At 42.4% G+C, this 240,041-nt stretch overlaps 7 protein-coding genes across 10 annotated transcripts; 3 read left to right on the top strand and 4 right to left on the bottom strand.

The window, feature by feature from the left end:
* Window positions 1-24,700: 24,700 nt before the first annotated feature.
* On the top strand, window positions 24,701-36,412 carry LOC137291525 (trafficking protein particle complex subunit 5-like). Its single transcript, XM_067822888.1, has 7 exons — window positions 24,701-24,816; window positions 31,234-31,322; window positions 33,886-34,012; window positions 34,866-34,923; window positions 35,121-35,180; window positions 35,772-35,836; window positions 36,052-36,412. The coding sequence occupies exons 1-7, from the start codon at window positions 24,751-24,753 to the stop codon at window positions 36,148-36,150; spliced, it is 564 nt and encodes a 187-aa protein (XP_067678989.1). The 5' UTR covers window positions 24,701-24,750; the 3' UTR covers window positions 36,151-36,412.
* Window positions 36,413-44,185: 7,773 nt separating this feature from the next.
* On the bottom strand, window positions 44,186-54,969 carry LOC137291680 (cell division cycle protein 20 homolog). Its single transcript, XM_067823109.1, has 9 exons — window positions 54,786-54,969; window positions 53,029-53,277; window positions 49,509-49,763; window positions 48,737-48,865; window positions 48,237-48,433; window positions 47,737-47,831; window positions 46,777-47,014; window positions 46,124-46,249; window positions 44,186-45,792 (listed from the first exon to the last, which is right to left on the bottom strand). Coding segments are annotated over exons 1-9 (1,590 nt in total). The 5' UTR covers window positions 54,787-54,969; the 3' UTR covers window positions 44,186-45,492.
* Window positions 54,970-55,002: 33 nt separating this feature from the next.
* On the top strand, window positions 55,003-60,468 carry LOC137291681 (glutathione peroxidase 7-like). The gene is made up of 4 exons (XM_067823110.1): window positions 55,003-55,302; window positions 56,241-56,390; window positions 57,949-58,063; window positions 58,449-60,468. The coding sequence occupies exons 1-4, from the start codon at window positions 55,081-55,083 to the stop codon at window positions 58,649-58,651; spliced, it is 690 nt and encodes a 229-aa protein (XP_067679211.1). The 5' UTR covers window positions 55,003-55,080; the 3' UTR covers window positions 58,652-60,468.
* Window positions 60,469-60,660: 192 nt separating this feature from the next.
* On the bottom strand, window positions 60,661-65,727 carry LOC137291695 (selenoprotein Pb-like). Its single transcript, XM_067823134.1, has 4 exons — window positions 65,585-65,727; window positions 63,768-63,976; window positions 63,164-63,370; window positions 60,661-62,786 (listed from the first exon to the last, which is right to left on the bottom strand). The coding sequence occupies exons 3-4, from the start codon at window positions 63,349-63,351 to the stop codon at window positions 62,444-62,446; spliced, it is 531 nt and encodes a 176-aa protein (XP_067679235.1). The 5' UTR covers window positions 63,352-63,370; window positions 63,768-63,976; window positions 65,585-65,727; the 3' UTR covers window positions 60,661-62,443.
* A 4,327-nt stretch (window positions 65,728-70,054) lies between these two features.
* Window positions 70,055-132,226, top strand: LOC137291694 (F-box only protein 25-like). Of its 4 annotated transcripts, none has more exons than XM_067823133.1 (8): window positions 70,055-70,121; window positions 75,942-76,035; window positions 78,431-78,523; window positions 80,454-80,547; window positions 81,003-81,172; window positions 117,667-117,926; window positions 123,541-123,613; window positions 128,407-130,551. In XM_067823133.1, the coding sequence occupies exons 2-8, from the start codon at window positions 75,985-75,987 to the stop codon at window positions 128,497-128,499; spliced, it is 834 nt and encodes a 277-aa protein (XP_067679234.1). In that variant the 5' UTR covers window positions 70,055-70,121; window positions 75,942-75,984; the 3' UTR covers window positions 128,500-130,551. The 4 variants fall into 4 exon arrangements, with proteins under 4 accessions (XP_067679234.1, XP_067679231.1, XP_067679232.1 ...); XM_067823130.1 differs by lacking the exon at window positions 70,055-70,121 and adding an exon at window positions 73,705-73,910 and having other exon boundaries at window positions 128,407-132,224; XM_067823131.1 differs by lacking the exon at window positions 70,055-70,121 and adding an exon at window positions 74,071-74,343 and having other exon boundaries at window positions 128,407-132,226.
* LOC137291693 (tRNA dimethylallyltransferase-like) lies at window positions 131,952-228,444 on the bottom strand. The gene is made up of 13 exons (XM_067823129.1): window positions 228,293-228,444; window positions 227,037-227,180; window positions 223,937-224,035; window positions 160,547-160,613; window positions 160,100-160,343; window positions 159,235-159,380; window positions 155,272-155,374; window positions 148,638-148,756; window positions 147,592-147,669; window positions 142,110-142,213; window positions 141,489-141,603; window positions 141,250-141,328; window positions 131,952-132,598 (listed from the first exon to the last, which is right to left on the bottom strand). Exons 1-13 carry the CDS (start codon window positions 228,419-228,421, stop codon window positions 132,580-132,582), a joined length of 1,446 nt encoding a protein of 481 aa, XP_067679230.1. The 5' UTR covers window positions 228,422-228,444; the 3' UTR covers window positions 131,952-132,579.
* Window positions 228,445-232,909: 4,465 nt separating this feature from the next.
* On the bottom strand, window positions 232,910-235,783 carry LOC137290783 (myc protein-like). The gene is made up of 3 exons (XM_067821907.1): window positions 235,398-235,783; window positions 234,223-234,733; window positions 232,910-233,862 (listed from the first exon to the last, which is right to left on the bottom strand). Exons 1-3 carry the CDS (start codon window positions 235,467-235,469, stop codon window positions 233,255-233,257), a joined length of 1,191 nt encoding a protein of 396 aa, XP_067678008.1. The 5' UTR covers window positions 235,470-235,783; the 3' UTR covers window positions 232,910-233,254.
* Between the last annotated feature and the right edge of the window lie 4,258 nt (window positions 235,784-240,041).

Raw genomic sequence — 240,041 nt, 5'->3', positions numbered from 1 at the left:
GCACCTGAGAGTTGCTGACACAGGATGATAACTCACATTAGGTTGTGCACCTGAGAGTTGCTGACACAGGATGATAACTCACATTAGGTTGTGCACCTGAGAGTTGCTGGAACAGGATGATAACTCACATTAGGTTGTGCACGTGAGAGTTGCTGACACAGGATGATAACTCACATTAGGTTGTGCACATGAGAGTTACTGAAACAGGATGATAACTCACATTTGGTTGTGCACCTGAGAGTTGCTGACAGAGGATGATAACTCACATTAGATTGTGCACCTGACAGTTGCTGACAAAAGATGATAACTCACATTAGGTTGTGCACCTGAGAGTTGCTGACAGAGGATGATAACTCACATTAGGTTGTGCACCTGAGAGTTGCTGAAACAGGATGACAACTCACATTAGGTTGTGCACCTGAGAGTTCCTGACAAAGGATGATAACTCACATTAAGTTGTGCACCTGAGAGTTGCTGACAGAGGATGATAACTCACATCAGGTTGTGCACCTGAGAGTTGCTGACACAGGATGATAACTCACATTAGGTTGTGCACCTGAGAGCTGCTGACACATGATGATAACTCACATTAGGTTGTGCACCTGAGAGTTGCTGACAGAGGATGATAATTCACATTAGGTTGTGCACCTGAGAGTTCCTGAAACAGGATGATAACTCACATTAGGTTGTGCACGTGAGAGTTCCTGACACAGGATGATAACTCACATTAGGTTGTGCACATGAGAGTTACTGAAACAGGATGATAACTCACATTTGGTTGTGCACCTGAGAGTTGCTGACAGAGGATGATAACTCACATTAGGTTGTGCACCTGAGAGTTGCTGACAAAGGATGATAACTCACATTAAGTTGTGCACCTGAGAGTTGCTGAAACAGGATGATAACTCACATTAGGTTGTGCACCTGAGAGTTGCTGACAGAGGATGATAACTCACATTAGGTTGTGCACCTGAGAGTTGCTGACACAGGATGATAACTCACATTAGGTTGTGCACCTGAGAGTTGCTGACAGAGGATGATAACTCACATTAGGTTGTGCACCTGAGAGTTGCTGACACAGGATGATAACTCACATTAGGTTGTGCACCTGAGAGTTGCTGACAGAGGATGATAACTCACATTAGGTTGTGCACCTGAGAGCTGCTGACAAAGGATGATAACTCACATTAGGTTGTGCACCTGAGAGTTGCTGACAAAGGATGATAACTCACATTAGCTTGTGCACCTGAGAGTTGCTGAAACAGGATGATAACTCACATTAGGTTGTGCACCTGAGAGCTGCTGACACAGGATGATAACTCACATTAGGTTGTGCACCTGAGAGTTGCTGACAGAGGATGATAATTCACATTAGGTTGTGCACCTGAGAGTTGCTGAAACAGGATGATAACTCACATTAGGTTGTGCACCTGAGAGTTGCTGACACAGGATGATAACTCACATTAGGTTGTGCACCTGAGAGTTGCTGAAACAGGATGATAACTCACATTAAGTTGTGCACCTGAGAGATGCTGAAAAAGGATGATAACTCACATTAAGTTGTGCACCTGAGAGTTGCTGACAGAGGATGATAACTCACATTAGGTTGTGCACCTGAGAGTTGCTGAAACAGGATGATAACTCACATTAGGTTGTGCACCTGAGAGTTGCTGACAGAGGATGATAACTCACATTAGGTTGTGCACCTGATAGATACTGAAACAGGATGATAACTCACTTTAGGTTGTGCACCTGAGAGTTTCTGAAACAGGATGAAAACTCACATTAAGTTGTGCACCTGAGATTTGCTGAAACAGGATGATAACTCACATTAGGTTGTGCACCTGAGAGTTGCTGAAACAGGATGATAACTCACATTAGGTTGTGCACCTGAGAGTTCCTGACACAGGATGATAACTCACATTAGGTTGTGCACCTGAGAGTTGCTGACAGAGGATGATAACTCACATTAGGTTGTGCACCTGAGAGTAGCTGACAGAGGATGATAACTCACATTAGGTTGTGCACCTGAGAGTTGCTGACACAGGATGATAACTCACATTAGGTTGTGCACGTGAGAGTTGCTGACACAGGATGATAACTCACATTAGGTTGTGCACCTGAGAGTTGCTGGAACAGGATGATAACTCACATTGGGTTGTGCACCTGAGAGTTGCTGACAAAGGATGATAATTCACATTAAGTTGTGCACCTGAGAGTTGCTGACAGAGGATGATAACTCACATTAGGTTGTGCACCTGAGAGTTGCTGACAAAGGATGATAACTCACATTAGGTTGTGCACCTGAGAGTTGCTGACAGAGGATGATAACTCACATTAGGTTGTGCACCTGAGAGTTGCTGACACAGGATGATACCTCACATTAGGTTGTGCACCTGAGAGTTGCTGACAGAGGATGATAATTCACATTAGGTTGTGCACCTGGGAGTTGCTGAAACAGGATGATAACTCACATTAGGTTGTGCACGTGAGAGTTGCTGACACAGGATGATAACTCACATTAGGTTGTGCACATGAGAGTTACTGAAACAGGATGATAACTCACATTTGGTTGTGCACCTGAGAGTTGCTGACAGAGGATGATAACTCACATTAGGTTGTGCACCTGAGAGTTGCTGACAAAGGATGATAACTCACATTAGGTTGTGCACCTGAGAGTTGCTGACAGAGGATGATAACTCACATTAGGTTGTGCACCTGAGAGTTGCTGAAACAGGATGACACCTCACATTAGGTTGTGCACCTGAGAGTTCCTGACAAAGGATGATAACTCACATTAAGTTGTGCACCTGAGAGTTGCTGACACAGGATGATAACTCACATTAGGTTGTGCACCTGAGAGTTGCTGAAACAGGATGATAACTCACATTAAGTTGTGCACCTGAGAGTTGCTGAAAAAGGATGATAACTCACATTAAGTTGTGCACCTGAGAGTTGCTGACAGAGGATGATAACTCACATTAGGTTGTGCACCTGAGAGTTGCTGAAACAGGATGATAACTCACATTAGGTTGTGCACCTGAGAGTTGCTGACAGAGGATGATAACTCACATTAGGTTGTGCACCTGATAGATACTGAAACAGGATGATAACTCACTTTAGGTTGTGCACCTGAGAGTTTCTGAAACAGGATGAAAACTCACATTAAGTTGTGCACCTGAGATTTGCTGACAGAGGATGATAACTCACATTAGGTTGTGCACCTGAGAGTTGCTGAAACAGGATGATAACTCACATTAGGTTGTGCACCTGAGAGTTCCTGACACAGGATGATAACTCACATTAGGTTGTGCACCTGAGAGTTGCTGACAGAGGATGATAACTCACATTAGGTTGTGCACCTGAGAGTAGCTGACAGAGGATGATAACTCACATTAGGTTGTGCACCTGAGAGTTGCTGACACGGGATGATAACTCACATTAGGTTGTGCACCTGAGAGTTGCTGACACAGGATGATAACTCACATTAGGTTGTGCACCTGAGAGTTGCTGACACAGGATGATAACTCACATTAGGTTGTGCACCTGAGAGTTGCTGGAACAGGATGATAACTCACATTGGGTTGTGCACCTGAGAGTTGCTGACAAAGGATGATAATTCACATTAAGTTGTGCACCTGAGAGTTGCTGACAGAGGATGATAACTCACATTAGGTTGTGCACCTGAGAGTTGCTGACAAAGGATGATAACTCACATTAGGTTGTGCACCTGAGAGTTGCTGACAGAGGATGATAACTCACATTAGGTTGTGCACCTGAGAGTTGCTGACACAGGATGATACCTCACATTAGGTTGTGCACCTGAGAGTTGCTGACAGAGGATGATAATTCACATTAGGTTGTGCACCTGGGAGTTGCTGAAAGAGGATGATAACTCACATTAGGTTGTGCACGTGACAGTTGCTGACACAGGATGATAACTCACATTAGGTTGTGCACATGAGAGTTACTGAAACAGGATGATAACTCACATTTGGTTGTGCACCTGAGAGTTGCTGACAGAGGATGATAACTCACATTAGGTTGTGCACCTGAGAGTTGCTGACAAAGGATGATAACTCACATTAGGTTGTGCACCTGAGAGTTGCTGACAGAGGATGATAACTCACATTAGGTTGTGCACCTGAGAGTTGCTGAAACAGGATGACACCTCACATTAGGTTGTGCACCTGAGAGTTCCTGACAAAGGATGATAACTCACATTAAGTTGTGCACCTGAGAGTTGCTGACAGAGGATGATAACTCACATTAGGTTGTGCACCTGAGAGTTGCTGACACAGGATGATAACTCACATTAGGTTGTGCACCTGAGAGCTGCTCACACAGGATGATAACTCACATTAGGTTGTGCACCTGAGAGTTGCTGACAGAGGATGATAATTCACATTAGGTTGTGCACCTGAGAGTTCCTGAAACAGGATGATAACTCACACTAGGTTGTGCACGTGAGAGTTGCTGACACAGGATGATAACTCACATTAGGTTGTGCACATGAGAGTTACTGAAACAGGATGATAACTCACATTTGGTTGTGCACCTGAGAGTTGCTGACAGAGGATGATAACTCACATTAGGTTGTGCACCTGAGAGTTGCTGACAAAGGATGATAACTCACATTAAGTTGTGCACCTGAGAGTTGCTGACAGAGGATGATAACTCACATTAGGTTGTGCACCTGAGAGTTGCTGAAACAGGATGATAACTCACATTAGGTTGTCCACCTGAGAGTTGCTGACACAGGATGATAACTCACATTAGGTTGTGCACCTGAGAGTTGCTGAAACAGGATGATAACTCACATTAGGTTGTGCACCTGAGAGTTGCTGACACAGGATGATAACTCACATTAAGTAGTGCACGTGAGAGTTGCTGACAGAGGATGATAACTCACATTAGGTTGTGCACCTGAAAGTTGCTGAAACAGGATGATAACTCACATTAGGTTGTGCACCTGAGAGTTGCTGAAACAGGATGATAACTCACATTAGGTTGTGCACCTGAAAGTTGCTGAAACAGGATGATAACTCACATTAGGTTGTGCACCTGAGAGTTGCTGAAACAGGATGATAACTCACATTAGGTTGTGCACCTGAGAGTTGCTGAAACAGGATGATAACTCACATTAGGTTGTGCACCTGAGAGTTGCTGACAGAGGATGATAACTCACATTAGGTTGTGCACCTGAGAGTTGCTGACAGAGGATGATAACTCACATTAGGTTGTGCACCTGAGAGTTGCTGACAAAGGATGAAAACTCACATTAGGTTGTGCACCTGAGAGTTGCTGACAAAGGATGATAACTCACATTAGGTTGTGCACCTGAGAGTTGCTGACAGAGGATGATAACTCACATTAGGTTGTGCACCTGAGAGTTGCTGACAAAGGATGATAACTCACATTAGGTTGTGCACCTGAGAGTTGCTGACAAAGGATGATAACTCTCATTAAGTTGTGCACCTGAGAGTTGCTGACAGAGGATGATAACTCACATTAGGTTGTGCACCTGAGAGTTGCTGACAGAGGATGATAACTCACATTAGGTTGTGCACCTGAGAGTTGCTGAAACAGGATGATAACTCACATTAGGTTGTGCACCTGAGAGTAGCTGACAGAGGATGATAACTCACATTAGGTTGTGCACCTGAGAGTTGCTGAAACAGGATGATAACTCACATTAGGTTGTGCACCTGAGAGTAGCTGAAACAGGATGATAACTCACATTAGGTTGTGCACCTGAGAGTTGCTGACAGAGGATGATAACTCACATTAGGTTGTGCACCTGAGAGTAGCTGACAGAGGATGATAACTCACATTAGGTTGTGCACCTGAGAGTTGCTGACAGAGGATGATAACTCACATTAGGTTGTGCACCTGAGTGTTTCTGAAACAGGATGATAACTCACATTAGGTTGTGCACCTGAGAGTTGCTGACAGAGGATGATAACTCACATTAGGTTGTGCACCTGAGAGTTGCTGACAGAGGATGATAACTCACATTAGGTTGTGCACCTGAGAGTTGCTGACAAAGGATGATAATTCACATTAAGTTGTGCACCTGAGAGTTGCTGAAACAGGATGATAACTCACATTAGGTTGTGCACCTGAGAGTTGCTGACAGAGGATGATAACTCACATTAGGTTGTGCACCTGAGAGTTGCTGACAGAGGATGATAACTCACATTAGGTTGTGCACCTGAGAGTTGCTGACACAGGATGATAACTCACATTAGGTTGTGCACCTGAGAGTTGCTGAAACAGGATGATTACTCACATTAGGTTGTGCACCTGAGAGTTGCTGACAAAGGATGATAATTCACATTAAGTTGTGCACCTGAGAGTTGCTGACAGAGGATGATAACTCACATTAGGTTGTGCACCTGAGAGTTGCTGACAGAGGATGATAACTCACATTAGGTTGTGCACCTGAGAGTTGCTGAAACAGGATGATAACTCACATTAGGTTGTGCACCTGAGAGTTGCTGAAACAGGATGATAAATCACATTAGGTTGTGCACCTGAGAGTTGCTGACACAGGATGATAACTCACATTAGGTTGTGCACCTGAGAGTTGCTGACAGAGGATGATAACTCACATTAGGTTGTGCACCTGAGAGTTGCTGACAGAGGATGATAACTCACATTAGGTTGTGCACCTGAGAGTTGCTGAAACAGGATGATAACTCACATTAGGTTGTGCACCTGAGAGTTGCTGAAACAGGATGATAACTCACATTAGGTTGTGCACCTGAGAGTTGCTGAAACAGGATGATAACTCACATTAGGTTGTGCACCTGAGAGTTGCTGACAGAGGATGATAACTCACATTAGGTTGTGCACCTGAGAGTTGCTGACAGAGGATGATAACTCACATTAGGTTGTGCACCTGAGAGTTCCTGAAACAGGATGATAACTCAGATTAGGTTGTGCACCTGAGAGTTGCTGAAACAGGATGATAACTCACATTAGGTTGTGCACCTGAGAGTTGCTGACAGAGGATGATAACTCACATTAGGTTGTGCATCTGAAATTTGCTGAAACAGGATGATAACTCACATTAGGTTGTGCACCTGAAAGTTGCTGAAACAGGATGATAACTCACATTAAGTTGTGCACGTGAGAGTTGCTGACAGAGGATGATAACTCACATTAGGTTGTGCACCTGAGAGTTGCTGACAGAGGATGACAACTCACATTAGGTTGTGCACCTGAGAGTTGCTGACAAAGGATGATAACTCACATTAGGTTGTGCACCTGAGAGTTGCTGACAGAGGATGATAACTCACATTAGGTTGTGCACCTGAGAGTTGCTGACAAAGGATGATAACTCACATTAGGTTGTGCACCTGAGAGTTGCTGACAAAGGATGATAACTCTCATTAAGTTGTGCACCTGAGAGTTGCTGACAGAGGATGATAACTCACATTAGGTTGTGCACCTGAGAGTTGCTGACAGAGGATGATAACTCACATTAGGTTGTGCACCTGAGAGTTGCTGAAACAGGATGATAACTCACATTAGGTTGTGCACCTGAGAGTAGCTGACAGAGGATGATAACTCACATTAGGTTGTGCACCTGAGAGTTGCTGAAACAGGATGATAACTCACATTAGGTTGTGCACCTGAGAGTAGCTGAAACAGGATGATAACTCACATTAGGTTGTGCACCTGAGAGTTGCTGACAGAGGATGATAACTCACATTAGGTTGTGCACCTGAGAGTAGCTGACAGAGGATGATAACTCACATTAGGTTGTGCACCTGAGAGTTGCTGACAGAGGATGATAACTCACATTAGGTTGTGCACCTGAGAGTTGCTGACAAAGGATGATAACTCACATTAGGTTGTGCACCTGAGAGTTGCTGACAGAGGATGATAACTCACATTAGGTTGTGCACCTGAGAGTTGCTGACAGAGGATGATAACTCACATTAGGTTGTGCACCTGAGAGTTGCTGACAAAGGATGATAATTCACATTAAGTTGTGCACCTGAGAGTTGCTGAAACAGGATGATAACTCACATTAGGTTGTGCACCTGAGAGTTGCTGACAGAGGATGATAACTCACATTAGGTTGTGCACCTGAGAGTTGCTGACAGAGGATGATAACTCACATTAGGTTGTGCACCTGAGAGTTGCTGACACAGGATGATAACTCACATTAGGTTGTGCACCTGAGAGTTGCTGAAACAGGATGATAACTCACATTAGGTTGTGCACCTGAGAGTTGCTGACAAAGGATGATAATTCACATTAAGTTGTGCACCTGAGAGTTGCTGACAGAGGATGATAACTCACATTAGGTTGTGCACCTGAGAGTTGCTGACAGAGGATGATAACTCACATTAGGTTGTGCACCTGAGAGTTGCTGAAACAGGATGATAACTCACATTAGGTTGTGCACCTGAGAGTTGCTGAAACAGGATGATAACTCACATTAGGTTGTGCACCTGAGAGTTGCTGACACAGGATGATAACTCACATTAGGTTGTGCACCTGAGAGTTGCTGACAGAGGATGATAACTCACATTAGGTTGTGCACCTGAGAGTTGCTGACAGAGGATGATAACTCACATTAGGTTGTGCACCTGAGAGTTGCTGAAACAGGATGATAACTCACATTAGGTTGTGCACCTGAGAGTTGCTGAAACAGGATGATAACTCACATTAGGTTGTGCACCTGAGAGTTGCTGAAACAGGATGAGAACTCACATTAGGTTGTGCACCTGAGAGTTGCTGACAGAGGATGATAACTCACATTAGGTTGTGCACCTGAGAGTTGCTGACAGAGGATGATAACTCACATTAGGTTGTGCACCTGAGAGTTCCTGAAACAGGATGATAACTCAGATTAGGTTGTGCACCTGAGAGTTGCTGAAACAGGATGATAACTCACATTAGGTTGTGCACCTGAGAGTTGCTGACAGAGGATGATAACTCACATTAGGTTGTGCATCTGAAATTTGCTGAAACAGGATGATAACTCACATTAGGTTGTGCACCTGAAAGTTGCTGAAACAGGATGATAACTCACATTAAGTTGTGCACGTGAGAGTTGCTGACAGAGGATGATAACTCACATTAGGTTGTGCACCTGAGAGTTGCTGACAGAGGATGATAACTCACATTAGGTTGTGCACCTGAGAGTTGCTGACACAGGATGATAACTCACATTAGGTTGTGCACCTGAGAGTTGCTGACACAGGATGATAACTCACATTAGGTTGTGCACCTGAGAGTTGCTGACAGAGGATGATAACTCACATTAGGTTGTGCACCTGAGAGTAGCTGACAGAGGATGATAACTCACATTAGGTTGTGCACCTGAGAGTTGCTGAAACAGGATGATAACTCACATTAGGTTGTGCACCTGAGAGTTGCTGACACAGGATGATAACTCACATTAGGTTGTGCACCTGAGAGTTACTGAAACAGGATGATAACTCACATTAAGTTGTGCACGTGAGAGTTTCTGACAGAGGATGATAACTCACATTAGGTTGTGCTCCTGAGAGTTGCTGAAACAGGATGATAACTCACATTAAGTTGTGCACCTGAGAGTTGATGAAACAGGATGATAACTCACATTAGGTTGTGCACCTGAGAGTTGCTGACAGAGGATGATAATTCACATTAAGTTGTGCACCTGAGAGTTGCTGACAGAGGATGATAACTCACATTAGGTTGTGCACCTGAGAGTTGCTGACAGAGGATGATAACTCACATTAGGTTGTGCACCTGAGAGTTGCTGACAGAGGATGATAACTCACATTAGGTTGTGCACCTGAGAGTTGCTGACAGAGGATGATAACTCACATTAGGTTGTGCACCTGAGAGTTGCTGAAACAGGATGATAACTCACATTAGGTTGTGCACCTGAGAGTTGCTGACAAAGGATGATAATTCACATTAAGTTGTGCACCTGAGAGTTGCTGACAGAGGATGATAACTCACATTAGGTTGTGCACCTGAGAGTTGCTGACAGAGGATGATAACTCACATTAGGTTGTGCACCTGAGAGTTGCTGACACAGGATGATAACTCACATTAGGTTGTGCACCTGAGAGTTGCTGAAACAGGATGATAATTCACATTAGGTTGTGCACCTGAGAGTTGCTGACACAGGATGATAACTCACATTAGGTTGTGCACCTGAGAGTTGCTGACAGAGGATGATAACTCACATTAGGTTGTGCACCTGAGAGTTGCTGACAGAGGATGATAACTCACATTAGGTTGTGCACCTGAGAGTTGCTGACACAGGATGATAACTCACATTAGGTTGTGCACCTGAGAGTTGCTGAAACAGGATGATAACTCACATTAGGTTGTGCACCTGAGAGTTGCTGAAACAGGATGATAACTCACATTAGGTTGTGCACCTGAGAGTTGCTGACAGAGGATGATAACTCACATTAGGTTGTGCACCTGAGAGTTGCTGACACAGGATGATAACTCACATTAGGTTGTGCACCTGAGAGTTGCTGAAACAGGATGATAATTCACATTAGGTTGTGCACCTGAGAGTTGCTGACACAGGATGATAACTCACATTAGGTTGTGCACCTGAGAGTTGCTGACAGAGGATGATAACTCACATTAGGTTGTGCACCTGAGAGTTGCTGACAGAAGATGATAACTCACATTAGGTTGTGCACCTGAGAGTAGCTGACAGAGGATGATAACTCACATTAGGTTGTGCACCTGAGAGTTGCTGAAACAGGATGATAACTCACATTAGGTTGTGCACCTGAGAGTTGATGAAACAGGATGATAACTCACATTAGGTTGTGCACCTGAGAGTTGCTGACAGAGGATGATAACTCACATTAGGTTGTGCACCTGAAATTTGCTGAAACAGGATGATAACTCACATTAGGTTGTGCACCTGAGAGTTGCTGAAACAGGATGATAACTCACATTAAGTTGTGCTCGTGAGAGTTGCTGACAGAGGATGATAACTCACATTAGGTTGTGCACCTGAGAGTTGCTGACAGAGGATGATAACTCACATTAGGTTGTGCACCTGAGAGTTGCTGAAACAGGATGATAACTCACATTAGGTTGTGCACCTGAGAGTTGCTGACACAGGATGATAACTCACATTAGGTTGTGCACCTGAGAGTTGCTGACAGAGGATGATAACTCACATTAGGTTGTGCACCTGAGAGTTGCTGACAGAGGATGATAACTCACATTAGGTTGTGCACCTGAGAGTTGCTGAAACAGGATGATAACTCACATTAGGTTGTGCACCTGAGAGTTGCTGACACAGGATGATAACTCACCTTAGGTTGTGCACCTGAGAGTTGCTGAAACAGGATGATAACTCACATTAAGTTGTGCACGTGAGAGTTTCTGACAGAGGATGATAACTCACATTAGGTTGTGCACCTGAGAGTTGCTGACACAGGATGATAACTCACATTAAGTTGTGCACCTGAGAGTTTCTGACAGAGGATGATAACTCACATTAGGTTGTGCACCTGAGAGTAGCTGACAGAGGATGATAACTCACATTAGGTTGTGCACCTGAGAGTTGCTGAAACAGGATGATAACTCACATTAGGTTGTGCACCTGAGAGTTGCTGACAGAGGATGATAACTCACATTAGGTTGTGCACCTGAGAGTTGCTGAAACAGGATGATAACTCACATTAGGTTGTGCACCTGAGAGTTGCTGAAACAGGATGATAACTCACATTAGGTTGTGCACCTGAGAGTTGCTGACACAGGATGATAACTCACATTGGGTTGTGCACCTGAGAGTTGCTGACAGAGGATGATAACTCACATTAGGTTGTGCACCTGAGAGTTGCTGAAACAGGATGATAACTCACATTAAGTTGTGCACCTGAGAGTTGCTGAAACAGGATGATAACTCACATTAGGTTGTGCACCTGAGAGTTGCTGAAACAGGATGATAACTCACATTAGGTTGTGCACCTGAGAGTTGCTGACACAGGATGATAACTCACATTAGGTTGTGCACCTGAGAGTTGCTGACAGAGGATGATAACTCACATTAGGTTGTGCACCTGAGAGTTGCTGAAACAGGATGATAACTCACATTAAGTTGTGCACCTGAGAGTTGCTGACACAGGATGATAACTCACATTAGGTTGTGCACCTGAGAGTAGCTGACAGAGGATGATAACTCACATTAGGTTGTGCACCTGAGAGTTGCTGAAACAGGATGATAACTCACATTAAGTTGTGCACCTGAGAGTTGCTGACAGAGGATGATAACTCACATTAGGTTGTGCACCTGAGAGTAGCTGACAGAGGATGATAACTCACATTAGGTTGTGCACCTGAGAGTTCCTGACACAGGATGATAACTCACATTAGGTTGTGCACCTGAGAGTTGCTGACAGAGGATGATAACTCACATTAGGTTGTGCACCTGAGAGTAGCTGACAGAGGATGATAACTCACATTAGGTTGTGCACCTGAGAGTTGCTGAAACAGGATGATAACTCACATTAGGTTGTGCACCTGAGAGTTGCTGACAGAGGATGATAACTCACATTAGGTTGTGCACCTGAGAGTTGGATCAGATTATTCAGATTAAACAGAAACACCACTGTTACTGTCAATGCTTGGTATGTAACAGGTAAAGACTTGGAAGGTTACAGAGGCTGTTTACTTTATAACTGGTCATGTAACGATGGGCTAGGTAGGCTCCCTCTGACAGCTCCTTAGCTTCTCACTGGTGCTATAACCCGGACCTGTGATGTCCATTGACATGATTTGTCAGATATCTTGACATGATTACACGATGCCATTTAGAAAGTGGTCAAATGCAACATATGTCATATTTGGGATTTCACTTTCCTAGTACAAATTCTAGTACTTTCGTTTGTTTGTTTGTTTTTGTTGGGTTTTGTTGTTGTTGTTGTTGTTTTGTTGAGTCCCATTCGGGATTCGAACCCACACCCTCAGAGTCAGGCACCGGGTTCGAATCCCGGATGGGACTCAACCAAAAAAGTACTAGAAATTTGTACTTTACTGAGAAAGTGAAATCCCAAATATGACATATGTTGCATATCTTGACATCTCCCTCCCCTCCACTTGTCACCTTCCTCCTGACCTTAAACTTCCATCCTCCTGACTTGTCACCTCCATCCTCCTGACTTGTCACCTCCATCCTCTAGACTTGTCACCTCCATCCTCTAGACTTGTCACCTCTCCATCTCTAGACTTGTCACCTCCATCCTCCAGACTTGTCACCTCCATCGCCCTGACATGGCACTTCCCTCCTCCTCACTTGACACCTGCAAACCTCTGACTTGACACCTCCTTCCTCCTGACGGGACACGTTTCTCCTCCTGACTTGATACACCCTCCTCCTGGCTTGACAACTTTTTCCTCCTAACTTGACACCCCTCTTTTCCTGTCTTGACATATTTCTCCTCCACTTGACAGTTCTCTTATCCTCCCTTGGTACAATCCTCGTAATAACTTGACACCAAGCCCTCGTCACTGACACTCTCTCGTCACTTGACATGGAGACCCTTCACAACTATAAAGAGTCGAGATAATTCAAGAAACATACCCAGGTACCCAGCTAAAGATGAGATCCATGAGAGAATGGAATTACTTTCAAAACATTTTGCAAGAGGAGTCAACATTATTCTACCACGGATCTGTGCAGATCTTCCCAGTTCAACTGGTTAATGTTGTACGGCAGCTGTTCCGTCTGCCGCTAAAAGAGAAGTTGTGTCATATCTATTTCTGCTCTTGACAAGCCCAAACACTTGCAGTGCGAATATGAACAGCCACTAGGTCAGGGAAGATGTCTCTTACCAAGTATGTGTTTACAGTGAGAGTGTAATGTACAGGGTTTCGCATACAGGTGTTGGGGCGTGCTGCAAGAGTTAAAGTGAATTGAGAGAACACGTGTATTCCATCCTCAACGGCAGCAAGTCGAGGGGTGAGGCAGCAACGGCGGCGACGACTAGAAAGTCTGCAGAAACGCGTCATGACTTCTGGTTGTCTGCAGATATTGCTGAGACATGTTTGATGGGAGTTTTTTAATTGTAATTGTATTGCTTGATGTATATAGTTTCCTGATAGCCTTTAACCCCGGATAAGACTATCGTGTCAAACAGTACACGTGAATATACACTTTCAGGCACAGCTTGGTGTTTAAGTTCATTGTCCTTTTATTTAATATATATTCTTACGCCCAAACACGGCATTTTCAGAAAGTGTTTCGGCATGCTGGAGTCACCTCCTTCTTTGTGCAGGAGTGATAAATATTACAGAAACAGGGTTATATTGGCGTCTGCCTTTCTCTTTTTCTTTACCCATGTTACATTGCATAGTGATACATGATAATTCGTTGTTTTATTTATTGGAATGCGAGACAAATCTTTTCGTAGCCATTGCTAGATTTTGCAGACGACACAAGAAAAAACAAATTTAGAGTTATCGCCCTTGGAACGATTTGTATTCTCAAAACATCGCTAATGTCCGTGCATCATGCGTGATTCAATGTAATTCGAGTTAAAGAAGTACTACCACGAAGTACCGAATGAGTTGCCAGGGGTACATGCAATTTATCTTACCTTACACATAAATGTCATCTAAGCGTTCATCTATTGTTTTCAATGTACCCCACTTACAAACGAGGTACATTTCAAGTCTTTGAATGTCATTTAGAAGTGAAAATACATAAGAATGAAGATTTTTATGGATATCAACTTCTTTATGAGAGAACACAACGTTTCGGAGTTAATGCTTACTCCTTCATCAGGTGGATGAAGGAGTAAGCATTAACTCCGAAACGTGTTCTCTCATAAAGAAGTTGATATCCATAAAAATCTTCATTCTGAGGTACATTTCAATGTACACATGGCAATTCATTCGGTACTTCGTGCTAGTACTTCTTTGTCTCGAATAACATTGAATCATAAATGATGCACGGAATTACCGATGTCTTCCAATTTACCAATTTCTTCTTACAGATAGGTCAGTATAGTGTGCCTGACTGGGTTGATCCTGTCCTACATGTGCTTAACTGGAACGACGTTAAGACATACCGACACCTCTTCCATGTCAAGATATGGGATCTATATAGCTGCTAATGCTTCTCACATCAGGCATTGTTCTGTTTAACCTATGTCTCCTCTGTCTCTCTCCACTGCCACCACTTTCAGCACTCTCTACTCTCGCCGCTCTCTCCACTTTCAGCGCTCTCTACTCTCGCCGCTCTGTCCACTTTCACCACTCTCTCTGCTCTCGCCACTCTCTATGACATATGAATGCTGAGTTATGGACAACATTGAATCCCGGACTTTAACACTCTTCAACATTTTCTTTTGGCTACATGACAGAAGCCCACGTGGGAATATTATTTGCGAGGTTAAATAGTTTTACCGTTCAATACCATATGTTAATGTTACCCAACGTGTTATGCGGTCACATCAGTCTTCAGGCTGTGTTGACTGTGTTTTCTGTGTTGACTGTGTTGTCTGTGTTGACTGAGAAGGAGTGTTGTGGATCAATGTGAAACGTCAGGTCATTCACAGTAGATCTCAGCCTTCCTTCTACTGGTCTACATTGGACTAACTGTGTCGATTGTCGTACAGATGACACATGTTGACACCGTTGTGTTCCCTGCTTTCACAGACCGACCTCAATATCCGACCGCGTTTCCTCAGGTCGAGCTTGCCTGTCTACGACAACAAGATGTGGGTCACGTGACGTTCTCAAACTATGGCCGCCATCTTGAAATGTGTGAGTTGTGAGATGGAAGGTGGTGACCACGTGGTACAAGGCATGCAGATATGCGGAGTAATGCCGAACGGCACAAAAGCGTCGCGCGGAATATGTCTACGCTTTGTTGTTGATTTAGAATGACGTCACTTCGACAAGAATGTCCTAATACAACCTTGCTGGATTCTGACTATGTGAAGTTTTGAGGAATGCGGTATATACATTGGAATACCGAAAAGGAACCGGTGATGCAGTACTGTACGTTAAAACATCAAGTTAATACTTTCATGAAATGTTTGTCAGTGTGCGATTGTTCAAGTTTCACGTCAAATACATGTCACAACGTTAGTAATGTATTGTTCAAGTCTCAAATACACGGATACCGTGAATGTAGTTTATCATCCAAGTTCAATATATGCAACAGACAAACCACAGAGTTTGCTGGTAGAGGTTGACGTACGTACAACCAGCCACAAGGCCTGACTAGCAACCTGTCCATAAGTACTATCACTGATAAAAGAATTAACTTGCCGGGTGCATCAGTAGTATACGAGAATTACACATATTACATTAATCCCAAGACATACCAAGGTACTCGATCTAATACAGCAGTTTTCATATGGCGACAATAGGACAATAAAGTCAAACATACTTGAAGTAAGCAGTTATTTACAGTAGCACCTGAGAAAATACTCACGAGTGTAACATGCTCCACAAAAACCTAAAGGTAGTGCCAAAGATGGGAGCATATAGGTCAGTTACAACAGATTAAGGTATAATAACACGAACGTGGGAGAGATTTACACAAAACAGAAGTAGAAGATAGTTGTAAATGCAAGACTGCATGTTTCAATATTCCATTAAATTTTATGTCTTAAAGAACAACTAAACTCAATATTTTTGGTACTCTTTTTATCATTGCATATGAAAGACTTCTGGTTAGTCATAAACGGAACACCATTTTTTATAAAAAAAAACAAAAAAAAACAAACTTGTGGTTAATTAATACCAAGCGCTCAAAAGTTGCTAAAAAGACGTCTGCTTCTCTCTCGCCCGCAAACAAAACCTCAGACAGGTTACGTAACTCTGTCGCCAGAGCCCTACAGTGACGTCACAGAAGGAACGATTTTCAGTTAAATGTATAGAAAATATGTAGGAAGCTCGTTATTTTGCTGATTTTTCGACGTCACTAAAGACATGCCGAATTGTGTTGCCGTCAATTGTTCCTTGGGGTCGGGTGATGGTGTCACTATGCACAGATTTCCACCGGACCCCGTAGTTTGTACTTAAATTGGTTGGAGTGTGCGAGGTGAGCCATGTGGAAGCCTGTGGTATATACTAAATCGGATGGTTCGACCCCTACCACGCTTCCAGGATAGAAAATGGAGTTCAAGTTTCATCGAGTTTATAAAATCAAGACTGCTTACTACACATTGCTGACCAAAAGGATTTTGCATGGATATAACGCCCTCTTCCTCAGAAACGAGGTTGTGATCGAAGTGACAATATTATCGTAAGTAATATTATACTTTTTACTGGTAGTTAAATATGCATTTGAATCATGGCCAAAAGGGTTTTGCATGACACAACTTTTAACATAAGGACTTCTTCCAAGGAAGCAAGGTAGGGGTCGAAGTGATATTTATATTGCAAGCAATAATATATTGACATCCACCTCACTTCCAAGAGAGAAACTGTTATGTTGTAAGCAATGTCATGCAAAATCCTATTGTCCATCAATAAAATACATATTTTACTACCGGTAGAAGTCAAATCCATTTGAATTATTGAGATTATGGTTTGTTTTCATCAATTTAGAAAATCAAAACTACATAAATATGTATTTGAATCATTACCAAAAGGAGTTTGCATGGCACAACCTGTATCATGGCCTAAGCGAGGTCGGGGTCAAAGTGAAAATACTGCGCGATAAATTTCTTCACTTGCTAAATTTACTTGGTTTGTAACCGTCACTGTCCAGTATGTAGACACTTGTCAATATACGTCTTTATACTTGGTCTCATAATCCTAATTACTGTATAATCATACTTGTATGCATTTTGAAACTTAATAAAAAGAAGCGATCTGCGAATGTATAACAGGAATGTAATATGTAGACATTTCATAGTTATCCTATATGAATCATAATTCGGACGCACGCCCTAGTGTATGTCGTCTACGACATTACATTTCACGACGAAAACAATGATTCTGTTGAAAGCTACGACAACTCAATAAAAACAAAAATGCAAATATTAAAATTAAAGTTATAGGAGCAATGTCAGGCTATTACCTTCTTCGAGGAATGTATCCATCAATATCAACAAAAACGATTGATATATAATTCACTGCAGATTTCCCAAATGATGTGTCTTTTAACAATCTCATATACGAAAACGTGACGTATCGTTTCGGGTTTTTCACATTGCTGTATAGTTTCATTGGTTACCCAAGATAGCACACCTGGCAACTAATTGCATAATGTGCGTCATTCTTTTTAGAAAGTTATTTAGTTAGCCAATAATGAGCAATCAATCAATGTATTGGCGGTTAATCCTTTGAAAGAAGGGTGTTCTTTTTACATACACACAGACACGACAGAGTGTATTCAGTATAGATTAGTAAATGTACATACATAAACACTACCTTTTGACAAATCCCCCATTTAAATCCGCATAAAACTAATTAATCAATCAGCATGTTTTCCGTAAATCGATCCAGACACACGAAATGCCAAATGGGGGTCTTTGTCGGGAAATCTAAGTGGCGTTACCACTGATTGTACCTGTTATAAATTCATTAACTGAGCATCAAGTGAATGATGACAAATAACGTGTAGGTTTATACCACCTAACACGGACTACAACCTAGCGACACCAAGTGATTTTGACAGAATCGTCTATGAAAACAAGGGTTGTAACTCGAAAACTAGGCAAAGCAGGAGACAAAACTAAATGATAGTAGATTGTGAGAACATATAGCTTTCAGCTGTCGCGGTTTCAGGTTTGTACAAACCTGTAAACGAAATAGTTTAACCCCTGAAATGTAGATGAATACTGGAGAGACCCTCATTTCTATACCTACAATTACGTCACGGAGACGCGCCGCTCTGATTGGTTGAAATTTCGTTTGCGGTTGAGAATTGTGCACTGTTGACAAAAAGGTCGGTTTAAGTCGCGGTGGCTGAGCGGGTTAGGCGGCTGACTTTGTGTGCTGGCGATTAGGTGCCTGACTCTGAGGGTGCGGGTTCGAATCCCGGATGGGATTCAACCTAAAAAAGTACTAGAATTTGTACTTTACTGAGAAAGTGAAATCCCAAATATGACATATGTTGCAGGTCGGTTTAAGTTAACAAAAGGTCGAAATGAATAGTTTTAATGGCGGGGTTTCATTTATAGCGATGTCAGCAAGTGATTTTGTATTGTACCCTACTAGAGTATATGTGATCTTTAACATTGTTTAAAGTTTAAACTTAATCTTAAACTCAAGTGTACTAAAACTTCAAATTCAAACTTCTTAACTCGTTGGTCTAATGCTTAAGGCTGTGGATTTGTAATCCTAAACTTACAGGTTCAAACCCCACTTGCACCATCCAAACCTTTTGTAACTAATTTAGCTAACATTCATAATGTATTTAAATTAGCCTCGTCATCCATAAGGAAGCACATGGTCTGAAAAAGCATGCACTTCAGTCTGTGCCTGATCACCATGCGGGAAAGTTGCTCACCCCACTGTCTGCTAATTACTGCATGTTAAGGACCAAATCTAAGTTACTTTGAACTCATATCACTTCTACCTTTGTTCCGTTATTAGTTGTAGCAATAATGAATTATATATAATTACTGGTAAACAATGCCTGATAAGTTTAACGAAATGTTCAAATGTGAATTCAACCAAATGTCTTTGTAAATATCAACACACATTGTAAAGTTTGTTAATGCCTGAAGTAAATAGGTTTGAAGTGCGTTAATGAGCAAAGATTATGGAATTGTTTTGGTTTCTTTGTTTTGTTTTGTTGGGTTTTTTTGTTGGGTTTTTGTTGATTTTTGTTTGTTTTTGTTTTTTGTTTTGTTTTTATGCTTACATTGTAGTTTTTTAACTTTAGAGCTGAAGGGATTTCTTCAATGCTCCACAGTCGTGAAACGGTTTTCATCTAATCTGATGTATTTTTCAAGCATTCATCTGTCTGTCTGTCTGTCTGTCTGTCAACGTCTCAAGGATGTTTCAAGGATAAGTTGTAACTAGATATGAATATAATCAACTCCGAGGCGAGTATCGAATATCTTGTTCTTCCATGTACAATTGTAAAGATTCTTCCCTGAATAAATAAACGTCAGCTTATTAGCCAGTCACCAGTAGAATGGTTTGTCTGAAGTCTGCATTATATACCCATACCAGCTTTCACACACAACTGCATTAACCTATTTAACTGACGATAAAGTTGTTACAGAATTATACAATTTAGTTTCACCGCATCGTTGATGATAAATGTTTATATTAACTGACCAGCTGCGAGTATGCCACGAATGTCCAGGTGGCGCACTCGTGATTTGACCAACGTGGAATATAAACATAACCGTAAATACAGCTGAATGTATAACAGCCTGAGTCCATTGGCTTCACACTGGCTGACCATCACAACACAAGATGTTGATCTTAGATCCATTCGATTAGTTTTTTTCACCATCACAAGACATACTGGTCTTAATGGATAGCCGTCACTGATTATCACTTGTGACTCTTAACATGTATAGCTACACATGGTCTTTCACTCTGTAATGCTTACAAATTCCAGTCGCATGTAACATGAAAACTAGCCCCTACAATCCCTGTACATGAAGGACAAGTACACCACAAGACAAGACACCCTGGATACTTTGTATACAATGACCATAGTGTATGCACCATTATTCTGCAGTATACAACAATCCCTGATACCCAGTGCTTGAAGTCATCAGCAAGATGTCGCCCAGCTAAGTGGGGTCAGCGACGGGCCAAAGTCGCCCCGCACGAGGGCCATAGATTGCTATAGTCCGTTTGACTCAAACATAAAATGCTTAATGAATAATCATTCAAAAAGAGTTCTTTAACAAACTATCATTAAAGTATTGACGCAGTTTACTGTTTGTTGCTAGGGAGGAGTGCAGAGAAAGGGACAGGCACGTGTGCGAGTAGCACCAGCACAAGTGCCGACAATGTCATTTATTCATTAACCTGTGCAATGCCGTCTCCATTCATTCTCGCACACTTTTCTGTACCTTTCTCTTTACTCCATGTCGACTCACCAATACAAACATGATGGCATCGTTCACCCAGTCCACAAAACAACACAAATATGATGACGTCGATCATCCATGTGCGGTCACCAACACAAATATAATTGCGTCGATCATCCATGTCCAGTCACCAACACAAATATGATTGCGTCGATCGTCCATGTCCAGTCACCAACACAAATATGATTGCGTCGATCGTCCATGTCCAGTCACCAACACAAATATGATTGCGTCGATCGTCCATGTACAGTCACCAACACAAATATGATTGCGTCGATCGTCCATGTCCAGTCACCAACACAAATATGATTGCGTCGATCGTCCATGTCCAGTCACCAACACAAATATGATTGCGTCGATCGTCCATGTCAAGTCACCAACACAAATATGATTGCGTCGATCGTCTATCGATCACCCCTGTCCACACACTGACAGACACTTGTAGCTATAGATCATCCCTGTCCACACACTGACAGAAACTTGGTATTATCGATCACCCCTGTCCACACACTGACAGAAACTTGTAGCTATAGATCACCCCTGTCCACACACTGACAGACACTTGTAGCTATCGATCACCCCTGTCCACACACTGACAGACACTTGTAGCTATAGATCACCCCTGTCCACACACTGATTGAAACTTGTTATCGATCATCCCTGTCCACACACTGACAGAAACTTGTTGTTATCGATCACCCTGTCTACGCACCGACATGTCATCTCATACATGGCGTTAACATCAGCCCAACTTCTTACATATGACGCTTACATTAACCCCTCTTTGTTCTTACACTGGAACAGTATGTAAGTCACATATCCCCGACTTCATGTTACACTGGCACAGTATGTAAGTCACATATCCCCGACTTCATGTTACACTGGTACAGTATGTAACTCACATATCCCCGATTTCATGTTACACTGGAACAGTATGTAAGTTGTATCCCCGTAACGTAGGTAGCATTCAGCACCAGCTCAAATAGTTGCTGCACAGATCATAACGAAAATGGAAGCCAGTAAATTCTGATCCGTTGTCACTGCAGACTTTTCTCAAGACTTGCTGGCACAAACGCTTATATGAATTACCTACGCTATCTGGAGGAACTTCTGCCCAACTACACGCCTGGATATATCTCCATTCAGAAAGTGTATATCTGCTCCAGGCTTATGGCCTTAGACGTGATAAACACTGTGCTCCAACAGCAACGTCACCAAACTATTTAACTTTCACCACCACTAAGTTCTTCAAGGCGCCTTCAAAAGTCTGCTTTTCAGTCAGCACCATCCAATCTTGATCCAACAAGCCAAGTTCTGCTCTGACAACACCCGACCCAGACGTTTTCTTGGTTTTACATAACCGAGCACAACATATGTCGTGCCACTCACCACCAACACATGGAATGTAATCTGGACTGTTATAAAATTAGTAGATACGTTGAAATATGGAAATACATCAAAGGATGTTCGGGTGATCCTTGCAGGCTGGTTAGGTTCTGCAGCAGCGGCTGAGGGTCCCATGCACTTCATACGTAGACTCCCCGACTCTGCATCCCCCTGTGTTTCTGTTCCCAGCAAAACCCTTCGAAAACTCCCTATTAAAATATTATCATTCAGAGGGCTTTTCCTTGAAAACCGAGCCATTGCTGATCTGATATAACACATGGCGCGGTTGACACTCGGTAGTATATCATCCAGCCATCCACAACATTGACCTTGACATTCAAATTCTCAACATCTTTGCTGTGTTTTCATCATGCTACACAAGATAATCATGAGACAAATAAATGTGTGCAGACGTTCACATTCAAGTTCCCAGGAGCCTTTACGTTGTAGACAGGAAGGACGGGATAGGTGGAAATTATTGTCTGACATTTTTATGAGGGTGTCAAAACAAAAAATGTCTTGTTTCTTCCAAACAACAATAACAGAATATATCCTGGGTTTAGCAATTGTGATTTTCACTTTATTGCTATCGTTCATCTCCAGACTACAGTTGCATTCTGTCAGAAGTTTGCCCTTTTATATTGGCATTATTTAGTTTAACTCTAACCGCCATCCAGAACTACGTAAAGGTCTCACCTTCAGCAAGATGCTCAACAAGTCAGCCCACTGTATATCAGCTGATTATCCTCCTATCTTGCACGTTTCAGATGTTTGCAGTTAATGAGCCCAAAGGACAGGTATCCCAGAGTCGTTGCTGACGGACAGTCTGCATTTTCAGTGTGGATTCTCCCTTGGCAATGAGTTGAAGGTCATTCATGTGACGGAAATGAGTAATAGGTGTAGAATATGTGCTGAGGTTTTGGATGATAGCCTGACTCTCAGTTAAGAGAAAGACTGAACGGGTGTATAAACATTAGCAGCAGCAGTAGCAGTAGTAGTAGCAGTAGTAGTAGTAGTAGCAGTAGTAGTAGCAGCAGTAGTAGCAGTAGTAGCAGCAGTAGTAGTAGTAGTAGCAGTAGTAGTAGTCCTATGCTCCTATGCAGTAGATGAGGTCAGTATCAAACTCTCATGCAATACATGAGCTAAGTACCAACCCCCATGAAAAACATGAGGTCAGTACCAACCCCCCATGCAAAACATGAGGTAAGTACCACACTTTCATGCATGCATGGGGTCAGTACCAAACCCCCATGCAAAACATGAGGTCAGTACCAAACCCCCATGAAAAACATGAGGTAAGTACCACACTCTCATGCATGCATGGGGTCAGTACCAATCCCCCATGCAAAACATGAGGTAAGTACCACACTCTCATGCATGCATGGGGTCAGTACCAGTCCCCCATGCAAAACATGAGGTAAGTACCACACTCTCATGCATGCATGGGGTCAGTACCAATCCCCCATGCAAAACATGAGGTAAGTACCACACTCTCATGCATGCATGGGGTCAGTACCAATCCCCCATGCCATGCGAAAGGATTTTACCAAAGCCCCATGCAATGCATGAGATCAGTACCAACCCCCCATGCAAGACATGAGGTCAGTACCAAACTCTCATGCAGGCACGGGGTTCGTACCACTCCCCCATGCCATGCGGCAGGTTTTTAATGCATGAGGTAAGTGACTCCCATGCAATACATGCTGCCAGTACCAAACTCCAATGCGACAGATGAGGTTAGTGTCAAACTCCCATGTAATACATGAGGTTAGTACCAAACTCCTATCCAACGCATGAGGTCAGTACCAAACACCTAGCAAGACATGGGGTCAGTACCAAACTCCCATTCAATACATGGGGTCAGCACCAAACTCTCATGCAATACAGGATGTGAGTACTAAACTCATATCCTATGCAATACATGAGGTCAGTACCAAACTCCCATGCAATACAGCACCAGATATTTATGAGATATAAGATGTCAGTGTCATGAACTCTTTGTCATACGACGCACCGGGGTAATATAAGTGTACTTCTCGCCCAAGATCTGGCTTCGGACTGTTCATTAGTCCTGCGTACTGTTTCATGATGGGATTGGAGCTATTGAGGTCTCGGGATTTTACGAACGCTTCTCTAGGTTATACAAATTATCTTGGCGAACAAGGATATATTGTTTATGTTCACCGGATAAATAATATTTTACGGCTCCGGTGCCCTTTGTCTCAGCAAAAAAAGGCGTTATACAGTTTCTCCACAGTTTCAAAATCATGTGCCAATTTCGTTACATAGTTGCAGTTTTTGGTATAAACCTGGTTCCGTTATTTCCGGTTTCCAAATCTTCCTGAAAATGTCAGCTTTGACAAGACAGAAACCATCAAACCTGGACAAAAATCTCGGGAAAGGAAAACCTGAGGTTTGCACATTTTTCCGAAGCTGGTCATTACCCAGTGTGTGTTGGTGTGTCGGTAAATCAAATATTGTAGCTATTCTTGTTCACTGCAAAACACCTTCGAAATACCCTCAGTTTTCGTGTACATTGAAAATGACAGCTCGCAACAAATTAACGGTTGAGTAAGTTACTTGATACACTCCACCGCAATATATTTGTATTATGTTAACTATACGGGGAGTACGGCACTTTACCGGGATCACTTTTTCAGATTAATTAGCGCTTCCTAAAGATCGGCAAGGGTACCTGACCCGTTTCCCTAACTTCATAACCCTCAGGATCGTAGAGGATGCCTTATCCCTAACGCAAAGGATCGTAAACATGGCCAGGGTGCCTAACCCTAACCCCAAACCCTAGCCCTAAGACCCCAAACCTAACCCTAAGGATCATAAACATGGGAAAAGGTGCCTAACACTAAACCCCCAAACCTAACCCTATCGATCATAAACAGGGTAAAGGGTGACTTACACTAACCCCAAACCAAACCCCTAAGGATCGTGAAGGGTACTGCGCCCAGTAAACTGCATTCTAGCCACTATTTGTTAGTCATTCAAATACAGACTCACATCTGTACTATTACACTGTAATTTTCCCCCATCGAGCCATGGTAGAAGCGTAAACAAAAGCTTCGTTTAGGTAGCAAACTTCAGGTACAGATAGTTGTGACCCTGGGTCACCTGGGTCATGTTAATTGATGTGTTTATATTTATATATATAGTACTTTAGTGGCATGATTTTTGTGATAATGTTTCTGACCTTGGATTGAAGGCTTGATGGTAAGATGAGGATTCAAATGCTTGTATTTTTTATAAACATGCAACCTTCTACTTGAAGGAAAACCAAACTCCAACTTATAGTTCTAGTTATCCAGTCAGTGCCATTAGCCCTCATAGTCACCGATTCCATTGAAAACCAGGAGAATCAGCTTGAAATAGCATGTACATATTTGACTGGAATATACTTACCAAAGCTTTCATCTTGCAGTTTGTAGTATGTGTGTATTACGTCCAATATTTCATCTATATTTCCAGCAGTGAAGTTCAAGTACTGTTTTCCAAACAGTGATAATGATTATTTTGTTAGGCAGATTGCATGTAATACTACAAATAAAACTTCTAGTCATCCATGATTTTTAGTGTAAGTCCTTCACATGTATACTTGACATCATTCATTTAAAGCACGGTTGACTTTATTACAAGTATTAATTAGTGGTGGCATCTCTCAGATTACCTACACTATGCAACATAACTAAATAATGTTTACTCCTGCCTCTGCTGAGTTTTTCAAGGGTGTGTGGCAGTCAGTGGCATTTAGTAATTCCCATATTGACGGATACATTCCTTGAACAATAATAAATAATAGCATTTAAGGGTGGTAAATTATGTATGACATGCATTTTCTGTTTATTTATTTGTTGCAGAAGGTACATGAGGCCTCTATGATGAGACTGTTTCATTGGTAGAAATAATCTGTCAATAGCTGTCAATTAGTCCAAAGTGACATAATGTTTATAATATTTAGTAACATCTTCAACTTTAACTTGACATTGGAATCTATGATTTCTGATGAGTTAATGCATTCATTTGATCATTGCATCAACATTCCTTGAAGATAAAATCTGTCAAAAATATAATCTGTCATAATTAAAGTTGTGGAAAGTTGTAGTTCAGTTTCCCCTTGAGTGAGTAACTTGTATGGTGTGACCCATGAAGGTCCCGGAGTAGAATAGGCCTTCAGCAACCCATGCTTGCCGTAAAAGGCGACTGTGCTTGTCGTAAGAGGTGACTAACAGGATCGGGTGGTCAGACTCGCTGACTTGGTTGACACATGTCATCGGTTCTCAATTGCGCAAATCTTTTCTCGTGATGTTGATCACTGGATTGTCTGGTCCAGACTCGATTATTTACAGACCGCTGCCATATTGCTGGAATATTGCTGATTGCGGCGTAAAACTAAACTCACTCACCACTCACTCACTTGTATGATGTACTCAAGCAGGCTTTTGTTGCTATACTTTGACAGCCATTGTATCCCGAGAAGCCAGGAGTGAGTTAGTCCATCTCTCCCTGAATCCATCTCCCAATCCTTCAGTAACCTGCCGCTATGCACTGTGAATGTACATGTGGTCAACAGTGACTACCGAATGTTTGTTTAAACACTACATCATCAAAACTGGTGTGGATACAGAAATCATCTATTTGTGGTTTCATTACCTCTTTACTTAATTATGTTTTGAATGATTGTCAATCAGTCCATGTCTTTAAATTTACCAAGGTAATATTAATGATATCATTTTACTAGACATCCAGGGCAAGATGAAGAATGTAAGCTTTTTATCAGTAGATGATAACAAAGCCATGATTGCACTGTGTATACTTCTGCAGAAGAGACAGAATGTGTGGTGAGAGTATGGTGTCAAGAAAGTAGCATCTGAGTGGAGTCCAGTGACTGGGATGGAAACTTACACCACAACTGTTCTGCCGCCATCTTATATAGTAATATATACTAATATAGGGGTTTGCCAGTCACACCCCATGAGGACATTGACAGTAGATCAGGGCTTATCTGAAAACATTGACAAATGACTCGCTACAATTACGCTAGTTTTAATGTTGGGGAGATTGAGTAACAATGTTTCCAGTGGTCAGCAGACGGTCCTGCTCATCACCATCATTAACTGTATGGGACTGTAGTTCAAAGATGTCAACTACATCCGCCTGTGTAGATACCATCTCAATTGCTTGCATCTGCCACAGGTAGAAGTACTAAGATGAATGTAGTAACCATATGAGACCCTTCCTCTAGTGGCAGTGTCAGAAATGTCTATTTTGACTGCTCTATCTTTCACTGATTGTCTCCCATTCACCCTTGTGTGCACACCCTCACGACCCATCACTTCACTTTCATACACCTGTGTGCCAACACCTTGTTGAATTTTCAAAACAGTTAATTGTTGATGGTACTTTCTGTGCTTGTGCAGACATATTTCAGCATCATTGTCGAGATCTAGTTATGCAGTATGCAGTTAGGCAGTAACTGTGAAGGGATGTTGCTGCATACATATCTATATGCTAACAGATTTGGAGAGGATGTAGATAGTTTTAGTCAAAACCTGATGTTATTTTTGTTTGTTTTGGAAAACACTCAAACTTTTGAAATATCATGAGTTTCAAGCATTATTATGTCTCCTGCTTGTCAACACCAAGCAAGAGGCAACTGTCTAAAAAAACCTGCATCTCTCCTGGCTCCCCTCTCACAGACAGCTCTCACGTTGTAACTTCCTTACATCTTACGTTCAACCAAACTTACACACTGCCATATCCCTCAATCTTATGTCAGTGTATGGCCAGTGATCAGCATCTATAGAAGGTAGGTATGATTGAATTAATCTGTAATTCCTACATTGTATTGTCCTTCCTAACACCCTACCAACAAATGCTCCTTTTGACATTTCCTCGTCCTTTTGATCCATGCCCTTCAGTAGCTAGCACAGTATGCACCAACAACCTGCTGCAGCTGTATATGCATGCAGTGATACAGGGAGCTAGTATGTCAGCATGCACCAACAACAACCTGCAGCTGTATATGCATGCAGTGATACAGAGAGCTAGTATGTCAGCATGCACCAACAACCTGCTGCAGCTGTATATGCATGCAGTGATACAGAGAGCTAGTATGTCAGCATGCACCAACAACCTGCTGCAGCTGTATATGCATGCAGTGATACAGAGAGCTAGTATGTCAGCATGCACCAACAACAACCTGCAGCTGTATATGCATGCAGTGATACAGAGAGCTAGTATGTCAGCATGCACCAACAACAACCTGCAGCTGTATATGCATGCAGTGATACAGAGAGCTAGTATGTCAGCATGCACCAACAACAACCTGCAGCTGTATATGCATGCAGTGATACAGAGAGCTAGTATGTCAGCATGATGATTGATGGTAGCTTTACAAAGTGGTTAAAGCATTTTGTTCATTGTGCCAAAGACCCAGGTTCAGTTCCCCACTTAGATTCAGTGTGTGAAACCCAGTTCAGCATTCTTCTAGCGACAATATTGCTAAAAACACAAACCCATGCTGTCTCCCTCATATTTTATATAAGTAAGATACTGGCATAAATCTTGAACCATCATTCTGATCTCCTTTGATTGAAAAGGCATATTTATGAAATAAAACCGTACTAACTTCCATGTTTTCATGAAGATATGTGGGATAAAGGGACATATGACTGTTCTCACCCTCCAAGCTCTCTTTTTCATATTTCCTTTTTAAACAGTTGTAGTGTGTTTATCCTTTCAGCTCAGTACTGAAGTGCATACTAAATTGTCATGTCTATGAAAATGTAATATTTCTACTATTAATCTGTATCCTGACACATACTAACAGTTAACTCTTTGTCTGGAAGTGTAGTGGAAACTTCTTGTGTTGTGTACAGAGTAATATGTCACCCATGCACACCAGTAGGGCACTCCGAAACCACATAACCAAGGCACTAGATAAGTCACTGTCTTCATTTTTGCAACCCATGAAGGTCCCGAGGTAGAATAAACTGAACTCACTCACTCATACAGTTCCTGCACTCTCTAAGACATGAATTTGACAAGTACCTGTTCTTTGTTCGCTATCCAGAACATCATGGTCAGGAACAGTGCAAGGGTCCCTGGCATTCTCTCACGAATAGAGGGAACTTAAAGCTTCTTTGTTTTCAGACTGCTCAAATCTCTACTTCACATGGTCCATCTTCAGGTAGCAGAAGGCTTAATGGCTATGCAATCTATTCTCCCAGCTAGTTCTACTGATCATGGTAAAAATCTTCAGAATTTGGCAATGATGAAGAATACAAGTCTCAAATTATTTGCAGACAGCTCATTCAACAACAAGGTCAGCAAGCCATCAAAGGGTGACATTTCAACTGTACAACCTGACAGTCTCAATCTAAATATAAAAACAAGAAACATTCCTGGAACTTCAAATGTGCCATCAGATCAGTCAAACCAGTGCCGGCAGAATGAATGAACTTTCAGAAACATTTCAGCGGGTGCCACAGGAGTATAGGTGCATGTCAGTGGATGTGTTTGCAAACTGCAATCAGTAGAACAACCCATATGCACTGTCTCCAACAGGGCAGATTCAGATCTTACACAAGGTCTTGCAAACAAAGAACCTAGTGGCAAAAGCAGACTTCCCAACTGGCCAAATGTAGTTTTATATCCTCCATAATCAAAATAGTGTCCTCAAGCTTCACACTCGAACATAAAAGAAACTTACTCAATTTACAAGGACATTTTCACAAGAACTTCTCCAGCACAAGTAGCTAATTACCTGTGTCACTTGAGAACTATAAGAAGTCTCAAAGTTCTCAGTGTGGGCTGTCATCTGTCTGCAGTTCACTCCTGATCATGGTCTACCCAGGGAACAAATTGCTCTGCTGACAGCCTTGAGATGTGGTAGATCTTCTGCTTCAGACCAAAACAATATTTAAACGTCTTACCAATGATGCTCATGAACCTTTGCAACAGAAGATCTGAAGCTTCTGGCACAGCACCTTCTTCTCTTTCTGGCAATAGCCACAGCAGAGAATGTCCGAGATACATGCACTGGCTCATCTCACGTACAGATAGACATTTTCATATATCAGACTAGCAGCAATCTTAAGATACTGAGAACATCACCTTGAAGGCAAAGATTTGGGCGGTTATCTTTTCCTTCACAGAGGAACTTTACGATGAATGTTCCGGAACATATGTCGCTTTCTTGATGAAAGCGTTTAAATTAAAGCTTACAAGGCAGCAGGTTTGAATCCTCATCAACTAGCTATAGCTCCTCCTCTGCCCTTCATGGCAACTGTTCCATCCCATCTGTTATGGAAGGCTGATTCTGATACTGTTTTCATAAACTACTGTCTCAGAGATTTTACTACTGTAGATGATGCTGGTATTTATCTTTTTGGGTAACTAGTTGTAGCTCAGTGACTAACAGTTCCTGAGACTTAGTTGTACCCCACAGTTCACAAAGGTTCTCAAAACAGATGACATTTGTAGCACTTTTGGGTAGAATCTATGCTATTAGAGGTATAAGTCAAGATAAGGGAACATATGTATATTTTAGGTACTTATCCTGACTCGTACAAAAGATGTGCTTCAGACTGTTAAGTTAAGAAATGGAGAGAGAGACAAGTTGACCATTTTGGTTATGTGGTTCTGATGTGCAGGAGAACGATGATGTCTAGGGATAGGTGTTTCTGCTCTTTAGGAGCATAGGAAAGGAAGTTTCCATTACAGTCTTTAGAAATGAAGAGCTCAGCATGAGTCAGGAATTATTAAATAATAGGGTTGTTTTTAGACAAGAATATGTTGTTATGCCTGTCTGTTTAAGGTGAATATTGCAACCTTTGCATTGCTGTTCTCTGAGATTGTCCAGTATTGCCAGAATAGAGTCTACACTGTGCCTGAGCTCCAGAACAAGTGAGTATATAGAAAGGGGAAGGAAGGCTAAGGTGGACCAGTAGAGTGGGAGGCTACGGTGGACTAGTAGAATGGGAGGCTAAGGTGGACCAGTAGAAGGGGAGGCTAAGGTGGACCAGTAGAGTGGGAGGCTAAGGTGGACCAGTAGAGTGGGAGGCTAAGGTGGACCAGTAGAGTGGGAGGCTAAGGTGGACCAGTAGAAGGGGAGGCTAAGGTGGACCAGTAGAAGGGGAGGCTAAGGTGGATCAGTAGAGTGGGAGGCTAAGGTGGACCAGTAGAGTGGGAGGGTAAGGTGGACCAGTAGAAGGGGAGGCTAAGGTGGACCAGTAGAATGGGAGGCTAAGGTGGACCAGTAGAGTGGGAGGCTAAGGTGGACCAGTAGAGTGGGAGGCTAAGGTGGACCAGTAGAGTGGGAGGCTAAGGTGGACCAGTAGAGTGGGAGGGTAATGTGGACCAGTAGAGCGGGAGGCTAAGGTGGATCAGTAGAGTGGGAGGCTAAGGTGGACCAGTAGAGTGGGAGGGTAATGTGGACCAGTAGAGCGGGAGGCTAAGGTGGACCAGTAGAGTGGGAGGCTAAGGTGGACCAGTAGAGTGGGAGGTTAGTGTGAACCAGTAGAGCGGGAGGTTAAGGTGGACCAGTAGAGTGGGAGGTTAAAGTGAACCAGTAGAGCGGGAGGCTAAGGTGGACCAGTAGAGCGGGAGGCTAAGGTGGACCAGTAGAGTGGGAGGCTAAGGTGGATCAGTAGAGTGGGAGGCTAAGGTGGACCAGTAGAGCGGGAGGTTAAGGTGGACCAGTAGAGTGGGAGGTTAAAGTGAACCAGTAGAGCGGGAGGTTAAGGTGGACCAGTAGAGCGGGAGGCTAAGGTGGACCAGTAGAATGGGAGGCTAAGGTGGATCAGTAGAGCGGGAGGCTAAGGTGGACCAGTAGAGTGGGAGGCTAAGGTGGACCAGTAGAGCGGGAGGCTAAGGTGGACCAGTAGAGTGGGAGGCTAAGGTGGATCAGTAGAGTGGGAGGCTAAGGTGGACCAGTAGAGTGGGAGGTTAAGGTGGACCAGTAGAGTGGGAGGTTAAAGTGAACCAGTAGAGCGGGAGGTTAAGGTGGACCAGTAGAGCGGGAGGCTAAGGTGGACCAGTAGAGTGGGAGGCTAAGGTGGACCAGTAGAGCGGGAGGCTAAGGTGGACCAGTAGAGTGGGAGGCTAAGGTGGACCAGTAGAGTGGGAGGCTAAGGTGGACCAGTAGAGTGGGAGGCTAAGGTGGACCAGTAGAAGGAGAGGCTAAGGTGGACCAGTAGAGCGGGAGGGTAATGTGGACCAGTAGAGCGGGAGGCTAAGGTGGACCAGTAGAGTGGGAGGCTAAGGTGGACCAGTAGAGTGGGAGGCTAATGTGGACCAGTAGAGCGGGAGGCTAAGGTGGACCAGTAGAGCGGGAGGCTAAGGTGGACCAGTAGAGTGGGAGGCTAAGGTGGACCAGTACAGTGGGAGGCTAAGGTGGACCAGTAGCGTGGGAGGCTAAGGTGGACCAGTAGAGTGGGAGGGTAATGTGGACCAGTAGAGTGGGAGGCTAAGGTGGACCAGTAGAGTGGGAGGCTAAGGTGGACCAGTAAAGCGGGAGGCTAAGGTGGACCAGTAGAGTGGGAGGCTAAGGTGGACCAGTAGAGTGGGAGGCTAAGGTGGACCAGTAGAAGGGGAGGCTAAGGTGGACCAGTAGAGTGGGAGGGTAATGTGGACCAGTAGAGTGGGAGGCTAAGGTGGACCAGTAGAGTGGGAGGGTAATGTGGACCAGTAGAGTGGGAGGCTAAGGTGGACCAGTAGAGTGGGAGGCTAAGGTGGACCAGTAGAGTGGGAGGCTAAGGTGGACCAGTAGAGTGGGAGGGTAATGTGGACCAGTAGAGTGGGAGGGTAAGGTGGACCAGTAGAGCGGGAGGCTAAGGTGGACCAGTAGAGCGGGAGGCTAAGGTGGACCAGTAGAGTGGGAGGGTAATGTGGACCAGTAGAGTGGGAGGCTAAGGTGGACCAGTAGAGCGGGAGGCTAAGGTGGACCAGTAGAGCGGGAGGCTAAGGTGGACCAGTAGAGTGGGAGGCTAAGGTGGACCAGTAGAAGGGGAAGCTAAGGTGGACCAGTAGAGTGGGAGGGTAATGTGGACCAGTAGAGTGGAAGGGTAAGGTGGACCAGTAGAGTGGGAGGCTAAGGTGGACCAGTAGAGTGGGAGGTTAAGGTGGACCAGTAGAGTGGGAGGTTAAAGTGAACCAGTAGAGTGGGAGGGTAATGTGGACCAGTAGAGTGGGAGGGTAATGTGGACCAGTAGAGTGGGAGGCTAAGGTGGACCAGTAGAGTGGGAGGCTAAGGTGGACCAGTAGAGTGGGAGGCTAAGGTGGACCAGTAGAGTGGGTGGGTAATGTGGACCAGTAGAGTGGGAGGCTAAGGTGGACCAGTAGAGCGGGAGGCTAAGGTGGACCAGTAGAGCGGGAGGCTAAGGTGGACCAGTAGAGTGGGAGGCTAAGGTGAACCAGTAGAGCAGGAGGTTAGTAAAGTTGGTCACCAAACTTGTTTTCTCCTGCACAGGCTGGCTGAGTTAGGTCAACATGTTGGATCCCACCTGCTTGACGTCCTGTTTCTTCGAGAAAAGGGGTTCAAGCGTGAAATTAAGCTGTTACAGATGCTCATCTTCATCAAATCCAATGTCTGGAAGGTCAGTCCATGTCAACAGTCAGCAAGCACCATCAAACAAATGTTGCTGCAGTGAGTCCTATGTGTGACAGGTATAACTAGACAACAACTCCATACCACAATATTAATTGTTCAAAAGAGAAGGCACAAGGTCAATACAATAAGATGGAGGTATATTGTTCAAAATAGAAGGCAAAAGGTCAGTCGAATAAGAGGGAGGTAAATTTCAAAATGTATTCTTAGAATCTATATCTCTGCAGCCTGCCCAAAAGCAAGACCTCCTGTGAAGGGAGTTGTCTGTTGGTGAGACAGGTTGGGGTGGGCTAGGCAACATGACTAACAGGAGGTGTGCAGATAATCATAGGATTCTGTCTTACAGATGATGATGTTTGCAATATTCAGCATATGGCAGAATGTGGGTTGTAGTATTTTGGTGTGGGGCAGTGTCAGACTGTCAAACTCATGGTACTATTGTGAATGGACGTATATATATTTAGCAGAATGTTCTGAACTCTGTCAATCTTAACATTTAGTCAGCAGAAATGTGAAGTGCAAGAAAACTTGATGACCTCTCTGATCATCTGATTATCTTTCACATGAAGTCATGCCTTGCCTGCCCACTACCATTTCTCCAATAGAGCTGGAGATGTACTCCACAGACCCAACAGATTCCAGGGTAACCCTGGAGGCATAGTGAGCAGTCCTATGCAACTGTACCAACAATACAGATGTCCAGCACACTACCCACCTTTATCTACACACCCAGCATTTATCATCATTACACATTTCACCAGTTCCCTAATTGTTTGGCAGTAGTACATCAATATCATTGTCTTCAGCTCGTTTTATGTAATCAGTTTATTCATTTGTTGCAGACTTTGTTTGGAAAGGAGGCTGACAAACTAGAACATGCAAATGACGATGAGAGAACATGTATCCTTATGCTTTTGCAGGGTTTTGTCATTGATGAATAAGAAAATACCACAAAAACAACTTCATGGTATCAGAGTATATGTGAAGAAATGTTTGGTCCTGTACATTGATGTAGAGACTGATCAGTGTTTTGTTTCGCAATAATCACATTTTGAATCCCATCATAATCACTTGCTCATTCCTTAATACTGGAACAGATTATATAATAGAAAAAGAGTCTATGGTGAACAAGTTCATATCAGTACCTAAAGATAAAGGTAATTATGTTGCACATTTAGATGTGAGTACCTGAAGATGAATGTAATTATGTGGCACAGGTCCATGTCAAATTTTGGTAAAAGTGTTGCACAGTTTCATCTTAAGGAAAAAGGTAACTGTGTTGCACCCTTTATGTCATAGATAAAAGTAGCTATGATCATAGCTTCATGACAGTACCTGAAGGAAAAGGTGACTATGTTGCACAGTCTCATAGAGAGACTGGTCCTGAAAAGTGTGTGTTGTTCAGAGAGCCATGGATCTGACTGTGACTGGCCGTCCAGAGAGCCATGGATCTGACTGTGACTGGTTGTCCAGAGAGCCATGGATCTGACTGTGACTGGTGCTGACAAGTGTGTGTTATCCAGAGAGCGATGGATCTGACTGACTGGTGCTGACAAGTGTGTGTTGTCCAGAGAGCCATTGATCTCACTGTGACTGGTTGTCCAGTGAGGCACGGATCTGACTGGGACTGTGCTGACAAGTGTCTGTTGTTCAGAGAGCCATGGATCTGACTGTGACTGTACTGACAAGTGTGTGTGATAGTGTGTTGTCCAGAGAGTCCTAGGTCTCACTGTGACTTTGTGTTGTAGGCAACCTGAACTGTGCAGCATTTACAGCAGGGATCCTAGAAGCAGTGTTAAATGGAGCAAACTTTGTAAGTAGTTCCGTTTTCATGTATTGATCAAATAGTAGTTACCATTTGTAGAACATGTTGAGTATAGGATGTGATACAATGGGCATTTTGTGTTTTTTACTCTTAAAATGCTTTCAGTGTCTTGATGGATAAGTTTTTTTATGGGATCCAAAGTCACTAATGCTGTTTTCAGATGTGACAAAGTGTCATTTCTGTCATGTGGCTCCCTGTTTCAGCCTGCCAAGGTGACTGTCCACTGGCACAAAGGGACCACCTTTATGATCAAACTGGATGAATCTGTTATAGCCCGGGATAAGCACATTGACGGCAGGTGAAGATGGAGGAGTCCATCAGGGTGACACAGTCCAGACTGTGTGAGAGCTGCAGTTACATGGGGATGTGGTTGCTCAACAGATCTACTCTAACACCATGAAGCAAAAACATTCTCTGACTTGGGATGAGGGTGAAGAGTCTGGACAAACAACTACAAAAACTACCATAGAGGGCTGGGTACCAGAAATGTTTGTCATCATGTTGGATAAATGGATACAAATAATCATATAATGTGTAATTTCTTAAATTAAACCTTCAAATGTATGATATGTTATGTGTGTGTCACTTAGCTGAACAAGAAATTGTCCCTTTGTTGCACATTTGAGTTGCCAACATATGTTATTGGCCCACCTTTAGAAAAGAGCACCACAAACTTTACAAATATGTCATATCATTTTACATAATGGTACATGATTTTGTTCAAAAGCACATTCTCAAAACAATGCATAGCAACACAGTTATGGAGCTCAGTCACTGTGAATAAGCTGAACAACAGCCACATCACATAGCTAACAGCTGTCACTAAGCTGAACAGCTACCATATCACATAGCTGAACAACTGTCACTAAGCTGAACAGCTACCACATCACATAGCTAACAGCTGTCACTAAGCGGAACACCTACCATGTCACATAGCTGAACAACTGTCACTAAGCTGAACAGCTACCACATCACATAGCTAACAGCTGTCACTAAGCTGAACAGCTACCATGTCACATAGCTGAACAACTGACACTAAGCTGAACAGCTACCATGTCACATAACTAACAGCTGTCACTAAGCTGAACAGCTACCACATCACATAGCTAACAGCTGTCACTAAGCTGAACAGCTACCACATCACATAGCTGAACAACTGTCACTAACCTGAACAGTTACCATGTCACATAGCTGAACAACTGTCACTAAGCTGAACAGCTACCATATCACATAGCTAACAACTGTCACTAAGCGGAACACCTACCATGTCACATAGCTGAACAACTGTCACTAAGCTGAACAGCTACCATGTCACATATCTAACAGTTGTCACTAAGCTGAACAGCTACCAAGTCACATAGCTAACAGCTGTCACTTAGCAGAACAGCTACCATGTCACATAGCTGAACAACTGTCTCTAAGCTGAACAGCTACCACATCACATAGCTGAACAACTGTCTCTAAGCTGAACAGCTACCATGTCACATAGATAACAGCTGTCACAAAGCGGAACAGCTACAATGTCACATAGCTAACAGCTGTCACTAAGCTGAACAGCTACCATGTCACATAGCTGAACAACTGTCACTAAGCTGAACAGCTACCACATCACATAGCTAACAGCTGTCACTAAGCTGAACAGCTACCACATCACATAGCTGAACAGCTGTCACTAAGCTGAACAGCTACCATATCACATAGCTGAACAGCTGTCACTAAGCTGAACAGCTACCACATCACATAGCTAACAGCTGTCACTAAGCTGAACAGCTACCACATCACATAGCTGAACAGCTGTCACTAAGCTGAACAGCTACCATATCACATAGCTAACAGCTGTCACTAAGCTGAACAGCTACCACATCACATAGCTAACAGCTGTCACTAAGCGGAACAGCTACCACATCACATAGCTGAACAGCTGTCACTAAGCTGAACAGCTACCATATCACATAGCTAACAGCTGTCACTAAGCTGAACAGCTACCACATCACATAGCTGAACAGCTGTCACTAAGCTGAACAGCTACCATGTCACATAGATAACAGCTGTCACAAAGCTGAACAGCTACAATGTCACATAGCTAACAGCTGTCACTAAGCTGAACAGCTACCATGTCACATAGCTGAACAACTGTCACTAAGCTGAACAGCTACCACATCACATAGCTAACAGCTGTCACTAAGCTGAACAGCTACCATGTCACATAGCTGAACAACTCTCACTATGCTGAACAGCTACCACATCACATAGTTGAACAACTTTTTACACTTGCCTAACCAACTGAGATGGGCTTGATCCAGCATCAAGCTGTTGTTAGACCATTGTCTTTCCCAGTTAACCCCCTGGATGCCGAGTTTTTTTTCAGGCGCACATTTTCATAAGGTTTGAAAAGTGAACGTTGTGCGAGATTTGCGCTCGCGTGGTCCTGGATCTGCGTACGGCTATAAAATTGCACAGACATGTAGAATATTTAATTTCCTATCCGTTGGTATAAATATAACTGCGGCTACCTCAGGGGTTTGAGAAATAGACACTGCTAAAAGTTGTCCAAAACTTTTGTGTGTGTTCAAAAACAGTAAATTTCTCAGTTTTTAGTCGTGCACCAATAAAAGCACTCTGCTACGATTTTTTTTAATTTGGCATCTTTACGGAAAGTGTGAGCGAAGAAAATACAGCTTGATATCTGAACGACATAAGTGTATATGAAATGGATGTATGTGCTAATGCATAACGTCATACTCACAAAATCAAAAATGACCCGCAATAAATGTCAGAAATCGATTTTCTACTATGACGTTAAACGTCGATAGAGAGGTCATGCACGTTTAAAGATAAGGGGGCATAACCCAGCTATGGTTTACATTAGGTCAATGTAACTCCGATCACATGAAGAGAATTTGCTGTGGATATGGACAGTATATTTCCGTGATGTTTTGTTCACAGTGAACCAAACTATTCCAATACAAATTTCCCCAATGTGAGAGAATACCTTTTGGTAGTTTCACAATTTGTAAGAAAAGATGCAAATGTACTACATCAAAAAGCAGGCAGTGGCGATTTGGATGTCCCTGTCCGATACATATTTTAGTTCTTAGATTCCCATATTCTCCTGTTTGTGTATATGTATTTTTATTAATTTTCCATCATTATTAACGGAGTAACAGCCACATTTTCAAACGTAATGAAATAAATGAAAATAATGCGACATTTTAGTTGACGTCACGGCATGTTTTGTGCATTTTGTGACGTCGGAAAAAGACTACTCTGGTTGCTGATTAGTATACATCTAACCTAATTTCTACTCAATGTGTAAAAGATCTCGGCTTCTGTGTCAGAATTCAACACTTTTTACATATCTTATTGTGAGCAACACGCGCACCTGCCTAGCATCAATTTAGCGTAAATGAAAATTTCACAACACCTGAATATTCATTGAGTATTCATTAAGGAAAAAGACTTTTCTTCTCATGATTATGAAATCAATTCCCTTCATAAGTATGCAATGAAAGGTACAAAGAGATCGCTTTTTCAGTAAAGAAGTATTAGAAAATGGACGTAAAGCTTGTCCTAATTAAGACTTGACCTGATTTATATCTTTTTAACAATTTCCGTATAAATATTGTTTGAGTTAGACATTCTGCCAACAGATATATTTTAATCGCATTTGAATTGACTTTATTATCGAAAAACAATGGTAATGAATCATGAAACGTTTTGACAAACTCGCACCTGTTCAATTAATATTCATAATAGTTTTGTCTATAAAAACGACACAAACCAATACAATGAAGAAGACAATTCCTTTAAATAGTAGTATGTGTGCCCCTACATTTGATAAAATGTACAAATCATTTTCATTAATATTATCCGTTTTACTTATAAGTTGGAAGTAAATAGCTGTTTATTAACCTGTTCATATGAAACTGCAATATTTGTCCGAACGTATTGGATATTGCACATCACGGGAACTAAAGCACATGTTGCAGTAATGGCTACGTGTGATCTTCCCGGGCAACACTTGTGTAGAGGCTTAACCCCCTGGATGCCGAGGTTTTTTTGTCAAGCGCACATTTTCGTAAGTTTTGAAAAGTGAACGTTGTGCGAGATTGCGCTCGCGTGGTACTGGATCTGCGTACGGCTATAAAATTGCACAGAAATGTAGAATATTTAATTTCACATCAGTTGGTATAAATATATATGCGGCTACCTCAGGGGTCTGAGAAATAGACACTGCTAAAAGTTGTCCAAAACTTTTGTGTGTGTTGAAAAACAGTAAATTTCTCCGTTTTTTATCGTGCACCAATAAAAGCACTCTGCTACGGTTTTTTTTAATTTGGCATCTTTACGGAAAGTGTGAGCGAAGAAAATACAGCTTGATATCTGAACGAAATAACTGTATATGAAATGGATGTATGTACTAATGCATAACGTCATAATCACAAAATCAAAAATGACCTGCAATAAATGTCAAAAATCGATTTTCTACCATGACGTCAAACGTCGACACAGTATTCATGCACGTTTAAAGATAAGGGGGCATAACTCAGCTATGGTTTACATTAGGTCAATGTAATTCAGATCACATGAAGAGAATTTGCTGTGGATACCGACAGTATATTTCCGTGATGTTTTGTTCACAAAGAACCAAACTATTCCAATACAAAGTTCCCCAATGTGAGAGGATACCGTTTGGTAGATTCACAATTTGTAAGATAAGATGCCAGTGTACTACATCAAAAAGCAGGTAATAGCGATTTGGATGTCCCTATCCAATACATATTTTAGTTCTTAGATTCCCATATTCTCCTGTTTGTGTAGATGTGTTTTTATTAATTTTGCATCATTATTAACGAAGTAACAGCCACAATTTCAAATGTAATGAAATAACTGAAAATAATGCGACATTTTAGTTGACGTCACGGCATGTTTCGTGCATTTTGTGACGTCGGAAAAAGACAACTCTGGTTGCTGATTAGTATATATCTAACCTAATTTCCACTCAATGTGTAAAAGATCTCGGCTTCTGTGTCAGAATTCAACACTTTTTAGACAAAATATAAAATGAATGGTTTTATCACTGAAATAGTGCCCTGAACATATCAACAATTACACGGTTCTACTACATATCTTATTGTGAGCAACACGCGCACCTGCCTAGCATCAATTTAGCATAAATGAAAATTTCACAATACCTGATTATTCATTGAATATTCATTTAGGAAATAGACTTTTCTTCTCATAATTATGAAATCAATTCCATCATAAGTATGCAATGAAAGGTACAAAGAGATCGCTTTTTCAGTACAGAAGTATTAGGATATGGACGTAAGGTTTGTCCAAATTAAGACATGACCTGGTTTATATATTTTTAACAATTTTCGTATAAATATTGTTTGAGTTAGATATTATGCCATCAGATATATTTTAATCGAATTTGAATTGACTTTATTATCGAGAAAAATGATAATGAATCATGAAACGTTTTTGACAAACTCGCACCTGGTCAGTTAATATTCATAATTGTTTTGTCTATAAAAACGACATAAACCAATACAATGAACAAGACAATTCCTTTAGATAGTAGTATGTGCGCCCCTACATTTCATAAAATGTGCAAATCATTTTCATTAATATTATCCGTTTTACTTATAAGTTGGAATTAAATCGCTGTTTATTAACTTGTTCATATGAAACTGCAATATTTGTCCCAACGTATTGAATATTGCACATCACGGGAACTAAAGCACATGTTGCAGTAAAGGCTACGTGTGATCTTCCAACACTTGTGTAGAGGCTTAAAATGTGGTATAGTACACTTACTGAGTCAATTTCCCATGTAAGTATTATTCAAACAATCAAAAGCTTTCAAAGAATAAAAACGCATACCTTATATCCACATATGATATGGTGTTGAACATGGATATATGTAGATAATGAAATCAGTTTCATGAAAAAATATCTGAACGATATGCAAAATATACATCACAATACTAAAGATGCAATCGGAATGGCTTGGGCATTGTGTTTACTCTTGTTCAACCGCCCTTCACCTCAAGAAATTGCCTAATATGTGCAACAATGTTGACGTGTGACATCACTACCGATGACCGATTTCTTTCAAAGTGGCGGCTTCGCTGAGAAGGGTACACAGGAATTTGCGAGGACATTTTGCTTGATTCAGGGATCTTTTGTATATAAATGTGACATGTAAGTAATCAGAATTATTCTGACTATCTGTGTATTGTTATATGTTTTTGTCGTTTACATTGTAAATGACGGAAGAAGCCAGAAATGCCGATAAGTACCGTTGTCGTTCTGCGTGATTTTGCGTCAGTCATGGAGTCACGCTGCACTAAAAGTTTGACAGTTTCTTATGAATTACCAAATTATTTCATTGCATCTGTTTTCAGTTTGCTTTTTCTTGCTACGATACTCTTCCCCCGAATATACTAAAAGTATTGAGCCATTGTAAGCAATGATTAGACGTCTGGATGTTGGAAAATCTCCGAAAATGCTACGCAGTGTAAAATTGGAATTTTTCTTTGTTTACAGTGCAGTCAAGCGCTGTCTTTCGAGCACAGCGTTCGTTTTCTTACAAAGTATGTTTCGTTTCGTTTTGTCTAGACAGTTGGTATTGGTGACAAAGACCTTTTGTAATTTGATTCTAAGATGCTTGGGGAATTCAATGATGCATTTGTCGCAGCTAACTATGAAGAATACATGATGCAATAGGCGTCTCAATACCGGCCTTCTCGAAACGTGATTTTGTAAACACTATCCGGCGGAAAGCGCGCGTTCGTGTAAGTGTATTTTCGAAAACATCCCACCGATTCTGGGTACATCGGTGACGTTTCAGAATTATTACTGGTTACATGAAAACTTGATATCAGTGATCATTAATATGCTATTTTTGAAATTCATCACTCCCAGTAATTATCCGATTTTCACATTTCAAAAGATACTGCAAATAACGCTGTGAATCTCGATTTTGTACAGTTTGAAAAATGGCGGCATTTACGATGAAGCCTATTTTGAAAGACGATTTTAAGCACTTTAGCTTGGTCTGAGATAATAGTGGATGGTATCAAGAAACTGGGAATTTTCCGTAGAATTCAAAACTGTGAAGTATTTATATATGCGTGGTATATTTAGAATGTTATTAGACTTCCAAGTGAGGTATGTAGAGGAGGGACATATATGTCCCTGTGGCATCCAGGGGGTTAAGAACTTTGTAACAAAGCCGTATATGTTCAAAATGGAAAGATGTAGTTACATGTAGATACATGTGTAGTTACGGGTGGGGAATAACATACATGCTCATTTTATAATTCTGTTATTTTCTGCAATATTTAAAGGTCACATGCAATCAAAGAATCAAACATAATTAAAACATATTTAATAACTTTGTTATGACCATGTTCTTCTGTTGTATTTTGGCTTTGTAATGTGGGACATGGGAAGCTGTTTGTTGCTGTAGTATGGTATTCTAACCTGTTGTCAGCAGCTCGGAAACATGTTTGCCCCCATAGGAAACTCTGCATTTCATAGCCGGCCAGGTGAAATGCAGTACCTCAGCATGAGTGTCTGTGATTACAGTGTTGTACTTGTAACATAAGTGGCTTTGCATCACAGCATCCATACTTTTACCATGGACAAAAAGTACACATGAAGTATTTGTCATTTCCTCACTGTCAGTATATCATCAAAATGGGTGTAAAGTCTTTGAACTGAGTCAACATAGCTGTTTGTGTTGAACAGTGGTAGCCGCCAGTCATTTTATTAGTCATCGATTGCAGTCCTACTCACCAAAAGCTGGATTTGTTCTGCAAGTGTATAGTTACAAATTATTAATTCACATTTCCGTGTGTTCCTGTGCTGTAATGTATCCTTTGTTTTGATTTGACATGCTGTATACATATATACATGTAGTTTGAAAAAAAAAAAAAAAAAAAAAAAAAATACTATGCATGGTGACTGGATCCAGAACTATATCTTCTAGATTACCAGATAACAGCTCCATTTTCACAGTTGAAGCAAGTGCCATATTAATGGCTCTAATATATGTTGAAAGACACTGTACACGTAAACAGTATATAAACCATTCAGACTCTCTTTCTTCCCTTCAGGCGATTAAAAATATTTCTTGCAAATATCCTATTTTGATTGAAATTATTGAATTACTTGCTACTGGCCAGTACGACATCTTTTGTTGGTTACCCAGGTTTGTCCACACTCAACTTGAGTTGTGACCTGAGCTGTATGCACAGGACCACATGCAACCACCCTATCTGGACAATACTCATCTGATGGCCGATTGAAGAGAATAACAAGTTATGTTCTGAATATTTTATTCTTGAAATTATATAGACATTTGACATTAGCATTGTACATTACCTCAAAGTACAACAATTATGTACAAAAGTATCACTGTGTTAAAGGAAATAATGGTCATAACAAACTCAATGGGACTGCTAATTGTAGTTCATTTTAACCACAGTTCATTATATCCGTTTTAGTGAAAATGTACACCAAGTGATGGGAACAAACGAAAACAGTACAGTATGTTTGAGTTCATGAAAAGAGTACAAACTACAGATGGAAATCACCACTGTCGGCCCAGCTTTGATAATGCACACATTCCTAGTATATTTAGGCATGATAAATTCTTTGGAGACTTGAAAATCATCACCACCCTCTTATCTCTTTTCCTCCTACTCTTTCCAACCTGCCAATACTGAGCAACATTCCTCAAGTCTCCGGTCACTCGGGCTGGTAAGAAGAGCTTGGTGGTGGATGGTGCCGATACGCTATACTGTAGCAGGACAAGTACTCGCATTACATGCTGTGTCGGTACAGGTGATGATCTCCTAGGGGGGCGTTAAGCAAAGAGGTGATGTCATGAACTCCGAGGAACTATGGATGGTGTGTGTCTGGAATCTCAGCCCCAAGCTTTTAGGATGGAAAACAATGTGAAACTTCACTGTAGGTAGTCTGTTGTTTAGCTGACAGTGGAATGAACATTGGAAGATATGTTTTTCAACTATAAAGCACTGGCTTTATATAGTTTTAACTGACCTATTATTCCACACTGTTAGTGCAGTGTTATTACACATGATCTTGCTCCCACTATACATAACAAAACAATGTTACAAATATTTACCTCCTGTGAGCTTTGTTAATATCACTCATCCAGGTGCAGTCAGTTGAGCCTGTAATGGTTCTTATGTTTCATTTAATGGGTTTTCATTTATGGAGCTTCTCCAATATGGGCTTCAAAAGTCTGTTTTTTTTCATATGTACAAAACCCTACTCATTACCAGTGTACAGCTTGCTCACCTCCATGTCAATCAAGATAGTGAACAGATGGCTGAGATAGGGACTCTCAGCACTCGGCCACAACAAACAACACTCTTGCAACAAACAAGTAATGCACACGACGCATGTGCATCTTGCCATAATTACAAGATATCTGACAGCCACATGTAGATTAGATTTGATGAAGAATGGTTGTCGTCTGCAGTGTAAGAAACAGTGTACAAGGATGAGATAAGTTGATGAAAGTGACACATGAATAGGAAATGTCCTGCACATGTAGTACAACATCATATTGCACAGAGAGTGGATCATTGTTCATGTAAATATCATCTTATCAGGGCTCGATGCAGCGTGGAGGATGTGCCCTTTGATGCAGATTTCTGGGTGGTCTTCTTCTTCTCATCAACTGCAAAACACTTCCACAGCCGTAGTGTTTCATCAGCGCCAGCAGACACTACGGTAGTGCCATCTGGTGACATGGCCATGTGTAGCACCCTTGCAGTGTGACCTGTCAGCTCTGCTATCTTTGACATGGCAGGGTATTTCCAAATGATCAGCTGATTCTGAGCAAACCCATGACTTGAGATGAGCTCCCTGTGTTCTGTCGACCATAGCAGAGCACACACCTGAAGGTGTATAAAACACATGAAAATCACTGCCAATGTGTTATGTCAGTTCTTTGGAAAAACATTTTACGAAAGTGAGCACTTAGCCATACTCCAGCTATAATGGTAATGGTCTGTAAATAATCAAGTCTGGACCAGACAGTCCAGTGATCAACAGCGTGAGCATTGATCTATGCAGTTAGTTTGGACAAGAATTTTTGGCATATAACCTGAAACTTTTCAAGCCTGATGTTCTCAAACAACTCATGCAAAACTAATCCTGACCTTCTTTACTCTACACAAGACAACAGTGTGAACAAAATAGCATTTCTGCTATGAGATTTATACTCACCTGTGACTTGGTATCAACAGCATTCAAACAGGCTCCAGTGTTACAGTTCCAGAAGCGAATGTGTCGGTCAGCCGTTCCACCACCACTAGCCAGCAGGCTCGACTGCCATGGACACCAGGCCACAGCCTGCAACAACACAGTAAGTCTTACAAAACATATATATTTGTAGCATTGATATTTCACATATTTCTTTATTGTCTACCTTCAAAACCAAACAGTAAGTAATGTACACTAATGTAAACTCATAACTGTTTTGTTTAATGTTGCACTATGCAATATTCAAGCTACTGACATATCATAGGCAGATCCAGAGAGGGGCTGGAGGGGTGCACACCTCCCCTTTTGTCCAGAAATGTTATATGACCATTGAAACTGAAAATGAAGTGTGCACCCCCCCCACCACCCTTCTTAAAGAAGCTGTATCCGTCCCTGCATATGGTGGCAATCTGTAAATAACCAGGTCTGAACCAGTCATTCCAGTGATCAATGACATAAGCATCTATTTATACAAATTGGATACAGTGTCAAACCTGCTACTTCTTTCCTAGATTATACCATAAATATTGGCTACAGTTGTTGGCAGACCTAGACTGCTGCTGGAAAGTAGATTGTACAGTGAATATCAGCAACTGTTAACTGAATTGCAGAGGTACCTTGACTGCTGCTTGGTGCTGGGAGAAGGAGTATAAGGGCTGAGTGCTTTCTGTAGTCTGGCTACCCATTGCTGCTGACCAGATGTTCAGGATGTTGTCATTGCCACCGCTGGCGAGGTATTTGCCATCTGGAGACCACTTGAGACCACACACTTCCTGTGCATGCCCAGTGAGAGTGCCCACATGATGCTGAGCCATTCTAACATCGTGGTGGTGGATGCTGCCACTCCTCGAACCACTGAAAGAGAGGGCAATGCATGAGGAGCTGTGTACAAACTGCTAAACAGGAATGGATGAGTAGAAGACAGTTTAAAATCAAGTCAAGAAGAAAAAAAGTGACAGAATGTGCCGAATGTTTCAGCAAGAGAGTGAGTATAGTTTTACGCCACAGTCAGCAATATTCCAGTTATTTGGCGACGGTCTGTAAATAATCGAGTCTGGACCAGACAATCCAGTGATCAACAACATGAGCATCAATCTGCGCAATTGGGAACCAATGACATGTCAACCAAGTCAGCGAGCCTGACCACCCAATCCCGTTAGTCGCCTCTTAAGACAAGCACAGTCGCCTCTTAAGACAAGCAGTCGCCTTTTATGGCAAGCATGGGTTGATGAAAGCCTATTCTACCCCGGGACCTTCACTGGTCTCCAGCAAGAGACACAGAATGGGTCAAGTGTGTTGATGAAGTAACTGGGTGGCCAAGGTGGATCAGTTAAGCAATTGAGGGGTTGGGTGGAGTGAGTGAGTGGATGAATGATGTGGGTGGGTGGATGGAGTACAGGTACGGGTGGGTGGAGTGAGCAAGTGGATGGATGATGTGGGTGGGTGGATGGAGTACAGGTAGGCATGGTGGAGTGAGTAGGGTGGATAAAGTGAGTGCGTTAGTGGGGTGGATAAAGTGAGAGCCTTAATGGGGTGGCATGTTGGTGCATGGAGTCCAAGACTGACAGAGTTTGCACCTGCTGAGGATGTAGGAGTTCCAGGAGAGGCTACCAACACGTGCAGCATGGCTCCGCATGCTGCGCAGCTTCTTCTGCTGCATCACATCCCACAACTGAAACACACATTACAATATGAAATTGAGTATTTCAGGGATCATAAGTTTAACCCTATCAAAATTGATGCTGGATTCACCATTCTAGCATGTTACTAGAAGCGAGTACCTGCCTCACTAAGAGCTATGGACAGCTGATTCTACCAGTTGACACATTCAGACAGCATCATAACTTAGCTAGACTCTGGCTTCAGAAAATTGGGACTAATGGGACAATCCTCTAAGGGTATCTCTTCCACAAACTGATGCTACTATTGTTTTTAATACATAAATGCTAAGTCTGTGCTTAAGTATGAGAATTCAGTTGCTGGAAGTCAGATGTTAGTGGACTGAGTCCTGTACTGCAGACAGTACTCCTGACATGTCTGCAAGGGGTTCTGGAGTGACAGCTGTTGGCTGACCCACCTGGACTTCACCACTGCTGGTGCCAACAGCTAAGTAGTTGCCCTCCTTGATCCATGACACAGCACCAATGTACTCATCCTGCCCATCCATCTGACACAGCTGGCTGATGTCACCGCTACTGGCATTCCACAGGTAGACTGAGCTGCCCAGACACACCGCTAAGTAATTGTTCACTGACCAGTCCAGCAGGTTCAGGTCTGACAACATTCAAGTCAGTCAGTGATAGATTCAAATTTTAGTTAAATAGGTAAAAGTTGAAATGATAGATCACATGCAAAAGCTACTCTGCCATCAGGAAAGATACTTAGCATTAAACACTGAATGTGTTGACATGGACAGTTTCTTCACCTAACATTTGAGAATCTTGAGTGTTTCTTGATTACTTCCCAGCTTCACTGTTTTACAGTCCCTAACATTCACAGCTTCAGAGAGTGCAGATAATCAGTCCTTGAGGCCACCTGTAACCCCAATGATAATTACCACCAAGTTGCAGTACTCACAATAATCATCTAGGATGTCTGGGGCATCGAGGATTCTCTCAGGTACTTGTGGAATGTGTCGTATCGTCTTCTTGGCACTAGCAGTCGTCTTGGTAGTACTGTACAACACCCTCAGATTGTTGTTGTAGCCTGGGAACAGTCACTCAATGTCAAACACAGCAATCATTTCCCTTCTCTTCTATGCACTCATAAAGCAACACATTCTAAATCAATTCCAGCTGGTTAGACAATCTCCTTGGCTTTTAGGTGCTGGTAGTATCACACTGAAGGCAACCTTGACATGTGGATTTCAGTCTTGCTATACTTTGCATAAGATGTTTGGTACAATACAAAATTGAAGTAGCGAGGCAGCATAAAACACAAAAGGAACTATTTCAAATATGTGAGGCATTTTTCATTAACTGCTTTCTCAATATTATTCCATTCATATAGGACTCTAGGAGCAGTCAGTAAATAATTGAGTCTGCCAAAAAGAATCCAACTGTAAGTCGAATCTACTCAGTTGCCGCAGCCAACTGCCTCGCTTGATGACACCAGCATTCCCACCAGGGATCCAAAATAACATTGGAATCCACTGATGAGATATGCCTGAATGAAGTAAGTTTGATGTTGCTTTAGAAGTCAGGAGATTCAGTAACAAGATCACAAAAAATGATAATTAAAACAATGACAGTAGTCTCCCACTGCCTAACCCTGATACATCAATCAGGTTGGATATACAACAAGACTGATGACTGCATAGAACATGTTCAGAGGCAACCAATCACAGTACCTTCAGGTGCTTGAGGAGCTTTGCTTTTGTAGGCAATGATCTTGCTGTTGAGGAGCTCACCATTGAGGTTGTCACTCATCACACGCTGGTACTCTTGCTGAGTTGGACTGAGAAGCTCATTGTCCTCTGGCTTCTCACCCTCGCTGACTATCTTATAGTGGCCCAATTCAAACTGAGTGGTAGCACGGTTGGGGATGAACCGATCCCCTCCTGTAGGTGTCTTGGGGGCTTTACCACCAGGAGTTCGGTGTTTGCCTGTCATGTGACAAATGAATAGATATATACATTTTTCTAATACTAAGGTCAGAACCATAACGATACACAAGATTATAGTCCATTTAACTCAAAATCAGACCAATGAATTGCAATCTAACTAAAAAACTAATAAATCTAACATACTCAATGAAATGCAGATCACAATCAAATTATGCCAACTCTATAAGGTTTTTGCAGAATTAATGCCCTAAAAACTAAAAAGTTCTTTAACAAACTATCATTAAAATACTGGTACAGTTCACTGTTTGTTAGCATGTTACGAGAGAGGACTGCAAAGAATGGGACAAGCAGGTGTGCGAAAAAGGATGGAGACGGCACAGCACAGGTTAATGAATCAATAACTTCCTCTGTACTCCTCTCTAACAGTGAACTAAATGTTTTAAGTATAGCTTGTTAAGGAGGTTACATACCAAATATCAAAATGTCATGAAATTGCTAAATTTGGCATCATTTTGTAGAAATGTATTGATATGAACTAAATCAGGAAAATCAATTTTCTGGTCAGTATGTAGTATTTGACACACTAAGTTTTAAAAACAACAGAATTTTAAGAAATTATTGAATCTTCAATAGCAATATGATGTTTATAAAGGTTTGGGGGTTTTTAAATCAAATTTCTATAGTAAATTCACACTAGATTTATATTCAAATATATAAAAAAAATTACCAGAGCGTATCAACATTATCTCCAACTAAAACAGCATACCCAAAGTAAATATGATCAGGGGAGATAACTCTTGCACAGGTTTACCTCTGGACAAATGCATGTGGCCAAATATCATGAAACATGGGTTCATTTTTTTGAAAAAAAAACCCCACTAGACCAGGGCAAATGATTTTAAAGGTTACATGCAACGTAAAACACAACTTTCCAGATTCTGATACCTTTCGTTATCCATTTACAGAAATAAATCATCAAAAATGTCAATACACCCTATGAAGCTGAAAAAAAAACGTGATGAAAAAAAGCCCGCAAGTTCAAACAATTCACTAATTTTCCCCTAGCATTGGGGCAAATACTGGTTTCAACAGCTATGAGCTATGCTGTACTGGGGGCATGGTGGGCGAGCTGGCTAAGGCACCAGGCTAGTGATCCAGCGACGTTGAGGTTTCGGGATCGAGCCCACCTGTGACCGGGTGTAAAAACCTTGGAGTCAACTTTGTGTGCAGACTCTTTCAGTGTTGTCACAACCCCTAGTGTACAGTACGCAACCCTGTGCACTTAAAAGAACCCACGAATCCGTTGGCATATGACCAGATGGTGGCCACATGAACACGTGCATACACCTAGTTGCGGGTACAGCAACGTGCAGTAAACTTGGACAAAGTGCTGTGACTATGTGTCCCAGTCCACCCAGCTGTCAAATGGGTACCTCGTTAGGATGAGAGAGCCACAATAAACTCGGTGCGCCTAGTGGCAGCAAAAGTTGTATACTCCCCAGGGAGTTGAGATTGAAATACGATGTGCTGTTGAGATTGACATCCGGTGATCGAGGGAAAAATACCTAATGTAGCGCTTTGAGCATGCTTTATGTGTGGAATTCAGCGCATTATAAATACACATATTATTATTATTATTATTTATTATTACTGCTCTCACAGAGCATGCATGGGGAGTAAGTTCACGGAGCTTGAAACTGTATGCCTGCCCAGAGTATGAGGTTGTGAGCAGTAGTCTAGTCTTGGTTGAGTACATAAACAAGTAAATAATCTACTCGTTACACACACAAAAAACGTGTTGATTGTGATAGACTGTCAGCGAGAAAACAGAATGTCTGGTTTATTGACACCTATATGTCTGCCTGCCTGTCTACTAATGACAATATGCAATACACAACTTCCATTACTGAACATTTGCAATTTGAAATTAACACCTATTGGGCTTACAAGCCATAAACAAAAAGCTGGCTAAGCGCATCATCAAATGAACCAGTGGCCTATGAGAAAACCCTGTTACACTTGACTGCACATCCAGCGGCACTGACTGGGTTCAGTATCGCAGCTGCTTCGCTTCGAGGGAGGTAAACCCAAGTACAAAATATTGCACTTTCGATTTGCGATTATATGCTCATAATTCTGCTTATCGTGAACAAGTTATAACTGTGTTACTAATGTTTGATGTTTTGGTTGCATGTGACCTTTAAGAAAGTAACCCGTCCTGACTAATTTTCCACTTGTCCAGATTTTAGGACACAAATATGATGATGTAATTATGAAAGTATAAATCAACATGGTATTTGATGTTAACGTTTACTGGATTATCTCTCGAGAAGTGATAAATAGCAAAGAAAGATAATTCTACTTTATTACCATTGTTAAATTTAATATCTACATTTTGAGCAGATATGAAATAAACTCCAACTTTATTTGCAGTTTGAAACCGTGAGTGGAAATTATCTAGTACTAGTAGTAGTTCAAGGACAAGTAAGATCCCATTATTTGATTGCCCTAGATGCAAACTAACTTGTCCCGGGCATCAGGCAATGGGATTTTTTAACCTCTGTAAAGTATGATTTGAAGCCACATATGGGGAAATAACTGCATAAAATAAATACATGCTGCTACTGTCACATCCCCCAACATATGGTATGCGAACACACCACTGTATCCAACCCCTTCAAACATTTGTTTTTCATTTTGAAGACATAAATTCTGCAAAAAAAATTCAGTTTTGATTATGATCAGCATTTCACTGAGTATTTTATGTTTATTAGTTTACGAGTTAGACTGCAATTCATCAGTCCGCTTTAAAGCCAAATGGACTGCAGTCATGAAAACAATGGTGTAGCTTTGAAGCTTGTTTTCTAACACTCTATTCAGCAAGTTTCCGGCTTACTAATGATGGTGGCCAATAAATCCCACACCAGTTGGATTCTAACCTAAGTCAACACCGTCTGATCCCCACACAGCATAGTACACTCAAACAACAGACACAGTCTGCTCTAACCTAGACTACATGCAGGTTCCATATGGCTTACACTAACTGCATCTAGCACATCATGGTTCTCCTGACATCAGGGTTATCACAAGGAGTCTAGGTCTCCCATAGTAAAACTGAGAAACCCATTATGATGTACCAGTATGTCCACATCTCATCAAACCCAAGCTGTGTTATTTTCTATCCAATATAATAGGATAATCTGCAAAAGGTATATATACGATGAATGAAAATATATGGTGATTGTTGAATCCAAGTAGCACGCTGAACACACACAATACTGGGCACTGACAGCTGCTTCCCTACCTGAAGATTTGGGGGTTTTCTTTGACTCTGTTGAAGGTGTTTTGGCTCCGGCACCAATGGATTTGTTGGCAGTCTTCATGGGGGTCTTGGCAGATGTGCTGACATTGAGCGAGTTGTTGACTGAAACATTGCAGTCAGCATCCGTCTTCTTTGTCCATCGTGATGTGAGTGGCCCTCTTGTCACGCCAGTGACAGGAGCTTCCAACCTCACCAAACTGCTCACCTCATTCTCCAGGTTGAAGTGAGACACTAAATACACAAAATGACCCATTGAACATTTCATCTAACAAATATTCAATTCTTTAGAAACTTAAAATTTGTAATTTCTTTCATCTTTAGTTCGTATAGGAACTCTAAAGGTTTTAACAGTAACATGAGCATAACCCACCTGCTGCTAAGTCCCACTGATTTACCTGTATTATTCTGTTTGCCTATAATAATGGGAAGCAAGCAAAATGGAACCTGTTTGATGTCTACATCAAACCAACTTATGCATCATTACACTTCATTCAAAAACATTTCAGAGAACAGTGTTCAGAAAACCTGTAGAATGCAGTACAACAACTTCTCAGGCTGAACATCTCATGCTTCATGCTAAATATTATTTACTTGGGTTTTCTTGTTTGAAATATGATTTATGATAATTAAAAGATGGATACAGGATTAGAACAGTGTAATGTCTCATTGTATAGCGTACTCATTCAATAAAACATGCATTGTGATAGTTTATATATTTTCCCACCAGCAATGTATTGCATCTTCTAACATTGAGCATAACCTTGAGCATATTGAAATGTGTAAAAGCATATCACCCTTTCCCCACATTATTTAATGCAAATATATTAAACGAGCTATGTTCTACAATGTTGCTCTATATCAAGGGCTGGGAATAAAAGTGACGAGAATATGTAGAATTCAGTCAGGCAATATAGGTATGGTATAGATGCTTTAGGTGCTCAAAATCAGTGTTATTTCCATCACAGAGGTGTGTCACACAGACACTGTGATCTGTAAATGCCTGGATGGTGGCTTAGTTTAACAGAAAGTTGTCTTTTGTAAGTTACTGGTTTTATAGGTTTTTATGTGATTTGGGAGAAAATTATGAATGTTCTTAAAGCGATCGAAAAGTGTCTGTCATACAGACCCTGAAACCATTCCACCATGCAAGGCTAGATCATATGGAAGTCTAGATTTAAAAAAATGAAGTCTCGGATTCAGAGCTCCTTTTCATTATGCATTTTTTAAATTATGAACTGTTCTTTCTTCTGTCAAATAAGTTCATTTAATAGACTAGTAATTAGTCTATAATACTCCAACATTTTTATTTCATGAATTTGGCAGTTTGACATGATCAACGCGGAGTCAATACTGAATATTCTCCAGTCATCTGATCACTTCTGTCAGATTATAGCTTGTATACTGAATATTCTCCAGTCATCTGGTCACTTCTGTCAGATTATAGATTGTATACTGAATATTCTCCAGTCATCTGGTCACTTCTGTCAGATTATAGCTTGTCCTCTGACCCTCTGGGTACTTTGACTATAGTGTATCTTTTTGCTTGAATTTTTCTAACAGTCTTGTTGACAACACCCCATATCACTAAGGGCGAGAATATGACTAGTCAAAATTTGTGTCAATATACACAATCTGACGTTAATCGAAATATCTCACAAAATATGCTACTACACTTCACAAAAAAGATCCGATCACGGATGAAAAAGATCTCATTGGATATCAGACTAACTTATACTCACTTTTCTTAAACGCTGACAACTAAAACGAATATATTGTCTTTTCAGTCTCCCGTTCTCCTGCGTGTCTTAACATGAACGAATCTTCGTTCTGTGTTTTAAGTTTACCGCTTTGTTATTGGCCAATCATTCGGCTGTACGAACGCTGATTGGTTTGCTGAACATTGACGCTCAAAACAATTTGTGTGAGATCTCAACGGTACTTTCCGAGATTTCCGGTTCCACGTTGTTGACATTTGGTTGGGTTACACGTGTGCTGTTCAAAGGGGACCCACTTGTTTCCAGGGTTGTTTGGACAATGAAAGTGTTCAGAAACAGTGTATTCCATTCCGATATGACATTCATAGTATCGTTAGCTATCAGTTTTACAGCAACATTTCCTTTTGCAACTTTATGCTTCGACAATGAACAGGGCAGTGTTGCAGACGACAAGAAATTTGATCCGGCGAAAAATTTCTACATGTATGACGTGTATGATCTGAAAGGAAAGCTGGTCCCTTTGAAAAGGTATATGGGAAAGGTTGGTTTCCTTTACGGCATAAGCATGTTAGATAGCTGGATCTGCATTTGGACTTCTACAGTGAGCGGAGGTCTTTGTATTACAGATCTGTGGCATGTGTTGGAAACAAACCATTTCTTATTCATAATATCTAACATCATCGGTGGGAGACTCGCTTAACATTTATCCTTGAATTATCCCTCAATATAATGTCTGCCAAATTGCTTAAGACACGCGATTACGCCCATTGTAACCATTTATATGAACATAACAAATATTGAGTGCTTTAATTTAAGTTTAAATGAGTCTAAACTGTTGATGGGTAATATATTTATATTGGTGTGTCTTATTCTCGCGGTACTTACGGATTTTGGCTGAAAATGTAATACAAACAGTTCTTTTCGTACGTATTCATTTTGTTTTAAATGAAGAGATTCCCCCTGTAACATCTGCCTCTATCAACTGCTTGATCCATCAGGTGTATTATCACACTTGAGCTCGATGAAAAACATGGTCGTCTGCCGCTAGTTCAGCTGGCTAAACGTCGTGTTCCCACCAAGGCCTACACCTGCCTTGGCAGCAACACGACGTTTAGCTAGCTGAACTATCCGCCGCTGACATTTCGAGGTGTCTCCCATTCTCGCAGCATAACGAGAAAGTAACGTTATTAGGTGTAAGGAAGGGGAGTCTTATTGGGAAGGGCAGGGAAAAGTTACAATTTTTCCAAGTTTGTTAAAACTCCCGAATATTCGTTACATTGCAAAATTTTGATAATTCACAGACTTGCACCACTTCCTAGTTACTAGTCAATGATGAAAACAACTGCTAAGTATCACTCATCAGCGATCTCAGCAGAAAATGTGTTTCTTGTAATGCAAAGTTATAACTAAACTGCTGTAAACATAATAATATTGTATAAATATGCTGCTTTATCACATGTTGTGCACTGTGTATTGCAGGTATCCCTAGTGGTGAATGTGGCCAGCGAGTGTGGCTACACAGATCAGCACTATAAGGGCCTGGTTCGACTCCATAATGAACTGGTTCACACCGACAGATTCACCATACTTGCCTTTCCCTGTAACCAGTTTGGTTCTCAAGAGCCTGGGGTTAGTACTGTCATTAGCTTAGGATTGCATGTTGACAATAATCTGGAGCAGTGATGCAGTAAGGCACTAAGGATCTCCTGCCTTGTTAATTTTCATATGTGCATTACTGAGGTAGCTGTTCGTTAACTTGATCAATTGATTTCTATATGGCCAAAGTCAGGCCCCCTAACTAACTGAAGGAATTACGGCAGATTTGAAGGAATTGCATCTCAAATGTAAACAAACGCAGTCCTCTCACGAAACAATTGCAGCGATATCGGTACTTTTGTGGTAATAACAGAAACACAAGGCCCCTATCAGAAACAATGTCGGTAATGCTTGAAACAAGATCGGCCATCTTTGGAGATTTTTTAGCTCAGTTCCGTGTTGTCAGAGCTATGAATTATTTTTTCAGGAAAAGATTATCACTGCAAAACAGCTTTATAAGTCATGCCACCTGAGGTTGTTTACATCTAAACATCGGTAGCATCCAGGGGCATGACTTATGATGCTGTTTTGCAGTGACGATCTTTTCCTAAAAATATAATTTATGGCTCCGACAACACCTCATACCTAAACGCATTCAACACGGATGGTCAAAGGTGGATAATTATGAAAATGAAAACTGTAGAAACTAAAAACAAAACTCACCGAGACGGGTGCTCCTTCCAGTGACACCATGTTTTGATGTGCGAGTTTCAGAACGCAACCGACAAATCACGGAACTGAGCCGAGAAATCTCCAAAGATTTGTTTCAAGTATTACCGACATTGTTTCCGATAAGTGCGTTATGTTTCTGTTATTACCACTACACTACTGATATCACTGCAATTGTTTCACAAGTGGGCTGCGTTTGTTTACATTTGAGATGCAATTCCTTCAAATTTGCCGTAATTCCTTCCATTACTTAGGGGGGCCTGAAAGTTAAAAACTTTAAGTTTGTCAATACAGCCACTACATATCAGGATATGGTGAAATTCCTGAAATCAATTTCTGCCCTTACTCCTTCACAAATCCCAGACAGTACCAATTAACATGAATTACTCATAGTGATAGTGCTTTGAATGAAGCCTTTTGATAAAATGCATGTTGATATATGAATTTACAAATATTTCAGAATATTGTTTTGGATATGGAGACAGTCTGGGGAGAAAATTTTACATTGAGACACAGACTCTGTTTTAGAGAGATAAACATAAGCAAAATACATATACTGAGCCCTAATCATATTGAATTGAAACTTGCTAAACTTGTTTGTTAGTTGATATTGCCACAGATGGCGTCTATGCTTGTCGCAAGAGGCGACTAACGGTGGTGGTCAGGCTCGCTGACTTTGTTGACACATGTCATAGGTTCCCAATTGCGCAGATCGATGGGTCCTGTTGGTGATCTCTGGATTGTCTGGTACAGACTTGATTATTTACAGACCGCTGCCATATAGCTGGAATATTGCGGATTGTGGCGTGAAACTAAACTCACTCACTCAAGTGTTAGTTGATATCATGTCTGGACCAAATAAAACCAACAATAAGTATTTTCCTTGTGTTTTGTAGGTGAAGTTTTGTTCTTACTCTTTCAGAGCAGTACTGACATTGACCAGTTTGTGAAGCGCAAGTACAAGGTGAACTTCCCCATGTTTGCCAAGGTCAATGTCACTGGTGACAGTGCACCCAGGGCATGGAAACTGCTTACTGGTAAAATTAATCTTGTCTTTTGTTTGATGTTATTTTCAAAAAGTATGCCCACACACTGATCAATTGCTAATGAACGCAGGTACCTTTCCTGATTTGTTACATCTAGCATTGCAACGATTACATAATCTTTAGTCAGGTTTTCCAGCCATTTTGTTTTTGCAGATGTTTGTATAGACTTTGTTTTGAAATACAGGATTGTCAAAGTAGTTCTCACTTCATTTTCAAGTCAGCTTCAGACAGTGTTTAATGGGTTTCCATTGGTTTCTAGTGTAGGATGCGAATTTAGCAAGCATCTAAATCTCATAATTTTAGCGTGTGAAAATTATGATAAGGAACTTCATTCTGAAAACTGATTGTGTTGATTGATGCTTTGTTGATAATTTAGCTGAAGCGGGTAAATCCCCCACATGGAACTTCTGGAAGTACTTAGTCAACGGCAAGGGACATGTGGTTGATGCCTGGGGGCCCTGGGTAGACGTAGATGACATCAAAGGAGCTGTACTGGATGCAGTGGAAGAGTTAACGCCCTTTGATCTGCCATACCAGGCACACCATGATGACCATGAGCATGACCATGAGGAGTTATGAGATCAGTTGTGAAACCAGGGCATCATTGTCTTCATGTGTCATCTCATTCCATTGAAATGTACAATATGTTTATTACTCTAACATGGTAACCCCACAATCTGCTCATCAAAAGCAGCAACATTTCTGTGCATTAAATGATGAAAGACAGGAAATTGTAATCGTTCATAGGAGGTTGCATTTTTTTATTGTACAGTAGTGGCCCATGAATTGTAACTGTTGGGCACCAGATAATTGTTTGAAAATGTTAGTCTGGTATTGCATATATTTCCCTGTCACTGATAATCTCAAAATTTCAGATAGTACCTTCTAGGGAAGCATTTTGCTTCCATTAATTTTAGTTATCTGTTATATGGGGTTTTGTAAAACTATAAACATGTCCTATTGAGACCCTTGTAAACAATATTTACAAATTTCATAGTGACCTCTACAGTGTTTCTCATTCCCGAATTACAAATTTAAACATAGTGTAGTGAGAACTGATAACTGAGTGTCCAATGAGATATTGTTTCGTTTGGTTACCATGCTTTGGAACATATGACTTTAATCTTTTTCATGAAGAAGTATTATCATTGTACCAGCGAATTAGTCAACAGAATGTGTTGTGTGTATCAACCAAAGGAACAGAACTCAAGGATGAACGAAATGGATTTTATGTGAGCACATCCTGTTGTTACAGTTATTTGTTACTTCTGTAGTCTCACCTTATCACCTGTTAATGCAAAAGATACAAGACTTTCCTATTCTACAGAAGAGTTCCTTGTAGGTTGAGATAATTTCAGGGAATCCATAACTGTCTCTTATGATCACTGCCGATCCATGAAGAGATACCAATTTGAAATAGTTGCTCCCTGTACATGTACCTTAGGCTTTGTAGACAGTGGGATCAGTAGTACTGTCATCACTGTCAATGCTTGGTGCTATCTTCGTGATTGTCTTTTCCGTCCATTTACTGATCATAATCAAAATATCATGTAATATCATTTCTTCTTTTTAATAATGTTTGCCAATTATACGCCTGCTATTTGTCTGATTTAAATAACACACAACACATAACGTGTGTTGTGATGGTGCTATTTATTACTGCATGTTTACTATAATGGCACTTCATTATGTTCAGTCTTTTTCTGGGCACAGTATGTGGTGTATTCATGATGTTGGTATCTTGTTTTATTACATATCTTTTAATCATATGATAGCAGTACAGCAGTAGAACACAGCAAGCAGAGGCAAGTTCAATATTGCTTTATGATTTCTGAATTGCACTGCTGTCAAATCTTGAACCTGTCCTTGAATATTACGTTTCGAAATCATTAATTCAGTGCAACCTCTAAAGCGTGTCCCAGGAGAGAAATGTTTGAAACATTGTTTATGAATGGAAGTTTATGTATGTCAGATATAATGCTGTTTGGTGTCTTTCATGACCATGTCATGTCTAGAGGTATGACACGCCCCTTCTGCAGGGTGATACGCAGTTCAAGGTAAACAGAAGTTTCAACAGTAACACTAACAGTCGGACTGATAGTATGTGCCGTAAAGAGGGTATGTGATCAGTACAAAATATCATACTCAAAGATGCCCTGGTAGGAGAGTACCAGCTTGTTCATCAAAGTCTCTACCACGAATGCATCTTGTTATTCAATACATAGGTTCACTAGTATATGCAGGCATTGTAAGTGGTGATATCACAGACCAACTGTTTACTGATTTGAAGTACTTAGCCCACAACACAGATTTATCAAATGTGCCAAATAATATGGTGATATTCGAAGACACATTGACGGTCTACTTTATGTGAATAAATTTTGTTTACATTAGTCTCTTTTTGTAAAGCATGTCTCTCTGGCTGTGGACTGTGGGGTGAAGGAGGGCCCCAAATCCTGATACTAGTCTCACATGGCTGAGTTTCAGTCCAAAACAAATTTTGCAGCTGTAGATGTACCATAGACCACTTAACATCCAGGGACAGTGGTGCTGTCAAACACATTATTTCAAGCACAAACATGATATCATTAGAGACAAATGGTTTTATTCGTGAACTCCTACAAAACCTTGAGTCTGTGTCCATTGCATTCCCACTAGGTGATCAAAGCTACCACTCTTTTCCAAGTTTTGTGATGGCTTCTCATTCTCAGCAGATGGCAGTGGCTACAGTCTCTTCAGTTTACTACAGGACAACACAGATGTGGAAACCCGACCCAAATTCTTCACTTGTACAAAATAACTAATGATTCAGCAGTGATTATGACCCAAACGTGTTTGTTGCCTGAACAAGCAATATATAAGGGTAAGGTTCTACATCTATTGCACAGCCTTTAAATAAAACCATTCACAAATACTTCAACACACATTAGTAATCAGATCATGTCAAAACAGAGGCACAGCACAAAGCATAAATAATTTTTTAGAAGTACTTTCCCTTCAATTCAACTTGTCAAATGAAAGTTAAATGTGTTTTGTAATGTGCCCCACCTTGGGATGAAAGATGGGAATGCAAACATGGTGAAGGTAATGAATGATGTCTGCCCTATGTTGTCCCTAAATGTCCAGGGATACCCCAGTTGTAGCTTCCTTCATTGGGAGACCGCCAGGTTTTATCCCAAATGTTTTCATTAACACTGGCCTCTTTCTGGACAGGTAGGAGTACCATAGTGGCAGAAGGAGAAAGATACAGGACAACTGTTGCTAAAAGACGTTTATATTTATGTTCCTTTTCAGGGATAGTGTCGTTTGGAATTACCAATTAATAGTTAAATGTTGGGCAGGAAAGTAGAAGATAGTGACAGATTAGTGTCATTCAGTGCCTGTTCCAATGGGTCATTGTCAAGGAGAACCCAGAGCTGGTGGCCATTGCTGAGGTCATTGTCATGTGACTCGGGAGCTGAACCAGCTCCTCTCTGATCACACTCAAGTGGATGGAGGGGAGACGCCCGAGTTGACACCTTGTCACTGTCAGGATTCTGCACCGGATGGTCAGGAACAGGAGATGGGAGAAGTACTGGACTGCCCTTGTCATTGTCAAAAGCCTGTAAGTCCAGATGGTCAGTCTCAGGACTGTTGCCGAGTCTGACACCGTCAGGAAACAGAGCCTGATTCCTGGCCCTGTCACTGGTACAATGGACCTGATCCACTAGTGATCTGTCGTTCTCACTGTCAAGGTGACCCCAAGCCTGAAGGTCATTGTCAAGATGATGGACTTTGTCCTGAGCTGTGTTGTCACTGTCAGCCACCTCCTAGTCCAGTTGGTCACTGTCAAGGGGAGGGTGACTCATCTGACGCCTCAAGCTGTCACTGTCAGGAGGACCCTGCATCTGGTCACTGTCAGGAAGCTCCAGTTCTTGGTCACTGACAGTTGTAACCTCCTTCTTGACACTGTCAGCACTCAGAGCCACTGGGGCAGCTTCAACGACGAGCAAGTGCTGATGATCATGATCAAGTGTCGTGTCTAAAACGACACTCACAGTCACCGTCAGAGGCTGGTCAGTGACATCTGGATTCTGAGACTGCCGGTCACTGACAACGTTTCAATGACAGATCACTCTGCTGACGTCACTGTCACCTGTTCTCAAGGCGTCAGGGTTTGGATTTTGGAGACTGATGTCTGCAGGACTGACAGAGGCATCTCTGCCTTAGAGCCGGAGGTGGACGATGTCAGGAACATCTCCAGCCTACGGGACGACTGTTACCAAGGTCAGCCAGTTGCTGGTAACACGATCATCTGCTGCTCGACTCGTGTGAGGAGCACAGACAATCATGGGTAGGTGTACGGGTTGTGGAAGGGGTATTGGGTCAGGCTCAGTGCTGCCTGTGGCTATGTGCAAAGTTATTTCTATTCAGGTTCAGCCTGTTCTGGCGTCGCAGTCTTCTCAGAATCCTGCACAAAAGGTCTTGACATCTAGAGGATCTCGAGGGTACGTGGGCTACGGCAGGGTCGTCTCCTTGCATCTGATGATGGGGGTTGGTTTGATGACGAGTAGAGGCATGGCCGTGGTGGCGATGTCTTCGACCGTGATGGTGTTGACGATTGAGCTGACAGTAACATGGGCTGTCAAAGTAGGTAGCCCAGAGTGCACTCTGAGTGTAGTGATACCGCAGGATGGTCAATGGCAATTGAAGATGGTAGGTCTGTTGTCCGCATCTGCAACAAGAAAACAGATTTTACAGTTATTTCTGTGTCACTTTTTAAGGTACAACAGACAAGTGGTTTTCCAGGTGATCCACAAAGTAGGGGTACAGTTAGTTCTAGATTCACACGTAAAAGTCTAGCAAGGGATTAATTCGCTAGAAAGTGTTTGGCTATCTTTTTCAACTTTGAACCCCAAATTCTAATGTTTTCTCATCGGATTTTAAAGAACAGAAACGTCGCTTTAACAAAGTTAACAGACATTCGAGTCGATCCACTCTTCAGCGAATGGTGTGACAGCTGTCATTTCACAATGAATTTCACAAGTGTTGGGTCAAGTTTCTATACATTCCCAATGGCAATGCGGGAAGGTAGTTTATTTGGTTGCCGACCTGTCAAATATGAAGAAATCATCCTTCTGGCCTGCGTAGACTCGCTCCCAAAGTCGGAGGTGCGGGGTGTCCTGGTAGACAGGGAAGGTGACCCGACTGGCAAGTTCGTTATACATGTCGAGGGAAGCGTTGCTGTAGTCGTTGATGATGATCATGTTGATGTCGGGCATGCCATGATCAGCAAACATGCCCCGGAGAATTTCCAGACTGAAGGTGAATGAGTGCGCGAATGAATATTTAGTTATCAGCTGTTATACAGGTCACATACTGCACACCCTGTAAATACATTCTAACAGATCTTGACAAAAGGATTCAATGAGCGATAACCTTTAAGGCCACTCCGTTAAAACATACTCGAGCCAACAACAGGTTCGTTTCCAACAGTACTTTCTACAAAATTACTCCGACGGGCGAGGATTCGTCTGTTAAGAAAAGTAACAAAGACTTTGCTTCAGAAACGGAGACGTCCATGATATTTATCAGAACACATCATTCACTGAATACTGGAGGTGGAATCAGAGGATGTGATGACTATACAATATACATTATATCACTGGTGTTATTGTAACCATTCACAGTGCTTCTTTAACACAGCGATACTTACCCTGAGGCCTGGGTTCTACAGAAGGATCAGCTGGCCTTTAGCAGCGCCACCAACGTCACATTGCCGCGCAACTGCTCCATCGGCCGCACACCATCTACCGACCACGACGGGGGTCGGGAGCAGTGGGCGGCTAGGGCAGAAGGGGCGAGGACGAAGAGGGCCGCTAAAGCCAGCAGAGCCCGGGGGCTCCGCATAGTGGCGTGGACAACCTAGAAACAAACAACCATGTTACACGTCACAAGTCACTTACATGCTCGTAGAAAAACAAATATGTTAGATCAAGGTAGTTAGCAACATAACCTTATCAACAAAGACCGACACAATGGGACATGATACCACTGAAGTTCATGTTTGAATACTGAGTACTCACTCCAAGGTTCCGCTATGAAGAGGTCATGAGGAGATCAACTGAAAATTGGATCTGAACCAATTCAACAAGCCACGAGGTGACCATTAGTTGTTGGCATCTGTTTCAGTGGTTCTGAATATATCAAAATCTGACTCTGTTTTAAAATGTATTTGAGATGATAATCGGCTATGGTCCAAAAGGCTAGACAAAGACGAAGACGGCCATAAATTGGTTTCACAATTTGAGTTTTGAGGCGGCCAAGTTGAGAAAGTTATTACAACGTTAACTATACATGGTGACCTTGAATTACCATTCACATAGCCACCTAGATGCCGCCATACTGAAACTGTAATTCTGATGCCTTGAACAAACTTGGACTGTCACAGAGTAATAGGACTCGAGATTTGCCCCCCAAATCCCTTGACAGTTTCACAACGATGGTCGACATGAACTTTCAGGAAAAGGAAAGTAATTTAAAGTTACTGCGTAATTTCACGATTATCAGCAGTGACAACACGGAACTGAGATATAAAGTGATAAAGCGACGGCCACTGTCCCATTAGGGACGTATCACACTGGATAGACTCAGGATACTTGGACCAAAACACCAAAACACAATTTTCTATACAATACAGAGTCTTTGAATGGCATTTAGAAGTGATACACATAAAGCCAAAAGCGTTATAGATGTCAACTTCTTTTTGGGCGTTTCGAAGTATAGTCTTACACCTTCACCACGTGATGATCTGCCTTAAAATTTAAGCATAAATGTACAAAGAGTATGACACCTAAATGCTATTTGATTACATAATTGCTTGATGTGAGCTCAATGCGATGAGACAGAGGTCCATGAGGTAACTCCCACCTGATAATATTTACACCTGTTATTTATGATTGTTTTGTTGATCAGGTCTACCTGTGACAGGGTTGTTGACGATCACGTGCACATAGCATGACCAGGTCAATGATTGGTCAAGGTCATTCTTTAAGCACTCACAGGATTTTACGACGTCCAAGGCTGTATTTGCGGCCTATCAGTTTCAAGTTTGGATTTCCTTTATTATTATCTTTCAGCTAGGAACGTCGTACAACCGGTAGGCTGTTGATGATACCTTGCGCAGCATTGTCATGTACAATGATAAACTTTAAAGAGTTTCGCCTAACCAACATGATATAGCATACAGATGTCGAGTGCATGAGTAACTAAACCGAGTTGAATAAAAGCATAAGTTTTCGCTGGAACCGAGAATGTTGCATGTTACAATTACCCAACGTTCAGGTTATGAAATGTTGCGAGAGCCATTGTCCGGATCTCCCCTGTAGGATTCCTGATCCCAGTCGGTTGCCTGAGCGCAGGACCCGCTTTAAAACAATGGGTAACGAATTGTTCCTCGTGTGACCGGCGAGCATCTTTATCCGACACATTATATAGCAAGTTGTTCAGTAGGAACCAGATGACAGATCTTACCTGTGTGTAGCGCTCGATGTGCCCTTGTTTTGTTGAGACCAACTCACACCAAATGAGGAGATGATGACTGTCCCCGGCTGATATGTGCAGGCTGACTCGTGAACTTTAACCCTTAACCCCTTATCACGGGATCTACTTGGCATCTGAGTCCAGCAAAGAACAATATGTATGGTATACCTCATGTATGGAACAGTCAAATGCATTGTAGACCACCTATATAGAACAGCGAATATGTTTTAACCTCGTGTATGAAACTGTCAAATGCATTGTAGACCACCTATATAGAACAGCGAATATGTTTTAACCTCATGTATGAAACTGTCAAATGCATTGTAGACCACCTATATAGAACAGCGAATATGTTTTAACCTCGTGTATGGAACAGTCAAATATTTGTTACGCCACAGTCAAATGTATGTTCCACCACATGTATAGAACAGTCGAATATGTGCTATACCACATGTATAGAACAGTCAAATATATGTTCCACCACATGTATAGAACAGTCGAATATGTGTTTTACCACATGTACAGAACAGTCAAATATGTGTTATACCACATGTATATAACAGTCGAATATATGTTTTACCACATGTATAGAACAGTCGAATATATATGTTATACTACATGTATAGAACAGTCGAATATATAAATACCACATACACAGAACAGTGTGAATGTATCTGTATCAGCAGTTAAACAGTCAGTGTAACAATATCTGTGGGGAGGGCCTCTCTCAGCCTGTGTACAGGGCAAAGGTGTTGTTGACGTGAAACTAGACCGAACATGTCCGCTAAATACTGATACCATGTCACGGGGGTCGGACAATGTGCTGAGGCCACCAATTAAGAGTCTAGAAAAGGCGACATATTACCCCTACCACTGTTCCATATTTGCCTTGAGGATGCTGAATTATCTTTGAGAAGTTTAGAAATGTATTGATAAATGGCACATGATAAGAACTCATAATTCGCACATGTGTTTATGATTACCATACATAATCGCACTCTACGATATGGTAGATGAGACTTGTGTCGCAAGTAGCAGGCCATGTGAACAGATGTTGAAATATGAGGTCTTCTCGGCGAGGTAAAACTATCGAGTGAAGACGATGAATAAGATATCGAGAAGAAAATCTTCTATTCAACGTTAACCTGATATTTTTAAGTGATAACTTGCTTGATACACAGTTTGGATAATGATATATAATATTCTTGCACGTGTCAAAATGTTTTCTGCCCATGAGCGAAATTTTAAAAAGTTAAATGAAAATGAGTAGATTTTTGTGTCGTGATGCTTATAAAAATACTTTTATTCACTTTCACTGTCCAAAACAAGGAAAAACATGTATCTGGGGTAAATGTAAATATGCTCACCCATGAGTCAAAATGTTTTTCACCCATTGGCGAGATATTTTTAAATCGCCCTAAATTAATTGAATTAAATCAAAACCGGTGCCAAGATACTCATAATGTACTTTCATTCATATACTACCTCCAAAACATGGGAAAAGATGCATTTGGAGTAGAAGGAGATAGTCTCGCCCATGGACCAAGTGTTTTTCTCTCCCATAGGCGAGATTTGTTTTCAATTGCTCTAACTAAACTGAATTAAGTCAAAATGAGTTGAATTTTTTTCATGATGCTGTATTTGGAGTAAAAGTAAATGTTATCGTCCATGGGCCAAAATGTTTTTCACCCATGGGCGAGATATTTTAACATCGCTCTCAGTTAGCGGAATCAAGTCAAAATGAGTTGAAATTTGTGTCATGATACTTTTGAACATACATTCATTCATTTACAACCTCCAAAACATTAATTCTGGGCGAAACTAAACATTCTCGCCTATAGGCCTGCCCATGGGTCATTGTTCGCCCATGGGCATGTTTAAATTTCGAAAAAGAAAAATCATTTTTTCATCCTTGGCACATAGTCATAACAACTGCATGTTTATTAAAGTATGAGGCTGTTGTCAGTAGTCTAATCTTGGTTGTGTACATAAACAAGTAAATAGTCTACTCGATCGTTACATAAAAAAATGTTGATTGTGATAATATCTGTTTTATTGACACCTATATGTCAGCTTGCCTGTCTGCTAATGACAATATATAATGCACAACTTCAATCACTGATCTCATGCAAATAACACCTATCGGGCTTATAAGCCATAAACAAAGAACCGGCTAAGCGTATCGATAAATGAACCAGTGTCAATGAAAAGGCTTCAGCCCTGACCGGGCTGCATCAGTTCGAGGGAGGTAAACCTAAGTACAAAATAATGCACTTTTGATTTGCGATTATACGCTTATAATTCTTTTTTTCCTTATTCAGCAATGCATTTTATATATCACGAATAAATGATAGCTGTGTTTTAATTAGTTTTGATGTTGAAGTTGGATGTGACCCTTAACTATCCATACCAAGTTCCTGTAATGTGTGTGGACCTCTCACAGACAAATGGCTCAAAATACAAGGCCATGTTCAGTTTAATGTCTGTCTCGCTACATCTCTGTCATCCTATGGCTCGACGGGACCATTTGTCAACTACATTCAGGTACCAATGAAATCAGATCTGGCTTTGGGGGAAGAGATAGTGTTGTCACAATGTACTTTGTATGACACACTTCAAATGTCTCCTTGGAGCCCGAATTCAGTAATAAATGGTGTCCAATGACGATTCCGTCCCTTACGTCAGGACATACCAACTCAAGGTACCAGTTCAACAAATAGGAGGATATCAGACAGACAAGATATGTTTGAGCAGCCGTAGAAACATGAAGCACGCGAGACGATAGAACACTATCAGAGACGTTATACTAAACATTCATGTCTAAGTATAAAAATGTGAAAATGTGAAAAATGAATGTACAAAATGAACACTAGCATCTAAGTGGGTCACGGGTATCCACTGTGAGCATGTACAGTCACACCTGGTAATGTGTCGTCACGTCCGGAGACTGGAGTACCTGCAGCGCCCCATATCGCTGTACACTTAAGCAGATAAGTAATAGGCCAGGAGCATTAGACACAAACAGTAGGTAACATTGGAAAAAAATAGTAGAAAGCTGAGTTTTTCAGGAAAGCTTCAGAACATCATTACCATGTGCAAAGAACAACGTTCTGCAAATTCTACCTTGTGGCATTTTCAAGATGGTCGCCAATTTCAAGACGGCCGCCAAAATCATTAAAATGATTATACACACAGATATTTTGTCAATAAGTGTGCCATGTGACATATCAAATGAAAGCTTATCTCACAAAGAATCTACATATTTATGTTGATATCATGTATTTTGGCTTTTTCAAAATGGTCGCCAAAACCATTAAAATGACTGCTGAAGTATACACATGTACATGTGTCAGTATACGTAACAGATGTATTCACATGTACAGGTGTCAATATACGTAACAAGACAGTTGTAGTACCACCTTGGTATTTACTTTGTGAGACATGTCCAGTTACTCTTCAAGATCAAACATTTGGTCTGCCCGTAAACAGTAGATTGGACAACACTTATCGACCAATTGGAGATAGGTAAATATACGTACGGACTTGATGTCACTATGAAGTTAAAGGACATCTTCTTTCAGCATGCTGAAAAATCTCGGACATTCTAATTTAGTTCTTCATCAGACAGATCGTGATAATTCCACTCCTTCCATGCCATGTATGATGGAGTCAGAACACACCCACAAGAACTTCTACCATCAGCAGTCATCCGACCTTCACAGACTCTTTAGGCATTTGTTGTTTTAGCAAAGAGTACGGACGTACATTTAAGGATGTGTATATTTTTTGCCAGCTCAATAATCGAACATTTAAGGATTCCTGAACTCACCAATACACTGACGAACTGTTCGGCTGTTTCATGTGGAATGAAAAACTCGACGCTGGATGTGGAAAGCGATTATCATTAGGTTGAACTAGAGGAGACACTCTCAGATGTTTCGATTATAACAGGATACCTTTTGGATTGTCCAATGCACCAGCCATGTATCACAAATTGATGAGAAATTGATGTCTGGAAGATCTATATCTCAAGATATGCTTGATCTACTTGGATGACCTGGTGATCTTTTCAAAGATTTGTGAATAACATGTTGTATGGTTGGAAACGATTGGAAGTTGTGTGAATCCTTTAAACACAAATTTTGATACGTGGGGTATATTGTCTCGGAAGCGGGAACTGAGGCCGACCAAGACTAAAGGTCACATGCAACCAAAAAATCAAACATAATTAAAATACAATTACCAATTATTCATGACATATAATATACATTGCTGCTTGTAAAAAAAAAAAAAAAATTATAAGCGTACAATCGCGATTCAAAAGTGCAATATTTTGTACTTGGGCTCACTTCTCTCGAAAGGAAGCCTTCGTGAGACCGAACCCAGTCATAGCGGGTAGGGATGCACTCAAGTGTAACGATGGCTTCCGATTGGCTGGTTCATTTGCTGATGCGCTGAGGGCTCATTGTGTGTACAGAAAGATGATCTGTTTGATGAACATTGTAAAAGTATGGCGAGTCACATGAAAGTAAGATTCTTTATGGATAACAACTTCTTTTATTGTACTTGATGCGTCGTTTCAGTATGGATTTATATATCTTTGTCAAACATAATCATAGTCACTAGAAGAACTTGTTATATATAAAAAAATGTATATAGAGATGTTGGGTTTTGTAGATACATGTTCTCCGAATTTGTGTTCGATCAAGTCAAAATTCATCTCTGTAGAGATGGTAAACTACTGCGCAGCTGGAAAATGTCATTCGTCCAAGTACAAAGCAGGACTTGAAACTGACAAGAGTTTGCACCAGTTTCCGTCAGATCCAGTCATCCGAGAAAAATGGATGTAGTTTGTTTGCAACCCACAGACATAAAATATGACATGTGTACAAGTATCACACCTGTCTAATTACATAATGTGGCAGAGACAGGAGTCGGGTGCACGAGTCACAATCAATTTATATATTTATTTATAATTTAGCCTGATAGGTGTCAAGTTCAAATTGCGTGTGGTCAGTGATTGAAGCTGTGTATTGCATATTGTCGTTAGCAGACAGGCAGATAGCCATATAGGTGTCAATAAACCAGACATTGATCTTTCTCTGTGACAGAGGCTGCGTACCACAATCAACAAGTTATTTTATGTAACGAGTAGATTATTTACTTGTTTGAGTACACAACCAAGATTAGACTACTGCTCACGACCTCATACTCCGGGCAGGCATACTGTTTCAAGCCCCACGAACCTATTCACTGCGCATGCGTCATGGGCGCAGCGCAGCGCAGCTGTTGAAACCACTTTTTCACCCAGCACTGGGGGAAATTTAGGGAATCGTTTGAACTCCGATTTCGCGGGCTTTTTTTCATCGCGTTTTTTTTTCAACTTCATAGGTTGACTTTGCATTGTTGATGGAATTGGCAGATAAGTATTATGGAAAAACAATGGACTAGTATTTGAGGACTTTACCACATTAATCCTCAACCAGAATGAAGATACTGAAACTCTGTCATAAGCATTGTTCTAGTAGGTGGGAAACATTTAATCTAACCAAAAAATATCAATACCAACCTATCCCTGTCAAGACAAATAGTCTAAAAGTTACAAGTGGAACGCCAGACTGAAGGTAAGAATGCAAGAAACTTACCAGCATATCCCAGCGCCCCAAGGGATTCTAGTTGGTGTGAGTCCACCGTGGGAACTGCCACCAACTAGAATGGTTCCTGAATTTATAAGTGCCTGGCGACGTCGGATGGGACAACCTCTGACTTGAAAAAGTAATATTAAAACTGATACTTGGAACTCAGTAATTGTGTTACTCAAGCATCAGCTTTTAATCCATAGCAAAACTATTACTTGATCTTATTATTTGATAACTGAACATGTGATAGCAGATGCTACTGGCTACCTTCACCTATAACTTTAAGTGTCCTGGCGTAAATAATATTGAAGATATAGTTTAAATACAGATGGTAGCAATAGTCTTCCACTGCGTTTTATGAAAGGAAATATTGTATCCCTTCCAAAATAATCCAGTTAACATAAGTGAGACCATAAGGCCTGAAAACTAGTTACTGTGGGCTCAATTACATGACAAAAACATTTAAGCTAAATTGAAATGTTGACAGTAAATCTTGACATGAATTGTCCGTGACAAACAAGACACTTTAATACTTTGTCACAATTAGAAAGAAGCTTTCCAGATTCTGAAGAGAAGACCTACTTTACCAACTTTCCTAGGGTATGTCGATCAGTCAAAGCGTTTTGAATTGCATACTGATGCTTCATCACATGGTTTAGTTGCTGTTTTGTATCAACGACAACAGGACCAGCTTCGAGTCATTGCATATGCCTGTCATAGTTAAACCGTTCTGAAAGGAATTATTCAGCTCAAAAACAGGAATTCCTAGGCCTCAAATGACCTGTCTCTGAAGAATTCCATCATTGCTTACATTGCTATCACACTGAAGTTGTGACCGATAATTAGCGTCTCACCTATGTCTTGACTACAGGACATCAATGGCTTGCAGTTCTTGCAAGTTGCAGCTTCATCATAAAGTGCAGACCAGAAACAGCCAATACCGAAGAAGACACATTGATTTGTTCACCAGACTGGAACAGACCAGAACTATAGAACATTACTATAGACTCGGATAGATAGACAGAAAGACAGACAGACAGACAGACAGACAGACAGACAGACAGACAGACAGACAGACAGACAGACAGACAGACAGACAGACAGACAGGCAGACAGATAGATAGATAGATGTCATTGTTTTAAGTATTTATGAAGTTTTGTTTACTTCATATGTTCTATCTGGGCGTTTAGATGCCAGTACCTTAACCACTTGTATGTCAATTGTATGTCAGAATTAAACCAAGGAGTGATTGACCGTTGTAGTTGTTTGTCCAGGATCTGTATGATTATAGTATTCAGCCCACTTACGGGCTTCAAGATCAGCACTCAACGTCACAGCTCCAATGTTCCGTGGTAACAAGGTGGTCTGTTTATAAAGTGACCGCATGTGGGCTAGACAAACCTATGCTCGAGGGTTTATCTGTGACAGTATGCATCATTGAATGTAATGTCCCAGTTGAGGGTTCAATAATTAGTCTATGGCAGTTGTGTGGATCTTATATTTACTAGTCAGAACACCAATGCTGGAGCCATGAGTGAATATTACAAGCAGTGTCACAAGGGAGGTATGTACTGCAATACGGTCCAGTCTAAGTAAACCTAGGCTCAGTTTTATTCGTTCACAGTAAACACATAGGCTCGGTAAACTTAGGCTGAGAATTGTTATTACAAAGTGTAAACCCAAGCTCAGTATTATTCGTTACACAGTGTAAGCCTAGGTTCCCTATTATTCGTTACACAGTGTAAACCTGCGTTCAGTATTATTCTTTACACAGTGTAAACCTGCGTTCAGTATTATTCGTTACACAGTGTAACGAATAATACTGATCTTAAGTGTACTTAGACTGCGGTACGACCCTACAATTTAAATGATCGGGACATTCACCAAGCAAACATTTTCCTTGCGAATCATAAGAGGATGCATCCATATTTTTTCATACAAAGGTTAATATGACACACACACACACACACACACACACACACACACACACACACACACACACACACACGCATATATATATGGGACCGTGTGTCAACCACGACCAACAACCCAACTGAGTTCACGAGTATGGCGTTACAAGTGCAGCTTCGTCATGAACCCAGCAACGACGCAAAAAGATGTCTTGCCCACCTTTTCCTGAAAGTCTAGGACTCATGCCTAACTGCTTACAGTAGTACGTTACTTGCGTTTGTTGCGAAAACACCTACGATTTATCATCCACGAAGGAATTAATCACAACACAAACACTACAATGTTTATTCCCAATGATGGAATGTTGGCACAAAAAGTGAGACGCAGATTAGTCAAAATAAAGGTGTTCATTGTGTATGCGAAAAACAGCTGATCGATGTAAACAATACCACGTGATAACTGCACATGGCCGACGAAGAAATATTGACCAATGAAAACACGCATGATGGTACCAATGGCCAACCGCTGCGCTAGGAAAAATACGGCCCGTACATCCAGCTACCTGATTTACATATGTTTATAAACAGTGCGCATATTCGCATACAAAGGACTAAAGAAAGTAGCACATTTCGTGAATAATGCCTTTTCTTGGTCGCGACTGGCGATCGCCGGGCGACGAATGGGTTCGGACAGCCAGTGGATGGGAAAGACTCAAACTTTGGAGGCTTAAAGTCTTCGAAAATCTCAACGAAAATGTGATCGCAAGGTTTGTTTTGATACTGTAGTCGCGGGACTACTCTTCCGAGGCTAGTTTCGTTATCTGCGTCTAGTCTAATCAAACGCATGTCGGGTCAAATCATATCAGACCTCACCAGCCAATCATTCTGTACATTCGTAGGTCCTGTGAAGATCAATTTGTAATAACCAACACGTGATGTGGCATCTGTGCCCATATGTGATCGACGGCCCGACGGTTCACACTGACGGCAGCCATGATTGCTAACAGTTGCATGTGTCATGACCTGAAATAGCATATTGCTTGTGAAATCCCGGGCACCCAGATATATTGAACTGCAATCCGGTTATCTTGCATTACCATATAAGGCTCAAATAGTCACGACGCGTCCATGTTTGGATGTACATTCGATGTGGTCAACACAGCGTCTTATTATTTTTTGTGATGACACAGACGTATGCAGGTATATATTCTGAAACATTCACTCTATCGTATATTGTAGGGGAGCTCAAGGATCGCGCCACTGCCTCTCATAACATAGGTAGGAGAACAGGTGTACACCATGTTTTGATCTAGTTTGAAGATTTATATTTTAGAGTTATCAGTGTCAACATTCTTGTCCCCCGATCAGCAGCGCGTTACACCGTGTAGATACATGGGACTCGTGGGGCCATTCACATTCTATAATGTGAAAATATTCAGCGAAACGGAAATTACAAAGTATTAACATCTTTGTAATTGTTTACTGAATGAAAACCCTATCAACATGAGAGATTACCAACTCATGCAGTGCTGTGTTGTGTGCTTTAATTATTCCAGGATTTGCCACCCAGCTAACATCACCTAAGTAGGCCTGTACCGTTGGTACTGGCATCGTTCTGGCCTGTACCGTTGGTACTGGCATAATGTACGACTGTATAGAGTCACTTCCTGTGTGATGAATGGTGGGAGATTGGTGACAATTTGGAAATTTGTCCACATTTCTGAAAGTAAATTGACTTAATGTGGCACCAACAAGTAACAGTATTTGTTGAGAAGCACTCATAAACATTACATTTTCAACTATGGTTAAGTGTTCTGAACTCTGAACAATAAAATGCACCATGAATTTTACTTGGGTAAGACCTTTTAAAACATTCAGCATGTGTCATGTTGTTATGTCAGAGTTTCATTCATAAAACAAGATGAAAACATGATGCATCATTGGCTCATTGTCCTTCTGGATGAACTTGTTCAACAGGAGTTTCAAAATTCAATTCACCTCATATAGTCTGAAGTATTTTCAGAGTTTCATTTAGTATTCAGTCTTTTGACGATTTGTCCAGTATGACATGATTTTCAAACAATACTATAAGCTACGGCATATATTGAATTGATGTTCTCAAATGAGACATATGAACAGGTTTTCCATGATCTTAACAACATGACACATACTGAATGTTTCAAATGCCTCGTCCATCAAAATTCATGCTGCATGTTATTGTTATTAAAGGTAACCGCCCACATATGGTGATTGGCCCAGGACAGTTTTGCCTGTAATGGGCCACTAACGGAAAGCAAGCATTGGTCCAATACTGGCTCTGTGCCATCATACATTATGCCAGTACCAATGGTACATGCCAGAATGATGCCAGTACTGGCCCAGCAATGTGATGTTAGATGGGCTGGTGTTCCTTGTTACTACCAGGAGACTATTGCTTCTTGTGAATGTTTGCAACATGTGGAACTTGTTTTAAAATACCACTGACGTAGCTACAAGACAACTCGTAGTCGCAAACTCAGGGCATGACATTGACACGAAAAGTTGACTCATGGTGGCATTCAGCGTGTTAGCTCAGGTTAACTCTGGTTAGCTGCAGGCTTGTTTCCCAACTAAAACCTGCATTCTGTAATACTTCAAGATAAACTGGTGGTGAACTGCCATGTTAGTAGTTGTCGTGTAATGTATTCTGAGTTACAGTGAAGTGTCAGAATAGATAATTAACCTTAAGAATAAGGTGTTGCATCACCGCTTCCAGCAGTCTGGTGGGCTGACCTTGCCTGCTTCATGTTTGACACTAGGTTGATCCGACTTGCCTTGGTGGACACGAGCCAGAGAGACGTGATGGAGAGGAGACAGCCCTTCATTCAGTACCACCGCGGAACGTCCAAGGAGGTGAGATGAACTGGAGGGGGACAGGTTCCACAGAAATAATTCACAGTGATCTTGATCTCACAGTGACTACGTTTGCTGGTTTCGTGTTTCAAGTAATTCACATCTAGATGCAAGTTAGTGTTAGTGTATTAGGGAGGCAGTTAACACTGAGCTTTAAATATTCAGTTGTGTGACAGTGTTGCAGCTAAATGTGGGACAAATGTTGTACAACTTTAACAGCTAGGTCACAGACCTAGGGTAATTTACTCATAACCTATCCAGTCCAGAAGTCATTTGCACAGACCATTTCCCCACTCAGTGACTAAATAACAGTGTGATCTCCACCAGATGCCCATACGATCAAGTAGGCGTGGGTGTGTTTCTCATACCACTGGGTAGGCCAGGGTGGTGCCTATACCACAGAGTAGGCAAGGGTGGTGCCCATACCACAGAGTAGGCCAGAGTGGTGCCCATACCACAGAGTAGGCCAGGGTGGTGCCCATACCACTATGAAGGCCAGGGTGGTGCCCATACCACTGAGCAGGCCAGGTCGGTGCCTATACCATTGAGTAGGCCAGGGCGGTGCCCATACTACTGTGAAGGCCAGGGCGATGCCCATACCACTGTGAAGGCCAGGGTGGTGCCCATACCACTGAGTAGACCAGGGTGGTACCAAAACCACTGAGTAGGCCAGGTCGGTGCCTATACCACTGAGTAGGCAAGGGTGGTGCCCATATCACTGAGTAGGCCAAGTCGGTGCCTATACCACTGAGTAGGCCAGGGTGGTGCCCATACCACTGAGTAGACCAGGGTGGTACCGAAACCACTGAGTAGGCCAGGGTGGTGCCCATACCACACAGTAGGTCAGGGTGGTGCCCATATCACTGAGTAGCTTGGGACTGGTGCCATAGCACTGAGCAGCCCAGTGCGTGGTGCCTATACCATTGAGTAGGCCAGGGTGGTGCCCATACCACTATGAAGGCCAGGGTGGTGCCCATACCACTGAGTAGGCCAGGTCGGTGCCTATACCATTGAGTAGGCCAGGGTGGTGCCCATACCACTGTGAAGGCCAGGGTGGTTTTTCAAACGAACAACTATATTTTTCTCAAAACAACTCAGGATGATAACATTTATAACCTAAGACGATAAAAAATGATGTAACTTGACCTCAACAAACTAAATGTGAATGACTCTTTCTTTTCAAACTAAATATGAGAATTTCCTATATGTTAAATGACTTCTGCTAAACTAATGGCCTGAACGAATATTTCAGGCTATGCAGATTTGAATTTTATCTGCTAAACTCCACAGAGTGTATAAAAAATCTAATCACTAACGGCAAAAACTAACTCTAAGCCACACAAGCTAGCCCAACCAATCCCTCCAACCCACGTGGTCCGCTCACCCCAGCCTAGCAAACAGCATGTGAATCATGCATTTTCTCATGATGATGTGTTTTGATGTGGTGTTTCTTGTCTATGAACACTTACTGTGGTGCGTTTTCAAGCCAAATTTTGCATGTCAAGGAACAAAAAACGTAATCTTCAGAACAGTGGTGCCCATACCACTGTGAAGGCCAGGGTGGTGCCCATACCACTGAGTAGACCAGGGTGGTACCGAAACCACTGAGTAGGCCAGGTCGGTGCCCATACCACTGAGTAGACAAGGGTGGTGCCCATATCACTGATTAGGCCAGGTCGGTGCCTATACCACTGAGTAGGCCAGGGTGGTGCCCATACCACTGAGTAGACCAGGGTGGTACCGAAACCACTGAGTAGGTCAGGGTGGTGGCCTTATCACTGAGTATGCCAGGATGGTGCCCATACCACACAGTAGGTCAGGGTGGTGCCCATATCACTGAGTAGCTTGGGACTGGTGCCATAGCACTGAGTAGCCCAGTGCATGGTGCCCATACCACCATGTAGGCTGGGGCATGGTGCCCATACCACTGTGTAGGCCAGGGCGTGGTGCCTATACCATCAAGTAGGCCAGGGCGGGGGCGCATACCACCGAGTAGGTTCTTGCAACTCAGCTGACACATGTCATCATATCCAAATTGTGTAGATCAATGCTCATGCTGTTGATCATTGGATTGACCAGTCAATACTCGATTATTCACAGACTGCCGTCATATAGCTTGAATATTGTTGAGTTTGGCATAAAACTAAACTGATTCACTCACTCTTCCCAAATACCACCGTGACGATGGCGTGACGACTTCTGCAAGAGGAAGTAACCCATGATTTACCTAGTTCCTGAGTACTGGCACAGCCTGGGCAAGGTAGCTCTGGGCAACCGGTCATCAGGTTTCGTACAGTCCCAGCTTAAATAGTACCATCTTGATACAATAACACAAAAGAGCCATGATGTCTTGATAACACAATGAACTGATTCAGCTTGTCCGATATTGTTACAGAGGAAGGAACTGACTAGCATCAGTGAAGCCTTCATCCGTCTGGACATGACTGGGGCTGTCAAGGATATCCGCAGATTTAACTATGTGTGTAAGGTAGGTGACGTGTACACAAGTACAGAACACCCTGGTGGTTGCACCAGTAATCAGGGTACGCATGGCCAACATACAGAAGACCCTGGTGGTTACACCTGTAATCAGGGTACACATGGCCAACATACAGAACACCCTGGTGGTTGCACCAGTAATCGGGGTACACATGGCCAACATACAGAACACCCAGGTGGTTACACCAGTAATCAGGGTACACATGGCCAACATACAGAAGACCCTTGTGGTTACACCAGTAATCAGGGTACACATGGCCAACATACAGGAGACCCTGGTGGTTACACCAGTAATCGGGGTACGCATGGCCAACATACAGAAGACCCTGGTGGTTACACCAGTAATCAGGGTACACATGGCCAACATACAGAAGACCCTGATGGGTACACCAGTAATCAGGGTACACATGGCCAACATACAGAACACCCTGGTGGTTGCACCAGTAATCAGGGTACACATGGCCAACATACAGAACACCCTGGTGGTTGCACCAGTAATCAGGGTACGCATGGCCAACATACAGAACACCCTGGTGGGTACACCAGTAATCGTGTTACACATGGCCAACATACAGAACACCCTGGTGGTTGCACCAGTAATCAGGGTATGCATGGCCAACATACAGAACACCCTGGTGGTTGCACCAGTAATCAGGGAACACATGGCCAACATACAGAACACCCTGGTGGTTGCACCAGTAATCAGGGTATGCATGGCCAACATACAGAAGATCCTGGTGGGTACACCAGTAATCAGGGTATGCATGGCCAACATACAGAAGACCCTGGTGGTTACACCAGTAATCAGGGAACACATGGCCAACATACAGAACACCCTGGTGGTTGCATCAGTAATCGGGGTACGCATGGCCAACATACAGAACACCCTGGTGGTTGCACCAGTAATCGGGGTACACATGGCCAGCATACAGAAGGCCCTGGTGGTTACACCAGTAATCGGGGTACACATAGCCAGCATACAGAAGGCCCTGGTGGTTGCACCAGTAATCAGGGTACGCATGGCCAACATACAGAGCACCCTGGTGGTTGCACCAGTAATCAGGGTACACATGGCCAACATACAGAAGACCCTGGAGGTAGCACCAGTAATCGGGGTACACATGGCCAACATACAGAAGACCCTGGTGGTTACACCAGTAATCAGGGTACACATGGCCAACATACAGAAGACCCTGGTGGTTACACCAGTAATCAGGGTATGCATGGCCAACATACAGAACACCCTGGTGGTTGCACCAGTAATCAGGGTACACATGGCCAACATACAGAAGACCCTGATGGTTACACCAGTAATCAGGGTATGCATGGCCAACATACAGAACACCCTGGTGGTTGCACCAGTAATCAGGGTACACATGGCCAACATACAGAAGACCCTAGAGGTAGCACCAGTAATCGGGGTACACATGGCCAACATACAGAAGACCCTGGTAGTTACACCAGTAATCAGGGTACACATGGCCAACATACAGAACACCCAGGTGGTTGCACCAGTAATCAGGGTACACATGGTCAACATACAGAACACCCTGGTGGTTGCACCAGTAATCAGGGTACACATGGCCAACATACAGAAGACCCTGGAGGTAGCACCAGTAATCAGGGTACACATGGCCAACATACAGAAGACCCTGGTGGTTACACCAGTAATCAGGGTACACATGGCCAACATACAGAAGACCCTGGTGGTTACACCAGTAATCAGGGTATGCATGGCCAACATACAGAAGACCCTGGAGGTAGCACCAGTAATCAGGGTACACATGGCCAACATACAGAAGACCCTGGTGGTTACACCAGTAATCGGGGTATGCATGGCCAACATACAGAAGACCCTGGTGATTGCACCAGTAATCAGGGTACACATGGCCAACATACAGAAGACCCTGGTGTTGTAGGTGCTGCACCTGATCCTGGACTCGAAGCTGAGCAGCCTTAGTGGGACAGCCCAGAAACAAGTGATCTGCATCCTTGAGGCGACCTCCGAACAAGGTGAGCTCATTACCTTTACTGTATGTTAAAAAGAGGTTTCGTGGAACCTTTTGTCCAGAGTCTGTTTATATAATCGAAATACAGCATTTGCCATGATTTGGGCTTGCTCCCATGAGTGTTCGGAAACAACTTCAAAACAAATCTGTAAGTCATTCATTAGCAGTGGGTTAGCCTTGTGGTTGAAGCATTCGCTTATCACGCTGAAGATCTGGGTTCGATTCATCACATATATACAATATGTGAAGCCCATTTCTGGTGTTCCCTGCAATGATATTTCTGGAATATTGTTAAAACTTCACTCACTCACTCACTCACTCACTCAACCCCACCCACTCACTCACTCACTCACTCAACAACCCACCCACCCGTAAATTTAAATAATCCTCCAGAGTATTGTTGTTATGTACATGATCAGTTCACAACAAGAAATTTCATGGCAGGTTTTTGTGTTCAAGTTTTGAAGACTGAGTGCAGTCTCAGCACACTCCGCGAACTCCTCAAGACAGCTGACCTGGCCCTCCAGCAGGGGAAGACATCCCATATCGGCAGCGCCAGGCTGTGGATGCTTCACCAACAGAGGGTCACCAAGATGAACTCAAAAGTGGATGCCTACAAGATGACAGAGGTACATGTCACACTCATCTACCTTACATGACATGTAATATAGTTCTACAAGAGATTTGTGCATGCTTGTCTACCTCCACAGCAGGAGAATTATACATCATTTGGTATGTGTAGCTTTTCTACCTTTACTGTAGAAGAGTTATACGGCATTTGGCATGTGTCACTTGTCTACCTCCCTAGCATGAGAGTTTTATGTTGACTATTGACACTTGTCTACCTCCCTACAATGAGAGTTATATGTTGACTATTGACACTTGTCTACCTCAGTAGTATAAATAATGGGGGTTCTGGACCAGCCCATATTATCCATCATATAATAACCTATCCTTCCCTCCCTCATCTAAATTAATAGACCCCCATAACATGACCACTTTTCATCTACCATGTAAAAGTTTACAATTAGTGATAAAAATGCACTGTGGGTGGTTCTGGAACATCCCCATATAACCCATGATATAGTAACCTATCCTTCCCTCACTCTTACTTTATAAACCCCATAATACGACCACTTTTCATCTCCCCTGTTAAAAGAGTACCCAACAGTCTTCCTCTCACTAGGAAGACTGTTGGGGTACGGGACTTGTTATATAAGATATCAATTTCTTTATTGATTTCAGTGTCCTCCTCTTCTTTTTCACCATTTATTAAGTCATCTAAAGTAGCTTTATATTTATCTTCACCCTTTTCTACAATCGCAATTTGTAATTTAACACCAAGTGAAGTACCAACAATGCTAATACATAAAGAACTAACATCAACAACCCCTGAATATTTTGACCCTTTAACAAGAAGTCTATAAATATTATTCTGATCCTTAATGGATAATAACCATAGATTTTACCATTTATAATAATTGGTTTATTTTTATCGTATAATTTTACCCAATCAGCAAATTGAGATGAATGAGGTAATTCATGTATTTTAATTCTTAGGAATATAAGAATAGGATTATCTAAAGGGGTGCCATATTTTACATTTTTAACAGTTGTTTGAATTTGTGTGAAAATTTGACAATTATAAATTTTTATTCCATTCCGTGGTAAAACAGTATCTTTATCTTTGTGTGGAAAATATAAAGTTTTATCTATCACTTTTTTTGTAATTTCTTTTTGGGCTGCCCTCGAAGTATATGAAATAGCTTTAACAATGAAGCCTCTTGTGGGTTTTCTTCTGAATCTGGAATTGTGTGTGTTTTTGTTATTGAGATAGTCAAACCATAAGATCTGTCATTTTTAGGTAAAATTCTGTTTGCTGGAATTTCATTTTTGAACCTAAGTCTAAGTAGTTTCTTTTTAAAATAAATTTTAACATAACTTGTGTCATTCCTTGTTGTTACCCTATCCCAATAAAATGTTAGCAAGTCAGGTAAAGTATAATTTCAATTGCTTTTTCACAAGCGGTAACAAAATCATCTATGTGTGTTGTCATGATATACTAATTAAAACATAAAAGTCTAAATGTGAATTTTTAGGTTACTAACACACACCTGAAGTGTACTCAACAAGAATGCAATGAGAACTGTAAGCTTGATTTAACAGGTAGAGTATTAGATTACACAATCAATCATTTAGAGAATTGTTTCACGTATAATGTAATTGCTGTGCAGTATGTTTACAGTGAATGTCTTGAAGAAACAAGCACATGAATGTGGCCTTCATGGTTATTCTTGCATGAGGAAACATGAGTTATTTGATTTGTTAGGTTTAAAGTATCAGAAAACACCTACTGTGAAAGAGCTAAAAAACATGCTCATCAGCGTGGAATGGGTATTCTCGTATAAGGAAATCTGAGCTCATTGAATTACTAAAGGAACAAAAACCTATATAATTACAGTTCACGCCTACTGAGCATGCTGTAGTAAATATTTGAGAGGTTGGAAAATGGAAATTCAAAGAAACAGATGTTGAAGATATAAAACAATTGGTATTTGACAAAGTAAGCCAAGAAATGAAAGATTTAAGAGTTTTTGAACGTTAAAGATGACACTAGAGAAACAACAGGCAACTGAATACACCAATGTTTACGTCAGAGGTAATCAAGAAGTTACTACGCAACCAGACACTATCAACTCTTCTATAGACAGATCATTTGAAAAAATTCGAGAAACACCAGAACGTTACACTAATAGGGGGTTAAAAACAGTGGTGATAATTATATGAGGATAGCGATAAGATCTGATAAATTTCCGGCTGAAAAACATTCTGATAGACTTTCCAGTCATCCAGAAGATGATGGGATCAATTGGGAAGGTATAGATGAACCCACCCGCGATCTCTAAGGTCCTAAAAATAGAAAAACAGAATCCAGACTTAGCTATAAAAGTATTCGGACAAGAAGGTAAAAATGTAGTGGTACACAGGATAAGTCCTCTAATGTATAAGGATGATCGTAAAATTATAAATACCATATAAGGATGATTGTAAAAATATCAATATATTTATGATACAACAAGGTGAAAAATATCACTACACATGGATCAAGCATTTTAACCGACTGTTGTATAATCAATCGAAACACAAGGAAAAGAAACGCTTTTGTGAAAGCTCCCTTCACAGGTTTTCTAGGTCAGATCTACTCGATTCACATAGGGATGATTGCCTAGGTGTAGGTGAGACGGCCGTATGAATAGATATGCCGGAAGTAAACAACAATATCTTGGAATTTACCAACCATAAAAATAAAATGCCAGTACTATATATTATCTACACTGATTTCGAAGCTATCATTGAACCAGTTGATACCATATCTCAATCCCCAGATCAAAGTATCACACAAAGGGTACAGGAACATGAAGCATGTGGGTTTAGATATGGGGTCGTTCATTGCAATGGTCAAACTAACCCTCCCAATTTTTGTAGAGGTCCAGGTGCAGCTGAAGAATTTCTGAAATGTTTACAAGAAGAAAACAAAAAGATTACGAAAAAATTATACAATAAAATACCAATGCATATGACGCAAGCAGATCGGAAAACCTACAATAAAAGCATGACATGTTTGTTGTAAACCTCTGAATGGTGATTCAGTTAGAGATCACTGTCACATCACTGGTAAATACAGAGGTGCAGCTCACAATGAATGTAACTTGAAGTTGACAACAAATCCTAAACTTATTCACATTCCAGTAGTGTTTCACAATCTGCGTGGGTATGATTCACACTTGATTACGCAAGCTTTTTCAAAAGTCAAAGGTAACATATCATGTATCTCAAACAACATGGAAAGATATATATCCTTTTCGTTAAATAGGTTGAGATTCATAGATAGTGTTCAGTTTCTGTTGTCGTCTCAGATAGATTGGTCAAGGCTTATAACCCTAACGAGCTATAACTAATCGGTACACAAAAGAGGAAACTAGAGCTTTACTGCTACGTAAGGGAATCTACCCATATGAATATGTGGATGACTGGTCTAAGTTTAATGAGACGCAAATCCTTCCATTGACCGATTCTACAGTAAACTTTCTGATGCCTCTGTCTCACAAAATGATTACGATCACACTAAAATGGTATGGGAAAAACTTGGGTGTAAGAATTTGGGTGATTACCATGATTTATGTTTAAAAACGGATTTGTTACTGTTAGCTGATGTTTTTGAGATATTTAGAAAAACATGTTCAAAGCAATATGGATTGGACCCTGCATGGTATTATTCAAGTCCTGGACTCTCATAGAATGCATTACTGAAGAAAAACGGTATTGAATTAGAATTGTCCACAGATTACAGTATGTAACTGTTTATTGAGAAAGGGTTATGCGGTGGTATTTCTATGGTATCAAAACGTTATGATAAAGCGAATAACAAGTATGTGAAAGGCTACAACCCTAAGAAACCTTCAAACCACCTACTCTACCTGGATGCCAATAATCTGTACAGCTGGGCCATAGTAAATATTTACCCACGGATGGATTTGAACGGTTGACTGACCAGCAGGTGGACATCATCAGCATTACACGGGATTCAAACAAGGGTTATATACTCGAAGTGGACTTAGAATACCTGGAGGAATCGCGTAGATCTCCCAACAGCTACCCCCTGGCACCCGAACGGTTGAGAATTAACCAAGATTGGATGTCTGAGTACCAACGTAACCTTATGAATGGACTGCTAGCAAATGTTGAGAAACTTGTACCTAATTTGATGAAAAAAACAAAGTATATCGTTCACTTACGATACAGCTGTATTTATCACTGGGCATGAAGGTTACTAAAGTACACAGAATACTGAAGTTTGACCAGAACCCCTGGATGGAACCCTGTATCCGGATGAACACTGACTTGAGAAAGCTTTCCACCAACAACTTTATAGAAAAACGTGTATAAACTCATGAACAACTCTGTATTTGGAAAAACGATGGAGAATTTAAGAAAACGAGTTAATGTGAAACTAGTCTGGTAAAGTGAGGAAGACAACCTCAGGAAACTGATATCCAGCCCTGCATACAATAGAAGTACTATTATTGACGATGACTTACATATGAAAAAGAGTCACATTAAACTTAATCGCCCAGTTTATGTTGAAATGAGCATTCTAGACTTATCCAAACACCTCATGTATGACTTCTACTATAACGAGCTAAAGAAGCAGTATGGACACAGATGTGAAGTGTTGTACACAGATACAGATTCACTACTGATGGAAATTCAAACTGAGGACATGAACACTAGTGACTACCCGAGAGACCACCCTATGTACAGCAAAAAGTCAACAAAAAGGTCTTAGGTAAGATGAAGGATGAATGTGCTGGTACACCAATAACTGAATATGTGGGATTGAGACCTAAGATGTATTCTATCAAGAAAGCAGATGACGCTGAAATAAGAAAGGTGTGAAAAAGAATGTGATGAAACGAAATATTAAGCATACCCTTTACAAACAAGCTCTATTCGAGAAAAAAACGTTCAAACACCAGATGAATACACTTCGAAGTGATGGGCATAAGATATGCGGGTTGACTTTAAATAAGACGTCTCTATCACCAATGGATACAAAACAATGGATAGCTTCGGATGGTATTAATACCTACATTTATGGTCATAAATATACTTAAATAACATATATATAATGGAGAAAATTTACTATATTTACGAGGATATTGGAAAGGGGCAGACGCTATTAAAAAATTAGCTAAAGCTGCACGTGTTTCAGAAGAAAAAGCCAAAGCCTGGTTACAGAAACAAGGTGTATGGCAAATATACTTACCAGCACCAAGATATATACCCAGGAGAAAATTCAGTATTCATATATCTAATCAAGTTCCCCAGGCCGACCTGTTGTTTCTTCCACACAATACCATCAGAGGTAAAACCTACAAGTACACCCTGACAGTTGTAGACATAGCCAGACTCTACAAGGAAGCCAAACCCTTGACCGCGAAGGATGCGACTCAAGTAGCCCGTGGATTCAAACACATATACAAACGCAGTCCGCTGACATGGCCCTTGGAGCTGCAAGTCGATCCAGGCAGGAAATTTATGGGTGCTGTGTCACAACTGCTTGTCAAACACAATACCAAGATAAGGAGGGGTACACCCGTAAACGTGGAACAGATCCTATATCGTCTATGAAAACGTACAATATCGATAGAGTTGATATCAAAGACGGGGAACCTAACCTATATTTCTTGGAAAATGTGCCGCATAGAGGATTTGTTCGTGAGGAATTACAAATCATCCCACAGGGATGAAAAAAAATATATATTTTTCCTTATCCTGACTCATGCTAATTGCTTATCTCCCCTTCCCTGTCGAAGGTAGTGGAACACCTGAAATGCCTTGAAGTTCCCTTCTCAAAAGAAGCTGACTTAAAATACACTCACCCATGTGTAGCCTCCCTTTTCCCACGCCCTAGGCCACGTGACCGGCCATGCTTGTCACTCGCTCCTTATCACCCAATGTGGGCGGCTGGAGGCACCTGAGGGTCCCTATACAGCGATAAGTTCTTCTTCATTTTGGTCTTTAAACTAAATTCTACTCGTATACGGTATTTGGATTTGTATATGCATTATATGTTATCAAATTTGTCATAATTATGTCATATTAAGCATGTATTTCTTCAATTGAGACTTAGTCCCAATTGATGAAATCGTGTCTACTATGTAGATTGCGGCGGTCGATCCTCATTTAAATTGCCCAACGTGCAAACCCATATGTTCTTCATATAATCGTTGTAAATTTTGCATAGAATTGTCTGATTCAGAATTTACTCTCTATACATGGTCTGTTTACAGACGTGCTAGGGACAAGCAACGGCGGCTTGCATTAGTCATGTCTAAAACAAGTGATTTAAATTTGGATAAATTGGTAACTACGTCTACTGAGATTCATTCCAGTGAAATGTCTGGCGTTTCTCTGGGGTTATGTCTGGGGTCCAACATGTCGTCCCCTGTATCTCAGAAGAGATCTTCCTCAGAAGCAGGGCCGTCTCAACTGAAGAAGTCTAGGTCATTGAAGACGAAATCATCTTCTTCGAAATCATCGCAGAAATCGTTTGGAGAAGAAATCGTCCCTCTACATGAACGACTTATCTTCAACGAACCACCATTGATTCTATACAACGAGGCAGATATCAGCCAACGCAGTCATGGGATGACATCATCTAGATCTACCCCCGACGGCTTCTTCTACACCTCTCAACCCGGAGGAAAATCGCCAGACAACGCAGAATTGTCAGACAATGCAGACTTCGTCAACAGTAGACAACTTTACAGCTCAACCGTCGCTACAAACTTTGCAGCAATTTGACCCAGACGCCTTCATGCAACAGTTTACAACACAGATGATGAATCTGATGGAGCAATGTTTAAGAGAGGAGAGAAGACTGCACTCGTAATCATCGTTGACTACAGCTTAGCATGAGCACTCACCTATAGCGGCACTCAAGCCGGAGGATGAAAAGGACGTGTATGCACACACACTCAAGGAAGATCATCATCACCGTCCCCCTCTTCACGTTGCAGTCAAGAGAGAGGTCCAACCATATGAGTGCACCTGCTTGGGTCTACTCGCCAATGAAGAGGATCTTCATCAGTCTCCCTAGCTCCAGTCCGGACAGACAGATCCATCTATGTCGAGTGAGTGCACTCACAGAAGTGAGGATTCGTGCTCGTGTGAGTGCACTAGCACCAGTGAGGATTCCCGCTCGCGTGAGTGCAGTCGCAGGTTCACTTGTCAATGCAGAAGGTCCTCGTCACTCTCCCAAGTTCATCGAAGGCGCTGTCAACAATCATCACCCCCTTAGCTGTGAACTCTTATAGGAAGGATGAAGATAGACATTATCGAGCGTCGTCATCGGAGGAAGCCCTATTTTCGGACTCTGAAGTTATATCATGGATCACGAATGGACCTGACTTAGCTTCACCATCCAAGGACGCTAACAAAGCTAATACCTATATGATGAAGGATGACGACATCGATACACTTACGTTCCCGACGTTACCTCCAATATCTACGATTCCAGAGATGTTATCTACAGCATTTAAGTCGGCAACCAAGTTTCAACAACTTCATGTACTGTCATTCAACGTTCGTCTCTTCCCTCTTCATCATATGGAGCCCTTCGTCAGAGCAGCGGACATCGATGAAGTTTATAAATCATCAGTCCCGCCTGCAACAAATCTTACAAGCTAGACAACAAGAGTCTTGCTCAGCTTGACACAACTGCGACACACATTTTTTTCGGAACAAGACTCTCATCGCAAAGTTCAGCGAACCTGCCAACGTGGAAAAGAGAATGATCCTGTCAGCATCAGTCACTCAGATTAGGGATCAGTATTTCATGTCTGAACACCTTGCCTGAACTACTGCGGGACTGAATCTACTTCATTGACAAGATTAATGATGCAGCAAGGATGGTCACCCAGGACTCCAGAGAAGTCATGATGATCAAGTCCACTGACACCTTGACAACGGTGCTCAAGCAGACAAGTCAGCATTACACTAACAAGTCCAAGTTCTGCAGAATCCAGAGAGAGCAGGTAAACATTGAAGATGAGGGTCTGAACAACTGGAGTCTTCTACCTTCAGCCGTTCCCATACAACCGTCTCAAGGGGGTGGACGTCCCCATTGGGGAATTCTCAACGACGAATACGAAGATTCTTCGAGACGACTACAAGATACCACTGCAAACTAAACCTTCAATCACAAGAGATGATGGTATTATTTTCCGGGAAAGAATTCCAACACATCTACCTTGATGACAACCTGTCTACATCAGCTTCAATCGGTGAATGTTTGTTCGTGCGCTTTACTCATCTAGACATGTGCTCGCCAATCAGCAGGGTTACGAACAAGCCTGAGTGCTAGAAAGGGTATCACCGTTTGAACAAGATTTCACGATGATCAGTTTAATGATCGTCACGTCAACGTCCAGTAGTATAGGGAATGATAGTCCGAAAACACTTTTCAAAAACCCCTCTAAAAAGCCTCATTTAGTAAATGAGGCTTTGGTGGGACCATTAGCTCTTGCTACTATTGCCCCTACTACAAAGCCACGCCATCACGTTTACCGTGACTTGGCAGGCGGTAACACTGTGCCGTACGGTACGATCAATAATTCTTCTCTTACAAACCCCCTACCCGGCCCATCCCTCAAGTAGTATAAGTTAGGTTCGTCGGCTTTCATATCCACTTTATCTATGTTGTAAGTTTTGACTGACCATATAGGATCGGTGGCTCGCTTACGGCTATCGCCCTCGTGTTCCCCCGGCTGGTATAGATACCTAACTAAGGCCCTATCTGGTATCTGTTTCTCCTTTCCACGCAATGGAGCAGACGACTCTGCTAACACTGATTTTAGTTTGATAGCGTCTGCCGGTTTCTTACCGGTGAGACGGGTGACTTCATGGTTGATTGCTGACACCACCTCTGGTAACCTCGCTACCCATTCGGTCGATCGTTTTCCAGGGGTGGTCATCTCCCTAGCATACTGATAGCCGAACAAGCGCTCAGCCAAAGTCCTATTAAATCTCTCAACTATAGCTTGGCTGCGATGGGCTCCGGCCGTGCCACGTCTGACCTTTGTATCGTGTTTGGCTAGCAGTTGTGAAACGGCACCCATGAACTCCCGTCCTGGATCAACTTGCAGCTCTGTTGGCCAAGTCAGCGGGCTGCGTTTGTATATGCGTTCTAATCCTTTGGCTACTTTGGCCGAATCTTTCGTGGTCAAGGGTTCGGCTTCCTTGTAACGACTGGCTACGTCCACTACGGTTAAGGCATACTTGTACCTCTTATCATGAGGTAGGAACAGTAGGTCTGCCTGGTGAATGCTATTAGGTATGTTAATTCCGAAACTCCTTCTAGGTACGTAGCGTGGCGCCGGCAAATAGATCTGCCACAGGGCTTGTTTTTCAAGCCACGCTTTGGCTTTCTCTGGTGATACTCGCGCCATTTTAGCTAGCTTATCTACTGCGCTAGCTCCTTTCCAATATCCACGCGGGCTGTAATAAATAGTCTCAAATTTTTTCATGTCCATACGCGTATGTGTTTATACCATCAATAGCTATCCAACGTTTCGTGTCCATAGGCGATAGGGACGTCTTGTTTATAGTCAGTCCGTATATCTTATGTCCATCACTTCTAAGCGTGTTCATCTTATGCCTAAAGGTACGGGTCTTGAACAGGGCTTCCTTGAATCTGGCGTGTTTGATGTGTTGTTTCACCACATACTTCTTAACCCCCTTAGCCTTCCGGATCTCACTATTGTCGGCTTTCAATATGGAGTACATCTTAGGTCTCAAACCTATGTACTCAGCTATTGGCGTGCCAGCACACTCGTCCTTCATCTTACCTAGGACCTTTTTATTTACCGTGCTGTGCATGGTATGGGTCTTAGGATAGTCGCTGGTGTCGTATAAATCGATGTGTTTTTTCATATCCTCGTATACATCCTCGGTTCGAATCTCCATCAGCAGGGAATCCGTGTCAGTGTACAGCACTTCGCACCTGTCGCCGTACTGTTTCTTAAGCTCGTTGTAGTAAAAGTCGTACATCAGGTGTTTGGATAAATCGAGGATACTCATCCCAACGTAAACAGGTCGGTTGAATTTTATGTGGCTTTTCTTCATGTGTATGGCAACTAGGTCGTCTGTGAATATTTTATTACGGTTGAATGCCGGACTGGCTATCAATTTCCTGAGCTTGTCTTCCTCACTAGATCTAACCAGTTTCACGGTTACACGTTTCCTAAGGTTTTCCATAGTCTTACCAAACACCGAGTTGTTCATGAGCTTGTAGAGATTTTTCTCAAAATCACTGGTGGCTTTTTTTCGTAGGTCTGTGTTCATTCTGATGTAGGGCTCCATCCATGGGCTCTGGTCGAACATGAGCACCCTGTGTATTTTGGGCAGCCTCATACCCAATGACAGGTACAGCTGTAGGTTGCGATAGTGAACTATGTACTTGGTCTTATTCATTAAGTTAGGCACGAGTTTTTCAACGTCCGCCACACGACCACCTGACAAGTTATGTTGGTACTCAGACATCCAGTCTGTGTTAACCTTCATACGTTCGGGTGCAAGGGGATAGCTGTTGTGCGATGCGTGTAATGCCTTGGGATACTCTAAGTCAACTTCGAGGATATACCCTTTGTTCGAATCTGGTGCAATGCTCATAACATCAACGTTTGGTACCCATTCGAATCCCCCTGTAGGTAAATACTGGCTCATGGCCCAGCCGTACAGGTTGTTTGCGTCGAGGTATAGAATGTGATTGGTTGGTTTGTTAGGATCGTAACCTTTCACGTATTGATTATTTGCTTTAGCGTATCGTTTGGATGCCATGGAAATCCCACCTCGCAAGCCCTTCTCAATGAATAGGTGCATGTCGTAATCTGTGAGCAATTCCAAATTAACTCCGGTCTTTCTAAGCAAGGCGTCCCACGACAGACCTGGGCTGGTGTAATACCATGCGGGGTCGAGTTTATACTGCTTTAAACAGGTCCGCCTGAACGTTTCAAACACGTCGGCTAACAGCAGTACATCTGTCCTCAAGTACAGATCGTGATAATCGCCCAGGTTCTTACAACCCAGTTTATTCCATACGTTAATCGCGTGCGAGTAATCGTCTCGTGAGACTGACGCCTCATTCAGCTTGCTATAAAAGCAGTCGATAGGAGGTAGTCTGGTCTCTGTGAACTTAGCCCAGCTATCCATGTACTCATATGGGTATACGCCCTTCCTCATGAGCAGGTGTCTAGTCTCGGCGTCTGTGTATCGATCGGTGATAGGGAAGGTATTGTTGGCCTTGACCAGACTGTCGAGTGACGACAGGAGGAATTGAAACGAGTCAATGAACCTAAGTCCGTTTAAGCTGAAGGAGATGTATCTTTCCATGTTGTTGGGGATGCACGTTATATTACCATCGATTTTCGCGATGGCCTGCATGATCAAGTGTGAGTCGTACCCTCTCAAGTTGTGAAAGACAACGGGGATGTTTATTGTCTTAGGATTGATTTTAAGCTTGAGGTTGCACGCGTTGTGAGCGGCGCCTCTATACTTACCAGTTATGTGGCAGTGATCTCTCACCGAATCACCGTTAAGTGGTGAGTCGCACACGTGACAGTTAGTGCTACTGGCGTGAGCTAGCTTGTCGGCTCTGGTCATACGCATTGGAGCGATTTTATACAATGCATTCCTAATAATTTTTTCTTCCTCCTGCAAGCACTTTAGAAACCTTTCAGCCGCGTCAGGACCCCTATACACTACCGGAGCTTTCGTTTCCCCGTCACAACAGACGACAATGTATCCAAACGAACAGGCTTTATGCTCTTGTGTTTTGTGTGTGAAACTCCCACTAGTGGATGATTCCCCAACCACTAAGGCTTCGAAGTCGGCGTATATTATATAAGGCACAGACATTTGGTTCTTGTGATTGTCGAATTTTAGGATATTTTCACCTTCCTTAGGCATGTCGACTCGTATGGCCGTCTGCCCAACACCTTGGCAATCCTCCAGGTGGGATTCTAATAAATCGGCCCGACTGAAACAGTGTAGGCATCGTACACAAAAGTGTTTTTCCCCAACGTGTTTCGACTGGTCGTGCAACAACCGGCTGAGATGTTTTATCCACGTGTAGTGATACGTTTCACCTTTTTGAATCATGAATAAATTAATAACTTGACAATCCTTCACCGGGCTGACCCTGTGTATTATTGTTGTATTACCTTCGTGCCCAAAGACATTTATAGCCAGATTATTCTGTTTTTCTACTTTAGTGATCTGGGATATTGGGGTGGGTTCATCTATACCATCCCAGTTGAGCCCATCATCCTGTGGATAATTAGAAGGTCTGTTCGGATTAGTGGCAGCTGGAAATAAGGCTGACCTGATAGATAACCTCAGGCAATCGTTTCCTCTATTCTTAACGTTTACTATGGCTTGTTTGTTTTTATAGTAGGGAGGCAAGGCTAGGTATGACCCACCTCTGAACGGCATGTATTTAGCTATATCTAGATAGACATTATCGATTTTATCTACAGCCCACCCGGACCCTAAGTGTGTGTAGCGTTCTAGGTATTCTCGTATCTGCTGAAAACTTGTATCGATTGATGCGTCAATGGTCTCTGCATGTGTGACGACCTCTTGTTTACCTCGGAAGTAAGGCTGAACATACTCAGTGGTACTCCCAACCTGCTTATCGAGCGACATTTTCACTGTGATCTGAAACTTGATACTTCCTAGATTATTTAGTTCCTGGTTGACCTTATCAGCTATCAGAGGCTTAATATCTGTAATGTCTATGTTTCTATCGACGTGCATGCGCCAACTTCCCAAATAGTTGCCTACAGCGTGCTTAGTGCGCACGAACTGTAGGTCAATAGCTCTATTCTGTCGTAATAATTCTAAAAGCTGTGGTTTTCTCATACGAGAATACCCGCCTAAACCCAAATCGTGTGCCTCGGTTTTCAGTTGTTTTACAGTGGGACGTGCTACGGGGGTATGTGATAACAATGCGGTTAACCCGGCTTTCCCCAATTTTGAATAACCCGTGTATCCAAGCTGTTTCGCTTGAGCTTTTAACTGTTTTACCGTAGGAGGGACTTCTAAACCTAGTAATCTCAACAATGCTGGCTTCCGCATTCTAGAATACCCGATAACACCTCTCTGTTTTGCGACCCTCTTGAGCTCGCGCACAGTAGTCATTGTGTTTACACCTAAGAGAACTAATGTCTAATTGGTTCACAGTAAGGGGAGGTAACTCCTCCACTCTTGATAAAAAATATTTTATTTCTTGTAATCACTTATTAACCAAACTCGGTTTGTTGGCCACAATTCTCGTAAGTCTTCCAACAGCTTGTGTGAATCTATGTAGGCATCGATCAGTGTTTGGTTATTTGATAACAATTCGATTAACCCGGCTCTCCCCAGGTTTGAATAACGCCGGCATCCAAGCTGTTTTGCTATAGCTTTTAATTGTTTTACCGTAAGATAGGCTTCCATATTCAAGAATGTACAGTAGACATGTTTACACCTAAGAGAACCAATCTCTAATTGGATTTTATCTTGAGCAGTCGCCTACGTTCTTTTATGTAGTCTTTTTTATTCTCGTATATGAGTTGATGTCTGACTACGTTCGCTCCGTGAGCTTTACATAAACAGTAGTGCCCTTTAACCCCGATACCACACACAGAACACGTGTAGTTAGGACTTCCCATATGGAAACAACAGAACCCCTGATTCCTGCATTTCCTACCACAGGCCTCGGTCTTCCCCATAAGTATATATTCGCATCGGTATGGAGCGGGTCTCATGTTTACTTATATAGGTATTTTAGTTTAATTGCTTAGCAACCAACGCAGTAGCTGCTATACCCAACACTATGAAGCCCAGTTCACGATTCATTTGTCCCTTGGATGGTGTGTAGTACTGAGCGAGTGTGGGTTCATTGAGCGCTTCCAATCGTTTACCAGTTAGTAGGTAGTATTCTTTCATTGCTTCATCGACATCGTTGAATGTTTGAACGGCATGGTTTTCACGCTGGAGTTGTTCGTTAATGAAATCGAGCCTCTGGAGGCGTTTTTTAGCGTACTCGGCCTGTGCTCTTTGTAATTTCTCAGTAGCGAGATCGTGTCGCTTCCTTTCTTCCTGTATTTCAGCCGCGTGATCATCTCGTAGTTTCGAGAAGAGGAAATTACTCCCGGAAAATGCCAGGGCATTCACTAACGCCCCACCGACCATCATAGCTATCGTGGCCATCCCTATATTTATTTCATTATATTATCAGGTATTATTCCTTGTTTTACTAGGATGTCTTTTGTGGCCATCGCCATACCAAGGTTCATTATGAGCATACCCATATCCTGCAGGTTGAAATCTAGCTTGATAGTTGGTTGTTTAAGCACCATTTTAGTCAACCGAGCGTACCCTACGGCTAGACTGGCTACCACTGTGGCGTGGTATGCGTCGTTGACGAACGTTTTCCCCTCAGACATTATGTATATGATATAAAATATTAAAATTATAACATGATATGCGGATCAATAGTGGGGGTGGGGGGCTCACTGTTGGGTGGTGGCTCACTGTGGGAGGGTACCCCCACGTATAACCACGAGATAGCCAAGGCAGCAGTTACACCTACAGCCAACAACAGTCGGGTTGGGTTGGTCACTTTATGTTGGTTACACCACCGTTTTTTACCGGCAGCTACTCTCTTAGGATTCTTCTGTCTGGTTACTGTTGAAGTGGTCTCCACCGTCACTGTTGGGGGTGGGGTCTCCTCCACTGGGGTCTCCACCGTCACCTCGGGACTCACTGGTTCCGTCACCTCGGACATCTATACTATTATTATTATTCTTTCTCTCAAATTGACAATGTTTTGCCGTGATAATCGCCGCCGTCACTGGAGCCAACAACATACCATATTTGTGGTACAACCCGCAGCTGATAGAGCTCACGGCGTGTTCGATAAAAGGGTCTTTCTCGAGGTCCTCCCACAGGTAAAGTCGGCGCTCTGGTGGAATGGGAAGGAAGTGTGATACAATACCGGTGTATATCTGGGTCATAGCCGATCCTATTGTCTTTGTCATTTCTGCTCCGAGCCGGGACTCGTATCTAGCGTACAGCTTATCGATTTCTTCGGCTGACATTTTGTGAATTTTATCCGGGGTGTAGTCTCCAAAGTAATGTTTGGCTTTGCCGCCAACAGCCAACGCCACCAGTTTCTCTCGCTTGTCATCAGTGGGGCCTGCGGGCGGCGTGGGGGAACCCTCCACAGACAATTGTTCAAGCAATTCCTCACACTCCATCTTATAATATAACAAGTAAGATTTAGTTTTAACTATATAATACCCGATGCAGACAAAACACAGAGAAATGAAAGTTAAGTTGCACACGACAAATACTTCAAATATCATAGCTATGCTTAGCATTTGCTTAGCTTTGCTTAGCTTTGCTTAGCTTTAGCTTAGCTTTGCTTAGCTTTGCTTAGCTTTAGCATACTATATATGCTACTGGTTGGTCGGTCTTTAGTACGAGCTTAGCGTGTTTAGTTTCAGCGAGCTGTTTCTTCACCCGTTCCCGTTCTAATTTACTCATCACATCGTTCTCTCTCAAACACTCCTCGAACGAATCCCTATCCTTGCAGTGAAATAAGGCCACCCATCGCGTCTGCTCCCTGAGGTCTTTCAACACCGAGTTGAACTTCTGCGTTAGCACCCAGACGCTGTGATTTGCATGCCGGCCGGAGAAGGCCAGGTACGATAGCATGTCTCTCTTTTTTGTTATCTCACGATTAGCGCTGCAGTCGTCCAGTATAAACAGCGTCGGTTCCCCTTTAAATTTCTCGTGAAGAGCTTTCAACCAGTCCTGCAGGCGTGTTCCAGGGTCGATTTTGTGTACGTCAGGGTCCGTCATTACCCAAGGTCGCGCGTACGTTTTATTCATACCTAGAGTAGGGCACATGATAACGATGTTATCGAACACATCCTTGTAGTAACCCTCCAACATATCCAACACGAAAACGGTCTTCCCACAGCCAGTCTGCCCGCATATGATAGCGCAGTGTGGGTCAGTGGGTAGTTGTGGTAGTTTATTGTTGGGGGGTGTGGGGGGGTACCCCCCATCAGTAGATGGCTTGCACGAATCTCCCATTGTCTATATTAAGTTGCGCGTCCATAATAACGTACAGATATAATTTCAACTTACCAGCGGTTTGGGCCTTCTTATTAATCTGGATGGTTATCCCTTCGCTGCCGTTATCTATACGGCGCCCGCTACCGTGCAGTTTATCATCATCCGTGGATCGCATGTCCAACCATAGGGCGTACTTGGTGGTCAGGTATTCACCGATCTGCACGGAGCCGAGGTCCAGGTCCTTTGTTATGTAATCCCCCACTGGTAGCTTTTTTATCTCATCCCACTGCTGGTGTGGCCTCATACCATGACTGAACAGCTGGTTGGGCACGCCCTCGATGGTAACTTCCACCTTTTCAATCTCGGGGTTGAAAAACTTCTCGCTGTCCCTCCGGAATGGATCGTAATCCTCCACGGGGACGACCAGGATACCTTTCATCGATCGCGCCGGCACGTTCAGGTTGATATTCCACACAGTGTCGCTCTTATCTCGCACGACTGATCTATGCCTCAGTACGCGATCGTATAGGATAGCCATCTTCCCAGAGTACTGACTTCGAACCTGCCTGGCCAGCTCCGGGCTAGTGACCATGTCGAACTCCAGAGAGATGTTGTCTATGGCATAACTGGCCTCATCACCGTTCGGCGTACGCACTACTTTGCTATAGTCGTTAAACGTGAGCTCGTATTCGAGTCTATCACCCAGCGCGGCCTGGTAAAACGGCGCGTGTCCCGTGAGCAACTCGAAATCGAGCGGCACGCAGAATCGATTCCCGTATGCTAGAGCGATGGCCTTTTCACCGTCCGATAGCTTGTCTTGTTGGTCTGTCGTGAAGACGTATCCTATACGCGCCCGGGTTGATTTGCTGATACCCTGGTACACATCATTGACTCGTTCTCTCTCGCTTTTCCAGAGATCCTTGTAGCAGTGAAACACGTCGCTGTCGTCGATGCTCAGTACCTCGTTACCACTGATCTTGACGGTCGTTTTCTTGATGATAGCTCGACCCACGTTCCGCACTAGCTCGCGTTTGTCGTTGTCGGAGGTCAACGTGATATTGAACGCCAGTCGAACAGTGCCTGGTACAATGAGGTCATTCTCACCAAGGTTTGGAAATCTAACCAGCAGAGTTTGGTTCTGGTCTATCTTACTGGGATTGTTGGTGATGGTCACCGACTGTCGCACGGCTCTGGCACCTAATGGCTCTCTCAATTTTCTGAAAGGATCTAATTTTCTACCGTACATTGTTATATATAAATAAAATATATTTAAATACTAATGGATGAAGACATACCTATGGATGATATGCGGGGCGCTAGTGCCCAGGCATCTGATGAGCAGGAGACCTCATTTACTAGTTCACCATTGAGCCAAGAACTCTTGGAAACAACGGTAAATGATTATTACGAAGGATTAAAAAGTGATAAAAACTACGTTGAACCCCAGGGTATATACCATAAGAATTTTTTTGTTGATACAAAGGGTGTTCTACGTCTTAAGTCTGCCCCAGGGGTTGACCTCTTTAACAAGATCAATAAAAAACCACTGGCCTTGTCAACTCTAGCCAGCCGCAATGGTGGTGCTGAATTTATCCGTGAACATCTAAACATGCGTGATTACGGTGGTGCAATACCTAAGACCGTTAAAGAAGATCTGCAAGCTACCAGATCCCACCTCACCACTATAGATGAAATGACGCCAGAGCGTGCTACAGAAGCCTCGGACAGCATAGAAAAACTGTTGAGCACCTACTGGGACAAACCGTTACCGGGGTTTGACTTTCCGGTAAGGGAACTGCGTGGCTTAGACGAAGCCGTGAAACGCGTGCGTGGAGAACTCGTGAACAACATGGGGAAACTGAACGAAATCGACGAGCACATCGCTAGGGAAAAAACCAAACTCAACGAAACTGAAAACGATGATATGAAACGCCGTATCAATGAACGACTACGCGATTTAGAAGACGAGAGACGTACACGATTGGAATCCGCTTCCTCGAATCGTGAACAGCTTCGATCCCAGATCAGTCGTATTCGGGAAACAATCGATAGAATACTGAACGAGGATACAACTTTAGCCAACAGGATTCGGATATTATTCCGGGAGCAAGGGATCACCATCGTCAGCATTCTGACTGCATTGGGTTTCATCATATCAACCCTGGTGGTGTCACTGGTGGGGGGTGCCCCCACACCCCCAAGTGCCGGCGGGGGAACTCCAGGCGGTGGTGGTGGTGTTAAAGACTGGATTAAAAAACTCGGGGAAGGCCTAGCTAAACTGGCTGGTAAAGCCGCCGAAGCCCTTCCCGGCATCCTGGGTAGTATCGTCTCGTGGTTGTTGAGCGCTCTGTCTAAAACTACCATGTGGCTCAGTCAAAACCTGTGGGCAGCCATCGTCGCCGTGGCGGGTCTGGTGTACGTAGCGGCTAAGAAATCTTTAACCAAATAAGTCCCAAAGTTACCCCACCAACCACTAAGGCTGTTTTATTATCAATATGCTGCTGATAGGTGGTGGAAACCCCCACACCCCCAGGGGGTACCTCCACATGAATTTTAGGCTCCGGTGGTGGCGCAACTATACCCGTTTCACGTGGTTGGGTGTGTGGGATATGTGGGGTGTTAATATCGGGGTTGATACCCAACTTTTGATCCTTCGTGGCTATGACTATTTCGTTGTTATAACCCACCACTTTTTTTACTCTCAGTTGCATATCACTCGGAGACATGTACAGCCCCACGCCGAACACGTAGTTGACTTTCGATCTGGCGTATTCTAACACGTTTTGGTAGCGTTCGATGGCCCGCGGGAGATCAACTGGAGAATTAATAGCATCCTCAACGTTGGCAACGAACTGTTTCTGAGCGTCGTAAGCAGTTCCCTTACCGATGATGTTGGAACGCGTTTGTGACTGCGCACCCAACAGCGACCACACGTACGTTCGAATCGAGTCGTTCAAGCGTATTATACCAGCACGAGTGAATCCTTTCGATGTGTCCAGCATGAACATTTTCCACCCGTCTGCGGTTGACTGCTCCACTTTCTGGACTGTGAAAGCAACACCACCTTTAAAGTTCATACGATCATCCCTCCATTCATTACTCGACAAAGCAAAGTCCGGGCGTAGTTTACCTTGTTTCAGTATAAGATCACTGAGTTCTTTCACTGATCGCACGCCATCAGAAGGAATACCCAACCCGTGGTTCGGCCCCGGTAAACGCCAATCCGTCTTCGGGTTTATTTCGAATTCATTACAAATACGTTCGTAGGCCCGTCTATCGTATGGGTTGTTTGTTGCGTCCCACGTTTTGTCCTGTGGGAGGGGGGCACTGATCTCTTTAAGGATACGTCTGACCTGGTAGTACACGTGGAACTTGAACACAGACTGACTCAGCGGTCCACGCCGAGTGTCGGTCAATGCCACACCACACCCCGTTGTAGCGCACCACACAGCAAAGTTGAATTGATTCTGCCAGAACTGCATAGGGTTGTTGAACCACGCGTGGACTGCCTCAATGTTAGTCACCATAAGCTTATACTTATCGAACACATCTAAAAGCTGGGCATTGAAATACAACTCAGGAGCAACCACGATCTTCATGGGGGAGAAATCTACATCCAGTTTAGGGTAAAACACACCAGGGGAATACATTTTAAAACTATTATATAATAAATATATATGTAATATGTACATAACACTTCCTGGAATAACGAGCGGTGAGGCCGTTCAGCTGACGCACGCGATCGATAACACGTCAGGTCAACTCGAAGTCGCACTCTGCGATATCACCTACCTACCACAATGGACTAACATTAATATCAGCAACAATAAGCTGTTCGTCAGTGGAACTCGTAGTCAAATAACTGACGGCTACTACAGCGTGTGCTCTCTAAACGACGAGGTCTTCAAACCCCTGGGAGCCGAACTCAAAATGAACGACTCAAACGGTACAGTGGTGTTAATCAACAACGGAAGAACCTCCTTGAGGCTCGGCCGACCATTAGCGAGGATACTCGGTATGTCTCCTGACGAGATAAAACCAACAACAACCGTCACAGGCACGAAGTTACCCGACCTAGTACCGTACCGAGAGCTGTACATTCATCTCGATCAGGTGAGCACAACGTACAACATTCAAGGAGGCCACCCTTCCACTATACTGAGAGCAGTGCCGGTGAAAACTGAGAAATTCAACGACGGTAGAACCGAGTCGTTTTCACCACGGCAGTATAAGAGATTAACCCAGGGCAACATACCTGAGCTGACAATATCGGTGTTAGATATAAATCATAATCCTGTAAATATAGGATACCTCAGCTTAACACTTCACGTAACATGACCAGCGCACAAGGACCCGGAGTGAAAAAATGCGTCAATATCGGGATCTCCGACCTCGGAGACACACGCGGTTTCGACGCTCCCGGAGTAGATGGTAAATCGTACGCCTTGCAACTAAAAAACAACATTTACAAACGCGTTGAAATCCCCTCCGGTGGAGCCCTAAGTGATATGATAGATACCACAGGGGCAACAGCCAACACTAAGTACGCCCTCGTCAACACCGGTGATGACAACTGGAGAATATACCCATCATTCGGGGGTAAACTGTTCGACTTAGACGATGTTGAGAGCACTACCGTCGTCAAAAACAAACCATATATGCTCGTCTTCACCGAAGATGACAAGTGGGTGTTGTTACCCGATAACAAATGGTTTCTCAATATTAGACTCGTCTCCCCTTACGTGTTCACGGATAATAAAGACAACCACCTAAATAAAGTCGTGAACAATGGAACCCTGCTCGTGGCTTACGTCCCAACTCAGAGACGTAGCATAGTCGTCAGCCCAGTCAACACTATAGCAGCCCACATGCTATCGAGTAAACCGGCCATGCAAAACGTGAAATTGCAGTTGGTGTCTGAATTCGAAGGTGTGGTTAAGATACTAGAGAGTCTACCGGCAAACTCAACACTGTTCATCAAAGTCTACCTAGGGGAACCATCGGGGAATGATGTCGAGATCGTGAAGGGGATCAAACTCGGGTGGGTGAAACGACACCAGTTTCAAGTTTGCAACGTTTACGTGCGGGTGGGTGTCGACTCCAAGACCAGTCTGCAGGGGGTCAACGTGATCATAGAAAACAAGATATCACTAATCAATATCTTCCTACCTGACAACATACACTTCATGGGTATAAAGTTAACCCCTGAATTATTATCAGAAAACCAGTTGGAAATTATATCGTAATAGTATAATAATGACCAGTCATCATCCCAACACTACACTTAACGACCTGGGAGATACAGAGGGATTCGATCAGCCTGGTGAGGAAGGTGAATTATACATCCTACAATTCGAAGACAACGTGTACAAACGGGTGTCGTTATTAGATTTTAAAGAGCCTAAATGGCTGCTCAACTTAACACCCACCTCACCTTATATCACATTAACTGAATTGGGGCGTATCTCTAAGATTAGGAATAACGGTATCTGGGTCGGGGATTTCATTCCGGAGAGGACATTAATAAGAAGTAGCATGAATGGGTTATCGGCTTTCTTCGAAAATAAATTAACATTTAGTAATCCTGAAATAATAACCCCCCCTTTCACACTCATCATAGAAGTCTTCTTTGAGTATTCAGACAATGGAGACCGCCCAATAAGACACCAAATTTTACCCGGGGTGGCAATAGGCTGGTTTAGCATACACAAAGGCAAATATTGCCGTATTGTTATACAACAGGATACCACGGGTCCTATAAACCGCTTAATAAGCCTCAGTGGGGTTCATTCTATACCAATAAATCCTATTAGCCTCTCACCTATTACCCTGACTAACAGTCTAGAACTTATAGACTTCAAATACATTGATAGAATATTAACTGAACCCCAATTAAAATATCTTTCAAAATATACATTATAGGATGGGCCTGTACCCAGTCGTAGAGGAAGTAGCGAAGACATTGGAAACCGTAGATGGGTTCCGCTTGAGGCAGTTATGTGATATGAAACGCCAACTAGAACAAGACCGTGACACGCGGAAAGCACTATGTAAAAAATATAATAGAGCTTTCAATATCGTGGACGGGGCTGACACTACCCTTATGGCAACCAGCATGGGACTAGGGGCGGCAGGCGTTGGGTTGTTAACCACCATCGTGGCTGCACCTATAGTGCTAGGTATTGAAATAACGGCTGGGGTGACAGGGTTGGTAGGGTTGGCGCTTAAGTTAGTATCACGCAGACTTAATCGTAAGGTATTGAAACACGACGAGATCAGGGTTCTGGCCGAAGCAAAGCTGAACACAGTGAGTGAGCGAATTTCCACGGCACTCTCTGACAGTAAGATCTCAGAAGAGGAGTTTAGTTCAATCCTCTCTGAACTCACAAAATATAACGGAATGAAACAAGATATTCGGTCCAAGTCTCGTAAGTCTGCTATCAGCGAGGACGAGAAAAAAAAGTACATAGCACAGGGAATACAAAAAGCCCAGCAAGCCTTTATTATGAACACCAAAGAGATCGTAGGCGGTTCACGTTAAACTGTTTCCTCGATATAAACATAACATAACCGTAAGCGAGCCACCGATCCTATATGGTCAGTCAAAACTTACAACAAATTATTGATCGTACCGTACGGCACAGTGTTACCGCCTGCCAAGTCACGGTAAACGTGATGGCGTAGCTTTGTAGTAGGGGCAATAATAGCAAGAGCTAATGGTCCCACCAAAGCCTCATTTAGTAAATGAGGCTTTTTAGAGGGGTTTTTGAAAAGTGTTTTCGGACTATCATTCCCTATACTACTCGTCCTGCTGGTGACATCATGTCTTCAATCTGATTGATTCCCATGAGACAACACTTCAATATTCCTAATGTTCCTCGCCAACCGTCTAATTACGAAACCAAGCTGTCCACCTTAGCAAAATCTCTTCACCCTAAACAGTCAGGAAGCCAGATGCACATCGTATGCCATTATTTAAAAATATCCATGGTATTCCTTGTCTGATTGTAACAAAATATCCCAGGACATGGTGCTGGTATCCCAGTTTTTTTTCTGATGCCTGGACGGCATAGTTACTGATCCAATTTGATCCTATTTCTGTGTTTTTTACCTCAATATTTAATCAAGTCATGTGAAAATATGATGTCCAGAGCAGGGAGCCTATATAGAGATTGATGTAGATTATCCCTGTCTACAGGCACGTAGGAAGCCATTTGTTTCATATAGGTCGGAAAAATTGCAAAGCTATGTATTTAGGTAGCTTTGAGGGTTGACAAAATAGTAGTAGTAGCAAAAATCATACGTAAATTTTGGTAGCTATGGTAGCTACCCTGGTTTATAATCCATGATAATAAAAACACACAGATGATTTATTTGAATTCGTAAACTAAAAACAACGACTTTGCCATTGCTAGAGAAATGTGAAAATTTTCTTATGTAAAAAAACCCTAATTACATCTATTCACCCAAGTACACAGCAAATACCTTTATGTATTTCTTCTGTAACAACGAAGTTCCGTTGGTATCTTCAAAATAGTTTTGACCCATAAGTGTTTTCTGGCTGCATGCGACACAGATTACATCTTCCTTGCTGTAATCCGCATTTGATGGTAATAAACCTACACGTTATTTGTCACCATTCATTTGATGGTAATAAACCTACACATTATTTGTCACCATTCATTTGATGGTAATAAACCTACACGTTATTTGTCACCATTCATTTGATGGTAATAAACCTACACGTTATTTGTCACCATTCATTTGATGGTAATAAACCTATACGTTATTTGTCACCATTCATTTGATGATCAGTTAATGAATTTATATAATTAGTGGTAACAGTGTCAGATTACTCAACAAAGGTTCCCATTTGGCATTTCTCCTGTATGGAGTAAGTACTCAACATTATTAATTAAGGTCTGATGAGGCAAATGTATTATATGTTATGTAATATGTGCATGTAAGGGTTTATCAGCTGAGTTACAAAAACAAACGTCGATCAAAGGATTAACTGATAACACACTGATTGACTAATTACTTTTATCCTCTCTCCAAAAGGCAGTGTGTGTAGATGTACTAATCTGTACTGACTAGACCCTGTCTTAAAGTAAGAGTGTGAAAACAACATCCTCCCCTGAAAGAATTAACCACCATTGCGTTGATTGTTTGATTGCTCATCATCGGTTAACTAAATTACTTAGAATGGCGGACATCATACAATTAGTTTCCAGGTGTGCTATCTTGGGTGACCAATGACAGGTTTATGAGGTTTTCACCAATGTGAAAGACCTGAAACAATGTGTCACTTTTTCGCAAATTAGACTGTTATAAGACACACGACATAGAGCAGGATTATTTACCAGCTGCAGATGAATAGAATATCGTTCTTTTAGTTTTATGTGGATATTGATGGATACATTCCTGAACAAGGTAGTAGCCTGACATTGCTGCTATAACATTAGTCTGTTTTAAATTCATTATTTGCATTTTGTTTTTATTTATTTGTTATCTATATGACAGAAAACACACACTAGATCGTGCATAGGGCGTGTGTGAAATAGGATCCACATTGGCAGTCTATACAATGTTTAAATGTTACAGTCATGATAGAAATTTACTATAAGTATAAGCAGACCAAGTGCTCTTTTATTAATTTTCAAAATCATACAAAAATAAACTAATTAGGGTTATGAGACAAAATATAAAGACGTTCATTGGCTTCGTTATTTTCACGTCCTAATAGTTTTTTACCATTTCTACCACTGGCATATGATTAACCTTCAAAGTGTTTCATTTGTTTTCATAGTACATTTGTAATGAAAAAATTATTTCACCTTAGTTGATCTGTCTATACTTAACCTCTCATTTGCGCATACGGGCTGCGCAGCAGAGGTCACAAACCAGTCACAAATTCTGGGATATCATCCAGGTACTCACAGGGGAAAAACAATAACAAAAGGAACGGCATACAAGCTGATCATGAGAGAAGTCAACTCAGTCTACAGGTGGACTTCACTATCAGGCTACTAACTCAGCTCGGATGACTTGTGAATCTAAATTCCTTGGGATTGGATTCATCGCTGCGTTGAAATATATCGCTGTCCCAGAGATTCGGTGGGTCAAAGGTCAAGCTGATGTTAGAACAAGTTCTACTCTTTCCGTTACCATTACGACAGTGATGATGTCTACTCAGTCTGCTCACGTCAGCTCAGGACATGACCAGACGAAGACGCCTGCAGCTACGTCTGTGACAGTGATTCCTGAGTCAAGGTTTCAAGTCTTGACAGGTTTTACGATGCTGGACATCTGAGATAATACCCGCTTTGGTGGACTCCCCTGGCGAAGGCCTGCACAGAAACTTCTAAGTTACAGTCGGCATCCAACAACCATCTCTTTGTATACACGTCTCTCGAACGATGGGGTGCCCATCTAAACAATGAGGTTGCAGCAGGAATCTGAAAGAAGGAAGATTGCTCTTCTCATCAACCAGTTGGAGATGAAAGTGGTGATGCATGTTATCCATCACTGATCGACAACACTGACAGACAAGCTGCTGATGATCCACACAGACAACTCACAAGTGGCTTTCTACATAAACAAGCAAGGGTCAATGGGATCGCCATCTCTACTACACCTGATGTTTCAACTCTTCGACATGGTAGACAGTCTGATTCTCCAAATAAAAGCATGTCACGTACCAAGAGTCTGCAACATTATGGCAGACGCCATATCTCGTCCTCTTTGTCCATCACCAACGGAGTAGATGCTGCATCAAGGCGTTTCAACTAATCAGCCAGACATTTGGATGACCGCAAATAAAATGTTTTGCAACAAGGTTCAAGAGACAACAACCTTTGTATCACCGGTACCAGATACGTCAGTCTGGGTAACAGACTCTGTCGGCATCCTATAGGAAGGACTAAACACATTCGCGTTTTCCCCCTCCAGTGTTGCTACCAAAAATCATCGAGAGAATAAAACTGACCTGGAGGCTACAAGTGACTTTGTTCGGGCCTTACTGGCCAACGAGACATTGGTTTCCAGCACTCTTAGAGGAGTTAGGACAACACTACAACTCTCGTCCATCCCCACACGAAACAAGCTCTCACAGCAACCCATCTGCGTTCCGACTTAACATGTGGAACGTATAAAAAATCGTATACTGTACGAGCGCAGCGAAAGCAGTTACCTTAACCTTACAGAAATTCACTTGCACCCTTTATGGTGACAAGTGGAAGTGGTTTGAGACAGACCAAGAAGAAAGGCTTCCCAGCGATGAAGACACCATATCCGCAGATAGCAGAATATTTATGTCACCTATGATATTCCAGAGGTCTGATAGACTCTACATTATCTACATACTTGGCAGCTCTCAGCTCAGTCGTCACCATGGAAACGGGGACCAAACTGACTAAAGTACCTGAGTTACTTGCCTTGTTACGCTCCTTCAAGTTGGAAGATCAACAACGTGGATTTAGAGCTGCAGCATGGGATCTAAACATCATACTCCAACATCTCACAAATGATGCATACAAGCCGCTTGATCAGACCTCATTTGACATACAAGCCGCTTGATCAGACCTCATTTGAACTGATAACTCAGAAGAGGCTTTGTTTACTTGCCTTGGCTACAGCTGCACGAATGTCAGAAATTCATGCTCTAGACTTCAAGTGCATGAGTTATGATGCATCTGGGTTTGCAATGGGATTTTCTTGCGAGAAATCAACTGCAAGGTCAACCGGATAGACAATTCCACATACTGGCACTATCTTCAATCCTTGGACCCCATGATACTCAAGATTTATCATTATGTCCAGTCAGAACATTGAATGTTCGCATGTACCAAGTCTAGAAGGCAACGTTTCAAGCGCCTGTTTATCCCTATATCTACTGAGACACTTACGGAAGTATCCTGCAACAGTATCTCAGTGTGGATCAGAACTGTTATATTGAGAGCCAATAAAGCAGCAGGATTGGAACCCCTGCGAGCCTCCAACCCACATGATGTCAAAGCCTTGGCCTCTACACTAGTGCTGCATGGGAATTGCTTGCTATCAACTCTAATGGATGGCTGCTTTTGGAAGTCAAACACGGTGTTTGCCCACCACCACCTACGAGACACTGGAGACCATGGAGGACGTCTCTGGCATTGCTCAGCAACTAACAGTTCTACGAAGGCGATGTCTTCACTCACCTGTCTTATCATGTGACTTATGGAAGAGAGATGCTCTGCGGAGTATAATGGTGGAAAGTCCATGCACACATCTTAAACAGACAAGCATGAGTGATTATGACCCTGTACTTGTAAGGAAGATACTTGTACATGAAGAAGGGTCGCAACTAGTCTTGATTTCAGTATCTTGACAATTAGTTGCATCAGAAACTGGCAGGATGCTTTCAATGTCACACATTCCAGTCAGCGAAACCTTCGGCTGAAGATAAGTTTGACTGGATGTAATGCCCCCAGAATCTACAATGAATATTAGAAGCGGATGACCATATTATCGCCATTACATGTTTCTGTTGGGGTGAAAAAAATACTGGACGTAATTTTGACAGCCAACAGAATCTAGCGTGGGCTGACCCACCGCCATTTCCATCATATTCTGTAAGCAATTAGCATGAGTCAGGATAAGGAAAAATATGTAATTTTCTAAATAAAATTAAAATTGATGACAAAAGCCCTCCCAGCCGCCCCGCACAGGCATGCTGAATTCCTATTGAATTCCTATGAAGAAAGAGAAAACTCCCAGAAAATGCTATTGCATTCACAAGAGCCCCACCAGCTTTCAACCATTGGTTGTGGTTGGGGACATGGGGGTTTCCCCAACAAGATATATAATGAAACAACAGCACTGGCTACTATGCCACCTACTGTCACCCATAATTTGTAATTATGTTTATTGTGCCTGGCTAAGGCATTTTTTCTACCAGCTTCAACTCTTTTTTGGGTCTTCTTCTTCGTGACTTGCGTCCCTGGCTCCTGTTTCAGTGTTTCCTCCTTGGTTATCTCTTCCTGGGCAGCATCCATCATGAATAATATTATTACTATATTTTGTTTTATCAAATTTACAATGCTTTGCTGTGATGATTGCTGCCATCATCGTGGCTAGATACATACCGTATTTGTGATACATAGCACAACTGATACAGCTCAAGGCATTATCGATAAATGGGTCCTTCTCTAAGTCCTTCCACATATAGAGTCAACGTTCCGGTGGTATTGGTAAAAAGTGTGACGCTATGCCGATGTAAATCTGGGTAATAGTAGAACCTATCACTTTTGTCATCTCAGCCCCGAGTTGTGCCTCATACCTAGCGTATAATTTATTGATTTCCTTATCTGACATTTTCTGAATTTTATCAGCAGTGATGTTTTCTCCCAAATATTGTTTTCCTTTACCAGCAACAACTAATGTTACCAGTCTGTCTTGCAGGTTGTTATCCTTTTGTTCATCTGAAACTAACATCTTTTCTAGTGATTCATCACACTCCATTTTATAATATAGTAATCTAGTTATTTTTAAAATAATATCCAACATACACTAAATACATAGAGATAAAGGTTAGGTTATACACGACTAGAACTTTAAAAAACGACATGTATGCTAGAATTTACTAACAATTACTAAAATTACTAAAAATTACTAAACTATTACTAAACTATTACTTGGCAGTCCACTGGTTGGTTGGTTTTCAACACGAGTTTGGCATGTTTAGTTTCATCGAGCTGTTTCTTCACCTGTTCTCGGTCTAGTTTACTCATCACATCGTTCTCTCTCAAACACTCCTAGAACGAATCCCTGTCCTTGCAGTGAAATAATGCCACCCATCGCGTCTGCTCCCTCAAATCTTTCAACACTGAGTTGATTTTTTGTGTCAGCACCCAGATAGTGTGATTTGCATGCCGGCCAGAGAAGGCTAGGTATGACAGCATGTCTCTCTTTTTTCTTGTCTCTCTATTAACGCTGTAGTCATCCAGGATGAGCAACTTCGGGTTTCCTTTAAATTGGTTGTGAAAAAGTTTTAAACACTCTTGTATACGTGTACCCGGGTTGATTCTGTGTACGTCCAGTCCGTCATTACCCAAGATCTATCCTTGTAAGTGTTAGTCATGTTTATAGTAGGGCATAAGATAACTGTTTTGTCAAATATGAATTTATAATACCCCTCCAACAAATCCAGTACGAAAATGGTCTTACCACAACCCGTCTGCCCACATATTATGATGCAGTGGGAATGCATGGTAAATTAATAGATATCTTGCATGAATCTTCCATTGTCTATATTAAGTTGCGCGTCCATAATTATATATAGATATAATTTTATTTTACCAGGTGGTTCTTGAGCATTCTTCGTTATTTGAATGGTTATACCCTCGCTTCCATTTTCAATGCCACGACCAGTACTGTGTAGGGTGTTATCATCCGTCGATCTCATATCCAACCATAACGCATAATTTGAGGTTAAGTAATCACCGCTATTCTCGGAGTGTAGATCCAGGTCACTGACCACGTTGTCGACTATTGAGTTTCGTTTTATCGTTGGTGGCTTCTTTATTTCATCCCACTGCTGGTATGCTGTCTTTCCATGGCTAAATAACTGATTAGGCACTCCCTCTATAGTCACTTCTACTTAGGTGATCTCTGAGTTGAAAAATGTCTCGCTGTCTCTTTTGAATGGTTCGTATTCCTCCACGGGTATGATTAAAATACCTTTCATCGATCAACATTCATGTTGATATTCCATACCATGTTGCTCTTACCGAGCACTACCATTTTTTGTCGCAGTATCCTATCGTAGAGGATAGTCATTTTTCCAGAGTACTGATTTCGAATCTGCCTCACAAGATCCGGACTAGTCACTTTATCGAACTCTAATGATATGTTGTTTATCTCATAACTACTCTCATTACTGTTTGGTAAACGCACAACTTTGGCTTTGAGCGTGAGTTCGTATTCCAACCTGTCACCCAATGCAGCTTGGTAAAACGGTGCTTGCCCAGTTAGTAACTCAAAGTCTAGTGGGATACAAAACCTGTTCCCATACGCTTCATAGATTGCTTGTTCACTAACCGATATTTTGTCTAACTCTTCTGATGTGAAAATATGCCCGATACGTAACCTATTCGATGTATCGTTACCGAGTCCCTGATACGCACCATTTTCGCGTACACTCTTAGTTTTCCATAGGTCTGTGTAAGAGTAATACACATCGCTATCGTCTATACTAAGCACCTCGTTACCACTAATTTTTGTGGTGGTCTTCTTGGCTATAGCACGACCCACATTATTCACAAGCTCACGTTTGTTGGTGTTCGAAGACAACATGATATTAAACGCCAATCATGCCATACCTGGAACTATAGAGTCGTTCTCACCCAAGTTTGGGAATCTAACCACAAGTACTTGGCTCCGGTCTATCTTTACTAGGATTATTGGTTATAGTAACTGACTGACACATGGCTTTGACGCCTAGTGGTTCTCTTAATCTTCGGAAAGGATTTAGCTTTCTACCGTATGATATTGTTACATATTTATATTAATATAATATAATTTAAAAAATATGGACAATTTTGAGATTGGATGATTTTGGAGCTACTGCGCCTCCTGATATCGATTACGATGAAGATACTTCATTTACTAATTTGTCATTGAGTAGCCAACTATTAGAAACAACAGTAGATGGATTAAAAAACGACAAAAACTACATCGAGCCACAGGGTCGAGACTATTCGAATTTTACCATAGATGATAAGGGCATTCTACTTCCTAAGGAAAACCCAGAGATTGACATCATTAACAGACGCAATAGAAAAACACTTGCCTTATCAACTGTAGCCAGTCACCATGGTACCAATTTTATCCACGATAAACTAAACATGCAGGATTATGGTGGTGCAAAACCTAAGATAGGGGAATCACCCATACCCCCGAAGGTCATTAAAGATCTGCAAACTACCAGATCCAAACTGAGTAGAGTGGGGATACCCCACACCCCCAGTGACGACATAACACAGCGTGCTACAGAAGCGTCTGACAGTAACGAAAAACTGTTGAGTAGTTACTGGGATAAACCATTACCGGGATTTGAATTTCCAATGAGGGAACTGTACGGTCTAGATGAAGCCTTGAGGCGCATACGCAGAGAACTTGTGAACAACATGGGGAAACTGAACGAACTTGAGCACATCGCTAGTGAAAAAAACAAACTCAACGAAACAGAAGACAAGGATATAAAGCGCCATATCACTGAACGAATTAGTAATTTAGAAGATGAGAGACGCACACGATTGGAATCCGCTACCTCAAATGGTGAACAACTTCGAACTCAGATCAGTCGCACTCAGGAAACAATCGATAGAATACTAAATGAGGATGCAACTTTAGATGGCAGGATTAGAATTTTGTTCTGTGAACAAGGTATCACTATTGTTAGCGTTCTGACAGCATTAGGTTTCATTATATCAACTATTATAGTATTTGTTACTGGTTAGGGTTCCCCCAGTGGGACTACCCCACACCCATCACCGAGTGGTGGTGACGTCAGAGACTGGATAAAAAATATCTCAAATCACTCGGGGAAACCCTGGCTAAACTCGCTGGTAAGGTCGCACAAGCTCTGCCTGGTATACTAGGAAGTACTGTATCATGGTTGCTCAGCACACTGGGTAAAACCGCCACGTGGCTTAGTCAAAATCTGTGGGCATTCATTGTTGCCGTGGTTGGGCTGGTGTACATTACAGCTATGGAATTTTTAACCAAATATGATACAGGCTGACAGCGATACCTCCGACAACTAACTGTTTTACTATCTGTATGCTGCTGATTGGACGCCTGCACGGTGGGGAATACTGTCGGGGATACCCCTGGTTTAAACCTTGGCTATGGTGGTGATGTCACTATACCTGTTTCACCACTATCCGTTGATGGTTGTACGTGGGACGTCGGTGTTAATACACAATTTTTGATCGGCCGTGGCGATGATTATTTCATTGTTATATGCCATTATTTTATTGATTCTCAGACGCATATCACTCGGAGCCATAAATAATCCCACACCAAACACATAGTCGACTTTTGACCTGGCATATTGCAACCATGTCCTGGTATCGTTTTATAGCACTAGGTAGATCTACTGGTGATGCAATAGCATCCTCAATATTAGCCACGAACTGTTTCTGCGCGTCTTAAGCGGTTCCACTACCTATGATACTAAAGCAGGTCTGTGATTGAGCCCTGAGTATAGCCCACACATAAGTTCTAATCGAATCGTTTTAATGAATAATAGCAGCACGAGTGTATCCTTTCGATGTATCCAGCATAAATATTTTCCGGTCATCTACCGATCCATGAAGCTGCTCCACTTTTTAGACGGTGAAAACAACATCACGATTCATACGATCATCTCTCCATTCATTGCTCGACAAAGCAAAGTCCTGCCTAAGTATACCTCGTTTCACTAAATCATCACTGACATCTTTCACTGGTTTTGGTCCATATTTGGTAGGTTTAGGAACAATATCATATAATGCATGGAAAAAAATTTCCATATTAAACATTTTTTGTTTCATAAAGTTTGTTAGTAAATCTTTTTTAAATGCTTTTACCAAGAGCCCATCGCTGTAAGGGATTTGTAAACCATGGTTTAGACCTGGTAAACGTCAAACAGTCTTAGAGTCAATTCCAAATTCATTACAAATCCTTTCGTAAGCACGTCTATCATATGTGTTGTTCGTTACATTCCACGCTTTGTCCTGTGGAAGTAGAGTGCTGTTCACTTTGAGGACACGCCTGATCTGGTAGTATACGTGAAATGTGAAAACTGATTCACTCAAGGCATCAGGCCTAGTGTCTGTCAACGTCAGACTGCACCCAGTTGTAGCGCACCATATCGCGAAATAGAGTTGGTTCTGCCAAAACTGTATCGGGTTACTAAACCACGTGTGGACAGGTTTCTCATCAGTGACTAATAGCTTATACTTTCCAAACACATCTACAAACTGGGTTTTAAAATACGAACCATCCTCATCAACTAAGATTTTCATGTGTGTGAAGTTAGAGGCATTTATATTATCGTTTTTTGGATAACGTACTTCGGGCTTATATGTATTTAAATTATATAATATATAAATATAATGATATGTACATTACTCTTCCGGATATAAAGAGTTGTGAGACCATTCAACTTACACACGCTATTGATAACACGTCTGGTCACTTCAAAATAGCACTATGTGATATAACCTACTACCCACGATGGACAAACATTAATAAAAGTAATATTAAGATGTTTGTTAGTGGAGCCAGACACCTAATAACCGATGGATACTACAGCATATGTTGTGACAACGATGAAATTTTTAAACCCTTAGGAGCTGAACTTAAAATAAATAACTCAAACGGAACATTGGTGTTGATCAACAACAGTGTAAACAAACAGAGACTAGGCCTGCCATTGGCGATTATACTAGGGCTACCATGAGAAGAAATAAAACCTAATAATACCGTCACTGGTAGGAAATTACCAGAGTTAGTTCCATACAGCGAGGTATATGTTCATCTCGATCGGCTAAGCACAACGGGTAAAATAAAAAGTGAAAGTCCTTCCACATCGTTGAGGGCTGTCCTGGTTAAAACAGAAAAATACAATGATGGACAAACCATGTCATTTTCATCAAGACAGTATAAAAAATTGATAAATCGTAATATTTCTGAATTAAAAATATCAATTTTAGGCACAAAAAGTAATAATATAAATATAGGATACTTAAGCGTAACACTATATGTACAATAATGGCTAGTAATCAAGGCTGAGGGATTGCGAATAAAAAATGCAATAATGTAGGTTTATCAGACCAAGGAGATACTAGAGGGTTTACTGACTCAGGAATAGATGGCAAAATATACGCTTTTAAGCTTATGAACAGCATTTACAAACGCGTTGAAGTTCCCACCTTCGGTGGTGATTCCGGTAGTACTTTTAATGTAGATACATCAAGATCTATCTCCAACACACGATATGATATAGTTCGCAACGACAAGGATGAATGGAAAATATAACCATTGTTTGATGGTAAATTACTCGATTTAGAAGACTTTGAAAGAATGAACGTTGAACAAAACAAACCATACTATCTAATGCTCACTGACGATAACAAGTGGGTGATGTTACCATCTGGAATCGATTGGCTTCTCAACATAACACTAAGTTCTCTGTGCGTTTTCACAGAAAACAAAGACCACTACCTAAACAAAGTCGTTAATAACAGACTCATGCTCGTAGCTTACGTCCCATTACAGAGGCCTAGTGTATTAATTAAACCTGTCTCGAATATGGCAGCTCAAATGCTATCGGGTAAACCCAGGGAAAACGAAGTATTGCAGTTGGTTACTGAATTTAACAGTGAGTATTCCCAAATGGAAAAAGTACCGGAGAATTCAACGCTAGCCATCCGGGTCTACCTAGGTCAACTACTGAGATCGTGAAGGGAATCAAAATGAATTGGTCTAGTTTGCTCTATTTATGTGCGTGTGATGCATGAATCACGAACAAGCATGCAAGATGTCGTCGTTACCTTAGAAGACATTATATCTCTAACCAAGATTTTTCTCTCCGATCATTTAAATTTTATTAGTTTGAAGATCACGTCTGAGACATTATCAGAAAAACAATTGGAAACTATTTTCTAACAACTATATAAACAGTGGTAACCAATCACTCCAGTGTAACACTCGGTGATCTAGCTTGACACAAAGCGATTCAATTCACCTTGTGAAGAAGGCACCCCATACCTCCTATACTTTAAAGACGACGCATAGGAACGAATGCCTCTAGCAGATTTTACAGAGCTTGACTGGTTAATTAAAATAGCACCAACCAACCCTTACATCTTTTTTAATCAAAATGATTTTGTTTCCAAAATTACTAACAGAATCGTTCTCACATCCTTTAATCCCTTAAAAGATACTACTATACAAGTATTATGAATACCAGGTCACACTGGCAACATGTTAGCTCCAGTCAACTTGGATACCAGTTTAGTCATTTGCAGTATTTACAATTACCAACGAGATTTTTTTTCGGATTCAAATTATGGTATGAAACCAAACACCACATTAATTATAGACGCATATCTCGCAGAGATTTCTGAGCCAAGAATACTTCTAGATGGACTGAGAATATTTTGGTTTAAAACACATGAGAATAAACATTGCCGAATCATAATAAGGCAAGGCTACGAGCCATTAATAAGCCCCAATGGGATTCATATTGTAGATAAAAACATACATATTAATGTTTCACCCATTTACCTGTACGATAATCTAAACCTCATAAGCCTTAAATATATTAATAAAAAATTAAATGACATAATTAAAAATAATATATAAAATATTTTATAGACACACAGAATGGGGCTGTATCCAACCCTAGATGAAGAAGGAAATGTAAAAGGGAGTGTAGAGGGGTTTCAACTTAAACAGATATGTGAAATAAGATGACAGCTAGGACAAGAGAGTGATATTCGAGCATCACTACATAAAAAATACAATAGAGCTTTAAACTACATAGATGGTGCTGATACAACACTAATGACAACTACTATGGGATTAGGAGCAGTAGCAGTTGAATTGTTGACAATAATCATAGTCACACCTGTGGTGTTAGGACTTGAATTTGCAGCTATTATTACAGGAACTGCTTTGACAGTGTTTAAATTTATATCCCACAAATTGAATCATAAAGCAAAGAAACACGATGTAATTAGAATCCTTGCTGTATCAAAGTTAAACACAATGGAAGATCATATTTCCACCGAACTCAATGACAATAAAATCTCAGAAGAAGAGTTTCATTTGATACTAAGTGCCACTCATAGTGCATCACTAATTGTAAACTTTTACATGGTACATTAAAAGTGGTCATGTTATGGGGGTCTATTAATTTAGATGAGTGAGGGAAGGATAGGTTATTATATGATTGATATTATGGGCTGGTCCCGAACCCCCATTATTTATACTACTTACCTCCCTAGCATGAGAGTTATATGTTCACTATTGACACTTGTCTACCTCCCTAGCATGAGAGTTATAGGTTGACAATTGACACTTGTCTACCTCCCCAGGAGCAGACTTATACATTGACTTTTGACACTTGTCTACCTCACAAGTATGATTGGTATAAATTGTCTTTTGACATTTGTCTACCTTCCCAGCAGGAGAGTTAAATACCATTTGGTATGTATTACTTTTCTACCTTCACTGTAAGAGAGTTATACATCAAATGACAGAGGTGTCACTTGTCTACCACAGGTGTTATGCATGTGTCAGTTGTCTACATTGTTTGGCTTTTATTGTATTGTCTACGTTCAAAGTAGGAAAGCTACACATTGTTTGACTTGTGACGCTTATTTATCTACTTCCACAGAGAGAGAATGACGGGAAGCTGACAATGATGGACCTACCAGAAGACTGTATACGGGGGATCCTGAGCTGCCTGGCAGACCACAAGGACATCCTGCGCACCTCCCAAACCAACCACACCATCTATGAGCTGTCGCAAGAAGCACAGCTATGGAAGCAACTCTGCTTCTTCCATTTCACAGACAAACAGCTTGTGACCTTTCTGCCTGTGGCCATCAACCAGCCTACCATTGACTGGAAGTACATCTACAGAAGATGCTTCAAGTAAGTTAATTGTTGACAGTATTTACAGTATATCATGTCAAAGAAAACTCCAAAGTGACACACAGTTACCACTCTGATGAACCACAAGTGGTGTGATAGTGACATGTCACTATTCATGGTGGTCTCTTAGATCTGAATGTTGTGTGTATATCAATGTCACATGTGCCCAGTTCACCTCTGTATGCTGTGTATGTCAGTGTCATGTGCCTAGTTCAGATCTGTGTGCCAAGTTCACCTCTGTATGCAGTGTATGTCAGTGTCATGTGCCTAGTTCAGATCTGTGTGCCAAGTTCACCTCTGTATGCAGTGTATGTCAGTGTCATGTGCCTAGTTCAGATCTGTGTGCCAAGTTCACCTCTGTATGCAGTGTATTTCAGTATCATGTGCCTAGTTCAGATCTGTGTGCCAAGTTCACCTCTGTATGCAGTGTATGTCAGTGTCACGTTCCTAGTTCAGATCTATGTGCCAAGTTCACCTCTGTATGCTGTGTATGTCAGTGTCATGTGCCTAGTTCAGATCTATGTGCTGTGTATGTCAAGGTTAAATGAGTCCAGTGCAGATCTGCATGTCAATGTCACATGTGCCAAGTTCACCTCTTTATGTCAGTGTGACATGTCACCAGTTCACCTCTGTATGTCAATGTCACATGTGCCCAGTTCATCTCTGTATGTCAATGTCACATGTGCCCAGTTCACATTTGTATGTTGTGTATGTCAGTGTCATGTGCCTAGTTCAGATCTGTGTGCTGTGTATGTCAATGTCACATGTGTCTGTGATGTTATCTATCTGTCTATAGGCTATTGGTAGGAACTGTGTTCTGTCAGCGGCTTTAACATGCACTTCAGATCTAGTCCGCCGCATGCACATGCGTGGCGCAGGAATATGGTCCTTCCTGTATGCACCTCTGGAAATAAAGAAGTCATGTCTTCTGCTCACTTGTTCATTCATCAAGCCTAGCGTACATAATCATGCACCACAATAACATGACATGGTGGCAGCTTGCGAAAGGAACCTTGACCCCTGAACAGCAAAAAGATTCCAAATATATTCTTGACAAATTTCAAGCACAAATTGAACCTACGGTTAACTATCGTCTCCAACGGTTGTATCTTCAAAGATTCAAGCAAAATACTGATGAACCTGTTGACAACTATTTGTCAAGATTAAAGTTACAAGCACTCAAGTGTAGATTTGGTAACAGGGAGCTTCAGGAAAGATTGATAGAACAGTTAATCTTTGGAACCAATATGTCTGAATTACGAAAAGAGCTGTTAGGTAAAGATGAAACACTAACATTAGAAGGAGCAATGGACATTGCCTGTGTGCAAGAAGCATCCTTAAAACACATGGCTCAGCTACAAGGTGTTCAGAATGTAGATTCTATAGCCCATTCCTCCCCAGAGTGTGATGGGTGTGGTAGAAACCACACGAGGCAACAAACTTGCCCTGCACATGGCACAGTGTGTGAGAAGTGTGGTGGTCGTAACCACTGGCAAAGTGTGTGCTGTGGGAGAGGAAGAGGACATTTTCGAGGACGTCAATATCAAAAATGCAATAACAGCAACCATTCCTACAGAGGAAAAAGAATCACGAGGTCAATGTCAAGGTCAAAGAGCCATAACAGGTCAAGTCATTCTGCAACAGGTCAACCAACCAGAAACCTGGAGAAGGATTTTGAGGACCTCACATTCAAAACCATTAATATCTTCAGCACTACAGGCAACAGAGATGGAAGAGACGAAGTGTATGCCAATATTGATATCACCCTTGAGTCCAATAGACCAGCGAAACTCAAAGCAAAAGTGGACACAGGTGCGCAAGGTAATATTCTACCATTACGAGTATTCAAGAAAATGTTTCCACACAAGATAAAGAAAGTAGGGACTCCCTTACCTGAATTGGTGATATCATCATCTACAATTTTGAATGCTTACAACAGCACCGAGATACCACAGTATGGAAAGATAACTCTGCCATGTCACTTCAGTGGAAAGGAGACTGTAGCCTGCTTCTACCCAGTCATCATGGGACTTCCTTCAGCAAGGAAACTAGGTCTCGTCACTATCCACTGGTAAGTAAAAGAGACTGCCACAGATCCTATATCACTCAGGGACTCTTGCAACAGTATCCAGATCTCTTCAAGGGTATCAGAAATTTCACAGGTACATTTCACATTACTGTAGATCCTACAGTCACACATGTTGTGCATGTACCACGTAAATGCCCTGTACACCTAAAGGATGAAATCAAGAAGGAACTTGACAACATGGAAAGGATGGAAGTAATCAAGAAGGTCAACGAACCTACAGACTTGTTGACAAGTCTAGCCTACAGTGAAAGGCCAATGAACGCCTATGCGTATGCTTAGATCCCAAAGACCTCAACAGAGCTATCAAGAGACCACACTACAAGACCCCAACATTTGAGGAGTTCACACACACCCGAACAAGGTAAAGGCCATCCAAGACATCCCAACTCCGATGGGCTCGAAAAAGGTTAAAAAATTCCTTGGGATAGCTACATACATGGGACCGTTTATACCCCACCTCTTGGATCACTTCGCCTCATTAAGAGAGTTAATAAAGAAGGACGCTGACTTCACGTGGAATGAAACCCATCAAGCAGCATTTGATAGGATAAAGGAAAGCGTATGCAACAAAGTGACTCTAACATATAGTCTGGTTCATAATTATTGAGAATTTTTCTTCTTACTTGGAGCTATCCTAACACCTCAACTGATTCACTGATACTTAAAACTAAGTAATGGTATAAGGGAGGTAACTCATCTTGGCCTACTGAGTATAGTACAATTAGAGTTACCTCCCCTGAATTTGTAGCAGACGTCATTTTCCTCGGCACTGTCAACAATGTCTGCTGAAGATAAAAGAAGGTTGATTTTTGAGTTGTGTAATCAAGGAATTGATGATGTAAATACATTGGCAGAGAGAACAGGAACTCCTCTCTCTACTGTGTATAGGATTAGGAAGAATTTTAAAGAGGGAAAGGATTTTGGGCACCAGAAAGGAGCAGGGAGACCCAGAAAATTGGACTTCTCAGATCGTGTCCGGCTGGGAATTTTAGTGTCTAAAAAGCAAAGGGCAAGCATCTCCAACATCAGGTATGAAATGATAGAAAGGGGATCAACAGTTGTATCAAAATGTACAGTTAGAAGAAATTTGATTGATCTTGGATGGGAGAAAAAGACTGGAATTCCTTCTCCTCTCATGAAACAAGAACATAAAGACAGGTGTGTTGAGTGGTGTTTGGCACATGAAAACTTTGACTGGGAAAATGTGATTTTTACTGATGAAAGCTCAATATGGGTATATCCCAATAGTGAAAATATGGACAAAGTCTGCGTCAGCACCGTTGTATCGACGACCTAAATACAGCCCAAAGTTTCATGTATGGGGAGGGATATCCTTATTAGGAACGACCCCGCTGAGGGTGTTTGAGGGAAATCTGACAAGTCAACGCTACACTAACATATTAGATAATTTTCTCCTTCCAAGTGCACATGTGTTTTATGGAAATGACTGGATTTTGCAGCAAGATAATGATCCTAAACACACCGCAAAACATGCCAAGCAGTGGTTTCAGGAGAAAAATGTGACTGCATTACCATTTCCTGCATGTAGTCCTGACTTAAATCCCATTGAGAACATTTGGGGGATGATGAAGGAATGTGTGAATCAAAAGGGGTTGACAAAAATTGAAGACATGAAGAGAGAAGTGGTCCGATACTGGGACAGCATAACTCACGAGACACTAACCTCTCTGATAGGAAGTATGCCTACCCGTCTTAGACTGTGCCGTGAAGCTCAAGGAAACTTGATAAAATATTAAATTGTTACCTACACAACATGAAAAGGTCAGTTCACTTTCACAATACATTCAATTTTATCTGATTTGTTCTCGTTTAATAATATGAAATGCTTTAGCTATTCTCAATAATTTTGAACCATACTGTATTTCGACCCTCAGGCAGAATCTGTGTTAAGAATGGACGCATCTACAAAAGGACTTGGAGCAGTCTTATTGCAACAGGACAAGCCTGTTGTCTTCGTATCTAAATCACTCGGTGATACTGAACAGAGATACGCCAACATAGAACGAGAAATGCTGGCAGTTGTTTTCGGATGTGAACGATTCCACACATTCCTATATGGGCAGAGATTCACTGTAGAGAAGGACCACAAACCATTAGAAATGATCCACCTGAAGAACTTGTCTGCGGCACCACAGAGACTCCAACGCATGCTGCTGAGGATCCAGCCATACGACCTGAAAATAAAATAACCTTGGAAGGTTGGCTGGAACGCCATGTTTGTCAAGAATTCCACAAGTCACAACCTGCAGAACCACTTCTATCACACCAACTACCAACGAGACCTTGGCAAGTTCTCGAAACAGATTTGTTCTACTTTTAGGGGATGAGTACCTGATACTATATGACTACTATTCTAAGTTCCCATTTGTAAGGAAGATAACTGGTACAGGAGGCAGCCAAGCCATGATAAAGAATCTCAAAAGTATCTTTGCAGAGCAAAGTATTCCTGAGAGGCTCGTGAGCGACACATTACTCTTCTTCAAACTTTACTGCTTTTGCAGAGAAATGGTGTTTTGAACACATCACCTCTAGCCCATATTACCCTCAATCCAACAGTTTCATCAAGAGACAAATCCAGACTGTGAAACTCACACTACAGAAAGCAAAACTTTCCGGAGTGGGCCTTGATATAGCGATGCTCATTCTCTGCTCAACTCCAATTGACCACAATTTTCCATCGCTGGCCCAACTTCTTAATTCAAGGAGAATGAAAGCAAATCTACCAGTCAAGGTTGGCAACGATTCCTACACCAGGGACAATGTAAGGCGGCACCTCAAGTCTCGTCAAACTAATCAGAAACACTATCACAACAAGAGGGCAGGTGAAGAGTTAGCTCCCCTTCACCTCGACAAAAGTTATTAATATGAACATTTAAGTCCAGGAAGAGAAGTGAGACGCCTCGACGAAAATTATCAATATGAACTTTATAGTTAATGTGTTAATGTTGCATTTCTAGTTCCAGTTCGTGCTAAAGACAGTTTCAGTTTCAAAGATTACTTTAGGTTATTGCTGTTCATCTGTGACGATTGTGCAGTGTTGGATAGGTGCATACTAGCGTAATATTAACACTCCCCATTTCATATCAAGTTTCTGACATTCTTCTTCTCAGGAACTATGAACTCTAAAGTTGCCTTCCGACATACATGTATTTTGTTAAACAAGGGGGATGTGATGTTATCTATCCATCTATAGGCTATTGGTAGCAACTGTGTTCTGTCAGCGGCTTTAACATGTGCTTCAGATCTTGTCCGCCACATGTGCATGCGTGGTGTAGGAATATGGTCCTTCCTGTATGCACCTCTGGAAATGAAGAAGTCATGTCGTCTGCTCGCTAGCTCGTGCATCAAGCCTAGCGTGCATAATCATGCACCACAATAACACGACAGTGCCCAGTTCACATCTGTATGCTGTGAATGTCTGTATGTCAAGGTCATATGTACCCAGTACAGATGTGTATGGTATGTTTCCTTTGTAAGTAAATATCATCACTTATGTCATTGCAGGCGGTTTGGGAAGAAAGACAGTTATGCTGACATGTTGGCCCTGTGTGGACACTGCAGCAATATCTTCTGGCAGGTAAGACATTATATGTCAGTCAGTTGAAGACTGAGTTAGTGCTACAGAAACCACTGGTGCCATTCAAGACACACAGAATCTCCCCCAAGAGTTATCTAGTATTAAACCATTACTGATGAATGATGCATAATCTCACTTCAAAAGACATTAGCTTCAGATTTTCTATTCAGCATTGAAAAGTATTCTTCAAACATTTAAATTTTTTAGTAATGACTAATGTCTTGAGTGTTGACATACATGACAGCTGATCCCAGTTGTGAAACATCAGAAAAGTATCAGTGGTCTGTGAAGCATCAGATGAGTGTCAATGGTCTGTGAATGATCAGATAAGTGTCAGTGGTCTGTGAATGATCAGATAAGTATCAATGGTCTGTGAAGCATCAGATAAGTATCAATGGTCTGTGAAGCATCAGATAAGTATCAATGGTCTGTGAATGATCAGGTAAGTATCAATGGTCTGTGAAGCATCAGATAAGTATCAGTGGTCTGTGAATGATCAGATAAGTATCAATGGTCTGTGAAGCATCAGATAAGTATCAGTGGTCTGTGAAGTATCAGATAAGTATCAGTGGTCTGTGAATGATCAGATAAGTATCAATGGTCTGTGAATGATCAGATAAGTGTCAGTGGTCTGTGAATGATCAGATAATTATCAATGGTCTGTGAATGATCAGGTAAGTATCAATGGTCTGTGAAGCATCAGATAAGTATCAATGGTCTGTGAATGATCAGATAAGTATCAATGGTCTGTGAAGCATCAGATAAGTATCAATGGTCTGTGAATGATCAGATAAGTATCAATGGTCTGTGAAGCATCAGATAAGTATCAATGGTCTGTGAATGATCAGATAAGTATCAATGGTCTGTGAAGCATCAGATAAGTATCAGTGGTCTGTGAATGATCAGATAAGTATCAATGGTCTGTGAATGATCAGATAAGTATCAGTGGTCTGTGAAGTATCAGATAAGTATCAGTGGTCTGTGAATGATCAGATAAGTATCAATGGTCTGTGAATGATCAGATAAGTGTCAGTGGTCTGTGAATGATCAGATAATTATCAATGGTCTGTGAATGATCAGGTAAGTATCAATGGTCTGTGAAGCATCAGATAAGTATCAATGGTCTGTGAAGCATCAGATAAGTATGAATGGTCTGTGAATGATCAGATAAGTATCAATGGTCTGTGAATGATCAGATAAGTATCAATGGTCTGTGAAGCATCAGATACGTATCAATGGTCTGTGAATGATCAGATAAGTATCAATGGTCTGTGGAAAAGCATCAGATAAGTATCAATGGTCTGTGAATGATCAGATAAGTATCAGTGGTCTGTGAATGATCAGATGAGTGTCAGTGGTCTGTAAATCATCAGATAAGTATCAATGGTCTGTGATTGATCAGATACGCATCAATGGTCTGTGAATGATCAAATAAGTATCAGTGGTCTGTGAATGATCAGATAAGTATCAATGGTCTGTGAATGATCAGATAAGTATCAATGGTCTGTGAATGATCAGATAAGTGTCAATGGTCTGTGAATGATCAGATAAGTATCAGTGGTCTGTGAATGATCAGATAAGTATCAATGGTCTGTAAATCATCAGATAAGTATCAATGGTCTGTGATTGATCAGATACGCATCAATGGTCTGTGAATGATCAAATAAGTATCAGTGGTCTGTGAATGATCAGATAAGTATCAATGGTCTGTGAATGATCAGATAAGTATCAATGGTCTGTGAATGATCAGATAAGTGTCAATGGTCTGTGAATGATCAGATAAGTATCAATGGTCTGTGAATGATCAGATAAGTATCAATGGTCTGTGAATGATCAGATAAGTGTCAATGGTCTGTGAATGATCAGATAAGTATCAATGGTCTGTGAATGATCAGATAAGTGTCAATGGTCTGTGAATGATCAGATAAGTATCAATGGTCTGTGAATGATCAAATAAGTTTCAGTGGTCTGTAAATCATCAGATACGCATCAATGGTCTGTAAATCATCAGATAAGTATCAATGGTCTGTGAAGCATCAGATACGCATCAATGGTCTGTGAATGATCAGATAAGTATCAATGGTCTGTGAAGCATCAGATAAGTATCAGTGGTCTGTGAAGTATCAGATAAGTATCAGTGGTCTGTGAATGATCAGATGAGTGTCAGTGGTCTGTGAATGATCAGATAATTATCAATGGTCTGTGAATGATCAGGTAAGTATCAATGGTCTGTGAAGCATCAGATAAGTATCAATGGTCTGTGAAGCATCAGATAAGTATGAATGGTCTGTGAATGATCAGATAAGTATCAATGGTCTGTGAATGATCAGATAAGTATCAATGGTCTGTGAAGCATCAGATACGTATCAATGGTCTGTGAATGATCAGATAAGTATCAATGGTCTGTGATTGATCAGATAAGTATCAATGGTCTGTGAATGATCAGATAAGTATCAATGATCTGTGAATGATCAGATAAGTATCAGTGGTCTGTGAATGATCACATAAATATCAGTGGTCTGTGAAGCATCAGATAAGTATCAATGGTCTGTAAATGATCAGATAAGTATCAATGGTCTGTGAATGATCAGATAAGTATCAATGGTCTGTGAATGAACAGATAAGTATCAATGGTCTGTGAATGATCAGATAAGTATCAATGGTCTGTGAATGATCAGATAAGTATCAATGGTCTGTGAATGATCAGAGAGGTATCAATGGTCTGTGAAGCATCAGATAAGTATTAATGGTCTGTGAATGATCAGATAAGTATCAATGGTCTGTGAAGCATCAGATAAGTATCAATGGTCTGTGAAGCATCAGATAAGTATCAATGGTCTGTGAATGATCAGATAAGTATCAGTGGTCTGTGAATGATCAGATAAGTATCAGTGGTCTGTGAAGCATCAGATAAGTATCAATGGTCTGTGAATGATCAGATAGGTATCAATGGTCTGTGAATGATCAGATAATTATCAATGGTCTGTGAATGATCAGATAAGTATCAATGGTCTGTAAATCATCAGATAAGTATCAATGGTCTGTGAATGATCAGATAAGTATCAATGGTCTGTAAATCATCAGATAAGTGTCAATGGTCTGTGAATGATCAGATGAGTATCAATGGTCTGTGAATGATCAGATAAGTATCAGTGGTCTGTGAATGATCAGATAAGTATCAATGGTCTGTGAATGATCAGATAAGTATCAGTGGTCTGTGATTGATCAGATAAGTATCAATGGTCTGTGAATGATCAGATAAGTATCAATGATCTGTGAATGATCAGATAAGTATCAGTGGTCTGTGAATGATCACATAAATATCAGTGGTCTGTGAAGCATCAGATAAGTATCAATGGTCTGTAAATGATCAGATAAGTATCAATGGTCTGTGAATGATCAGATAAGTATCAGTGGTCTGTAAATCATCAGATAAGTATCAATGGTCTGTGAATGATCAGATAAGTATCAATGGTCTGTGAATGATCAGATAAGTATCAGTGGTCTGTGAAGCATCAGATAAGTATCAATGGTCTTTGAAGTATCAGATAAGTATCAGTGGTCTGTGAAGTATCAGATAAGTATCAGCGGTCTGTGAATGATCAGATAAGTATCAATGGTCTGTGAATGATCAGATAAGTATCAGTAGTCTGTGAATGATCAGATAAGTATCAATGGTCTGTGAATGATCAGATAAGAATCAATGGTCTGTGAATGATCAGATAAGTATCAGTGGTCTGTGAAGCATTGCAGTATAGACCACATGACCCATCCAAGCTATGTCTCCTGGGAAATCCAGACAATACAAGGGGCTATCAAAAAGCAGTGAGTCTCACCAAGACAATGATATGTTTCATTTTTTTTATGACTTATGTTTGGTTTTTTTTAACAATTTTTTTTTTTTTCACACAATATCTGTCAACCTCAAGTAAATTGGTTTGCTATGTACCAGACTCACAATTCCTATTTTGTTTGACTTTTAAACTTGGTACCCCCTAAAAATGCAAAATTTGCAATATATGCATCACAAATTTCAGGAAATGAAATATGCAAGAAACATTTCATGTGTTTGATGTAGGTAGAAGTCTACTAAAAAAAGTAGTTTCGAAATTACAATCACTTGTTAAAGTGACTCCTCCTTTCATGTCTACTGAAAGAGCTTGAAAGAGACACTACCCACCCCCTTCCAGATAATGTTGTCAAAAGGACATTACTGTTTCTAATGTTTTCACTATACATACATGATGCCAAGGGTTTAAGCTAAATCCTGAATGGTCACACGTCAGATCCCAGTATATTATAAACAGCTTGAATATCTGGAAACAATGTTTGTGAAAAATCAAAGTGGGGGTGTACTTTAAAACAGCCCCTGTCTATATCTAAATCTAGCAAACTTCATCGTTGGCTGTTGATTATGAAGGGAACACGTCCAATATCATTCTGAACATATTATACATATCATATTACCTGAGGACATATCATTATCCAAAAAGTACCAAAGGACATATCATTTTCATTTACAAATATCATACTCATATCTCGTGAAATTTTGCATATGGCTTTGCTAATGATCCTTTCACAATGAAATGGAAACTTTACAAACATAGGACGTGGAGAATATAGTTAGGCTCACTACTTCTTGACAACCCCTTGTAACTTTGATCATCATTCCAGTGTGTTAATACGAGTCAGGAGGCGCTCAGATCCCATTCCCACCCAGACACACAGTCAAGCGTGTCAGTTTTCAAAATGCAGCGTGAATTTGCTCATTTGTGAATAAACATCTGTTTCAGTCACTGGGGCACCCTTGTTACAGTGAAGAGCCGCCAGCATTTACACCTCTCACTCCTGAGGAGTTCCTCAAGCTTTTCTCTCTGTACATATGAACTGTCTAGTCCTCGGCCCAGCACCACCAGCATTATGTCATACAGGCTTTGTTGTTTGTGATAGCGTCAACATACAGGCTCGTGTCACAGAGCCAGGATCACCTCACACAACATGGCTTTATAGCAACACCATATACAGTTTCTATGTGATCAATGAGGTGAATTACAGTCTACTGGGCAGGTAACATGGCTTGGATGGATTCTTGGAATCTGGTGCACAGAGGAAGGAAACCACTGTTACATGTCCCTGTAGTTGGTGGTCAGGCCGGGAGACACAGGACCACAAATACAAGCCTAGGTCATGACTTGGCTGCACCTATGCCATGTTTGTACTTCATCATATTTTAATACTGCAGCCTGGTTGTGAGTTCTACATGTGCTGGTCACCTTGTGAAGTAATGCTCTATGGGCAATATCATCATGCTTGTCAGTATTTTTCAAAGATGACATGTGATATGAGAGCTGTATATTCAAAGTCCTTCAAAGCCAGTAACTTACCAACTTTTTGTTACAAGTACTGACGTTCCACCAAAGACCATTGTATTATCAACTTTAAACTGTGACTACACAGATGATGAGTTTAATGAACCTCAACGTCTGTCAACAGCACACCACTACAAGGACATGGTGGCATAGGCTGACACATGCAGCTGTATATTGGCGACTGTGATACCAGGAACACCCAGACAACACTGTCTATGTGATGATCTAGTAGCAGGTCCTTGCTCCCAGTTCAGTTATGCAGCATTGCTGTAGTTGGGGTTTTATGAGTACTTCACTCACTTCTGTTTAATCCAAGTGCCATGATTGATCTGAGTGGGTGGTTCACTGTAGGGTCTGTCTGTCAACTGTGATATGTGCTAACAGCTGTTGTGCGAGATCTGAAGCTATATACTGTTAAACAAAGTAATGAGAGTTTGTCCATGACACTGGATACTGTGCAAGTCAATGCAAGATGCCAACCATGTGGTGAGTGTGTGACCGTGTTACACTTAAACAAAGGCATTTTGTAGGAAGCTGAAAGACTTTTTATTTATCTACTACATTCATGTACATATATTTGTATGTGTTTTATTCGGACTGTATGCTTGTTTTTATATTGTATTTTGTACTATATTTATTTCCTACCATTTTATGATGGTGTATGTCTGTATGCTTATTCCTGTGGGAGATAGGCCTCTGGTGTTCTACGCCAAATTGTCTTTGTGACAATCAAAGTTGAAATAGCAGGTGAATTTAGAGTGTCACTCCTGTATGCCTCAGATTTTGATGCACCAAGACATTATACAAACAATAAATGACATGACCGACTTAGAACATCCATTGGACTGGATGGGGGCACCTGCTGGCAGGACTTGGATGTACAACCTTACACTTTCTTGTGTCTTTACCACATGGTATTTGATTCCCTGTGCAAGGGGAGAGCACCCACCCACTACCAATGATCCCTGCAATGGCATCACTGACACTTGGCTTTATAGTTCTTTTAAGTTCACTAACCACTTTCAACATGAAGATTGTAGTTTATCCTTGCAATGCTGTCAGTCAAGCAGACTGGTTTGGAAGGCGGTTTGTATCAGCGGTGACTGATAGATTGTAGTGAGCAGCCCCAACGTCACTGGGATACAGGACACTTCTTTATCAATACCTGGGATTCACACTGGAAAATTAACTACAAGTCACATGCAACCAAAAAATGAAATCAAACTTTAATAAAACGCAGCCACCACTTATTCATGATATATAAAATGCATTGCTTATTAAGAAAAACAAATAAACAAAGTTATAAGAGTGTAATTGGAAATCAAAAGTGCAATGTTTTGTACTTTGGTTTATCTCCTTCAAAACAAAGTAGCAGTGATACCAAACCCAGTCAGAGCTGGTGGGTGTGCACTGAAGTGTAACGCATCTTTTTCATTGGCCACTGGTTCATTGGCCAATACGCTCAGCCGGCTCTTTGTTTATAGTGTTAATTGCATGTGGTCAGCGATTGACGTGTAAGTGTCAATAAACCAGACATTGAGTTTTCTCTGTGCCAGAGTGTGCTTATCACAATCAACATGTTTTGTTTTGTTTTGTTTATGTTAGGAGTAGGTTATTTACTAGTTTGTGTACACAACAAAGATTAGACTACTGTTCCCGACCTGTGGTGTCAAGATGTTGACAGATGTGTCATGTATGTGTGGCTGTGATAGTGTTGGGTATCAAGTACTTACATGTCCAGCAACTACTCGTTTACTCACTACCAAGATATAATATTGTTAATGCATTTTTGTCTGCTGGGATAAATCTGTTCATTCTTGATGATGTGTGACCTTTAACCCTGAATCACTGTCATATATCTCTTGCTTCATGTATGTTGAGAGTTATGTCCCCTGCTGATGACTGGATCAAGGTTGTGATGTTGCCAAGATCAGCAGAGGTGAGACTAGCACATAGTTTCATGGTTACATTTATATTATTTTATATTACTATATTATTAAGCAGCCAGTGTCATCTCATGAGCGATATATATGTTGCATTGCCTTGTTGAGTGGAGTTCCAGCTGTACAGGGAAACAATTTGTCTCTCAGAATTCAATGTCCTTTTTCTGGTATGTCACATGTTTAAATATTGAATAAGAGGCTAGTGCGTGTCAGTGTTTCATGCATGAAAGCAGTTGTGTTTGAACAGAATGCAGTGTTTTACAAGTGAGCAGTCAGATGGTCACTGCCTTGTGATGAGGCAAATCAGTATGATGTGAAGGTGTCCTCCTTCAGTATGTAAATATATTAGTCATCTAAGTTGGACAATGTGTGGTTAACAAGGTACATGAAGATATATTTTGACTACTAATGAGACAGAATGTGTGAGAGTTGTGTTTGTTTGGAGTTTGACAAGTGGCTTTGCACACACAATGCGGGGCAACAATGCCTCATGTAAAGATCTTCGCACAGAGCAGCAATGTTGTGAGTCTAGCAAGGAGGTTCAGGCTGATATTAATCAATAGTCACTTTCATGCTTTAGCATCAACAGTCTTCAGGATATCTATTGGGACTTACCAGTCTCACAGGGTGGAAATGGGGGAATACAGAGACTGGCTATCCTGTAAAAGTTAAGTGAAATAGAATGGTGTGTGTGACCTCTTCCAAGGTGTGTGTGTGTTTCTGGGTAGTAGGGCTGTGAGACAAGTGACACATGGCCATTGTGAGCACCTCGAGGAGGTGAGGGACCTACACATGGTCTCAGTATCAGCTGCTGTCACATAGACCCTGCAACTTTCATTTGTATTTCTATGTTTTCCAACAATTTTGTTGATGGTGTTATTTTGTGGCAGAGGAGCACATATACTTATGATAACATTGTTAGATAGATTCTAACATTTTCAGTATCCTTGTACTGTGGATTTTTGGACACATCAGAAATGATTGTTGTCATCTTTCTAATCACACAAATGACAATAAAACTGTCACTAATATATAAAAGACAACTTTATCCTGAAGTTTTTACAATGTATGTGACACATCACCCATACGTAAGCACTGCCGTCTGAGGACCTAGGATAACAACATTATTTGTGACATTACAACTCCACAAGTATTCATGTGATGCATCATTTGTTGACTAGTTGTGAAATACTAACTTACATAGTCGTCGTAAGCAAAGCAAGTGATGCAGTTGCTAATACAAGTCTAGATCTGTTTATTGTTGGAGACAATTCTGAATTTGAATTAAAAATATGACCATATGAAGTTGTTGTGTTTTCACTGTGTGTTGTTGGGGAGACACGTGATGAACATACAATTTTACTCATAATCTTGCCCGGAATTACTCTTGAACAGGCAGACCCAATCCTGGCACTCCTTGTATTATTCCTCTAACAATAAGCAGCAGGCCTGGCAACAAGAACTACCAGATTCTAAATCTCTGGAGGCAGTGCAGTACAAGAGAAGAATATGGGGTGAGTGTGTGGTTGTTCGTCCATTTCACTCCCTCCAAGAATATTGGTCCAAGGCCGAGTTGCTAAGGAAGTGTGAAGACATCCACTTCCCTTCCCCCAACCCCACAGGATGTGAAGACATTTCTCATGCATCAGTCTGGTCATTTGGAAGCTTCATCACTGAAATCAAATGGTCAAGACACATCACGCAAAATGGCAACTAATACATGTCATACATGTGTCACGCATAAAGCCACTCTCAAGACACCACACTTCAAATGACACAATGTATATTGTACCCAGTGGCACCCTTTACCAGTTACAAGCAGTGTTACACTTAATAATTTACATGCAATGCAACACCCATGTGCAGTACTTAATGTACTGCACACAATATACACTTGATATCACTTCACGCTCAATATCACATGCAATGACTCATTTAATGTCAACTGTCACAATTAATGTTACAGACTGTCACCTTCCTATATCTCAAATGCATCAGTGAAATGTGACTACCTGTGTCACATCTTGCATACATCAGTGTAATGTCACCCTACCTGTGTCTCGTATCTCACATGCATCAATGTAACATCACCCTACCTGTGTCTCACATCTCACATGCATCAGTGTAACATCACCCTACCTGTGTCTCACATCTCACATGCATCAGTGTAACATCACCCTACCTGTGTCTCGTATCTCACATGCATCAATGTAACATCACCCTACCTGTGTCTCACATCTCACATGCATCAGTGTAACATCACCCTACCTGTGTCTCACATCTCACATGCATCAGTGTAACATCACCCTACCTGTGTCTCGTATCTCACATGCATCAATGTAACATCACCCTACCTGTGTCTCACATCTTACATGCATCAATGTAACATCACCCTACCTGTGTCTCACATCTCACATGCATCAATGTAACATCACCCTACCTGTGTCTCGTATCTCACATGCATCAATGTAACATCACCCTACCTGTGTCTCACATCTTACATGCATCAATGTAACATCACCCTACCTGTGTCTCACATCTCACATGCATCAATGTAACATCACCCTACCTGTGTCTCGTATCTCACATGCATCAATGTAACATCACCCTACCTGTGTCTCACATCTTACATGCATCAATGTAACATCACCCTACCTGTGTCTCACATCTTACATGCATCAATGTAACATCACCCTACCTGTGTCTCGTATCTCACATGCATCAATGTAACATCACCCTACCTGTGTCTCACATCTTACATGCATCAATGTAACATCACCCTACCTGTGTCTCGTATCTCACATGCATCAATGTAACATCACCCTACCTGTGTCTCGTATCTCACATGCATCAATGTAACATCACCCTACCTGTGTCTCACATCTCACATGCATCAATGTAACATCACCCTACCTGTGTCTCGTATCTCACATGCATCAATGTAACATCACCCTACCTGTGTCTCGTATCTCACATGCATCAATGTAACATCACCCTACCTGTGTCTCGTATCTCACATGCATCAATGTAACATCACCCTACCTGTGTCTCACATCTTACATGCATCAATGTAACATCACCCTACCTGTGTCTCGTATCTCACATGCATCAATGTAACATCACCCTACCTGTGTCTCACATCTTACATGCATCAATGTAACATCACCCTACCTGTGTCTCACATCTTGCATACATCAGTGTAATGTCACCCTACCTGTGTCTCGTATCTCACATGCATCAATGTAACATCACCCTACCTGTGTCTCACATCTTACATGCATCAATGTAACATCACCCTACCTGTGTCTCACATCTTGCATACATCAGTGTAATGTCACCCTACCTGTGTCTCGTATCTCACATGCATCAATGTAACATCACCCTACCTGTGTCTCACATCTTACATGCATCAATGTAACATCACCCTACCTGTGTCTCACATCTTACATGCATCAATGTAACATCACCCTACCTGTGTCTCACATCTTGCATACATCAATGTAACATCACCCTACCTGTGTCTCACATCTTACATGCATCAATGTAACATCACCCTACCTGTGTCTCGTATCTCACATGCATCAATGTAACATCACCCTACCTGTGTCTCACATCTTACATGCATCAATGTAACATCACCCTACCTGTGTCTCACATCTTACATGCATCAATGTAACATCACCCTACCTGTGTCTCACATCTTACATGCATCAATGTAACATCACCCTACCTGTGTCTCACATCTTACATGCATCAATGTAACATCACCCTACCTGTGTCTCGTATCTCACATGCATCAATGTAACATCACCCTACCTGTGTCTCACATCTTACATGCATCAATGTAACATCACCCTACCTGTGTCTCACATCTTGCATACATCAGTGTAATGTCACCCTACCTGTGTCTCGCATCTCACATGCATCAATGTAACATCACCCTACCTGTGTCTCACATCTTACATGCATCAATGTAACATCACCCTACCTGTGTCTCACATCTCACATGCATCAATGTAACATCACCCTACCTGTGTCTCGTATCTCACATGCATCAATGTAACATCACCCTACCTGTGTCTCGTATCTCACATGCATCAATGTAACATCACCCTACCTGTGTCTCACATCTCACATGCATCAATGTAACATCACCCTACCTGTGTCTCGTATCTCACATGCATCAATGTAACATCACCCTACCTGTGTCTCGTATCTCACATGCATCAATGTAACATCACCCTACCTGTGTCTCACATCTTACATGCATCAATGTAACATCACCCTACCTGTGTCTCACATCTTACATGCATCAATGTAACATCACCCTACCTGTGTCTCGTATCTCACATGCATCAATGTAACATCACCCTACCTGTGTCTCACATCTTACATGCATCAATGTAACATCACCCTACCTGTGTCTCACATCTTGCATACATCAGTGTAATGTCACCCTACCTGTGTCTCGTATCTCACATGCATCAATGTAACATCACCCTACCTGTGTCTCACATCTTACATGCATCAATGTAACATCACCCTACCTGTGTCTCACATCTTACATGCATCAATGTAACATCACCCTACCTGTGTCTCGTATCTCACATGCATCAATGTAACATCACCCTACCTGTGTCTCGTATCTCACATGCATCAATGTAACATCACCCTACCTGTGTCTCACATCTCACATGCATCAATGTAACATCACCCTACCTGTGTCTCGTATCTCACATGCATCAATGTAACATCACCCTACCTGTGTCTCGTATCTCACATGCATCAATGTAACATCACCCTACCTGTGTCTCGTATCTCACATGCATCAATGTAACATCACCCTACCTGTGTCTCACATCTTACATGCATCAATGTAACATCACCCTACCTGTGTCTCACATCTTGCATACATCAGTGTAATGTCACCCTACCTGTGTCTCGTATCTCACATGCATCAATGTAACATCACCCTACCTGTGTCTCACATCTTACATGCATCAATGTAACATCACCCTACCTGTGTCTCACATCTTGCATGCATCAATGTAACATCACCCTACCTGTGTCTCACATCTTGCATACATCAATGTAACATCACCCTACCTGTGTCTCACATCTTACATGCATCAATGTAACATCACCCTACCTGTGTCTCGTATCTCACATGCATCAATGTAACATCACCCTACCTGTGTCTCACATCTTACATGCATCAATGTAACATCACCCTACCTGTGTCTCACATCTTACATGCATCAATGTAACATCACCCTACCTGTGTCTCACATCTTACATGCATCAATGTAACATCACCCTACCTGTGTCTCACATCTTACATGCATCAATGTAACATCACCCTACCTGTGTCTCGTATCTCACATGCATCAATGTAACATCACCCTACCTGTGTCTCACATCTTACATGCATCAATGTAACATCACCCTACCTGTGTCTCACATCTTGCATACATCAGTGTAATGTCACCCTACCTGTGTCTCGCATCTCACATGCATCAATGTAACATCACCCTACCTGTGTCTCACATCTTACATGCATCAATGTAACATCACCCTACCTGTGTCTCACATCTTACATGCATCAATGTAACATCACCCTACCTGTGTCTCGTATCTCACATGCATCAATGTAACATCACCCTACCTGTGTCTCGTATCTCACATGCATCAATGTAATATCACCCTACCTGTGTCTCACATCTCACATGCATCAATGTAACATCACCCTACCTGTGTCTCGTATCTCACATGCATCAATGTAACATCACCCTACCTGTGTCTCACATCTTACATGCATCAATGTAACATCACCCTACCTGTGTCTCACATCTTACATGCATCAATGTAACATCACCCTACCTGTGTCTCACATCTTACATGCATCAATGTAACATCACCCTACCTGTGTCTCACATCTTGCATACATCAATGTAACATCACCCTACCTGTGTCTCACATCTTACATGCATCAATGTAACATCACCCTACCTGTGTCTCGTATCTCACATGCATCAATGTAACATCACCCTACCTGTGTCTCACATCTTACATGCATCAATGTAACATCACCCTACCTGTGTCTCGTATCTCACATGCATCAATGTAACATCACCCTACCTGTGTCTCACATCTTACATGCATCAATGTGACATCACCCTACCTGTGTCTCACATCTTGCATACATCAGTGTAATGTCACCCTACCTGTGTCTCGTATCTCACATGCATCAATGTAACATCACCCTACCTGTGTCTCACATCTTACATGCATCAATGTAACATCACCCTACCTGTGTCTCACATCTTGCATACATCAGTGTAATGTCACCCTACCTGTGTCTCGTATCTCACATGCATCAATGTAACATCACCCTACCTGTGTCTCACATCTTACATGCATCAATGTAACATCACCCTACCTGTGTCTCACATCTTACATGCATCAATGTAACATCACCCTACCTGTGTCTCGTATCTCACATGCATCAATGTAACATCACCCTACCTGTGTCTCGTATCTCACATGCATCAATGTAACATCACCCTACCTGTGTCTCACATCTCACATGCATCAATGTAACATCACCCTACCTGTGTCTCGTATCTCACATGCATCAATGTAACATCACCCTACCTGTGTCTCGTATCTCACATGCATCAATGTAACATCACCCTACCTGTGTCTCGTATCTCACATGCATCAATGTAACATCACCCTACCTGTGTCTCACATCTTACATGCATCAATGTAACATCACCCTACCTGTGTCTCACATCTTGCATACATCAGTGTAATGTCACCCTACCTGTGTCTCGTATCTCACATGCATCAATGTAACATCACCCTACCTGTGTCTCACATCTTACATGCATCAATGTAACATCACCCTACCTGTGTCTCACATCTTACATGCATCAATGTAACATCACCCTACCTGTGTCTCACATCTTGCATACATCAATGTAACATCACCCTACCTGTGTCTCACATCTTACATGCATCAATGTAACATCACCCTACCTGTGTCTCGTATCTCACATGCATCAATGTAACATCACCCTACCTGTGTCTCACATCTTACATGCATCAATGTAACATCACCCTACCTGTGTCTCACATCTTACATGCATCAATGTAACATCACCCTACCTGTGTCTCACATCTTACATGCATCAATGTAACATCACCCTACCTGTGTCTCACATCTTACATGCATCAATGTAACATCACCCTACCTGTGTCTCGTATCTCACATGCATCAATGTAACATCACCCTACCTGTGTCTCACATCTTACATGCATCAATGTAACATCACCCTACCTGTGTCTCACATCTTGCATACATCAGTGTAATGTCACCCTACCTGTGTCTCGCATCTCACATGCATCAATGTAACATCACCCTACCTGTGTCTCACATCTTACATGCATCAATGTAACATCACCCTACCTGTGTCTCACATCTTACATGCATCAATGTAACATCACCCTACCTGTGTCTCGTATCTCACATGCATCAATGTAACATCACCCTACCTGTGTCTCGTATCTCACATGCATCAATGTAATATCACCCTACCTGTGTCTCACATCTCACATGCATCAATGTAACATCACCCTACCTGTGTCTCGTATCTCACATGCATCAATGTAACATCACCCTACCTGTGTCTCGTATCTCACATGCATCAATGTAACATCACCCTACCTGTGTCTCACATCTTACATGCATCAATGTAACATCACCCTACCTGTGTCTCACATCTTACATGCATCAATGTAACATCACCCTACCTGTGTCTCACATCTTGCATACATCAATGTAACATCACCCTACCTGTGTCTCACATCTTACATGCATCAATGTAACATCACCCTACCTGTGTCTCGTATCTCACATGCATCAATGTAACATCACCCTACCTGTGTCTCACATCTTACATGCATCAATGTAACATCACCCTACCTGTGTCTCGTATCTCACATGCATCAATGTAACATCACCCTACCTGTGTCTCACATCTTACATGCATCAATGTGACATCACCCTACCTGTGTCTCACATCTTGCATACATCAGTGTAATGTCACCCTACCTGTGTCTCGTATCTCACATGCATCAATGTAACATCACCCTACCTGTGTCTCACATCTTACATGCATCAATGTAACATCACCCTACCTGTGTCTCACATCTTGCATACATCAGTGTAATGTCACCCTACCTGTGTCTCGTATCTCACATGCATCAATGTAACATCACCCTACCTGTGTCTCACATCTTACATGCATCAATGTAACATCACCCTACCTGTGTCTCACATCTTACATGCATCAATGTAACATCACCCTACCTGTGTCTCACATCTTGCATACATCAATGTAACATCACCCTACCTGTGTCTCACATCTTACATGCATCAATGTAACATCACCCTACCTGTGTCTCGTATCTCACATGCATCAATGTAACATCACCCTACCTGTGTCTCACATCTTACATGCATCAATGTAACATCACCCTACCTGTGTCTCACATCTTACATGCATCAATGTAACATCACCCTACCTGTGTCTCACATCTTGCATACATCAATGTAACATCACCCTACCTGTGTCTCACATCTCACATGCATCACTGTAACATCACCCTACCTGTGTCTCGTATCTCACATGCATCAATGTAACATCACCCTACCTGTGTCTCACATCTTACATGCATCAATGTAACATCACCGTACCTGTGTCTCACATCTTACATGCATCAATGTAACATCACCCTACCTGTGTCTCGTATCTCACATGCATCAATGTAACATCACCCTACCTGTGTCTCGTATCTCACATGCATCAATGTAACATCACCCTACCTGTGTCTCGTATCTCACATGCATCAATGTAACATCACCCTACCTGTGTCTCACATCTTACATGCATCAATGTAACATCACCCTACCTGTGTCTCACATCTCACATGCATCAATGTAACATCACCCTACCTGTGTCTCGTATCTCACATGCATCAATGTAACATCACCCTACCTGTGTCTCACATCTTACATGCATCAATGTAACATCACCCTACCTGTGTCTCGTATCTCACATGCATCAATGTAACATCACCCTACCTGTGTCTCACATCTTACATGCATCAATGTAACATCACCCTACCTGTGTCTCGTATCTCACATGCATCAATGTAACATCACCCTACCTGTGTCTCGTATCTCACATGCATCAATGTAACATCACCCTACCTGTGTCTCACATCTCACATGCATCAATGTAACATCACCCTACCTGTGTCTCGTATCTCACATGCATCAATGTAACATCACCCTACCTGTGTCTCGTGTGTCTCACATCTGACGTGCATCAATGTAACATCACCCTACCTGTGTCTCGTATCTCACATGCATCAATGTAACATCACCCTACCTGTGTCTCACATCTCACATGCATCAATGTAACATCACCCTACCTGTGTCTCACATCTTGCATACATCAGTGTAATGTCACCCTACCTGTGTCTCGTATCTCACATGCATCAATGTAACATCACCCTACCTGTGTCTCACATCTTACATGCATCAATGTAACATCACCCTACCTGTGTCTCGTATCTCACATGCATCAATGTAACATCACCCTACCTGTGTCTCACATCTTACATGCATCAATGTAACATCACCTGTAAGGAAGGACATATGAATGTATCACTCATTATTGCTGAGAAAGCTACCTTTCAGAGTAGTTTCTAACATCATTATCAAGCAAGTCATGAACAGCATGTAGGCATGCAGCAAAGAATTCACTACCTGTGTCTCACGTTTCACATGCATCTGTGTCACGTCACCCTACCTGTGTCTCACATCTCACATGCATCTATGTAATGTCACTCTACCTGTGTCTCACATCTCACATGCATCTATGTAATGTCACCCTACCTGTGTCTCACATCTCACATGCATCTATGTAACGTCACCCTTCCTGTGTCTCAGACCTCACATGCATCTGTGTAATGTCACTCTATTTGTGTCTCAGATCTCACATGCATCTGTGTAACGTCACTCTACCTGTGTCTCAGACCTCACATGCATCTGTGTAATGTCACTCTATTTGTGTCTCAGATCTCACATGCATCTGTGTAACGTCACCCTACCTGTGTCTCAGACCTCACATGCATCTGTGTAATGTCACTCTATTTGTGTCTCAGATCTCACATGCATCTGTGTAATGTCACTGTATAACATCAATACACCTGTGGCTCACATACTACATGGATGTGCATAGCGTTACTCTACCTGTGAAGCATGGCAGCCTTTCTTAGCTGTTTCCTCTGTCTACTGAGTGCCCGCTTGTGTTTCCGACTGTTTGTGTGTGCTGTAAAGTGACGAGTAAACAGCATCAACTGACTGTTATTGGGTCTTGTTATTGCTAACTACTCCTTGTTTCAGTCTCTCAACAACAAAACAACTCTGAGAAATTGCTATCTACTGATGCTAAGCTACAAATAGTGTTAAGAGCCAGTGTGATCACATACCGTCCCATTCCTGCAAGGTTGTGAACACCCGTCCTGCACACACATCACATATGTTGTAGACATGTTCTGTCACAGTGCCTCCAGCCTCCAGAGGAGGGACACCAGGATTTTCATCCTGAAACAACAACTTTTATCACTTGTACTGGTAACTTCCCAGCTGCCTTCATGGCACCTTTCATGGCTGCCTACACCACTGCCTTCATGCCTGCCTTCATGGCACCTTTCATGGCTGCCTACACCACTGCCTTCGTGCCTGCCTTCATGGCACCTTTCATGGCTGCCTACACCACTGCCTTCGTGCCTGCCTTCATCGCACCTTTCATAGCTGCCTACACCACTGCCTTCGTGCCTGCCTTCATAACTGCTTTCATACAAATAATGTCCAAAAATGGTACTATGACTGCTCACTCTTCTGCTGTGATGTGTAGCACAGTAACACATCCCTGTATTGTATAGTACAGTAACACATCCCTGTATTGTATAGTCCAGTAACACATCCCTGTATTGTATAGTACAGTAACACATCCCTGTGATGTATAGTACAGTAATTTGTACTATAATCCACTATATAATCAACTATTCCCCTTTATATTCCAGCACGGGCAACAAGGCCTACATTACCTGTAATATAGCAGAGAGTATGTCACAGGCTGGTTGCAAGACATTTTCAGCCCACCGACTGACATCCGTCGAGTCAACACCATACACTGGCAATGCACCTGGGCCTGGAAACAGTGGAGGAAGTACTAGGGATTCACACAGTCTCACTAGTCTGTCTCACAATACTATTCCCTCTCTGCAATGTTAAAGCCCTAAGTAAGGCAAGTCTAGATATCCTCAGTTTCTGAATCTCTGGTTTTCCTGGTACTCCCTTTCAGTTTATGTGATAGACTTGGCATTGGTCTACAGGCCCACATACTTCTGTATGATGTTGTACACACTCACAAATACTTTGATCTGCTCTCATGAAAATTCACATAGTGCCATATACATGGATGAGTCTTTCATAAACATTGACATTCTGTGACACATTAACACAATGATCCACACATTGAAATATTGTCACACACATTAACACTGATCCACACATTAACATACTGTCACACACATTGACACACTGATCCACACATTGACATACTGTCACATACATTAACACACTGATCCTTACATTGACTATTTCTACACACTGACAAACTGACACACTGATCCACACACAGACATACTGTCACACACACTAACACTGATCCAAACATGGACATACTGCCCCACACATTGACACACTGATCCACATATTGACATACTGTTACATACATTAACACACCGATCCTTACAGTTAACATATTGCCACACATACTGATCTACTCAGGCACACTGACATACAGTCACAAACATTAACACACTGATGCATCCATTGACATACTGCCACACACTAACACACTGATTCACACATTTAAATACTATAAACCAACTATATTCTGCGACCTACTAATTATTGTGAAAACTGCGAGTGTTAAAAATCATGCAGTAATAAGTACGAAAAATATGTTTATTTCCAACAACAAAATGGCAATGATAAGTGACAACAACTAAACCTCTTCAAGTACATATACAATCATGACACATTATCACGTCTCAGGACAATGCAATAAACTTGTTGACACCATGCTAATCCGTTAATTGCACAACCACCAGCTGTCATGTCACAACAAGCATGATAATGCCTCACAAAGATAGGGGTCAATTAGCTTAGACATGTTAGACAATGGTATTGCGATCTACTCACACAATCCAGCTTTAATCCAACCACGCCTCACTGCATCGACATCCTTCGCAACACTGTCAAAACATTTCACCAACCACCTTGCGTGCACCGGTTTCATGATGCTTATTCTCAAGTCAATAGAATCTCTTGTCTTCTTTTGAAGTTGCTCAACCATTCGCTTGGAATACCAGTTAGTAAATTCTCTTTTGAGCACTTGTTTCATGTTGCCATTCACAGACAGGTCGAGGGGTTGTAATTCACCTGTACACCCCGCTGGAACAAATCTGACCACAAAGTTTCTCTTCTTCAACAGGACGAGAAATGACTCACATCTGCGGGCAGCAAACACATAAAAAATCACCAGTGACTTTTGTTTGCCTGGAAGTTCAAGTTCTTTTTTCACCTGCTTTACATGTGGCACTGTCAACGTACTCCAGCATTGTATCCTCGGTACTCCAGTGCGTCGGAGAGTGAGTTATATTCCAGTCAGGCGGGAAAGTGAACTTGGGGTGGCACGTATCGGTAGTCCCCTGGTAAATGATTTGAGGAGGAATCATACTGCCACTCATGGAACATCCGAGTAACATGGTGACTTCTCTTTTGTCATCTAGTCCTACAATGTCCACTTGTTTAGAACCACACTGGCTCATTGTCCAGTTCGACACAGGCACAAACTGGTCAAAGTTTATCACTAATTCTTCAGGAATGCACTGTTATTCAATCACTTCGTGCACTGATGACACAAACTCTGTCTTCTTGTCCTCGAAGTCTGCCGGCAGTTTCCGCACGGTTTTGGTCCCTTTTCGTTTGACAAATCCAATTCGTCGTAGGAAGGATTCAGCCCAGCTCCTGTTCAGTTCGATGGGTCCGCCATTCTCGGACAACAACATTCTGTTTTCGTATAGGACGATCCCTTGGGCAGCAGCTAAAACAATGTTGTAGTTGATGATACCGCCCCCTTCCCTGATGCCAGTCACGTGATCTTTTACAAGTTTGTCGAGTTGACCCAGGAGCAAAAGTCGCCCATGCACCAGTTCCGTTACATCTTCAGTGTTGTTTTGGGGGTTTTTTTTCAAGTACGATGTCTTCATATACAGAGCTTTCACCGATATCCCATCCTAACATTTTGCTGAAATGTTTGGCTGCTTTGGAATTTCTATTTTCTGCGGCATACTGGTGATCTTCGCTCTGGTCAAGGGGTAAATGGCATTGTTCTCTCACTTTCTATTGACTCCACGTTTTCTAATCGTCTTGTCTGGTGTCTTCTGACATGATAGTTTCATTTATTGCAGCCATTCTTGCCGCCTTTCAGGTGTCTCGGCCTTGTAAGGGTCGGGGAGATACAAGTTTTCACTTCGCTTTGTAACGGTAAGATACTTCAACATTGTCAATGAACTTTGATGTTACGTGTGATCTTTAAATACAATTTTAAAAACTCAAATTCATGACACTGAGTAACTGAGCTCAGCAGTATTATCAGGTTTGTGTTTATAACCATCCCGGGCATCATCAGGGCCTTTGAGTCAAAGAAAACACAATGGACAAGATTACGTTTGATCTCTGTTTATTTAGGGGTCGTTTAAAAACAACCACTCGCAAAATTAAATCTTGCATTCTTGGCTGAGTAGCGTGCTTCGCAGTAAATTGCAGTTGCAGAAATTAGTTGGTTTACAGTACTGATCCACACAATGACTACTGTCACACATTAAAACATTTACCGGTATCCACACATTCAGATTCTGTTATACTTTAACAAACTGATCCACACAATGACATACTGTCACACATTAAAACATTGATCCACACATTCAGATTCTGTTACACTTTAACAAACTGATCCACACATTAAAACACTGATCCACACATTCAGATTCTGTTACAGTTTAACACACTGATCCACACAATGACACACTGTAACACATTAAAACACTGATCCACACATTCAGATTCTGTTACACTTTAACACTGATCCACACGTTGACATACTGTCACACATTAAAACACTGATACAAACACTGACATACTGTTGAACACTGACACAATGATCCACACATTGAGATACTGTTACACATTAGTGCTTTTAGAAAGTTTTTTATATACAATACAGCGTAAAGAATTGTTTGTAAATGTAAATACTGTTGCTAAATATCGCATACCCATTAATTTGGATTTATTGTTGGTTGGTCATGCTACTCTGCCACTTCATGAAACAAATTATTATTTGAACATGTACATAGATATATTAAGTTAACTGAAAGATTTTTGTAGTTTATTCATGTATATATTATTGCCACAAATCCCTGTTGTCAATGTTTTCATATTGTAAATATACACAATCATATAAACATTGTCAGTTGACTAGCAGAGTCACCAATATCAGAACTGTCCATACACAATCATATAAATAGTCACCAACATCGGATCTGTCCTTACACAATAACATAAACATTGTCAGTAGACTAGCAGAGTAACCAATATCAGATCTGTCCATACACAATCATATAAACAGTCACCAGCATCGGATCTGTCCTTACACAATAACATAAACATTGTCAGTAGACTAGCAGAGTAACCAATATCAGATCTGTCCATACACAATCATATAAACAGTCACCAACATCGGATCTGTCCTTACACAATAACATAAACATTGTCAGTAGACTAGCAGAGTAACCAATATCAGATCTGTCCATACACAATCATATAAACAGTCACCAACATCGGATCTGTCCTTACACAATAACATAAACATTGTCAGTAGACTAGCAGAGTAACCAATATCAGATCTGTCCATACACAATCATATAAACAGTCACCAACATCGGATCTGTCCTTACACAATAATATAAACATTGTCAGTAAACTAGCAGAGTAACCAATATCAGATCTGTCCATACACAATCACACAAACATGATAATACTGGTTTACAATGTTCCAGAACAGAATGCTGCACTATATCACTATATCATTCATTCTTGTCAAAACTTGGTCATGTAGAAAGCAGCAGTTCCTGCACCAAAGACCTGGTAACAATGACACCTGTATTCAGGTGTTGGAGCAGCTAAACTTTCCCTGTAAATGTTTTCATATTGTAAATATGACATATGCAACTTCTGGGAGAGGGCGTTCCTAAGTTGGATAACTTGTGCCCAATCCATTTCATTTTCGAATAAAATATGTTTAAAACAAATATCAACACACTTATCCACATATTGACATGCTGTCACAAACATATACACACAGATGACCCATTGACATACTGCCACACACTGACATACTGTCACACAGATACACTGATGCACACATTGACATACCGTCACAAACATGGACAAACTGATCCACACATTGACACACTGATCTACACATTGACATACTGACACACCCTGATCCACATACTAACACACTGATTCACCACTGACATTCTGTCACTCGCATCTGAACTCTGATCCACACATTGTCACACTGAAACACAGACTGACATACTGATGCACATATTTACAGTGGCACACACACTGACATACTGTCATACACACTGAAACACTGACACACACATTCACACAATCAATAGCTAAGATGGATAGAAATATTATTAAAATGTGTGCACGTTATCAGAAATCAGCCAGCCACTAGAACCTGAAAATGCCGCAAAATACTTGACACCTTGTTTGAACTTGGGTTCATTATTGATGATATTTCTGATTCACAATCTTCACATGAATGTGTGCCATTTTGCAGTTTCTTGCCGGTGCCAACTATAACAATTGCACAAAAGATTAAAAGATATAGCAATAAAAACATCAACTGGAACTCTGACATTGTTGAGCAGTGAAAATAGATCAGCTGGTAGTATGGGCAAACGTCAAGGACAAATGCTGTGACTCTCAATAGCGACATCAACTGTTTTGTTCTATCATGTTTCCATATTTGTGAAACGTGAGCCAGGGACTTCCATAATTTGCTGCTCACTGGACTTCTATCCACTTCAGCTATCATAACAGCAACACTATTTTTCAGAGTATTATCATTTGCAGAAGCCCTTTGTCTTTTCAACTGTCCTCATTTGTCAAACAGTTTATGCAAGACCTTGGACTTCTCCAATTGATAATGACCTGAAAAATAGCACTACCCTTATAATTCACATATTGACACACTGGTACACAAATTCACAGACTGTGACACACCGTGACACTGGTACACAAATTTACACACTGTCACACACTGTGACACTGGAACACAAATTTACACACTGTCACACACTGACACACATGTTGATGTCCCCATGCTAACGGTCGTTCAAAATGGGTTTACAAAACTGTCTCACCAACCCTGCTGGACCTTACGTTTCAAGAATCTGTTCCGAATCCACTTGATTTGCCGCTTAGCATACTGACGAGTTGCCAGCTTCAGCAGCTCCAGACCTGTGAGAACACATGAAAACATTGTCAGTTGACTGGCACAGCCACCAATATCAGGTCTGTCCATACACAATCATATAAACATTCTCAGTTGACTGGCAGAATCACCAATATCAGATCTGTCCATGCACAATAACATAAACATTGTCAGTTGAATGGCACAGTCACCAAAATCGGATTTGTCCGTACACAATAATATAAACACTGTAAGTTGACTGGCAGTCACTAATATGAAAACTGTCCATACACAATCATATAACATTGTCTGTTGACTGGCAGAGTCACCAATATCAGATCTGTCCATACACAATCATACAAACATGATAATACTGGTTTACAATGTTCCAGACCAGAACGCTGCACTATATCACTATATCATTCATTCTTGTCAAAACTTGGTCATGTAGAAAGCAGCAGTTCCTGCACCAAGGACCTGGTAACAATGACACCTGTATTCAGGTGTTGGAGCAGCTAAACTTTCCCTGTAAATGTGGTGTTACGGTAAACCTGAATTACAAAGACGCATGGTCTTCTTTGAGACCATACATCAATATCAGAAGTCTCCGCTATCTTTCAGTGTACATCCACAATGATACTGTTCTGTATGTGCTCCACAGAGACCATATATTGATATCAGTGTTTGGACTCTGCTATCCTTTAGAAATAACAACAAATATAAACAAAAATAATACAAACATATTCAGTAATAGCTCATCTTGCTACTAAAGGTTATTGTGCAGGGGGGCAGGTGGGGTAGCCTAGTGCTTAAAACATTCACTTGTCACACTAAAGACCCGAGTTCAATTTGCCACATGTGTGTCCCCTAAAATGATTTTGCTGAAGTATTGCTAAAAGCAGTGTAAACCCATACTCACTCTCTCCCTCATAATTGTGCATAGCTGTGTTATTATGTGGAAGACCTATAACTAAGGGGCACAACTCTTGTTGTTTTGTCCGAACATCTCCCTCACCTTCATCCCTCAGTTGTCTCCCTTTGACTGTGTCTCTCTCAGACTCGGGCAGCAGTAGGTAATTGTGAAATTCCTTAAAGCCAATACTTTGAAAAATTCCGAGAGTGTAATCACAGTCTCTGAAAGTATGATAAAACCTGCAGTACTACTTGTGTTATCTGACATGTATCAGGAAGATAACAGCACAACATTTCTCCTCTCTCCTGGCGTAAAGAAATACGGAATAATGTTGAACATCTTACTAAAGCACTGTCAGAAATAGAAAAATACTGTTATCATCTGAGATGTGATAATCCTTTACTAAATTTCAGGAATTAAGCTGGAAAAGTAAATGGCATGTCATAACAATGTACAAATAGTATCCAGTCCTATGGATCTTTGGGTGGTCATGCCACCTGTATACTTTGCTTGATACATTTAACACAATGGCAAATTTAAACTTTTCTTTAGTGTCATACATTAACATATCTCAACTAAAACTTTATGAAAGAATGTAAGACGTTAATCAATAGATGAGACAAATTCAAAATATATAAAAAAGAATAAAATATATTTGAGACGACACCTAGTGCCTGTAGGCACTACATGCATTTCATGACAGGTGAGTCGACAGTCCATACATACCTGGCTGCGCATCCTAATTGGCATCTGTAGTCTTTTGTTTTTAACAGGTGTTTGTAAGTTTTCTAAGTTTCGCCCAATTTCATGAGCAAACATGCTGCTGTGGATATCCTATTACACATCCCACTGAATGCCCAGTTCAGATGATGTTGGCTAATGTGACGTGTGCTATTCACAACCGAGTAATTTGGAGGGATACAGAGTAAGTTCTGAGAGTACATTAATGATTCATTCTGCAAACATATTTCACAGAAAATCATGTTAAATTTGGATTGCCCTTCCTCAAAAAAGTAGAAGTTCTAGCTCACTGTTATAGGTTGAGCATTCCCACACTGAACCAAACTGGCATGAGTACACACAGTTCTACTTCTCACACAGTTCTACTTCTACACACAGTTCTACTTCTACACACAGTTCTACTTCTACACACAGTTCTACTTCTCACACAGTTCTACTTCTACACACAGTTCTACTTCTACACAGTTCTACTTCTCACACAGTTCTACTTCTACACACAGTTCTACTTCTCACACAGTTCTACTTCTACACACAGTTCTACTTCTACACACAGTTCTACTTCTCACACAGTTCTACTTCTACACACAGTTCTACTTCTACACACAGTTCTACTTCTCACACAGTTCTACTTCTACACACAGTTCTACTTCTCACACAGTTCTACTTCTACACACAGTTCTACTTCTCACACAGTTCTACTTCTACACACAGTTCTACTTCTACACACAGTTCTACTTCTCACACAGTTCTACTTCTACACACAGTTCTACTTCTCACACAGTTCTACTTCTACACACAGTTCTACTTCTCACACAGTTCTACTTCTACACACAGTTCTACTTCTACACACAGTTCTACTTCTACACACAGTTCTACTTCTCACACAGTTCTACTTCTCACACAGTTCTACTTCTACACACAGTTCTACTTCTCACACAGTTCTACTTCTACACACAGTTCTACTTCTCACACAGTTCTACTTCTCACACAGTTCTACTTCTACACACAGTTCTACTTCTCACACAGTTCTACTTCTACACACAGTTCTACTTCTACACACAGTTCTACTTCTCACACAGTTCTACTTCTACACACAGTTCTACTTCTACACACAGTTCTACTTCTCACACAGTTCTACTTCTACACACAGTTCTACTTCTACACACAGTTCTACTTCTCACACAGTTCTACTTCTCACACAGTTCTACTTCTACACACAGTTCTACTTCTACACACAATTCTACTTCTCACACAGTTCTACTTCTACACACAGTTCTACTTCTACACACAGTTCTACTTCTCACACAGTTCTACTTCTCACACAGTTCTACTTCTACACACAGTTCTACTTCTACACACAGTTCTACTTCTACACACAGTTCTACTTCTCACACAGTTCTACTTCTCACACAGTTCTACTTCTCACACAGTTCTACTTCTACACACAGTTCTACTTCTCACACAGTTCTACTTCTCACACAGTTCTACTTCTCACACAGTTCTACTTCTACACACAGTTCTACTTCTCACACAGTTCTACTTCTACACACAGTTCTACTTCTCACACAGTTCTACTTCTACACACAGTTCTACTTCTACACACAGTTCTACTTCTACACACAGTTCTACTTCTACACACAGTTCTACTTCTCACACAGTTCTACTTCTCACACAGTTCTACTTCTCACACAGTTCTACTTCTACACACAGTTCTACTTCTACACACAGTTCTACTTCTACACACAGTTCTACTTCTCACACAGTTCTACTTCTACACACAGTTCTACTTCTACACACAGTTCTACTTCTCACACAGTTCTACTTCTACACACAGTTCTACTTCTCACACAGTTCTACTTCTCACACAGTTCTACTTCTACACACAGTTCTACTTCTCACACAGTTCTACTTCTCACACAGTTCTACTTCTCACACAGTTCTACTTCTCACACAGTTCTACTTCTACACACAGTTCTACTTCTCACACAGTTCTACTTCTACACACAGTTCTACTTCTCACACAGTTCTACTTCTCACACAGTTCTACTTCTCACACAGTTCTACTTCTACACACAGTTCTACTTCTACACACAGTTCTACTTCTACACACAGTTCTACTTCTCACACAGTTCTACTTCTACACACAGTTCTACTTCTCACACAGTTCTACTTCTCACACAGTTCTACTTCTACACACAGTTCTACTTCTACACACAGTTCTACTTCTACACACAGTTCTACTTCTCACACAGTTCTACTTCTACACACAGTTCTACTTCTACACACAGTTCTACTTCTCACACAGTTCTACTTCTACACACAGTTCTACTTCTACACACAGTTCTACTTCTCACACAGTTCTACTTCTACACACAGTTCTACTTCTCACACAGTTCTACTTCTCACACAGTTCTACTTCTCACACAGTTCTACTTCTACACACAGTTCTACTTCTACACACAGTTCTACTTCTACACACAGTTCTACTTCTCACACAGTTCTACTTCTCACACAGTTCTACTTCTACACACAGTTCTACTTCTACACACAGTTCTACTTCTCACACAGTTCTACTTCTACACACAGTTCTACTTCTACACACAGTTCTACTTCTCACACAGTTCTACTTCTACACAGTTCTACTTCTCACACAGTTCTACTTCTCACACAGTTCTACTTCTCACACAGTTCTACTTCTCACACAGTTCTACTTCTACACACAGTTCTACTTCTACACACAGTTCTACTTCTACACACAGTTCTACTTCTACACACAGTTCTACTTCTCACACAGTTCTACTTCTACACACAGTTCTACTTCTCACACAGTTCTACTTCTCACACAGTTCTACTTCTCACACAGTTCTACTTCTACACACAGTTCTACTTCTACACACAGTTCTACTTCTACACACAGTTCTACTTCTACACACAGTTCTACTTCTACACACAGTTCTACTTCTACACACAGTTCTACTTCTACACACAGTTCTACTTCTCACACAGTTCTACTTCTCACACAGTTCTACTTCTACACACAGTTCTACTTCTCACACAGTTCTACTTCTCACACAGTTCTACTTCTCACACAGTTCTACTTCTCACACAGTTCTACTTCTCACACAGTTCTACTTCTCACACAGTTCTACTTCTACACACAGTTCTACTTCTCACACAGTTCTACTTCTACACACAGTTCTACTTCTCACACAGTTCTACTTCTCACACAGTTCTACTTCTACACACAGTTCTACTTCTCACACAGTTCTACTTCTCACACAGTTCTACTTCTACACACAGTTCTACTTCTACACACAGTTCTACTTCTCACACAGTTCTACTTCTCACACAGTTCTACTTCTCACACAGTTCTACTTCTCACACAGTTCTACTTCTACACACAGTTCTACTTCTACACACAGTTCTACTTCTCACACAGTTCTACTTCTCACACAGTTCTACTTCTCACACAGTTCTACTTCTCACACAGTTCTACTTCTCACACAGTTCTACTTCTCACACAGTTCTACTTCTACACACAGTTCTACTTCTACACACAGTTCTACTTCTCACACAGTTCTACTTCTCACACAGTTCTACTTCTCACACAGATCTACTTCTCACACAGTTCTACTTCTCACACAGTTCTACTTCTACACACAGTTCTACTTCTCACACAGTTCTACTTCTCACACAGTTCTACTTCTCACACAGTTCTACTTCTCACACAGTTCTACTTCTACACACAGTTCTACTTCTACACACAGTTCTACTTCTCACACAGTTCTACTTCTCACACAGTTCTACTTCTCACACAGTTCTACTTCTCACACAGTTCTACTTCTCACACAGTTCTACTTCTACACACAGTTCTACTTCTCACACAGTTCTACTTCTACACACAGTTCTACTTCTCACACAGTTCTACTTCTACACACAGTTCTACTTCTCACACAGTTCTACTTCTCACACAGTTCTACTTCTCACACAGTTCTACTTCTCACACAGTTCTACTTCTCACACAGTTCTACTTCTCACACAGTTCTACTTCTCACACCATAACAACCACCTAGATGTCACTGACCAAGATGCACACTGTAAACAAGAATTATTCAATTCCCCAGGGTCAGGCAATATTAACGTTTCAATTAAGTTGGTCATCATCAAGTATCAGGTAAATAAACACAGCACACCCTGGTGGCGACAGAATCACACCTGCTGTGCCGCTCTACCAGCCAATCTAGTGCAGATGGCTAGGTCTCAAGGTACGTGGATGTTCATACTAAGTGCTTGTGAGAACCTGCCACAAGAGGCGCCTGCTCACTATCACAATGTCAACAAATACACCCACTGCAGACTCGATAAGGCAGACTTTCAATGAGACATATGCCTTGTATCTGTTATCCTACCTGGTGAGCAGGTGACATCGATTCTCTTCACTTATTGAGTAGGATAAGGTCAAGCAATAATTACCATGTAAACTGAGGACAAGGGGATTCTCACATCCAACACTTCAAGAACTAGGACTTGGGTAGTTTCTACACAAAATGAATCATCCATTCCCCAAATTATCAATTGTCACTCAATATTTCAGCATCTGGCAACTGTACCTAAATACTCTCTAAAACATTTGACATAACCTCAAATGAAATGCAATAAATCAAAATGACCTCCTTGTTTGAGATATGCACACACTATTCATCACAATCACTGGATATGTTACTTCTGTACACACCAGCAACTATCTCCAGTGTCCAGGATGGCATCTTCATTCTCACCTGTACATATTCCTTTTCAAACCACTAGCTACCATTCAACAAACATGGTGGTGAGCTGAGCTGCCAGGCAGCCATAATCTGATGTTAACTATGGAAGCACTGGCCACTTATTCACTGTGGTCAACACTACTCTAATCTGCAAACGATGGCCACATCCTGCTTCCTGGAAGGGGGGAGGGGGAGCAGTTAATCCTGGATAAGTGGATGGGATAATATATCTTATATCTCCTGGCAAACTAGCTCAGAACAAAAGCAGTACGATAATAAAGTTACCCCCTGAGGTATGTGTGTGTGTACACATAGTCACCACTAATCTGTCCCGTGGCAGTGTGTAGACTACACTGTATTCAGCAGGGGATGAACTCAGAGGGTTATCAGCCATCTCTTGAGATGGGCATGACAACAAGGGATTGTTGCTACAAGCTCATCAAATTTCATGATCCAATGATCAAAGGGGACAAAGATCTCTACAGTGAAAGTATTAAAACCAGTTGACAGTCACTTTCTCTATACATATAATGGCTGACCAGCAAACAATGTTTAACAACAATCAAAATGGGAATAGATTAGACATCTACATAAATACCCTGAGATCCCGAGGTTCCATCGCTCACACACATCTACCCACTTTCATTAAGAAAGATTAACACAAAAACAAAAGGAAATGATCAGGTTTCAGAACCATGCTCAGCTGCCATTACTGCTAAAAGGTGAGTTTTACTGTTGTAAACCGATCCTCCCAGTACTGACAGGCCCCGTACCAAATTGCTCTGTCATATTGCTTATAGCACACTTACAAATTTCAGGGGCTATCCATCGTAATGTTTACACTTGTTAAAGCTAAACACAGATTTAAATCCACAAAACATTGTAGTAACAGTCTGAAATTATGAGATGAACACATGACAATCATATGACTCCACTGACTTCTGTGCTTAGTAATGATTAAATGTGCTAGTTATCTCTATCAATGATATATACGTCTAATAAATATACCTTCACAGACTATTGTGGCTGTGTGTGTGTGTAGCTAGCAAGAGAACAGTGGAGATGTCCAGCTTGCTCCGCCTTGTAAACTCAACTGTGAAACCTGCAAAGTTGTCTGGACCAGACAATCCAGTGATCAACAACATGAGCATTGATTTTTACAACTGGAATATGATGACATGTGTCACTTTTAAATCAGAACAAGAGTTAAACAAACAGGAACTGTGTACCCTTGCATCTTCTGTCTGTATTCTCGGTGAAAGTCATGAAGCTCCTGAAGAAGCCCATGCTGCATCATCGTGTCCACACGGGCGTCGAGACGGTCATCCAGCACTGAACACAAGGCAACAAGTCACTACAACATGCCATGAATCTTATAACAAGCAACATGATGTGACATCCAAGAATGTCCATGAGACATAAAGCAACAACTGACATCCAAGAATGTCCATGAGACACAAGCAACATGATGTGACATCCAAGAATGTCCAGAAGACAGTAGAAGCAACAAGTGACATCCAAGAATGTCCACAAAACGGCAGACGCAACATGTGACTCCAAGAATGTCCAGGAGACACAAGCAACAGCATGTGACATCCAAGAATGTCCAGGAGACACAAGCAACAAGTGACATCCAAGAATGTCCAGGAGACACAAGCAACATCATGTGACATCCAAGAATGTCCATGACACACTAGCAACAAGTGACATCCAAGAATGTCCACGAGACACAAGCAACAGCATGTGACATCCAAGAATGTCCATGAGACACAAGCAACAAGTGACATCCAAGAATGTCCAGGAGACACAAGCAACATCATGTGACATCCAAGAATCTCCATGAGACACAAGCAACAAGTGACATCCAAGAATGTCCACGAGACACAAGCAACAAGTGACATCCAAGAATGTCCAGGAGACGCAAGCAACAAGTGACATCCAAGAATGTCCATGAGACACAAGCAACAAGTGACATCCAAGAATGTCCAGGAGACACAAGCAACATCATGTGACATCCAAGAATGTCCATGAGACACAAGCAACATCATGTGACATCCAAGAATGTCCATGAGACACAAGCAACATCATGTGACATCCAAGAATGTCCATGAGACACAAGCAACAAGTGACATCAAAGAATGTCCACGAGACACAAGCAACATGATGTGACATCCAAGAATGTCCATGAGACACAAGCAACAAGTGACATCCAAGAATGTCCAGGAGACACAAGCAACATCATGTGACATCCAAGAATGTCCATGAGACACAAGCAACAAATGACATCCAAGAATGTCCACGAGACACAAGCAACAGCATGTGACATCCAAGAATGTCCAGGAGACACAAGCAACAAGTAACATCCAAGAATGTCCACGAGACACAAGCAACATCATGTGACATCCAAGAATGTCCATGAGACACAAGCAACAAGTGACATCCAAGAATGTCCAGGAGACACAAGCAACAGCATACGACTCCAAGAATGTCCATGAGACACAAGCAACATCATGTGACATCCAAGAATGTCCAGGAGACACAAGCAACAAGTGACATCCAAGAATGTCCACGAGACACAAGCAACATCATGTGACATCCAAGAATGTCCATGAGACACAAGCAACAAGTGACATCCAAGAATGTCCAGGAGACACAAGCAACAGCATACGACTCCAAGAATGTCCATGAGACACAAGCAACATCATGTGACATCCAAGAATGTCCATGAGACACAAGCAACAAGTGACATCCAAGAATGTCCAGGAGACACAAGCAACAGCATGCGACTCCAAGAATGTCCATGAGACACAAGCAACATGATGTGACATCCAAGAATGTCCAGGAGACACAAGCAACAAGTGACATCCAAGAATGTCCATGAGACACAAGCAACATCTTGTGACATCCAAGAATGTCCAGGAGACACAAGCAACAAGTGACATCCAAGAATGTCCATGAGACAGAAACTACCTTATGTGACATTCATGAATGTCCAGGAGACACAAGCAACAGCATGTGACATCCAAGAATGTCCAGGAGACACAAGCAACAAGTGACATCCAAGAATGTCCAGGAGACACAAGCAACATCATGTGACATCCAAGAATGTCCACGAGACACAAGCAACAACATGTGACATCCAAGAATGTCCATGAGACACAAGCAACAAGTGACATCCAAGAATGTCCATGAGACAGAAACTACCTTATGTGACATTCATGAATGTACAGGAGACACAAGCAACATGATGTGACATCCAAGAATGTCCAGGAGACACAAGCAACATCATGTGACATCCAAGAATGTCCAGGAGACAGAAACTACCATATGTGACATCCAAGAATGTCCATGAGACACAAGCAACAAGTGACATCCAAGAATGTCCAGGAGACACAAGCAACAGCATCCGACTCCAAGAATGTTCATGAGACACAAGCAACATCATGTGACATCCAAGAATGTCCATGAGACACAAGCAACAAGTGACATCCAAGAATGTCCATGAGACACAAGCAACATCATGTGACATCCAAGAATGCCCATGAGACAGAAACTACCATATGTGACATCCAAGAATGTCCATGAGACACAAGCAACAAGTGACATCCAAAAATGTCCATGAGACACAAGCAACAAGTGACATCCAAGAATGTCCAGGAGACACATGCAACAAGTGACATTCATGAATGTTCATGAGACACAAGCAACAAGTGACATCCAAGAATGTCCAGGAGACAGAAACTACCTTATGTGACATTCATGAATGTCCAGGAGACACAAGCAACAAGTGACATCCAAGAATGTCCAGGAGACACAAGCAACATCATGTGACATCCAAGAATGCCCATGACACAGAAAGAACTTTATGTGACATCCAAGAATGTCCATGAGACACAAGCTACAACAAGTGACATTCATGAATGTCCATGAGACACAAGCAACAAGTGACATCCAAGAATGTCCTTGAGACACAAGCAACATGTGACATCCATGAATGTCCATGAGACACAAGCAACATCATGTGACATCCAAGAATGTCCAGGAGACAGAAACTACCATATGTGACATCCAAGAATGTACATGAGACACAAGCAACAAGTGACATCCAAGAATGTCCAGGAGACAGAAGCAGCATCATATGACATCCAAGAATGTCCATGAGACACAAGCAACATCATGTGACATCCAAGAATGTCCAGGAGACACAAGCAACAAGTGACATCCAAGAATGTCCAGGAGACACAAGCAACATGATGTGACATCCAAGAATGTCCATGAGACACAAGCAACAAGTGACATCCTAGAATGTCCATGGGACACAAGCAACATCATGTGACATCCAAGAATGTCCATGAGACAGAAACTACCATATGTGACATCCAAGAATGTCCAGGAGACACAAGCAACATCATGTGACATCCAAGAATGTCCATGAGACAGAAACTACCATATGTGACATCCAAGAATCTCCATGAGACACAAGCAACAAGTGACATCCACGAATGTCCATGAGACACAAGCAACAAGTGACATCCAAGAATGTCCAGGAGACACAAGCAACAAGTGACATCCACGAATGTCCATGAGACACAAGCAGCATCATATGACATCCAAGAATGTCCATGAGACACAAGCAACAAGTGACATCCTAGAATGTCCATGGGACACAAGCAACATCATGTGACATCCAAGAATGTCCATGAGACAGAAACTACCATATGTGACATCCAAGAATGTCCAGGAGACACAAGCAACATCATGTGACATCCAAGAATGTCCATGAGACAGAAACTACCATATGTGACATCCAAGAATGTCCATGAGACACAAGCAACAAGTGACATCCAAAAATGTCCATGAGACACAAGCAACAAGTGACATCCAAGAATGTCCAGGAGACACATGCAACAAGTGACATTCATGAATGTTCATGAGACAGAAGCAACAAGTGACATCCAAGAATGTCCATGAGACACAAGCAACAAGTGACATCCACGAATGTCCATGAGACACAAGCAGCATCATATGACATCCAAGAATGTCCATGAGACACAAGCAACAAGTGACATCCACGAATGTCCATGAGACACAAGCAGCATCATATGACATCCAAGAATGTCCATGAGACACAAGCAAAATTCAGATGCAAAGTTATGATACAAAATAATTTTTTTATTAGAATCGTCTCCCACCTGTCTGATCACATTGTATCCAAAAAATGCAAGTCTTTTCATATCTCGCTGGTCCACTGATAGCCTCCATGCCTCCTGCTGATGCATGCTGGGATTTCAGGATATCGCTTAGTGGAACTCCATGTTGGCTGTACACTTCCAGCGCTCTGTGTGCCAATGAGGGGAGACTACATCCACAGGTGTATCAGCACATTCCTCCATACCATAATCAACATCAGTGGGACTTTCACTATCTATCCCCTAATGTGTCAAAATCACCACCTTACATGTGTGCAATGTTACATTGCATGCCATCCAGGGCTGAATGTAGTAAAGGAACACGCAAGAAAGTTATCATGACATTAATATTGTGTTTGATGGATCAAACCTGTTAGTTTTAAACATATTTTATTCATGATAAAAGGACTGGGAACAAGTTATACAACTTAGAACGTCCTCACAAAAGACAGAACGAACAAGAACAGAAAGATGGGAAAGAATGGAACAGTTCCAAAAATTAGGAAAATCGTTTTGATTGACAAACATATGTTTGAACAATTTTAAATATGTTTTCATTAGTCATCATGGTAGTTGTATAATTGACAGTCAAATAGGTAATGATAAGAATTTTCACAAACATTTCCACAAGAACAACTTGGGTTATCTCTTCTTCCAACACAGAAGAGATCATAATTCATTTGACTACACATGTAGCATAGTTTTGTAAGGATGATATTAGTGATCAAACAGTGACTGTAGTGTCTGTTAATTCCCGACAGCAACAATACACTCAATGTCAGAATGCTCTCTTTGTTTTAGCAGCCACTACAAGTATTGCTACACTGCTTGTATACAAAACACTAGTACAGCTTCTATCATCACAAACCTGATAATCTTCCTGCGATTATGCGGATGAATCTTTCTTGCAGTCACAGGATCCACTACTGTCAATTGTCTATGAAGCTCAGAACTGTCAGTATCTTTGAATTTTCCTTCTCGATCTGCTGCTCGGTCACTCGCAGCTGTTCTACAAAGCTCCTGAGCTAAATTTCCTCTAAGGAGAGTTGCTTCCCCTCTGTCTTCCAGAGTTACCTCCTCTTCAAAAGATTCATCAGCCACAGAGGCAGCACCTGGAATGAAGAAACAAGCATCAGTTGCAGGTTGTGGTTCACATGGACTTCTAAACCTTCTCCATGGCAGGTTTGTATCTGACAATAGACTTACAACAATATCACAACAAACACTGCTGCTGAACTGACTAGATCCTGTGGACAAGGCATCAGTAGTGACTGGATGTCCACGAGCAGACATACCATCTCATAGAGGCACTCACGGTTATGTGTAACTGGACAGGAATCTGACATTCTCAACTTCTTTGCATCAGGACCTTCATCATGAACCTAAGAGACAAAAATAACTGGATTAGAACAACTATGAAAACTAGGTTCCTGACAAGCAATCACTGTTCTTAACTCATCTGATCTTAAAATTGTCACCAGTGAAATCACCATCAATACATGCTTAAACCAAACATTAGAAACAACTTCAAGCAACCCAAAGAGAAAACCTTATGAGGATTCTAAACATGAGATTCTCAAACTGGTTAGATCTTGGTTTCAGCTCAGGGGTAGCAGGAAGATGGATCAGTGTATACGACCCCTTGTCTGACTTTACACCACATAGAAACATGGTTTCACTAACTGACCAATATATTTTATAATTTTCTGATTCAGTGAATTACAGTCCAGATGATCAATATCTGTTTGGTCAGAAAATGTCATGTCAATGTTCACAATATAGTCCATTACTGATTGACCAACTGATGGATTGATTGATGGATTGATTGATGGATTTTTGAATCTGCAATTAGCAATAGTAACATCATGATTCATCTCATCAAACTACGTTTCACACTTTACCAACTCTTTACCAACAGCAATTTTGAGAATATCTAAACAAAATCATTCAATAGTTCATGTTGAGACCACAAGCAACACCAACAGTAATTACCACAGTTAGTGACAAAATTAGGACGTATTTAAAACAAAAGAATTTAAATCATTTTTCAAGAACAAAGAGGTGACATAATCCCCTGCTGCAAATGAAACTTGAAAAGTAATGAAAGTGAAGATCATAGTTTAAGATGACGTTAAATGTCAACAAAATCGTGACCAGTCAACCTCTCTTGATATCTTGCTCTACAGCTGTTCAAACACACAAACATTTTCAAGACTTTGACCTTCACATGAATGTCATGGTGTATGAAATATGCAAAAAATTGTCATAAAGAAATTAAGTCAATGAAGAAAATCCAGTGAACTGTTCTTAAGATATGTTGCTGACAATCTGAAAATGCTAAAATCTTCAAAGTGTTGCCATGACCATGAAAATTACATGAGGGACAACAAGCCTGACCGGGATCTTTCCCTGACCAGGACTGGTATCAAGTATGAAAATAATCTAGTCAAAGGTTCTTGAGATATTTCAGTTCTAATGTACAGACAAAGCCTAATACTACATCCCCTACAGAGGATAATAACAGTCGTAAGTCTTGACAGTGAACTAGACACTGAACTATACACTAACTAGACACTAACTAGACACTGACCTTCACAGTAACTAGACAGTATCTAGACACTGAACTATACACTAACTAGACACTAACTAGACACTGACCTTCACAGTAACTAGACAGTATCTAGACACTGAACTGGACACTAACTAGACACTAACTAGACACTGACCTTCACAGTAACTAGACAGTATCTAGACACTGAACTATACACTAACTAGACACTAACTAGACACTGACCTTCACAGTAACTAGACAGTATCTAGACACTGAACTATACACTAACTAGACACTAACTAGACACTGACCTTCACAGTAACTAGACAGTATCTAGACACTGAACTGGACACTAACTAGACACTAACTAGACACTGACCTTCACAGTAACTAGACAGTATCTAGACACTGAACTGGACACTAACTAGACACTAACTAGACACTGACCTTCACAGTAACTAGACAGTATCTAGACACTGAACTATACACTAACTAGACACTAACTAGACACTGACCTTCACAGTAACTAGACAGTATCTAGACACTGAACTGGACACTAACTAGACACTAACTAGACACTGACCTTCACAGTAACTAGACAGTATCTAGACACTGAACTATACACTAACTAGACACTAACTAGACACTGACCTTCACAGTAACTAGACAGTATCTAGACACTGAACTGGACACTAACTAGACACTAACTAGACACTGACCTTCACAGTAACTAGACAGTATCTAGACACTGAACTATACACTAACTAGACACTAACTAGACACTGAACTAGGCAGTGAACTAAACACTAATTAGACTAGTGATTAGTGTCATAGTGCTGGGCTAACTATGAGTAGGGGCAAGCTTGGAATCAAGTGGCGTTCAGTCATCATACAATTAGCAGTTGGTAATCAACTGCCGGCGGGCCACATGAGGCACATGTTTGTAAGTAAGAGGAGGACAAGGTACCATACAAACAGTTGGATTGCTTCCCGCTTTCAGTAATCATTCAAATTGAAGACAAGTTCATTTGCCCAGGCAAATCAGCCAGGCTGGTTAATCTTCATTCAACACACTTCAAATTCTGCGACATGCCTGCAATTCAGTGGGAGAGAGGAAGAGTTTTTTGTTCCCGTAAATACAACAGCAAAAGGTGATACATACTGAACAAAACAGAGGTTGTACACTGATGGTACAAACCAGACACATGAGACCAGGATTGTCCCCAGAATACCATTTACAGAAACAATCTGTTTAGCTCCAGTGAATCATCTAGGGTTATTTGTGATCATCCAGGTCCTCTGTGGAGAGGAATGTTATGTCTCTGTCCAGGAGAAACAGGACATGTCTCCTGGTATCTAGGGCATGGAACAGTTACTACAAAGGAAATATTACAACAGAGATGATACATCTACATGTAATTCCAAATGTTACACTACAAAATGAAGTCTGACCTCACAACTCAGACAACTGTACACTTCATGTGACCTATCTTTGCCTGTACATGTCTACCCCAGGTACAGAGTTATCCCACATGTAGACCAGAAGAATATGAAAATGTTCCTGGTACAGCTGACTTCATCCACAAATGACCTCATGATTGGTCTCAGACCTGATGATTGGTAATGTTTGACCTGATAGGTGATGTTTGACCAGATGGGTAATGTTTGTCTTAGACCTGATGATGGGTAATGTTTGACCTGATAGGTGATGTTTGACCAGATGGGTAATGTTTGTCTTAGACCTGATGATGGGTAATGTTTGACCTGATAGGTGATGCTTGACCAGATGGGTAATGTTTGTCTCAGACCTGATGATGGGTAATGTTTGACCTGATAGGTGATGTTTGACCAGATGGGTAATGTTTGTCTTAGACCTGATGATGGGTAATGTTTGACCTGATAGGTGATGCTTGACCAGATGGGTAATGTTTGTCTCAGACCTGATGATTGGTAATGTTTGACCTGATAGGTGATGTTTGACCAGATGGGTAATGTTTGTCTTAGACCTGATGATGGGTAATGTTTGACCTGATAGGTGATGCTTGACCAGATGGGTAATGTTTGTCTCAGACCTGATGATTGGTAATGTTTGACCTGATAGGTGATGTTTGACCAGATGGGTAATGTTTGTCTTAGACCTGATGATGGGTAATGTTTGACCTGATAGGTGATGCTTGACCAGATGGGTAATGTTTGTCTCAGACCTGATGATTGGTAATGTTTGACCTGATAGGTGATGTTTGACCAGACGGGTAATGTTTGTCTTAGACCTGATGATGGGTAATGTTTGACCTGATAGGTGATGTTTGACCAGATGGGTAATGTTTGTCTCAGACCTGATGATTGGTAATGTTTGACCTGATAGGTGATGTTTGACCAGATGGGTAATGTTTGTCTTAGACCTGATGATGGGTAATGTTTGACCTGATAGGTGATGCTTGACCAGATGGGTAATGTTTGTCTCAGACCTGATGATTGGTAATGTTTGACCTGATAGGTGATGTTTGACCAGATGGGTAATGTTTGTCTTAGACCTGATGATGGGTAATGTTTGACCTGATAGGTGATGCTTGACATGATGGGTAATGTTTGTCTCAGACCTGATGATTGGTAAAGACTGACCTGATAGGTGATGTTTGACACGATGGATACGTCTGACCTGATGATGGTTAAAGACTGACCTGTCAGGTGATGTTTGACCTGATGATGAGTAATGTCTGACCTGATAAGTGATGTTTGACCAGATGGGTAATGTTTAAGCTGGTGAGTAACAAGACGAAAAACTTTATGGATGATCAACTTCTTTCATTTAATATAATACCCTTCCAAAGTTCAAACTCATTAGTGTAAATGTAGCCTCTTAGGTCGTCAATTGTTCTTAACTCGATTTTGCAAAATATTCCATACTGTTTGAAGGCACTTTTTACTCATGAACTGATGTATTGCAAAAACTGTAGCGCTGAGACAATTATTGTCTTCAATTCAATACATGATGAATATCAGTGAAAATTGGTGAATTCCTAACAAAGCGCAGCTGTTCAAATGCACGATACTTCCACATGTTGTTTACCATTTTAATGCATGATCCTTGTGCATTTCATCAGCAGAAATTTTGCAGTTGGTGTTTGGACAGTGTCCCTGTTGATGTTTAGGAAATTTGGTGATGTGTTCCAAAATGGCTGATTCTTAAACAATGTCACAACTATGAAAATACATGTTGATCAACAAAATCACAAGCATCATTTTTACAGCGCCTCGTGAATGAGGACACCTGTTGGTAGGTGAGGTAGTGCAATGATAGGTGAATGATGATTGGTGAGACAGTGTGTTGGTGGGTGAGTCAGCGAGTTGGTGGGTGAGACAGTGTGTTCGTGGGTGAGTCAGCGTGTTGGTAGGTGAGACAGTGTGTTGGTAGAAGAATGGTGGGTGAGTCACTATGATGGTAAGTGAGACAGTGTTTTGGTATGTGAGTCAGCGTGTTAATAGGTGAGACAGTGTGTTGGTGGGTGAGTCACTATGATGATAAGTGAGACACAGTGTGTTGGTGGGTGAGTCACTATGATGATAAGTGAGACAGTGCGTTGGTGGGTGAGTAACTATGATGGTAAGTGAGACAGTGCGTTGGTGGGTGAGTCACTATGATGGTAAGTGAGACAGTGTTTTGGTATGTGAGTCAGAATGTTAATAGGTGAGACAGTGTGTTGGTTGGTGAGTCACTATGATGATAAGTGAGACACAGTGTGTTGGTGGGTGAGTCACTATGATGATAAGTGAGACAGTGCGTTGGTGGGTGAGTCACTATGATGGTAAGTGAGACAGTGTTTTGGTATGTGAGTCAGCGTGTTGATAGGTGAGACAGTGTGTTGGTGGGTGAGTCACTATGATGATAAGTGAGACACAGTGTGTTGGTGGGTGAGTCACTATGATGATAAGTGAGACAGTGCGTTGGTGGGTGAGTCACTATGATGGTAAGAGAGACAGTGCATTGGTGGGTGAGTCACTATGATGGTAAGTGAGACAGTGTGTTGGTGGGTGAGTCACTATGATGGTAAGTGACACAGTGTTTTGGTATGTGAGTCAGCGTGTTGATGGGTGAGACAGTGTGTTGGTGGGTGAGTCACTATGATGGTAAGTGAGACACAGTGTGTTAGTGGTTGAGTCACTGTGATGGTAAGTGAGACAGTGTAGCGGTGGGTGAGTCAGTGTGTTGGTGGGTGAGTCAGCATGTAAGTACGTTGTACGTTGTAGTACACCCGTGAAGGTCCCGGGGTAGAGTAGGCCTTCAGCAACCCATTCTTGCCATAAAAGGCGACTCAGCTTGTCGTAAGAGGCGACTAACGGGATCGGGTGGTCAGGCTTGCTGACTTGGTTGACACATGTCATCGGTTCCCAATTGCGCAGATCGATGCTCATGTTGTTGATCACTGGATTGTCTGGTCCAGACTCGATTATTTACAGACCGCCGCCATATAGCTGGAATATTGCTGAGTGCGGCATAAAACTAAACTCACTCACTCACTCACTCACGTTGTAGTACACATATGACCTCAGGAAGGGTTAAACCACACAACCATGATGCCAATCCAAACTCCAAAATGATGACTGTTTTTCTCTTCATGGAGGTTTCACTGACAGTGGTATAAAGCTGCTAGACATACTGCGTTATATTGGACTTGGTTACATAAACTATATGAGACATGGTGAGGATAGGGTTAAACCTGCACCATGTATTATGAAGAACTGGAGGAGACTGTACTATGCATAAGGCTGCTGACCTCATTCCCTGACCTGCTTGTGGCTGGACATGTGATAGCCATCCATGCGCCTGCACGGCACCAACCTGCACACAGCCCAGGCCTCCTCCAGGCCTGACCCCTAGATGGCCGACCCATATCAAACAGTGAAGAGAGGTCAAGAATCTGACCAACCAGTCAGAGCAGTGACCGAGTGTGCTAATGATCGTTAATTGACCGGCTTGTTTTCAAGCATTCTGACAGTAAATGGTTGGCAACTGCTGATCTGAAATACAATACAGATGGGTGATTGACATCCACTGTGTCAATACCTGACACAGAAACTTGCCCACATCAGCAGATAGTAAACATGGGACTCACTGAAATTGACAGATTCTCTGAAGTAGCTATCAAGTTTTACTTATCTCAGGATTCAATGAGTGAGTGAATGAGTGAGGAAATGAACTTTGATGCAATCAGAGGGGCGTGTCTCTGTGGCGTAATGTGAGGTATGCATATGTGGGCTACTGTAGAATTCATGTACATTTCCAGGGGTAAACAACTGTTGGCAAAAATGAAAGCTATATATTTTCAAAATCTACTGCCATTTTATCTTGTCAGCTACTTTGCATATCTTGTTTACCACTTGTTTTCATGGATAATTCTGCCAAAATTGCCTGTTGTCATAATGGATTTAAATTGTTAAGCTGTGTCATGCCAGATCATTTCGGTCATGTTTCAGATACACATGTAACTACGAGTAAGAGTATTTTCTAACTTGATGAAAACCAACCATATTCGACTTCATCCTCAAAATGACAAGTCTGTGACGTCATGATTCTGTCTGAGAATAAATGCTATTTACTTTTCAAGTTACAAAATCAAAACTTCTTTCAGCTAGTAGTAAAATATGTATTTGATTGATGGACAATAGTATTTTGCAGGACATAGTTTATAACATAACATGTGAACTGTTGGAAGCAAGATAGGTGTCACTATAACACTACTTACAATGTTATTGTCACCCCAACCACAACCTCCATCGTTTCCGAGGAGGAAATCGCTATGTTACAAGTTGTGTCAAGCAAAATCCTTTTGGTCATCAATTATTTACTACAACTAGTAATTTTGCTATTTTGGCTTGATGAAAGCAAATCTAAAAAGAATTTTCGATTTTGGATGCAAGCTAGGGGTCAAGCCATCTGATTTATTACATACTACAGGCTTTGCGCTCACAAACACAACCCATTTAGTGGACTAACAGCTAGTCTCTGAAATGAAAATATTTTGCTGAAAAAAGTTCACACTACAAATAATATAATGAAATGGAGTCCTGAGACTTTCTTCATTTTCCTGAAGCTAAGGGAATCTAGACTTGCCACATTTTTTCAAGGCCTTTCTTGATTCTATTTGCTTCTGGGTCAATACAACAGACTAGATATGCAGGGTCCAATAGAAATCTGTGCATGGCGACACCATCACCCCACCCCAAGGACCAACTGACCGCAACGCAAATTTCGCATGTCTTTGTTGACATCGAGAAATAAGCAAAATGGTGGGTTTGTTACACACTTTACCACTAAATGAAAATCCTTCCCCATTCTACATCTCTTGTGTTACACAAGCTGTCTGGTTTGATTGATGGGCGAGAGTGATGCACACTACTCTTGGGAAACTTTTCATTGCTCGGTATCAATTAACCACAAGTTTTTTAAGAATGATTTTGGTATTTTACTTTAGACTAACCACAAGTCTTTCATACGTAATAGGTAAAAGAGAGTACAAAAAGGTTTATTCGTTCCTTAAGATTGTGGTCACTTGCTCTCTGATCTCTATGGCCAGGCAGCAGCAAAAATAGCCAACACTAGACCGACACAGGACCGATATACAGCAACATCTACACCTGTGCAGGCAGGCTACAAGGCAACTACAACCACTACAACACCAAGGCACCTTTTCCCACTATAACACTAAAACACCTACTACCACTACAACTCTGAGACCAACACTGAGACCTACCACCACTACAACACTGAGACCAACACTAAGACCTTCTACCACGACAACACTGAGATCCTCCAACACTACAACCAACACTGAGACCTACTACATGTACCACTACAACACTGAGACCAACAGTGAGACCTTCTACCACTACAACACTGAGATCTTCCACCACTACAACACGGAGACCAACACTGAGACCTTCTACCACTACAACACTGAGACCAATACTGAGACCTTCCACCACTACAACACTGAAACCAACACTGAGACCTACCACCACCACCCCAACCACAACCTCCATCGTTTCCGAGGAGGAAATCGCTATGTTACAAGTTGTGTCAAGCAAAATCCTTTTGGTCATCAATTATTTACTACAACTAGTAAGTAATTTTGCTATTTTGGCTTGATGAAAGCAAATCTAAAAAGAATTTTCGATTTTGGATGCAAGCTAGGGGTCAAGCCATCTGATTTATTACATACTACAGGCTTTGTGCTCACAAACACAACCCATTTAGTGGACTAACAGCTAGTCTCTGAAATGAAAATATTTTGCTGAAAAAAGTTCACACTACAAATAATATAATGAAATGGAGTCCTGAGACTTTCTTCATTTTCCTGAAGCTAAGGGAATCTAGACTTGCCACATTTTTTCAAGGCCTTTCTTGATTCTATTTGCTTCTGGGTCAATACAACAGACTAGATATGCAGGGTCCAATAGAAATCTGTGCATGGCGACACCATCACCCCACCCCAAGGACCAACTGACCGCAACGCAAATTTCGCATGTCTTTGTTGACATCGAGAAATAAGCAAAATGGTGGGTTTGTTACACACTTTACCACTAAATGAAAATCCTTCCCCATTCTACATCTCTTGTGTTACACAAGCTGTCTGGTTTGATTGATGGGCGAGAGTGATGCACACTACTCTTGGGAAACTTTTCATTGCTCGGTATCAATTAACCACAAGTTTTTTAAGAATGATTTTGGTATTTTACTTTAGACTAACCACAAGTCTTTCATACGTAATAGGTAAAAGAGAGTACAAAAAGGTTTATTCGTTCCTTAACATTGTGGTCACTTGCTCTCTGATCTCTATGGCCAGGCAGCAGCAAAAATAGCCAACACTAGACCGACACAGGACCGATATACAGCAACATCTACACCTGTGCAGGCAGGCTACAAGGCAACTACAACCACTACAACACCAAGGCACCTTTTCCCACTATAACACTAAAACACCTACTACCACTACAACTCTGAGACCAACACTGAGACCTACCACCACTACAACACTGAGACCAACACTAAGACCTTCTACCACGACAACACTGAGATCCTCCAACACTACAACACTGAGACCAACACTGAGACCTACTACATGTACCACTACAACACTGAGACCAACAGTGAGACCTTCTACCACTACAACACTGAGATCTTCCACCACTACAACACGGAGACCAACACTGAGACCTTCTACCACTACAACACTGAGACCAATACTGAGACCTTCCACCACTACAACACTGAAACCAACGCTGAGACCTACCACCACCACCCCAACCACAACCTCCATCGTTTCCGAGGAGGAAATCGCTATGTTACAAGTTGTGTCAAGCAAAATCCTTTTGGTCATCAATTATTTACTACAACTAGAAAGTAATTTTGCTATTTTGGCTTGATGAAAGCAAATCTAAAAAGAATTTTCGATTTTGGATGCAAGCTAGGGGTCAAGCCATCTGATTTATTACATACTACAGGCTTTGCGCTCACAAACACAACCCATTTAGTGGACTAACAGCTAGTCTCTGAAATGAAAATATTTTGCTGAAAAAAGTTCACACTACAAATAATATAATGAAATGGAGTCCTGAGACTTTCTTCATTTTCCTGAAGCTAAGGGAATCTAGACTTGCCACATTTTTTCAAGGCCTTTCTTGATTCTATTTGCTTCTGGGTCAATACAACAGACTAGATATGCAGGGTCCAATAGAAATCTGTGCATGGCGACACCATCACCCCACCCCAAGGACCAACTGACCGCAACGCAAATTTCGCATGTCTTTGTTGACATCGTGAAATAAGCAAAATGGTGGGTTTGTTACACACTTTACCACTAAATGAAAATCCTTCCCCATTCTACATCTCTTGTGTTACACAAGCTGTCTGGTTTGATTGATGGGCGAGAGTGATGCACACTACTCTTGGGAAACTTTTCATTGCTCGGTATCAATTAACCACAAGTTTTTTAAGAATGATTTTGGTATTTTACTTTAGACTAACCACAAGTCTTTCATACGTAATAGGTAAAAGAGAGTACAAAAAGGTTTATTCGTTCCTTAAGATTGTGGTCACTTGCTCTCTGATCTCTATGGCCAGGCAGCAGCAAAAATAGCCAACACTAGACCGACACAGGACCGATATACAGCAACATCTACACCTGTGCAGGCAGGCTACAAGGCAACTACAACCACTACAACACCAAGGCACCTTTTCCCACTATAACACTAAAACACCTACTACCACTACAACTCTGAGACCAACACTGAGACCTACCACCACTACAACACTGAGACCAACACTAAGACCTTCTACCACGACAACACTGAGATCCTCCAACACTACAACACTGAGACCAACACTGAGACCTACTACATGTACCACTACAACACTGAGACCAACAGTGAGACCTTCTACCGCTACAACACTGAGATCTTCCACCACTACAACACGGAGACCAATACTGAGACCTTCCACCACTACAACACTGAAACCAACACTGAGACCTACCGCCACTACAACACTCAGGTCTTCCACCACTACAACACTCACACCAACACTGAGACCTTCTACCACTACAACACTGAGATCTTCCACCACTACAACACTGAGACCTTCTACCGCTACAACACTGAGACCTTCTACCACTACAACACTCAGATCTTCCACCACTACAACACTGAGACCTACCACCACTACAACACTCAGATCTTCCACCACTACAACACTGAGACCAACACTGAGATCTACTACCACTACAACACTCAGATCTTCCACCACTACAACACTGACACCAACACTGAGACCTTCTACCACTACAACACTCAGATCTTCCACCACTACAACACTGAGACCAACACTGAGACCTTCTACCGCTACAACACTGAGACCAACACTGAGACCTTCCACCACTACAACACTGAGACCAACACTGAGACCTACCACCACTACAACACTGAGATCTTCCACCACTACAACATTGACACCAACACTGAGACCTTCTACCACTACAACACTAAGACCAACACTAAGACCTTCCACCACTACAACACTGAAACCAACACTGAGACCTACCACCACTACAACACAGATCTTCCACCACTACAACACTGAGACCTACTACCACTACAACTCTGAGACCTACCACCACTACAACTCTGAAACCTACTACCACTACAACACTGAGACCTACTACAACTACAACTCTGAGACCTACCACCACAACACTGAGACCTATCACCACTACAACACTGAGACCAACACTGAGACCTACCACCACTACAACACTCAGATCTTCCACCACTACAACACTGAGACCAACACTGAGATCTACCACCACTACAACACTCAGATCTTCCACCACTACAACACTGACACCAACACTGAGACCTTCTACCACTACAACACTCAGATCTTCCACCACTACAACACTGAGACCAACACTGAGACCTTCTACCGCTACAACACTGAGACCAACACTGAGACCTTCCACCACTACAACACTGAGACCAACACTGAGACCTACCACCACTACAACACTGAGATCTTCCACCACTACAACATTGACACCAACACTGAGAACTTCTACCACTACAACACTAAGACCAACACTAAGACCTTCCACCACTACAACACTGAAACCAACACTGAGACCTACCACCACTACAACACAGATCTTCCACCACTACAACACTGAGACCTACTACCACTACAACTCTGAGACCTACCACCACAACTCTGAAACCTACTACCACTACAACTCTGAAACCTACCACCACTACAACCCTGAAACCTACTACCACTACAACACTGAGACCTACTACAACTACAACTCTGAGACCTACCACCACAACAACACTGAGACCTATCACCACTACAACACTGAGACAAACACTGAGACCTACTACCACTACAAAGACTGTCCGTAGTATCCAGACTGTAGGGTATGGTAAGTCCATGGCTGTCCAGTTCTGCATGAAGGCATAGTAATTTCATCCTCAACATCACTAAAGAGCCCTGGGCCACAAACAGACTGGATACCAAGTTATAAACACTCATCTTTCTCAAAGCCAAATCTTTACACAAACTGTTTTGGCATTAATGAATCAATTATAGATAAGAATGACCCCCTAAGTTTGCATAGAAAATCTTTAAGTTTTTATGTGACCTCTGACCTGTCCTGAGGCAAGATTGGGAAGACCTCACAAGCTCTTCTCACTGACCTGATGCTGTGGAGCTGTAGATATATGGATATACAACTTATTTCACTTATCTGTGACTGAGATATTAATCCATACTGGTACTGACAGCTATAACAGTATGCTCACAATGTTATCACAGTTATCTGGCCCTCGGCTAATTGACCATGGCATCAACAGGCTTATCATCCCCTGGATATCCCTGGGAGAGAAACCTGAGACATGAAGAATTAGAATATAAAGGAACTGGTGTATATGGACGATTCCCATGTCATGCTGCTGCCCACATCCCCACCATGATAACCTACAACCTCAGAACTACAATGTCTCTTTATAATAGCTCTCCATTGTGAGTACCAGCATGACAATAAGATGAGTCCTTTACATACTTCATGTACAAGTCTGTCTTGCCCCTGGTCAAACAAAACCATGTTGTTTTTCTGTTGCCTGTGGTATGATCATGGACAATGTATCACGATATTGTAACGTCAATAACATACTAATTAACCATGATAAATCTAAAGTAGTTATCTTCGGAAAAACCAACAAAGACATCAAAAACTATAACTGGTCAGCACAAGGAAAAACAATCGCTACAGCTGACAGGTACATATATCCTGGTATACAACTCCATCAAAATGGAAAGTTCAAAAGTTGTATTCAAGCACTCACTGGAAAAACTACAAGTGCTTCTCACAGATTAAAAATGTCAATCTTTCATCATGATATTCCAGTAAAATTAGCAATAAAACTATTTAAAACCCTCACAGAACCAATAATGTTATATAACTGTGAAGTTTGGGGTGTAGATTTTACCATGTTAAAAAATATTGACAGTCTGCTCCCAGAAAAAATACAGCTTCAATTTTGTAAGTCATTGCTAGGAGTAGGCAAGAAAACATATGACTAGGTCTGTCGTGCAGAACTAGGTTTATACCCATCATTAGTACCTACCATCAAAAAGATAATTAACTATAAGATCCATATAGATAGCACAACAAATATAATACTTAAGGATGCCTTAGAAACAAATATCAATCTCTGTAACCACAATATAGGCTGGGCTAATAAATTGAATAAAATAAAGCAAACCTTTGAAATAATCAACAAAGCTAAATTCAATAAATTTACAATGAATAAACTCCAGTCCAAACGTGAAGACATGTTCAGGCTGTCATTAAGTGATTCTCCCACATCAAACAACAAATTAAGAACCTACAGATTGGTCAGGTCATCCATAAGTCTCGAGAACTATCTATCTCATTGTAAAAACAAAGCCCATAGGTCACATTTTTCAAAACTATGTTTAAGTAATCATAAACACAAAATTGAAACTGGAAGATATACAAAACCTGCAATCCCACTAGAACATCGTCTATGTGAAACATACAGTGTCTTAGAAGATGAACAACACTATATAATATCCTGTTCTGAGTACAGGAAAGAAAGGGAGTCACTTCTACAAACACTGCTTTTTCATAATCAAAACTTTGCTACACTTTCAAGAAAAGAACAATTTTTAACAATTTTTTCATACAACTCCTGAAACTATTTCTAAAATATGTCACGATATTTACAATTTCAAATGGATCCTGTATATTGCCTCATATTGCTTCCATTTGGCTATAATGCTTATGATAAACTGTTATATATATATCATTTATGTATCTGTATTTCTATATGTGTGTAACTACCGTAACGTTCATATTTGTAGTTTATAGTATATTGCTACTGTTTCTTGACAGAATGATATGCAATAAATAAATATCAAATATAAGCTGAAATACACATGTTGACAAAGGATCGTGTTGCAAATTGAATTTTGTCACTCTCAATCAACATTTGTCTTCATCTTGAACCAGACCATGCTCAGAAGAAGAGAATGAAGCCTAAACAATAGGTGATGAACTGCTCTTAAACTTGTAGCCTGATCATGTGACCTTTGATCAAACCTAAAATGGCTAACTGATTATCATGATTGATCTCCATTTTATGAGAAAACATGTTTCTTCATGAAAAATCACATCTTTTGATTAATAACACTTTTATAGTCATGTAGCCCTTTGTAATCTTCATAATTTTGTCTACCTTGCAAACAAAACATTCAGCTGAAAGACAAGGCCAGTTTAGCTATGACCTTTGACCTAGGAATTATTGTGGACCTTGACTTACATGACAATCTTTGTCTGTCACCATTTGCGTTGGTGGATATTTATCTCTGTTCTTGGATCTCCATCTGTGTTTGATCTCTATCAGTTCTGGTGGATCTCCATCTATGTTGTGGATCTCCAGCTATGTTGTGGATCTCCATCTATGTTGTGGATCTCCATCAGTGCTGGTGCATCTCCATCTTTGTTGTGGATCTCCATCTATGTTGTGGATCTCCATCTATGTTGTGGACCTCCATCAGTGCTCGTGCATCTCCATCTATGATATGGATCTCCATCAGTGCTGGTGCATCTCCATCTTTGTTGTGGATCTCATCTATGTTGTGGATCTCCATCTATGTTGTGGACCTCCATCAGTGCTGGTGCATCTCCATCTATGTTGTGGATCTCCATCTATGTTGGATCTCCATCAATGCTGGTAGATCTCCATCTATGTTGTGGATCTCCATCAATGCTGGTGGATCTCCATCTTTGTTGTGGATCTCCATCTATGTTGTGGATCTCCATCTATGTTGTGGACCTCCATCAGTGCTCGTGCATCTCCATCTATGTTGTGGATCTCCATCTATGTTGGATCTCCATCAATGCTGGTAGATCTCCATCTATGTTGTGGATCTCCATCAGTGCTTGTACATCTCCATCTATATTGTGGATCTCCATCTATGTTGGATCTCCATCTGTGTTGTGGATCTCCATCTGTGTTGTGGATCTCCATCTGTGTTGTGGATCTCCATCAGTGCTGGTGGATCTCCATCTATGTTGTGGATCTCCATCAGTGCTCGTGCATCTCCATCTATGTTGTGGATCTCCATCTATGTTGGATCTCCATCAATGCTGGTAGATCTCCATCTATGTTGTGGATCTCCATCAGTGCTGGTGCATCTCCATCTTTGTTGTGGATCTCCATCTATGTTGTGGATCTCCATCAGTGCTCGTGCATCTCCATCTATGTTGTGGATCTCCATCTATGTTGGATCTCCATCAATGCTGGTAGATCTCCATCTGTGTTGTGGATCTCCATCAATGCTGGTGGATCTCCATCTATGTTGTGGATCTCCATCTATGTTGGATCTCCATCTGTGTTGTGGATCTCCATCTGTGTTGTGGATCTCCATCTATGTTGTGGATCTCCATCTATGTTGTGGATCTCCATCTATGTTGGATCTCCATCAATGCTGGTAGATCTCCATCTATGTTGTGGATCTCCATCTATGTTGGATCTCCATCAATGCTGGTAGATCTCCATCTATGTTGTGGATCTCCATCAATGCTGGTGGATCTCCATCTTTGTTGTGGATCTCCATCTATGTTGTGGATCTCCATCTATGTTGTGGACCTCCATCAGTGCTCGTGCATCTCCATCTATGTTGTGGATCTCCATCTATGTTGGATCTCCATCAATGCTGGTAGATCTCCATCTATGTTGTGGATCTCCATCAGTGCTCGTACATCTCCATCTATATTGTGGATCTCCATCTATGTTGGATCTCCATCTGTGTTGTGGATCTCCATCTGTGTTGTGGATCTCCATCTGTGTTGTGGATCTCCATCAGTGCTGGTGGATCTCCATCTATGTTGTGGATCTCCATCAGTGCTCGTGCATCTCCATCTATGTTGTGGATCTCCATCTATGTTGGATCTCCATCAATGCTGGTAGATCTCCATCTATGTTGTGGATCTCCATCAGTGCTGGTGCATCTCCATCTTTGTTGTGGATCTCCATCTATGTTGTGGACCTCCATCAGTGCTCGTGCATCTCCATCTATGTTGTGGATCTCCATCTATGTTGGATCTCCATCAATGCTGGTAGATCTCCATCTATGTTGTGGATCTCCATCAGTGCTGGTGCATCTCCATCTTTGTTGTGGATCTCCATCTATGTTGTGGATCTCCATCAGTGCTCGTGCATCTCCATCTATGTTGTGGATCTCCATCTATGTTGGATCTCCATCAATGCTGGTGGATCTCCATCTTTGTTGTGGATCTCCATCTATGTTGTGGATCTCCATCTATGTTGTGGACCTCCATCAGTGCTCGTGCATCTCCATCTATGTTGTGGATCTCCATCTACGTTGGATCTCCATCAATGCTGGTAGATCTCCATCTATGTTGTGGATCTCCATCAGTGCTCGTGGATCTCCATCTATATTGTGGATCTCCATCTATGTTGTGGATCTCCATCTATGTTCTGGATCTCCATCTATGTTGTGGATCTCCATCAGTGCTCGTGCATCTCCATCTGTGTTGTGCATCTCCATCTATATTGTGGATCTCCATCTATGTTGGATCTCCATCTTTGTTGTGGATCTCCATCTGTGTTGTGGATCTCCATCTGTGTTGTGGATCTCCATCAGTGCTGGTGGATCTCCATCTATGTTGTGGATCTCCATCAGTGCTCGTGCATCTCCATCTATGTTGTGGATCTCCATCTATGTTGGATCTCCATCAATGCTGGTAGATCTCCATCTATGTTGTGGATCTCCATCAGTGCTGGTGCATCTCCATCTATGTTGTGGATCTCCATCTATGTTGGATCTCCATCAATGCTGGTAGATCTCCATCTATGTTGTGGATCTCCATCAATGCTGGTGGATCTCCATCTATGTTGTGGATCTCCATCTATGTTGGATCTCTATCAGTGCTGGTAGATCTCCATCTATGTTGTGGATCTCCATCTGTGTTGTGGATCTCCATCTGTGTTGTGGATCTCCATCTGTGTTGTGGATCTCCATCTATGTTGTGCATCTCCATCAATGCTGGTACATCTCCATCTTTGTTGTGGATCTCCATCTATGTTGTGGATCTCCATCTATGTTGTGGATCTCCATCTATGTTGTGGATCTCCATCAGTGCTCGTGCATCTCCATCTGTGTTGTGCATCTCCATCTATGTTGTGGATCTCCATCTATGTTGTGGATCTCCATCAGTGTTGTGGATCTGCATCTATGTTGTGGATCTCCATCTATGTTGTGGATCTCCATCAGTGCTCATGCATCTCCATCTGTGTTGTGCATCTCCATCTATGTTGTGGACCTCCATCTATGTTGTGGATCTCCATCTGTGCTGGTGAATCTCCATCTATGTTGTGGATCTCCATCTATGTTGTGGACCTCCATCTATGTTGTGGATCTCCATCAGTGTTGTGGATCTCCATCAGTGCTCGTACATCTCCATCTTTGTTGTGCATCTCCATCTATGTTGTGGACCTCCATCTATGTTGTGGATCTCCATCAGTGTTGTGGATCTCCATCTATGTTGTGGATCTCCATCTGTGCTGGTGAATCTCCATCTATGTTGTGGATCTCCATCTATGTTGTGGATCTCCATCAGTGCTCGTGCATCTCCATCTGTGTTGTGCATCTCCATCTATGTTGTGGACCTCCATCTATGTTATGGATCTCCATCAGTGTTGTGGATCTCCATCAGTGCTCGTACATCTCCATCTTTGTTGTGCATCTCCATCTATGTTGTGGATCTCCATCAGTGCTCGTACATCTCCATCTTTGTTATGCATCTCCATATATGTTGTGGACCTCCATCTATGTTGTGGATCTCCATCAGTGTTGTGGATCTCCATCAGTGCTGGTACATCTCCATCTATGTTGTGCATCTCCATCTGTGCTGGTGAATCTCCATCTATGTTGTGGATCTCCATCTGTGCTGGTGAATCTCCATCTATGTTGTGGATCTCCATCCTTGCTGGTGGATCTCCATCAGTGCTGGTGGATTTCCATTTGCGCTGTGGATCTCCATCAATCTCCATCAGTGTTGTGGATCTCCACCTATACTGATGGACCTCCACCTTTGTTCTGGGACCTGAACCTGTATTGATGGACCTCCCTCTGATCTGCATCAGTGTTGTGAAATACCACTCGTTCCACTTTTTCAGCCATTCATGCATTAACAATACAGCAAATCAGCAAGCATTCCAAAGCAATGTATTCACTATATGGAAATGTCTAACACCAGACCTAACAGTATTCCAGCTTTATGATGGCCATCTGTAAATGACTGGACCAGATAAAATAGTGATTGTACCAACATCACTCAGGCTGACTACAAACCATTCACTTACATTCCAAGCCCTAGACTAAGTGAGTGAGTGAGTTCTGTTTATGATGCACTCAGCAATATTCCAGCCATATGGGGGTGGTCTGTAAGTAATTGAGTGATAAACATGAGCATCAATCTGCACAACTGGGAACAGATGACATGATTCAACCAAGTCAGTGAGCCTGACTACTCGATCTCATTACTCGCCTATTATGACAAGCATAGTCACCTTTCATGGTTACTGAAGACCTACTGTACTCTGGAGCTTCATGAGACTAACAATTGATCTTACTGCAAAGATGACTATCTCTCTGCAATACATTACATTAGGGAATAAGCATAAGGTAAAGCATCAGACGATGACATATCCCCCCGGCCACCACATATTTGAAAGGACAAATCATCTGACAGTTACTTATTGTGTTTTAGACCAAGTCAGCATTGTTTCCATGGAATTCATGAAAAATATAAATGCTGTATATCTGTAATCAGAAAAAGTCACTATTTCAAGATCTGTCTTGTATATTTGCGAAGATCTTTTGAAAGATATGAAATGGTTTTCAAGTTGTGCTCCGGAAACGAAGTCAGCAACGTGTTCATGGAAAAGAGAAAATAATAAATCAGAAAAACCTGTAAATAGCAAAAGGCACCACTTTGGGGTCTGCCACACATATCTACCAAGTAACACTGACAGATATTAAGAAGTTTTTAAGTTCTGCACCGGAAACGAAACACACCTCTCACTTTTCAGACTAAGTACGAAACGTTTCCATGGAAACCGAGAAAATAATACATCACAAGATCCTGTACGTAGCAAAAGGCACCACTTCAGCTTCTGACTGATATATCTAACAGGTTTTGCAGAAAAATATTGAACGGTTTTTGAGTTCTGCTCCGGAAACGAAGCCCATCCCTCCATTTTGAGGCAATGTCCGAATCGTTTCCATGGAAACCGAGAAAATAATACATCACAAAAACCTGTACATAGCAAAAGGCACCACTTCAGCTTCTGACTGATATATCTAACAAGTTTTGTAGAAAAATATTGAACGGTTTTTGAGTTCTGCTCCGGGAACGAAACACACCTCTCACTTTTCAGACTATGTCTGAAACGTTTCCATGGAATCTGAGAAAATAATAAATCACAAAAACCTGTACATAGCAAAAGGCACCACTTCAGCTTCTGACTGATATATCTAACAAGTTTTGTAGAAAAATATTGAACGGTTTTTGAGTTCTGCCCCGGAAACGAAACACACCTCTCACTTTTGAGACTATGTCCAAAACGTTTCCATGGAAACCGAGAAAATAATAAATCACAAAAACCTGTACATAGGAAAAGGCACCACTTTAGGTTCAGATTGATATATCTACCAAGTTTTGCAGAAAAATAGCAGACGGACGGACGGACAGACGAGGCGCTACATGCTGGGGGGATAAAAAGTAAGGGCTGAAGGGATTTCTTGAGTGAAAATATCCTCACTTTTTTGTATTGCCAATGAGTCATGTTTTACCCAGCTTGTTAACCAAATGAAGATATCCTTCAGATATAATTTCAATATCTGGTATGCACTGATGAAAATCAACTGGGATTAGACTGGGATTAGACTCACAATGCATGTGCTCCACACACACTACCCGTGCCTTGCATGTGTGTTGCATGCACTACCCATCTTGCGAGGAACACAAGGTTCATACCAAGAAACAATCTCATTCTTCACAGTGATACTTCGTAGCCTAATGGATAAAACCACCAAGCATGTAAGCAAAGGGAAGCGGATTCGAAACCGAGTTTCAGCACTATACACTATACTTCATGTTGGAAATTGTCAATAATGTCATATTTTACAATCATATTCAGATACGGCATTGATATTGAAGTCAACTGCTGGGTCAGAGGGATGACACTGAAGCAATATCCCAGGGCAGACAGATGATATTGAAGCAATATCCCAGGGCAGAGAGATGATATTGAAGCAATATCCCAGGGCAGACAGATGATATTGAAGCAATATCCCAGGGCAGAGAGATGATATTGAAGCAATATCCCTGGGCAGACAGATGATATTGAAGCAATATCCCAGGGCAGAGAGATGATATTGAAGCAATATCCCTGGGCAGACAGATGATATTGAAGCAATATCCCAGGGCAGAGAGATGATATTGAAGTAAACTGCTGGGTCAGAGGGATGACACTGAAGCAATATCCCAGGGCAGACAGATGATATTGAAGCAATATCCCAGGGCAGAGAGATGATATTGAAGCAATATCCCAGGGCAGACAGATGATATTGAAGCAATATCCCAGGGCAGAGAGATGATATTGAAGCAATATCCCTGGGCAGACAGATGATATTGAAGCAATATCCCAGGGTAGAGAGATGATATTGAAGCAATATCCCAGGGCAGACAGATGATATTGAAGCAATATCCCAGGGCAGAGAGATGATATTGAAGCAATATCCCAGGGCAGAGAGATGATATTGAAGCTATATCCCAGGGCAGAGAAATGATATTGAAGTAAACTGCTGGGTCAGAGGGATGATACTGAAGCAATATCCCAGGGCAGAGAAATGATATTGAAGTAAACTGCTGGGTCAGAGGGATGATACTGAAGCAATATCCCAGGGCAGACAGATGATATTGAAGCAATATCCCAGGGCAGAGAAATGATATTGAAGTAAACTGCTGGGGCAGAGAGATGATATTGAAGCAATATCCCAGGGTAGAGAGATGATATTGAAGCAATATCCCAGGGCAGAGAAATGATATTGAAGTAAACTGCTGGGTCAGAGGGATGATACTGAAGCAATATCCCAGGGCAGAGAGATGATTTTGAAGCAATATCCCAGGGTAGAGAGATGATATTGAAGTTAACTGCTGGGTCAGAGAGATGATATTGAAGCAATATCCCAGGGCAGACAGATGATATTGAAGCAATATCCCAGGGCAGAGAAATAATATTGAAGTAAACTGCTGGGTCAGAGGGATGATACTGAAGCAATATCCCAGGGCAGAGAAATGATATTGAAGTAAACTGCTGGGTCAGAGGGATGATACTGAAGCAATATCCCACGGCAGACAGATGGTATTGAAGCAATATCCCAGGGCAGAGAAATGATATTGAAGTAAACTGCTGGGTCAGAGGGATGATACTGAAGCAATATCCCAGGGCAGACAGATGATACTGAAGCAATATCCCAGGGCAGACAGATGATATTGAAGCAATATCCCAGGGTAGAGAGATGATATTGAAGCAATATCCCAGGGCAGAGGGATGATATTGAAGTAAAATGCTGAGTCAGAGGGATGATACTGAAGCAATAGCCCAGGGCAGACAGATGATATTGAAGCAATATCCCAGGGCAGAGGGACGATATTGAAGTAATAACCCAGGGCAGACAGATGATATTGAAGTAAAATGCTGGGTCAGAGGGATGATACTGAAGTACTGTCTACTGCGCTTGAAACGAAAGACCCGGGATACAGAACCCAGTCACAGCCGTTGGGTGTGCACTCAGGTGTAACGAAATCTTTTCATTGCCTAGCTCATTTGCCAATACACTTAGCCAGGTCTCCGTTTATGACGTATAAGCCCGATAGGTCTTAATTTCAAATTGCATGTGGTCAAAGATTGAAATTGTGCAATTGTCATTAGCAGACAGACAGGCAGACATATAGGTGTCAATAAACCAGACATTGAGTCTTCTCTCTGACAGACAGATTATCACAATCAACATGTTTTTTAAGTAACGTGTAGATTATGTACTTGTTTGTGTGCACAACCAAGATTTGACTACTCCCCTCAACCTCATAATCCAGGCATGCCTACTGTTTCACGCTCCGCGAACCTATTCACTGCGCATGCGTATGGGCGCAGAACCTTGCTGGGGGAAAATTAGTGAATCGTTTGAACTCCTTTTTTAAAACTTTATAGGTTGACTTGGCATTTTTGATGATTTGTTTCAGTAAGTGCATAACGAAAGGTATCAGATTCTGTAATGGTGTGTTTTACATTGCATGTGACCCTTAAATATGGACTATATCCAAAATTTTGTAAAGCTATCATATGAACAGCTAGATTGTAAAAGTTATACATTTTGAAGCATAATAGTATTGGCAGAAGAGTTTAACAATATTCTTCTGAGTTGAAACTATTCAATTCGGTTGTGAAAAACTGTTTATAAAAAGAAGCAAAATTATATTCAAAGGATCCTTTTTTATTTGTTTTATATTTTATTTCCTCCTTCCGTGTTACAAATGAGGGCAGATCACATTCAGGGTAATGCAAGTTCCGGCATGTTATATCTATAATAATTAATTCTTGGATGATTAAAAGATGTACAAAGGAAGAAGGGTTTTTTTATAAAAAAAAAAATTAGAACATTCATTCATCTTCTGGCATACCTGCATTCACACACAACTTGATAAGAATCTGTTGTTCTCCTGTCAATGGTAAACATATATTCAATGATTTTGCATCATTGCTGCTCAAAAAGATTCAAAAAGTACATGATATAACAACCAGGTCTGATAGATGTTGATCACTTTTTCTGAAAGCTGTGTCCTTTTCTATTTTGTATCTAATCTTCATTTCTTTCACATATCTGCTAAAGATAAGTTTTGAACTTTGAAATTTACATTTGTAAATAAAATAGTTTGCGAAAAGCAAAAATGAAATCAAAAACTTTGTCAGTTCTTATGTTTTGTTGAACTCAAAATAATATGAATTCGGCACTTAGTTTCATGTTACATACATGACCACACTGATCTATCCATTTCAAAAACTGATCCCGAATGTTCTTAGTTGCATCACATTCCAAAAATATATTGACAATAGTTTCTTTTTGTTTCTGACACAAAGAACAAGTTGTAAGTATATTGTGCACCAGTCTATACTGAAACCAGCGCAGTTTCACTTCCTGGGTCGTACTAAACACCTTCCTGCAGATATCATTCCCTGGAAGCTTACCAAATTTTGTTCCCATTTTTCTTGACCTTTAGTTATTATTTCTGATGCTACAAAGGTAAGGTACACATGTTTAGAACCTGAACGCACACTGCAAAGCTTGTGTATAGTACTACGATATTCTTCTTACTAAGAAAGTGAAATCCCAAATATAACATATGTTGCATTTGACCACTTTCTAAATGGCATCGTGTAATCATAGCTTTCGGCCGTGGGAGCCGTGCCAATTTACACTCATCAGAGGGGTACACAAAGTACGCAGTCTAGAGTACCAGTTGTCCGACTTTCATTTTTGTGGAAGTCGCGGTGGCTGAGCGGGCTAGGCGGCTGACTTTGTGTGCTGGCGATTAGGTGCCTGACTCTGAGGGTGCGGGTTCGAATCCCGGATGGGACTCAACCGAAAAAAGTACTAGAATTTGTACTTTACTAAGAAAGTGAAATCCCAAATATAACATATGTTGCATTCTCCAACACAGTCTGATATACTTTTGGGCAACTTAAGCGCTGCAAGATAATGTTTAATGCTGTTTATTACCCCATAAAACTCCAAAAATGATGAACGAATAGGGTATATTTCTCTTAATTCCTCATAAGTCAAAAACTCTTTATTTTCCTCCATTAAATCTATGTATGATCTGTGTTATATACTTCTGGTACCAGTGTTTCAGAAAAAGTGCCATCTTGTTAACTTTATGTTGGGATTATGAAAAATAGGCTCAGTCAGGAAACTACTATACTGTTCAGGGTTAATTTTCTTAACAAAGTCCATGAATGACTGAAATCAATTTTTCCAAAATACATTGTTGACTGTGGGCAAGTTATTCTCAAAATAGGCAGTACCAAATTCATCTAAATTACACATATGAGGATATGAAGACTTGAATAAGAGCTTCCACTTTGGATTATCTGCTGTCACAAGCTTCCTCAACCAAATAGTTTTCAGGGATTTCACATGTAACAATATATTAACCATTCCCAATGCATCATGTTTTACTGGCTGACACACCTTGCATCGCTTTACTTTATCTCTTTTACCACCCCATAAAAATTTAAACAGTATGTTATTAAGTGGCACAAGAAAATCCGAAGAGGGGTCAGGCAATGATAGTAACAAATAATTCAATTTAGATACTAGTAGTGATAATTGTAACCCTTCCAGTTGGTGTAACAATCCTTTTCATCCATCTATTGATAATCTGTTTTAGTTCAAATAGTGTGTCATTAAAATTCAGCTCAGTCATGTTATTCAAGTTAGTACAAAATTTGATCCCCAAAATTCTAAATACTTCCAACTAATAGGGAGTTTATACATAAACTTCAGCTTACAACCTTTCTTCGATCCCAACCAGACAACCTTTCTTCGATCCTATCCAGACAACCTTTCTTCGATCCTATCCAGACCACTTGCGTCTTATCGTAATTTATTCTGAGACCAAACATGTCTGCGAAAAAATCCAAAGTCTTAATATGATTCAAACAAAGACTGACTACCATCGATTAACAGGCCGGTATCGTCAGCGTACTGACTTAATAAATACTCAAGATTATCTATCTGGATACCTTTTATGTCTTTTTTGAAACATATCATCTGTGCACAAAAGAAATATTTAAGATGACTAGGGGTCTCCTTGCCGGCAGCCGCGTTGAACATTAAACCATGATGACATTTGACCATTAATAGACATACAACTCTTTAGGTCTGTATAAAAAGACAGAAATATATTTTCTGATGTTTTCTCACAAACCCCAGAAAGTTAGACAGTTGTCTATAAATGACCAGGCTATAGAGTCAAACGCCTTCTCAAAGTCCATGAGTAGCAGCATACTGGGAATATTTTTCCTTTCTGTACATGCGATGACATCATAAATAGAACAAATGTTATCGCCAATATACCGACCTGCCATGAAACCAGTCTGATCTTCGTTAATGATAACGGGCAACTTTGCTTTTAACCTGTTTGCTATACATGAAGAGGCCAATCTATAGGAGACATTCAAAAGTGATACTGGCCTCCAGTTATTCAGGAAACGTTTAGGTTTATCCCCCTTTGGAATGCATACAATAACTCCTTGCTTTTGTGACTGAAAGTTCTCCTGATGTAAACCCATAGTTAATTGAACGTAGCAAAAAGTGTCCAATATCTTTCCAAAAAAACATTTGGTAGGAAACCCATCTGAACCACGACTCTTATTGTTTGGCATTTGATTCAGTGCTTTTGCTAGTCCATCTAGAGTGAGTATACTCTCCATCTCCTCAATCTCACCATCCTTTAAAGATGGTAATGAATTTTTATCTAAAACAGAATTTAGATCTACATATGTTCTTTACTACTATACAAATTCTCATAGAAGCGTGTTGCTTCCAGACAAACATCATTAGAATCAGTTAGTAAATTGCAATCACTAAGTTCCAGAGGAGTCATTGATTTACTGACAAAATTCCTGTTTTCTAAATTACAAAACAGACTGCTAATGTTTTCACCCTCCCTAATCCATCTGATACTTCATCTAATCACTACACCAGTCATTTTTTGTTTTCTTATCTCCTCTAGTTCATTTCTTTTATCATCCAAGTCTTCAAAATTAACTTCTACAGAGTTTCCAAGATCCTCAATCTGATGAATCAAATTATTTTCCCTCTCAAGAGTCTTTTTCCTCTGAAAGCTAGAATAGGGAACAGTTTTTCCTCTTATTTCTAGAAGCAATACTACAAAAAAGAGTTGATAATTTATAACAAATTCAAGGTCTGCGTTTGGGATTTCTTCAGTTCCAGAAGAATCGTCTTTCTTCTTTGCATACTGGGATTTAACCCTTGATATAGTTTCTTTTATTAAATCCACATATACCTCATCTTTTAGGACAGATGTATTAAACTTCCAATAATACATTTTTATTATGTCTTATGCCATCCTTAAAGGAAATAGTGATATCAACAATAGAATGATCAGTTCCATAACCCGTAGAAATGTCAGCCTTAGTAACAAAAATATATAGAGACTCTGAGATTAAGAAATAGTCTAATCTCGCTTGTTTTAAGGGTGATTTTCTACAACAGGTGAACCTTTTTATTTTCAGGGTTAAAATCTCTCCACACATCTACCAAATTGAGATCACCTATTATTTCTAAGACCTTTTCTCTGGCTTGTGGGTTGTTAATATTCTGATAATTTGAAACATCAAGTGATTCATTCAGAACAAGGTTCCAGTCTGCTGCTGACATGTTCACCATTTCCAAATTTACAAGCTTCCTTCACGCTTTCATAAAAATCTGGCGAGTCAGAGTTGGGACCATATGTTGGAACAAGTGTAAATCTTTTGTCAACGATCGTTATGTCTAGAATGAGTAAGTTGCCATCATAATCCTTGTATCTCATGAATCTTATAATCTTAATTCTTATTAAAGAGAATTGCAACCCCTTGAGATTGGCTACTTTTAGAACTAAAACACATTCAAATCCCCACTGAGCTCTGATGATTGGCTCCTGTTCCTCAATAAAGTGTGTATCTTGTAAAAGATAAATTGAATAATTTTTGGTTCTGAGGAAGTTAAACACATCTTTTCTCTTCATACCATTCTGCAATCCTCTACAGTTTACAGAGCAGCAGCCAATTCCTAAATTAATCATTGTCAAAACATCCATCAAAATATGAGACCATATAAGAATCTGGATTTCTATCTTCTCCACACATACACACAGTCAAACACTGCATAACAAACGTAAAACTCACAAACAATTTCACGAACTTCATATAAAGCATCGAACAGTAAGAGAGTGGTCCCAGCAGCAACCCGCACACAAAGTGATGACGGAAAACCCCAAAATCTACATGTTGTGGTGTGTGATATTATTGTTGTCAGTGAGAGGTCAAATACCAAAAACAACTTACTTTGCTTCTGACCGACTGCTGCTTGAAAAACAAGAGGAAGACCCGTGCTGACACGTCAGTAACAACGTAGATGCTCCATTGAAAAAAGCGAAAGCGTCCATCTTGAATGGTCACATGACTAGCCATATGACATGACTTAGGAGAGGAATCTATATATAGACCAAGAGTCACATGTACACATCCCTAGTGAAAATAAAAATAAAAAAAAATACAACAAAATTAAACAGCGGTCCTGATGCTGAAATAATGAACTGAGGAGTCTTCCTCTCATAGCCAGTTCACACTGTTACCAGTGAGATCCACAGTTTACTGAAACTTTCGGCGAGAGAGTCTAACAATATCTAGTACGCACTGAGCTTGTAGGCACAAAATAACAACCACATACATTTCCTAGTCTCCCAGTTCCTCGTCTTCCTTTTTCCATGGGCTGTTGCCATCCTTTCTGTAGTACAGAGTGACAGATATCCCTCTTACTCGAATTTTAGTTTGTGGGTCTGCGCGTCGTTTCCATAGTTCAGTGGCTTTTCGAAACAAACGCCCTCGGAATTTCTCCACTTCAGCAGGTAGGTCCGATCGGATACTTGGTTTGTTCATTGACAGTTCCTTCCATTTGGAATGGGTCACATTTGTGACAAGATCCCTGTCTTCGACACGCACAAACTTGATGATGACTGGGTTCGGGAAGTCACTTGGTACATAGCGAGGTAACCTGTGAACATTTACAAAACGCATTCTGTCCACTGTCTGAGGGGCCAGCTGTAACTTATCCTTGAAAATATCTCTGCACATCTGATCAATGTTGGCCACCTAGTCAGGTACACCGTAGTCAGGTACACCGTAGACAAGTACATTACTCTTACGAGAGTACATCTCTGACATTATTAACTTTTCCTTAAGTTCTGAGATGTCTTCACGGAGACTGTTTTCTGTTGACGCCATCTTGTTACCAAGGTCAGTGACTGAAGCCTAGTTGAACTCAGTCGAGGTTTCCATTTCGATGAGCCGTTGATAAGTCAGCCACTTCTTCCTTTACTGTATCGATCGTTGAACGAATAAGAACTGTTTGTTTCTCTAACTCATCACTGAGAAAAGTCTTCCAGTTGTTCCCCTTGACTCCACGTCAAGAGGCATGGTGGATGGTGTCGATGATTTGGCGGTGCAAACTTCGTCTCCCACCGCCTGATCCAGTCACAAATACGAACTGATTCTAGGCGCAGAAGAGCAGCTGTTACCAGTTTTATTGTTTGGCTTGTTTGAGTTACAGCTGACTGACATGATGAAGGTAGATGGTTACAGATTGCCACCAAGCGCCAAACTAACATGCTCACGCTTTCGAAGCCCTCAAAGGATCATTTCGATTTTCCTTTAATCCGAACAGTATGATTTGTGGAGTAACTTTAATCCTTATTCCAGCATCAGACATGAGCCACTCTTCAATTTTCTTCCAAACTTTATTTGTCAAACTTTATATGATCCCCTAAAAGGAGGAAAATATTTTCATTAGACGTTTTACAACAGCTACACAGGGATGAGTCTCTGGCTTTAATTTTATGCAGATAGTAATTTGTGCCTAAGATATCCTTAATGATTTCACTTGAAACCATCTAATTTCTGTGCTCTGTGTACATCTAGATGGAATAATGTTGTAAGTTCTCCAGTCTCATTCATCAATGTTAGATTCAAGAATGGTTTCCATTTTAAATTTGAGGCTTATTTCTTGAATTTTGACAGCAGAAGATCGAGTGATGTAAAACAGCTTGCTACTCTTATCAGACTGTAATAGTTAATGAATGTAGTAAGGTGCTATAGGCATTTCTAAGTGGTCTGAGTTTACGGTATCAAGATTATATTTTTTTTGTAGGTGCTTCACACAACTGATCATACTTTGACAAGATAAGAAACTTGCACGGCAAAGAAATTTGGCTATAAAATCATTAAATTCTAAATATTTTCCATCATTATCCAGTAGATCTTTAACTGAGTTTACACCTTTCTTGTACCAATCTGAGTAGAAACATCTTTGATTGCCAGTTAGTTTGTTATAGAACCACAAACAAAATGTCAGAAATTCCTCTGCACATTGTGATAGTTCCAATAATGTTTCGATCTGCCCAAGTCCAGCCAAAAGTACATCACTCCTAAAAGGATTATTCATACTTTCAGGATATTCTGTTTTCTGGGGTTTTTTTGTTTCATGCCAGAAGGAATAAACGCAGGCAGTGAACTATGAAGGAAGATACCATTAATTAAACCCATTTTGATGATCAAACCCAGCATCGCAGGGCAATAAAGTTTACCATTATTGTTGTTGAAAGTGGACCTCTTGCATCATGTATATAAACCAGAACCCACTGCCTGACAAGGAAAACATTAGACACAAGTGTTTCCACAAACACTGGAGGGAGATGCTGTAACTGTGTGGAGGAATATCATCACCTCCTAACCCCCCCAGGCAGGGACATCAATTGGTTTGGGCCTACCCTCCACATCTAAGATCAGTCCCCCTGAAATACCACCTCAGTGTTCAAGCAAAGTGAAGTTACATAATACAAACAATGCCCCACACTGTGTGGGATGTCAATATTTTATTGCCCACCCTGGGAGCCATTGGTTGAGGACCTGATCCCTTCAACTCATCAGGGGCCACGGTTTCAATCACCTGACCCACAGAGAGGCAATGGTGGGAATGATGACACAATTAAAGTTGAGTGAGGATGTTTGTGACATGGGCTGATTTCAATAGGCAGAGCCCATCCAGGCAGACATGACACCCCACAGATGAGATATTGTGCAACATGGCCACCATGCCTCATCTGCCAGGGACAAGCAGATGCAGAGTTGACAATACACTTCTTACACCTATCAGACCATGTCAACACATTTCAACTACAGCAGAAGGAAATGATGTTTCAGTAAAAGACCCTCGTCCAATTAAAACAAGAATGAGTTTTGTCCCAAGAGAACATGACAACAGAATTGTCAATCTGGAAACAAGGCTATCTAATTATTCCAACATCACTTCACAACTGTCCCGATACAACATAAGAATGAATCAAGGCCTCTATAAACACACCTCAATTTTTCACTTTTGGTGTTTGATTCGAGCCAGCAACTGTTCAAGGTCAATGACATTTTTGAAATATGAGAAATGTGAGTGTGCTGTGAACAATCTACAGTAATACAGCAGTTTGTTGGAGTATTTCACTTGACTGAACTGGGCTAGTTTTGATGCACATCATGCTGATAAGCATAGTGGAGATGTGTTGCTGGACAATCCGAATTACACTCAACTGAAAGTAAACTACCGTCTAACTGCAAACATAACTGATCTTTCATTAAGACCTGTCATTATGCCATAAAACAATCAAATCTAGTCTAGGAAAATAGACCCAAAACATAGTAAATAGATGTAAGTGTTTTGAACAAACACAAGTCACTTTATGCCTGTTGCTCATCACTGGGATCAATGGCAGTTTGGAAACACTGCCACCTGTGTAAGTTTCACCCAGCTTGCGCCCATCAGGGACCCTGTTGGCCCAGCTTGGTGGCTCCCTTCACTAGCCCCCAGTGAGGTAATTCCCCTCACTGAGTGTGTGAACATCCTGCCCCATTCCAACTAAGTGTTTATAGCATAAACAGATGTTGGTGAAAATTTATACCTTCTATGCAATCTTGTTTCAGCTCCCATAAATCACTGAGTGAATCCTTCAGAGGTTTGTTTAAGCGTAAACAGTTCCAGCACCACTGTTTATTGAAGATGATAACACTGAATTGCTAACTATTTAACAGGACACAGGTGAGATGGACATATACTGGGGTAGAGACACAGGTGACACAGGTGAGATGGACATGTGCTAGGGTAGAGACACAGGTGACACAGGTGAGATGGACATATGCTAGGGTAGAGACACAGGTGAGATGGACATATACTGGGTAAAGACATGGGGGAGGTGGACATATGCTGGGTAACAACATGGGGGAGGTGGACATATGCTGGGTAACGACACGGGGAAGGTGGACATATACTGGGTAACGACACAGGGGAGGTGGACATATACTGGGTAAAGACATGGGGGAGGTGGACATATGCTGGGTAATGACATGGGGAAGGTGGACATATACTGGGTAAAGACATGGGGGAAGTGGACATATGCTGGGTAAAGACATGGGGGAGGTGGACATATACTGGGTAACAACATGGGGGAGGTGGACATATACTGGGTAACAACACGGGGGAGGTGGACATATACTGGGTAAAGACACGGGGGAGGTGGACATATACTGGGTAAAGACATGGGGGAGGTGGACATATGCTGGGTAACAACATGGGGGAGGTGGACATATACTGGGCAACGACACGGGGGAGGTGGACATATACTGGGTAAAGACACGGGGAGGTGGACATATACTGGGTAAAGACATGGGGGAGGTGGACATATGCTGGGTAATGACATGGGGAAGGTGGACATATACTGGGTAACGACACGGGGAAGGTGGACATATACTGGGTAACGACACAGGGAAGGTGGACATATGCTGAGTAGCGACATGGGGGAGGTGGACATATGCTGGGTAAAGACATGGGGGGAGGTGGACACATGCTGAGTAGCGACATGGGGGAGGTGGACATATACTGGGTAAAGACACGGGGGAGGTGGACATATACTGGGTAAAGACACGGGGGAGGTGGACATATATTGGGTAAAGACACAGGGGAGGTGGACATATACTGGGCAACGACACGGGGGAGGTGGACATATACTGGGTAATGACATGGGTGAGGTGGACATATACTGGGTAAAGACATGGGGGAGGTGGACATATACTGGGTAAAGACATGGGGGAGGTGGACATATACTGGGTAATGACATGGGGAGGTGGACACATGCTGAGTAGCGACATGGGGGAGGTGGACATATACTGGGTAATGACATGGGGAGGTGGACATATGCTGGGTAATGACATGGGGAGGTGGACATATACTGGGTAATGACATGGGTGAGGTGGACATATACTGGGTAATGACATGGGGGAGGTGGACATATACTGGGTAAAGACACGGGGGAGGTGGACATATGCTGGGTAACAACATGGGGGAGGTGGACATATACTGGGTAAAGACACGGGGGAGGTGGACACATGCTGAGTAGCGACACGGGGGAGGTGGACATATACTGGGTAATGACATGGGGAGGTGGACATATACTGGGTAACGACACAGGGAAGGTGGACATATGCTGAGTAGCGACATGGGGGAGGTGGACATATGCTGGGTAACAACACGGGGGAGGTGGACATATGCTGGGTAAAGACATGGGGGAGGTGGACACATGCTGAGTAGCGACACGGGGGAGGTGGACATATACTGGGTAAAGACACGGGGGAGGTGGACATATATTGGGTAAAGACACAGGGGAGGTGGACATATACTGGGTAATGACATGGGTGAGGTGGACATATACTGGGTAATGACATGGGTGAGGTGGACATATACTGGGTAAAGACATGGGGGAGGTGGACATATGCTGAGTAGCGACATGGGGGAGGTGGACATATGCTGGGTAACAACACGGGGGAGGTGGACATATACCGGGTAAAGACATGGGGGAGGTGGACATATACTGGGTAATGACATGGGGGAGGTGGACATATACTGGGTAACGACATGAGGGAGGTGGACATATGCTGGGTAACAACACGGGGGAGGTGGACATATGCTGGGTAACAACATGGGGGAGGTGGACATATACTGGGTAATGACATGGGGGAGGTGGACATATACTGGGTAACGACACGGGGAAGGTGGACATATACTGGGTAATGACACGGGGGAGGTGGACATATACTGGGTAACGACATGAGGGAGGTGGACATATACTGGGTAAAGACATGGGGGAGGTGGACATATGCTGGGTAACAACATGGGGGAGGTGGACATATACTGGGTAATGACACGGGGGAGGTGGACATATACTGGGTATTGACATGGGGGAGGTGGACATATACTGGGTAACGACACGGGGAAGGTGGACATATACTGGGTAACGACACGGGGAAGGTGGACATATACTGGGTAACAACACGGGGAAGGTGGACATATACTGGGCAACGACACGGGGGAGGTGGACATATACTGGGTAACAACACGGGGAAGGTGGACATATGCTGAGTAGCGACATGGGGGAGGTGGACATATACTGGGTAAAGACATGGGGGAGGTGGGCATATGCTGAGTAGCGACATGGGGGAGGTGGACATATGCTGGGTAACAACACGGGGGAGGTGGACATATACTGGGTAAAGATGTGGGGGAGGTGGACATACACTAGGTAACAACACAGGGGAGGTGGACATATGCTGGGTAACGACATGAGGGAGGTGGACATATACTGGGTAAGAACACGGGGGAGGTGGACATATGATGAGTAGCAACATGAGGGAGGTGGACATATGCTGGGTACTGGGTGAGGATAATGGTTGCCCAACTGAATGAGGTTTGAAGTCTGATGCACAGACTGACAATGGCATTAATGCTACCCACCACAGGCGAGGTGGCCTGATAATCTGCTCCTGAGAAGGAACCACTCGACACAGAATCATACATCATTCACAACATGCCTCTCACCCTCTGCCTGCAGCTAGCAATGTTATTATTATTTACGATCCTTCCCCAGAATTTATACAGGTTGTACTTATGAGGAATGCCATCCACATCGTCTTTACAGGATCACTTACTGCTGTGGGTTAATCTGTTTGAAACTTGACCACAATATCCTGCCATCCTGCTTCTACATGGACAATCACTCCTTGGTCATCAAAGGCATACCAACTCCATGACCTCCTCTCATAAGATGAATTCCAAGGTCTATCTATAGAAATATCATGTTTATCTTAAAGCAGCTACACCGAAAATTAAGATGCAGTATTGCTATGACAACTACACCCCCTACAGAAAGGCTCTCTTTGATTTAATCAAAACCAATTCTTCAACCTTAAAAACAGGTGGCCCCCTTCCCCTTCAGACACACCTGAGGGGGGGGGAGGGAAGGAGAGAAGCAGCAGGTCCTATCTAATTCCAGTCTCACACCAAGTTTGTCTAATTGCAACAAGATCATGTATACACAGTCAGTGAACTGTGTCCTTCAGCCAGGCCCCGCAGCCACAAGCACTGGAAACAGTCATAGGCTAATGTTTTATTAATCTGGAAACTCATCATAAACGGTGGTGTTATTCTGATCAGAGACCATATAATAGATCTATTATATGGTCTCTGTTCTGATGAACTCCTAACCACATCAAGCAGTCCAGGGGCAGAAATTATGGACCTCCCTCTCCATAGGCCTCAACATCAGCAACATAGTAACATAACAGAGAGCTCATGTAAAATATTCAGACATTAGCAAACAGAACCAGCCATCAAACATAAGCCTACCAGGAAGCCTACCTGCCTTGTGCTTGGGACTTTTAGTTATCTGGGCTGGCCTCCAGTCTTCACTATCACCCATCAGAGCTGTTACATTGCTCTGCCCATCATCTATCAGAGCTGTTACATTGCTTCGCCCATCACCTATTAGGGCTGTTACATTGCTCTGCCCATCGCCCATCAGAGCTGTTACATTGCTCTGCTCATCAGCTATCAGTGCTTCATCACCAATCTGGGCATTTTACATCTTTCAAGTTAAGAATGCTCATCCACACAAGAGTCATGAGTTGTGAACATAAAGGCCAAAGTGAATATTGTGTACATCTGACTCAGGACACCCATAACATCAGACAAGTACCTCAGGTAACATGCGACAACAAAATCGCAGAAACACACCAACAATATCACAGAAATACACCAATGATATTCCAGAAATACGCCAGCAAAGTATCTACATATGTCAGCTATATTTCAGAAATACACTAGCAATACAGTCAATCTCTGTCTTTACCAACCCCTAATGTAAGGCAGAAAAGCACACTGTGTCTTAACAAACCCCTACTGTAAGACAGACATGCAGACTGTCTGTGTCTTTACCACCCCTGAATGTAATTCAGTCATGCATTCTTTATCATGATTGAGAAGAATCCTTATTTACACTTTACAAAGCACACAACACAGAACCATCATTTCCACGTTATAGCGCACACATGAGAGAGCCCTCATTTCCTGAACTACACATCTCTTTCATTCTCCGACGCCAGGTATACTACTAGTATTTTGTACCTGTGTTACCTGCATACCTGTGGGAGGGTCAAGTGGGAATGTAAACATGCCCTTGGCCATTTCCTGTGTCCACATGAGTACATCTCCATCTGGTCCCACCTCAAGCAGTCTGGGTCATCCCAAACAACAAAAACTTGTTTACACCTAACTATAGACTAACAGCTAGTCTCTGAAATGAACATATTTTACTGAAAAAACGTCTATAGTGAACAAAAAATAATATAATGAAATGGAGCCCTGAGCCTTTCTCCATTTTCAGAGGCTATGGAAATCTAGACTTGCCACATTTTCTAGACTTGTGTGGGCTTTCTTGGATATTTATTCTTCAGGGTCTGTACGATAGACTAACCTAACTACTTCTCGGACTGAAAAGACATCACCATACTGGTCATAGTCCCTACACAGACCCCTCCCACACTGGTCATAGTCCCTACCCAGACTCCTCCCATACTGGTCTTAGTCCCTACCCAGACTCCTCCCATACTGGTCTTAGTCCCTACCCAGACTCCTCCCATACTGGCCATAGTCCCTACCCAGACTCCTCCCATACTGGTCTTAGTCCCTACCCAGATTCCTCCCATACTGGTCATAGTCCCTACCCAGACTCCTCCCATACTGTTCTTAGTCCCTACCCAGACTCCTCCCATACTGGTCTTAGTCCCTACCCAGACCCCTCCCATACTGGTCTTAGTCCCTACCCAGACTCCTCCCATACTGGTCATAGTCCCTACCCAGACTCCTCCCATACTGGTCTTAGTCCCTACCCAGACTCCTCCCATACTGGCCATAGTCCCTACCCAGACTCCTCCCATACTGGTCTTAGTCCCTACCCAGACTCCTCCCATACTGGTCATAGTCCCTACCCAGACCCCTCCCATACAGGCCTTAGTCCCTACCCAGATTCCTCTCAAACTGGCCATAGTCCCTACCCAGACTCCCCCCATACTGGTCATAGTCCCTACCCAGACTCCCCCCATACTGGTCATAGTCCCTACCCAGACACCCCCCCCCCCCCCCCCCCCCCATACTGGTCATAGTCCCTACCCAGATTCATCCCATACTGGCCATAGTCCCTACCCAGACCCCTCCCATACAGGGCATAGTCCCTACCCAGTCTCCTCCAACACTGACCATAGTCCCTACCCAGACTCCTCCCATACTGGTCTTAGTCCCTACCAAGACCCCTCCCATACAGGCCATAGTCCCTACCCAGACTCCTCCCATACTGGTCATAGTCCCTACCCAGACTCCTCCCATACTGGCCATAGTCCCTACCCAGACCCCTCCCATACAGGCCTTAGTCCCTACCCAGTCTCCTCAAACACTGACCATAGTCCCTACCCAAATTCCTCCCATACTGGTCATAGTCCCTACCCAGACTCCTCCCATACAGGCCTTAGTCCCTACCCAGATTCCTCTCAAACTGGCCATAGTCCCTACCCAAATTCCTCCCATACTGGTCATAGTCCCTACCCAGACTCCCCCCATACTGGCCATAGTCCCTACCCAGATTCCTCTCAAACTAGCCATAGTCTCTACCCAAATTCCTCCCATACTGGTCATAGTCCCTACCCAGACTCCTCCCATACAGGCCTTAGTCCCTACCCAGATTCCTCTCAAACTGGCCATAGTCCCTACCCAAATTCCTCCCATACTGGTCATAGTCCCTACCCAAATTCCTCCCATACTGGCCATAGTCCCTATCCAGACTCCTCCCATACTGGCCATAGTCCCTACCCAGACTCCTCCCATACTGGCCATAGTCCCTACCCAGATTCCTCTCAAACTGACCATAGTCTCTACCCAAATTCCTCCCATACTGGTCATAGTCCCTACCCAGACTCCTCCTATAAAGGCCTTAGTCCCTACCCAGATTCCTCTCAAACTGGCCATAGTCCCTACCCAAATTCCTCCCATACTGGCCATAGTCCCTACCCAAATTCCTCCCATACTGGCCATAGTCCCTATCCAGACTCCTCCCATACTGGCCATAGTCCCTACCCAGACTCCTCCCATACTGGCCATAGTCTCTACCCAGACTCCTCCCATACTGGTCTTAGTCCCAACCCAGACTCCTCCCATACTGGTCTTAGTCCCTACCCAGACTCCTCCCATACTGGCCATAGTCCCTACCCAGACCCCTTCCATACTGGCCATAGTCCCTACCCAGACTCCTCCCATACTGGCCATAGTCCCTACCCAGACTCCTCCCATACTGGTCTTAGTCCCTACCCAGACTCCTCCCATACTGGCCATAGTCCCTACCCAGACCCCTCCCATACAGGCCTTAGTCCCTACCCAGATTCCTCTCAAACTGGCCATAGTCCCTACCCAGACTCCCCCCATACTGGCCATAGTCCCTACCCAGACTCCTCCCATACTGGTCTTAGTCCCTACCCAAACTCCTCCCATACTGGTCTTAGTCCCTACCCAGACCCCTTCCATACTGGTCTTAGTCCCTACCCAGATTCCTCTCAAACTGGCCATAGTCCCTACCCAAATTCCTCCCATACTGGTCATAGTCCCTACCCAGACTCCCCCCATACTGGCCATAGTCCCTACCCAAATTCCTCCCATACTGGCCATAGTCCCTATCCAGACTCCTCCCATACTGGCCATAGTCCCTACCCAGACTCCTCCCATACTGGCCATAGTCTCTACCCAGACTCCTCCCATACTGGTCTTAGTCCCAACCCAGACTCCTCCCATACTGGTCTTAGTCCCTACCCGGACTCCTCCCATACTGGCCATAGTCCCTACCCAGACCCCTCCCATACAGGCCTTAGTCCCTACCCAGATTCCTCTCAAACTGGCCATAGTCCCTACCCAAATTCCTCCCATACTGGTCATAGTCCCTACCCAGATTCATCCCATACTGGAAATAGTCCCTACCCAGACTCCTCCTATACAGGCCTTAGTCCCTACCCAGATTCCTCTCAAACTGGCCATAGTCCCTACCCAAATTCCTCCCATACTGGCCATAGTCCCTACCCAAATTCCTCCCATACTGGTCTTAGTCCCTACCCGGACTCCCCCCATACTGGTCATAGTCCCTACCCAGACTCCCCCCCCCCCCATACTGGTCATAGTCCCTACCCAAATTCATCCCATACTGGCCATAGTCCCTACCCAGACCCCTCCCATACAGGGCATAGTCCCTACCCAGTCTCCTCCAACACTGACCATAGTCCCTACCCAGACTCCTCCCATACTGGTCTTAGTCCCTACCAAGACCCCTCCCATACAGGCCATAGTCCCTACCCAGACTCCTCCCATACTGGTCATAGTCCCTACCCAGACTCCTCCCATACTGGCCATAGTCCCTACCCAGACCCCTCCCATACAGGCCTTAGTCCCTACCCAGTCTCCTCAAACACTGACCATAGTCCCTACCCAAATTCCTCCCATACTGGTCATAGTCCCTACCCAGACTCCTCCCATACAGGCCTTAGTCCCTACCCAGATTCCTCTCAAACTGGCCATAGTCCCTACCCAAATTCCTCCCATACTGGCCATAGTCCCTACCCAGACTCCCCCCATACTGGCCATAGTCCCTACCCAGATTCCTCTCAAACTAGCCATAGTCTCTACCCAAATTCCTCCCATACTGGTCATAGTCCCTACCCAGACTCCTCCCATACAGGCCTTAGTCCCTACCCAGATTCCTCTCAAACTGGCCATAGTCCCTACCCAAATTCCTCCCATACTGGTCATAGTCCCTACCCAAATTCCTCCCATACTGTCCATAGTCCCTATCCAGACTCCTCCCATACTGGCCATAGTCCCTACCCAGACTCCTCCCATACTGGCCATAGTCCCTACCCAGATTCCTCTCAAACTGGCCATAGTCTCTACCCAAATTCCTCCCATACTGGTCATAGTCCCTACCCAGACTCCTCCTATACAGGCCTTAGTCCCTACCCAGATTCCTCTCAAACTGGCCATAGTCCCTACCCAAATTCCTCCCATACTGGCCATAGTCCCTACCCAAATTCCTCCCATACTGGCCATAGTCCCTATCCAGACTCCTCCCATACTGGCCATAGTCCCTACCCAGACTCCCCCCATACTGGCCATAGTCCCTACCCAAATTCCTCCCATACTGGCCATAGTCCCTATCCAGACTCCTCCCATACTGGCCATAGTCCCTACCCAGACTCCTCCCATACTGGCCATAGTCTCTACCCAGACTCCTCCCATACTGGTCTTAGTCCCAACCCAGACTCCTCCCATACTGGTCTTAGTCCCTACCCGGACTCCTCCCATACTGGCCATAGTCCCTACCCAGACCCCTCCCATACAGGCCTTAGTCCCTACCCAGATTCCTCTCAAACTGGCCATAGTCCCTACCCAAATTCCTCCCATACTGGCCATAGTCCCTACCCAAATTCCTCCCATACTGGTCTTAGTCCCTACCCGGACTCCCCCCATACTGGTCATAGTCCCTACCCAGACTCCCCCCCCCCCATACTGGTCATAGTCCCTACCCAGATTCATCCCATACTGGCCATAGTCCCTACCCAGACCCCTCCCATACAGGGCATAGTCCCTACCCAGTCTCCTCCAACACTGACCATAGTCCCTACCCAGACTCCTCCCATACTGGTCTTAGTCCCTACCAAGACCCCTCCCATACAGGCCATAGTCCCTACCCAGACTCCTCCCATACTGGTCATAGTCCCTACCCAGACTCCTCCCATACTGGCCATAGTCCCTACCCAGACCCCTCCCATACAGGCCTTAGTCCCTACCCAGTCTCCTCAAACACTGACCATAGTCCCTACCCAAATTCCTCCCATACTGGTCATAGTCCCTACCCAGACTCCTCCCATACAGGCCTTAGTCCCTACCCAGATTCCTCTCAAACTGGCCATAGTCCCTACCCAAATTCCTCCCATACTGGCCATAGTCCCTACCCAGACTCCCCCCATACTGGCCATAGTCCCTACCCAGATTCCTCTCAAACTAGCCATAGTCTCTACCCAAATTCCTCCCATACTGGTCATAGTCCCTACCCAGACTCCTCCCATACAGGCCTTAGTCCCTACCCAGATTCCTCTCAAACTGGCCATAGTCCCTACCCAAATTCCTCCCATACTGGTCATAGTCCCTACCCAAATTCCTCCCATACTGTCCATAGTCCCTATCCAGACTCCTCCCATACTGGCCATAGTCCCTACCCAGACTCCTCCCATACTGGCCATAGTCCCTACCCAGATTCCTCTCAAACTGGCCATAGTCTCTACCCAAATTCCTCCCATACTGGTCATAGTCCCTACCCAGACTCCTCCTATACAGGCCTTAGTCCCTACCCAGATTCCTCTCAAACTGGCCATAGTCCCTACCCAAATTCCTCCCATACTGGCCATAGTCCCTACCCAAATTCCTCCCATACTGGCCATAGTCCCTATCCAGACTCCTCCCATACTGGCCATAGTCCCTACCCAGACTCCTCCCATACTGGCCATAGTCTCTACCCAGACTCCTCCCATACTGGTCTTAGTCCCAACCCAGACTCCTCCCATACTGGTCTTAGTCCCTACCCAGACTCCTCCCATACTGGCCATAGTCCCTACCCAGACCCCTTCCATACTGGCCATAGTCCCTACCCAGACTCCTCCCATACTGGCCATAGTCCCTACCCAGACTCCTCCCATACTGGTCTTAGTCCCTACCCAGACTCCTCCCATACTGGCCATAGTCCCTACCCAGACCCCTCCCATACAGGCCTTAGTCCCTACCCAGATTCCTCTCAAACTGGCCATAGTCCCTACCCAGACTCCCCCCATACTGGCCATAGTCCCTACCCAGACTCCTCCCATACTGGTCTTAGTCCCTACCCAAACTCCTCCCATACTGGTCTTAGTCCCTACCCAGACCCCTTCCATACTGGTCTTAGTCCCTACCCAGATTCCTCTCAAACTGGCCATAGTCCCTACCCAAATTCCTCCCATACTGGTCATAGTCCCTACCCAGACTCCCCCCATACTGGCCATAGTCCCTACCCAAATTCCTCCCATACTGGCCATAGTCCCTATCCAGACTCCCCCCATACTGGCCATAGTCCCTACCCAGACTCCTCCCATACTGGCCATAGTCTCTACCCAGACTCCTCCCATACTTGTCTTAGTCCCTACCCAGACTCCTCCCATACTGGTCTTAGTCCCTACCCGGACTCCTCCCATACTGGCCATAGTCCCTACCCAGACCCCTCCCATACAGGCCTTAGTCCCTACCCAGATTCCTCTCAAACTGGCCATAGTCCCTACCCAAATTCCTCCCATACTGGTCATAGTCCCTACCCAGATTCATCCCATACTGGAAATAGTCCCTACCCAGACTCCTCCTATACAGGCCTTAGTCCCTACCCAGATTCCTCTCAAACTGGCCATAGTCCCTACCCAAATTCCTCCCATACTGGCCATAGTCCCTACCCAAATTCCTCCCATACTGGTCTTAGTCCCTACCCGGACTCCCCCCATACTGGTCATAGTCCCTACCCAGACTCCCCCCCCCCCCCCCCCATACTGGTCATAGTCCCTACCCAGATTCATCCCATACTGGCCATAGTCCCTACCCAGACCCCTCCCATACAGGGCATAGTCCCTACCCAGTCTCCTCCAACACTGACCATAGTCCCTACCCAGACTCCTCCCATACTGGTCTTCGTCCCTACCAAGACCCCTCCCATACAGGCCATAGTCCCTACCCAGACTCCTCCCATACTGGTCATAGTCCCTACCCAGACTCCTCCCATACTGGCCATAGTCCCTACCCAGACCCCTCCCATACAGGCCTTAGTCCCTACCCAGTCTCCTCAAACACTGACCATAGTCCCTACCCAAATTCCTCCCATACTGGTCATAGTCCCTACCCAGACTCCTCCCATACTGGCCATAGTCTCTACCCAGACTCCTCCCATACTGGTCTTAGTCCCAACCCAGACTCCTCCCATACTGGTCTTAGTCCCTACCCAGACTCCTCCCATACTGGCCATAGTCCCTACCCAGACCCCTTCCATACTGGCCATAGTCCCTACCCAGACTCCTCCCATACTGGCCATAGTCCCTACCCAGACTCCTCCCATACTGGTCTTAGTCCCTACCCAGACTCCTCCCATACTGGCCATAGTCCCTACCCAGACCCCTCCCATACAGGCCTTAGTCCCTACCCAGATTCCTCTCAAACTGGCCATAGTCCCTACCCAGACTCCCCCCATACTGGCCATAGTCCCTACCCAGACTCCTCCCATACTGGTCTTAGTCCCTACCCAAACTCCTCCCATACTGGTCTTAGTCCCTACCCAGACCCCTTCCATACTGGTCTTAGTCCCTACCCGGACTCCTCCCATACTGGCCATAGTCCCTACCCAGACCCCTCCCATACAGGCCTTAGTCCCTACCCAGATTCCTCTCAAACTGGCCATAGTCCCTACCCAAATTCCTCCCATACTGGTCATAGTCCCTACCCAGATTCATCCCATACTGGAAATAGTCCCTACCCAGACCCCTCCCATACAGGCCTTAGTCCCTACCCAGATTCCTCTCAAACTGGCCATAGTCCCTACCCAGACTCCTCCCATACTGGTCATAGTCCCTACCCAGACTCCTCCCATACTGGTCTTAGACCCTACCCAGAGTCCTCCCATCCTGGCCATAGTCCCTACCCAGACTCCTCCCATACTGGTGTTAGTCCCTACCCAGACTCCTCCCATACTGGTCATAGTCCCTACCCAGACCCCTCCCATACAGGCCTTAGTCCCTACCCAGATTCCTCTCAAACTGGCCATAGTCCCTACCCAGACTCCCCCCATACTGGTCATAGTCCCTACCCAGACTCCCCCCCCCCACCATACTGGTCATACTCCCTACCCAGATTCATCCCATACTGGCCATAGTCCCTACCCAGACCCCTCCCATACAGGGCATAGTCCCTACCCAGTCTCCTCCAACACTGACCATAGTCCCTACCCAGACTCCTCCCATACTGGTCTTAGTCCCTACCCAGACGCCTCTCATACTGGTCATAGTCCCTACCAAGACCCCTCCCATACAGGCCATAGTCCCTACCCAGACTCCTCCCATACTGGTCTTAGTCCCTATCCAGACTCCTCCCATACAGGCCTTAGTCCCTACCCAGATTCCTCTCAAACTGGCCATAGTCCCTACCCAAATTCCTCCCATACTGGTCATAGTCCCTACCCAGACTCCCCCCATACTGGCCATAGTCCCTACCCAGATTCCTCTCAAACTGGCCATAGTGTCTACCCAAATTCCTCCCATACTGGTCATAGTCCCTACCCAGACTCCCCCCATACTGGCCATAGTCCCTACCCAGATTCCTCTCAAACTGGCCATAGTCTCTACCCAAATTCCTCCCATACTGGTCATAGTCCCTATCCAGACTCCTCCCATACAGGCCTTAGTCCCTACCCAGATTCCTCTCAAACTGGCCATAGTCCCTACCCAAATTCCTCCCATACTGGTCATAGTCCCTACCCAGACTCCCCCCATACTGGCCATAGTCCCTACCCAGATTCCTCTCAAACTGGCCATAGTCTCTACCCAAATTCCTCCCATACTGGTCATAGTCCCTACCCAGACTCCTCCCATACAGGCCTTAGTCCCTACCCAGATTCCTCTCAAACTGGCCATAGTCCCTACCCAAATTCCTCCCATACTGGTCATAGTCCCTACCCAGACTCCCCCCATACTGGCCATAGTCCCTACCCAAATTCCTCCCATACTGGCCATAGTCCCTATCCAGACTCCTCCCATACTGGCCATAGTCCCTACCCAGACTCCTCCCATACTGGCCATAGTCTCTACCCAGACTCCTCCATACTGGTCTTAGTCCCAACCCAGACTCCTCCCATACTGGTCTTAGTCCCTACCCAGACTCCTCCCATACTGGCCATAGTCCCTACCCAGACCCCTTCCATACTGGTCTTAGTCCCTACCCAGACTCCTCCCATACTGGCCATAGTCCCTACCCAGACTCCTCCCATACTGGTCTTAGTCCCTACCCAGACTCCTCCCATACTGGCCATAGTCCCTACCCAGACCCCTCCCATACAGGCCTTAGTCCCTACCCAGATTCCTCTCAAACTGGCCATAGTCCCTACCCAGACTCCCCTCATACTGGCCATAGTCCCTACCCAGACTCCTCCCATACTGGTCTTAGTCCCTACCCAAACTCCTCCCATACTGGTCTTAGTCCCTACCCAGACCCCTTCCATACTGGTCTTAGTCCCTACCCAGATTCCTCTCAAACTGGCCATAGTCCCTACCCAAATTCCTCCCATACTGGTCATAGTCCCTACCCAGACTCCCCCCATACTGGCCATAGTCCCTACCCAAATTCCTCCCATACTGGCCATAGTCCCTATCCAGACTCCTCCCATACTGGCCATAGTCCCTACCCAGACTCCTCCCATACTGGCCATAGTCTCTACCCAGATCCCTCCCATACAGGCCTTAGTCCCTACCCAGATTCCTCTCAAACTGGCCATAGTCCCTACCCAAATTCCTCCCATACTGGTCATAGTCCCTACCCAGATTCATCCCATACTGGAAATAGTTCCTACCCAGACCCCTCCCATACAGGCCTTAGTCCTTACCCAGATTCCTCTCAAACTGGCCATAGTCCCTATCCAGACTCCTCCCATACTGGCCATAGTCCCTACCCAGACTCCTCCCATACTGGCCATAGTCCCTACCCAGACTCCTCCCATACTGGTCTTAGTCCCTACCCAGACTCCTCCCATACTGGCCATAGTCCCTACCCAGACCCCTCCCATACAGGCCTTAGTCCCTACCCAGATTCCTCTCAAACTGGCCATAGTCCCTACTCAAATTCCTCCCATACTGGTCATAGTCCCGACCCAGACTCCCCCCATACTGGCCATAGTCCCTACCCAGATTCCTCTCAAACTGGCCATAGTCCCTACCCAAATTCCTCCCATACTGGTCTTAGTCCCTATCCAGACTCCCCCCATACTGGCCATAGTCCCTACCCAGACTCCTCCCATACTGGCCATAGTCCCTACCCAGACTCCTCCCATACTGGTCTTAGTCCCTACCCAGACTCCTCCCATACTGGTCTTAGTCCCTACCCAGACTCCTCCCATACTGGCCATAGTCCCTACCCAGACCCCTCCCATACAGGCCATAGTCCCTACCCAGATTCCTCTCAAACTGGTCATAGTCCCTACCCAAATTCCTCCCATACTGGCCATAGTCCCTATCCAGACTCCCCCCATACTGGCCATAGTCCCTACCCAGACTCCTCCCATACTGGTCTTAGTCCCAACCCAGACTCCTCCCATACTGGTCTTAGTCCCTACCCAGACTCCTCCCATACTGGCCATAGTCCCTACCCAGACCCCTCCCATACTGGTCTTAGTCCCTACCCAGACTCCCCCATACTGGCCATAGTCCCTACCCAGACTCCTCCCATACTGGTCAAGGTTCCTACCCAGACCCCTCCCATACTGGCCTTAGTCCCGACCCAGACCCCTCCCATACTGGCCTTAGTCCCTACTCAGACCCCTCCCATACTGGTCACAGTCCCTATCCAGACTCCTCCCATACTGGTCATAGTCCCTACCAAGACCCCTCCCATACAGGCCTTAGTCCCTACCAAGACCCCTCCCATACTGGCCATAGTCCCTACCCAGACCCCTCCCACACTGGTCATAGTCCCTACTCAGATGCCTCTCATACTGGTCATAGTCCCTACCATGACCCCTCCCATACTGGCCATAGTCCCTAGCCAGACCCCTCCCATACTGGCCACAGTCCTTACCAAGACTCCTCCCATACTGGTCATAGTCCCTAGCCAGACCCCTCCCATACTGGTCATAGTCTCTGCCCAGTCTCCTCCTATACTGGCCATAGTCCCTACCCAGTCCCCTCCCATAATGGTAACAGTCCCTATCAAGATTCCTCACATACTGGCCATAGCTCCACCAGAATCACCCTACTGGCCTGTCCCCACCTAACTCGACAGACACAAAGACACTGCCACACACCACCACAAAAAGACACAAAAAGACACAGACACACTAGCCATAGTTCCCCCCTCCAAGAGTGTGTGTGCGTGGGTGGTTGACTGGCCCACAGACCCAGTTCCGTGAGAGAGCCTGTGTCCCTGCATGTTTCACTGGCTGGTGTTTTCATCCCAGTGCTTTAATCTGCTTTCAAATCTGAGACATGTTGGAGGTTGAGAGGGCATGACCTGGTTCCACACTCCTTAACAAATCACATTTTTGACAATTTTTTTCAAGATTGTGTTTCAAAGACGGCCATTCAGAGGAAACCTTAGCAACTTGCACACATCTTTGCCAGATACAGTTTCATTTTCCCTCAGAACTTTACAAGGAAAAAAATGCTGCCAATCCTTACCACCATAACTTTTTATCACCAGTGGTCAGATGACTGAGTTAACTGTTTTTGTTGTAAGCAAATATTAATGAAATATTTGTTGTGCTTCATTTCCTGCTCAGGGTTAGCTGCACAAGCACCTGTCAAGCACCTGTCAACCATGACGGTCCTTCACACATCAAGAAATACTTCAATATTTCAGAAAAAAGGAATCAAAATAATGTCACATCTCATAAAGTCACCAGTGCAAATTGTTTCAATTCTCTGTGTAAGATTCAGAGAGAAGATTGTCTTTCTTTCTTTTCAGATAACATTAAACTTATTTTTCTTCTCTTAGGGGGGCATAGCTCAAGGCATTTATGTACTTGGTGTATATTTTCTATGCAGATTCAATGGGACTTGCGACAGGGGAGTGATACTTCATCAGACTTGTGTATGTATGATAACCTTCCAGTGGACCTGTGTAAGGTGACCAGATTGCAGTGGACCTGTGTACATAGCAGGAGATGCCAGAAATGGGCTTCATACAGTGTAGATGCACATGTAGAATGTCTTGACTTTCATCTTGCTTCAAGTAAATACATATGAAGAAAGTCTGAACTTGCATCCTGTCCAAAGTGGATGCATCTACTAATTTCCAGAAAAGCCAGGTTTACATCACTTTACACAACTGTTCGGCCATAGACAGGAGCTTCTAATGCAACAAATACACACATCTCCATGAAACCTTACACAGTTGCTGTGATGAAATTAGATAACAGCTGAGAGGCTTTCTGTGAAATATCGGAGATTTTAAAGTGTGATAACAACCAAAACTCAGGATTCACAGCCTATAATGTAACATAAGCTTGGTATTACTAAAAAGCACCTCAGTGTCACCCTGGAGGTGCCTCACCACTTCATGAAGACTGAACTGCAATACAAGGTCCTTGATCTTGTTAAATAGTTTTAAACATCTGGCATGAAATATTTTCTGGTTATAAATCAGTCAAGTTAAACCAGGCAATAACAGAGAATGGCAGCAGTCCATGAGAAAAAGTGGATATATCCTCAAGAGCATAAACATTGAGGAACAATCCCTGAATACTGACTGCAGAACACTAGGCCATGACGATCTTCACAGAGATGGTATATCAGGTGATGAATTGTCACATCATCATCAACGTACAACCCTTTGTCTTTAGTCATTAACATGAGAAAGAAAATGCCAAGTGTTTGGGTAAGGCATTGTAAAACTAGTCCCAAGTGTAAAGTAGTACAGCATGCAAAACAATTGGATATAATCTGTAGGCTTTACTCTCAAGTGTTGCAACATTACCACACTCAAACGACAAAGTTCAGGGTCAACAGACACTGACCTCCAACCCTACAGCATGTTTGGTGACGGCCCCAGCACTTCATCTAACTGTGGTGAAATCATACGATGGCTTCATTGCCAAGTCGCATGGAATCGGCAAAGTTTGCCCCACAAACAGAACGTCTCCACATCCATGACTCTTGCTGGTACGAATACCAGAGCTGAGCTTCAAGACATGACAATCTAGAGGATTTTGCACATATCTCGTCTACTGATTGCCCTGACAAACACTGGCTTGTGGCTGTGAGTGTGAGTTTTCACATGTAGTGACTGCCTAAACAGTTTGTTAACAAAGTTGATCTCTCATTCACCATCTGAACTTGACAGCACGGACTAATGTTCATTTTTCAAGTCAGGTTGCCTGGGGCAATGAGTGCATCTGGAGTAAGTTGATGAACGTGTTGTGTTGTTTTCTCATAGAACTGCTTGAGTCAATCACAGTGAGTATGCAGCTTTTACCAATTTCCCCACCACTGCATGGTAGGAGAAACAAGAAACCAACTTAACTCTTGTTAATATGGAAACTCCAACACAAGTCTGACATACAAACTCTTGAAACAATTGGCTGCTTCAACTCAGTCACCAACACAAGCACAATATATAATTAATAAACAGCAACAAAGTGTTGACTGACGTGTCACGGACATGCCCAGGAAGACGTGTCACCTGGTCAGCTTTCAACAACAACAAGCAGTTACTTCGCAAGTGTTTGACTGCTATGATATATCTTACAAGATTTTTCAACCTTCAAACCCCAGCTATGAAGGTTTGTTTGCAACAAGACTCAGATTTGGGAGAAATCATACGGACAAATTGACAGGTCCGAAAAATATATGCAAGAACTCGTTCTAATTCTTTCAGCAAACCTCTGCATGGTCTGTGTTGCTAGGATGAATTGGTTAGATAATCTGAAATGCGCAAGTGAGTTGTGATTGGTACACTCATCTTCCCAGCACAGATACCTGACTGGATAAGGGGCCAGCCAAGGGAGGTAATAAATTCATGGGGCCGAGCATCTAGGGTGTAGTGCAGACTTATCAAAACGTATATACCCTGGACATATCAAGGATGCTTGGATTAATGAAGATAACTTATTTTAAAAACTCAAACACTGTAGGAAGAAGATAAGAAACAGAGCTTTTGGATTGATAATCAGTGAATTTCTGCTTGAATATTCAAATTTGACAGATCACTCTTTATTAGTAGTTAGTGTGTTTTTTTTAGCACAATGATAATTTGTTGTAAACATATAACTGTGGAAGAAGGTTAGTGAGCTGTGAAAATGCTTAACAACAGTTACCAAATACCCTGAAGCATGACCCTAGGTGCCCCAATGCCCCCACTCCACTCGCATTAATGAACTGAGACATCCATGACCTAGGGAGACTAGCCTTGTGAGAGCAGAAACAACACTGCTCACCTTGCAGTGGTCAGTCATCATGTATCAAACATTGCTTGGTGAGGCAGTAAACCTCTCCATACACTCTATGGCCAACGTTTGGGACATCTTTCCACAGGACACAGAGAAGTATATGACAAATGACATGAAATATTGTCCATTAACAGTCACCAGTCAATAGGAAGTGAAATTCCGGCTAACTATCTTCATCACTTGTATTCCCAGTGATGATGTAAAGGTTTCTGGAGATGCGTTGTTGACATACTTCTGAGTCATTTTCCCTTCTTTGCTCCTAATTATAGTCACCTAGATATCGCTCAAACATCACCCTCACAACCAATTCAACCCTCAACAGTGTCTACAGTTTGGTTTAGATTGGTATTGACAAAATATCTCCTGTACCCACCTGTTTTGTTGGGGAGGTACTGACAATACATCTCCTGAATCAACCTGTTTTGTTTGCATGGGTACTGACAATACATCTCCTGAATCAACCTGTTTTGTTTGCGTGGGTACTGACAATACCTCTCCTGAATCAACCTGTTTTGTTTGCGTGGGTATTCATTGTTAATAGATCTCCTGTACCCACCTGTTTTGTTGGGGAGGTACTGACAATACATCTCCTGAATCAACCTGTTTTGTTTGCATGGGTACTGACAATACATCTCCTGAATCAACCTGTTTTGTTTGCGTGGGTACTGACAATACCTCTCCTGAATCAACCTGTTTTGTTTGCGTGGGTATTCATTGTTAATAGATCTCCTGTATCAACCTGTTTTGTTTGGGTGGCTACTGACAATACATCTCCTGAATCAACCTTTTTTGTTTGGGTGGGTATTGATTGTCAATAGATTTCCTGAATCAACCTATTTTGTTTGGGTGGGTATTGATTGTCAATAGATTTCCTGAATCAACCTTTTTTGTTTGGGTGGGTATTGATTGTCAATAGATTTCCTGAATCAACCTATTTTGTTTGGGTGGGTATTGATTGTCAATAGATTTCCTGTATCAACCTATTTTGTTTGGGTGGGTATTGATTGTCAATAGATTTCCTGTATCAACCTATTTTGTTTGGGTGGGTATTGATTGTCAATAGATTTCCTGAATCAACCTATTTTGTTTGGGTGGGTATTGATTGTCAATAGATTTCCTGAATCAACCTATTTTGTTTGGGTGGGTATTGATTGTCAATACATCTCCTGAATCAACCTATTTTGTTTGGGTGGGTATTGATTGTCAATAGATTTCCTGTATCAACCTATTTTGTTTGGGTGGCTACTGACAATACATCTCCTGAATCAACCTGTTTTGTTTGCGTGGGTACTGACAATACCTCTCCTGAATCAACCTGTTTTGTTTGCGTGGGTATTCATTGTTAATAGATCTCCTGTATCAACCTGTTTTGTTTGGGTGGCTACTGACAATACATCTCCTGAATCAACCTTTTTTGTTTGGGTGGGTATTGATTGTCAATAGATTTCCTGAATCAACCTATTTTGTTTGGGTGGGTATTGATTGTCAATAGATTTCCTGAATCAACCTTTTTTGTTTGGGTGGGTATTGATTGTCAATAGATTTCCTGAATCAACCTATTTTGTTTGGGTGGGTATTGATTGTCAATAGATTTCCTGAATCAACCTATTTTGTTTGGGTGGGTATTGATTGTCAATAGATTTCCTGTATCAACCTATTTTGTTTGGGTGGGTATTGATTGTCAATAGATTTCCTGAATCAACCTATTTTGTTTGGGTGGGTATTGATTGTCAATAGATTTCCTGAATCAACCTATTTTGTTTGGGTGGGTATTGATTGTCAATACATCTCCTGAATCAACCTATTTTGTTTGGGTGGGTATTGATTGTCAATAGATTTCCTGTATCAACCTATTTTGTTTGGGTGGCTACTGACAATACATCTCCTGAATCAACCTGTTTTGTTTGCGTGGGTACTGACAATACCTCTCCTGAATCAACCTGTTTTGTTTGCGTGGGTATTCATTGTTAATAGATCTCCTGTATCAACCTGTTTTGTTTGGGTGGCTACTGACAATACATCTCCTGAATCAACCTTTTTTGTTTGGGTGGGTATTGATTGTCAATAGATTTCCTGAATCAACCTATTTTGTTTGGGTGGGTATTGATTGTCAATAGATTTCCTGAATCAACCTTTTTTGTTTGGGTGGGTATTGATTGTCAATAGATTTCCTGAATCAACCTATTTTGTTTGGGTGGGTATTGATTGTCAATAGATTTCCTGAATCAACCTATTTTGTTTGGGTGGGTATTGATTGTCAATAGATTTCCTGTATCAACCTATTTTGTTTGGGTGGGTATTGATTGTCAATAGATTTCCTGAATCAACCTATTTTGTTTGGGTGGGTATTGATTGTCAATACATCTCCTGAATCAACCTATTTTGTTTGGGTGGGTATTGATTGTCAATAGATTTCCTGTATCAACCTATTTTGTTTGGGTGGGTATTGATTGTCAATAGATTTCCTGAATCAACCTATTTTGTTTGGGTGGCTACTGACAATACATCTCCTGAATCAACCTATTTTGTTTGGGTGGGTATTGATTGTCAATAGATTTCCTGAATCAACCTATTTTGTTTGGGTGGGTATTGATTGTCAATACATCTCCTGAATCAACCTATTTTGTTTGGGTGGGTATTGATTGTCAATAGATTTCCTGTATCAACCTTTTTTGTTTGGGTGGGTATTGATTGTCAATAGATTTCCTGAATCAACCTATTTTGTTTGGGTGGGTATTGATTGTCAATAGATTTCCTGAATCAACCTATTTTGTTTGGGTGGGTATTGATTGTCAATAGATTTCCTGAATCAACCTGTTTTGTTTGGGTGGCTACTGACAATACATCTCCTGAATCAACCTTTTTTGTTTGGGTGGGTATTGATTGTCAATAGATTTCCTGTATCAACCTATTTTGTTTGGGTGGGTATTGATTGTCAATAGATTTCCTGAATCAACCTATTTTGTTTGGGTGGGTATTGATTGTCAATACATCTCCTGAATCAACCTATTTTGTTTGGGTGGGTATTGATTGTCAATACATCTCCTGAATCAACCTATTTTGTTTGGGTGGGTATTGATTGTCAATAGATTTCCTGTATCAACCTGTTTTGTTGGAGAGGTACTGACGATATATCCCATGCACATACCTGTTTTGTTTGGGTGAGTATTGATTATCAATACATCTCCTGTACCTACCTGTTTTGCTTGGGTGGGTATTGATTGTCAATACATCTCCTGTATCCACCTGTTTGGTTTGGGTGGATGCTGACCATACATCTCCTGGTGATTAACACAAATGTTTGATCTACAATGACACTCCGGTTAGAAGGTGAACCAGACATGGAAGGGAGTACAGCCATGTATTTTGTAACCAGTTCACACATTACCAGTAAACAGAGCCAAGATGTCCGGGTCAGTGATGCAGGAGATAATTGAGAGTATGTTGTAAAGGGAGAAACACTACTTTGAGAGGTAAGAAACAATGGCCAGTTTGAGACTTATTTCGTAATATGACCTTGCAGAGCAAAAATACAAAAAAAGTGACAGATGTGTTAGAAGTCATGTTTTTGTCAATGAAGAAAGTTCACAAAAACACAAGAGATGGCAGCTCTCCAGAACTGTTCCCCTCTCTGGGACAGTCTCATCAACCATCCTGTGTTGTACTCATATCGAGCAGTTCTGCCAGCAATGTTCCCCTCTCTGGGGCAGTCTCATCAACCATCCTGTGTTGTACTCATATCGAGCAGTTCTGCCAGAAATGTTCCCCTCTCTGGGGCTATCTCGTCCTGTGTTGCTGGTATGGAGCAGTACCACCTGGGCCACCATGCTGACCAGTGGACAACAGCCATGTCTTATCACAATGTCTGTTTACCTGACCTGACAAGCATGTACAATAAGCAAGACTGTACATCTCTCCACAAGATATATGTGACCTTACATAAACTCTGTTCAACTCTTCATGAACTCTGGCCACCTGGCCAGTTCACCAGCCGGAGTTGGTGATAATTACTGCTCACCTGTCTCAGGTGTTTCACTTACACTGCTAACTAGGCCTACTTTTGTCATGGAAAACAGTTATTGAGGTTTCAATTGCATGAAATAGGTTAGTTCTATTTTATCAACAAACACTCTTCCATACCCTCCAAACTGAAATTGCATTTGACACAAGCAATAATTGTGGACATCCCCTGTACTTGTCTATAGCATACAACAGCTGTAATAATGTGGCTAACAACGTCCATATTTCTATGAATGGCCAACAACATATATGAAGCTGCAGATGACAAACAACGTCAACAGCCTCAAGGTCAGTCAGCAAACAACATCCAAAAAGCTGTTGGGTGGCTAAGAACATCCAAAATGCTGTGGGTGGTTAAGAACATCCAAAACGCTGTGAGTGGCTAACAACATCCAAAATGCTGTGGATGGCTAACAACATCCAAAATGCTGTAGGTGGCTAACAACATCCACAATGCTGTGGGTGGCTAACAACATCCACAATGCTGTGGTGGCTAAGAACATCCGCAATGCTGTGGGTGGCTAAGAACATCCATAATGCTGTGGGTGGCTAAGAACATCCACAATGCTGTAGGTGGCTAACAACATCAAAAATGCTGTAGGTGGTTAACAACATCCACAATGCTGTGGGTGGCTAACAACATCCACAATGCTGTGGGTGGTAAAGAACATCCAAAACGCTGTGAGTGGCTAACAACATCCAAAATGCTGTCGATGGCTAACAACATCCAAAATGCTGTAGGTGGCGAACAACATCCACAATGCTGTGGGTGGCTAACAACATCCACAATGCTGTGGTGGCTAAGAACATCCGCAATGCTGTGGGTGGCTAAGAACATCCGTAATGCTGTGGCTGGCTAAGAACATCCACAATCCTGTAGGTGGCTAACAACATCCACAATGCTGTGGGTGGTTAACAACATCCACAATGCTGTGGTGGCTAAGAACATCCGCAATGCTGTGGTTGGCTAAGAACGTCCAAAATCCTGTGGGTGGCTAACAACATCCACAATGTTGTGGTGGTTAAGAACATCCGTAATGCTGTGGGTGGCCAACAACATCCACAATGCTGTAGGTGGCTAACAACATCCACAATGCTGTGGTTGGCTAACAACATCCACAATGTTGTGGTGGCTAAGAACATCCGTAATGCTGTGGGTGGCTAAGAACATCCGTAATGCTGTAGATGGCTAACAACATCCACAATGCTGTGACTGGCTAAGAACATCCGTAATGCTGTGGGTGGCTAACAACATCCACAATCCTGTGGGTGGCTAAGAACATCCGTAATGCTGTGGGTGGCTAAGAACATCTGTAATGCTGTGGGTGGCTAACAACATCCACAATGCTGTGGGTGGCTAAGAACATCCACAATGTTGTGGTGGCTAAGAACATCCGTAATGCTGTGGGTGGCTAAGAACGTCCAAAATCCTGTGGGTGGCTAAGAACATCCACAATGTTGTGGTGGTTAAGAACATCCGTAATGCTGTGGGTGGCTAAGAACATCCACAATGCTGTAGGTGGCTAACAACATCCACAATGCTGTGGGTGGCTAACAACATCCACAATGTTGTGGTGGCTACGAACATCCGTAATGCTGTGGGTGGCTAGCAACATCCACAATGCTGTAGGTGGCTAACAACATCCGCAATGCTGTGGGTGGCTAACAACATCCACAATGTTGTGGTGGCTAAGAACATCCGTAATGCTGTGGGTGGCTAAGAACGTCCAAAATCCTGTGGGTGGCTAAGAACATCCACAATGTTGTAGGTGGCTAAGAACATCCGTAATGCTGTGGGTGGCTAACAACATCCACAATGTTGTGGTGGCTAAGAACATCCACAATGCTGTAGGTGGCTAACAACATCCACAATGCTGTGGGTGGCTAAGAACATCCGTAATGCTGTGGGTGGCTAAGAACATCCACAATGCTGTAGGTGGTTAACAACATCCACAATGCTGTGGGTGGCTAACAACATCCACAATGTTGTGGTGGCTAAGAACATCCATAATGCTGTGGGTGGCTAAGAACGTCCAAAATCCTGTGGGTGGCTAAGAACATCCACAATGTTGTGGTGGCTAAGAACATCCGTAATGCTGTGGGTGGCTAACAACATCCACAATGTTGTGGTGGCTAAGAACATCCGTAATGCTGTGGTGGCTACGAACATCCGTAATGCTGTGGGTGGCACATCTGTAATGCTGTGGGTGGCTAACAACATCCACAATGCTGTGGGTGGCTAACAACATCCGTAATGCTGTGGGTGGCTAAGAACATCTGTAATGCTGTGGGTGGCTAACAACATCCGTAATGCTGTGGGTGGCAAAGAACATCCGTAATGCTGTGGGTGGCTAACAACATCCACAATGCTGTGGGTGGCTAAGAACATCCACAATGCTGTGGGTGGCTAAGAACATCGGTAATGCTGTGGGTGGCTAACAACATCCGTAATGCTGTGGGTGGCTAACAACATCCACAATGCTGTGGGTGGCTTACAACATCCGTAATGCTGTGGGTGGCTAAGAACGTCCAAAATCCTGTGGGTGGCTAAGAACGTCGAAAATGTTGTGGGTGGCAAACAACATCCAAAATGCTGTAGGTGGCTAACAACATCCACAATGCTGTGGGTGGCTAACAACATCCACAATGCTGTGGTGGCTAAGAACATCCGTAATGCTGTGGGTGGCTAAGAACGTCCAAAATGCTGTGGGTGGCTAACAACATCCAAAATGCTGTAGGTGGCTAACAACATCCGTTATGCTGTGGGTGGCTAACAACATCCACAATGCTGTGGTGGCTAAGAACATCCGTAATGCTGTGGGTGGCTAACAACATCCAAAATGCTGTAGGTGGCTAACAACATCCACAATGCTGTGGGTGGCTAACAACATCCAAAATGCTGTGGGTGGCTAACAACATCCACAATACTCTGGTGGCTAAGAACATCCACAATGCTGTGGTGGCTAAGAACATCCGTGATGCTGTGGTGGCTACGAACATCCGTAATGCTGTGGGTGGCTAACAACATCCACAATGCTGTGGTGGCTAAGAACATCCGTAATGCTGTGGGTGGTTAAGAACATCTGTAATGCTGTGGGTGGCTAACAACATCCACAATGCTGTAGGTGGCAAACAACATCCGTAATGCTGTGGGTGGCTAAGAACATCTGTAATGCTGTGGGTGGCTAACAACATCCGTAATGCTGTGGGTGGCTAAGAACATCCGTAATGCTGTGGGTGGCTAACAACATCCACAATGCTGTGGGTGGCTAAGAACATCCACAATGCTATGGGTGGCTAACAACATCCACAATGCTGTGTGTGGCTAAGAACATCCACAATGCTGTGGGTGGCTAACAACATCCACAATGCTGTGGTGGCTAAGAACATCCGTAATGCTGTGGGTGGCAAAGAACGTCCAAAATCCTGTGGGTGGCTAAGAACATCCACAATGTTGTAGGTGGCTAAGAACATTCGTAATGCTGTGGGTGGCTAACAACATCCACAATGCTGTGGTGGCTAAGAACATCCGTAATGCTGTGGGTGGCTAAGAACGTCCAAAATCCTGTGGGTGGCTAAGAACATCCACAATGTTGTGGTGGCTAAGAACATTCGTAATGCTGTGGGTGGCTAACAACATCCAAAATGCTGTAGGTGGCTAACAACATCCACAATGCTGTGGGTGGCTAACAACATCCACAATGTTGTGGTGGCTACGAACATCCGTAATGCTGTGGGTGGCTAACAACATCCACAATGCTGTAGGTGGCTAACAACATCCACAATGCTGTGGTTGGCTAACAACATCCACAATGTTGTGGTGGCTAAGAACATCCGTAATGCTGTGGGTGGCTAAGAACATCCGTAATGCTGTAGATGGCTAACAACATCCACAATGCTGTGACTGGCTAAGAACATCCGTAATGCTGTGGGTGGCTAACAACATCCACAATCCTGTGGGTGGCTAAGAACATCCGTAATGCTGTGGGTGGCTAAGAACATCTGTAATGCTGTGGGTGGCTAACAACATCCACAATGCTGTGGGTGGCTAAGAACATCCACAATGTTGTGGTGGCTAAGAACATCCGTAATGCTGTGGGTGGCTAAGAACGTCCAAAATCCTGTGGGTGGCTAAGAACATCCACAATGTTGTGGTGGTTAAGAACATCCGTAATGCTGTGGGTGGCTAAGAACATCCACAATGCTGTAGGTGGCTAACAACATCCACAATGCTGTGGGTGGCTAACAACATCCACAATGTTGTGGTGGCTACGAACATCCGTAATGCTGTGGGTGGCTAGCAACATCCACAATGCTGTAGGTGGCTAACAACATCCGCAATGCTGTGGGTGGCTAACAACATCCACAATGTTGTGGTGGCTAAGAACATCCGTAATGCTGTGGGTGGCTAAGAACGTCCAAAATCCTGTGGGTGGCTAAGAACATCCACAATGTTGTAGGTGGCTAAGAACATCCGTAATGCTGTGGGTGGCTAACAACATCCACAATGTTGTGGTGGCTAAGAACATCCACAATGCTGTAGGTGGCTAACAACATCCACAATGCTGTGGGTGGCTAAGAACATCCGTAATGCTGTGGGTGGCTAAGAACATCCACAATGCTGTAGGTGGTTAACAACATCCACAATGCTGTGGGTGGCTAACAACATCCACAATGTTGTGGTGGCTAAGAACATCCATAATGCTGTGGGTGGCTAAGAACGTCCAAAATCCTGTGGGTGGCTAAGAACATCCACAATGTTGTGGTGGCTAAGAACATCCGTAATGCTGTGGGTGGCTAACAACATCCACAATGTTGTGGTGGCTAAGAACATCCGTAATGCTGTGGTGGCTACGAACATCCGTAATGCTGTGGGTGGCACATCTGTAATGCTGTGGGTGGCTAACAACATCCACAATGCTGTAGGTGGCTAACAACATCCGTAATGCTGTGGGTGGCTAAGAACATCTGTAATGCTGTGGGTGGCTAACAACATCCGTAATGCTGTGGGTGGCAAAGAACATCCGCAATGCTGTGGGTGGCTAACAACATCCACAATGCTGTGGGTGGCTAAGAACATCCACAATGCTGTGGGTGGCTAAGAACATCGGTAATGCTGTGGGTGGCTAACAACATCCGTAATGCTGTGGGTGGCTAACAACATCCACAATGCTGTGGGTGGCTTACAACATCCGTAATGCTGTGGGTGGCTAAGAACGTCCAAAATCCTGTGGGTGGCTAAGAACGTCGAAAATGTTGTGGGTGGCAAACAACATCCAAAATGCTGTAGGTGGCTAACAACATCCACAATGCTGTGGCTGGCTAACAACATCCACAATGCTGTGGTGGCTAAGAACATCCGTAATGCTGTGGGTGGCTAAGAACGTCCAAAATGCTGTGGGTGGCTAACAACATCCAAAATGCTGTAGGTGGCTAACAACATCCGTAATGCTGTGGGTGGCTAACAACATCCACAATGCTGTGGTGGCTAAGAACATCCGTAATGCTGTGGGTGGCTAACAACATCCAAAATGCTGTAGGTGGCTAACAACATCCACAATGCTGTGGGTGGCTAACAACATCCAAAATGCTGTGGGTGGCTAACAACATCCACAATACTCTGGTGGCTAAGAACATCCACAATGCTGTGGTGGCTAAGAACATCCGTGATGCTGTGGTGGCTACGAACATCCGTAATGCTGTGGGTGGCTAACAACATCCACAATGCTGTGGTGGCTAAGAACATCCGTAATGCTGTGGGTGGTTAAGAACATCTGTAATGCTGTGGGTGGCTAACAACATCCACAATGCTGTAGGTGGCAAACAACATCCGTAATGCTGTGGGTGGCTAAGAACATCTGTAATGCTGTGGGTGGCTAACAACATCCGTAATGCTGTGGGTGGCTAAGAACATCCGTAATGCTGTGGGTGGCTAACAACATCCACAATGCTGTGGGTGGCTAAGAACATCCACAATGCTATGGGTGGCTAACAACATCCACAATGCTGTGTGTGGCTAAGAACATCCACAATGCTGTGGGTGGCTAACAACATCCACAATGCTGTGGTGGCTAAGAACATCCGTAATGCTGTGGGTGGCAAAGAACGTCCAAAATCCTGTGGGTGGCTAAGAACATCCACAATGTTGTAGGTGGCTAAGAACATTCGTAATGCTGTGGGTGGCTAACAACATCCACAATGCTGTGGTGGCTAAGAACATCCGTAATGCTGTGGGTGGCTAAGAACGTCCAAAATCCTGTGGGTGGCTAAGAACATCCACAATGTTGTGGTGGCTAAGAACATTCGTAATGCTGTGGGTGGCTAACAACATCCAAAATGCTGTAGGTGGCTAACAACATCCACAATGCTGTGGGTGGCTAACAACATCCACAATGTTGTGGTGGCTACGAACATCCGTAATGCTGTGGGTGGCTAACAACATCCACAATACTGTGGGTGGCTAACAACATCCACAATGTTGTGGTGGCTATGAACATCCGTAGTGCTGTGGGTGGCTAAGAACGTCCAAAATCCTGTGGGTGGCTAAGAACATCCACAATGTTGTGGTGGCTAAGAACATCCGTAATGCTGTGGGTAGCTAACAACATCCACAATGTTGTGGTGGCTACGAACATCCGTAATGCTGTAGGTGGCTAACAACATCCACAATGCTGTGGGTGGCTAACAACATCCACAATGTTGTGGTGGCTAAGAACATCCGTAATGCTGTGGGTGGCTAAGAACGTCCAAAATCCTGTGGGTGGCTAAGAACATCCACAATGTTGTGGTGGCTAAGAACATCCGTAATGCTGTGGGTGGCTAACAACATCCACAATGTTGTGGTGGCTAAGAACATCCGTGATGCTGTGGTGGCTACGAACATCCGTAATGCTGTGGGTGGCTAACAACATCCACAATGCTGTGGTGGCTAAGAACATCCGTAATGCTGTGGGTGGTTAAGAACATCTGTAATGCTGTGGGTGGCTAACAACATCCACAATGCTGTAGGTGGCAAACAACATCCGTAATGCTGTGGGTGGCTAAGAACATCCGTAATGCTGTGGGTGGCTAAGAACATCCGTAATGCTGTGGGTGGCTAACAACATCCACAATGTTGTGGTGGCTAAGAACATCCGTAATGCTGTGGTGGCTACGAACATCCGTAATGCTGTGGGTGGCACATCTGTAATGCTGTGGGTGGCTAACAACATCCACAATGCTGTAGGTGGCTAACAACATCCGTAATGCTGTGGGTGGCTAAGAACATCTGTAATGCTGTGGGTGGCTAACAACATCCGTAATGCTGTGGGTGGCTAACAACATCCGTAATGCTGTGGGTGGCTAACAACATCCACAATGCTGTGGGTGGCTAAGAACATCCACAATGCTGTGGGTGGCTAAGAACATCGGTAATGCTGTGGGTGGCTAAGAACATCCGTAATGCTGTGGGTGGCTAACAACATCCACAATGCTGTGGGTGGCTTACAACATCCGTAATGCTGTGGGTGGCTAAGAACGTCCAAAATCCTGTGGGTGGCTAAGAACGTCGAAAATGTTGTGGGTGGCTAACAACATCCAAAATGCTGTAGGTGGCTAACAACATCCACAATGCTGTGGGTGGCTAACAACATCCACAATGCTGTGGGTGGCTAACAACATCCACAATGTTGTGGTGGCTATGAACATCCGTAATGCTGTGGGTGGCTAACAACATCCACAATGCTGTGGGTGGCTAACAACATCCACAATGTTGTGGTGGCTATGAACATCCGTAATGCTGTGGGTGGCTAAGAACGTCCAAAATCCTGTGGGTGGCTAAGAACATCCACAATGTTGTGGTGGCTAAGAACATCCGTAATGCTGTGGGTAGCTAACAACATCCACAATGTTGTGGTGGCTAAGAACATCCGTAATGCTGTAGGTGGCTAACAACATCCACAATGCTGTGGGTGGCTAAGAACATCCGTAATGCTGTGGGTGGCTAAGAACATCCAAAATACTGTAGGTGGCTAACAACATCCACAGTGCTGTGGGTGGCTAACAACATCCACAATGTTGTGGTGGCTAAGAACATCCGTAATGCTGTGGGTGGCTAAGAACGTCCAAAATCCTGTGGGTGGCTAAGAACATCCACAATGTTGTGGTGGCTAAGAACATCCGTAATGCTGTGGGTGGCTAACAACATCCACAATGTTGTGGTGGCTAAGAACATCCGTTATGCTGTGGTGGCTACGAACATCCGTAATGCTGTGGGTGGCTAACAACATCCACAATGCTGTGGTGGCTAAGAACATCCGTAATGCTGTGGGTGGTTAAGAACGTCCAAAATCCTGTGGGTGGCTAAGAACATTCACAATGTTGTGGTGGCTAAGAACATCCGTAATGCTGTGGGTGGCTAACAACATCCACAATGCTGTAGGTGGCTAACAACATCCACAATGCTGTAGGTGGCTAACAACATCCACAATGTTGTGGTGGCTACGAACATCCGTAATGCTGTGGGTGGCTAACAACATCCACAATGCTGTGGTGGCTAAGAACATCCGTAATGCTGTGGGTGGCTAAGAACGTCCAAAATCCTGTGGGTGGCTAAGAACGTCCAAAATGCTGTGGGTGGCTAACAACATCCAAAATGCTGTAGGTGGCTAACAACATCCACAATGCTGTGGGTGGCTAACAACATCCACAATGCTGTGGTGGCTAAGAACATCCGTAATGCTGTGGGTGGCTAACAACATCCAAAATGCTGTAGGTGGCTAACAACATCCACAATGCTGTGGGTGGCTAACAACATCCACAATGCTGTAGGTGGCTAACAACATCCACAATACTCTGGTGGTTAAGAACATCCGTAATGCTGTGGGTGGCTAAGAACATCTGTAATGCTGTGGGTGGCTAAGAACATCCACAATGCTGTAGGTGGCTAACAACATCCGTAATGCTGTGGGTGGCTAAGAACATCTGTAATGCTGTGGGTGGCTAACAACATCCGTAATGCTGTGGGTGGCTAAGAACATCCGTAATGCTGTGGGTGGCTAACAACATCCACAATGCTGTGGGTGGCTAACAACATCCACAATGCTGTGGGTGGCTAACAACATCCACAATGCTGTGGGTGGCTAAGAACATCCGTAATGCTGTGGGTGGCTAAGAACATCCGTAATGCTGTGGGTGGCTAACAACATCCACAATGCTGTGGGTGGCTTACAACATCCGTAATGCTGTGGGTGGCTAAGAACATCCACAATGCTGTGGGTGGCTAACAACATCCACAATGCTGTGGGTGGCTAAGAACATCCGTAATGCTGTGGGTGGCTAAGAACATTCGTAATGCTGTGGGTGGCTAAGAACATCCGTAATGCTGTGGGTGGCTAAGAACATCCACAATGCTGTGAGTGGCTAAGAACATCTGTAATGCTGGGGATAAATAATAAATATTACAAGTATGACTTACCTGCAGATCAATAAGGAACTTCCACAGAAGACTCTCAATGTAGTAGTTGGTGCCGCCCACGATGATGGGAAGCCTCCCCTCTGCCAACACCCTCTCTATCTGACAGTGTTGAGGAAAGTCTTTCTAGAGTAAAGACACTTGCCTATCTTACTTCAACATATCCATAGGGATATAAACCCCAAGATTTTTACAACAAAATCAAACTTTGCATCAGCCTCCAAAAACAACCTCATTTTGTACAATGTTTAAAACTATGAACATGGGCATGTGGAAGTAATTGTGATGTGTGATGCAGGGCATGTGTGTTATAATGTGTGTTTCAGGACTATATGTAAATGTGAGGGATCTTGCAGGATGGCATGTAAGTGTTGGGGGTGTTAAAAGATTGCATGTAAGCACAGGGGGTGTTACAGGGTTGCATGTAAACACGGGGGGTGTTACAGGGTTACATATAAGCACTGGGGGTGTTACAGGGCTGCTTGTAAGTATGAGGGGTGTTGCAGGATTACAATTTACATGTAAGTGTTGGGGGTGTTACAGTTTACATGTGAGCAGTGGAGGTGTTTCAGGGTTACATGTAAGTATCGGGGGTGTTACAGGGTTGCATGTAAGTATGAGGAAAGTTGGAGGTATAGATCTAAGTGTTGGGTGTGTTACGTGTGGGACGTGCTACGCGTAAGTATGAGGGATGTTGCAGAATCACATGTAAGTGTTGGGGTGTTACAGGGTTACATGTAAGTATCGGGGGTGTTACAGGGTTGCATGTAAGTATGAGGGATGTTGGAGGTATAGATCTAAGTGTTGGGTGTGTTACGTGTGGGGTGTGTTACGTGTAAGTATGAGGGATGTTGCAGAATTACATGTTAGTGTTGGGGGTGTTACAGGGTTAGCTGCATGTGTGAGGAATGTTGCAGGATTACATGTAAGTGTTGGGGGTGTTACAGGGTTAGGTATAAGTGTGAGGATGAAATATTCCTGCTGTATGGTGGCGGTCTGTAAATAGTCTGTCTGTAAGTCTGGACCAGACAATCCAGTGTCCAAACTCAAACTGCATGAGCATCGATCTGCGCAATTGGGAACTGATGACATGTGTCAACCAAGCCAGCGAGTCTAACCATGTGACCCCGTTAGTCACGACTTACGACAAGCAGAGTTGCCTTTAGTGGCAAACATGGGTTGCTGAAGGCCTATTTTACCTCGGATCTTCAAGGGTCTGTAAGTGTTGTGGGTGTTACAGGGTCAAGGGTGTAACACATACAGACATAAGGGTTGCTGATGCTACAAAGTTAAATGTGTCGAGGGTTTGTTGCAGGTTTACGTGTCAGGGGTGTTGGTGGTCTATGTCACAAACGTACATGTGAGTGTGAGGGCCTGTGTAACAGAGCTACATGTGAGTATCAGGGGTGTTGGTGGTCTATGTCACAGAGGTACATGTGAGCGTGAGGGCCTGTGTAACAGAGCTACATGTGAGTATCAGGGGTGTTGGTGGTCTATGTCACAGAGGTACATGTGAGCGTGAGGGCCTGTGTAACAGAGCTACATGTGAGTATCAGGGGTGTTGGTGGTCTATGTCACAGAGGTACATGTGAGTGTGAGGGGTGTTGGTGGTCTATGTCACAGAGGTACATGTGAGCGTGAGGGCCTGTGTAACAGAGCTACATGTGAGTATCAGGGGTGTTGGTGGTCTATGTCACAGAGGTACATGTGAGTGTGAGGGGTGTTGGTGGTCTATGTCACAGAGGTTCATGTGAGTGTGAGGGCCTGTGTAACAGACTACATGTGAGTATCAGGGGTGTTGGTGGTCTATGTCACAGAGCTGCATGTGAGTATCAGGGGTGTTGGTGGTCTATGTCACAGAGCTACATGTGAGTGTGAGGGCCTGTGTAACAGAGCTACATGTGAGTATCAGGGGTGTTGGTGGTCTATGTCACAGAGGTACATGTGAGTGTGAGGGCCTGTGTAACAGAGCTACATGTGAGTATCAGGGGTGTTGGTGGTCTATGTCACAGAGGTACATGTGAGTGTGAGGGCCTGTGTAACAGAGCTACATGTAAGTGATAGAGGTGTTGGTGGTCTATGTCACAGAGCTACATGTGAGTATCAGGGGTGTTGGTGGTCTATGTCACAGAGGTACATGTGAGTGTGAGGGCCTGTGTAACAGAGCTACATGTAAGTGATAGAGGTGTTTCTAGGTTACATGTAAGTTTCAGGGGTGTTACAGGATTACATGTTAGTGTTGGGATGTTACAGGGTTACATGTAAATGTGGGGGTTGTTACAGGGTTACATGTAAGTGTCAAGGGTGTCCTATATATGAGGGTTGGTGATGCTACAAAGTTACGTGTCAGGGTTGTAACAGGGTTACATGTGTCAAAAGTGTGTTGCAGACTTACATGTGTCAGGGGTGTTTGGTGTCTGTATCCCAGAGGTACATATGTGTTTCTTGGCCTGTGTCACAGAGGTTCATGTGTCAGGGTGCTGTGTCCCTGAGGTACATGTAAGTGTTAGGGCCTGTGTCACAGAGGTACATGTGTCGGGGCTCTGTGTAAGTGTTGGGGGCCTGTGTAAGTGTCCCAGAGGTAAGTAAGTTTCAAGGCCTGTGTCACAAAGGCACATGTAAGTGTCTGGGTCCTGTGTCACAGAGGTACATGTGAGTGTCAGTGGCCAGTGTCACAGAGCTACATTTAAGTGTCAGGGTCCTGTGTCACAAAGGTACATGTACGTGTTAGGGAACTGTGTCACAGACATACATGAGTGTTAGGGCCTGTGATACAGAGGTACATGTAAGTGTCAGGGGCCTGTGTTACAGAGGTACATGTGAGTGTTGAGGCCTGTGTTGCAAAGGTAAATGTAAGTGTCAGGGGCCTGTGTTACAGAGGTACATGTGAGTGTCAGGGCCTGTGTTGCAAAGGTAAATGTAAGTGTCAGGGTCCTGTGTCACAAAGGTACATGTGAGTGTCAGGGCCTGTGCTGCAGAGGTACATGTAAGTGTCAGGGTCCTGTGTCTCAGAGGTACATGTAAGTGTCAGGGGCCTCTGCTAGAGAGTTACATGTGAGTGCCGAGGCCTGTGTTGCAAAGGTAAATGTAAGTGTCAGGATACAATTGGAAGAGCTTTGTCTCTGAAGTTGACAACAGTATTTGATGTGTTGGTGAAGGGGTTGACATAGCTGATGAGGTGGTGCTGACACTGGAGTTGTTCAGCTGAAGTCACTTTGTTTGTGATGATGTTTAGACCTTCATATATCTGCAACAAATATGTATTCATTAGAAACTTTATGTCAGAAATTTTGTCCTGTACAAAATGAAATATCCCAAAGCGAGCTAAATTCGATATTCTAGTGATTTCAACGATTACATTGCTAGCACTATATCAGGGAAGTATGTGCGCAACTGGAGTGCACAAACAGTTTCATCTGTAGGGTGGATGCCTAGTTCCTGCCATGAGACATTTTATTGACAATTGAAATCCAGAAGTTAAGTTATGTAAAGAGCAAATAAACATCAATATTATTTACCCAGGATCGTTAATACCACTTCAGATGCAAAATCAACTGCATGTTTAACAAAAGACTCATCTGCTGTTGACTGGTTATGTATAAAACAGAAAGCCATGTGATCAAAATACTCTCTTGCTATGCAGAGGTAAAAGTATGACTCATCATCGAAAACATATGAAAAACACACAGATGTGGAAAGCGGGTACAGTTTCGCCGATATGATGTCATCAATGCTATTTTTGGAGGAAACACATGATAGTTTGGTGTGAAATAAATATCCTTATCACTCAACGTTAACAAAGTCAAAACTTTAAATGATATTTAAGATACAAATTACGCTTTTGTCTTATATCACCGAAATCCCCTAACACCTGGATATGGGTACCATAAATATCAGTATAATTTGCAAAGTTTGGGTAAGTGATAATCAGAAGGCAAGAACATATTGAACAATGTAATAAATGAACAATAACATACAAATTGGTCAGCAGACTGTTTGATGATATCTGACCAAAATAAGACAATTATCCAAGAAACTGCATTCCACCCCTATATATCGGATCTCGATAAACCAAAGCACGTGGTCAGCTATTTATATCACTGGAAAATCCCATTTCGCAGATCGACAGAAAAGACTGGAGGGACTATAAGTCTTGTCAACCTTCGGTCTTAGTCAAACACATGGCATCAATGATAAGTCAGTTACAATAATACCAAGACAATTCATATGTTCCTGTCAAACACATCGTTCATTGTTTTGACAAAAAGTGAAATAGTTCATGAAACACGTGAATAATAATAATAATAATAATAATAATAATGTGGTGCACACAGCGTCGCGGTACTCAGTAATCCCAACCTGCATTGAATCTGCACTGATTATTTCTCCATTGAATTTCTGTCCAAGTTCTATTGCGAGCTTCGATTTACCGGTGCCTGTGGCTCCCAGAACAACAACAACCGGGAGTCGGCGCATAGCGGCCATCATCTTCCCATTCAAGGGACATAACTCTATTCACTCTATATCACCATAGAGTGGTTTCATACAGTTGAGCAATGTGACCTCTCGAAGTGTCACAGATAGGGACTCCTTTGCTTCTTCGTCTGTCGGAATGACTTGCATTTATATCGTATAAAAATGGCATGGAGAATCATGTAGCGTTAGTCAATGTAACGTTTGTAATGTGTTCATGGCGACTTGAAAGGAAACCTGTGTCTATTTTAGTTTATTTATACTGTTGTTACATAAATGTGACTCCAACATGTTGAAACCTTACGATAAATAATCACGAGTTAATAAAGAAGATTTATGATTTATGAAAATGTAGCCTCTTTTCAAATAAGGACTAGAGCTATACTTAAACATAGAAGTTATCGGCTATGCGTATTTTAAGGTATAAATGCGCAGAAAGAAAGGTTGCGTATGGTTGTGATATTGACAACTACCTTACGGGATCTGTAAATGTATGTCTATATCGGTTTGACTGACCTCAAAAGGCTGGAATGTTGCCAAGCTGTTCTCTTTACTGCATACTACGTAAGTCAGTTGACATTTGGCACAATATTTCATCCCAAATAAACTGGAAGAATTAAGTGTAAGTTAATTCAGGAATATATTACTCTGTTGTGAATATAATTCTGATCAATAATGATTACAATTACTCTGTCACACGAATGTCCACTGTCCGAGCAGTGTCATGACTTGAGAAAACTGCGCAGTTTCTGAGCAAGGTCACCGTGATCTTGCCAACAGACCATGGCAGGTCACGTGATCACAGCCTTCCCGCCAGATTTTCATGGCTAACTTTTAGAAGCGACTAGTCTGGATGAAGCACAACTTGACTGGTGTCAGAGTTATGTACTCAGTTGGGCTTCAGTTGATGAGAGTCAGTCGCAACGCGAGACTTGGAGTGTGCATGTACTGCCCGGAACTTTGTATCACGATCTACTGGTATACAAAGGTATATGAATAGTCGCACGAAAGCGCAAATGACGTATGCTATCAACATTTCAATGTGACATTGGTGTACAATTAATTGAAAAATGTTCTTCGACTTTCGGAATTTGTGAATGGTACTTGGAATAGAACAGTTTCGTGATGTAGTAGAAATAGCGTCTGTGTTGGAGATCAATGTTACGATACCTAATGCAGTTCGTATGAGTTTTAAACGTGGCACTTGTTGCTGCCCTTCCTCCAGCTTCAGCTAAAGCGGTTACACAAGAACTTGGAATTAAATGTACCCGGGTGTGGTATCCATGTCAACTGGGGTTGGGTACTAGTATATATCAATGGGTGTGGCTACAGAACACACAATAAGCCATCCCGGGGCATCCAAACAGAACATGGACACATGTTGTGTACCCCGATGTACACGAGGCGGCTTCAGCGGTGAGACTGGAATATGGCAACATGCGACTAGATTCACCACCCTCGTGGAACAGGCCACCCTGAAGGCATGGAATCGAACCCGGTCTTTTTAGTTTCACACAGTTTGGGTTTCACAACGTGAAAAAAAGCCCAAGTAAATGTTGATATCCATGATTTGTAGCATATGTCAAACCCAAACATAATGAAGTTTCAGACTCGTGAAGGCAGGTTTGAGGCTGAAGTTGACTTCTTGTCCAGGGACTCTTTTTCACGAAACAACCCTACCAGGGAGCCTGTATAGAAGGGGAGAAGAAACTCCCCGAAAAGCCGCTGAACGTATGTCTCGGGTCGTTACGTAATCAGTGTAGCCAATATGGTGGCAGCGTAGTATTTAAGATTGAGTCCGGTGTATTTTCAACAGCCGATTAAGTTCACTGAGTGTTATAACAACTGAAATCCAACATGTATAAGACAGGTTAACTATTTCTTACTTCAGTGTAAGTCAAATAATTGGCATTAGTGTCCGTATTAGGACAGTAGATTTGTAGTAAAGTTTCAGGTCGGAAAGTTATAGCTTCTATTCTCGATTCACCGATAAAAACTTCTTTCACACATTCGTTTAATTTTTAGAAGGAGAACATACCTTTAGTTGAAAGGTATTCGCAAGTAATGGTGACAGTTTTATGACTTAAATGTTGTTAGAGTGTAATTGAGGTGTGTGAAAAACATGACATTTCACCATTGAAATGCTATATGCGTTTGTTTGAGTATTCCTAGTTACTTCCTCAAAAACATCTTTCACATGCACCTTTAATTCATATGAGGGGAATATACTATCAGATGAAATGTGATTGCAAGTAATAGTGATAGTTTCATAATCTAAAAAGGAATGTTAGGGTGTATTTGAGGTGTGTGAAAAATGTGACATATCGCCGAATTGATCTGATTCGCCATTGTTGCTTGAGGGTTATAGTTCCATCACTTCTTTCTTTCTTGTTAATCTTATTATTTGACAAAACTGGAAAGGTGTTTTAGAACGCTTTGTGACAGTTTTACACTTTATTTTTTAGGGCAGTGTGACAGTGTCAGTTAACATTTTGTTAATGTCCATTCCATTCCCCACATGCAACAAGTTTCAAAGTAGACAACTGATGTTAACACGTGTTATCGCGATACTTTAACATGTCTTGGGAGGGAAAGCCGCGGTGTATCATTTATTCTTTCATTCATTCACATATGTACTTCTTTCTTGTATTCTTTTACTGTATTTCGTTCATTCATTCACATAATTCTTGCTCTTAATTATTACTATAATTCATTCATTCATTCATTGTAAAAATCATACTGATACAATAAACTGGCTGAAGTTCTGTTAAACCAGGGATAATTTACAAAGCATATACTCTATATAGGCTCCCTGGTTAAACACAACTGAACGAGCCAAGTCATTGTGTGCGTTGGAGCGTGACGAGGCACAAGTTAATTAGTGCAAATGGTAAAGAAAGCGTGCGAGTGACCAATCCCTGTTGTAGAGTATCCCTGCCCTACTAGGGTTAACATTGCACCAAATGTGCATGCACAGCCTGGAAGTTTCTTCGCGATATGCTGCTGCGCGTATAAAGGTATACAATTAGTTTTAACTGTTTCTTTTATTACGATGTATTTAGAATGACAGATTTGAAAGAATGAAAGATTAACTTTATCGTGTGAATTCATATTCACGCGTTGTTACGTCATGGCAACAGTGTTGTGTCCAATACTGAGGTTGCCGGCTTCAGACCAGTGCTTTGGCGAGACACTGGTTGTCAGTCACGGATCCAAGGATTTTCAATGGGGTGGGAGGGACTTCGAAAATGCTATACAAAACGATAACTGCACTGTGGCCTTTGTTCATTTTCAAAAGGAGGGGTTCGAAACCACACACACACACACACATGGATCCGTCAGTGAGGAGGGGGGAACGTTGACGATATGCGACCTTAGCCATGCCAACATTTGATCTTGTTTCGTGGTCCCCCGAAAATAACAGGTCCACCTCCAGACTACAATGTTGACGCGGCACCATTTCGCTGACCCTTTCAAAACCTAGCACCTCAGGTACGTCGCACTTTACGAAACTTAACTCAAGACGTTGTACATGAAGTTGTGTTTTCCAGCCACCAGTATGTCCCGGGATGTAGAGGAGTGCCGCTGAATAATGCTGCCCCGTCCTACACCTAGTTACTTTTCTCCTGAAGTGGGTATGCAGTATCAACAAAGGTCATTCTTATACAACCTCATGAAGGCGATGCAGTTCGCTTGTTTTACAACAGGCACTTTACACACGGGGCTGTAATTACACAACGCTAATTCACATGTCAATGTGAACCGGATATACCCTTCCCCCCCCCCCCCCCCCCCCCATGAAATCCCATTTCCTCGCGCCCGGGTGAAAGGGCAGTTTCAAGGTAGTTGCATTTCGAAGTTACGCAATGTCCGCAACTTTCTCCGTGAAGAAACTACTTCGGCCTGAGCCGATGTTCCAATAAATCGCCTAACGAGGTTAATTAATGACAGGCCCAACTTATTTGTTTTCAGCTTGTTGGTCCCTCTAAAGTAACATCTGAAAGCATCACGGCCACTCCTAATGCCCAGCATGGAGAAGGCTCGTATAACGTCCTAAACAAAATCTGGAAAGACAATACACCGATGGTCGAGTAAAGTAATGTCTTTTCAAATTCACGTACATTATTAAGTTATTGATTTACTAACAGCAGATACTACAAACATTCTTAGTTGCAACACACGTCAGTTTAAAACAGTGTCGGGAACACATTTCACACGCGTATATACCTGTCCTTGGCGACCGACAGAACAAACGAGTCAAGCCGCACCTCAACACTTTATCCTCTTTATCAAGAAAGTCACGTGAGCCTGTCTCGTCCAGGTACACCTCAGTAATGGCGTAAAGCTAATCTGACCTAGTTTCTGTCTGTGACCCAACGCGAGTACACATTGCTTTTTACATCAATGTGAATGGAATGCAAGAGGCGGAAATTTCATTGGCTGGTGGGCACAATTTCCCGCGTTTTACCCAGACAATGACATAAGTAAGATTCAACAAGGATCTGTGTTTGGGAAAAAAAGATATTTCATTTTATTTCTTACTGTGAGTTTTTTAAAGATTTTATACAAAACAAAGAATGCATGATACATGAGAAATGCCCTTTCCTCTCCAAGCAAAAGAACACACAATAGCCCGTGACCTTCAGACTGGTATAAAATAAATGCTACTTATAGATACATATGTACAACAGTAAAGCCAACAAATGCAACACTCGTAATAAATTCCATCACATTAGGTTCAACAACCTACAACAGCCGCCTGAACACAGCACACAGTGATCCTGCCAGGATTTAGTACTCCCAACCATGGCAGTATAATGAAGCAACAAGTATTTAAGTCCAACAAATTTATTGTCTCAAAGCTGATAACGTCCTTCTCAATTTTTCATGTCTTTCTTTCAACAATGTCACTTCCTTGGAAAGAGACGCCTCTTGTCTCCGTAATTCGTAAATAAAATCTGCAGACTTTTTCAAAATGAGCACTTTGGGGGCTTTCTCTTTTTCTCTTAATTCTGGTACATTGTCTCTTAAAGAGAAGAAGCTGTATTTCAAGTCATTTCTGCGTTTCCTTTCAAGCACATTATGCTGAGTCCGTTTGCCTTCACCACCCTCCTCGGAATCTGAATTGTTTCTACTGCAAGATCTACTACTTGCCTTCAGTTTTTGACACACTTTCTTGAAGTCTGGTTCACTCAATTCACGTTTTATCCGCTTGGGTGCAATGTGTGTTTGACCAGGGGATGATCGAGTCCTTTTGTATGAATGAGGTAAACTGTAGTTATGCACATCCATATCTGGATAGCCGATCACTACATGCACAGACTTAGATTCACGTTTAGCACTTTCGGTTGTTACTGTTACTGTTTTCACGTTTTTCAAGTTGATTGACAGGGGTTGTGGAGAGGGTATTCTTGATTCATGACCATCTTCTGTAGATACTACATCAATTTCTTCCTCTGAAAAACACAAAAAAAAACACGCATTAATATATTGATTCGTCATTGAGTTAATGATATCTATAAACGTATGTTATGCTCAAAATTTTTGTTTCTGGGAATGAAAAATGTCGCTACGGTCCAGGGATTCCTTAGAACGGGAAGTGAACAAAATGGACGGGAGCTCTACCGATATTCTCTGTCTTTCACGAGTTACTTGCCCTTACACCATGTTGCGCAATGCAATGAAATGTATTTGAAACGAGTAAGCCAGCCCTACATGATTAAAGATCGATTAGACAGGCACCTGAACCAAACACATTTAAATGTTATCGGGTATAATCAGAAGATCCATAGATATCCATTTATTAAAATACATACCCGAGTCAGATGGGGTTTCTGTTCCAAGGTTGGTTAGTCGGGTATCGCTGATGGGGTAGGGGAATACAGCAGCAGGGTCCACACAGTCCGATGGTGTTTCAGTTTGACCGTGCTCATTCTGGCGTGTGTCCGGCCCGGGGGATGGAGATTTCTCAACCTTCAAATCAAACCCTATCTGGTGACTTCCAGACCACATACAATCCTGAATTAACTTAGAACACAAACTAGACGGAGGTGGCGATTCAGGAAAGGGTAAATTAGGCGGTTTGAGGACTGCCTCATTCTGCAAGAAGTCCGAAATATCGGTCGACTCATAGTCGAGAAGGTCAGAAACTTCGTGTTTTGGTGAACGAGGTGGAGTGGGCAACAGCTCGAATTTCTTCCAAATATCTTCACTTGGCATCAAAGTTGGCGTGTTGAGATTGTAGAAATCAACATCACCCTCGTTGTCCATGAATGAGTACATACTGCTCTCGTCCATTTCATCAAGTGACTGTATTTTAGCCATGTCCTAAAATGTAATTAAGACAATATAATTATTTGCCACTACGAGTAATACTGGAGACAATATAACATTATAATAGAGACAGCCATCTTCGATAATAAAAAGTACATGTTTAAATATACAGCAACATTCTGGCATTCAGTCTGGACACGCCTACTTCTATCTTGACATTACACAGTGATGAAGCAATACCATGTACCCAAAATCATGCCATTCGTAAGTGTGACAGTGACCAATTCATAAGTTAATCGCATAGTATATCGAATAAAATACACTTAGACCCTATGAATAAGTAGAAATACGAAGTTAAACTGGTAGCAGCTGTTCAGAGACGAGTTCAGACATACCGGCATGGCGGCCACGTGAAACCCACGTTGCTCAGCTAGACCTACTACGAGGTCTCGTGCATGGAAACTGCGCGCCCCACACGAGGAAAAAGCACAGTGAATATTGACCGTGATACTTCGTAATTCTTAACATTTGATCAGAAGCAAAAACAAATCTAAACCTACCACATGTCAAATGAGGCACAAATATACTCGACTACAAATTAGGAAATTCTCCACATTCACTCCGGTTACATCACAACACATTTCGCGGAATATTTCACTACTTCCTCTTTGATTCACCAACTGTCATTTATAGTATGGCCTATACACAGAATACTTACTTTTGTGTTAACACGTTTGGGTGTTGACATCATATAGGTATCCAAAATGCGAGGCACAGCTTTCAACAGCATTTGCTCACTTGTGTAGTCCAAGGGGCAATGATCTCTCGAGTTGGCGAGCCTTCATAAATGAAAGACGACTTGGAGGATGACGATATTCCTACGCGCTCACCTTTCGTCAAGGTCATTTTTACGCAAATTCTCGTAGGGCAGTAATTTGCTGTAATTTTACAGAAAATACTTTTTAACAGCAACAGCAATTAACAGAATGAGGTTGCTGTAATAATAAAATTTCTCAACTATATAATAAATGATAAAACATGGGGATTAGTTTCTGGTGAATGAAGAAACAGTAAGTCGGTTTGATGGCGGGAATCTGTGAAGGCGGAGCTTGTTGTGATGATTATTCAGGACTTAGCCAATCAAAATAAACTTTATGCACTTGCGGGAGTCAATCAAAAGTAACTCTCGACTGTCATTGTCGTGAGTTACTATGGACGCCTGTCCCGGGCACACCCATGTTTCTAGAAGACCTGATAATTTGTCACCGTTGTTGACCCTGTGAAACGAAGAATTTGAATATGGACTTGATAAACTCGATTGCCCGATTGAGGGAATAACAGACTACATCTCACAAGAGGGAGGAAAGGAAATTATTACATATTTTTATATACATTTCTGTAAAAATAAATGTGGTATATTCTGATACAGTTAGCGTGAAGTTGATGCAATATTCCTATCATTTAACACTTCATTGACACAGCTGAAGTCTACATTCACAACTAAAATCAGTGTTGGCCCAACATGGATTTATTTATTTATTTATTTATTTATTTATTTATTTATTTATTTATTTATTTATTTATTTATTTATTTATTTATTTATTTATTTATTTATGATACACGTGTCATAATCAAGTACGCAATGTCGTGAAATGAAACGCTAATGCATCCATATGTTTGGACACAACTAGGGGTGAGGGTTGTGGTCAAGCTTATACTTGTGGGGAGCTTTTGTCGAAGCTGATTAAAAAAAAAAGCATTTTATGTCGAACCAAAATGAAGATATTCTCAAGCTGTATAGTCATGTTATTTGTAAGATATCGCTGACAAGGGAAAACACACTGACCAGTTTCAATTTGTAAACTACCTGTTGGTTCGTTCAATCCGATGGTGAGCCTGTGGTGATTCAGCCTCTGTTCCTCCCTGTGATCATTCAACACATACGTGTCCTTATGAGGATTCAACCCATACGTGTCCTTATGATGATTCAACCCATGCGTGTCCTTATGATGATTCAACCCATGCGTGTCCTTATGATGATTCAACCCATACGTGTCCCTAAGATGATTCAACCTCTGTATGTCCCAATATGATTCATATATGCCCCTTTCTTGATTCAACCTCTGCCTGACCCTATCAGCATTCAGCCTCCGTGGGGAAGCGAATTGTGGTTAAAGCGATCGCTCGTCACGCCAAAGACCCGGGTTCGATTCCCCACATGGGAATTTCTGGTGTCGCTCGCTGTTGGTTTGCTGGAATATAACTAAAGGCGGCGCTAAACCTCACTCACTCACTCTACCTCCGTGTGACTGGCAGTATGTCTCAATCAGCAATGAAGCTGGCCTTGAGGCTACCAGGAAGGAGACGACAGGGGTCATGTTTAGCGTTATTGTAACGAGCGAAACTGATTATCGGTGAGTAGCAGATAGCATTTCTCAGAACTAACTCTAGCCATGAGATATTTCTCGGAAATAGGTTGTGCAGTCTTACTACAGATATCCATCCATAACGGTATTTCCAACAATTTACGCACGCACCATGTGTTTTGCAGGTGATAGCTGCTCATATATAGGAGAACAGCTGGATATAGCAAGAAAGGTTTAGTTGATGATGCTAATATTTCACACAAGTAAGCAACATTATAACAATTCTTTAAACTGTATAGCGTCAAATGTGTAGTTGACGATGCTAATATCTGGCACATATAAATAACATTAAAATAATTCTCACAACTATATAACAATAAAATTAGATGACAATACTAATAAAACATGCTAAAGTAATCACCCTCATTTGAAAATGCATATTTGGTCAGATTAATTTCTCAACTCACTTGGAGTTGGATCTGTCCCCATGTGGAAACATACTGTAGTGTGAGTGCACTTATAAACTTCGCCCTCTTAACAAGCCACACCCCTTTCACGCCTCACTTGCGAGGAACTACTTTCGCTGTGTAGGTCACTTCCCCCGCTCCCACCCGTGTCCCTAGCTCCCCACGATACAATGGGGGTGTGCCGAGGAGGGATCGGTCCGTTAAGCCCAGCTGATTGAATTACAAGACTGAAGACCGACCCACTCACAGTCAGGTACTCCCCTCACACGTTTGAGCGCTAGATGTCCCGTTCGGAAATGCGGACCGACTGTTGAGCCTGTAAGGTGTCAAGTCTTATTCCAATTAGTACCCGTATGACGCCGCATTCGTATAAACAATAAGACTGTTTTCTTTTAAACTTGCCTATGTTGTTAGGGCCGTTTACAATACTTTACAAGAAAAAAAGAATTGCCGATTAACCTTGATATTGTTTGATGTTATATCTTCCTAGGAAGCGCGGTCCGCAGATTTAACCTCAGGGCGTGCAAGTGCAAGGGTTAATTCTTTGGAGATGGAAAATTTTATCACAAAAACTTGTAGAGGTAACATTGCACGCATTGACCACACACCGCGGTCACCGGGAAACACGAATTCTACGCAAATTGCATGTTTTGAAAACACTGTGATTTGAGAGGTCAGACAGCACGTGCTTGACCTGAAGAGGGACTGGCAACAGGTTGTCAGCTGGCCTGTTAACTGGGAGTGAATGACACCCACCCCCCACCCCACCCCCACTTCTATCGTCAGCTGGTAATGCGCGAAGAGAGCTTCTGTAGTTAAAATCAAACCCAGGCCATCATGTCAATAGTAAATCCGTTACTAACTAATTACTAAAGTCGGATTGTCTCGGCGCATGTGTGAAAGTCATGACTGAACAAACTGACCATCGGAAAAAGCCTTTTGTACTAGCAAGAAGTTATTGCCACGGGTCATAGCAAATACGGATTAGCGATGTCGACGTGAAACAAATTATAAAATGTTAATAAGATGTAGTTTTCTGTATAACAGATCACATGCTGCCTTCACGCGCCCTCTGTGTAGTCCATATTCATTGGTTCCTATAAACAAACAATGTGTCATGTCTTGAGTCTGCTTGGTGTTATTTCCGAAAAGTCCATAGATATTCTGTCCAGAATTGACCCCCGGGCACCTGCACGTAACATATGAACATCCGTGTTAGAATTCGTTGTTCTGTAACTTGCTCATCCCGTGTCAAGATCCTGGTTAGAACCGGTCATTAGAACCCGTTCGTCCCGCGTGAAGACGCTGATTGTCTTCAGGAACCTGCTTAATTGTCCTTCTTGAACAGTCACATTGGCATTGGTCTCATGATGTCATCCAGTGGTTGATTGTCTGATCCAGAATCTATTACTAACATGTATAATTTATGAAATATTGTTAAACAATAAGTAAACCCTAAGGTGCCTGGTGTATGAATGCCAAACCTTCACAAAGAATGTATCAATAAAATATACGAATATCTCAATTTAGACACTATCAGTTCCCTTAACCTCCCTCGGTAGACAGTTGAGTGAGTCGATGCAAATGTTCGCTGGTTTGATCTTCTCACAATGTCGACTCATTCTGTTTCGTAGGTCTAAATGCATCTTCCAAGGTGCTGTAGTTACGGGTTTTTTTGACAAGGTCAGTCCATCGCAGCCAGGCATTGATTGACGCAGAGTATCTGACACAATGTAACTACGTTTCCGTATTGTTACACATCAAGAATGTGGATATATAGGTCAGTGATGTAAGATGCGATATATTGATTGTGGCGACACCATGTCATACGGAAGGAAAGGGAATATTGTTCCACACACAAAATGTAACATTTCCAGGTTTGGTTATTTGGGTTGTTGTTTAACGCCGCACTCAGTAAAATTCCCGCTACATGGCAGCATTTCCAGGCCATTTGTAGAAGCAAGACTACTATTGGCCCACGGTCTGTGGGCCAATATTCTCCCTGCCTAGTAGTCTCAACGTCTAAATGATCGTAGTCACTCAATTTGCCTGTTTTCACCATTCATGACTAACTGCTTGTGTTGTAACTTAGCAGCAAAATGTGTAGAAGAGCTGCCAGTGTCAAACTATTATCAAACCATGTCACTTTCGATTGTGAATTATTTAGAAATATTCGTTGAACACCGTTTGAAACTTCAACCTTTCCCCTGAGCCCGGGTATTTTGACTTCTACCACAACGATACGGTGTCAGTGATGTACGATCATCTTGTTGAACAGATAATCTGGTTGTGATTGGATATACAAATGTATATCTATTTGCATTGTATTCACTTAGTTATTCAGCTCACGAACACTACGCGCAATGTGGCAATCGTTGTAGTAGGCCTACCAACTCGGGAAAATGATATACATTGCAGGTGGGTGATACATTTGCGCATGCTGGTCCACTATGAATTGTATACATGCCATGCATGAACTCAAGTTGAAAACAGTGAGATGCACGTACAAGGGCCATGTTTCACGTGCA

Source organism: Haliotis asinina, chromosome 7 (genome assembly GCF_037392515.1).
Source record: "Haliotis asinina isolate JCU_RB_2024 chromosome 7, JCU_Hal_asi_v2, whole genome shotgun sequence".
NCBI lineage: Eukaryota > Metazoa > Mollusca > Gastropoda > Lepetellida > Haliotidae > Haliotis > Haliotis asinina.
Note: the sequence above shows the minus strand (reverse complement) of the source record. Positions and strands in the feature narration are given on the sequence as shown.

Excerpts from the sequence above, each read along its gene's own strand:
- LOC137291525 (XM_067822888.1), top strand. The coding sequence starts at position 24,751 with ATGTCAGCTTTGACAAGACAGAAACCATCAAACCTGGACAAAAATCTC. Across the intron at positions 34,924-35,120 it reads AAATGACGATGAGAGAACAT|ATTATATAATAGAAAAAGAG; the intron begins GTATCCTTATGC and ends ATACTGGAACAG. Across the intron at positions 35,181-35,771 it reads ATCAGTACCTAAAGATAAAG|GCAACCTGAACTGTGCAGCA; the intron begins GTAATTATGTTG and ends TTTGTGTTGTAG.
- LOC137291680 (XM_067823109.1), bottom strand. Across the intron at positions 48,434-48,736 it reads AGACATCCTAGATGATTATT|ACCTGAACCTGCTGGACTGG; the intron begins GTGAGTACTGCA and ends GAATGTTGTCAG. Across the intron at positions 47,832-48,236 it reads CCAGCAGTGGTGAAGTCCAG|TTGTGGGATGTGATGCAGCA; the intron begins GTGGGTCAGCCA and ends TGTGTGTTTCAG.
- LOC137291681 (XM_067823110.1), top strand. The coding sequence starts at position 55,081 with ATGAAAGTGTTCAGAAACAGTGTATTCCATTCCGATATGACATTCATA. Across the intron at positions 55,303-56,240 it reads TGAAAAGGTATATGGGAAAG|GTATCCCTAGTGGTGAATGT; the intron begins GTTGGTTTCCTT and ends TGTGTATTGCAG. Across the intron at positions 56,391-57,948 it reads TTGGTTCTCAAGAGCCTGGG|AGCAGTACTGACATTGACCA; the intron begins GTTAGTACTGTC and ends TTACTCTTTCAG.
- LOC137291695 (XM_067823134.1), bottom strand. The coding sequence starts at position 63,351 with ATGTTTGCTGATCATGGCATGCCCGACATCAACATGATCATCATCAAC. Across the intron at positions 62,787-63,163 it reads GATTTCTTCATATTTGACAG|ATGCGGACAACAGACCTACC; the intron begins GTCGGCAACCAA and ends TTCTTGTTGCAG.
- LOC137291694 (XM_067823130.1), top strand. The coding sequence starts at position 73,783 with ATGCCTTTTCTTGGTCGCGACTGGCGATCGCCGGGCGACGAATGGGTT. Across the intron at positions 73,911-75,941 it reads AACGAAAATGTGATCGCAAG|GTTGATCCGACTTGCCTTGG; the intron begins GTTTGTTTTGAT and ends GTTTGACACTAG. Across the intron at positions 80,548-81,002 it reads TGAGGCGACCTCCGAACAAG|TTTTGAAGACTGAGTGCAGT; the intron begins GTGAGCTCATTA and ends TTTGTGTTCAAG.
- LOC137291693 (XM_067823129.1), bottom strand. The coding sequence starts at position 228,421 with ATGATGGCCGCTATGCGCCGACTCCCGGTTGTTGTTGTTCTGGGAGCC. Across the intron at positions 224,036-227,036 it reads GAGACAAAGCTCTTCCAATT|ATAGAGAGGGTGTTGGCAGA; the intron begins GTATCCTGACAC and ends CAACACTGTCAG. Across the intron at positions 141,604-142,109 it reads TACTCTCTGCTATATTACAG|GATGAAAATCCTGGTGTCCC; the intron begins GTAATGTAGGCC and ends TTGTTGTTTCAG.
- LOC137290783 (XM_067821907.1), bottom strand. The coding sequence starts at position 235,469 with ATGCTGTTGAAAGCTGTGCCTCGCATTTTGGATACCTATATGATGTCA. Across the intron at positions 234,734-235,397 it reads CCAAACGTGTTAACACAAAA|GACATGGCTAAAATACAGTC; the intron begins GTAAGTATTCTG and ends ATTACATTTTAG. Across the intron at positions 233,863-234,222 it reads AGAAACCCCATCTGACTCGG|AGGAAGAAATTGATGTAGTA; the intron begins GTATGTATTTTA and ends TGTGTTTTTCAG.